This window comes from Pleurodeles waltl, chromosome 1_1 (assembly GCF_031143425.1).
Source record: "Pleurodeles waltl isolate 20211129_DDA chromosome 1_1, aPleWal1.hap1.20221129, whole genome shotgun sequence".
In the NCBI taxonomy this organism is placed as follows: Eukaryota; Metazoa; Chordata; class Amphibia; order Caudata; family Salamandridae; genus Pleurodeles; species Pleurodeles waltl.
This window is the reverse complement of record NC_090436.1, coordinates 194341591-194629948: the sequence shown is the minus strand read 5'-3', so window position 1 is coordinate 194629948 and position 288358 is coordinate 194341591. Positions and strand designations below refer to the sequence as shown.

Here is a 288358-nt window from a genome sequence, read left to right as displayed (position 1 = left end):
TGAGGACATTCTGGCAGGAAGAAGGACAGCTGTACTGCTAAAGGGACTGTCACTCTTCTGGACTTTGCTTGACTCCTGCTTTGCTGTGCCTAACACGCTGCTCTCCTTGCCTTAGAGTGAGGAGGACAGGACCTACATCTCTACATGCCCAGAACCAAAGCGTCACCAAGGGTTTGCTGGCATGCCTCCTGTTCTGAAGTCTCAGGGACATCAAAGACTTGAGTCTACTCTGCTACAGCTTCTCGACTCTGCCAACCATCAGTCATACCCTGCCAAGTGGTGCCAACCCAGCCATGGGTCCTTGGAAGAGGGTTCTGCAGCTGTGTTCTAAAGAAATCTACACTTTGCCTTCACTGCACCAATAGAACCCGCCACATCTCTCCTCAACACTGATTCATTGCCGCTGCTGCCGAGGACAAGGACTTCCCATCACGGAATGGGTGGCTCAGGATGGATGCATCGCCATCAGCCCAGGCATATCACCTTTGCATCGCCGGCTGTGCCGCTCAATGACAGCACTTCACCTTCATTGCAAAAGGTTCAATGCTCAACCACTGCTCGATGATTGATGACTGTGCGGCCTGGCGACGATGCATCCCTGACTGCACTGATCAGAACCAGCTCATCGCCTTTGCATCGTCTCCTATGCTCCTCACATCGGATCCATGCCATCAATGCAACCCACCATACAAGGTACTCTTTCAGCAGGGTAAGGTTGGTCCCTGCAGCTGGCCCGTGCTCCATCGCGGTCGGCCTGTACTTTGGATTTACCCCCGTCTAGCACAACCAGATAGCCCCGGTTGATGCTTTATGCTTCTAAGCACTACAGTTACATTTAAACTTTAACAATTCATCTCTTGACTTCTACTTATTGGATTTTTGCCATGTTGGTTTTGTTTTACTAATACAAAAATATTTTTATTTCCTAACTTGGTGTGGAGTCTTTTTGTGGTGTTTTCACTTTGTTACTATATTAAGTGTTGCACAAATACTTTACACATTGCCTTTTAAGTTAAGCCTGCCTGCAAGCTACCAGAGGGTGAGCACAAGTTAATTTACGGTATGTATCTTACTTACCCTGACTAGGCTTGTAGTCCCTACATGGACAGGGTGCATACCTCTGCTGATGAGGGGCACAATTTCTAACATAAATTGCACCCCACTGTCAGTCTGTAAAGAAGGGGAAAACTCTCTCTCTCAAACAGTTCCTCATGAAAGTTAATCTCCTCGCTGGTATCAATAGAGTTAACAATTTTCAGTTCTGGCCAACAAGAATATATGTCCATGCAAACAAGGACATACTTGTCCTGAGAAGTAATCCTAATGGGACACGGAATGTCCAGAGCAATATTCACCCAAGATCATGTGGCTGGTTCTCATACCACCATGGGCTGCACCAAGCTTTTCAACACTTTATCACTACTGGCACATTCCATGCAGCTTCCCACAAACGTTTCTACTAACAAGTCCATGCCTGGCCACCAGAACCCTTCTCGTACTCTTTCTGTGTTTTTTTTAATTCCCATGTGACTTTCAAGAGCATTATCTATCAACCTTTCTCTCTAGTTACTCAGCGGTACCATTCTGCTACCTTTCATGACTAATCCATCCTCCTTGACTTGCAAAAAGCTTTCAGATCCTCCTCGCAATCCTTTTTAGACCAACCCTCTGTAAAAGTGTGGTCTCCTCCCAACTCTCTCCTCCATTCTTCTTCTTGGACAATAGCTCCTGTGACAGAGTATACATTGATTTCCTCATCACAAACCTCACCTCTAAAAAATTCATCACACTTTCCTTCATTATGAGACTGGGTCTGGCTGAATCTAGAGAAAAATTCAGCCGCTGAATTGCTTATACCAGGAATGCATGACAGCACAATTCACAATTCAAACTCCCGGAGAGCTACAGCCCATTTGCAAACTTTGCCTGAAATAAAGTCAATGTCCTTTTTCATGAAGACATCTCTGAAGTGTTTGTGATCAGTTTTGATTTCAAATTTGTGACTGTATAAACATTTTCCAAGCTTCGTCACTGCCCAAAACACAGCTAGGGCCTTCTTTTCCATAACGGAATAATTAAGTTTCACGCCTCTTAATATCTGAGAGAAAAACAAAATAATTCTCATTTGCTCTCATATTTCTCCAAGCAAACGACACCCAATCTTTTCGATCACAGGGTTCAAAACTACTTAGGCAGGAGGCTTTGTCCAAACAGTGTTTATTATAAAGAAATTGTTTTTTGCACTCTTGACACCAAACAAACTGTTTTCCCTTCTTTAGCAAGCCTCTCATACAACTGTTTCTTTCAGCAAAGTCAGTCACAAACTTACTACAGAATTCAGTCATGCCTAGAAACTTCACCAAATTGTCCTTATCCTTAGGAAAAGGTAAACTCACAATCACACTTACTAGTTCCTCCTTAGAGCAAATTCTATTGCCTGTATCCAAATGTCCAAGGTACTCTATTTCCATCAAATTGATTTTGCACTTATTGGGATTCAACATTAAACAACAATCTCTGCAACACCTCATGAAACCTACTTCCATGATCATTTAAACTCCTTCCATAAACCAACACATCATCCTGATAGATCTTGATTCCTTCAATACCCATCATCACTTTTTACATAGTCCTTTGAAAGATTGAAGAAGTAGATATTAACCCAAAGGGCATTTGTACGTTCCAAATGGTGTCACAAATGCTACTAGCTCCTGAGAAAAGCGTTGTAACCTGACCTGATGATAGGTGGAAGTCAGAGTAGAAAACATTTTTGCTCCCTGCAGTGAACACATCATCTCTGTGATGTTAAGTAGGGTATAATCTACGACTACTGACTTGTTCGGGTCATGATCAATACACAACCATGACTCCCCATTGGCCTTCTCTGCCATAGCCACAGGAGCTAACCACTCTGTCACCTCCACCTCCTGAATGACCCCACCCTCAAACAATTTCTCTAACTCCTTCTTCATGCGATCTCTCACCCTCAAAGGAACATTGCGAACCTTCACAGCCTTAGGATGAGAATTAGGTTTGAGGTTAATCAAGTGGAGATATTTTTTCAAACATCCCACACCTTCTCTAAACACTTCCAGAAATTATTTTACAAAATCCTTAGATACCATGGAAATTTCACGAACATCAACAGGCTTCCTATCCGTAACTGAAGACATTTCATTGGGATCAAGATACACACGCAACTCCTTTTGATGAAACCAGAGTATTCAATCTATTATTGAAAGATAGATTTATCCTTGAATGATCCTTTCCTTGAATTCTATGGCCCCAAGAAATAACTCAATAACTCTATGGGTTCCCTCCATAGCCTTTCGGGCTTATATCTGGCTTGCATACTTTAATTTTCCCTTTCAGGTTTTCCTCATAAAAATCCTCAGGGATTAAAGTCACCTTCACACCTGAGTCAAATAGCATCCTGACTGACACACCATTCACATCCTCAACCTCAAATGGACTTTCTCTCCCCTTCTACTTCTGTAAAATGATTTCTTCACATTCCACCACTTCTAAATCACAATCAACTTCTCTCACTCTTAGATTCATGCTCTGCTATACAGCTTTTTGCGAAATGACCCTTGTTTCCGCAAGTTTTACAATATACTTTCTATCTGGGACAATCCTTAAAATTTGCAAGGTGACCTGTGTTCCCATACAATAAACATTTTCCTTCAACTCCCTTCACATTCTTGAAAGGTTGAGTACCTTTTTTTCCCACCATTCTAACAGAAGGACCATGCCCTCTGTCATGTTGTATGGTATCCTTACGAATGACATCAACACAAGCTTTGAAATGTTTTTATGTCTTAGTCATTGTGATAACCTCTTGTAAACATGGATTGTCTTTTTGCCATATACTTTCTTTGGCTTTTTCTAGTGCACACCCGATCATGAACTGGTCACACAATCGCCCTTCAATCGAGACCCCAAATTTGCATGTGGTAGCCAGTTTGGTCAATTCTGTAATGTATTGCCCCACAGATTCCCCAGAACGTTGCATTCTCTTTCCAAAGTGGTAACGTTGAGAATCATATTAACCTTGGTAAGATAATGCAAATCTAAATTTTTGAGACACATTTCATACTTATTTAAATTAGAAGTCTCATCTTCAGGGAGGTCTGGTGGATGATGGCAGACTTCCTGAGCTTCGCGACCTAAACAGTGCATTAACAATGACATTTTGCGATCAGCACTAACAGAAGTAACACATACCCTTACATAATGACTAAATACCTTCTTTCATTTCTTCCATTGAATGGGTGGATCTCCAGAAACAGAAAGGAAAAATGGAGGCCCTGTTACATTCTGCATATTAAGATATGTATGACCCAAGCCATGAGAAACTGAGAAGGAAAAGTCAGATAATTTAGTACATATGAATATGAATAAAAACCCCGGCATTCAATGTAAATACGGAGAATTCCTCAACAAAAAACCACCAGTAACAGCTGATATTCAAGAATCCTTACCACCTGAAAAGGAAATGCTACTGCAAACGCCAAAAAAATATGTAAATCTTTTTTGCTGCAACTGTTATTGTAGAGTGCCAAGTTTCCCCAAAGTAAAATGGCAGCCAAGCTCATTAAGGCAGGTTTCACGTGATACAAGGATATATATCAGAGAGCCAAACAGGTTTGCGTCATGTGATGAGAGAGGGGAAATATCAGAAAGGTTGTAGGAAGCGTTGTTGGCTGGACACAGATAGTGATCTTTCACACAATGAAATAGGGTGAAGAAATCAAAGGTGTGACTTTAAGAGCACATATTTCAGGGAAGATAAAGCTTGCACTGCACAATGGCAGCTATTCTTGCTTTGTAGGCTGGGGAGGCATGTGCCATCAGTGCTTGAGCGTGAAGCAATGCATTGGGGAAAAAGGGAGAGCAGACAAGACTGACACAGTGCTGTGTGAAAAAGGCCACTTTATTGAAGACAGGTGCACCTAACAATACAAATACCCTAGACCCTAGGCCTCTGCCTTCACAAAACTAATGAGCTCACAATACAATCATTTACCTCTACTGCTCTTCCCACCCCTACCGTCACCCCTGCTTCCTTTCTTGCAATCTTGAACTTCTTATTAACTGCGTATTGCTGCCTAACAACTCCTCTCACCTGGCAATAACTCTGTAACTGTAACTATCATAACTTCAAGCTGAACATTGAACAACCTGGCTCATCAAGGCGCAGGCCAGTCTACCCTTCTCCTTTTATCTGGGCTGCGGCTTTAAAGCCTAAAACTCTGCAAATAAAGTCAACTCGACCCTGTCTCTGCCACTGCACCTGCCTCCAAGCGACTCCAGACACCAAGAACTCCCAGTGCACCTGTTCCCACGAAACTCACCCTGCCAAATCACCAACAAACACTTACCCCAACTCCTTCTAACCATAAGGGTTAGAGGGAGGGAAGAAAACGTTTAAAGTGGCCACTACACCTACAGCCAGCTACCAGTTAACCCAATAAAATGGATGGTGACCTAACAAAATGTCAGGTTATATGCCTGTTTTTTCCGCCAGAGCCCACCTATAGCCCAAACAGCCTCTGGGCTGCTCCATTTTCCCAAAGACCCTGGGAGGGGATACCACCCAGGGTCAGCTCCTCTCCAAATCCCCATTGGGGAAAAAGGGGGAACAAACAAGACTGACACAGTGCTGTGTGAAAAAGGCTGCTTTATTGAAGACAAGTGCACCTAGCAATACAAATACCCTAGGCCTTTGCCTTCACAAAACTAATGACCTCACTATACAATCATATACCTCTACTGCTCTCTACACCCCTGCCCTACCCTCCTCACTCCCCCGCTTCCTTTCTTGCAATCCTGAACTTCTTAGTAACTGCGTGTTGCTACCTTACAACTCCTCTCACCTACCAATAACTCTGTAACTGTAACTATCATAACTTCAAGCAGAACATTGAACAACCTAACTCTTCCAGGTGTAGGCCAGTCTACCCTTCTCCTTTTATCTGGGCTGCAGCTTTAAAGCCTAAAACTCTGCAAATAAAGTTAACCGGAGCCTGTCTTCCACACCCAGAAAAAAAACCAAAGGTTTTTTCTGCCCCCCCCGGCCACTTACTCTAGTATGACACTCCAAGCAGGCTATGCAAGCAATCCTTAATATGCAAAAGGTATAGCTCCTTGCTCATAAAGGACAAATGGACGCCGTCTCCACTGAAAAAACACCTTATCCTGCACCTGAATTTCCGTGTGCTCCTAAACTGTGATCCCCTTACCCTCAGCAAAGCCTCTCATTGCTTTGTTAAGCTTTTTCCTCACCCTTTCAGTTGCCTCATGTCTCTGTGCCCTTCGCCACACCTAAAGCGTAACAAAGGCAGTCCACACCATGTGGCAACCTGACCTCAACTGCAGGATTTCCCGAAGGTCGCGTTTCATATCCTTCATTAACTGAGGGCCCTTTCTTGCCACCAGGCATCGCCTCTTTACCATCCAACCCTTCATCGCTGGCAACAATTCCGACCACTTCATGCCCCCTTTCCCATACCACTGCACACTAAATGTATCTGGATTGAGGGGGGTGTGGCCTGAGGCCGATGGAGCAGCACGCTTGAAGCAGAGCTTCCGGCGGCCATCGGAGGGCTTTGGATCTCCTGCATTGCCAGCCTGACCAAACGTGGGGGCACGGGGCACTGAATAGCATTGTGAGCCTGGGCCACTCCTGGGGTCTTGCGGCACCCCAAAACTCTGTACGAAGTAACTGGAAGACCGAAGCTCCGGGACAAAATGGCAGCTGTGAGACAGAGCAGAGCGTGGCCACAGTAGCAGCCCCATACACCGGCATACAGCCCTGCCCAAAATTACGAGGTGAGAGAGCTGTTGAGGGAGACCACCTCGACGCCTTACCGGGTGGAACAAAACTGCCCCCCCACTCGGTGGGAGACCACAGAAGAGTCGCACTAGCGGTAAGAGGGGGCCACGATCGTTAATAAGAAGACAGGGATGCGCAACCTGTTGCCGGCACGCCAGCCATCATGAGACAGTTGCTGGGGGCATCGCCCGTTCTCCCAAGAAATGCGTGAAGACCGGGGACGGGAAAAGATGAAGTTCCACCCCGTTGAGCTAAAACTTTCCGCAGCATTAAATCAGTGGTGCGAGGAGACTAAAAAGGCCACCGACAGTGAGGGTCTGCGAGGTTTGGCGAACGCCGTCATAGGAGTGAAGACTGAATGGGAGGAGCAGACTGGCGCGCCCCATCGCATTGATGTGGACCCTCAGGAACTCACTCACGCCCCTGCCTGAGACCCCGGGACTGTGCTGAAGGGGACCAAATCCATACTTGTGAACCATGAAGTTGCACACCTGAGCTGGGACTGGAGCTCGGGGGCTTTTCTCTCAGACAGTCTGAGACCTGTTCTCCTTCTGGGACCGAGTGGCAACCTATCCACGAGAAAGGAGTGAAGACAGCGACTGCCAAGATGGGCAAACCCAAAAAAAAGAGGGCCTAGACAGAGAAATGATGGGGGTGAATCTACCGGAGAGGCAAGGCACCGACACAGTGGCCGAAAACTGCAACCTATCCCCTGAGACCACCCTGGACACCATACTCCAGGCAATTCAGGCATCCCAAGAAGCCCTAGAACTAAAAATTTACACTTTAAGGGTAGATATGACCTTGCTCAGGGACGACCATCGTCGGCTAACAGATAGGGTGGTCTCTAACGAAAAAGCTTGGGTACAATTTGCCCCGAATTATCAAGTACTGTCAAAGAATCTATCTGACCTCACATCCCGCGTTAAGACACTAGAGGCACGAGCCGAAGATGCGGAAAATTGAGCTTGCAGAAGCAATATAGGGGGCAGCGAGTATGGAAGCCTTCCTGGAGCATTGGATACAGGAGGTGGTGGTCCCTGAGGAACTATCACCCTTTTTTTAAATTGAAAGGGCCCACAGAGTACCGGCAAGGCCCACCCCCGGAGCAAGACCCCATCCGATTGTTACTAAACTGCTCCACTTCAAGGATAGAGACTATGTTCTGACCCAGGCAAGATTGAAGGGGGAAATCAAGCTAGGGAACCAGCAGATAATGATCTTTTCAGACTTCACTAGAGAAAAGCAAAGGCAAAGAGCATCCTTTAACGAAGCTAAAAGAAGAGTCCGTGAGCGGGGAATCCAGTATGCCATGCTCTTCCCGGCTAAACTAAGGATTCCCTTTAACAATAAGGTCCATTTCTTCACTACGCTCCAAATGGTGTGGGACTGGTTGGAATCACATGACTCGAAAGCAGCGGGCCCACTGCCGAGGGTGACCCGAACAGGCAACGGGCGGCGTCATGGACCTGGCAGACGAAGAACGGCTGTGGCACCCCCACGTCACCAGGTGCTACAGGAAATGCAAGATGCGGTGGATGTGGCGGCGACTATGAGTGGGGGGAGCAATGAATCATCCCATCCCTCTGAGGCCTTATCTGACCATGATTCCAATTTCGGCAGCGCATCCTTTTCATCCCATGAAACTTCCGATATCATGCCAAGGATAACACCGGGAACGTCAGATGAAATAATATCAGCCCCGCGGACCTATAAGATGAAGGGCTTACAGATCACTCACACACTGGACAGAGAAGGATGAACTGGTAAACACTCAGCGGGACCCCGAGAAAGAAAACCAGCAGCAAATCAACAATGGCCTAGTGCTGTGCCCCGCGTTTGGCGGGGCCCCACCGGTCCCTATACAGTGACGCCCTGACCCATATGTTGGTTTGGCCGGACGATGAGACTTGATTCTGATCGAATGGGCTCCTGGTGGCCTGCCGGGGAAGTTGGCTCTTGGTCCCTTGCACCTCGCCCCTGAATACCTAATGTTAGTTAAACCATTTACAGTTTGGACGGATAGCTTTAGATGCCGGTCCTGGGGAGAGGGAGTTGCGGTACAGGGGGTTATGGTTACATGTTACAAAGTTTTGTTACTCCCAGCAATATTGACTCCAATACGTTAGACACTGTTGGGAACGCCTCCCTAGCAGCCCCAAACAAAAGTATATGGGTGGTTAGTAATCACCACACTTTCCACAACCACACACTATGGAACCCCCCATAACCTACATATTACTTACCTGGAATTTCAGAGGACTGAACAGCATGAGTAAAAGATATAAGGTCTACAGTCAACTTAAACGTAGAGGGGTCCACGTAGCCATTATCCAGGAGACACACCTGTTAGAGCAGGAAGTTAGAGCCCTCACTAAGAGATGGCGAGGCCAAATATATGCAACAACCTACTCAGCTTTCGCTAGAGGAGTACTAATATGGGTCCGACCTGGGGTACCATTTAAAAAAACACACAAAATTATACATAAAGAAGGACGCTATGTCCTGGTAACTGGGAGACTAGAGGGAAGAGATATAACGATTGGGGGAATCTATTCACCAAATCAGGAACAGGGCACCTTCCTCGCAGCGCTCTCTTGTAATTTGGGGCCCCACCTTACACAGACAGCTATTATAGGGGGGACTTTAATTGTATTGCTGATCCAGAGCTGGACATGTCGCATCCTCCCCTGGAGCGCCAAGACTGTCAAAGTGGCTCAATCACCAACTGCCAATGCCAATGGAGTTTTACTGATTGTTGGAGACACCTCCACCCCACAGAACAAGTTTATTCCTTTTATTCCTCTCTACATGACCTTCATGTCCGTCTGGACGCGGTTCTTGCGTCCCCAGTGTAGTGTAGTTGCGGCGGCGGAATATCTATGCCACACGGTCTCAGATCATAACCCCCTACTACTAATGCTGGCCTGGAAAAGAGAACGGCCGCAAATACCAAGTTGGCGTTTCAGAGCAGAGTCGCTCGAGGATGACGCTTTCAAGCACTCAATTGCGACTGCAATAGGCGACTTCCTTGATCATAACACGGGAACCGCATCATCCCAAGCACTTGAATGGGAGACTTTCAAGATAGTCATTAGGTGTACATGCATAGCAGAGGTGGTGGGGGTTAGAAAGACCCTAGAGCAAGACGTCCAGAATTATGAGAGAACCCTTAAGGATACTGAACGTCGTAGATTGAACGCTCCAGAATTGTACCCCCTTCTCACAGAAACCAGAGAAAGGGTTGCAACAGCAGCAGAAAAATTTAGATGCTTTGATTATAAACAGTACATAACCAGGAAACATGCGGAGGGGGATAAGGCAGGATCGCTGCTGGCCTGGCTAGCATCCCCGCCGCAACACCAGTCCTTGGGAATGGAGATTGAGTACTTCACGGGACAAAGACTTTATGGGCAGGAATACATTAATGACAGGTTCACTAGCTATTACTCTCTGTTGTATGCCCTGCCGACGGAGGCTTTAAGCCCAGCGCAATTAAGGGACTCAGATGACCTTCATCTCACCGAATAGGGGGAGGAGGACCGACAGACCCTGATGGAACCAGTGTCCCCTGCGGATATTAAAGGGCGATGAAAACAATGGCTAGGGGGAGAGTTCCAGGGGCGGATGGGCTCCCTGTGGAGTTTTACAACACATACATGGACCAATTGCCCCCACATCTCTGCGCACTCCGCTCAGAGGCGAGAGACAGGGGCTCACTGCCTCAGACCACGAACAAGGCCGTAGTAATACCACTCTTGAAGCCTGGCAGACCGGCGGTGGATGTTCGCTCTTACCGTCCTCAGTCCATGCTCAATATGGACTATAAAATACTTAGCTGGATACTGGCTGCCAGGCTTTTACTTCACCTGACAACACTAATTCACACAGACCAGTCTGGGTTTGTCCCCCAGCGTAGCACAGCCTTGAATATCAGACGACTGATCTCGATCCTACACTCTCACTCCCCAACCCTGCAGAACGCGCCAATTATTGCGTTGGATATTGAAAAAGCCTTTGATAGTCTCCAGTGGGACTTTTTGGAACAGGTAATGCTGCGCATGGGACTGGGACAAGACTTTATCTGGTGGACGAATCTGCTCTACACAAACCCTACGGCACAGGTGCGTACAGGTCAGACAGTTTCAGAGCCGTATCTGATTGGCAGGGGCACTAGACAGGGCTGTCCCCTGTCGCCTCTGCTGTTTGCGATCGCGATGGAGCCGCTTGTGCAGGCTGTGAGATCGGGCAACCACTTTACAGGGCTCAATGTTGAGGGAGAGCACCACCACATAGCGCTTTACGCGGATGATATGCTGCTTTTTCTGGGAGACATAGAAGCCGATCTGCCGGGAGTGAGGGCCCTGTTGGAAAGGTTCGGAGACTCATCAGGCCTATGCATTAATTGGTGGAAATCGCACATCTTCCCCTTAAGGGAAGGAGCTCTGAGGGTGGGAAACACACGGGGGCTTGAATGGACCCTCTCCACATTTCGCTACCTAGGGGTAAATATTTATCATTGACCCAAAGATCTACTGGAGGCCAATGTACCCCGGGCGATTAGGAAGCTGCGATCTGACATACTATTTTGGAAAACACTTCCACTGTCGATAACAGGGAGAGTGGCACTGATAAAAATTGTAGCATTACCCAGACTGATGTACTATTTTTCAAACCTTCCATTAGTTATTCGGCAGTCGTTATTCCGGGACATTAATACCACGATAACCAGTTTTATTTGGGGATCGGGCAGACATAGATTGGCAATAAGTACACTTCAAAAACCCACAACAGAGGGAGGACTGGCAGCACCAGATGTGGAGGTCTACTATCTGGTCTGTCAGCTGCAGTGGTTGGCGAGATCACTGCACACTGAGCGTGAAGAGCCGGTGGCACAGCAAGGCACAAGGCAGTCACTTCCTGCCCTCCTGGACATATTATTGAATCCCAGGGGACGACGTGCAAAACACCCACAGGCATTACATACCTTGCGCACATGCTGGAGGTGTGGTCTGCAGCGCACGCGCACGTGCACTGCGCTGCCATATACGCCGGAAATTCCGATAGGTGGTTTGACTCAGCTGCCTGGTGAGCCGGCCCTGACGGGTATCTCGAGATTGGTTACACATAATATTACAATATTGGGAGACCTGTTTAGTAACGGAGCGATGCTGACCTTTGCTGAATTGAGGGAGCGGTTTGATGTCCCACCGGGATTGTTCCTCTTATATAATTCAATCACAAGAGTTATACTTGAAATTCGGATCCCATGAACCACCTATACATGATGGATGCCGGGTCATCTGTACACAGGGAGGGGAGGGAAAGCTGGTATCCGCCCTCTATAAGGCATCACGTAAAGACACCATTCTTCCTCTTGATAAACTACGATTGGCGTGGCAGGCCGATTTGGGGACCCCTATAGACGAGCAGAGATGGGCAAGAATCACTGCACACATACCCACAGTATCTAGAAACGCTCGCTTCAAATGAATTAACCTTTACATCTATCAAGGGCATACCTTACCTCCTATAACGAAAATGTTTGCATCTGGGTGTGGATAGGTGTCCCCGTTGCTCCGAGCCGGAGGCAGGGCTATATCATATGCTGTGGAGCTGCTCCAAGATTGGGCCCTACTGGTAGGGAGTATTCCAGAATCTGACTGCAGTCACAGATAGAAGACTCTTGCTGTCTCCCCTGGTAGCATTACTGGGGGATTTTCCCCGACCAATTGCCAAAAAAAACACTAATAGATATATAGACAGCACTAATACTGGATAAAAAGAGAGATTACGAGACACTGGAAGGATCCTAGAGGCCCCCACTTACAAAGATAGCAGAATGGCTTAATAAAGTGGGCTGACACAGAGGGAAGAATATTAAACCGGGAGGCGGTGGGGGGTTGCATACCTAAGGACACGGCACAGCAGTGGGACTCTACTTGATTGCCTCAAAAATCTGAACGACACAATGTCGGATCAATCACACTCTGCCACTGGAACAGATGTTGATGAAGACCTTAATCCATAACTCTGCACAAAACCTAGACACAGTTCAGGTTTACTAATAGGATGGATTATGTAGGGCAAGGAACGCCTAATCGTTTGCTGGGAGCTGACATGGGGGAAGGGCACCGGGGAAAGGGTAGTTTAAACTTATTACTGAGTAAATATATATTTGTTACCTGCAAAACGAATAAAATATATTAAAAAAATAATAATAATTGTATCTGGATTAAGCCCAACATGGCCTCCGTGCTGTGCTTGTCTGCTTGCCCATTTGATGAAGGAGTCCCCCACCAACCAAACTGACAGCACCGGGGATTCCGGACCCACAACTGAACCTGTAAAGAACGAACACAAACAAAAATCACCACAACATAACTACACCTCATCTTCATCCTTGCACACATAGCGTTGCACACAATCTGAAACGCACCTCCCTGCCTTCATTATGCACTCCTGCACCGACCCCTGCACCCTGCTTCTGTGGCTAATCCAATGCGGAATGAATGTGTGCCAAAATCTGCAGGATCGAGGCACAACAATGCTACTCCCTGGCGAAGAATAAACGGCAATCGGAAGGCAGTGACCGGCTTCTGGCCCTTGTGCCTGAATACTATATCAGGTGGACATGCACCCCCCTTGCTGCTAGGCACCCACCCCATGCTGCTGGGCAAAGGGGCCTTATCAGATATGGTCGTAAAAGCACACTTATACCTCCACTACCCACCCTCCCCCCCCCCAGCCCAGTCTGGTCAGGCTTTGACTTACGCACCCAAAGCCATAGCTCCTTGTCCCTCAAGTGAATTAAAAGCTCCAAAAAACATCCACACCATCAAGGTGCTAAAAAGCAGGGCTTCGAAACATACTGACCCCAACTTCGGCAAAAGTTCAGCCATTATCTTTAACAATGTTGGTTTCCTCACCCTCCCTTTAGGGCCCATCTCCCTAGCCCACCCTTTCCAGCATCCTGGTGCCCAATTCACTGGCCAAAGGGGTAAAGCCTCAAAGAAGATTCCCCATAAATGCGATGCCCACCAGCTTCCCCGCTATTATCACCCTGGATTGGCCCTTCCCAATCAACATCAATATAAACTGTAATATGTCCTTTGCTCTCTCCCATTCCTGCCGACGCCTACAGGCCCAACTCTGTAAAAATTATTTTCATGCTTGCGAGTAAGCTCACTGCGTGGAGACTGTCAATGCATTTGTAACAAGCTGCAGCATCCTTTCTCTCCTATGGTGCACCAATTTGGAGGCATCAACACTTTCATCAGCACGACGTCTGTGGCAGCCCAGAGAAACGCTCCCACTGCGAACGAGACAAAGCGTCCGCAATGTCATTGTCCACACCAGGCACATGTCTCACCCTAAATGCAATGTCATGTCTGAGACACAGAAGAACAAATACCCTCAACAGCTTGGCCACCTGCCCATCTCTCGCTGACTGATGGTTAACCACATGCACCATGGTCATGTTGTCTATCCTGAATAGCACTATTTTATGGGCAAACTCCTGCCCCCAAAGCATTAGTTCACTACCAACTCAAAGAATTCAAGAAAGTCAATACTCCTCACTCCCCTTTTCCCGTTCTCTGGCCACACCTGGGTGCACCAACTGCCCTGCCAAAAGATACCAAAACCTACCCCCTCTGCTGTGTTGATCCTGCTTAACCTCTGCCATCTAACGCACCTGATGGTGTGGCAATCATCCCCCTATAAAAGACAGACGCATTTGCCTGCAGAAAGTCCTTCCCACCCGCACTACCCTGCATGCGAAATTCAAATGCCCAAGCAAGACCTGAATGTCCTGTACCGTAACCTTTTGCCTTCCCAACATGTTGCTCAGGAGCCTCACCATTGCCTTCATTTTGACCCGAGGCAGCCGGGCCTCCATCCTCAACAAGTCAATTTCAATCCCCAAAAAGGACAATCTCCCCCCATTGCACTTCGGGATCCACTGCCATACAGTCCCAAAACTCCTCATCATATTGTATCAAAGCGTAACCTCCTTAATTTAACTGTGCCTTCCTAATTAAGTCCATATATTTCAACAGCACTACTGACCTCTCTGGGTACTTTTCACATTAGACGCCAGCAAACATAAAAAGGCCACCGTCCATTTTTCTATTATAAGCGGCACCTTTGGATGCTTGAACAGATTCACCTCTTCCTCTTTGGAACCCTCTTTCACTCTAAGCTCCCTGTGGAGTAGCTTTAACATTTCCACATACTCCCTTTTCCACATCTTTTCTTTTGTCAATACAATCAAATGTGCCCCAAAAGGCTTTGAAGCTCCATGTATGGAAGCTTCCTCACCTTGACCTCCTTGCTAGCCGCTCCCTCTGCTTTGTCCTCCTTCCCATCCCCTTCCTTTGTCACCTGTTGTCCTGTTCCTGTTACCTCTCTCCCCCATCTTTTTCCACCCCGCCAAGCTTAGTACCAACTGTCTTTTGCCCATCCTGTCTCTTCTGTCCCCACTCCCATGTCTGTCAAATACCTGCCCTTCCAAAGGTGAGCTGTGCCATCACTACATTGCTTCATGGCCTCTGGCGCTTCTGAAATCATGGCTTTGTCGCTTCCTCAAGTACGTTTACCTGGCATCAAGGTTGGTGGCCTCTCTTGATTCCACCGCCTTGCCAGTGACTGCGCCTTGCGTACCCTTCCCCCGACCAACGTTCTTTCTAGGCCTGCTTTGTTCCTGCAATATATGATGAACAAAATCAGATGCCCCCCTCTGCTTACCCTCCCTGTAGAAAGTTGGCTCTGTATATACTATTTCAAAGTAAGAAATAGTGTGCACAGAGTCCAAGGGTTCCCCTTAGAGGTAAGATAGTGGCTAAATTAGAAAATTCTAATGCTCTATTTTGTGGTAGTGTGGTCGAGCAGTAGTCTTATCAGAGGGTAGTTTTAAGCATTTGTTGTACACACACACAGGCAATAAATGAGGAACACACACTCAAAGACTTACTCCAGGCCAATAGGTTTTTATATAGAAAAATATATTTTCTTATTTTATTTTAAGAACCACAAGTTCAAGATTTGAAGTAAATACATAAAATACAAGGTACTCCACACAGGTAAGTGAGGAACTTTCGATTAGTGCAATAACATATACAGTTTTTGTTAAAATGGCAATAAGCTATTTTTAAAGTGGACACAGTGCAAAAGTCAACAGTTCCTAGAAGAGGTAAGTAAAGGTTAGTTTATCAGGTAAGTAAAGCACTTACAAGTCTTAGTTCCTGGGCATAGGCAGCCCACTGTTGGGGGTTCAAGGCAACCCCAAGGTTACCACACCAGCAGCTCAGTGCCGGTCAGGTGCAGAGGTCAAAGAGGTGCCCAAAACACATAGGCGCCTATGGAGAACAGGGGTGCTCCGGTTCCAGTCTGCCTACATGTAAGTACTTGCGTCCTCGGGGCTTTTGTATAGCACTGGGGGGGGGGACACAAGTAGGAACACAAAACATACCCTCAGCGGCACAGGGGCGGTCGGGTGCAGTGTGCAAAGCAGGCATCGGGTTTTAGATAGGAAACAATGGAGGGACCCAGGGGTCATACTAGCGGTGCAGGCAGGCACAGTGGGGGGCTTCTCAGGACAGCCACCACCTGGGCTAGGCAGAGGGTCGCCCGGGGGTCACTCTTGCACTGAGGTTCGATTCCTTCAGGTCCTGGGGGCTGCGGGTGCAGTGCTTGGTCCTGGCGTCGGGTCCCTTGTTACAGGCAGTCTCGGTCAGGGGGAGCCTCTGGATTCTCTCTGCAGGAGTCGCTGTAGGGGTTTAGAGGGGTCTTCTCAGGCTACTCATGGGGTCACAGTCGCCGGGGAGTCCTCCCTGTGGTGTTGGTTCTCTGGATCTCAAGCCGGGGGCGTTGGGTGCAGAGTGTGAAGTCTCACGTTTCCGGTGGGAAGAGTGAAGTTCTTCAAAGTTGCAAAGTTGTTGTTGAAGTTGAGCAGAGCCGCTGCTCACTGGAGTTTCTTGGTCCTTTGGTCCAGGGCAGTCCTCTGAAGCTTCAAAGGTCGCTGGTCCCTGTCAGAAGCGTCGCTGGTTGCAGGTTTTTGAGTCAGGAGACAGGCCGGTAGGGCTGGGGCCAAAGCAGTTGTCGTCTTCCGTTGTCTCTGCAGGAATCTGATTTCCTGGGTTCTGACGGACCCCTAAATACTAGATTTAGGGGTGTGTTTAGGTCTGGGAGGGCAGTAGCCAATGGCTACTGTCCTGGAGGGTGGCTACACCCTCTTTGTGCCTCCTCCTTGAGGGGACGGGGGCACCTCCCTAATCCTATTGGGGGAATCCTCCAAAATTAAGATGGAGGATTTCTAAAGGCAGGGGTCACCTCAGCTCAGGGCATCTTAGGGGCTGTCCTGACTGGTGGGTGACTCCTCCTTGTTTTCCTAATTATCTCCTCCAGCCTTGCCGCCAAAAGTGGGGGCAGTGGCCAGAGGGGCGGGCATCTCCACTAGCTGGAATGCCCTGGGGCACTGTAACAAAGGGGGTGAGCCTTTGAGGCTCACCACCAGGTGTTACAGTTCCTGCAGGGAGAGGTGTGAAGCACCTCCACCCAGTGCAGGCTTTGTTCCTGGCCACAGAGTGACAAGGGCACTCTCCCCATGTGGCCAGCAACTTGTCTGGTTGTGGCAGGCTGGCAGAAACTGGTCAGCCCCACACTAGAAGTCAAATGGGTATTCAGGGGGCATCTCTAAGATGCCCTCTGGGTGCATGTTACAATAAATTGCACACTGACATCAGTGTGTATTTATTGTGCTGAGAAGTTTGATACCAAACTTCCCAGATTTCAGTGTAGCCATTATGGTGCTGTGGAGTTCATGTTTGACAAACTCCCAGACTATATACTCTTTTGGCTACCCTGCACTTACAATGTCGAAGGTTTTGCTTAGACACTGTAGGGGCATAGTGCTCATGCACATATGCCCTCACCTGGGCTATGGTGCACCCGGCCTTAGGGCTGTAAGGCTTGCTAGAGGGGTAACTTACCTATGGCACAGGCAGTGTGAGGTTGGCATGGCACTCTGAGGGGAGTGCCATGTCGACTCAGCCATTTTCTCCCCACCAGCACACACAAGCTGTGAGGCAGTGTGCATGTGCTGAGTGAGGGGTCCCCAGGGTGGCATAAGACATGCTGCAGCCCTTAGAGACCTTCCCTGGCATCAGGGCCCTTGGTACCAGGGGTACAAGTTACAAGGGACTTATCTGAGTGTCAGGTCTGTGCCAATTGTGGAAATAGAGGTACAGTTTAGGGAAAGAACACTGGTGCTGGGACCTGGTTAGCAGGATCCCAGCACACTTTCAATCAAAATGTTGCATCAGCAAAGGCAAAAGGTTAGGGGGTAACCATGCCAAGGAGGCATTTCCTTACACTCCCCATGCCACCTCCTCCAACGCTTGCGGTGCCTCTTCCTCATGCACCTCACCCTCTTCAAGACTGCCTTCCTCCATTGCATCGTAATCGAGCACCGTGTGCCCACTACACACACTACTCATAGCCCGAGAAGGGCCCGGCTGTTCATCATCCGCGCAGTATACCCCTGCCTGCAGTGGTCCAGCTGCCACCGGAGGGCTCTGGGGGGCCGCAACATACCCACTCTTCGTCCTTGCTGCCGAATGTATGTGCCGTGTCTGACCTGGGAAGTTGGAGGCCACCTTGAGCCTGCCTTCCCAAGCCACAACTGTGCTTGAGCTGCACCGCTGTGCAAATAACACTATTCATCCCTCGATGGTCCAGCCGGCTGCCCAGGGCCCCGCCTTCTCTTCTGACCAGGGATTGGAAACTGCTGTTCCTGCAAGACATGACATAGGTCCGGTATGCTAGCAAAATCATGACACTCATCCCCACTACCCCAGAACCCATGACTTTCCACAATTATCCCAACCTCACCTGCTGCCTGTATCTCCCTCACCTAACCCTGGGCTTCCTGCGCTGTTTTCATAGTAAGTGGTCCCCTCCCCAACCTACTATAAACTGTACCTGGCGGCTTGCACCTAAAAACCTCTCCCTCCTCTGATTCCCCCCCCCCCCCCCAAACCCCCGCTGCACTCTCTGACTCACCCTGATCTTCCTCTTTGTTCCACTGGAGTGTGGCTGCCACCCTTGCCGGAGCTGGACACCAAGCCTCACCCTCTACCTCTCCTTTCTTCCCCTGCACCCTCAAATCCAACACCTCTTGACCCATGTCCCACACCCCATGCAATACCTCTATTATAGTCTCCCCCACCCTCTCTCCCTTTCGACCCTGTAGGCCTGCCTGTGCTGTTGCTTCCCTCTGTGCCCAATGGAGCCACCCCCCATGAGTCTCTCCCCACCTTTCCCCCTCCCTGTCACCTGCCCTCCTGTGATGCGGCTCTTGGGTTATGCGAGGCCCTGCCCTCCTGTTTCCAGCTTCGGGTTGCACCTCCACCCAGTGTACCGCCCATTTCCCTCTTTTATCTTGTAAGTAGTGCTTTAAATGGGCCGGTACTCTCCGGTACTGAGTACCGGCACTTTTTTATTTTGAGAGGAAGAGTACCGGCATAGCTCAAGAAAAACGTAATACTTTTAATTGGCGAGTACCGGCACTTCTCAGAAACAAGCAGGTACTTTGGTACAGAGTACCTGCACTTCTATTTTACCTTTTAAAGCACTGCTTGTAAGGCCTCCTCGCACCCACAGATGCCTCAGTTTAGGACTATCCTGAGCGGGGGGCCGCGGACGCTTACTGCCTTTTGTTGACTCCCGGGCTCGACGGAAAGCAGGCGTACACCGCTGCCGTGATCCCAGCCGCTGCACGCCTCGATGGGCGCACCACCACACACACGCCCTCAGCCAGGAGGTCGAGCCTACCGGCCTCTTCAAGGAAGTGCATGGCCTGCGATATCTTCGTCTCTGCAGACATCAGCAAGCACGCTCCACTGTCACTACTCTGCACACTACCAAAGTCACTTCTACCGCCACAAAAAGGCTTAAGAATTTTTTTAAAGGGGCCACTACACCTACTGCCAGCTACCAGGTCACCCACTAAAATGGATGGTGACCTAACAAAATGTGGATTATATCCTGTTTTTCCAGCCATAACCCAAGATAGCCCAAACAGCCTCCGGACTGCTCCATTTCCCCAAAGGCCCGTGTGTGTGTGTGAGTTGGGGGGGCTACCTCCCAGGGTCGTCTACCCCTAAATCCCCAATCTCATGCAATAATGGCCGAAGTGCGGATTAACGAAACCATGATCACACTGGCAGCTATCTTTGCTTCAGGGGCTAGGGAGGCACGAGCAGGACGCTGTCAGGGCTCGAGAAAGAGGTGATGCACACTTGTGCAGTAAAGGACAAAGGGTCGATTAACAAAACCCAATGCCGGCAAACTGTGTTAAGAGCATAACTGCTGATCCACCTATGGTCAGAGTGTATATATAAGTCGATGTGATGAAATGCCAAAATGCAATGAAGACCACAGGGAATGAATAGCTAATGTACATGTTGGGGGTCCTTGACTGGTTCTATCCTATCCACGTTGCCATTGTTAAATCTAAACAAATCAGGCATCAGGAAAAGCATAACATTTTTATTTTGAAGTAGAGCTCAGTAACAAGGGCCCCATCCACCATCTATCAGCCAGGGCGCAGCCTCACTCCATTTCGCTCCCTCTCTTGCTGTGACCTCCCACCATTCGAAGCTCCAGCTGACTCCTCACATTCTAAAATACCACACATCTCCATCTCGCTTCCCCTTGCAAATAGCTGCCAGTTTTAGGCAAACTTCCCAGGTTGAGAGTAGTTCTCGGGAGTCGTAGACGGCATAGTATCACCCCAGTGGAAACTCCTGGAATTCACCTGAGTGACTCCACGATATGTCACAAAATGTAAACAAAAATATATAAAAATTAAAAAGAGCCTCTAGAGCAGTGCTTAACCCCTTAGCTGCTGGGCCTTTTCCCCCCCAGTGCTGAGCCCTTTTTTGGCTATTTGGGGTAGTTCGCGCTTAGGGCTTCATAACTTTTTGTCCACATAAGCTAACCACGCCAAATTTGCGTCCTTTTTTTCCAACATCCTAGGGATTCTAATGGTACCCAGAGTTGGTGGTTTCCCCTGGAGGAGACCAAGAAAATAGCCAAAATACAGTGAAAATTTTGTTTTTTCCAAAAAAATTGGAAAAAAGGGCTGCCGAAGAAGGCTTGTGGTTTTTCCCCTGAAAATGCCATCAACAAAGGGTTTCTGGTGCTGAAATCACTATCTTCCCACCTTTCAGGAACGGGCAGACTTGAATCAGAAAACCAAATTTTTCAACACAAATTTGGCATTTTACTGGGACATACCCCATTTCTACTATATTTGGTGCTTTCAGCCTCCTTCCAGTTAGTGACAGGAATGGGTGTGAAACCAATGCTGGATCCCGGAATGCTAAACATTTCTGAAAACTAGACAAAATTCTGAATTCAGCAAGGGGTCATTTGTGTAGATCCTACAAGGTTTTCCTACAGAAAATAACAGCTGAAATAAAAAAATATTGAAATTGAGCTGAAAACAACAGCCATTTTTCTTTATGTTTTACTCTGTAACTTTTTCCTGCGATGTCAGATTTCTGAAAGCAATATACCGTTTTGTCTGCTGGACTCTTCTGGTTGCGGGGATATAAAGGGCTTGTAGGTTCATCAAGAACGCTAGGTACCCAGAGCCAATAAATGAGCTGCACCCTGCAGTTGGTTTTCATTCTATACTGGGTATACAGCAATTCATTTCCTGAAAAATGAAGAGTGAAAAAGAGGTATCAAGAAAACCTTTGCATTTCCAAAATGGGATCAAGATAAGGTTTTGAGGAGCAGTGGTTATTTGCACATCGCTGAATTCCGAGGTGCCCATACTAGCATGTGAATTGCAGGGCATTTCTCAAATAGACGTCTTTTTTACACACTCTCTTATATTTGGAAGGAAAAAATGTAGAGAAAGATAAGGGGCAATAACACTTGTTTTGCTATTCTATGTTCCCCCAAGTCTCCCGATAAAAATGATACCTCACTTGTGTGGGTAGGCCTAGTGCCCGCGACAGGAAATGCCCCAAAACACAACATGGACACATCCTATTTTTTTTATAGAAAACACAGCTGTTTTTTCCGAAGTGCCTACCTGTAGGTTTTGGCCTCTAGCTCAGCCGGCACATAGGGAAACCTACCAAACCTGTGCATTTCTGAAAACTAGAGACCTAGGGGAATCCAAGGAGGGGTGACTTGCGGGGCTCGGACCAGGTTCTGTTACCCAGAATCCTTTGCAAACCTCAAAAAGTGGCTAAAAAAACAAGTTTTCCTAACATTTCGGTGACAGAAAGTTCTGGAATCTGAGAGGATCCTCAAATTTCCTTCCACCCAGCGTTCCCCCAAGTCTCCCGATAAAAATGATACCTCACTTGTGTGGGTAGGCCTAGCGCCCGCGACAGGAAACGCCCCAAAGCGCAACGTTGACACATCCAAATTTTTTGAAGAAAAAAACAGAGGTGTTTTTTGCGAAGTGCCTACCTGTAGATTTTGGCCTCTAGCTCAGCCGGCACCTAGGGAAACCTACCAAACCTGTGCATTTCTAAAAACTAGAGACCTAGGGGAATCCAAGGAGGGGTGACTTGCGGGGCTCGGACCTGGTTCTGTTACCCAGAATCCTTTGCAAACCTCAAAAAGTGGCTAAAAAAAAAAGTTTTCCTCACATTTCGGTGACAGAAAGTTCTGGAATCTGAGAGGAGCCACAAATTTCCTTCCACCCGGCGTTCCCCCAAGTCTCCCGATAAAAATGATACCTCACTTGTGTGGGTAGGCCTAGCGCCTGCGACAGGAAACGCCCCAAAGCGCAACGTGGACACATCCAAATTTTTGGAAGAAAACAGAGGTGTTTTTTGAGAAGTGCCTACCTGTAGATTTTGGCCTCTAGCTCAGCCGGCACCTAGGGAAACCTACCAAACCTGTGTATTTCTGAAAACTAGAGACCTAGGGGAATCCAAGGAGGGGTGACTTGCGGGGCTCGGACCAGGTTCTGTTACCCAGAATCCTTTGCAAACCTCAAAAAGTGGCTAAAAAAACAAGTTTTCCTCACATTTCGGTGACAGAAAGTTCTGGAATCTGAGAGGATCCTCAAATTTCCTTCCACCCAGCGTTCCCCCAAGTCTCCCGATAAAAATGATACCTCACTTGTGTGGGTAGGCCTAGCGCCCGCGACAGGAAACGCCCCAAAGCGCAACGTTGACACATCCAAATTTTTTGAAGAAAACAGAGGTGTTTTTTGCGAAGTGCCTACCTGTAGATTTTGGCCTCTAGCTCAGCCGGCACATAGGGAAACCTACCAAACCTGTGCATTTCTGAAAACTAGAGACCTAGGGGAATCCAAGGAGGGGTGACTTGCGGGGCTCGGACCAGGTTCTGTTACCCAGAATCCTTTGCAAACCTCAAAAAGTGGCTAAAAAAACAAGTTTTCCTCACATTTCGGTGACAGAAAGTTCTGGATTCTGAAAGGAGCCACAAATTTCCTTCCACCCGGCGTTCCCCCAAGTCTCCCGATAAAAATTGATACCTCACTTGTGTGGGTAGGCCTAGCGCCCGCGACAGGAAATGCCCCAAAACAGAACGTGGACACATCACATTTTTTCATAGAAAACAGTGCCTACCTGTGGATTTTGGCCTCTAGCTCAGCCGGCACCTGGGGAAACCTAGCAAACCAGCACATTTTTGAAAACTAGAAACCCAGGGGAATCCAAGATGAGGTGACTTGTGGGGCTCGGAACAGGTTCTGTTACCCAGAATCCTTTGCAAACCTCAAAATGTGGCTAAAATAACACGTTTTCCTCACATTTCGGTGACAGAAAGTTCTGGAATCTGAGAGGAGCCACAAATTTCCTTCCACCCAGCGTTCCCCCAAGTCTCCCGATAAATATGATACCTCACTTGTGTGGTTAGGCCTGGTGCCTGCGACAGGAATAGATCACACAACGGTCAATGTTGGTCCTTACGTGAGGCAGCTGTTGACCCTGGGGTGATCCATTCCTGACACAGGCACTAGATGTAGGCACTCAAATGGGGTAGTGTTTTTATCAGGACAGGTGAGGAGTCACTGGGTGGTAGGAATGTTGTGGATCCCAGCATATTCCTGTAGTTTGTGTGACAGAAATGTGAGAAAAATAGAGTTTTTTTTCAACATTTCAGCTTTGCAGGGTATTCTGGGTAAGAAAACTTTGGGGAATCCACACAAGTCACACCTCTGTGGACTCCCCCGAATGTCTAGTTTCCAGAAATGTTTGGGTTTAGTATGTTTCTCTATATGGCCGCCGAATCCAGGACCAAAAACACAGGTGCCTGCCTTACAAAACCAGTTTGTTTTTCCATAGACAATTTTGATGTCTCCACAATATGATTTGGGTGGTGGAATTTGGGGCTGAACTAAATTGGTGAGCTCCCAAGAGAGCACTCTCTCTCTGCTTGCCGCCGCATTCACCTGCTCTCTGGGTTGGCCTAACCCACTATTACCCAGTTGCACGAACAGCTTGCGAAGGGACAGCAGGACTGTCCTCATCACCTCCCTCATAATGTACTGGAAGAGGAGTTTTCAAATGGGACTCCTCTGACTGAAAAATCACTCCCAGAGTCTGCGCCATTATCCTATCCCTCAGATGCTGTCTCAGTATCTGATGTCTCAGTCTCTGATCCTATGTCAGAGCGGTCCTCTATAACCCGAGTGCAGGCAGCAGTCATCCATCAAGATGCCATCTCTGCTATTGGCTAAACTGTTGCTCTAAAACACTAGCCTACGTAGACAGTCACAAAATCGATGGTGTGTGTGAGATACGTGCAACAGTAGAGGCCTCCTTACCTGCGCTTCTTCCCTCAATCAGCACGTACTTTCAAGACACTCAAAAAACACCTTGTCACATACCATTCGTCACAGTCTTTAGCACCTCCTGCGCCCAGTCCAACAATCATTATTGGTGCTCCCACTCCCTCCTCCTCGGATTCCCTCATTACCACCCAGCAAAAGTGCCCTTCATCTCTCCATAGACTTTACTAATGTACTCAGCTATTTACATAAAATACAGATGTGCTCTTTGCAGTAGGCATATAAACCTTCTGCGCTTCTTTATGGCACTAAAACTGCCACTAGACAAGTCGGACCCTTTTCCCCCCAGGGAAACCACACACATATTGACAAAAGTGATATATATATGACAGCCAACCACCTGAAACTCAACTCAAGCAAAACTGAAATAATCCTCTTTGGCCCACACAAAAACACCTGGGACCCCCCATGGTGTCCCACCACGCTAGGCCCTGCACCCACCCCCGCCAACCACGCACGCAACCTCAGCATCATCCTAGACTCCTCCCTCTCGATGACCCAACAAATCAACGCTCTTACCTCCTCATGCTTCAACAAACTCCGTATACTGAAAAACATTCAAATGGATCCCCACAGAGACCAGAAAAACTGTCACTCACGCACTCATCAGCAGCAGGCTTGATTACGGAAACGTCCTCTACGCCGGCACCACTCTAAAACTCAAGCGCAAACTACACGCATCCAGAACTCAGCAGCACGACTCATCCTCGACCTCCGCCGACACGAACACATCTCTCCACACCTCAAATCCCTCCACTGGCTCCCCATTGACAAAAGGATCACCTTCAAGATCCTCATCCTCGCACACAAATCACTCCACAACACAGGCCCTGCCTACCTCAACGAGAGTCAACTTCCACACCCCCACACGAAACGTCCGCTCAGCTGACCTCTCTCTCGCCTCTGTCCCCCGCATCAAACACACCACCACCGGGGGCAGATCCTTCCCCTACCTTGCACCCAAAACCTGGAACGCACTCACAACCCACCTTCGCAAGACCCAAAACCTACTTCTTTTCAGGAAGGGCCTCAAAACCTGGCTTTTTGAACAGTGAACCTCCCAGCCCCTTTCCCTCCCCCCGCCCCCCACACCCCCCCAGCGCCTTGAGACCCTCACAGGTGAGTAGCGCGCTTTATAAATCTCTTTGATACAGATCTACCTCTATATATATATATATATATATATATATATATATATATATATATATATATATATATATATCTACATAGATATATCCATGTACCTAGATATATCTATCTACATAGATATATACATATATTTTTTTTTAGTTGTTGTATGGTTTCCTTGGGGGCCAAAATGGCCCACAGGGAAACCCTACAACATCTAAAAAAAAAATTGCCCCCACAGGGGGTCACCCTGCCCACGGGCGACCCCCTGTCATTTGCTTTTTTTTTTTTTATTATTATTTTTTTTTTTTAAAAAAATCCCCTGGGGGGGGGGGCGCGATCGCACCCCCCTCCCCCCCAGGGGGCCCCTACCTTTTTTTTCACAAAAAAATTATGCCGGGGGGGGGGGGGGCGGCCCGTTTTCCGGGGGGGCCGCCCCCCAAAAGTGAAATCCCTGGTGTCTAGTGGGGTTTCCTGGCCCCCGATCGCAGCTGTGCTGCGATCGGGGGCCAGGAAACCATTTCAGAAGGCCTCGTAAGAAAGGGGAGACTCTCCCCTTTCTTACGAGGCCTTTTCAAAGTGTTTCCTGGCCCAACCTGAAAGTGTTTCCTGGCCCCCGATCGCAGCACAGCTGCGACCGGGGGCCAGGAAACACTTTCAGGAAGGCCTCGTAAGAAAGGGGAGTGTCTCCCCTTTCTTACGAGGCCTTCCCGAACGTGTAAAAGGCCGTTTTCCCCCATCAAAGCAGGAAGCGGCCGCAAGGCTGCTTCCTGCTTTGATGGGGAAAACACCTTTGCAACGTCAGCGCGCCTCACGGTGCGCTGACGTCACAAAGGGGCGGGTGGGGGACGGGGGGAGACACGGTAGCTTCTGTGTCTCCCCAGGGAAGTAAAAAAATAAATAAAAAATCCTCGGGTGCAACGCACCCGAGGATTTATTAATGCCCTTCCTGGTGTCGGCCACTGGTCGTGACCCGCACCAAAGCGGTTAATTTGTAAATAAAAAGGTGCTTGTGCCCAAAGCCCTCCTCCTAAACTCGTGGCCGCTGCAATTAGATGTGTGAACACGGAATACTGAGGCAGCGTAATCCTGAAGCCATCTCGGGCCTCGTCAATCCATATAAAGCCACTCCCTGCCACTTCAGCTCACTCTTGCAGCTTTCTTTTTTCTCCCTTTGTGATGCTTTTTCGTTTTTCCCTTCCTCCGTCTTTCCCATATGTGTCTTTTGCTCGCAGCAAATGCTTGAGGCAGAAGAGCTAGCCCCGGCCCTCAAAAATAAGTGCCGGTGCTCAGCACCGGAAACCAGTACAAATTAAGCACTGCTCTAGAGCAGTGGTTCCCAACCTTTTGACTTCTGTGGACCCCCACTTTATCATTACTAGAGCCTGGGGACCCCCACTGAACCTTTATTGGAATCCAAGGACCTCCCCCATTGAGTCATTACTGAAACCTGGGGACCTAATCTATTAATATTTAATTTTCTAAGCAGTCGCGGACCCCCTGAGGAGGCTTCGCGGACCCCCAGGGGTCCCCGGACCACAGGTTGGGAACCACTACTCTAGAGGACACTGATGAAAGCCTCAGGTGTTTCTGATCCTGTATGCGAGAGACACTGAAAAAAAGGTATTGGCGTCACCAGTGCCATGTATACCGTGATCAACATCACTACTCATTTCTGAGCTCTACGGACTGTAGTGTTCATCATCAACTGTGGATAGTGAAGGGACATGCTGATCCAGACTGTCATCTGCAAAGAAGTTGAAAAAAAAAAAGGGCCATATTTACGGTCAAGTCACACTGTGCAGCCCAGCAAGTCACCTTATTGCATGCATTGCATTGTGTAACAAGGAAAGGGCAGGAATACACTGTGTTTAAAAGAATATGATGTATTCCAGCTTTTGTTCCTGTGCTGGCACCGTTTTGCCAGTCAAGCGCTAATGCAGGTGCAAGATGCCTCCATTGTAAGGAGGATTCTTTTCGTGCAGGAAAGAGCACTTTCCAGCACAAAAACGATCATAAGTCGTATTCCTCTTTCTATGTGTGCTGCAGATAGAAAGAGGAAGTAACAAGTAGAAATAAAGATATTTCTCTTTATTACGCCCACCCTGGGAAGATGTAAAATGTTGATGATACATTCCCAGGTTTACCAGTTCTGGTAAATCTGGGAATGCATCCAAATCCTTGGGAGTTGTGTTGCAACACCCAAGCAACGCCCCTGGAATGCCTGCCACTGGTAGAGTAACGCAAAGCAGCGATTTGAACTTTGTTGCAATACTCCAGCTTTATGAAGTTCATTGTGGCCTTGCGTGGCTTCATAAATCTGCTTTAAAAGTTCTGCAACGCATGCACCATGTTGCGTCCACATTGTGGTGCAAGCACCACTAACTAGGGCTATATATATGACCCCAAGAGTGGGAGCAAATATCCATTATTTGGCTATCACAACTGTTAAAGGCCATAAATGTAGCACTAATGATCTATTGCGACTTCTGCCAAAATTCACTTGTTTCGATACTGGTCAGTAAAACCACTACATTCCTTCCCCTGTTGCAGGGCAGAAGGACTGAAAGTCTGCCATGGTTGTGTGGCCTATGCTGGTAATTTATTAAGAAACATTTATGAGGCAACCATTAATGTATATGTCTGTATGGTAATGTGACTTGTCGACAAACAGTGTATACCAAATATTCATATAGTGTAAAATATCAACTGTCATGTCTACATACTGATTCTTGGGTACAGGGTGGGGTCTGCAAACGTCACATAGAGATTCTCTCACAGGTTTGTCTAACCCAGAAAGAGAGAGGGGTGTGAGACACCTGTCAGCTCCTTTCTCCAAAAAGGCCATCATTATCTTTTGGGGCCTAAGGGATATGGCGCGTGGCCCCCAGTAAAATGGGGGTAGGAGACCACTGCGCTCTTGTCGGACTGCCAGGAGCCATTCTTATACATGACAATGTAACTGCTATGAGACGCAGAAAGATGCTGCATTCAGTCTTGTGTTGGTAGCGTTAGATCAATTCCCTTTTACCACATGTGAGAGCTTGTATATAGTGGGGTCGTGAGAAACATCAAATTCATGATATTATGCTGAAGGGTAGCCATATCCCCAAAAAATGGTGGATGCTTATGTTTTCAGTGGATTGTAGAAGAATCACAAGTGCAGGGATTCTTGGATAACAATTTTTAGGAGACAAGCAAAACAATGCTCTCAAGAATGTTGTATTGTAATGGTATTTACAAAGCACTTACTGCACCCGATGAGCTTTATGGTGAGTAGCAGGCTACTCTGGAACTCAAGGTTAGTGGTTAATCCAGAGACTATTGGTTATTGTTGGTTACTGTGATTAGATTTGTGGTCACAAGGCCCCTTATTTCATTCATATACTCTAGTTATATTGTGGGAGAATAAACAGAAGTTAAGTGAAATTGTTAGTGATATAAACAGATTGCCTCCAGTATTGTTAGGTTGCAATTATGTGGTTTTAACAAAAGAGAGGTTGTGATCTGTGAAATGAGTTGATGACAATTTGCTGAAACACAATAAAGGAAATTAAAGAAGACAGACATACCACCATGGCAAGCTATACTCAAAGAGAGGAGGCATGCAGAGGATGAGGGGGACATATGGGGACAATAAGGGGAGAGTAGTTAATCGAAAGTGTTAAGTCAAGGTCAATTTTCAATGCAGCTTTTTAGGAATATAGAGGGAGGAGGCTTTTGGAGATAGCATGTAATCTGAGTAATATCAACAAGCAGATAACCATATGCACAGAAGTCCTAAACTAACTACTTAAATCGACCCCGATGGGGCAATCGTTCAGATCCAGAATGCAAGAGGACACCTGTGTAGACATTTGCTGACTGTTTTCTCCTCGGAATGGGGGCAATACAGATTTGCTGCCTGAGCTGTTGTCTGCGAGTGTCTGAAGATATTTTTGGGCTTTCAAATACCGCCGTCCCCTTTCTCTAAAACTGTATGCAATACAGCTGACCAGCCCAAGAAGAATTGAAGGCAGAAGTGTAAAGTGCATCATCCACTATTCGAAATAATCTAGTCCCAAGGCTGCATTGTGACCGGTAACCTTATTGAATTGTAGATACATGAGACCTCAGTTGACAAACAGTTTTGTAAAATTTTCACCAGACAAAAGTTATTCCTATCCGTTGTATGAGATTTTTTTTTAGCTTCAGTGTAATATTATATATAAAGAGACTCGCTCAAATCCTTGTGGCAGAAAAGTATTGATCAAGTTAGTCAAGCAAGGTGTCATAGAAAAAGATATCTCTGAGGAAAGGAGAGTTAATGAGTCACAAGAAGTGCGATGACATCTTAGAAATGACCTTCATCTGTCCCCCTGAAGTGACTTCTTAAAAAGATGTTTCTATGTTCCAAATGTTTTCTCGGCCATATTAATGCAAGTTTTATACTGCGGTGATTAATAGCTCTTTTGTTTCAACTTTTCTTCAAAGAAAGCGTAAGAATTCGCTTTTCCTGTGGCTTTTGATAACCCCCACTGTAGAGGGGGTTAGATACCGTCTCTCAAGCTCAGTTTCTGGGCTGTTTTTTTAGCTTGATTAATCAGCACTTTAATTATATTTTCCCTTTTATACTGTATATTTTTTAAGTTTTTCTGAGTTGGGATTGTGGTGCCTTACACACTGAAGCACCGAGGACTTCCTTTCCTCGTTCAGATCTTAAGTTCCACTGAGCCAACCTATTAGGTTTTAGTCATAGTTTTTGTGGTGTATGCAGTGCCTAATTTGTAAATAAAGAGGTGCCGGTGCTCAAAGCACTTCTCTTAAACACGAGGCTGCAGTAATTAAATCTGCCAGCACTGAATACTGAGGCAGCGTAATCCTGAAGCCATCTCGGGCCTCTTCAATCCATTTACGGCCGCCCCTACCCCTTCAGCTCATCCTGCAACTTTTTACTCTCTCCCTTTATGACACTTTTTCGTTTTTCCTTCTTCCGTTATTCCCATATGTGTCCTTTGCTCGCAGCAAATGCTTGAAGCATAAGAATAAGCCCCAGCCCTCACAAATAAGTGCCGGTGCTCAGCAACGGAAACAATAATCACAAATTAAGCACTGGGCGTATGGCAATCAGTGCCTGTCGTGGTCTCAGCCTACTGAGCTGTGAGCCTTCTGACCTCTTGATCTGAGGGAAAGATAGAAGGGAGGCTGAAACGAATAAGTTCTTTAACCTCAGTAACACTTTCTCTGGTAGGGACTCTAACCACAGATTCTTCACCTAGTGATTTTCGTCAGGTGGCAGACTCATTCCAGAAACTTCTGAAGCAATTCCCCTTTGCATCATTAGGTGGAGGTGTGCAGCTCTGCTTTGTATTTGTCCCAGTCTGGATGCAACATTGGGGTCCAATGTCTGCAACATCTTCACACACTGTCAGTTCCTTTCTTATCTCTGTCCATGCCGCTGACGCTGAGCCCACTGTCATCAGTGTATGTCAGTGTACAGATCTCTAGAGTGGGATGTTATCAATGGGCTGCATGAGTCCTTAGCACAGAATGGGGAGAAGGGAGGGTGAGTGAGGACCCTGCAGTTAGAGTCCCTACTAGAAAAGACATTTTGAAAGGTGACTTGTTCTTCTGATAGAGAAATTTTCTAATCGCACATTTCTCACCGTGTAAATAGATAGCAAAGCAGTACCTCCCCATCTGATGAGTCTGTGGAATGGCTGAGACCAGAAAATACTGCAGGATAAATCAAGTTAAGTGCCTGTCCCGCCGGACCTGGCTGTCCTTAAGTACTGTTTTGTGAATGTATGGAGGAACACCCATGTGGCAGCCTGCAGATGTCAAGTACCAGCACACCTCACACCAGTTCAATGGTGGTAGTTTTTGCTCAGGTGGAATGAGCACATAAACCTCCTGGGGGCTGCTTCTTGACCAGCCCATAGGTGATTTTAACGCATAATACAATTCATCAAGAGATATTTGCTCCAGAGAAAGCAAGAAATGCAAGTTTGTGATCAACATGTTTTCACCTACTCCTTTTGTGATACCACAGTGGAACCTTAACCCGGTTCTTATGATGGCCACTCCCATTGAACTGATGCACAGCTCTTTCATCTGTCTCTTCACCATCAAGACAACTTTCCTTATCACCATAACATCAGGCAGTCAACTGAGTAAGCTTCAAGCCTTACCTGTACAACAACCATGTCTTTTTCACCCACATAAACTGGTCCTCAGGATGAAAGTGGCATTTCTGCCAAAATGAGTCACTGCCTTTCACATAGAGCAATCTGGCATCTTGCTCTGCCCCATCCCTCCAAGGAAGAAAAACGACTCCACCTTCTGGACCCTAGGGGAGTTATGAGCTTCTATGTAGATCAAATCAGAGATTACTGGAGAGATGGCCAACTTTTTTGTCGGTTTCTCTGGAGCAAATATCTCTTGATGAATTGTATTATGCGTTAAAATCACCTATGGGCTGGTCAAGAAGCAGCCCCCAGGAGGTTTATGTGCTCATTCCACCTTAGTTTTTCTTCCTTGGAGGGATGGGGCAGAGCAGGATGCCAGATTGCTCTATGTGAAAGGCAGTGACTCATTTTGGCAGAAATGCCACTTTCATCCTGAGGACCAGTTTATGTGGGTGAAAAAGACATGGTTGTTGTACAGGTAAGGCTTGAAGCTTACTCAGTTGACTGCCTGATGTTATGGTGATAAGGAAAGTTGTCTTGATGGTGAAGAGACAGATGAAAGAGCTGTGCATCAGTTCAATGGGAGTGGCCATCATAAGAACCGGGTTAAGGTTCCACTGTGGTATCACAAAAGGAGTAGGTGAAAACATGTTGATCACAAACTTGCAACTTAAATAAAAATCTGACCGTGAGAGGAGGGGCGGGGCCTTGTGACCAGAAGTACCTAAGCAGCACTTTAGCCCCCCCCCCCCCATACCACCCTTCTAAAAAAAAAAAAAAAAAAAGCTTGCTGAGGCTACTGCTGATATCCTGGTGTTTTCACATCCATTAATGGACGTTAGCAGTCCAAAGCCTCCAAAAATGAGCTTAAAAGCACTTTTTACAGTGATTTTCATCTCATTTCCCATGCTACCACGTGATATCGGCACCTCGCCGGGTGACCACGTGAATGGAAGCCACTGTGTGAGTTGGCAGGTCTGTGATCAGTCCTTCAAGAATCTCATCACATGAGGTGATTTGAAAAGGGATGACTGATGTGGTAAAAGTAGGTAGTCTGAAAGGGGCAAAAGGTAAGCCTTAAGTTTTGCCAGATCAAGGCCTTGCTGGTCTAAACAGAGACAAAATAAGAAACCATCAGATAACTGTGTATTCAAGGATTGGAGTTCACATGAAAAGCACCAAGCAAAAAACCTTTTCCAGGGTCCTGCATAAATCGTTTCAATGGATGAGTGCCTGGCTGCTAAGATAATATTTACTTTTTGAGAGGGAGGTTGAAGGCCATCAACTGGCACTGCTCAGTAGCCATGTAAAGAGGTATAGGTTGTGCAGGATCTGGTATCAGACCCAGCCCCGCTGCTGTGGCAGGAGGTCCCCCTGAAGGGGCAGCTTGATCAGAGGACAAATGCTCATAGCCAGAAGTTACAGAAATCAAACACCCTTCATCCAGTCCGGGGTTACTAGGACGACTTAGGCTAGGTCTCTCTTGATGTTTTTCAGGACTCTGGGCATTCTTGATCTTTTTCAGCACTCTGGGCAGAACAGGAAGGAGCGGAAAGACATACAGGAGTTTGGAGCTCCAGTTGAGATGGAAAATGTCTCTAAGGGAGTACTGCCTTAGGAGCTCCAATGTGCAAAATTCCGGATACTGTGCATTCTCTGTGGTGGCAAATAGATCAAGACAGGGTTCTCCTCATTGCTGGAAGGTGCCCTGTGCCACCTCTGAGTGTAACCGCCATTCATGATCCTTAGTCACCAGCATCTGAGTTTGCCTACCCTAGTGTTTAAAGATCCTGCCAGGTGCTGTGCAATCAGAAAACTACCTTGAGCGGTCACCCACTTCCTGAGACCTAGAGCCTCCTGGCACAGGACTCACAATCCCACTGCATCCTGTTTGAAGGAATGTATTAATTGCCAAGCAAACTACTTGCAACTCCAGCAGGTTGATGTGCAGGCAAGTTTCCACCAGAGACCAGATTTCTCTGATTTCCACATCTCCCAGCTGGCCTCCCCAACCCAGCAACAATGCATCCATCAGTACAATCATTAACTTTGGGTAGAGTAGGGAGAGGGGACTGCCACTGGGCCAATTGTGGCCAAGCAACCACCACTGGAGTCCTTTTTCCATCTCCACCCAACACCTGGATGGACTCTGATAGGTCCCCTTGGTGCTAAGCCCACTGAGACTTCCGATACAACTGCAGAGCCTGATGGTGGTCCATGAGTAGGATGCAAGAGGCCCAGAAGCCTCAAAGTTGAACTCACAGAGGTTAAGAGAAGTCATTGTGAAAGAGTTAGGTGTGATTTTGGCACATTGATGGAAAAGCCCAACAATGTCAACTGATTGGCATTCATCTGGAGGCAATTTATGGCTGCTTGAGAGGAGTCCACCTTCAGAAGCCAATTCTCAAGGTATGGGAAGACTGGAAGTCCCAACCTCCGCAGATGTGCTGCGACAACCACCATCACTTTTGTTAACACTCAAGATGCACTGGTAGGGGCAGAAGGGAGCACTAAGAATTTAAAATGCTCCTAGCCTGCCCAAAACAGCAGATAACGCCTGTGGGATTGCAGAAAGGGAATGTGAAAATAGGTGTCCTGTAAATCCAACAACACCATCCAGTCTCCTGGGTCCAGGGCAGACAGAACGTGAGGTACAGTGATCATCTTGAACTTGTCCTCTGGAAGAAGGTCAGAGTGCAGATCTTGCATGGAATTAAGGTCCTGGTACTTTTTCAGCACCAGGACAAAACAGGAGTAACAGACACACCTATTTTCTGATGCCGGTATTCTCTATATTGCTTCCTCGGCCAATAGAGCCTGAACTTCGCTGCTGAGTATAGACAAGTGGCCCTTCAGGAGGTGTTGTGATGTGAGTGGCATTTCCAGGGAACATGACAGGCTGTAACCATGTTCTACAATCTGGAGCACCCATTGGTTGGATGTGATGTGTTCTCCCAATGGGCGATCATGATCTGGTGAGGGTAAATTAAAGTGAATTTGCAGCAGCAGTGCAGGGACTGAGCTTTGGGTATTTCGTTGCCTCTGGGGGCCTGGATGCTGTCAGCTGGATGCCTAACCTCTACCACAAAAGGACGGGGAGGCATTTTGCTCCTAATGCCTGTATTGGTATTTGGTATTCCCCTCAGAAGTGTTGAAAGGGGTGGAGTTGCTTCAGAGGTCTGCCAAACTGGTGGAGCTAGGCCTAGAGAGTGAGCAGTTGACTTGCCGTCTTTGAGCATTTCTAGGGCTGAATCTGCCTTCACGCTTAACAGTCTCAAGCCATCAAAGGGCATATCCATCAAGGATTGTTGGACATTCAAAAAGAAGCCCATGGATTGGATCAATGCATGGCACTAAAGTACGACCCTGGTCATGAGTGCCCTACCCAGACAGTTGAAGATGTTAAAGCCTGAGCGAATGGAATACTTTGCTGCATTCTGACCATCTCTAATAAGGCACAGTAGGGTTGATTGGATGCCCTCTGGGACAACTGACAAGATATCTTCCATCCTGTCTCACAACATGTGAGCACCTGCCCAGGAGGCCAGAAGTGTTAACAGATATAAGGCAAGGCTGGTGAAGAAAACACTTGATTTGCTAATGTGTCTATTCGTTTTGCCTGTCAAGAGGGGTCCTATGGAAAGGCATTAGTGTTGGGGTGGCTTGTGGAAAACTGTACCAAGATCTCCAGAGTAGGGTGCTGCACTAGAAAATCTGGATCCCAGACAGCAGGCCTATGCCACTTGCCTACTAACTGTGCAAGATCTCTGCTTTGCCAAGGTGCACACCAGTATATCGGGCACTGTCTAATTGAATGGAAGTAGAGTTTCTTGGATGGCTTGTTAAGGACCTCAGTGAGGACATTTGTTTTAACTTCTGCTGTGGTCAGAGTAAGCTCCAAAACCTCTGCAGATGAAGTAGGTGGATTAGTGTGTTACCATAGCCTGGTTTGGGAATGACAAGCCAATATCTGGAGAGGTGTCCAGGCCACTGGCTTCCTATATGTTGCCTTCATCATAAGGGGCTTTGTCATTTCCTCGGTCTTTGTGCTCATATGGAGCATATAGCTTAGGTTCTGAATAAGTGTAATGGTGTGGTACTTGGTACATTGGCATAGTATGTGTCGCAGAGACCGATAACAGTATCTGCTGCATTTTCGGCATCAGTGCTGTCATCGAGTCTCATTCTGGCTGGGTCAGTTGTGGCATCAGCATTGGGCGAGGCCTAATGTCGGCGAAGCTGAGCTTGACGATGTTCCTGGCTTCGGGTCGAGTGGCGAAGGTGTGGACAGATCCGCTGGCCTTAAACCCTGCTGTTTTATTAGGAAAAAGTCTGCACACAGATACATTTTGGTGGAAAAAATCTGTCAGATTGACAGAACTTGAAGAGCTCTGGATTCGCATCGGAAGGCACAGATAGAATGAAAGAAACTGATGTCAGCATGTAGAGGTGGCACAGATATAGGTGCCCTGTCACGTCTGGATAGGAGGGATTTGATGTTGAGCCGCACAATGTCACCTACGGAAAATCAGGGGAATGGCTTTGAAAGTTTCTGAATCCAGTATGGTGCCTGGGCAAATTCACAAGGTATGGAACATGTGCTTAGAAGTCTCCATCAGAATTTGCACGCTGAGGGGGTGGGTCTGATTCCATGGAGTTCTCTCACTTTTTTTTTATTTTTTTTAATATTACTCTTGAGGATGACTTCTGAAGGTAGAAGAGGGAAAGGATGTAGAAATGGTCAGACCAATCCACAGAGACTAGTCTCTGCCTTATGCACCATGTTCAACACCACAAGATCTAAAAGTGGGCTTAGTATGGTCATCAATGTGTAAAAAAGAAGACAATTGTGATATAGCACCTAAAACTATCAGGTCTCCCAAATACAAATTAAAGAGAGTGGAATATATTGATTTTTCAGTAAAGACATCAATGATTTATTCAATAAAGATGAATTGTTCCCAGGTGGGTGATAGATGAGGAGAAATGTAATGGTTTGATGTTCCACATTTTTTTATTTCTACAAAAAAACATTGAAAGGCGGGAATTCATTGTTTTTACACACTTTTACATTCTACGAAGTGTCTGTGGATAATGGCTAACCATCACCTGTTCTTCCTATCCACACAAGCAATATAATGGAGTATGGCGGGATGAGCAGTCCATCAATGTCTGAGAGGAAATGCTCAGCCACGTTTCACTCAACTGTACTATGCCAAGGCAGTTTGCCCTGAAATTTCAGCTGTTTTCCAAATTATCTACGGTTATGTAGTAAGCATTTTAGAGAGGACTGTGTAGTGTAGTTCATGGAGGATGGGATAGATTATTATACTGAGGGTGTCTGGCAGTGTTAACCAGTTTCACAACTTGACTTCAGTTCTCAAGGTATAAGAATCAATTGCAAACAGCTCACCTCAGATCCACTGTATTCTGAGGAATTTCGCGTAGTGTTAAATGATTTATTGCATCAAACACAACCAACATGTCCAGGTGAATGAGAAAGCGGGAGTAACTCTTATCTAGAATGCAGTGTGCATTGCAAACAACTTTCAGTGTTGCTCTTTCAATGAAGTATCCTGCTCCAAACCAACATTATAACATTTCTAGAAGGTAATTGACAGCCATGCAGTGTCTGTGTTTAGCTTCTATGCAGCATACCTGGAATTCTGCAAGGACAGGAAGGTTGGAAATAATACTGACATTGTTTAGACGGTCTAGAACCACTCCTAGTGTGAATACTTCACCAATCTTTAGCCAGTTGGAGAATGAGCTCTGTAGGCTCCTCCAAAAGAGGAGTTACTGTGGAACTTATTTGAGTAGCGTAGAGGGCATGGGTTCAAAGAAATCAGAGAATGGCTATATTTTCTTGCAAGTGAATTGAGCATTTCTACTTGGGTTGTGCCATAGCCTGAGGGAGAGAAATATGGGTACACTTTAAGTAAGCTCTGAGCCCGTCCAACACATTTTGACCAATATCCTGGTTAAATTGCTTTGGGATTGAAGCGAGGTCAGTCTAGCGCTTTTGGGCAAGGAATTATGTCAACACCACTACGAGTGGAACAAGTAGGCCACAGGTTTCTGGAGCTGGGGCGACCAACATCGCTCACCCCCCTTCCTATGGGAGGCAGAGCACTGTAAGTAGGACAGAACAGCAAAGGGACAGTCTGCAAGGCACTTGCACACCTTGGTATCAGAATGTGTGAGGCGCCTGGTGCCGCAGACTGGTGACACACAGACCTGTATGATAAATCTGTACCCTGAAGTACTAGACATTGTATTGTGACAATGCAAATCCAGAACAAGGTGGCTGGTGAACAAAGAGGAGCGGGAGAAGGAAAGGCCATGGAGAGAACGTCCCCACCTAGCACAAGACTGGCTGACACCACCCCCTTAGGATAAGGAGGCTTTAATGAAGCTGCACAGCTAAGTGCTGGACATCTAGCGATGGGTGGTTAATCAAGGGAGCTTCTAGCACTGCACTAAATAAGGAGATCCGGAACAGCTCAATGATGGTTGACTGAGCCCGGGAAAGTAACTGCTGTCAGACAGGGGAACCCAGATTGAAATTAACAATAGGTTGAAGATTGTTAAAATAATTAACCATAGCAAAGATAATCTCGAGGGCCAGACACACGGGGTGCCTGGAGAGTGCTGGAATGAGTGAACCTGAAGAGTGAGAAGCTAGATAGGACTTATTGGGATACTCCACCTACCACTGAGTAGTACTGAATAGACTGAGTAGGAAGAAGGCAAATGAAAGAGCATGTTAATACATGATCGAGTATCACATGAAGGACTGTGATTAAGAATCAGTATTTTGTACTGGACATCCCACAGTGACTTGTCACATCAATGGGAAACAGATCTTGTGTCTGGAGCTGGGAGGCAGTTGTTTTACCCTGTGGGGGCAGATACAACTAGGGCAGATTTACCATTCCCCACGTTGGAATTACTGGGGTTGGAGGCTTTGAAGTCTGAGGTGGGCCACCTGTGCATAGAATAGATTGAAAGCACTCTGATGATAAGATGGTTAAGATAGATTCTATGTCACTAGTCATTTACCTTGAACATGTATTGTGGATGTGAAAAAGTAACAAATTGAGTAAAAGGTAAAGAGATGGCAGTAACCAGAGGAACAAGAGCAGAGCAAAATAGTCACCACTTTACAGGGAAAGATACATTTTCATCTTCTTGCAAAGCGTGCTATGCTCAACAATTGGTTACACGTTAGGGATAGTTGGCTCCAGGCATACCCCACTTCAACTGAAAAAGATCTACTTCCACAGGGGACCTTTTTTTTTTTTTTTTACTCCTGACACCTGTACTAAGACTGTGGAAGAGAAGCGAAAAGTGTGACACATGGATCATATATTCTGATATGAATGCTGAGGGCAGGAGCCCCTGCACTGTAAGGTACTTTATGCATCACACAGAGCACCTGTTGATTGGGCCCTTTCCGCAGAGTCATCCCCAAACTTTTGCCTTCACTCTCCTGGTTTCTGAGCCTGTTTTTTTTTTAGCTTTGTAGGGCTCTGCACACTTTACCACTGCTAACCAGTGATAAAGTGCTTTTGCTGTCACCTTAAAACATGGTAGAATTGGCTTTACCCAACTGGCATTTTTAATTTACTTATAAGTCGCTAGTAAAATGGCACTACCCCCGGGCCTGTAAATTAAATGCTACTAGAGGGCCTGCAGCAGTGATTGTGCCACCCACTTAAGTAGCACTTTAAAAATGTTTCAGGCCTGCAATTGCAGCCAGTCTGTGTGAAGTTTTAAACTATTTCAACCTGACAAAATACCCATTTTGCCAGTTTCAAACCTTCCTTTTTAATACATATAAGTCACTGCAAGGGTACGTCCTGGACAGCCCCAGGCCAGGCTGCATTGTATTTAAAAAGTAGGAAATGTACTTTTAAGTTTTATACCTCCTGGTAGTAAATAACTCTTAAATTAGTTTTTTGACTACTGCAAGGCCTATGTCTCCCATATGATAATATTGGAGCTACTTTATTACATTTTATAAATGTAATTTCCAAATGGGAATAGGTAACCAGTTTATGTTTTGTGTTTCTGGAATTACAGTTTAAAATCCCAATTTTATGGTGAAGTTAGATTTTAAATTGCAGTTCTGAAAATGCCACTTTTAGAAACTTAGCTAAATAAACCAAGTGCCAGTACTGACTGTTCTTTTACATATTTTTTTTTTTACATCCGTGAATACATAAATGAATTAATGTGATCACCATTTATTTAAAACATACTTCTAACCGGAAAGCTAAAACTTTCAAGGTGCTTCTGCTCTGATCAGACGTTTGTCAGATTCGGAAAGTTCTTTCGCATCCTCCGTCTGAGTTCATTTGCTTTGTTATCTTGCAATAACACAAGCTGAAAGGTGTTGATTCTACCACCTACAATGTTTTTTTCACACGTTTTGCAGGGCTGGCTCACTTCTAATAAGCCAAAGTCACAGGAAATGCTATTCCAGTTTGAATAAGGCAGCCAGTGAAGTTTCCTCAAACCAAGTGAGTGTCTCATAACTTAGATAGTTCTATGACCTTGTGCTCTCCTCTGCATTCTTGACAAATTTCTCATTTGCCCTTGCACTTCTGTCTACTGTTTTTTTCAGCTTTCCACAGAGCTCTAACACAGACGTACAAAAGGAACATATTGTTTAATTGGGAATGATGTAATCGTAAGTCATACAGAATTTTCTTGTGCCCACTTTCAATTCTATTTTTATCATTGAACAGTTGTCTTTTCACTTCCCGTAGTGTCCAGCAGTTCTCAGTCCTGAGGAGAACCGTTAAATTCCTGTGGGGTTCGAAGCACGTCAAGTGTTGAGAACCAGGGAGTGCTGTGAAAAGACATTACTGGCATACAGAGTGAAGCATGACATAGGTTATATCCCTGTTTATTGCCCATTTGAACTCATATCGAGCTAGCACCCTCTGGTCACGGCCTATTAGGGGATTTCACTTAAATAGAGACATGCCCCCGATGGGCATTTGTTTTGTTTAGATATTGTGCAGTGGCCCAGCCTTGCTAACATTAAATGGGCCCAACTCCTCTTCCTTTGGTAACTTAGAAAGTTGGAATTTTCTTGCCTTATCCATTTGGTGCCTGCAGCATGTCTCTGGGTCACATAACTGGGTGTAGCTGATAGTTGGGCTGTGTGTATTCCTCTTAGACAGCCACACACAAGGGGGAGCTTAGGTGTGACTGGATGGGCCATCACTGGCAGGATAGGAGAGAGGAGCTGGGCTCAACCCGCTTATACTTGAACAGGTTGTGTCCTATCTCTGCACAAATGGCTGAAAACCTCCTGTAGTTGTCTGGAGCCAGGGCACGGGAGGCAAGTGTTGGACCTGGCCCTATCTACAAGGTCATTCCCCAAAGAGTTTGCCTTCTCTTCCTAATTTTACTGACCCTTTTTGGCTGACGTTAAGACTCTGGTCACTTTATCACTGCTAATCAGTGCTAAAATGCATGTGCTCTCCCCTGTAAACTTCGTATGACTGGCTTATACCTATGCCCAGGGCCTGTAAATTAAATGCTTCTAGTGGGCCTGCAGCACAGCTCACTCCACCTGCAGAAGTAGCCTGTCAAACCTGAGGCCTGCTAGCGCAGGACCTGTGGTCGCAGTTTACTACCAAAGGGACCAGGCATTTCAATGTACTTGCCATGTCCTGAACTCCTCTTTTACTACATGTATGTCACCCCTAAGGTAGGCCTTAGCTAGCCCTATGGGCAGGGTGGTATGTATGTAGAAGGCAGGACATGTGCCTGGTAGCGTGGCCTGTCCTGGTAGTGACAAACAGCTTATTTTGGTTTCTCACTGCTGTGAGTGCTGCTTTCACATAGGATTGCATTGGAAATGCCCTGCCTTATGTGTAGGGGTTATTGTCTGATTTATGAGGGGTAGCGTGGTTGTAATGGTAGTGAGAAATGCTGCTTACTGGTGTAGGTGGATTTTCTTTATACCATTATAGAAATGCCACTTCTAGAAAGTGAGCATTCCTCTGTGCTTACGACTGGTGTTTTGCAGCTGGACCCCAATCCACGTCTGGGCAGAGTGACAACTGAGCTTTTTGCATACTTTTCAGACAGCCTGTACACAGGGAGGGTGGAGGTATCACAGAGGTGAATGGTCTTCTTGGATTGAGAGAAAGGGAGGCGGGGCACACGTAGATCAGTAAAGCCTGTGCCCTGGCCTCACACAAAGGGCTTGTTTACCCCCACTGATGTCTGGAGTCTGTGCTGGAGGAGAGAGAGTACACTCCTAAAACCAGTTGTAACTGGTTGCAACCTCATCTCCCCTTCATTGAAAATGCTTTGCAAAACTGAGTATAAATACAGGGGATTTTCCCCATAAGGACTAACAAGAAACCTACCTGGAACTGGACACAGAATGCTGCTGGAGTGACTCACCAGGGACCGCCTTGGGCTGCTGCTGTGGTGACTTGTGACCTGCTGGATCACTAGGAGGAGCTGCCAATGACTGCATCCCCTTTGTACTGGCCTGCTGCTGGGCTCTGCCACCCTGCCCTGCATCTTTCTGTCCTCATGGGCTAGGTGCTGTAGCCCCTGACCCCCCTGACACCCCTGTGACTACCTGCCCAAAGAGCATGAAGAGCACTACATTTTGTATGACCTAGTGCCTGGAAAAGTGTTTTCCTTACCCTGGATGCAGTACCTTGACAGCGCCGGTTGTGCGTGCTTCAATAGCTTTGAACTAGCTTTCTTGTGGGAATGCAGAAATCACTGCCGTGACCCGGGCGTTTGTGCAGACGACGAGCACATCGAAAGCGTGCTGTCCAACGTGCACCAGGGCACGAGAAAGAGGAAGTCGGGGGCTGGAGCGCTCCTGGTGGTGACCCTGGGGTGTGGGAGGCTGTCAAGAGGCACCACTGGGGCACAAGCAGACATTCACCTCTGGTGCCTCTTGTTCACACGGCAGGGCTGTGCCGCCGAAGGGAAAAGAAAGCTGGCTCCCCTGCAGAGGGGCCAGCGAGCCGACTGTGCCGCACCATCTTAGTGTGGCGGTAGGAGGCCCAGGAAGGCTTCCACCGCATGACCCGGCAGAGGGCTCCAGGAGACCGTAATCATGCCACAAGGACGCGGGCTGCTGTTGGTTGGACTCCTGTCATGGGAAGAGACCCCAAATGGTCTCCCCTTGTGACAGGCAGGTGCGGGCTTGTTTGTGGCACTCCAAGGCTGATTTTTGGGGATCGGGGGACCTTGGTTGTCAGGGGCAGTGTAACGCAGGACGGGCGGAGGTCTCAACAGAGGCTCCATCCCACTGAGGGCACACCAGTGCCTGCAGTACGAAGAGCACAGGAGTTCCTGTGTCCCACACCTGAATCATGGCTTACTGGCCTGCATATGCCATAAGTGCGAGTACCTTTAGGATCATGCCTTCGCAATGTAGATAAAATGCTCATTATGACATACGTCTCAGGGTGGATGTTAGCCCCCCCTCGTTGCCCCATGTGCCTTCATGATGATATCTTGACCTTTTTAGCAATATTCTTATTATGACAAGTGCATTTCTTTAGTAATGTTTTCCTGAGTACTGCTTATGTTGCAGAATAATGAGTAACCTGTGTGTTATATGTGACTACTGATTTCTGCAGAGTAACAGTACTGTGTAACGTTCTGACAACTACTTGGGTAGCAGGGTATTACTGACATGTTGTGTTTGGTCTAATGATGTTGTGTACAATACAGTTTATTTTTATATAACTTGGTGTTGTGTTCCCTTTATGGAAACGATTTACACATTGCCTTCGAATAAGGCCTGACTGCTGATGCCAAGCTACCAAGGGGGTGAGCAGGGGTTATCTTGGACATGTAACTCCCTTACCCTGACTTGATTGTGTGGGTTCTGCATGGCTTAAGTGCATACCCTAGCCAACTACAAACCCAATTTCTAACAACAAGGAACCTGTGCACATCGAAGGCGTGCCTCTAGAAGCTTCTTTCCACTTCGGGGGCACAGCTGGGTACAAATACTGGACCTCAGACACAAACTCTTCAGTACACTTCTGGGCCTGTGGATACCCTGTCAAGAAGAAGTGCTGCTCAAAGGACTGCCACTCTGCTGGACACTGCCCTGCTGTGCTGACATGCTGCCTGCAGCCCTCTTGCCTGGAAAAAGAGAACTGGACCTACAACTTCATCTTGAACTCAGGACACCACAGTGACTCCACGGGCTAGTCTACTGACCTCCTGATCTGAGCCTGAGCCTTGAGAACATAAAAAGCTCCCCAACATCCTGTGCCAGCCCCTGGACCCAACTGCAGCGAGCTCCTGATCCCCGAGTGGTGCTCCAAAGGCCAACAGCCTCCCGCAATGCCTCCTTGCAACCTTCTCAAGCATGAATGGGACTCTTGGTGTTGTCTTGAGAAGGTAAAGCTTCAGCAGGACTAATTTGGGGACTGTAGTTAACCTGCAGTCGCCCTGAACTTTGACTCAGTCCAGTATGAACAGTCGTCTTGAGTTGGCACTTTGTGCTTTTTGCACTAACTTATTTAAAAAATCACATCTCCGGTTATACTGATTTTCATTAAATTCTTTAAAAATTCACATCTCAAGTTCTACTGATTGGATTTTTGTCATTATGGTCTTTTTAGTTATGAAATTGTGCTCTATCATTCTAACATAGTGTGAGATCCCTTTACGATAGTGTTTTCACGTGTTACTGTTTGAAGTGTTGCACAAATACTTTGCACATTGCCTCTAAGTTAAGCCTAACTGCTTTATGCCAAGCTACCAGGGGTTTTAGCATAGGTTAATTTGGGGTTTGCTTGCTCCTTAATCTGACAAGGATTGTGGTTACTGCTTGACCAGGGCTCATAACCCAGTCAACCAAGAACTCAATTTCTAACAGCATCTTAAACTGTATTCTCACTGATAACCAGTGTAGTTTGGGCTTGACATCCAAGAAGCACCTTTCCCCAATCCAGATCCCAGTCAGACAGTTGTGTTCTGAATCAGCTGCAAGACAGGAGTTTAGCGGCTAGGTCTGAGTACACACATTTGCATAATCACTTCTTCAGAGGATGGATACTGCCACCACAGAGGGCCGATGTTTTAGGATTATTCATAAGCACTTCTTAAAATATTTCAAATGATACGAACATGAAGACACAACAGCTTTAACCTAAGCTTCAAAAGTAAGACTCTTGTCCAGCTTAAACCCAAGATTCTTTACAACATTGACTGGCGACGGATAAGAGCCGAGGCTGCCTGGCCACAGCTCAGCACTCCCAGGGGTCCCGGAGCCATAGGTGAAAATGTCCGTCTTATCGGTTTCAAGTTTAAGCTTGCTCTTACTCATCTGTGATGGGCTGGCCAACTATCAAGGCTTGAGAAAATTAAGAAATGCATCATCTGCATGGGACACTCACTTTAGAGCAGACCAAAGGAACAAGTAATGTGAATCAGGGGCCGAACAAATATTAAAAGGAACCCGCATTTCACTTGCATACTTTTGGATTTAAAAGGGTTGATTGCAATAGCTTGGCTCTAGTACTCACAACAAGAGGAAAACCAGATAAGGGTATTTCCTCTCCAGCCAACATCAGACAGTCAGTCATACAGTGATTAATAACATTAGAAAACCAGAAAGGTCCAGCAGTAAAAGTCCTGTCAGGTGTCCATTGTCCAGGCTTAGGCTGAGATTGTTTAAGTTGGATACTAACATCAATTTTGGTAGGCCTTTCAGGGTCAATGGTAGTGGGCCGCTCAGACAAAATATGCATACATTATTTTGCAACTTTGCAGAGACTGAGCTTATGTCAGCAGAAGAAAGTCTCTAGTCAATAATATGAATCACCATGTGCAAGGACGATTAGCCATTAAAATGTCAAATTGCCCAAGAAAATTGTCAATCCAGCCAAAGGGCAGGAGGAAATGGAGATAAGATCAGAAGTGTGACCTGCCCTGGAAGGTCGCTTGACTGACAATTTGATTATCACCCAAGTTGCACAAGAGGCTTAAGAAAACTTGGGAGGAAACAGTTTGAGTGTCATATCACTGGTTGAAATCTTCCAGGACAATAACCTGTGAGTTATTGGTTAATAACAGACTTGCAATTTATGAAAGTTTGACCAGAAAAAGGGATGGTGAATCTGGAGGCAAGAAAATAAACTGAGCAAGAATATGATAAGGCTATCTTACATCCATTATCTGGATGGCCTTTAAATTATCTTTAAAAAATCACTGCCACTCCAGCTCCGACACAAACCTTTAAATCCCTGTTAAAATGACATTACCTGCAGGGATAGAGTTTACAACATCCGAGTCAGATGACTCCTTCATCCACATCTTGGTCACATGCATCAATATTGATATCCATAAGAAGACTGAATTATTCTTTGTGTTTAAAGAGAGACCTATCAATTAATAAGACACCTTTCAGAGCAGCCTTGGAAATGCTTGGTAAAGGCCAGAAGAACTTTAGTATTGATGTGTATTAGAGTAAGTTATCACCACTTATGCACATCATATTCCAGAACTGTACCTTTAGAGGCCAAGATCAATTGTTAAAAGTAATCAGTTCCTTAGCATTGCAGTTACTTGAGCAGCAACTGCCACCAGTCTGCCTGGATGGCCTATTCATTGAGGAAAAAGTCAAAACGATGCTGCAGTCCAAAGGACTGCAACAACAACAAAGAGAAGGATAGAATGCTTTGATTAATCTCAGCCACTGGCAAATCACTCAGGATGCATCCCTGTCCATCATTATATTTTGCCCACCATGCAACTTCAATTTGGGCCCAGACTCACCTGGCTGTTGAGCCCTAACTCGGGTGAAAGCGATCCTGTGTAGATTGTGTTCTGGTTCAGGGAGAACCTGGCCTGGCAGTTTAGGCTGGACTGTACCCATTGGAGCCGGGTCAAGACTGATTTGCATATGGCTGAGCCCAAACTGAGGTGGCATGGTGTGCAAAATAAAGACGGACTGGGCTCTGGCCCGAGTAATTACCAGTGGCTGAGATCAATTCAAGCATTACATCTATCAATTTTTGTATTATTTAGTGCAATCCAAAGGAATGTCATATTTCTGGAAAGGATACACAGGGCACTAATGCCTCCTCCCCAGGCAGGGTAATATACACAATAACAGGCAAAACTAGAAGAAACAGCTAAATACATTTTAAATGTGCACTGATTTTACATCAGGTAACTCCCTAATTTGACATAAAGTATGATGTGTAATTCATCTTGTGCGTAGAAGTTACTTATTTGTGGTAACAAACTTTCAGGTCGATACTCCATTTAACCATCAACTCCTAAACTTTATAGTAGTCTCCAGGCGTCAGACTGGCTCAGGAAACTTTTTATCAATGCTCCTCTTTCCTGCTAGCTGGCACCCATGGCATCACATTGGCCCCTTATCAACCAAGAAAGGATAGTGCAAAGTTGCACAAAAGCACCACCCTTGAGCGTGGATGTCAGTTTCTTGCTCGACTCTTTCCGCATCTTAGACACAGAATATGACACCATCATTGGTACTGGTGTGCAGATTCCTAACTTGGGACCCTTTTAAGTGTTAAAAAGAGGCCACTCCACAGAACTGGGGACTGTACAGGTGGTGAGGATTCTGCGGGTGGAAAAGAGTATCCAAAAAGAACAGATGTTGGACAAACTGCTGAATAATGTCAAACATTCACCCCTAGTCACAGATCTGGGTCTACATTTTTTGTTTTTTTTGCTTGCCATGCCATTCCAGTTTGGACCCAGCTACATACAAATTAGTCTTGACCCTTCTCCCCATGGGAACAGTCCAGCCCAAAGTGCCAGGCTAAGTCCTTCCTGGAACGGAAACAAGCATCCTGGGACCGGTTCGGGGTATTACCAGTCATCAACCAGTCTAGCTTGAATTTGGGGGCATAGCAAGCACGGGCCCCACGTCTGGGCATGCACTTCCCACTTAGGGTGGGAAATGCAAAAAGAACAGGGGATGGACAGAATGCTGAATAATATCAAACATTCACCTCAGTCACAGATCAGGGCCCAAACCCATATTTTTTTTTTTGCTCCCCCGCCATTACACTTTGGACACAGCCATATGCAAATCAGTCTTGATCCTGCTCCCCCATGGAAACAGTCCAGTGCGGACCGTTAGGTCAGGTCCTTCCTGGCCCCCAAAATAAGCAACCTGAAGAATGGCATAGCAAGCAACAAAATGAAGGATGTGGGCCCAGATCTGTGACTGGGGTTGGATGTTTGACATTGTTCAGCATTTCATCCATCATCTGTTCTTTTTTGCATTGGTAGATAGAATATCAACCAAAACAAAAAATAACTTTACCAAAGTATACTTCTAACTGCAGATCACTCAACTTCAGATTAGATACCAAAGCAGTACCTCCTTAAGGCACAAGGTCTATGGAGTGGACTCACATTTTGCAGGACCGGGTGAAATAGCAGATGTCCAGGACAGGCGCTCTGCCTACCAATGTAGTGGAGGCAGCCTTGTTCCTGGTGAAAGAGGCCCTCCCATTCCTTCCACAGGTGGCTCTTTGGCCAGAGTGTAGAAGATCTTAATGCACAGGACTATCCACTTTAACAGAGTCCTATTCTGTGTAGCTTTCTCTTTCTTTGCCCTGGGGAACCCCACAAAAAGCTGACTGTCCGCCCCACGGTCCTTGGTACAATCGATGCAAAAGCTTAAATCTCATTTAAGGTAAATTGATGGAGCATACCCTCATCTTTCAAGGAGTAAGGAAGGGCTGGAAATTCTGGCAGAGTGACCAAATGCCTAACTTGGAAGGGAATAACTTTAGGTAAGAAGGCTGTCAGAGTCATCAGCACAAGTTTGTCTGGAAAAAGGTGGTGCAGAGTGGATGCACTGATAGTGCTTGTAGTTCACACACACAATAAGCTAAAGTGACTGAAATGAGGAAGTCCGTCCTTACGGTCAGAAGACAGAACAAGCAGCTGTACACTGGCTATAAGGCCATACACATGACAAATGGCAATATCAAGTTAAGCTCCCACTATAGCATCGGAAACAGTTTCAGAGGAAACATTTATTTCAAACCTTTATTAAACCACATCACAGCAGGTGCTTTCAACAAGGATGGTTAGTCCGGTAAACATAAAAAGGCTGAAAGGGTAAAACAAATAACCTTTAATCATGCCTGAAACAAGGCTTTGCTGGGCCAAAGATAAAACAAACAAGACATCTGACAGTTTAGCTTGTGAGGGGTCTGTCTTTCAGATTCTGCCAGACCCCATATTTGTCCCAGCACCTGATGTAAATGGCAGCTGGGATGACATCCACCACTTTAGGTAACAGTTCAAATGCAGTTTACTTCCACGTTCCATCTCAACACATGGAGGTGTAGATTGTACAGGCTCGGGTGCAAGCCCTTCTGCTGATGCAGCAGGAGATCCTTGATTGGGATCCTAATTGGAAAGCAGATGTTCATGCACTTAAGTTCAGTGTACCACACTCTCTTGGCCCATTCCAGAGCCACTATGTTGACTTTGCCCTGGTAGTTCTTGATGTTTTTCAGAAATTTGGGTAAGATATGCAGGCGTGGAAAAGCATAAAGAAATCCAGTGTTCCATTCTAGCCAGAATGCGTCTCCTAGTGGAAAATCTAAAACACAATACCTTTGACATTGCGCTTTCTTGAAGGCAGGAAACTGATTTAGTCAGGGTTTTCCCCACTGCCGGAAGACACCCTGTGCTACTTCAATGTGAAGGTGCCATTTCTGATCTGCCAGATGCGGAGCCCGTCTACCCTGGCAATCAAGTATCTCACCAGGTGGTTCACTATCCGAGATGCCCTGATACTCCAGCCAACTCCTGAGGGGCAAAGCATTTCTGCATACAACCCCTGACTCCATTCCACCCTTCTTATTGCAGTACAGCATGACGGGGATATTTTCCTTGAGAACCTGCATACGACTTCCATTAATGGATGGCAGGCAGGCCTTCAACATCAGGTGAATGGCCTGCAATTCCAGCTGATCAACATGAAGCTGGTTAACTGCTGGTGCCCGGTGTCCTCTGACCTTCACATCTTTCAGGTGGCCTTCCCAACCCAGGAGTGACACATCTGTCACCATCATCAACTCTGGGTGGGGAAGGGAGAGGACCCTGCTGTTGGCTCAAAGCTGATCGAACAACCACAACTGCAGATCATGTGCAGTTTCCTCTGAAGTTTGAATGACATCAGACAGGTTTCCTTTCTGCTGGGCCCAGTGGAGTTTCACATTCCATTGCAGAGCCCCCGTATGCCATCTGGCGTGGTCACCAAGAAGGATGCAAGAGGCTAAAAAAAACAAAAAGCCTCAGAACTGATCTCACTGAGATCCAGGACAGTGACTGAAACTTTAAGATCATACCACAAATGTCCCAGGTTGCTGCAACAGAGGGAAAGCCCTGGACTGAACTGTATCTAAGACACCTCCGATGAAGGGGAGCCTGTGTGAAGGAGTCAGGTACAACTTCAGCACATTGTCTGTGAACTTTAGTGATGTCTGTCGCCTGGATATGGTCCAGTATGGAGTGCAACAATCCCACCATCAGCAGCCAGTCATCGAGGGAGGGGGAGACTGGTATCCATGACATCTGAAGATGAGTAGCAACCACTACCATCACATTTGTGAACATTCAAGATGGACTAGTATAGCTGAAAGGGTGCACAGAAAACTGAAAATGCTTCTGGCCTTGACTGAACTGCACGTAACGTCTGTAGGACAGTGGGACAGGAACATAAAAATATGCGTCCTGAAAATCAAGGACACCACCCAGTCACTTGGTCTAGCACAGACAGAATCTGGGCAGCATGAGTATATTAAATCTGCCCATCTGCAGGAAAGCGTTCAGAGGGAGAAGATTTAAGATGGGCCAAAGACTCCTTCAGAGACTAAAACCTTTACTTCTGGCCACAAAATAGACAGGGTCTCACTTGTGAGTTACTTTGATGTGGGGGGAGCAGAGAAGAAAGGAAAGGTCTATCCATGCTGAACAATTTGGAGGACCCATTTGTCAGATGTGCTGAATCCTCCCTCCAACAGAGTAGGTGTGCACCACTAATGGCAAGCTAAAGCAGGATTGGGAAGAATGGTGCCCTTTTTGGCCTGCATGTTGCCTGCCCAATCCACATTCTCTGTCTCAAAAGGACTGCGGTGATTGCAGCAAAGGCTGGGGAGACTACAGCTGCCTATATGCCAGCCCCCTAGAATAGTCTATGAATTTAAGAAACTGGTGAGGAAACTGGCAGGCAGGAGTAAAAAAACACAGAGGATGTGCAGTAGCACGGTTTTGTTAACGCAGATGTCTTAATTAGAAATTATTAATGAATGTTTATGTATTTTGCATAACGAATTTGGTAGAAAATAAAATTAAGTAGAAAAATAATGTGCACGTTTGAAATTGTGACCTCGGAGAATGCCCACTAGTATTCACGAAAATATACTAAATGAGTATTTAACTAATACTCTAGAATGTACTATGATGCAAGCTTTGATTAGATTATGTTTTTGGCGTCTTCTAACTAATTAATGCTGTTCTTACTTGAATTGAATTGCGCTTTGAATTGATCTCATGAGTTAGTATTGTAACAAAAGGGAAATAAATTTACTAAAACATATAGAGATGTGTGGTTATTCATGGATGAAAAGTTATGGTGTGATGTTATTGCTAATACTGATTAATTAATGTTTTATCTAATGGTTATTGAATTATGGTGCATTAATTACCAAGCACATTGGGCACATCATAGCTAGGATACCCAGTGAGACATGGCGAGAGAATAAAGGAGTACGCAATACAATTGCCTGAAGAGATTGCCGTGGTAAAATGCAGTGCACATCTAAAGTCACAGGACTATATGTCACTGGGGAATGGATATGCGGATCAAGTTGCAAGGTTTTGCGCATTGAACTGTATATTGTTCAAGGACAAGTGGGAATTGTTATCTGAAGAAGACACCACATGTACGAGTTTTGCATTAAGGTTGATCGACACATTAGAAGAATTGAAAACTTTGCAAAGTAATGTTGACAAAGAAGAGAAAAGTTCTTGGGGCAAAATGAAATGTGTTCAAAAGCAGGATGAGCTATGGATATCAGTAGAGGGTGAGACGGTTTTGCCAAATAGTCTGTTATCACAGATGGCAAGGTACCATAATGGTCAGGCACACATTGGGAGGGATGCCATGGTTCGTCTGTTCAAAATTGATTGGCTTAACCCCAAGTTTAGACAGGCAGCTGAAGCAGTATGCCATCGCTGTGTTATTTGTCAGCAATTAAATGCGGGGAAAGGGAGCGTGGTTAATCTGAGCCACATTGGAAGAGCATGAGGTCCATTCAGCAAATTGCAATTGGATTTCTTTGAGATGCCTGCATGTGAAGGTTTGAAATACGTGTTGGTGATTGTGTGCATTTTTAGTCACTGGATTGAAGCGTACCCCACAAGAAGGAATCATAGCCTCACAGTAGCAAAGCTGTTGCTTAGAGAATTGACACCACGTTTCGGATTTCCGATCTCTTTAGGACCAGATAGGGGAACGTACTTCAATAAACAAGATGATTAAACTTTTGTGTGCAGCACAGAACATTGAGCAAAAGTTGCGCTGTAGTTACCGCCCTGAAGCATCAGGACTATTGGAACAGATGAATGGTACCTTGAAATCAAGAATTGCCAAAATGTGTGCAGCTACGAATTTGAAATGGCCAAATGCATTGCCTTTTTGTGTTGATGTCAATGAGAAATATACACCTGACAGGATTGTCACCCCACGAGATCCTCATGGGCAGAGCAATGAGGTTGCCAGCAGTTCCAGCCATTGCACTTGTTAATATTACGGATGATATGGTGTTGGATTACTGCAAGGGTCTGGCTGATGTGGTTCGCTCTTTCTCTCAGCAGGTGGAGGCCACCACACTGCCACCAATACACGATCCAGGGCACAACCTGAGAGCCAGCGACTGGGTTGTTGTCCGAAAACATGTTTGCAAGACGTGTTTGGAGCCAGGTTGGAGAGGGCCGTACCAGGTGATCTTGACGACTATGACAGCTGTGAATTGTGCAGGGATTTGGAACTTGTGGAAGATGGTTCTATCACCCCTGTAAGAGACGAAAGTGAAGACATACAGGAGGGTGCCGGAGAACCTATGACAACTGACGCAGCTGGAGAGCCAAGCAAATCGGAGGCTCGCCCAGAAGTAGACGGTTCTGAGAAAGAAATAGCTCAAGAGATAGACCCTGAAGGGGAAGTCGTCGAGCTGGATCAAGGTCAAAGTGATCTGACTCCTCCTGAGATTGTTGCAGGTCCATCGAGAGAAAACACCACAGATAAAGAAAAGGAGACGAGTCCAATCCTGAAGAGAATATTGACAGAGAGTATAAGAAAAGGAGACAATTGGCCTGAATCGCAAGTAGAGAAAAAGAAGGAGGTGGTCATTGATCAAATAGAGGAAGAAGCAGATACCACGAGAAAAGAAGAATTGAGTGAAGGAGAGTTGTGTGGTGATCAAAAGTTAAAGAGAAAGAGAATAGCAAGTCGAGGATACGCAGGTCCTAAATGGGCATATGCAAATACAAATGAATGGCAACACAAGTTTATGTCTTTTTGTTTTGATAGGGAAGTTCCAAGTTAATATTTTGTGGTAACCTGAAGATGATCAAGGAGCTGAACTGTTGAAACAATTTGAGAAATATTCTTGAGAAAAGAGACTGTTGAAAATAAACCGGAAAAGAAATTGATAACCTGATTTGACGTTTGAAAACCGGATATGACAACCTGCTAATCGATTTCGACAGGGAAAAGGGATCCTGGAAGTGAAACTGAATTGCTGAAGAAGAATTGTCTATTTTTGTTTTTTTGCTGCAAGTTTTCCGTTAGTTACTTCTGCTTTCTGATTCTTTACAGATCATGGCTGAGTTTGATAAGCAGGTTAGAGATGCTAGGCGGTGTAAATATATGAGTATTGGTTTGCCAATTATGTGCGGAATTTTGTTTATAGTGTTGATTGTGGGTATGTCTGTTCTTGACGCGAAAGGAGCCAACCATACCTCTGCTTTTGAGACTACCACTCTAACGGCTTTGGAGAAGTTTAAGTTGGATGAGAAATATTTCCATGACTATACTAATGCTCAGGGAGAACTCTCTTCTAATGTTTTCTATTGCTTATTGAGTAAGTTGAGACGAGGGATGCAAGGGATTGTCTTGTATGTACGCAAATTACTTTATCAGTTGAGGAAGGAATTACTTACCATAGTCTTCCACTAACCTACGGGATAAGTTGTAGTTAGCTACTAACAAGGTTTTATGACCAGGAGTATATTCAATGTTTTTATTCCAATCACGACATAGTGTTTTCTTTTGTTCCTATTATTCGGTACCTGAGTAGAGTAGATAGGGATCATGACATAGCATTGGTTAGAGGATTCTTTGAACCTACACTAACGTTTGGAACAGCCTATGCGCACAATAACAACTCAACATGCTTGCTTACACCATTAGAGAAGAGCTTCTTCGGTCATACTGACGATAGGAGTAAAGCATTAAAAGAGAAATTAGAATAAGGCGTAGAGAAAAGGACTTACAAGAATGATTATGCTTACACTGCAATAAAGACGCAAGGGGAATTAGCTTTAGATGCATTTCATATAGGGAAGCTTTGTATATATAGGCCAATGTCGCACACTGACACTTTATTTGTGGGTATGAGTGAATGTAGGCATGTGTTTCTGTTTCAGAGTAAATGGACATTTATGTTGAATGGTCAGGACCCTGCGATTCCGGGGATTTATTATATTTGTGGACTTATCGCTTATTACCGTCTTCAAAGAGGATGTTATGGGACATGTTATTTGGGGATAGTATTCCCAAAGATTTATCAAATAGAGGATTTGAAAAAGTTCCAGACATTGACTGAATTACATCATAAAAGACAGAGGAGGGACTCCTTCTGCAGTAGTGGGAGATGTATTTGGTGTGGTGATTCCTTCACTGGGAGTCATCCTGAATTCGATCAAGATTCGAAAGTTGTGTACTATTGTGGATAAAATGCTGACAGATTTTACAGGGGCAATACTCCTGTTAGATACTGCGGATAGAGCTATGACTCTTCAAAATCATCTTGCTTTAGACATCCTTCTAGCAAAGGATGGTGGGGTCTGTCAAATGATTAACTCTAGGCATTGTTGTTCATATAGCCCTAACAATAGTACAGAGATGAGAGACTTACTAATCTGACTAACTCAAGTAGTGATTTGAAAGAACTAGGTGTTTGGGAAAAGGTTGGCAAAGGGTTTGGTTCTGTGGGAAATTGGCTTAGTAAAATTTGGAATAGGGTACTACTGAAAATTTTACAGGGAGTATTAATTGTAATAATTTGTCTATTAGGAATATGGGGAAATTGTGCCAAAAGATTAAATTCAAAAAAGGACTAAAAATAAATCAGAGGAGGGAAGAACAAAACAGGGAAAGACTCTTTAGGCAAAATTCAAGGAGAAGACAAAATGTTGAAGAAATCGAGTTATCAAATTATAGGTGGTAAAAGTGGTGTGATTACATATTTAGTCATCAGAGGAGGGATTGTTAACGCAGATGCCTTAATTACAAATTATTAATCAATGTTTATGTATTTTGCATTATGAATTTGGTAGAAAATAAAATAACGTAGTAAAATAATGTGCACGTTTGAAATTGTGACCTCGGAGAATAGCCACCAGTATTCACAAAAATATACTAAATGAATAATTAACATATACGAAATATTGAAAATTTATTAGATTAATGTAGTAATATAGCATATATTGAGGGTTATAACCTATGTTCTTTTATTATTAATTGTAGGCCTTAACTTAGCAAGTGTCTTGGCCTAGTTTTGCAAGGCCTCATGTAGAAGTTGTATTTAACGTTCAATGGAAAATGCTGACAAAATGAACTAACCGTGAACTGCTCATTGTTAAGTAAAATGCTTAGTCGAAGCTTTCTATGGGAACCAACGGACAGGAGATGAAGCTACTAGAATTGTATCATTTTTATGTATAAAATGCACAAGCTGTACTTTCCCAGACGCGAACAATAAAGACACTGACTGGAGAAGATGCAATATTTTTTATACCTCACGAGCCGGATGATGAGAAAATCATAAGGCGAACCAATCAACGACATGTGAACTGTGAAATATTGGAATTCATAGATTTGGTACATGGACATTATTGGATAGAGTCATAACGTATGATTAATTGACCAACTGGAAATTGGGGGATAGTCTGGGTGACTTTGATATAAAAACGTGACAGAGGGAAAAGACATCAGATGTTAGGGGAGAAAAATTGTGAGACTGCAGAAGCGACTCGGGATTCTGTCATTGGGCTCATACTCTGTGACGAGAGCCTGATGTGATGCTGATCGATGGATGACCTGAGGACGAAGACTGACTCTGTTGCGGACCCATACCATGGATAGGTAGATATAACAAAGCGCTGTCTTAATAGTATTCTTTAGCTAGATTTTCCATAATTCTTGTACTAAATTGTTTTGCATGAAGTCCCACATGCTGATGCTAATCTGGGTTAGATGAGGGTTCCTTACATGACGATTGACATATCACAGAGACAAATGATTGACTGACTGTCTTGCTGAACTTTATGGACATGATTGAAAATATTGAAGTTGATCCTCTTATTGACTTGTGCTAATGCTCTAGAACGTACCATGATGCAAGCTTTGATTAAATTATGTTTTTGGCATCTTCTAACTAACTAATGCTGTTATTATTTGAATTGAATTGAGTTTTGAATTGATCTCACGACTTAGTATTGTAACAAAAGGAAAATAAATGTACTAAAGCGTATACTGAAGTGTGGTTATTCATGGCTGAAAAGTTATGGTGTGATGTTATTGCTATTATTGATTAATTGATTCATGTTTTATCTAATGGTTATTGAATTATGGTGCATTAATTACCGAGCACATTGGTCACATCATAGCTAGAATACTCCATGCGAATCAAAAGGGTTCATCGATCTATACGCGTCACCTTGTAAGTTTACTTATTAAGGATCGACGCACTAACAGTTTCTTTGATGTGTCCTAAAGCAAAATTATCTTTTATATCAAAAAGGGATGAGTCATCAAAAGTCATATCCATGAGAGAGGCCTGTATGTCTATAGAAAATACTGTAAAGCGGATCCACACATATCAGAGGATCACCACACTAGTTCCAACTCCCTTTCCAAGAAAATCACTAGTATCCAGACACCATGAATCACACACACAGCTGCATCTCGACCATTGAATGGTTTGAGCTAGTGATACCCCAATGTCTCACGGGATTGCCAGCATGCTCTTGTTGGCCATGTCCCGGACAGCAAGCGTATATATGCCCGCCAACCAAACTGCATTGACTGACTTAAAGGCAAGACAAGCAAGTGAACATTAGTTTTCCGAATGCCTCAACACTCTTATATTCCATATCTGGGGCGACATGTAAAGAATGAGTGGGGTTCACCCTTTTGGATGAAGTCTGAACAGCCAGACTTTGAGGAGTAGGGTGTTTTCTGATATCAGGGTTGTCAGATGCCGATCTGTGACATCAGACACCTGCCTATTTACTGGTGGGAAAGAACAGGGCTTTGACTCAGTGCCCTTTAAGTGTCAATGAGGGCCTTACTGAATGGGAGCAGGGGCTCAGAGGTGGCTAGTCTAGGTTGCAAGATTTCCATAAGGACATTTTTCTTAAATTCAGTGGAGGGTAGTTATAGTCCAAGACCTCAGCTGCACGCAGATTATCACTGCATGCTGATTACCACTGCAAATAAGGCACTCCTCAACTGGTAGACCAAATGGCGAGTTCAACCCAGTATCAGGGGAATTATCAAGCACCCTAGCCTCTTTTAAGTCCATATACAAATAATCATTCTCATAATGGAGAGATAAATCATCCTCGTACACACTCCATCATATCTTAGTGGTGGAAAGCTTTGATCGGACCCAGAGGCAAAAAAAACATCTGAGGGCGCCGCATCTGTTGTAGTAGACAAATAGGACTGGAATCAGGTTCTATAGTGATGGGTTGCCCTTTAGTCATTTCATAACAAGACATTGGTAGGGATTGCGTTCAAGTCCGTTTGGGGTCAGACATCGAAACCAGAACTATATCCTCCACCAGCACTGATGAGGGAGCGACCAAAGCAGGCTGCGGTATGAGGGTATAAGTTCGCACCTGAGCTGGTATGGGACCTGTGAGCTCTGAACATGGATATGCGGGTGGTAACTCAACTGACTGCCCCTGTGGTTCCTTGCGAACCAAAGATAGGTTAGAGGAAGCCTGAAGAGTGCTAAATATCTACAAAATGGCCTCCTTAAAGGTTTCCACCTGTTGTGATGCTGCCGATTTTCCAAAGAAGTCGGGTCCGCACAAGGACTAATTACGGTATTGGCCCCACAACCAGAGAAAGAGAAGGAGAATTAATGACATTTTGATGCCTTTGCACCTCCTCTTTATATAGAGAGTGGCAGAATGGGGTTGAATCTGGCTTTGCGTTCTTGCACTTTTTGGGACTTTGACCTACTGGAGGATTTCAACACCGAAGTCGACCTTTTTTAGGAGCGGTCTCCTAGCGGGTCCGCATCCTTGACTTGGAGTGGGTGTGGGACTGCAATTTTTTGTTATGTTTGGCAACATACAACTTTGCTTGCCAGTCCCAGATCACATACAGGTGCATGAGGGCACACTTGTTCAACAACTTAGGGTCATGCCAAGTGCCTAAACACCACAGACACATTTCATTCAGGTCCGTGAAGATATCAATTTTGTCTTAGCATGATTTGAGACCTCCTGTGGCTTCAGGACGGGGATTGTTACCTAGCACACTGGATTTTCATTTTTTTCATCAGAAGACCCAAAAAATTGAGAGTGAAGCTTTGGATCCGCCAGCGTAGGTGCACAAAGAAACATACTGATGTCAGTACACAAAAGTGGTTGATATGTGCAACTCCACTCACTTTGTGATATGGAACGGTACAGAGCCCTAGAGGCATGTAGGAGCATTGTTCAAAAGTTTCCGGATTCAGTCTGATGCCTGAGGAATATTCTAAAAGGTAAGGAATCTGTGGTTAGGAGTAATCTATCCAACGGTTTTGAACCACATTGCATGGCCTAATTGATCCTACTTATGTATTCAGCTCTCCCCATACTAGCGTGCTTGCTGCATTCCTTAAAGATTGAGGCCACGTCACCTGTGTTTTTTTTTTTTAACCTTAGCATGTGCAGTTAACACGATTTACTATGACTCCATAAATCTCACAAACTAGTTTTTCATTACTTTCTGCTGTTATTCCATACAATAGTCTATCAACAATTTAAGGACCTGTTTAAAGTCATGGATCAATTCCAGACTGTAAAAAACGTAGTAAAACGAAACGTTATTTCAAATGTATTTATTTGACTCAAGTATGATTAAAGGTAATAATCACTGGCTACGTGGCTAAAAGGAAAAGGGTTTGAGAGCATTTCAAAAGTTTTTATATACATTCCAAAGTCTTTTACTTTCTTTATCCAATTAACAGCTTGATGTTATTTATAAACATTGCTATCAATTAATGCAGACAAATACACCATTCCATGACAGATCATTAAAAAACAGAACTGCTGAATTGTAACAAGAATATGTAGAAGAACTGGGGCTCTTATATTAGTGAGAAAAAGGAGATTTTAGCTGAAGAGAGGAGGGGAAGGGGGAACAGTGGGATCTTCTGAATTATTTTTATTTGCTCTAAATGTGTTGAAATAGATTGCAGTTTAGGTACTCACAAGGTCAGCATGCGCATATATGTAATACGTTCCCTCAAAGAGAGCACCAGCACAGTTGTAAAATAAAGAACTGGAATTTAACTTAAAAAATAAAAGTACTAGAACTTCGAAAATCATTTTAAACACAATTTATGAAAAGATGTACGAGTTTCTTTTCATGCAGTGAACGTCCTGATTTCAGTAAAATCAGATATCAGAAATCGGTAAAATTTCCCAGTTTTAGTTCATTACAAGATAATTTTGACTAATCAAAACAGCCAATAATATGAAAAATGTAAGCACAGTTTACCTGTCGAAGCGTTTTCAGTACCCCATGGTATATATATGAAGTATGCTCTGAAAGTTTATCTTTTGCTAGGAGTTGTAGCAATTTCCACAAAAAATGTGGACATTTCACAACTTCAAGGCGAATGTTAAACATTCCATAAAACTTCATAAATCGAGAAATACCACCTTCGAATACCTTTGTATTTAACAAGAAAAATTAATATAATAGAACCTAGTTCCCGTTAGCTCGCTCTCAGTTCGACTCGTATGAAGGAAGACAAGGAATATATAAAAGTTCTTCAATACACCACTTTTTAATTCAGTAATATGTGACAAATGTATTGGAGAATGGGCAATTTTCTCTCCTCTCGTAGAAATGCTCGTTTTTCAGGTAGATCAACCAGAAAGAGGGCATTATACGGGCTGAAGTTTACAATTTGATCGAGATAAAGGAAGCTCTGTTGTATTTTCATTTAAAATGTCTGGCTCGCAGAACCTGACAGTTTGCAATTTGAATCCTTACAAGTGCGAAATCACACCTACAAACTACAAGAGTTTGGATGCCATATACATATAAAATATCATCAAGGAGGGTTTAATTATACATTTCATTCACAAGTACTCACGGTGTCTGGTAACCACTGTAATGCTGGCTCAAAGACACACCTTATCACCCCTGAGAGAAACGTACATGTAATTAAGGTAGAACAAACACCATCTGGAGTCTGTGGCAAGAATGATATTCAATGCTTTGTCTCAGTTGGCTCATTCAGGAAAGCGATGCCTCATATCAGATGCACTGTGAACACACCTGCTTTGTATTGCATAATAAAACATTTGACTCCCGTTTCTTCCTAACTAAAGCTAACAATGCAGACGAACCGGCGTTAAAATTCCTCCTCGGCATGCTTTGAGCGAGCCTGTTTCAGCTGGAGTAATCTCTCTATGGTTTCAGAGACTGGCCGCTCGCCGTGGACCTTGTTATCTCTGGTACGTATATTCACTGTGTCACAGTTTTTCTCCTTTTCACCAACCACTAAAATACAAAGGAAAAGCGAACTGAGTAAATCAGGGATATGAAACTCAATATCAAGTTTTAAATAGAAGGTAGAAACAATTATGCTGGGCAGCAATACAAAAAAATATTGGATCATAGTAACAACAGCATTTATCATCTAGTGCTTCCTCAGCAAAATCGACCTAATGATAACGGGATTATAGGAGGAATCCCTGCCACATAAGCCTTTCCGGTGCTTCCCATAAGGCAGCAGGACTATGCGGCCATCCTCCAGTGAATGGAAATTACAATAAAAGGCCGATGAAACAGCTTTTTGTTAGTGGACGGTGCATCTCTCAAGAGACGTGGCGTGCCCAACATTGTTGCACTGTTCCTTTGTATACCTCCTAAAACCATAAGTCAACTGAGATGCTTTCTCTGAAGTAGCTTTTGAAAAACAATTAGTTTAGACGAAAGGCATCTCAAAGCTTTTCCAATGCTCATTATGATCACTGAAAATCATCCCGAGTTACTAACTATGATTATTTGGTGCTATAATAGTGGCTTAAGCAGATGCATTTACATCATGCAGGATTTCCATAAGTGGCCATTCCAACTTAACAGGCAGGGTACCAGCTGCTATGTAAATATTTATCAACATGATATGCTACTGCATACATAATTAAATGGTGGCCATAGCAACTATAAACATCGCCGGTAAGACTCGCGAAATCAGCACAAATTATCTTTCAGCTACTAGTTTTAAATATACCTTGGGACTGCTATCATCTTGACATCAAACATCAGCTTATTAGCTTCTGAACATAAACACATGCTATTATTAAAATGATAAACATACTTTGTTTCCACAGAGTAAAGCTTCTGTTTTCATGACAGAAAGGCTTACTCAAAATACTAGTATATATTTAGATTCTGCACAGCAGCTTGTCATTTTCATTAATTACCAGCATCTGTAACTGACACAGAGGACAGGTTCTGCTTCACATTTCTTTGTATTAGTATGGGATGCGAGGGAGGCCAACACAGTGCCAACAATTCTGAGAATAAGCCAAGGATGATCACTATTATGCCAAAATCACCTTTGTGCTCGGGCTGGACACCATAATGAAAAGAATGACCAAAATATTTCAAGAATGACCGGGGTGCCAGGTATAACCACTGTGTGACTATTATTCTAGAATTGGCCAGTTTCATGACAGGGTGCTATCACTGGGCCAGGATGCCCGCCACATGCCAAAAATAGACATATTTATGCCACAGATGCCTACAATGGAGGTTAAGGACATAATTATGCCAAGATCACAGTTAGACCACCGATGTTCAAACTATGAACAGATAAGATCACCATTATACCAGGACCACCATTATGCTAAGAATTACCTCAATAGTTGTGGGGTCGCCCACTGTTACTGGTGCTATCACATGCAACTGTTTGCTAAGAGGGAAGAATGCTGTCTGCCGCAGAGAGCCACTCAGGCACACTCACTAATGCACACACCTTTCACAACCATCATTCAAACTGCCACAAAGTCCGTTGCATGTCTGCTCACGCTTTATCCTGTATACTCTGAGGCAGATGGCCTATATTAATTATGTCCATCTTCCCCCAAGGGTGGCAGAAACCTCTAGACGCCAGGGATTGTTTACTTTTTTTTAACACTACAGGGAAGCGGCCCGTTGGGCAAGAGTCACTCACCTGGCTGCTAAATTTATTTTAGGCCATTTCTGCTCCCCTTGGGGGCAGATCGGCCTATTTTTATTAGGCCTATCTGACCCAAGGGGGCAGAAATCAGCAGACACCAGCAATTCTTTTCTACTATTTCATAAGAGGAGGGACCCCTTAGGTAAGGGTCGCTCCCCTGGCAGGCAAATTTATTTTAGGCCATTTCTGCCTCCCTTGGGGGCAGATCGGCCTACTCTTATTAGGTCAATCTGCCCACAAGGGAGGCAGAAACCACTAGACACCAGGGATGTTTTTATTTTTTCAGATGTGGAGCAAATTTATTTTAGGCCATTTCTGCCTCTTTGGGGGCAGATCGGCCTATTTTAATTAGGCCAATCTGCCCCCAAGGGGGGCAGAAAGCCCACTAGACACCAGGGAAGAATGTTTTTTTTATTTATTTTTTTAAAAGAGGGTGGGGTATGGCCATACCTCCATCCCAAATAAATGGGGACAAAGTTGTTCTGCCCACCGGTGCACAGATGGGGCAATTACCCCGATCCACTACCGGGGGAGGGGTTGTTGGGGGCAGAACGCCTACTAGATACCAGGGAATTGAAAAAAAAAAAAAAACAGGGTGGTGGTGGCTACCAACCAGTATGCGCATGGTTATGCCCCCATCCCAACTGAAGGCTGTAACAGTCTTTCAGCTCCCCCGCACACTAAAAGATCTTATCCCTACTGCAAGCAAGAGGACATTTGATTACTTTGGGTTTTGGTTTTACATTTGGTCCATGAGAGCTTGGCTAACTCTCAAAATCTTCCCACTTGGAATGGCGAGGACTGCACTTTTTGGACTTTGAGACACTGCCAAGTAGAAAAATCTACGAGACCTAAACACATCTGAAAACTAAACATCTGGGTGAGTCCAGGGTGGTGTGCTTAAAATGCACCTGCACCATTTTCTTACCCACAATGCCCTACAAATCTCTAACTTTGCTTGACATCACACAAAATGTCCCCACATTTTTGTGATGGAACCATCCGGACTCTGTAGGAAAATTCCTAGCACCCAGCATTGTTGTATCTATATTGATAAAAATTCTGCCCCACTGGTCAGCCTAAATACGTTTTTTTCCAAACTGCCCTTTTGGACCCGTTTTGGTTCCCCCTCAATTTCAACATGTTTTTGGCTCTTCCCATCACAGGCACCTGGCCCACCTACAAAAGTGAGGTATCATTTTTATCAGGAGACTGAGGGGAATGTTGGGTGGTAGGAAATTTGTGTCGGTGCAGTGATCCCACACACAAATGTGGGGAGAATGTGTCACACCTCCCTGGACTCCCTCGGGTGTCTAGTTTCCAGAAATGTCTGGGTTTGGTAGGTTTCCCTAGATGGCTACTGAGCCTAGGACCAAAAACACAGGTGACCCCCTTGCAAAAACAGGTAGGTTTGTAACTGGTAATTTTGATGTGTCCATGTAGTGTTTTGGGCCATTTCCTGTCACGGGAACTAGGTCTACCCACACACATGAGGTATCATTTTTATTGGGACATGTGGGGGAATGCTGGGTAGAAGGAAGTTTGTGGCTCCTCTCAGATTCCAGAACTTTGCAGCACCGAAATGTGAGTGGAAAGTGTTTTTTGCCAAATTTTGAGGTTTGCAAAGAATTCTGAGTAACAGAAACTGGTGAGAGCCCACAAGTCACCCCGTCCTGGATTGCCCTAGGTGTCTAGTTTTAAAAAATGCACAGGTTGGTAGGTTTCTCTAGGTGCCGGCTGAGCTTGAGGCCAAAATCCACAGCTAGGCATTTTCCAAAAAAACACGTAAAATTTTCAATGTAAAAATGTGATGCGTCCATGTTGCGTTTCCTGATGCCGGCACAAGGCCTACCCACACAAGTGAGGTACCATTTTTATCGGGAGACTTGGGGGAACACAGAGCAGAAGAACAAGTGTTACTGCCCCTTGTCTTTCTCTACAATTTTTCCTTCCAAATGTAAGACAGTGTGTAAAAAAGACGTCTATTTGAGAAATGCCCTATAATTCACCTGCTAGTATGGGGACCCTGGAATTCTGAGTTGTGCAAATAAAAACTGCTTCTCAACACCTTATCTTGTGCACATTTTGGAGATACAAAGGTTTCCTTGACACGTATTTTTCACTCTTTATAATTCACCAAATGAATTGCTGTATACCCGGTATACAATGAAAACCTATTGCAAGGTGCAGCTCATTTATTGGCTCCGGGTACCTGGGGTTCTTGATGAACCTACAAGCACTATATATCCCCGCAACCAGAAGAGTTCAGCAGATGTAACAGTATATTGCTTTAAAAAATCTGCCATCGAAGGAAAAAGTTATAGAAGAAAACGTGGACAGAAATGGCTCTTTTTTCACCTCAATTTCAATATTTTTAGGAAAACCTTGAAGGATCTCCACAAATGACCCCTTGCTGGAGTCAGAATTCTGTCTACTTTTCAGGAATGTTTAGCTGTCCGGGATCCAGCACTGGTTTCACACCCACTTCTGTCACTAACTGGAAGCACAACTGGAAGCACAAAAATTAGGAAAAAATTGGGTATGTCCGAGTAAAATGCCAAAACTGTGTTGAAAAATGTGTTTTTCTGATTCAAGTCTGCCTGTTGCTGAAAGGTGGGAAGATGGCGATTTTAGCACCGTAAACCCTTTGTTGATGCAGTTTTCAGGGAAAAAACCATGTGGTTTCTTCTGCAGCTCTTTTTTCCCCATTTTTCTTTTTTTTTTAACAAAATTGTAGCTGTATTTTGGCAAATTTCTTGGTCTCCTCCAGGGGAACCCACAAACTCTGGGTACCTCTAGAATCCCAAGGATGTTGGGGGGGGGGGGGGGGGGGGGGGGGGGAGGACACAAATTTGCGTGGGTAGCTTATGTGGACAAACAGTTACAAGGGCCTAAGCAGAACTACCCCAAATAGCCCAAAAAAAATTAAATGCTCGCCCCCTGAGGGGAAAAGGCCTGGCAGCCAGGGGGTTAACTCCATCTCTCCGTTTCCTTATTTACAGGACGTCTAAGGGAAATACTATAGCAGTAATTAGTTGCCGTCAGATCTGTAGCATCAACAGCAGCACTTATCTGATTTGATACAAGTTGTACTTCATTTAGAATTTCAATGAAGTCTTGTTTCTTTTCTTTCGGTAAGCAGTTTGCAACGATTTGCAAACAGCTGTGTCATACCTTCCTAAAAGTGCGGAATCACTAGCTGTTTTGAGAGCTGTAGCAGATGACCTGCAGATGTTCCTTCCTTTTTGGAGCGTCATTCTTCGTGCTTTCTCTCTATGGAGGAACTGACGTTTCTGGAGCTGAAGGACACTTCTTCCTGACTGCAGAAATAATTACAGAATCAGACTTTGGTCCTGTCTCAGCAAAACTGGATCCTGTTCGGTCACCCTATATTTCTTAAGAAGTCTTGGTGTTGCCTATTTAAAAATGGCTTGAGTCAGGAATTTCGCCTCTGCCAGCTCAATAAATCCTGATACCAGAGGGAGGATAGGTCTTGGGTCTCCATGATGATTGAGACTGCAGGACGTGGGTCTTCTATTTGTATGTTCAATTTAGGTGCTCCTCTGATAACATCTTGGAAGGTAAAGATGTCATCTACTGGAAAAGTTTGTGGAAAAGCTGGATAATACATCGGTATTTATGTTATGTATCCGTGCCATACAAATATGCATTTGGAGATGATGATGGGGTAGTTCTTCGTCCGCATCTGTCTGGAGTTCTTGAGGAGTTTGACAGTTCTGTTGGTCTCGGAACCAAAAGAAGAGAAGATTCTTGTGGCCTTATAGGCACAGATGATGTACAAGAAACTGTCGGTTTTTGAGAGTGGAGGCAGATTTAGAGGCTGGAGAGGGACCTGCAAAGGGTCGTCTGCAGGAATGATTAATGTTGATCTCTTAGGGATAACTACCTTCTCCACAGGAACCACTTCATTACCTGAAGACAAGGAGAATACAGATGAATGTCTCGATGTTAACTGTCTCGATGTGGACAGCGACAGAAACATTCTTGGAGCAGAGATATGGGTAGTTTTGGGTATCGCTGATGTCAAGTATGTAGACGTCTGCATGGTCGGTGCTGTAATCAAGGCTTGCTGGTTGTCATGTCGATGGTATATGCCTTGATGCCAGTGGAGTTGATGTCAGCAGCAAAGATACGGTACCTGAGGGACTGGAATCACAGTCAAGTCGTTTGGTGGATAGCATATCTGTGCTGATGGTTTTGATGGTGACCGATGCTCCTGTGAATTATAAAGACTGCTTAGAATGATGATGGTGCTGCCTTTTATCTTGTCCCTGGATCACCATGTGCGGGGGGTCTTTTTCATGGGAGGAAGCTAGTGCACCAGAAGGAGCATTTTCTTTTCTTCTCTTTTCTCCTCTGCACCTCTTATTTCCTCCAGCCTTCCTCTCAGGTTAATTCAGCTCCCTAAACCCTGCCACCCCTCCTCACTCCCTGGTTTTTGAGGACTCCTTTGCCATTCTCTGACAATAAGAAAATTGTTTGACAGAATGTGACTGCAGCCGACATAATTCAGATATGCCATGTGGGTCAGAAGCTGCCTTCTTACCACAGAAGGGACACTTCACTAAAAGCGAAGGAATATTTGAAAGAAAAATGTTTCTGATGATCTTTTAATTAAGGGAAGATGTCAGTGTTTTTCAGAGAAGATTAATGGAGGTTGACAAATATCTTTCTAAAGAAAAAAGCCTCAGAAAAAAACAGATAACGTTTATAACCCTGAAGTGCTTTGAGATTCAGTCAGCATGAGATAGAAAAAAATAACTGAGCCTGTGTGGTAAACTGCCACGGTGGTGCATGCTGGGTAGAAGCTGTTGGCCCTCTTAAAGTTACGGTGTATACGGAGCGCAATTAATACACTTTTCACCCATCAAGCTCCTTTCCCTTCATTTTTCTCTTCAGCTGCAGAATTTGGAAAAGGTTTTTGTTACACAGCACATTTCTACTCTGAATGGTGCAATGTGGTTTTAAGTTATAATTACTGTAGTTTTCTAAAACACAAACTGAAGCTAGCCTGTCTCTGACTTAAAGAGGTGTCACCAGACTGTTCAAAATTGAGGTGGCAGGAAATTACAAAAAGATGCCCCCTGAGCAAACTATATGTGGCAGCACTACCAGGGGGTAGGATACATACACAGAAACGGGCTACCCCGCTATTACACCTGTACCTTTACAAAATTCATAAATAATATACATAGAGCCCATAGATATACAAAATGGATAAGTTACTTACCTGTAAATCCTAGTTCTCTTCCAGGGGTATCCTCATCACAGTCATAAACATTGAATATTCCCGCCCTTGTGCGGGGACCCCGGAGCATATATAAAATACACACATATTATACATGTGTAAAACAGCAATGCAGGCTATAATGTTAAAACAGGCTAAAATGCTTTATTTCTATGATTTTTTTTTTTTTTTTTTTTATATTATAAAATTACAAGAGAGAATAAATATCTACCCAAGCCCCCAAAACTGGGCTTAGGGAAGTAAGCAGCAGTAAACTCTAGAGAAAAAGAGAAAAAACTGCATTGAAAAACAATGGAGCATTCTTAGCCAATAGGCTGCATGCAGGTTAACACAGGAGAACCATAAAAACTTTGGCACCGTGCCTTTAAGACCCTGAGCACCTCCAGTATCCCACCATGCCTCAGGGGTGAAGGAAAGGTGACAGTTGGTTCACAGTTAGGTCAGTTCTTTTTTACGGTGACAATCTGTGTAACTGATTCAAAATACAGTCTGTCCTGCACTTCTAGGAGACGTGCGTCCGGGGAGGAGGGTGGGTTGTTTATGACTTTGATGAGGATACCCCTGGAAGAGAACTAGGATTTACAGGTAAGTAACTTATCCTTCTCTTCCAGGGGATCCTCATCAATAGTCATAAACATTGAATAGATTAGCAAGCCCATCCCTAAACTCTGCGGACTGTCCGATAGAAGTGCAGGAATAGATACGTATTATGCAAATAAATTTCTCAGAGAGGCCTGCCCCACTTGGGCATCCGCTCTTGCATCTGAGTCTAAACAGTAATGTCTAGTAAACGTATGCACAGACTTCCATGTAGCAGCCTTAAAAATCTCAGATATTGGAACATTGTTAAGGAGGGCAGCAGTAGCCGCTTTTCCCCTTGTGGAATGCGCTTTAGGCCTCGCTAGTAATTGCTTATTAGCCAGCTGGTAAGTATTAACAATACAAGAAACTATCCATCTTGATATCGTTCGTTTAGATGCTGCCTCTCCTGTCCTCAAATGACCATAATTTACAAACAAGCGGTTAGAGTGTCTAATCGATTTTGTCTTATCCAGATAAAATTTCAGCACTCTTTTCAAGTCTAAGGAGTGCAATGCTTTCTCTGCCGGAGTCTCCGGATTGGGAAAGAAAGTCGGTAAAGATATAGTCTGATTGATATGGAATTCTGACACCACCTTCGGAAGGAAAGATGGGTGAGTTCGCAGAACCACTCTATTGTCATGAAGAACGAGTTACTTACCTTCGGTAACGACTTTTCTGGTGGATACATTAGCCACCTGTGGATTCCTCACCTGATGAATACTCCCATGGCGCCAGCATTTGACGGAAATCTTCTTACTAGTCTCTGCACGTCGACGAGGACGTCACTCTAGCCCACGCGACGCCGTCTGACGTCATACAGGCAATAAGAAGTCCTCGCCGACGTGCCGATGACAGTACCAACATTTTTTACGTGCATGAGAATAATAATAACCCAATGCAATGAAAGAGCAAAGCAACATCTCTTAATATTGTAAATCACACAACATTGCAATAAAATAGCTGTAGATTTAATATAACCTTTTTTTTTTTTTTTTTAAAACAAATAAATATATTTATACATACGAATCATGTATATACCCAATATATATATAGATTTATATATAAATATACACATATATACAAATATCATACATGCAAAATGTATTGCAACTTTGAAGACCAAAAGGAGCACACTCAAGGATTGCTTGGAGAGACCAAAAAGGCAACGGGGAGGCGGGTGGGACCGTGAGGAATCCACAGGTAGCTAATGTATCCACCAGAAAAGTCGTTACCGAAGGTAAGTAACTCGTTCTTCTGATGGATACAACTACCTGTGGATTCCTCACCTGATGAATAGAGTCCCAAAGCAGTACCACGCCCGGCGGTGGGTGCCTAAATGGTCAAACCAAGAAATCCTGCAGCACTGACCGTGCAAAATGACCGTCCCTTCTGACCTCAGAGTCCAAACAGTAATGTTTCACAAAAGTGTGAAGGGACGACCAAGTTGCGGCCTTGCAGATGTCGACCACAGGAACACCCCTGGCCAAGGCCGAAGAGGCCGACTTAGCTCTGGTGGAGTGAGCTCTAATGCCCTCAGGCGGATCCTTCTTTGCCAAAGAGTAACAGATTTTAATGCAAAGAACAACCCACCTGGAGAGTGTTCTCTTGTGGACTGCCTTTCCTCTCCTCTTGCCCACGTATCCGACAAACAGCTGATCCTCCAGCCTGATATCCTTCATTCTGTCGATATAGAAGCTCAACGCCCTTTTTGGGTCCAGGCGATGTAGTCTTTCTTCCTCCTTTGAAGGATGAGGCGGAGGATAAAACGTGGACAAAGTGATTGTCTGAGCCAAATGGAAGGGTGAAACAACCTTCGGAAGGAAAGCAGCCTTGGTCCTCAACACCACCTTATCCCCATAAAACGTTATATAAGGGGGTTTAACCGATAAGGCCTGCAACTCACTCACTCTCCTTGCAGATGTTATAGCTACCAGGAATACTGTTTTAATAACCAAATACCTTAAGGGGCAAGAATGCATAGGCTCAAAAGGGGACCCCATAAGGAAAGTCAGGACCAAGGACAAATCCCATTGAGGCATAACGAATGGTTTTGGAGGATATTGATTCAGAAGACCTTTCAAGAATCTGAGAACAATAGGGGATTTAAATAACGATGGTTGGTCTGGAAGACAAATGAAGGCTGACAAGGCCGACAAATAACCCTTAATGGTAGCTACTGCACAACCTTTCTGCGCTAGAGACAGTGCAAAAGACAAAACATGTGACAGATGAGCATGTAAGGGATCAATCTGTCTCTCTCCACACCACATAACAAATTTAGACCACCTATTAGCGTAGATAGATTTAGTGGAGTGTCGCCTGGCCGCTAAGATAACATCCACTACATCAGGCGGGAGAGAGAAGGAACTCAGGTTGCCCCGTTCAATCTCCAAGCATGTAGGTGCAGACTCTGGAGGTTGGGGTGTAAAACCTGCCCCTGCGACTGCGAGAGGAGGTCTGCCCTGAGAGGGAGACGGAGCGGAGGGCACAGTGAGAGTTGGAGAAGGTCGGAGTACCATACCCTCCTTGGCCAATCCGGAGCTATTAAGATGACTTGGGCCCGGTCTTGGCGAATTTTCCTCAACACTCGAGGAATCAAGGGTATGGGGGGAAACGCGTAAAGCAACTGGTCGCACCAGGTTATCTGAAACGCGTCCCCCAACGCTCCCTGCATCGGATACTGGAGGCTGCAGAATAACGGGCAATGCGCGTTCTCCCGAGTGGCAAACAGATCTATCCGAGGAAACCCCCACATCTGGAAGATTAAACAGACTTGATCTGGATGGAGACGCCACTCGTGGTCTGCCGAGAATTGGCGACTGAGACTGTCCGCACGTACATTCAAGACCCCGGCCAGATGATTTGCCACCAAGCAAATCTGATGGTCCTTTGCCCAGGACCATAGCCGAAGAGCTTCTCTGCAGAGAAGGTACGACCCTACTCCTCCCTGTTTGTTTATGTACCACATCGTGGTAGTATTGTCCGTCAGGACCTGTACCGACTGACCACGAAGGGATGGGAGGAAGGCCTTGAGAGCCAAACGTACAGCCCGTAACTCCAACAGATTGATATGAAACACCTGTTCCTCTGGAGACCAAAGCCCTTTGATCTCCAGATCCCCCAGATGAGCTCCCCATCCTAGGGTGGAGGCATCCGTTATTACCGTGGCCACTGGTGGCGACTGCGCGAACGGCTTCCCCTGTGAAAGATTGTTGCCCGCAATCCACCACTTCAATTCCACAGCAGCATCTCTGGAGATCTTGACAGTACCTTCTAAATCTCCCTTGTGTTGAGACCACTGCCTTCGGAGGCACCACTGAAGAGCCCTCATGTGCCAGCGAGCATGCGTGACCAACAGAATGCAGGAGGCGAACAGACCGAGCAGACGAAGGACCTTGAGGACTGGAACTACCGCTCCATTTCGAAACATTGGAACCAATTCCTGAATATCTTGAATCCGCTGAGGCGGAGGAAAGGCTCGACTCAATGTTGTATCCAGTACTGCCCCTATGAACAGGAGGCGCTGAGAGGGCTCCAGGTGAGATTTGGGCACGTTCACCGAAAAGCCCAGGTCGAACAACAACTGGGTTGTTGACTGCAGATGATGCGACACAAGCTCCGGGGACTTGGCTTTGATCAACCAGTCGTCCAAGTAAGGGAATACTGCTATCCCCTTCCTTCTGAGCTCCGCCGCAACCACTGACATCACCTTTGTGAAGACTCGAGGTGCTGAAGTAAGACCAAACGGGAGAACCGCAAACTGATAGTGCTGCGACCCTACCACAAACCGGAGATACTTCCTGTGCGACTTGAGTATCGGGATATGAAAGTAAGCATCCTGCAAGTCGACAGACACCATCCAATCTTCCTTGTTCAACACCAAAAGCACCTGTGCTAGGGTCAGCATCTTGAACTTTTCCTGTTTGAGGAACCAATTCAAGATCCTCAGATCCAGGATTGGTCTCAACTGACCATCCTTTTTGGGAATCAGGAAGTATCTTGAGTAACAACCTCGACCCTTTTCCTGCTCTGGGACCAACTCTACCGCGCCCTTTGAAAGGAGGACTTGAACCTCCTGTTCTAGCAACAGGAGGTGTTCTTCTGAACAATAAGATGGGCGGGGCGGGATGAGGGGCGGGAACTCCCGAAAGGGAAGGGCGTAGCCTTTTCCCACAATGCCGAGAACCCAAGTGTCCGTTGTGATAGACTTCCACTTGTGGAGAAAACGCTGTAATCTTCCCCCTACAGGAGAGGAGTGAGTGGGAAACGGTGGAAGCCTAAGGCTGCTTCCCCTGCTGCACCCCTCCAGAGGACGAGGAAGAGGCAGAGTGCTGTTGAGAGGCTCCTCTGGTACGGACCCCACCCCTCCCCCTCCCTCTAAATGACCTATAGGGGAGGGAAGAGGCGGGTTGCTGGAACCTCCCCCGAAAGGAAGAGGAATAAGAGCCACGCCCAAATCCCCGAAACCTCCTGAAAATTCTAGAAGAGGCAGAGGAAGAAGGAGCTTGCAGTCCTAACGATTTGGCTGTGGCTCTGCTCTCCTTAAATCGTTCCAAGGCTGAATCTGCCTTGGCTCCAAACAGTCTGTCCCCATCAAACGGGAGGTCCAGCAGGGTCGACTGCACATCCGCAGAGAACCCTGAGTTTCGGAGCCAGGCCTGTCTTCTTGCCACCACAGCCGTGCCCATCGCCCTGGCCACCGAGTCGGTCGTGTCCAGCCCAGACTGGATAATCTGGGTCGCGGCAGCCTGGGCGTCCGAGACCACATCCAAAAGACCCTGGGGAAGCTCCGTGAATGAAGACGAAATATCATCCATCAGCGCATGGATGTACCTCCCCAGAATGCACGTGGCGTTGGTGGCCTTCAACGCCAAACTGCATGACGAAAATATTTTCTTGGACTGCGCATCCAGCTTCTTGGAGTCTCTGTCTCCAGGCACCGTCGGGAAGGAACCAGGCGCTGACTTTGAGGAACAGGAGGCTTGCACCACCAAGCTCTCCGGCGTAGGGTGTCTAGAGAGAAAGCCAGGGTCAGATGGTGCAGCTCGATACCTCCTGGCCACAGCCCTATGAACGGCCGAGGAAGACACCGGCTTCTTCCACACCTCCAACACCGGATCCAGCAAAGCCTCATTAAATGGCAAGAGAGGCTCAGCTGCAGCAGAGGCCGGATGCAATACCTCTGTCAGCAAATTCTGCTTTGCCTCTGCCACCGGCAAAGGCAGGTCCAAAAAGCTCGCTGCCTTCCTCACCACAGCATGAAAGGAAGCAGCCTCCTCCGTATATTCCCCTGGAGATGAAAGGTCCCACTCAGGGGAAGTGTCCAGCCCACTGGCTGTATCCAGACCATGCAGTCCGTCTCCAGAGTCCTCAATCTCTCCCTCCTCTAGGACTCGCTGGTACTCTTGCTCTTCTAAAAGACGGAGAGCACGCCTCCTCGAATGAAGTCTCTCCTCGATACGCGGAGTCGACATGGCCTCCGCCGACGTCGAAGAACGGCGCCGATCTCCAGAAGCATCTGACGCCGCGTCCGGCGCCACAGGCAGCTTCGGCGCCGAGGCAGGAGCCGGAGGACGAGGTCTTGGAGCCGATGGACCAACCGGAGTCACAGGGCAAAATCCTGACTTCGACGGAGGGGCAACCTCCGGGGCCGAAACATCCGAAGCCACCGGAGCGGCCACCGACGCCGGCACCGGCGCCGAGCCCACATTCCCAAAAGGGAGAAAGGGCATAAAGGGGGCCGGCCGAAGAGGCGCAGGATCACCCAACGAAAAGGCCAAGGGCCCCGAAGGACCAGCCGGAGCAGCTCCTGGAGCCATCTGCTGAAAGATGGTATACATCGCATTAAGAAACGCGGTACTATCGGCTCCAGGAGTGGGAAAAGCCGGATACTGGGGTGCCTGGATCGAGGGCGACCCCGACGCCGGCCTCGACGTCTGCGACGCCGGAGAAAACACAAGAGGCTGCACCACCTCAATCACTGACGCCTGACCAGGTGAAGTCGGTGACGCCGGAGAGGGCAACGGCGTCGATGGATGCGGCGTGACCGTGGGGCTGACCTCCCAAGTCCTCCGACGCCGAGCCGAAGGTGACCTCGAACGAGACTCCTTGCTGGAGTGACGTCGTGAGTCTCTACGGCGCCGGGAGTCTCGATGACGCCGGTGAGACCTTGGCGAAGAAGACTTCTTATGATGTTTCTCCTTCTTCTTTGACTTTGCCATGAATAACTTGGCCTCGCGCTCTTTGAGGGCCTTCGGATTCATGTGTTGACATGAATCGCAAGTCGAGACGTCGTGGTCGGAGCTCAAACACCATAGACAGTCGGAGTGAGGATCTGTAACTGACATCTTGCCCCCACACTCTCGACAGGGCTTGAAACCCGACTTCCTCTGAGACATTGTTACCGCAGAGAAGACTACGCAGCAGACAATACACTGTAACCACGAAGGTAACAGTAACTCCCTCGAAGATAACCGTTTCGAATGCACGGAAAAAAGGGAACTGTCATCGGCACGTCGGCGAGGACTTCTTATTGCCTGTATGACGTCAGACGGCGTCGCGTGGGCTAGAGTGACGTCCTCGTCGACGTGCAGAGACTAGTAAGAAGATTTCCGTCAAATGCTGGCGCCATGGGAGTATTCATCAGGTGAGGAATCCACAGGTAGTTGTATCCATCAGAAAAACCGTGTACGGTTCTTTGGAAGACAAAGCCTGGATTTCGCTGACCCTCCTCGCTGAAGTAATGGCCACTAAAAAGGCCGTCTTCCACGTAAGGTGTTGTAAAGAGGCCTTATGTATAGGTTCAAAAGGAGGGCCCATAAGTTTTGCCAATACTATGTTCAGTTCCCATGGAGGAGAAGGTCTCCGAATGGGCGGAAAAACTTTTTCCAAACCTTCTAAGAAATCCTTGACTACAGGTTTCGTAAAGAAGGATTCCTGAGAAGGGGACTTGCGATAGGCTGTAATAGCAGACAAATGTACCTTAATAGATGATACCTGCAGACCGGACTTTGCCAGATGAAGCAAATAGGACAGTATGACATCCTCCTGAGCCCTTATGGGATTCTGACCTTGTTGACAGCACCATATGTAGAATCTCTTCCACTTAAAAGCGTAAGAACGCCGCGTGGAAGGTCGTTTGGACTCTTTCAAGATGTTCATGCACTCCTGTGAGAGCCCTAGGTGCCCATACTGCAGGAATTCAGGAGCCATGCTGTTAAGCTCAGAGAGGGTAGGTTGGGATGTAGAATCCTGCCCTCCATTCTGCTCAGAAGATCCGGTCTGCACGGCAGCCTCCTGTGAGGTTTTTCCAATAGGTTGAGGAGATCTGTGTACCAGAATTGACGGGGCCATTGTGGCGCTATGAGAATCATTCTGGTTCTGGATCTGTAAAGTTTGTTGATCACTGCCGGTATGAGGGGAATCGGCGGAAAGGCGTAGAGAAATATCCCTGACCAGTCGATCAACAGGGCATTCCCTCGAGATCCCGGACGGTAGAATCTGGATGCGAAGTCTGGGCATTTCTTGTTTACTTCGTCTGCGAAGAGATCCAGTTGAGGCCGACCCCATTGAGCGAAGATGTATTCTGCGACTTCGCCGTGTAGGACCCAATCGTGAGCGTCCTCTAGGTGTCTGCTCAGAAAATCTGCTTCCACGTTTTGTTGACCTGGCAGGTGAACCGCTGTAAGTGACATTCCTCTGGCCAGGAGCCAATGCCATATCGTTTGGGACTCTCGAGATAGGGGTAGGGATCTCGTTCCCCCCTGTTTGTTCAAATAATACATCGTGGTTGTATTGTCCGTTTGTATTAGGAGAGTTTTCCCCTGAATTAGTGGTATGAAAGACTTGAGAGCCAGATGGACCGCTCTGAGTTCTAGCAGATTGATGAGGTACTGCTTTTCCTTGTCTGACCACAGGCCCTGAGCTTGAAGGGGACCCAGATGAGCCCCCCATCACTGAAGAGACGCATCCGTTACCAGAGTGTCGGATGGAACTACCTGGTGAAACGGAGCACCTACTGACAGGTGAGGTGTGTGCATCCACCATCTCAATGACTGAAGTGCTACTGCCGGTAGTCGCACTCTGTCCTCCCAGCGACCTGTCCTTTGGCTCCAGTTGCTCTCCAATGCCTCTTGGAGGGGCCTCATGTGGAGTCTGGCATTTGGGACAATAAAAATGCATGATGCCATGGAGCCCAGCAGCGATGTCACCTGACGTGCCGTAGGTGCGTTGGCTCTCAACAGGTCCTGACACTTTCTGTCTATTGAGGATAGTCGTTCCTCCGAAGGATACACTCTTTGGAGTTCTGTGTTTATGATAGCTCCCAGGTAGTGAAGGTTCTGTGTTGGAATCAAGGTTGACTTTTGGTAATTGACCTGAAGACCTAGAGACTCGCAAACTCCGAGCACAATGTCCCGATGGCTTCTCGTCTGCTCCGGAGAAGAAGCCTTCAGTAACCAGTCGTCTAGGTATGGATATATGAATATCTTTTGTTTTCGAAGATGCGCCGCTACCACTGCCATACATTTCGAGAAGACGCGTGGGGCAGATTTCAGGCCAAATGGTAGAACTCTGAACTGATAATGCTGTAACGCTACTTGGAAGCGCAGGAATTTTCGATGTTTGGGAGCTATTGGGATGTGAAAATATGCATCCTGCAGGTCGATGGAGCACATCCAGTCTCCCTGATGTAGCTGAGGGAAAATCTGGTGAAGCGCTAGCATCCTGAACTTCTGTTTCCTTATGTATTTGTTCAGCAGCCGTAGGTCCAGAATTGGCCTGAAAACGCCCTCTCGACCCTTCTTCGCCACCAGAAAGTAACGGGAGTAAACCCCCTTTCCTCTGTACGCAGGTGGAACCTTTTCTATGGCATTCTTTTGTAGGAGGGCGAGAGCCTCTTTGCGCAGCAGGCTGAGGTGAGATGGATTGCATTTGGCTGGTGGCAAGTGTGGTGGAGGCTGTTTGAAAAGAAGAGAGTAGCCATGTTCGACAATATTGAGCACCCATTTGTCTCTTGTGATAGAGTGCCACTCGTGAAGATAAGCTGTAATACTTCCCCCCACCGGAGTGGTGTACAGTGTCGAGGGAAGCGAGATCTCATTGTTTGGCCGGCGCTTTCGGAGTGGACTGTTGAGGTCTACTTGACCCTCGCTCCCTTGTGTTCCTTCGCTGAAAAAGAGGGCGTCCCTGCCGTTGCGGTGACCTTTGGGACCAGTGAGGGGTTTGAACCCTCTGCTGGAAAGGGCGCCTGTCATAAGGCCTATACCTCCGCCTGAAATCTTTCTCTCTTTCCAGGCCCACTGCCCTCATGGTATCCACCTCGGTCTTCATGCGGGCCATTTCCTCGTCTGCATGGGCACCAAATAACGAGTTCCTGGCGAATGGGAGATTCAGGATGCGTTGTTGTGCTTCCTGCTTTAAACCAGTGAGCCTCAGCCAGGAAGACCTCCTTGCACAGATTCCCTGCGCGTACCCATGTGCAGCTAAATCCGCCCTATCTGCTGCCGCGCTGATAACCTGGTTGGATACCAGGCATCCTTCTTGCAGGATCTCTTGAAAATCTTGTCTGTCCTATCTGGGCAATTTCTCTGTGAATCTATTGAGAGAGTCCCACAGAGAACGATCATACCTGTCCAGGAGTGCAGAAGCACTGGAAACTTTCATTGCCGAAGCCGCCGTCCCGCATATCTTTCTCCCCAGAGAGTCTAGATGCCTGCTCTCTTTATCCGGGGGGACCGTGGATGATGATGCCACCGAGTGGGTCTTTTGGGCTGCGGCTAATATTACCGAGTCCGGTGGCGGATCCTTCCTGAGGAACAAAGGGTCCTGTTCGGGAGCCTTGTATTTTTTGAGAATTCTAGCCGGGGCAGATTTGAGCGAGGCTGGGGCCAGAAAAGTGTCCATGGTTGGCTGCAACAAACCAGGCACTAGAGGCAGCAGCTTTTTTGATGCTGATCTCTGTTGTAGAGTCTCAAAGATGACTGACGAGGAGGTAGATGGCTCTGGAACCTCTATGTTTAGTTTCTGCGCTCCTCTTAACAGCACCTCGTTAAACGTGGTAATGTCATCCACCGGTGAGACCCTAGCAGGTGGAGAATCTGTTAGGGTGGGGGAGTAACGCCCGATAGATGATCCTGACGACGACCAAGAGGGTGATCTTCTTCGTGAACGAGACCTGGATCGTCGTTGAGAACGAGACCTGCTGCGAGACGCTGTAGCAGAGCGCCCAGGCCTCACGGCCGGTTGACGAGGAGCAGAACAAGCCCGTCCTGCCCTTGCCGTCGGTGATGGCGTTCTTGGCAGGGAGGCAGTAGGCGAGTACCTTCGCGAATATTGCGAATCCGGGGAGGCCGCTGGTCTGTTAAGGCTCTTTAGCCATCTTGGAGATAGATTGATGGGCGAGACATGCCCAGATGATGCCGCTCTTGAATGAGATGAGTCGCTCGGTATGGAGACCACTGGAGATGGTGCGGCCTTGTCTGGCGTGGGGCGATGTTCTACTCTCTGCGGGACAGGTAAAACCTGTGTCGACGTCGACGGCTGTGTTGATGTCGAAGGGCGCCCCACCGGTTGCTCTTGTCTCGACGTTGAGTGTCTCGACGTCGAACGGCGATCTTTGGACCTCGTCCTGCTCGCCGTCGTGTGCCTCGACGTGGAGCGGCGGGAAGCCGACGGCGGATGCCTCTCATGCCGTCGTGGCGATTTGGGCGCCGTGTCTCTTGACGTCGGGGGGCGCACAGCCTTTGGTGGCGACCTGGCACGCCGGCGATGGCTCAACGTCGATCGGCGGGCTGCCGTCGACGGAGACCTGCCCCTGTGATGGTGTTCCCTCGACACCGTCTCCTTCGACGTCGGGTGTGTCGCCGTCGATCTATGCCGGTGAGACGGCGGTAGCGACAACGTCGACGGGGAACAAACAGGTACTTTCCTACCTACTGACGTCGACCTAGCCATTCTGTCCTGAGAATGGCCTGCTGGTTGTCTGGGAAGTGAAGAGGACGATGTTTTCTGCCTCTCCTGAAGCCCATGTAGCCTGATCTTTTCTCTGTCCTTCAGAGTCCTCTTTGACATATTCTTGCAGTGCTTACAAGTGTCAGGGCAGTGACTCTGAGGCAGGCACACTATACACAGAGAGTGTGGGTCTGACTGGGCCTTCTTCTTCCCACAAGCAGGGCATTTGACAAAAAGTGAAGGCATTTTTCTGTCAGGAAAAAACTGCCAAGCTCAGACAAAGATGTTATCTGTCGAATGAAAAAGGAAAAAACGCTTTTTTAAAGGATTTTTCTGAGAAAAAATCAGAAAAACTGAGAGCTCAATGCTCCAGGATCCTCTCAGAAGAAGCCGGAAAAAAGAACTAACCTAACTGTGAACCAACTGTCACCTTTCCTTCACCCCTGAGGCATGGTGGGATACTGGAGGTGCTCAGGGTCTTAAAGGCACGGTGCCAAAGTTTTTATGGTTCTCCTGTGTTAACCTGCATGCAGCCTATTGGCTAAGAATGCTCCATTGTTTTTCAATGCAGTTTTTTCTCTTTTTCTCTACAGTTTACTGCTGCTTACTTCCCTAAGCCCAGTTTTGGGGGCTTGGGTAGATATTTATTCTCTATTGTAATTTTATAATATATATATTTTTTTTTTTATAACTTCATAGAAATAAAGCATTTTAGCCTGTTTTAACATTATAGCCTGCATTGCTGTTTTACACATGTATAATATGTGTGTATTTTATATATGCTCCGGGGTCCCCGCACAAGGGCGGGAATATTCAATGTTTATGACTATTGATGAGGATCCCCTGGAAGAGAAGTATCTCTTTTACTACAAACAGATTTACATCTCATTCATTATATTCATAAGTATTACTGCCACCAACTCTACATTTACATACCAATCATGATATATATATATTCAACCAGAAAATGAAACAAAGAAATAAAGAACAATAATGAAAAACACAGTAAAAAGGAATTCAGGAGAGACAAGCACCCCCATGTTTCAATCAAACACACCTTACATTCATACTCCATAATCACACGCAACTAACACCCACCATTCAATCAATCTTACACTAAGATGCAAAATTGAGGTGGCTACTTCTACCTCCAACTTCAGAGGAATATATAAATAAAGAAGTATTCCCTGGACTATGCTACGTTTATGATTATCAGTAAGAATCCTACAATGCACAAATTATCTTTTTCCATATAAAGAATCGTCTGGGATTTATAAACTTTGCTTTTATCAGAGAAGTACTATCTTGCTCAAAAGAAAAACAGATTAAGAATGGGTTAATCTGAAAAAGAAGGCATGTGGGAAATTCGGGACCCCTTGTGAATCTGTCCCTGCATTAAAAATCCAAACAGGGTTTTTAAAATATATGGATATGTGACGTGCTGCCCTGTGACTTAATTATAATGTTTTGTAATTCTATCATTTATGCATTAATCTAAGCAATGGGACAACCACTCAAGAATTGTTAGCCATTTGATAATGGGACATCTATTCAAGTGACATTTCATTAGAAAATGACTTTCTTTGATACTGCATACCTGTAAATAAAAACCCGTTTGCACGATCAGCCTAATTTTTAACTGATGCTGCTGTTTTTTATTTGTAACTCTGTGCACTGGGATTCTGCTAACCAGGCTCTGGAGCATGTGGCCTGACCCCTGAAACTTAGAAAAACTAGCTATACTTCTAATTGTCACATTTAAACAGCTGTAAGTCCCTGTAGACTTGCTCCAAGAGTTGAGTCGGACACCTTGGGTGTGAGGAGGTGTCCTGTACCTCTGACAGGATGGCCGTCTGAGCAGTACCCAGGAACTTAGTTAACTTCAGAGGCCTAACCTGTCACAGAAAGATGTAGCTAACACCAGACCCTGTTGCATTCCTTTGTCCCCCCCTTGCCAGTCAGACACCAGGCCCAGTGGGAGAGGAGCTGCCCCCAAATAGGATTCTGAGTGACCACAGAGCAGGGGTTGCTAATTTGCCTGGTCACATGTCTATGGTGGGCACAGGGAAAGAAGGGTCCACCCTACACTTAGGTAGAGAGGGGCATTGTGGGACTGTTTGCAGTAGGGCATGCATGAACTGCTGCAAACATGGCTAGGGTATTACCTCTTGGAACTTTTTCCCTACTAGCAAGGGATGGGCCAGGACTCCCCCCACCCACAAGCTAGTGCCAGACATAAAAGTGGCACCCTTGGGCACCCTCTTCAGAAGACTACTGGACCCAAGAAGGATTGCACCTGCTTTTGAAACCTGTGAGGAGAACCCTAAGTGCTGGACCTTGTACTGGAAGAGCCCAGTGCCTAACAATCTCACATGGACCTACCCTGGACTATGCTGGCAGCTTCCGTAGAGTCGTGACACCCAAGTGCTGTTCCTGAGGTCCTGGAACCCTTGGTGTATGTCAGAGTGTAATCCTCTTGCCTAACCCTAAAACCTAGTCATAGCCTTGGTCCGCTGAGGAAATCAACTTCTAAAAAAAAAAAAAAAAAAGAGTCTAATTCCAAAGGTAGAAAGCTTCATTGAGTCCGATGCCAAGAAGCATCCAATCGATGCTGACGGATTCCTGGGAGTAAATTCTAGACTTTTCCTGCCTCAGTTGATCGCTTCACTGAGACCTTGTCTATCACCAATGTGCCTGTCTTCACACCCTGTGTGCAATGTTGCCCTGCTGTGGAGTCTACATTCTTGGACATATTTTAAGTGTGATGTGAAGGTAACTTTCGGGCAGGGACCCATCCGGCCTGTGTATCTGACCCCAGGATCCATCACCGTTCACCTTAAACCATACCCTTGATTTAGGTGTAGCACAACCAATTCTCTATGGCTGGCACTTTTTGGTGATATTTTTATTTAAAAGATATCTACTGTTCTTCTATTTGGATTTTTGTTGTTTTGGTACCATTTTGTGCATTAAAACATTCTCCTTTCTTATAAACCGATATGGGATTTTTATTCTGTTTTTTATTATTATTTTTTTAACATTTTAGTGTTGCTAAATGCTTTAAACAGTTTCTTAAGTTAAGCCTGTCTGCTCTGTGCCACTGCTAATAGCGGTTGAGTTGAGTGTTTAAATTACTTGAAACCTTTACTGGACCTAACAAGATTAGTGGTGTTATTAGTTGTGGTGGACAACACCCCAAATAACAGTCCACTTTCTCTCGCTACCACAAACAAATTAAGACAAATACCTATCTCCAATTCTTCAAATAGACTATATTGGCATCATGGCTAGCAGACTGAATGGCTCAGACAATATGAACATCTGACTATCTTATTGAAAAAAAAGGGAAAGGTTAGCATCACCATCCTATTAACTAGTCATTAAACTATCTTAGAAAACCTATACCATATGGCATCTGAAATACTAATCTACAAAGATTTAGGCACATATACAGTGCATTTCACACCTGGCACCTGTCCCCTGACTGACAACCCAAGATTCATTTTGGCTGTCCAGACCAACCTTGATATGTGTGAGATACGAAAATAAATAGTTTTCAAATTTGGCAAGTTTTATATTAGACATTTCTTTCCTGAACAATTAAGCTATCAAGTAGGCGATGTGGACATTTTAGATGAAGACTCCAAGAGTGACAAGGAGAAACGTACAAATGGGTATTGATATTTTTACAACACAAATGTAGCTGGTTAGCAACATAGTGGTGTGCGTCAGTTGAGGATTTATAAGCTTACCTTTCATAACAACATCTTTCACAAGTTTACACTGCATGAAATTCATTACAGATGTGCACTTTTAGGCAATATGCAATTACCAAATGCTGGAGTATTTAGGCTAAAATGTTGGCGTATTAGAGTAAGGGTCAAGTTGCACAAAAAAACAGTTATCTGATCAGAATATAGAACCAATACTACCATGTCTACATTAAATTACAATATATTTGAATACAAAAGTTGTACTTCTTGGTTTACCTAAAATGAAGTTATATTGTGCAAGCTGTGCGTTTCTGATCTTCTTATTCAGAGTGCAACCTGGGTCCAGATCCACATCAGCCATGAATCCTGCAGCATGGAACTGCTCTTTAACCTAGATTATAGTTAAATAATAACATTAGAAATTGTCAAGTCAACATATTTTCAAGAACCCAATCAGAGCCTCCACAGACTATCACAAATAAAGTAAATTTAACATACTCACTGCTGTGCTCAGTATTTTATATACCTGGGAGTCATTACCTCAGCAGAGATGGGAACAAAGAGCACTTGAGGCAGCAGTAAAAAACAAAAAAGCTCAAATACATACATGACCATGCCTACTGGAGACATCTCACAGAAAATAAAGTAAAAGTAAATTTATACAAGCTTAGCTGTCAACAGGGTATACATAATCTCAATCTGGCATCCCATGCATTTGCCTGAATATATTTATATTCACAATTTAAAAGTAATGTAGGACAGCAGAAAGACGGGTCCCACGTGGCTCAGCCAATGCATATTGTTCAGCACAGTTTGATCAGACTGGGAACCAGCTCTACAGCTCACCATCGAACACGTTTCTAGCCAAAAGCAAGTTCTGCTGTAATTTTATAGATCTTCGGAAAAACAGGTCTTGGAATGGTATGTGATGCAGCCTTGCATCAACAGCATTAGCATGCATATTTTCAACAGAAGGGAGCTTTTGAGAAGAGCAGCACACCAGTATATTTGATGCTGAATAATAAGCGATGTAGGTCTTAGAGCATTTCCTTTCCGGTCAAGGCTGCATAGGTAACAAAAGGTCTGCTGGAGTGGCATGATTACTTAGTATGCTAAGCCGGTGGTTCCCAACCTTTTGACTTCTGTGGACCCCCACTTATCAGCACTGGAACCCAGGGACCCCCAATGAATCATTATTTGAACAGGGGGAGCCCCTCCCCAATGAGTCATTACTGGAAGCCGGGGACCTATTGTGTTTGTATTATTAAAATTTCTAAGCAGTCACCGACCCCCTGAGGAGGCTTTGAGGACCCCCCCACGGGTGCCCGGACCACTGGTTAGGAACCACTGTTTTGAGCCATTCAAAACCCAAACTCCTTGCTCTGACAAGAAGACAGTCAAAGTGCTGCTCCCTCATTCCCAAGAAAAAAACAAAACAAACCTAAACAGAGAAGACACCAAACTAGAGAACTAGTGAAAAAACACAAAACACTGTCAAAAGAATAAATATAACAATTAAAACAGCCAAACCCCCACACCAATTGTCAAGCTGTTTTCTCCACAACGAAAGTAATTTCCATGTGACAAAAAATATTCCTGTACACCCACATAAAATATGGGGACGTTCTGTCAAATTTCCACCTGCAAGGGATATTATTTTGTCACAGTCAGATGCTACAAAGTTAGGATGACCAGATTTTCAGAACCAAAAATTGAGACAGGCATTCAAATAAGATTAAATGTTGGCATTGACCATGGTCACTTAACACTGAAGGACTGCACTGGAATCATTATTCAGTGCTATATATCTATAGCTGTTGGATCAAAGTTAAACATTCGCTCGCCTTGCTGCATCTCACTGAATCCTGCTGTGCTGCTTGAATGAGGTGAGGCTACACAGCAGGGTAGTCAAAAGAAAAGTTATGCTACGTTGCGTCCCTGGAGTAATGAGGTTATTGAAAGTGAGCCTGCGGCCTGTTCTGTGATTCGGTGCATGATCATCCAGCCCTCTCTAAAAAACCGGGACATGTATTTGTTTTTAACAGAAAGTGTTGGGACAGCCCTTGAAAACCAGGATTGTCCGGACAAAACCGGGACCAATGGCCACCCTGATCATAGTACATGGAAAAGCATTTCATACTTATAGCTTGCTCCTGGTACAGAGATGATTTTGTAAATCAGGACTGTAGATTACTTTTTATTTACACATACTGGACTTGGATGCCCAAAACACGTGGCAATTAGCTGCTCATATTTTAATGCTAAATATTGCATTTAAGACAATTAAAGGGCAAACCGTTTCGGTAATATGCATGGCTCCCGGTTTTATAGTATTTACATTTTTGACGATTCTGTCACTATCTATCCATAATTGTTTTGTGAAAAAATGAAGTTAAAACTGGCATAGTTTACTAATAAATGCACACTCATATTTCAGCACCTGACAGGTTTCATAGATACCATACCCATAAATGATAAATCAATACACTGGTATGAAAACCTGTACATTTTAGTAAAAACGCACACATCTACAGCAGTTTAAGAATTAAGAAATGTTCCCTCTTTTTTGACTCCTTTCCCCGTCAATCTGCATAGCTTTTGGAATGGTAGTCATGACTGACTGCATTTAGACTCACTCAAAAAATAACAGAATATCTGTTTTTAGCCATATTAAAAAATAAACATAGATATGAAAATGGATTATGTTACTTACCCTGTAAGCATCTATTTGTGGCATGTAGTGCTGTAGATTCACATGCTCTGCATACTTCTAACATCTAATGTTGGGTCTGGAGTGGTGCAAGTTGATTTTCTTTGAAGAAGTGTTTCGAGTCACTAGATTGAGTCCTGCTTCCTCTCGGTAATACTGCACATGGGCATCGACTCCTTTGTTAGTTGGTTTTCCCGCAGGCGGGAGTGAAAGGAAGGAAAGTGTAGGGAAAAAGATGTCCATGCAACGTATAAATACATATGTACAAATACATACATAGGTGAAAGGCCACAGGCATCTGGAGAGGAGGAAGGGTGCATGTGAATCTACAGCGCTACGTGCCACAAACAGATGCTTACAGGGTAAGTAACATAATCCGTTCGATGTAATGTGTGGCTATATGTACACATGCTCTGCATAGACTGTAAAGCAGTCCTCCATAAGGAGGTGGCTAGCCTGTACGAGTTGCAGTTGACTAGAAAAGTGTATGTAGCACTGCCCGACCTACGTTAGCTTGTTGGTGTGCTAGAACATCCATACAGTAGCGTTTTGTCAATGCGTGTGATTTAGACCAAATAGCTGCCTTGCAAATGTCAGCTATGGGAATGTTACCCACAAAATCCATAGTAGCACCCTTCTTTCTAGTAGAGTGAGTTGTGAGAGAAACAGGCAAAGGTTCCTTGGCCTTAGCATGGCAAGTATGTATGTATTTGACTATCCATCTGACTCTGCCTGATTTGAACATTGGGTTGCCTCTGTGAGGTGAAGAAAATGTTACAAAGAGTTGCTTGGTTTTCCTAAAGTCTCTAGTCAATGTAGAACATGAGTGAACTTTTAACATCTAGCGTGTGAAGGGCTCTTTCCACAACACAGCCAGGTTAAGGTGAAACTGAGAAACCACTTTGGGTAGAAATTTAGGGTTAGTGTAAAGGACTACTTTATCTGTGTGATTTTGGAAGAAAGGCTTCCAAGGTTAGTGCCGGGAGCTCGCTAACATGCCTGATGGCGACTAAGAAAGCCACTTTCCAGGGAGGAATTGAAGTGGACATGAATGGAGTGGTTCAAAAAGGGGTGAGCACAATATTAAGTTTCGGCAATGGTGCAGGGGGTAACTCTAGGTGGAATTACACGTTTAAGACCTCCCATGGAAGCCTTAATGAGAGGGATTCTGAACCAGGAAATTTGTTGCCTGTTCTGTGGACATGCAGCTATAGCTGCGAGATGTAGGCAAATGGAAGTGCAGGCTAAATTTGTTTTCTGTATGTGGTGCAAATAGACAATTTCTTGTACTGTAGCTCTCACAGGGTCAATGCGTTTGGGTTGGAAGTAGCAAACAAAAAGTTTCCATTTTGCAGAGTAACAGGCTCTAGTAATAGGTCTACGGGCTTCCTTGAGAATATCCATACCTCCTAGGTAGCCAAACTCTGTGACATCTGGAGCCATATCGCAAGATTGAGTGACGTGAGGTCTGGATGCCTGACTTGTCATTGATTTTGAGTGAGAAGGTCCAGTCTGTTTGGGAGCTTCTCATGTGGGACTACTGAGAGAGCCAAAAGTGAGGTGAACAAAGGTTGCTGTGCCCAAATGGGAGCCACAAGGATCATGGTGAGAGATGTTTGCCAGATCCTCTGAGCCAGAAAGGGAATGAGAGCGAGAGGTGGAAAAGAATAGGTAAATATCCCTGACCGACTCATCCATAAAAGCATTGCCCTGGAATATAGGGTATGGATACCTGGAGGCGAAGTTTGGGCATTTCGCGTTTTCTGGTGAGGTAAAAAAAATCTATGTGGGGAGTCCCCCAACTCTCGAAGTATGAGTGAAAGACTTGTGGGTCGAGTTCCCAATCATGGACTTGTTGCTGCATCCAGCTGAGTAGGTCTGCAAAGCTGTTGTCTGTACCAGGCAGATACTTCGCCAACAGGTGAACATGGTGGTGAAGGGTCCACTTACAAATGGTCTGAGAAAGTTGCGAGAGTTGAGAAGACTGTGACTCCCTCCTGCCCCCACCGTTTCTGCAAATAATACATGGCTGTCATGTTGTCCGTGCGGACTAAGACAACCTTGTGAGACAGATAAGGAAGGAAAGCTCAGTGCTAGGAATACTGCCGAAGCTCCAGGTAGTTACTGGTGATTGGCATACCAGTGGCCTGGCACTGTCAGGTTTTGAAGATGAGCACCCCAACCGGTCCATGATGTGTCTGTGGTCAGTGTGACTTGAGGCACAGGATTTAGAGGCCCCCCTTACACCACCGCAAAAAACTGTGAGTCTGATGGTCTAACCACACTATCTTCCATGTGACCTTGTGACTCAGACCATTAACGAGACAGACATTGCTGCAGGGGACGCATGTGAAGTCTGGCATGGGGAGGGGCACATGTAAACTATGGCATGGGGAACTATGGCGATGCAAGAAGCCATCAAGCCAGACAGACGCCTAATGGTCCTGACTGTATAAGAATGGTTTTCCTCAAACTGAGGGAGAGGGGTGTAGAAATTCCGGACGTGAGCTGGGTTGGCATATGCTAAACCTAACTCCACATTGAGAATGTCCTCTAAGTAATGTTGAGCCTGCAGGGGCTGGAAGTGAGATTTGGGAATGTTAAGAGTGAAGCCCAGACTGTGAAGAAGATCCACTGTCAACTGAGGGTGGTGTTGGCACTGTTGTAATGTGCCTGCTTTGATGAGCGAGTTGTCAAGGTAGGGAAAGACATGAACATTCTGTCTTCTAAGATGTGCTTTGAGTTCTGCCAAGCACTTTGTGAATACCCTGGGAGCATTAGTGACTCAGAAGGGAAGGACCTTCAATTGGTAATGTTTGCCTGCAATGACACTTCTAAATGCTTTGAAAGATCAGGGTGAACTGGTATGTGAAAACAGACGTCCTTTGAATCTAGAGCTGTAATAAAGTTGCCTTGCTGTAGAAGTGGGATGTCATCCTGAAGGGTGACCATGTGGAAGTGTTCTGAAAGGATGTATTTGTTTAGAGGCCTGAGGTCCAGTATGGGTCTAAGAGAGCTGTCTTTTTTGGGAATCAGGAAATAAACTGCCGAACCTTGATGTTGTGGAGGAACATGCTCTATGGCCCATTGAGAAGAAGGGCCTGGACTGCTCGCTTCAGAAATGTTCCTGAGATAGCCTGTGAGTGCGAGGTGGAATGCTGGGAGGAGTGGTGAGAGCTTCTGACAATAACCATGTTGGATAATGGCAATGACCCATTAGTTTGTGGTGATGGTGTCCCATGTAGAGTAGAATTGGTGAAGTCTTCCCGACAGGTGTTGGATGATCGGGGGAAGGTGGAGGTACTCACTAATTGGAAGAGGAAGAGGACCCACGTGTAAAAGTGGTTTTCCTTCTCCCTTTATTTGTAGACCCCCTGCAGGAGCCTCTGTAGAAGCCCCTGCTGTAGTTGGACTGACGCCGTCTAGGGTATGAGGTAGACGCGCCCGAGGTGGATGACATATGACCTCCTGAACCCATGACAGTGAAAGGAACCCCTTTGTGAAGTGGTCCAAAGGGCACCCATGGTCTTGGCAGTGTCTGTGTCCTTTTTAAGCTTCTCTAATGTGGGGTCTACCTGCAGCCCAAAGAGGTGCTCTTTGTCAAAGGGCATGCTGAAAACTGTCTGCTGGACCTCAGGTTTAAAACCTGGGCAACTTAACCAAGTATGCCATCTTAAAAGGATGCTAGTGTTTATGCCATGAGCCCATCAAGGGTGCACATGATGGAGTTGTTGTAGATGGTCTGACCCTCCAAGACAATCTGTTGGCCCCTTTTGCGATGCTCCTCCTGAAGGAACTTTGAGAGCTCCTCCATCTCATCCCAAGGGGCCCAGTCATACTAGGCCAAAAATGCTTTAGGGTTGGCTATTCGCCGATGGTTTACGGCCTGGGCCATTAGCCTCTTCCCGGCTGCACTGATTTGTTTAATCTCCTTCTCTGGGGGAGGAGAGTTCCCAGTGGCCGACTATTATCCCATTTATAAATCATTGCTGCCAAGATAGAATCAGGTGGTACCTGTGCCCTGATGTAAAGCGGGTCAGAGGGGGGCGCTTTGTACTTTTTGTCCACCCATGGCATGATTACCCAGGAGCGGATAGGAACTTTAAAGATATTTTCAGAATAGCGAAGCATGCCAGGGAACAAGGGGAGGTATTGTGTATCCCTGTGAGTGGTCGCTACTGTGTATCTACAGTTACACGTGATACGGTTACTTATTACTAAAGCGCCAAGTGTTCCATTTTTACAGACAGTACAGACAGAAAATTGTCTTTTCTATGGCACGTGTTACATATTCTCAAATTAGCTATTCCAAAGGCCCAGTCAGCGCTGGGCCTTGCCTGCTTAAACGTGGAGACGCGATGAGCTGCCGCAGACTAGAACTGGAGAAAAGGACCTTGAACTGTACAGAGTTCACCATTGAACACTGCTAGAAAAATCTGCAAACTCACCAGCGGACAGGAGACGATCAGAACAAATTGATACAATTATGTGTAGAGTAGGCTAAATGCACTTTCCCAGGACTTGAACAATGAAGCTACAGACAGAGCTGGGGGCAACAATGTTGTTACCTAAAGAGCCGGATGATGTCCTCATCGACTAAAGGACCAATCATGTTAATGGAACTTGATTCTCAAAATAACGTAGACAAGTGGTAAACAAAAATTATAGGTTAGAGTCATAACCCCTGATAAGGCTGACCAATGGGCAAATTGTGGGACGGACAGAGATCCTAATAAAAAGTGATGATATGAGAGGAAAAATCAGAACGGAGAGGCGAATGTTGATGACATCAGGAGACGCTGTCCGAAGTGCTGAAATTTGGGGTTGCGCCTTGTGAGCCTGAGCCTAACTGACGACTGATGACCTGGGGACGAAGACTGACTTGCTGCTGATCTATCTTGGATAGGTAGCTATAACATAACTGACTCACATGTGCTTTCCTTCTAGGTACCAACTGCGCTGTGTTAAAAATGTTTTTCTCTTTAGTTAGATTTTTCCAACTTATTGACTAAATTGTTTTCGCATGAGGACCCACATGACGATGCTAATTTGAGATAGGTCGGCTGACGAAGGTGACTAATGGTGACTTGGACTAAGACTGACTGATTCATATTGCTGAATTATTCAATGTTCATGAATCGCTATGCTTGATTAATGTTGGTTGAATATTAATAAAATGTCTGATAATTCATTACTTGTGTTGCTAACAAAGTTTGGTAATTATGGTTCTGCTGAATAAAGGTTTTGATTAGAATTGTAACCAACAGGGAATGAAACAAACTAACTTCTTATGAGTGGTGGTATTTTCTTTTAGATTAGTCTTCGGTATTATGTTGTTGATTTGTAAATTAATTAGTGTGAATGTTTTCTAACTCATAATACTTGACTAGGATACCCTATGCGATTCAAAAGATTCATCGACCTCTACGCGTCCCCTTGTAAGTTTACTTACTAAGGACAAGGCGCGCTAGCACTTCCATTCTTTATGAGCAACAGTGGTACACCATCTATCTCTATTTTTGTTTGGAAACACTCAAGAGTTGTGAGTACCAAAGTTGTCGAGATTAGTTAGGGTACGGGGTATGAGTATAAGCACTTGCTGATGAGTAGGTTTATCAGTTGTAAAGTTTTGGCAGTTTTCAATTGTCTTTATCGGCACACAGGTCCACTGTATGGTGAAAACGTCTCTCACCTTGTATAGTTTTCATTTGTGAGAAGTCTTGAGTGGTCCATTTCTTCACTTGTGGTGCATCACCAGCAAACTCAGTAGTTATATTGCACTGTGCCAGGTATCAAACTTTAAAATGAGTAGGTCTTTGTCTCTGCCCGTAGATATAAAACATTGCAGTGGTGCGATCCATCTGCTACTGCACTGCTTGTCTTTTGAATTCTCTCTCTATCTGTCATTACTGGTATGCGTTTGCCCATCATTAAGACATCCATTCACAGATAGACGTGTATGGCCCATTGACTTAAAAGCACAGACTGCCTTGCTAAGCAATACACAAACGCTTCTGGTGTTGACACCTCTGCATCCGCAAGACCTTTCGCCTATGGCCAACACCCAAAGCAAAACTTTGTTTATTTTGAAACCGTTTCTGGGCACAGCTATTTAATTGTGGAAAAATGTGCACCTACATCTAGAATAGATTCAGGCTACATAACTCATTTCTTTAAAGTCAATGAGCCAACTTTCAGCCAAGCAAATGAATACAGTAGGGTGATTAGCATTTTAAAGGGATTACCTTCTGAGCGTATTCATCACATGTTGGTCCAACTGGTACCACCATAACCTGCTGAGGAGACAGCCACAGTGGCCTTCAGCCATCAAATAAATAAATAAAACATATCAGTTAAATTTTGCATAAATTAAATCGGGCACAAACAACTAACTGTACAATAAATCCAGAGTGTGAACACATCAGAAACCAACAGTTATCCGAATTCCAGAAAAAATATTCAACATTTTTATTCTGAATGAAGCCAGGAAGTATCCTTCGATAAAAACACAATAGTAGAACTGCCTAAAGATGCACATGCTATTGTTTAGCAGAACCAACATAAATTAAAACTGTTCATTATACAAGCTAAACAAACCCACAAATGTAGTGAAAAACATTCTTTCTATTTAAATAGTATCATTTTATTGGGCAAATGCCTTTCTAACCGACTAGCCGCTCAAAAGAAAACACTTTTTGAAGACTGGATTCTCTGAAAATACTTTACTCTTACAATAAAATGGCAAATACTTAAGAATGATTTAGCCATGAAGAAACTAGGCACAGAAGGTATTATATGAAAGTGACAGCTGCATCTTTCATACAGTCCATTAGGCATAGAAAGTAATAATGGTGGATAGAAAAAGAAAAAGAATGAGAATTCCACACACAATCCTATAGTAGGCACCTTCCTGTGTGTGTGGGGGGGACGGGGCTTGTAAAATACCTACAGAAATTCTTAGGAAGGAAAAAACTTTGGATCTAGGGTTGGTATAGGTGGTTGTAACTGTACGGAACGTGTAAAATCAAAAACATGTCAAATCAAAAACATGCTGAGCAGTCGTGTTAGACTTCTCAAAGTCCTGTTGATGTTCCAGCCAGTGACAATAGCCAGAAAACAAAGCCATACACAGCAAGGATAGAACATGGGAGCCATATAGATAATGGTTAAGAGGAACTAAAGTTCTGAAACTTGTAGAGCTTAAAATCTGCGTAGGCTACCTTCAGAATACATTGATTCAAAAGCAACCTACCAAATGGAATCAGTAAACAAATGCGCCCGAAGGCTGGAGTGCTAGGACCAGCGAGGCTGTGCTTCAGCTAATGAGTAAGCAGAGATGTAGGAAGGAGGAGGTGACGCGTTCAGGCAGACAGGAAAAAGAGGTTTAGGAAGGCTAAGTTGTAGAAGGGAGGGAACATGACTATAGGAAGGCAGACTATAGGAGGATAAGTTGTAGGAAGGAGGGAACATGTCTATAGGAAGGCAGACTGTAGGAGGCTAAGTTGTAGGAAGGAGGGAACATGACTATAGGAAGGCAGACTATAGGAGGCTAAGCTGTACGAGGGAGGGAACATGACTATAGGGAGGCAGATGAGGATCCTGTAGGGAGGAAGAGGGAGGAGTGGTTAGAAAGGCTTAGGTAGGGGATATCATACAGAGTTATAAGTAGACTAAGCTGAAGCCTGTAGGGAGGTTGTAGAAGCATAGGTTTGGGAAGGCTTTTGTTTAGTGGGGTGATGGGGAGAGCCAGCAGCACTACAGAAAGGCAAATCCGTGAGGATAGAGATATACGAAGGCAACGTGAAGCCTGCAGAAGAAAAAGGGTGGAAACAGGGATTTACAACAGCAGAATTGCATGAAACAAGCAACAGGGTCTGGGAAGTCTGAGGTGAGAGTGTGCAGGTGTCATGAAATCCACTGTTTTGCCATGTCCAGCGGCTCAATGCCTACACAAGGTATGTCCTCTTCTATATTTAGTATCAAATGACTAAGCTCGGTTTTTTACTCTTAAGAAGGAAAAGCCTGTCAAATAGCACATGCATGTTGACAATGAAAGAAAGGCACGCGCTTACCATTTGCCTGCATAGTTTTCGGTCAGTATAGCCATCATTCGCTCCACAGATCCAAGAATGGCACGGTGAATAATAACAGGCCTTTTTTTGTCATCACTCTCTGGGCTGCAACAAACAGAAAAATGCTGAAATTTACTCGACAAACTACTTAATAACACAGCATCTAGGCTTGCATAGTGTGGATTTCAAAATAATAAGTTTCACTAAAAAGGTAGGACAGGACCCTTAACCTGCAAAGCTTCATGCAGACACAAGGGCATGGGGTCTACATTTACTGTATATGTATGTGTACTATCTTGCTTACCACCTCTCGTAACAGGGATACTTTATGTCTCCTGCTGTGGATTGGCCCTCTCAGGTCACTACAGAAAAATCTGTGGTGTACACAACACCAGGCTTGAGTATACTGTGCCCAGTCTTTCCCAAAATAATTAATAAACTTCCTCATGAAAACTGCTGGAGGTGCTGGGAACCTTGGTGCGACCTTCTCCAGATACTGCGGTCCATTAGGAAATAATCCCTCACCTGGACAGACATATGGAACAGATTGCAAAGTACCAACACCGTTCCCTTTTATTGTATCGGCCAAACTTGCAGTCTTACATGATGTTCCAGAGATAAATGACCGTACTATTCATTGGGAAAGATGGATTTCAATGGTCTTAATTATGGCAAAGGTCTGTATCGTCAGGCACTGGTGTCTGACACTACAACTTCCAACACAAACAAAGAATGGACAACCAAACTCTCATTTACCAACTTATAAGAGCTACTTATTCAGAACAAACTTAACCCAGTTCGAAGACATGTGGGGTCCTTTCAATAAGATTAAATGAACCCTAGCGCCTATCACTTAACGATAAACGTCTTGTGTGCTTACTCAATATAATTATGATAATGTGCCTTCATACCCCATCCGCTTGGCTGTGAATCAACGGGAGGGAGAGATTAAAAAATGACAAACTAATTCAGCAAAATATGGACTAGTGTATTGATGAACTGACTATGGAGGGAGTGGTGGACTTGGTTAGAAAGGTCTAGGAGAAGGAATGCTCTGTTCTTGATCTTCTGCTTTCTTTTTGCTTTTTACTATTTACTTGCTCTATACTCTGTTGATCACACTCTATTGACTGCATTAATATTGGCTTATATTCTTCAAACTATCCTTCATTTTGTGTTTTTCCAACCTCTTTTTGCTTTTATTTTTCTCCTGTTATCGGGCACTTAAGTATTCAGTTGTTGTGAAACATGCTATGTTTCTTATGTCTGTTGTGATTGTGTATCGTTATAGCCTTGTTTACTGCTTTGAATATTTTGCATTAGAAAGTAATAAAGAATGAATACACGAAAAAGTAGGACTCAACACCTACTAAATCCAAAACTGAAATCACAAATGAAAATCTTAGAGGAACTGGAATGCAAAAGGAGGCGGGGATAATCTTCACTAAAATTAAGGTACAGAATGATCCTGCGCAGAACACGTAAACTCATTTAATGTTTTAATATGAAGTTAAGATATTAAGTAACCAAAAAAAGTAATTTTATTCATATAGCTGACAATAAAAAGATGCAGCAGCTACATTTGTCCATGGTTATTTGGAAGACAGCAGTGGAGTAACCGGGATGGGAAGGAGCAGCCTGCCCTCAGAGATCCCCTCCGCTGAATTACTTAAGAGCAGAAAATGTTTTATCTGTTGTGAACCAAACATCTTAGGGTGTATAAGGGTCAGCTGAAAGGTGCCCCAAGGGCCAATCGATGCTACTTGAAGAGTGGATGCTGCTCCCCGAAAGCATGCTGGTTGTTCCTGATAGTGCACTGAGGACCTGGAGGGTTGAGGGAAAGATCTGGAATCTGACAAGAGATGCCTCTGAGGGCTGTTAAAGAGTGTTTAAGTAGATGAAGGTGGGGGGTGTTCACCCATGGATTTTAAGGGAATGACGGAGGTGTCCAGGGCTCAAGGACTAGCTGTGCCTAGGGGCCTAATGAAGGTTACTAAGAGGTAGGCTGAAGACCTGCTAGGGTCCTCTGGTGGCCTGGTCAAGAGTTTGATTGTGGGCAGTGGTGGCCTGAAAGGAGCCTCTGACTTTCTGCGGATCTCCAAGGGCTATCTAGAGGAAGTGTAAGGACTGGCTTAGGGGTACTGATCGAAGGCAGGGGATTTCTGAGGGTATGCAGGTGGTTTCTAGGGACACACCAAGGGTCTCTGAGGGCTGGCCGGGTTGTTAAATTTGTCAGGGGCTCTGTGCAAAATGAGGGCTTCAGATGACATGTTGAAGGTCTCTAATGGACTTATTAAAGGGATAACTTTTGGTAGCTACAAGCAGGTAAATGATATTTAGTGTGTACTACAAGGAACTTTAAAGAGTTTGCTGATGGGTCTGCAAAGGACTGGTATGTACTGCAGAATGGGGATGCTAAAACTGTCAGAGCCTGAGGGGTCATGAAATGTGGTAGGATAAACTGGAAGTATCTGATGAAAGGCTAAAGGCATATGAGGGTGAGATGCAAACTCTGAGGGCTATCTGGCAGTAACTGAGAGCAAGTGGGGTTGAGGGTATTAAAACTGTTTTCAAGTTAAGATGTGAGTGTTTAATGTTCTGCTAAGGGTGACTGAAGCAGGGCTATTTTTCCCCAGACCAAAACGTCTGACGGTGCCCAGGTCGATGATGTCCAAATGCAGAAAGGTAGCAGTAAGTTAAACATAAAATTTCATCCAGATCTGGGTCCGAGTTGACAAGGAATTTGCCTTAACAGAAAAAGTGGTGTTAAAATATATCTTTCAGGGTTGCTCTGTTGAAGCCAAGACTTCTTCACTTTCACTATCCACCAACAATGCCCCACAGAAGCCATACAGTCTTGGAAGTACCCAGGTTCTCCTCTAAGGTTTGTGATTTTTCTTCATCAAGTTGGTTTGTCGCATACTTTATGGCATTTTATTTTCTAGAAAAAATATTTTATCGATGTCACATGGAGTGCTTCTGTAAATCTGTTGCGTGTTTCAATGTGGCTTTTTTGTGCAATTTCTAAAGTCTCCAGAACATCCCTTTACTTTGATTTTCATAATTTGATACCATATTTTGCGTTTCATTGCATTTTATGGTACTCAGTTTGATTTGGCTCACTTAAAATTTAGGTGGGAAGCTGACAATATTTTAGGCTAAAAATACGTTATTTTACCTTTATTCAGAACTTTCCTCAGCTCCTTTGAGAGTTAAAGGAGAAATTACGTTCTCTCCATTTTAGTCTCTAAATCTCTGTTATTGGCGTTCCAAAATGATTGCATGATTGCGAACATATGACCCATTAAGATCTGAGTCTACCATCGGTGGTTCTATTTCAAGACATCACACATACAAAATAACAGCTTATTGATTAAAACCCTAGTTAAATAGCTACATAAGATGTGTGACATCATCAGCCAGTCTTAACTTCTATTTTTAAAGTTTCAGCCCTATGCACGCAAGCATTTTAGAGGTCGTAAGTGCCTGTAACCTTGCAGCTGTTTATAGTGCTGCAAAGAATGTGAGGGAGCATATAAATGTCAGTATTTTCACTCCTAATTTTGTTTAGCTTATTAACATTAATGAATAAGTAAAGGTGTATAGTAGAATATTTTCAGTTATTGTTGCTTGCCAATTTCTTTGCAGCAATTTAGTGTTTATGATAGTAATTTCTACATTTGTCGTTAGCTTGCACAATGGCTGCAATTGGAAAGAAGATGCTGCAATCAAAGGAAAAATCTATGCGCTTATTGTAAAGAACTGTGAGAAGAGACAGATTAGTGGCACACGTGCAAGAATGAAATTTAGAGACAGGAAGATATGCCATTTCAACACTGTTACAATTACCTTCTCTATCAGTTTATTTAAAGTATTTAATACGAAAGATTTTAGAAGGAACCATTAATTACAACACATTTGGAGACGTTATTTCCTTCAATAAAACCAGCACTTATGTAGTGTGCTGCCATCTGTGGAACATTCTCATAAAATGCTTTAGAAGCATTTGAGCCTCCACGTTGAGTGCCATTTTAATCCTATTATTCTATTATGGTTCAAAACACACAACCACCTAAAAATTAGCTATTTGGAATAATGTATAGCACTTACACGTATGCTGCTTGTCCGTGCATTTGACCAAACTCCTTCTGATCGCACCATGAAGGTGCTTGCATTATTCACATGCCCAATAGCCCCAGGACATCTAAAACAACTTGCCCACTGCCCCCCAAAGACCAGGACACTTTATATAACCCACACCCACTCAATGATGCAATGCCGGCTGCATGAGGGGAAGAGAGCTGGTAATGTGAAATTGACTGGATGCTACCTTATTTTAAGCAGATGTTTTGAGAAATAAAACATGTGAAAAAAACGTAATCACTCATTCACATTCAAACAGGATTTAGAAAGTGCGGCTAATCATCCACAAGGGTATCCGGCGCTGAGAACGTAGCTGCTAAGGGGTTCAGTTGAACAGCCAGGTCTCGAGTACATTCCTGAATTCGCGAAGAGAGGATGAGGTCCGCAGGTGAAGGGGGAGGTCATACATGGATTACGCCTCAAGGTAGGAGGAGTGTCATCCCACTGTTGCTTTGGCGAATGCAAGGGGTGTGTACAAGGGAGAGGTAAGTGGAGCATAGGTGTCTGAAGTGTTGGTGGTAGTTTAGGTAATGGTTGATGTATACTGGTCAGTGATCGTGATAGGCCTTGTAGTTAAGGATCAGCATTTTAAACTGGCATCTCTTCTGAATGGGGAGCCACTGGAGCTTCTGGAGGTTGGAGGTGGTGTGCGTTCGTTTGGGAAGGTCGAGGATGAGTCTGGTCGCTGAATTCTGTATGGTCTGTACTCTTTTCAGTAGGTGGATGGTGAGCCCTACGACGAGTGCTGTGTTGTAGTCCAGCCGGCTTGTGACTAGGGCTTGAGTGACTGTTCGTCTGGTGTTGACGGGGAGCCATTTGAGAATCTTACAGAGCATTCAAAGTGTGTGTAGGCAAGCGGAGGAGATTGCATTGATCTGGTTTTCAAAGTGAGTTTGCTGTCCAGGATGATGCCAAGGTTGCAAGCGTGGTCTGTCGAAGTAGGTGCTGGTCCTAGTTCCGCATGCCACCAGGAATCGTTCCAAGGTAGAGGCGCTGTTCCCAAAGATCAGCACTTCCGTTTTGTCTGTGCTGAGTTTTAAGCAGCTGTTATTCATCCAGTCGTCAACGTCTGTCATGCACCAGTAGAAGTTGGCCTTCATGGTCGAGGGGTTTTCTGACAGTGTGAGGATGAGCTGGGTCAAGGGGGTCATGCAGATGTTGAACAGTGTAGGGATGAGCCTTGAGGGATGAGGCAGGTGATGTTCTTGGGTTCTGAGGTGAAAGGTGCTAGGTAGACTCTCTGGGTTCTTCAAGTGAGGAAGGATGCGATCCATTTGAGGGCATCTCCTTGGATTCCGATGTGATGAAGCCTCTCGAAAAGCGTGTGGTGGCATACAGTGTTGAATGCTGCAGAGAGGTTGAGGAGGATCAGGGCTGCCATTTCTCTCTGATCAAGGAGGGTTTTGATGTCGTCAGTGGCAGCAATCAGTGCAGTTTCCGTGCTGTGGTTGTTGCTAGAATCCGGATTGGGAGGGGTCCAGAAGATTGGTAATCTCCAGGTGTTTTGAGAGTTGGTGGTTGATGGCCTTTTCGGGGACTTTGGCAGGAAAGGGGAGCAGAGAGATGGGACGGTAGTTCTTGAGTTTGCTAGGGTCTTCGGAAGGTTACTCCGACTATCTAGCGATTAGTGAGCTCACCTATACACTACACAAAAATAATCTTTCCAAAATGACAACATGAAAAGCTATCAAGAGAAACTTGTATCATTATCTCCTGTACGGAAAAGCTGCGGGCATGCATTACATAAAACTGGCAATAGCTTGATAGATATATTGATTGCTGTAGTTAATTTATCTCTGGCAGCAAATAAAGTACCTCACTGTTCTTCTTTCCCTCTCTTAAAGGCTAAACTGCTATAATCGGGTTAGACAGACAAGATTCACAATTTGGAAAACATGAATGAATACAAGGAAAAAAGGAAAGGAAGCACAACAGGCAGCATCACTTAAAGCAGGGCTATTTACCACTCGTTTACTCTGGCACTTAAATATGCAAAAGAATACGAATAGACCATCACATTTGAGATCACATTTTTAATTTAATGTAGGTGGGAACTGGAATAAAGAAGTTCAGGAAATTCACATCAAGGCTGGCAGAGACCATGCTTACTGCACGTAAGGGAGTTAAATTGGGAGGAGGTTCATGGACAACCCTCTCCATTATTCTTTCACATTTACATTACTCCCCTGGCCTACTTCGTTAAATGCTTTGGTTTGACTTGAATTGTAGCTGCTAGAGACCTTTTGAACCTAGGTTGCTATATTCACATTAGAACAGAGATGGCTTCCATTGATGGAACAGAACGTATCAGGCCTTTAGTTTACTTTATTCTGGCCTCTTGACTGTAATTTCTATCCCTCCTGCACTCTCCTCTTTTGATTCATGGAGATATTGCTCATTCTGGTTTCAGATCTAGCCTACGTGGAAGGTATTTTCTGTGGAGGGTTTATTACCTATTATCATTCTTTCTCCCTCAGTTCACCTAATTTCTGCTCTAATAAAACTTGGCAAAACCTATCAAAACTTGTCTCTTAATGCAGTAATCCGCATTACAAGCATTCATCGATTGTTCTATAGCGATAAAAAGTAGGGATGAGTGGGATGTTTTGTTTCACCCATGCAACTGGCAGACGTTTGGTGACTTCACATTACACTTTAAAGTGAAGTTTTGGCCAAAGTCTGCCTATCGCCACGTAGCAGAAATTCTGTCTGGCAACACTCCAGAAAATGTGAGCTGGTGAGCGTGATTTGGCATCCCCAGTGTGATTTTTCAACATGGGAAGTTACAGACAGAGGGCTGTTTATTGAGTAGATTTGCTGCCGCTCTAGTAGATTTTATACCCTAGCAGCAGCTAACTTAGCTTGAACGGCCACGCACTCTTGTGCAACACATGGTGTCATTTGTGCTGATTGTTCAGTGCTGCTCACACTACTGGTGCTAAATTGCAGCACGAGCTGCAAAATTTCCACCTGTTGTCGGAAAGTCACGGAATACCACAGTACTCCATGGAATTTCACAGAGTGAAGCTCCACAAGTTTTGCCCACCTCTATTTAAAAGTCAAGTAGCACTTAAAAGAACCCAGATATCCACAATTTAGTCTACATTAACAATACGTTGATGCTCTTGTAATATTAGCAGGGTTATATCATAGCACCATAGCAATTTAACATGTCATACCATACTTCACTTGATGGACAACATTCAAGGAAGCATACTTCTAGAATACTACAACCAAACTAAGGGGCATATTTATACTCCGTTTGCACCGAATTTGCGTCGTTTTTTTCGACGCAAATTCGACGCAAAACTAACTCCATATTTATACTTTGGCGTTAGACGCGTCTAGCGCCAAAGTTCATGGAGTTAGCGTCATTTTTTTGCGTGAACACCTTCCTTGCGTTAATGATATGCAAGGTAGGCGTTCCCGTCTTAAAAAATGACTCCCAGGCATGTGCGTGGTATTTATACTCCCGGGCAAAAATCACGCCCGGGAGTGGGCGGGGCAAAAAAACCCGCATTTGCGCCTCTTTTTAACGCCTGGGTCAGGGCAGGCGTTAAGGGACCTGTGGGCTCAGAATGAGCCCAGAGGTGCCCTCCCCTGCCCCCAGGGACACCCCCTGCCACTCTTGCCCACCCCAGGAGGACACCCAAGGATGGAGGGCCCCATCCCAGGGAAGAAAAGGTAAGTTGTGGTAAGTATTTTTTTATTTATTTTTTGTGGCATAGGGGGGCCTGATTTGTGCCCCCCTACATGCCACTATGCCCAATGACCATGCCCAGGGGACACAAGTCACCTGGGCATGGCCATTGGGCAAGGGGGCATGACTCCTGTCTTTGCTAAGACAGGAGTCATGTTAATGGCGTCTGGGCGCCCAAAAAAAATGGCGCAAATCGGGTTAAGACGATTTTTTTGCCTCAGCCTGACTTGCCCCATTTTGGGACGCCCAAACGCCATTTTTCCCTACGCCGGCGCTGCCTGGTGTACGTCGTTTTTTTTCACGCACACCTGGCAGCGCCGGTCGGCTAACGCCATTCAATAAATACGGCGCCCGCATGGCGCTTCAGAATGGCGTTAGCCGGCGCTAATTTTTTTGGCGCAAAACTGCGTTAGCGCAGTTTTGCGTCAAAAAGTATAAATATGGCCCTAAGTATCTATAACTTGGTGTTTAATCTAACAGCATGGACTTCCAAAAGAACCAAGGTTGTCATTTTTATATTGGCGGACAGGCCACTGTTCTGCTATGTGGATGGAGCAAATTACTCTGGCACCATATTTTATAAATTTTTGCCAAGCAGGCAGTCCACTATAAAGCAGTGGCAGAAAACGCTGTCAGGGCGGTTCCTGTTAATGCATCTTGCTGTTTGGCGCACAGCTGCATCAGCATTACACTATCCTACACCACACAGTATTCTTTCTTATTTATAAAAAGATAATCCCAAAACGGGATTTTCCTTTTGAAAATGAAAAATATAATGCTCTCCTTGCTATGGGAGTCATCTCCCATGGGGAAGGATGCATTATATGGTTTTTACTCTCCTCCACCACCAAGGCGGATATGTAACCATTTCTCCCATGGTCTTATTCTGTCGGGTCGCAGAGAGAGTAGCCACTGCAGTAGCCACACCTAAGCCATGTCTCCATTTAAATAGGGTGGGTAGACCTTCATGTTGGCGGTATGTATACTCCATTGTGACGAAGTATACCTACAGCCAACATATAAATTGGGCTCCAACCAAGCCTTCTATGGCTTTCTTACTGCAGCAAATGTTCAGCTATCCACAATGGTGTATGTCGGGGTCTGTGTTTTAGAAAAACAAATGTAGTAAATATAAACAAATACCTACACAAGCTGCACACAAAGTTTAGGCATTACTGTATGTTTTTTTTTTAACTGAATCTTTTCTAAACAGCAGAATCTTCAATACCTGACATAGGTAAGATTGAACCGAATTGGAAGCTGAAAATCTAGTTGAATGGTGGCACACTGGTGGTACCGGCCAATTGCATCCTTAATCTGAATGTCAATCTGAAAAGTAGAGAAGGAGAAATAGAATCATCAAAGGCAACTGAACACAAAGAAACCATGAAACGGTGCACAATAAATTTCCCTTACTACTCTGCAGTCAGGAAAAGATTAAACAATGGGAGGACAAGTAAAATGAACAATAGTTGGGGGGGTGAGGATAAGACAAGTGAAGGCTAATCCTTCGGAGGAAACAGCTGTAGGTTTAACATCTTACTCAACAATAGGAGGAAATGCTCACATTTATGTGTGGGATTCTTGTAAAGGCTTAATTACAAGACCTACATGAGGTTGGCATACACAGAAGGAGTCCACTATTCAGAGTGACTTTTCTCTGAAATGCAAGCAAACCCATTTCAAACTCTTGCAGAGGAGGGTGGGTTCTTTAAATGCCTAAAATGAAGAAATCACAGGTGGCTAAATTGGAAATATCTACATGGAGGGTGACGGTTGAGAGCTGCTGGCAAGTTGATGCACAGCCAAAATCAAAGTCATCTATAATGTTTTCACACTGGCTTTACAGATAATGGTCGTCTGTCATAGTAACTGTGTACACCAAATCTGTCCTTAATCACAGTTTCAGCTGCTAAATAGGCATTTGAAAGAACCCTTAATGAAAAGGAAAACTGAACATAAAAGAAAAAAAAAGCAATTGTGCAGTTTCAGTAACAAAAATAAAATGCTACGGGTCAAGATGAATGATTTTCTCAGCGACTTGAAAAAAGCTGAAACTAAGTTAAAGCTGTACAAAATAAGAATCAAGATGGTGACTGTGGTTTTTATATTTTAATAGTATTTTTCGGACATTAAAAAAAAACACTTTACTTCGGTCAAAGACCTTAAAAGCCACATAAATAAATTACAATGTTCCATTTGTCATATAAAACAACAGAGTCAATGGATAAGATTCAAATCCAATGACATCAAGAATATACTTATAAAAAGACGTGCATCCAGCGTTAATGTGTTAAAGTGCTTTGACAAGTGCATTTGTGCAAATACATTTCCAAAGTACCATTAAGAATTACCTTATCATTCAAGAACAATAAAATAATTTGATCCTAACAATTTCAACTATCACAGCAGTAGTTTGAGGCTTATGATACAAACTGCTTTAGCGAAGGGTAATTCATTTTCCTCTGATCCAGAACAGAAAGGTAAAACAACATGTATGCAAGGACATGTAAAGCAAGGCATGTTTCGAATCTGTAATACTTATTCTAGTCAAAATATGCGGCAATGGATTCAAATATTGCCTAGCCAACCAAGGTCAAAAGTCACAAATATTTTGCGTCAAGGTTACTAAATAAGGGCCGAATCCATTCAAAGTACTTTGCGACTGAGAACACAATGTACGGTTGTAAGGAAATGCCTCCTCGGCATGGTTACACCCTGACTTTTTGCCTTTTGCTGATGCCAAGTTATGATTGAAAGTGTGCTGGGACCCTGCTAACCAGGCTCCAACACCAGTGTTCTTTCACTAAAACTGTACCTTTGCTTCCACAATTGGCACAGCCCTGGCACTCAGATAAGTCCCTTGTAAATAGTACCCCTGGTACCAAGGGCCCTGATGCCAGGGAAGGTCTCTAAGGGCTGCAGCATGTCTTATGCCACCCTGGGGACCCCTCACTCAGCACATGCACACTGCCTCACAGCTTGTATGTGCTGGTGGGGAGAAAATGACTAAGTCAACATGGCATTCCCCTCAGAGTGCCATGCCAACATCCCACTGCATGTGGCATAGGTAAGTCACCCCTCTAGCAGGCCTTACAGCCCTAAGGCAGGGTGCACTATAGCACAGGTGAGGGGATATGTACATGAGCACTATGCCCCTACAGTGTCGAAGCAAAACCTTAGACATTGTAAGTGTAGGGTAGCCATAAGAGTATATGGTCTGGGAGTTTGTCAAACACAAACTCCACAGTTCCATAATGGCTACACTGAAATCTGGGAAGTTTGGAATCAAACTTCTTAGCACAATAAATGCACACTGATGCCAGTGTGGAATTTATTGTAAAATGCACCCAGAGGGCATCTTAGAGATGCTCCCTGAATACCAATCCGACTTCTAGTGTTAGGCTGACCAGTTTCTGCCAGCCTGCCACAACCAGACGAGTTGCTGGCCACATGGGGAGAGTGCCTTTGTCACTCTGTGGCCAGGAACAAAGCCTGTACTGGGTGGAGGTGCTTCTCACCTCTCCCTGCAGGAACTGTAACACCTGGCGGTGAGCCTCAACGGCTCACCCCTTTTTTACCCACAGGGCATCCCAGCTAGTGGAGATGCCCGCCCCTCTGGCCACTGCCCTCACTTTTGGCGGCAAGGCTGGGGGAGATAATGGAGGATTCACTCACCAGTCAGGACAGCCCCTAAGGAGTCCTGAGCTGAGGTGACCCCTGCCTTTAGAAATCCTCCATCCTAAATTCGGAGGATTCCCCCAACAGGATTAGGGATGTGCCCCGTCCCCTCAGGGACAGTAGCCATTGGCTACTACCCCCCAAACCTAAACACACCCTTAAATTTAGTATTCAAGAACCCAGGAAATCAGATTTCTGCAACCTGAAACAAGAAGGACTGCTGACCTGAAAGCCCTGCAGAGACGACGGAAGAAGACTACTGCTTTGGCCCCAGCCCTACCGGCCTGACTTGAAAAACTGCAACTACGACGCATCCAACAGGGACCAGTGACCTATGAAGCCTCAGAGGACTGCCCTAAACCAAAGGACCAATAAACTCCCGTGAGCAGCGGCTCTGCTCAACAAACAGCCACAATATTGCAACTTTTCTGCAACTTTCAAAAGACTTCACTCTCCCTGCCGGAAGTGTGAGACTTCACCCTCTGCACCCGACGCCCCCGGCTCGAGCGCCAGAGAAACAACACCACAGGGAGGACTCCCAGGCGACTGCGACATCATGAGTAGCCCGAGACGACCCCCCTGGACCCGCACAGCTATGCATGCAGAGAGAATCCAGGGGCTCCCCCTGACCGCAACTGCCTGTACCAAGGAACCCGACGCATGGACCAAGCACTGCACCCGCAGCCCCCAGGATCAGATGGAACTGAACCTCAGTGCAAGATTGGCCCCCAGGTGATCCTCTGCCTAGCCCAGTTGGTGGCTCGCCCGAGAAGCCCCCCTGTGCCCTGCCTGCACCACTAGAGTGACCCCCAGGTCCCTCCATTGAATCCAATACAAAACCTGATGCCTGCTTTGCACACTGCACCCGGCCGATGTGCCAATGAGGGTGTGTTTTGTGTGCCTACTTCTGTCCCCCCCCCCAGTGCTCTACAAAAACCCCCTGGTCTGCCCTCCGAAGACACAGGTACTTACCTGTAGGCAGACTGTAACCGGAGCACCCCTGTTCTTCATAGGCGCCTAAGTGTTTTGGGCACCACTTTGACCTCTGCACCTGACCGGCCCTGAGCTGCTGGTGTGGTAACTCTGCGGTTGCCTTGAACCCCCAACAGTGGGCTGCCTATGCCCAGGAACTGAGACTTTTAAGTGTTTTACTTCCCTGACAAACTAACCATTACGTACCTCCCCCAGGAACTGTTGATTTTTGCACAAGGTGTCCACTTTTAAAATAGCTAATAGCTTATTGCCATTTTAACAAACAACTGTATATGTTATTGCTCTAATTCAAAGTTCCGAACTTTCCTGTGTGGAGTACCTTGCATTTTATGTATCTACTTCAAATCTTGAACTGGTGGTAAATTAAGAAAATATATTTTTCTATATAAAAACTATTGGCCTGGAGTTAAGTCTTTGAGTGTGTGTTCCTCATTTATTGCCTGTGTGTGTACAACAAATGCTTAACACTACCCTCTGATAAGCCTACTGCTCGACCACACTACCCCAAAATAGAGCATCAGAATTATCTAATTGTGCCACTATCTTACCTCTAAGGGGAACCCCTGGACTCTGTGCACACTATCTCTTACTTTGAGATAGCATATACAGAGTCAACTTCCTACAACGGTTTAGTGTCCGACCAGCATAATCTCAATGCAACCCTGTATTGACAGGTTCCCAAGGTGGGGGCAAAAGGGAACAATCCAGCAGTCACGCAGCCTAGAATACATAGGCAAAAAACAACAAGTGTTCATCAGTTTCTTCCATTTCACTACACACTGGCCAGAGTTTAATACCTTCGGATTGGGCACTTCCACTTATATGTGACAGGTGCAAGTGGTAGGATTCCCAACCTAAATCTTATGTGAAGGGATTTCATAGATGGGGGGGGTCTGTCTTATCAAGAAAAGACTCAAACCTGGAAGTTGATTTTTATCTCCAGAAGCCTATTGGTCAATTAAAAGGAAAATGTTACTTACCCAGAAAGCATCTGTTTATGGCATGCATTGTAGTAGATTCACATGCTCTGCATACTTCCACCATCTAGTGTTGGGTCCGGAAGGTTGCAAGTTGTTTTTGTAAGAAAAGTCTTTCGAGTCATGAGGTAGAGTGACTCCTCCGCTTGCTGGTAAGCGTATGGTCCTCAACTCCATCTTCAGATTGTTTTCCCGCAGGCCGTGATGTATAGAGTGTTCTGTAAAGATAAGCAAGTGAAATAACCATGCATGAGAATGTATATCGAAAGACTGTTATGGCCACAGGCATCCGGGGATGTGGGTGGGCGCATGTGAATCTGCAGCACTACATGCCACAAACAGGTGCTTACTCGGTAAGTAACATTTTCCATTTGATGGCATGTGTGGCTGTAGGTACACATTCTCAGCCGACTGTAAAGCAGTGCTCCCAAGACGCGGTGGCTAACCTGTGGGTGTTACAGAGCTTTGAATAAGAGTACACAGCACTGCCTGACCTACGTTGGCTTCTTGGCGTGATAAAACATCCACACAATAGTGTTTAGTGAAAGTGTGTGGTGCTGACCATGTAGCGGTCTTACAAATGTCTTACAAATATAGAGAGGTTCCCTAGAAATGCCATAGATGTGTCTTTCTTATGTGTTGAATGTGGTCTAGGGGAATTTAGTAGTAGAGTTACATTTATGTGGTTGAGTTGTTTTGTCTTTCTGAATATTTTAGTTCTATCAATATAGAACATGAGCACGTCTAACATGTGTAGGGCTCTTTCAGCTGCTGAATCAGGTTGTGAGAAAAAAACGGCAACTTAAAAGTTTGATTGAGATGGAATGGTAATCCTAACTTTGGTAGAGATTTCGGGTTGGTGCGAAGAACCATTTTATTTTATGCATCTGGAAAAATGGTTCTTGTAATGTTAAGGCCTGGGGCTCACTTACAAGTCTCAGGTAAGTGATTTCAACTAAGAAGGCTACTTTCCACGAAAGAAACTGCAGAAGGAATGAATGCAGAGGTTCAAAATGTGGTCCCATAGGTCTAGTGAGTACTATATTAAGATTCCAAGAAGGTACTGGAGGTAATCTTGGTGGTATCACTCTTTTTAGTTCTTTCATAAAAGCCTTTATGACAGGGATTGTAAAAAGAGAAGAATGTTGTCTGTTTTGAAGATAACCAGCTATGGTTGCTAAATGTAATATTATAGAGGTATATGCCAGGTTTGCTTTTTGCAAATAGGGAAGATACAAAAAGATATTTTGTACCGACTCTTGCACAGCATGCCAGTTTTTAGAAATGCAGTAGTGAACAACGCGTTTCAACTTTGCTGCATAACATGCTCTAGTGGTTGATCTGCATGCTTCTTTAAGAATGTCCATACATTCTTGAGGTAGATTTAAATATCTAAATTCTAGGACTTCAGGAGCCAAATTGCAAGATTCAACTCCTTGGGATTCGAGTGCCTGGTCTGACCTTTGTTTTAAGGGGAGGCTTCTTGTGAGGCACTACTGATAGATCCAGTAGAATGGTGAGCCATGGTTGTTTTGCCCATATGGGTGCCACTAGGATTAGTGTGAGAGCAGTTTGCCTGAGCTTCCGAACCACATACGGAAAGAGAGGGAGAGGTGAAAAAGCATAGGCAAATATCCCTGACCAGTTATAGAGCACTGCCCTTAGGATTGAGGGTGTGGGAACCTGGATGCAAAGTTTAGGCATGTTGCATTTTCCTTTGTTGCAAATAGATCTATGTCTGAAAATCCCCACTTTTGGAAGTAGGGTTGGAAGACTCGGGGTGGAGTTCCCACTCGCATCCTGCTAAGGAGTTCTGCAAAATTGTTGTGTGACCCTGGGAGGTGTTCCTCTAACGTGTAATTGTTGTGGCGAATAGCCTAGTGCCAAATTGTCTGTGCAAGGCGAGACAACTGCAGTGAGTGTATACCCCCCTGTTTCTGCAGATAAAACATGGTTGTCATGTTGTCTGTGCGGATGAGGACTACTCTGTTGATGAGATGCATCACACTGGCCTTGAGTGCTAGATAAACAGCTAGCAACTCTAGAAAGTTGATGTGCAAGACACTGAGTATGATCACAAAAACCGCTACCGTGAGGTCTTGGAGGTGAGGCCCCCATCCGGTCTGGAAAGCGTCCGTTCTCAGAATGACCAGTGGAACAGTGTCCAGAAATGGCCGCCTTTTCAAGACACAATTTGCAGAGAGCGAATTTCCTCAACATTCCTCTGCATTTCTCAGCAACTGACTCTTCGGTTTCTCAGAGTCTTTTTCAACCGGAACGACTGGCAGGCTTCACTGTCTTCTTCCCTGTGTTCTGGCGACAAACAGAGGTTACAGACCTGATGTAGATCGCTTAGAGGGAATTAGGAGTGACACTTCGGACAGAAACGGAAAGGCGTCTGTTCCATCAGGCTTTCATTATCCAAGGTGTGGGATGGAGAAAATGGCCACCTTAAGGGCACAGCCCTGCGGTCCTTGAACAGAAGAGTTATATACAACAAAGATTTCTTCAATCTCGAAATGCAAAGTGATAAAGAGAAACGTGATCGATAACAATACCGAAGAGGTTGGAGAGGTTTTTCAGAATGGAATAGATGTAATACGGTCTCGAACCGGTGCTCCAAAAGAACAAGACATGACCCGAAACCATAAGAAGATGGAGTTGAGAACCATGTAGATTGCCAGCAAGAGGAGGAGTCACTCTACCTTGTGAATCGAAAGACTTTGCGAACAAAAACAACTTGCAACCTTCTTGACCTAACACTAGATGGCAGAAGTAAGCAGAGCATGTAAATCTACAGCCACACATGCCATCAAACATTCTTTTCTTAGTAAAGCTTCTTCTAGGCAGAGCACTTCCTTGCCCATCAGCCCCAAATGGCACAATAACACCTGTAGGACAGTGGTGTCCCATTAAAAGCCATTACAAATGGCTCCACATCTGGAAGTCAAGCGCCTAGGGCCAAGTATAAAGATGCCTAAAAACTGGCCAAAGTAATTTGGGACACAACTGTGTGGGGCAACATCTTGGATGCTGCCCAATCAGGGAACTAAGCGGCCTTCTGGCATATGATTAGCCATAGAGCTAAAACTAACACAATGAGGCATTAGTCGTCTCATGCTGGATACTTTAGCTTCAGTTCTAGCTGATAAATGGAGGCCACAAATTGGAAATGGTCTGCGATAGTCACCTTTACCGAACCCAGCATTTGGATTGGAGAAAGATCCAGTGCTAGAGGAGTACTGCGCCCCTCTGATAATAATGGCTACTATATGCTATGACAGCGATGGGCTGACTGGGAACACTGGCATGGGGACTGTAAACCATTGAGATCACAGGTCCTTAAACTGCCCTTAACTCCTGACTGGAGTTAACTGTATGAAAATAAAATAAATATGGGTATCACAGAAACACTAAATATTGAAAAACACAGAAAAAAACGACACCAATTAAATAATGTTGCTCCATAAGAAACTGAATTATGCAAAATAGTGACCACTATAACTCTGTGGCATGGCAAAGCAGAAGACAAGTTAATCCACTGACCCCCTAATCAAACATGCCAAAAGAGACAATTCTGCCACAGTGGAGGGACAGGTGTTAAATCGGCGAAGCACATTGTTTCTCTATCCTGTCGATCTTCTTTGGGCAGGCGTACTATAAGCTTTTGCCCAAGTCGTCATACTCTGAGACATTACTGATCAGGCCCGGACCATGTGTACATCGTCACACTATCAAATCTTATGCAAGCGTCCGAATGATTTTTAAGTAGAATTAACATTTCAACTTCAAATTGCAATCATGAGTACTTAATGGTTGGGTTCAGATCGTCAAAATGCCTAACCAGTAAAGTAAGCATTGACCAAGACAAACAGTATGTTTTTTATGTGGTGCCTGCATCCAGAGGTATGAACATACAGGAACGCATGCATGCACAAATGTCCACAGAAGCCCACATGCATTAACCTCTGCTGATAAATTATATTAGGCAGGGCACTTGCTTCTTCACGTTCTCCCATGTTTTTCCAACACCAGGCGCAAGCTTTAGATTTCACTGAATTGTTTCTGGTTTTAAAATCAGGTCAATAAAAAACGTCTGGCCTCGCCACAGATGATACTCCTGTAAAGGAGCAAAGGTCCTACTCTGGAGCCTGCACAACCTGCGAACAAAAGAAAATCTTCGGCGAGTGTGCCTTTACCCCAAACTACAAGGCAGCAAAATGTGACATTGCCAATTCCTGTCACAAATTTGAGAAAGACAGGCGACTGGCCCTGTACCAACAGCAGTGCAAGAAAGATGTTCCCACTGCGGGGAATGAGTAATGAGGTGCAGCTCCAGCGACTTCCACAGAGAAGAGGCAAAAACTGAAGCACCGGCATATTCATTAACTGGATTTCGAAAGAGAAAAAGTCAATCTCCTCAAACATCTGTCACAAAATTGACAAACACTGCTTAAAACCAGAAAAAATACAAATTATGCAGAAATCTAGATTCTGTAAGGTCTGTCACGATTTCCGCCTAAGCTCGAGCTCAGTGCTCGATTTGAGCTGGTGGTTTCCAGTCCCCGAACTGGCACTTAATTGTAAACACAGGCACTTATGACAGGCTGCCACACGGTGGCACTGCCAGTCTAATTTAGAGATGAGCACAACAGTTGTTTATGAATTCAGTATACATTCAAATGTAAGATCTGCCGTGTCCAAGCCATTCTTCTAGCTTTGAAGGCTTGAACAAGTTGGAATTGTCACACCTGCAGGAGTGTGACGGTCAGTTGTTGTGTCGGCACTGTCATTAGCAGCGCCGGAAAGGGGCATGGGTGGTGCACGGTGCAGTGGCCTCCTGAAGCACTGTGGAAGGAAGATCTCCCTCAGTTGTCTGGAGACAGACAACGTGTCAGAGAGTAAAAGATGTCTCATCCGCACTTCACCATTCAGTGGTGATACTGTCGTGACTTCATCATCATGAGGTGCCCAGCAACTGAGGACTCCAACTCCCCACACCGGTCAGCAGGATGGAAGGCCCAATGCTGAAGAAACGGTCTCAACTTTGAAATACACGTATAACATCCATCACAAAATGAATTACTGTATTGTGCTATATAACAGGGCTGTGGTGAGTTTTTTTTTTTATCTGTGTGCAGCGAAAAAACACCAATTATTTGACTCAGTCGGTCTGCAACAGAAAGCATTCTACAGCCGCACTGGCCAAGTACATGGTCACGGGGGAACGAGCCTCTAACTTGCAGCATCAAGGCACATGTATTATCTTCAAAAGGTCTGGAGTAACGAAACGCCAAAAACTCCATTCATGAAGCCAAAACTAGACGTCTAAAATAACTGTATTTAGTAGTTCAAACAGATAACAGCGCCCTCTCTAGCAAAGGACATATCATGCCACCTAATGCCGGATTTAGGAGTAATAGGAATCCTGAAGGTCATGCTACAAACTGCTTAAAACAGCAGCGGATCCTATTTCGGGATGGAGTGCGCAGGGAAAGGAAAGTTAGCAAATCATGAACTCCGTAAACAAGTGGGGAATTACTTATATCTGAAACACATGGTCCAAAGACATGATTTCGGAACATTGGAATGTGTGCGCACTATTGCACCCTTGGAAAGTCCTGCGCTCGGAGAAAGGCACCGCCCAGAGCCCAAACCGCCTATAAATCCTGCCACCAATTAAAATCAAATTACTTTACATAAAATAATATGGATTTCCGTGTTTTTACAATTAACTGAACAGTTCAAAGCACTACCGAAAGAATCTTTAAAATATGATGACAGCTCATAGATATGATTTAGGGTGCACATCTAGTTATGTTACTATGGGACAGTTCAGTGATTTTTTTCATATAAGATTGCTTATGACAGTTTTACGATTACTGGTTTATGCTACAATGCAATTATAATTCAGGAATGTTTTGTTAAATTATTTAACTGATAAAATAGGCCGGGAGTACAGGCATTCAAGCAAAATTTGAAATAAATGGCAACACGCAAAAATAGACTGTGACAATATTAGTGAAGTTATAGTAGCGTGAGCTGTGAACTAGCAGGTGAGTGGGTTTGATACACTTCAGTGACACACGCCTTGTACCCAAGAGTCATCGGCAAACTGCATCAAGACGTTCTGTGGTTACACTGCTGAGATAGTTAGGATGCTAGAAATAGAAAACAAAAAGGCTTATTCTGGCTGTCGAGCTCCTTCTTGTGGGCTCACTAGAGGGATACTATCTCACATATAAAGAAACATGCAGACAGAGCGTGCATTTATCCTCGTCTCTGCCTCAGAATCAAGTTCTCCCTGTGTGGGAACACCTCCCTCCTACAGTCTGGGCCCTTCCACCATCTCGCGTCGCCGGCGGAGATACACCTCCACCTGGACTCCCTTTTAAAGTAGAGCTGCATGCAGCAGACAGACAGACCTCGAATTAAGGGGGGTTTGGACATCTACAGTGGCACTAGCTCCCTCTCGGTGCCCAGGTCCTATTCAAGACCCGCTATCGCATATAAAAGGCCTTCTCAAAAGCAAGGCTGAATGTGTGCTAACAAATCAATGACACACAAAACTTCTGCGCACAATGGTTGGTAGTGTAGAATGACCCCAGGCAGTGCAGACTCTCACCCACTCTTTAAGAAAAGGCCTTGATACTTTTTTCCCCGCATCCTACTTCACCCCCGGGCTTGACATCAGTCAGCGTCCACTGTGGCCTGACGGTCTTTCAGTCTCCTATCTATCCTCAGACTGTTACTTTTGGTATCCATCTCCTTATCTGTGTTTCGGTATTACCTCTCCCTCTTCCTCTCAGGCTCTTTTCTGTACTTTATTTTGGTGCTTAAGTAAAAGGTATATACACGTAAGTGATATTTGATAACATAACAATTTAATGGCTCAGTTACTTGCTATGAAATGCTCTCACATCTGTAACCTGCAGCGTGACCTGCTACTTTGGATAGCACTCGTCCGTCCTGTAGGACTAGGTGTGTGCCATGTGGATATCCCTGCCCCTAAAAAAAGAAATTATATAGAAATCACATGAATGCTAAATTGACAAAAAAAGGCTATGTAGTCTCTTGCATGATTTAGAACGGTTTAGAATGTGGCCTTCTATTTCAGCAGGTACCAGGCTTGGAAAGATGCTACAACTGGCAATGAAATAGGGGACAAGTAACCCGAAAAAGAGAGTGCTCTCCTGGAGAGTTTTCTGGGGTCCAAGCTAACTGCTCGTGCGTGCCATGTGTGCCTTTGTCGAAGTGCAGAGTCGATGGCTGGCGTATGTGGAGTCAAAGCGCAACTCAAGCTGGTGTGAATAAAGAGAGCTTCAAGGAAAAGTCTATGCATTGTTGGTCAAGAAACTATGACCAAGATCATACAAAAAGCAACTACGCAGCCACGCAACATAAAGCTGTACAGTATACAGAGCGTTAACGCTTGTTAGAAATGGGGTCTTTGGTTGACAGTCAGGTTACCGCCTGTTCAAACAAGGACGCTCACTCTAGTCAGGGTAAAAGAGAATCACCCTCAGCTAATCCTTGCTTACCCCCTTGGTAGCTTGGCAGAGCAGTAGGCTTAACTTCAGAGTGCTAGGTGTAAAGTATTTGTACCAACACACACAGTAACTTAATGAAAACACTACAAAATGACACAACACCAGTTTAGAAAAATAGGAAATATTTATCTAAACAAAACAAGACCAAAACGACAAAAATCCACAGTACACAAGTCATCAATTAAAAATCAAAAGGAGTCTTTAAGTAGTTTTAAACACACACTAACACTGTCAGCGTGAAAAAGTACCTTGGGTGCGTCAAAAATAACCCCGCACGAGCGCGTGCACATCAAAAAGGGATTGCGATGCATTGATTCCACTCAATAGCGGGACCTTGCGTAGTTTCTCCTTTTGCTGGGTCCTGTCGCGTCATTTCTTCTCTCCGCAGGAGAGCGATGTGTCGATCCGGTCAGCACTCTCGGGTCCGGGCAGGCCTTGCGTTGTTTTTCCATGCCCAGAAGTACTTGAGTCGGAAATCCAGCCGCACGATGATCCGAAAACCCCGCAGCGCGGGTTGTGGCCTCCCAGCGTCTGTCAGCGATGCTGTGCATCGCTTCTCCTGCTCCATGCGTCGATTCTTTGGTTGAGTTTCCTGTGAGCGTCGATTCTCAGCTGCGGAGCGGGCGGCACATCGTTTCTTCAGCTGCAGATCGGAGTTGGGTCGATCTTTTCCCCACAAGGCGCTCTGTGCGTGATTTCCTTGTCTTTAGGCTGCCAGCTTCTTCTTTCAGGGTCCCAGGAACTGGATAGGCACCACAGGTCAGAATAGGAGTCTCTCCAGAGACTCCAGGTGCTGGCAGAGTAAAGTCTTTGCTGTCCCTGAGACTTCAAACAACAGGAGGCAAGCTCTAAACCAAGCCCTTGGACATTTCTTCTCAAGATGGAAGGCACACAAAGTCCAGTCTTTGCCTCTTACTCTGGCAGAAGCAGCAACTGCAGGATAGCTCCACAAAGCACAGTCACAGGCAGGGCAGCTCTTCTTCCTCCGCTCTTCAGCTCTTCTACAGGCAGAGGTCCCTCTTGTTTCCAGAAGTGTTTCTAAAGTCTGTGGTTTTGGGTGCCCTTCTTATACCCAATTTCTCCTTTGAAGTGGGCCTACTTCAAAGTAAAGTCTATTTTGACTGTGAAATCCTGCCTTTCTCTGGCCAGGCCCCAGGCACTCACCAGGGGGTTGGAGACTGCATTGTGTGAGGGCAGGCACAGGCCTTTCAGGTGTGAGTGCCCACTCCTCCTTTCCCTCCTAGCACAGATGGCTCATCAGGATATGCAGGCTACACCCGAGCTCCCTTTGTGTTACTGTTTAGACAGAGGTGCAACCAGCCCAACTGTCAAACTGACCCAGACAGGAATCCACAAACAGGCAGAGTCCCAGAAATGGAATAAGAAAGAAAATGCTCACTTTCTAAAAGTGGCATTTTCAAACACAGAATCTTAAAAGCAAATTTACTACAAGATGTATTTTTAAACTGTGAGTTCAGAGACCCCAAACTCCATATGTCCATCCACTCCCAAAGGGAATCTACAATTTAATCAGATTTAAAGGTAGCCCCAATGTTAACCTACGAGAGGGACAGGCCTTGCAACAGTGAAAAACGAATTTAGCAATATTTCACTGTCAGGACATTTAAAACACATTACTATATGTCTTACCCTAACCATACACTGCACTCTGCCTTTGGGGCTACCTAGGGCCTACCTTAGGGGTGTCTGGCATGTACAAAAAGGGAAGGTTTAGGCCTGGCAAGTGGGTACACTTGCCAAGTCGAATTTACAGTTAAAACTGCACGCACAGACACTGCAATGGCAGGTCTGAGACATGATTACAGAGCTAATTAGGTGGGTGGCACAACCATTGATGCAGGCCCACTAGTAGCATTTGATTTACAGGCCCTGGGCACCTCTAGTGCACTGTACTAGGGACTTACTAATACATCAAATCTGCCAATCATGGATAAGCCAATTACATTCACTTGCACTTTAGCACTGGTTAGCAGTGGTAAAGTGCCCAGAGTAATAAAAACAGTATAATCAGAGTCCAGCACCCACCAACAACCTGGGGAACAGAGGCAAAAAGTTAAGGGAGACCACGCCAAGGATGAAAAGGTCTAACAGCGCTGAAGGCGGATTCAACCAAGTTTACAAAGTGCAGTTGAAGACAATTATCAGATACCAAATAACTCCGTGAACAGAAGCGCTGCAGTGCTGAAATCAACCAGGTATAAGAAAATACAAACTGAAGTATAAAAAGAATAAAATAGGGGAACTTACTGAGCCAGACAAATGAAGTCATCATACCCCAGTTGACAGTGACCACAAGAGATGTGTCTGGTGCTCTGCTAAAGGAGCAGTCCATATTTATAGCGGCCAGAAACTTGGCAGGAGGCCATTCTGTCAATGGAGCCCATCAATGACAATCGAGATCAGCCAATCGCAGAGCCGGGGCATGAAAGGAACTGATCCTGATTTCCAGTCAAGGGGGCCAGCAAGAGCTCCAATCCCTACATCAGTAAGTTCCAAACTGGTCTATAATGCTGCCGCCTTCCTAAAACCTCCACCACCATTCGACCGCCAAAAAACAAAATATTGGCAATAGATGGAATGCCTGAATAGAGACATCTGAAGATTTCACTGACGCACTTGGAGACTGATAACATATCTAAAAAATCTTGCTGGTGATTGTGTGAAAGAAGTCATTAAGAAAATGCCTAGAACTGACGAAGATGTCACATACCATCAGATTAAAAATGTGTTGAATCTCAAGTTTACCCCAGAACCAAATGATTATGATCAATATGTTTTCAGTCAAAAACATCAGAATTGGCGAATCAATTGATGACTTTGTGGAAAGGCCGACACACTCAAACACTACAAGTTAAATTACTTTAATGATGAAGAAATCCTGTGGCTTTGGTGATCAATGGATGCTTGTCCGATTCATTCAGCCGACTAATTGCCGAGAGAAACTCATAGTCTGGAGCGAGTGTGGATGGCTGCCAGAGCTAAGGAATGTGCTGAGCGACAAGCTGCCAACATGGAGGCTGGAAGTGCCCCGAGTGAGTCAGGTATGAGTGTGAAAAGTAATTAGAAACAAAAGACTGAAGGACATAAAGTGATGGGTATACACAAAAATAAGTTGTGTTTAAAATGTGGTTTTGCATTTCTAAACGAAGTAAAGTGTCCTGCCATTGGTCAGACATGCAAAGGATGTGGTAAAGAGAACTATTTTGTGATGAAGTGCAGAACGAAGGAAAAAGTAAATGCATCACAGCGCAAAGACAAAATGGCTGCCAGAATGTTCCAGAATCAAGTTCGACGTGTGCCCTCAAGGCTGAGCGGACACATCAGCTGAGGCAAATGGAAACTAAAGTTGATCGTCATCTAAATTATCATCAAACCGTTCTTCTATCACAGCAATAAGTGAAAGTGAAGAAAGTGCTTGTGCCATGTCCATGCTTACCTCAGAAAAATGCGCACATGCCAGACTGGTTGGCTGTGAGTAAAAAAGTCAAAGAGAAGTCGACGAGTCAAAACATCAATCATACTTACACTGTCCATAGATTACATTGAAAATATATGAATGTTCAATACCTTTCATTATCGATAGTGGTGCATTGATAAATATAATGGGTGAAGAAAAGTACATAAAACGGTCTCAGTTACCGCGATTTATGCCAACAAAGGTCAAAGTACACACTTTGGCTGAATCGACGCCCATAAAGAGTCAAGGTTCGTTTACAGTAACAGTGAAACATAAGAAAACAAAAGTACAAGCACAGATCCACGTGCTTCAAGGTGCAGCGGCAACTGCCTGTTTGCAGTTTCAACATGGCTGCTGACATGGGACTGATTTTAGTGAATTACAACATGAATGCTCATCACAAAATAGTAAGTCAATTCCCTTTATTGTTTTATGGTTTAGGAAAGTTAAAGACTATGAAAGTAAAGTTGCATTTAATGAGAATGTCTGTCCTGTTGTTCAGAAACACAGACAAGTTGTTTTTAATTTACAAGAAGCTGCTGAAAAACAACTTGAATCATTACTTAAGCACATTATTGAACGGCCCACTGGTCCAATGCCATGGGGTTTTCCCATAGGAGTAGGGCCCAAAATGGACCATGAAGGAGCTGTGCACATATGCATTGATATGCACCAGACGGACAAAGCAACTGAACGAGAGCAACATCCAGAGCCGCACACTGCTGACATGACAATACAACTGAATGGTGCCAAAGTGTTTTCTCAACTTAATTTGAATAAAGGTTGTCAACAGTTATAACTTGAACAAAAGCTGCAGATACATTACAACCTTTTCAACACATGTTGGTTTGTTTATATATGAGAGACTTAATTGTGGTGCGTCATTGGCTGCACAACTTTTCTAAGACACCATACGACATATCATACAACCTATTGTTGATGCATTCAGTTATAGTGTTGACATATTCGTTTTTTGAGCCACACAGAAGAAGTATGAAAAAGCTCTCACACGAGCATGTCAATTACTCAATGATGCAGGTTTAATCTTAAATGCAGACAAGTGTGAGTTCAATAAGACAAAACAAAATATTTGTCCATATCTTTTCTGATGTCTGTATGATGCCTAATTCTGCAAAACTACCAGCTCTGAAAAATGAGGAACCCCCTCAAGATGTTTCAATGATAAAAAAATTTCTTGGAATGCTAAGTCACTGTTCAAGAGACATAAGGAACATTGCCATTGTTAGTGCTCCATTACGAGTTAACAAAGAAAGTATTTCATTTACATAGTCACAAGAATGTGAAAAAAGTTGCAACAGAATCAGACGTGCCAGCGAAAATGCTATGGAAATCCAAAGCTTTATACTGTGATTGTGGTTGACGCTAGCCCTAATTGGGTTAGGTGCCTTTCTTGCACAGCATAGTGGACACCTAAATGCAAGATGACAAATTGTGGTCTATGTTAGTAGAAGTGTGTCTCAAATAGAACATTTTTACTCACCACCTGAGGAGGAAAGTTTGGCTGTAGTATGGGCTTGTGAACATTTTCATGTATTCCTGTGCTGGTGACTGATCATCAAACTAACCATTTTCGGCAACCCAAAAGCCAGGATGACTCCTCAGACTGAACGATGGGGACTACGATTGCAAGAGTACGATTATACAATTGTTCATGGAGAAGGAAAGGATCAAAATCCTGCTGACTACTTTTCGAGAGTGCCTATTCAAGGTCATGGTACTCCAGCCAAATAGCTGAGGCCTACATCAGTTTCACTGTCAAGTCAAGTACACAGGCAGCTGTATTGTTAGCCCAGATTGTCTCTGCCACGAGTCACAATAGTGACTTGTTGAAAATTAAAAGGCATGGCTAAACATCAGTCGTGAAATAAACACATTCAACCCCCTCTGTAACGATGGTGAATATCAAAAGGACAAGAATATTAAAGAGGAACTGTCCATGAGTTAGGAAGAATTTATACAGCGAGGATCGAGGATATTGACTCCGGAGAGTTTACGACAAAAGGTGATGAAACTGGCCCACAAAGCCCTCGTAGTATTGCTCCTACAAAAAAAGCTCTGAGACCTAGTTTGGTTTCCATACTTAGATGAAAGAGTTGAAAAGGAACTCAAGGCCTGTCACGTATGCAATTGCATGCTTATCAAAGTTACTCAACATACTCTGAACATGTCAGAACACCCTACACATGCCTGGGAAAGAACACCATTGATTTATTTGGTCTATTTGAAAACGATCATCTTTTAATGGTGATAATAGATGAATATTCACTTTTTCCTTTGATCGAAGATCTTTCATCCACGACACGAGCGAGCGAGTAATCGAAAAACTTGAGGGCATCTTTGCAACATGAACCATACCAACCATTGTAAAGCTTGAAAACGGTCCACCCTTCCCCAGAAAATAACTTAAAGAATTTCTGGAGCATTTGAACATAAAGCATCAAAAGATCACACCCTTTGGGCCACAGACCAATGGACTTGTCGAATGTTTTATGAATACACTAAAGAAAACAGTACTGTGTGCAACTCTTGAAAAGTTCAGTTTGAAAACAGTATTAAATTGTACTTTACCAGGTTATAATTTGACAACCCACCCAACCACAGGGGAAAGACCTGTGACTGATGTTCTGGAGAGCAAGGGCAACCAAGTTACCATCATGGACCACAGAAAGAGATAAAAGTGAAAACATGATTCATACAAGGGACTTGGTTCCCAAATAGAAAATTTATGTTTATGCAGATAAGAGGTGACACGCAAAAGACTTCAGAAAGGAAGATTTAGTAATCGCTCAACTGTTCACCTTATGATGCAGAACCTTTTCAAGTAGTATCTATCAAAGGACCCACTCTGACTGCCCCGCACCCTGGGAAGTTTATTACTAGAGACTCTTCTCACTTCAAGCCTGTTTTCATCAGTCTTCAACTCAAGATGGTGACAGAAAGACTGATTATGAAAACTCAGTGACTGTTGCTGATTCCTTACTAGCTTTATCAGTTTGCGACAGTGAAGATGACAGCTTCCAGTATCCAGATCGGGATGACTGATCAAAGTTCTGAGAATATTAATTGAAGAGATATTGTTGTATAATGCTTCTATATATATATATATATATATATATATATATATATATCTTTATATATCTATATATATATATATATGGAAAATGTCACTTACCCAGTGTACATCTGTTCGTGGCATTAGTCGCTGCAGATTCACATGCTGTGCATAGTCCGCCGTCTGGTGTTGGGTCGGAGTGTTACAAGTTGTTTTTCTTCGAAGAAGTCTTTTCGAGTCACGAGACCGAGGGACTCCTCCCAGTTAGGTTCCATTGCGCATGGGCGTCGACTCCATCTTAGATTGTTTTCCCCGCAGAGGGTGAGGTAGGAGTTGTGTATGCTAATAATAGTGCCCATGCAATGGAATAAATACGTATGTACAAATGAAGGTTTAATGTAATATATTTACAAATGTACAAATGTCCAAGATTTACTTCTAAACGGCTACAGGCTGCCGGGGAGGAGGGTGGGCGCATGTGAATCTGCAGCGACTAATGCCACAAACAGATGTACACTGGGTAAGTGACATTTTCCGTTCGGTGGCATGTGTAGCTACAGATACACATGCTGTGCATAGACTAGTAAGCAGTTATCTCCCCAAAAGCGGTGGTTCAGCCTGTAGGAGTTTAAGTAGTTTGAAATAAAGTTCTTAATACGGCTTGACCTACTGTGGCTTGTTGTGCAGATAACACATCTACACAATAGTGTTTAGTAAATGTATGAGGCGTAGACCATGTTGTTGCCTTACATATGTCGGCCATTGGAATATTTCCTAGAAAGGCCATAGTAGCACCTTTCTTTCTGGTTGAGTGTGCCTTTGGTGTAATAGGCAGTTCCCTCTTTGCTTTAAGATAGCAGGTTTGGATTCACTTTACTATCCATCTGGTGATACCTTGTTTGGAAATTGGATTTCCTGTATGAGGTTTTTGGAAGGCAATAAATAGTTGTTTTGTCTTCCTAATTTCTTTTGTCCTGTCAATGTAGTACATTAGTGCTCTCTTAATGTCTAATGTATGTAGTGCTCTCTCAGCTATTGAATCTGGCTGTGGGAAGAACACTGGTAATTCCACTGTTTGGTTTAAGTGGAACGGTGAGATAACTTTTGGTAAGAATTTTGGATTTGTTCTTAGAACGACCTTATTTTTGTGTATTTGAATAAATGGTTCTTGTATGGTAAACGCCTGTATTTCACTTACTCTTCTTAAAGATGTGATGGCAATGAGAAATGCAACTTTCCACGTTAAGTATTGCATTTCACAAGAGTGCATGGGTTCGAAAGGTGGACCCATGAGTCTTGTCAAGACAATGTTGAGGTTCCATGAAGGAGCAGGTGGTGTCCTTGGTGGTATAATTCTCTTTAGGCCCTCCATAAACGCTTTAATGACAGGTGTTCTAAATAGGGAAGTTGAATGAGTAATCTGCAGGTAAGCAGATATTGCTGCTAGATGTATTTTTATGGAAGAGAAAGCTAGATTTGATTTATGTAAATGTAGTAAATATCCTACTACATCTTTTGGAGATGCATGCAATGGTTGCACTTGATTATTATGGCAGTGACAAACAAATCTTTTCCATTTACTCGCATAGCAGTGTCTAGTGGATGGTCTTCTAGCTTATTTGATGACCTCCATACACTCTTGTGTGAGGTTTAAGTGTCCAAATTCTAGGATTTCAGGAGCCAAATTGCTAGATTCAGTGATGATGGGTTTGGATGCCTGATCTGTTGTTTGTGTTGTGTTAACAGATCTGGCCTGTTGGGTAGTTTGACATGAGGTACTACTGACAGGTCTAGTAGTGTGGTATACCAAGGTTGTCTTGCCCATGTTGGTGCTATTAATATGAGTTTGAGTTTGTTTTGACTCAATCTGTTTACTAGATATGGAAGGAGAGGGGGAAAAGCGTACGCAAATATCCCTGACCAATTCATCCATAGAGCATTGCCTTGAGATTGCCGGTGTGGGTACCTGGATGCGAAGTTTTGGCATTTTGCGTTTTCTTTTGTTGCGAACAGATCTATTTGAGGTGTTCCCCAAATTTGGAAGTAAGTGTTCAGGATTTGTGGGTGAATTTCCCATTCGTGGACTTGTTGGTGATCCCGAGAGAGATTGTCTGCTAGCTGGTTCTGGATCCCTGGAATAAACTGTGCTATTAGGCGAATGTGGTTGTGAATTGCCCAATGCCATATTTTTTGTGTTAGGAGACACAACTGTGTCGAGTGTGTGCCCCCCTGTTTGTTTAAATAATACATTGTCGTCATGTTGTCTGTTTTGACAAGAATGTATTTGTGGGTTACTATTGGTTGGAATGCTTTCAACGCTAGAAATACTGCTAACAGTTCTAGGTGATTTATATGAAACTTTCTTTGATTTACGTCCCATTGTCCCTGGATGCTGTGTTGATTGAGGTGTGCTCCCCACCCTGTCATGGAAGCATCTGTTGTTATCACGTATTGTGGCACTGGGTCTTGGAAAGGCCGCCCTTTGTTTAAATTTGTATTGTTCCACCATAGAAGCGAGAGGTATGTTTGGCGGTCTATCAACACCAGATCTAGAAGTTGACCCTGTGCATGTGACCATTGTGATGCTAGGCACTGTTGTAAGGGCCGCATGTGCAATCTTGCGTTTGGGACAATGGCTATGTATGAGGACATCATGCCTAGGAGTTTTAATACCATCTTTGCGTGTATCTTTTGTGTTGGCTACATAGCTTGTATTACTTTGTGAAAATTTTGAACCCTTTGTGGACTTGGAGTGGCTATCGCTTTTGTTGTGTTGATTGTCGCTCCAAAGTATTGCTGTGTTTGACGCGGCAAAAGGTGTGATTTTGCATAGTTGATGGAGAAACCTAGTTTGTATAGGGTTTGTATAAGATAATCTGTGTGGTGTGAACACTTTGTTAGCGAGTTGGTTTTGATTAACCAATTGTCTAGGTACGGAAACACGTGTATTTGCTGCCTCCTGATATGTGCAGCTACTACTGCTAGGCATTTTGTAAAGACTCTTGGTGCTGTTGTTATTCCGAATGGCAACACCTTGAATTGGTAATGTATTCCTTTGAATACGAACCTTAGGTATTTCCTGTGCGAGGGATGTATCGGTATATGGAAATACGCGTCTTTTAGATCTAACGTTGTCATGTAGTCTTGCTGTTTCAGTTGTGGTATTACGTCTTGTAACGTGACCATGTGAAAGTGGTCTGATTTGATGTAGGTGTTTAGTGTTCTGAGATCTAATATTGGTCTCAGAGTTATGTCCTTTTTTGGTATTAGAAAGTACAGTGAGTAAACTCCTGTGTTCTTTTGTGTTTTTGGTACTAATTCTATTGCTTCTTTTTGCAGTAATGCTTGCACTTCTAGTCCTAGAAGGTCTATATGCTGTTTTGACATATTGTGTGTTTTCGGTGGGACATTTGGAGAGAGTTGGAGAAATTCTATGCAATAACCATGTTGGATAATTGCTAAGACCCAAGTGTCTGTTGTTATTTCTTCCCATGATCTGTGGAACTGGCTTAGTCTTCCCCCCACTGGTGTTGTGTGAAGGGGTTGTGTGACCTGTGAGTCACTGTTTAGTTTGAGGGGTTTTGGGACCCTGAAACTTTCCCCGGTTTCTTGGGAATTGGCCCCCTCTGTATTGGCCTCGAAAGCCACCCCTTTGATATTGTCCCTGGTAGGTAGGTGGTCTGGTTTGTGAGGTGCTGGCTTCTGTGGTTTGACCTCGAAACCCTCCTCTGTAAGTTGTTTTGCGAAATGTGCCAAATGTGCCTCTGCCCTGCGGGGAATAGAGTGCGCCCATGGCTTTGGCTGTGTCAGTGTCCTTTTTTAATTTTTCAATTGCAGTGTCCACTTCTGGGCCAAACAATTGCTGTTCATTGAACGGCATATTGAGCACTGCCTGTTGTATCTCAGGTTTGAAGCCAGATGTGCGCAGCCATGCGTGCCTCCTTATTGTCACGGCAGTATTTATTGTTCTTGCAGCTGTATCTGCTGCATCCATATATCAAATCATTAACATTTATAAAGCGCGCTACTCACCCGTGCGGGTCTCAAGGCGCTAGGGGGGAAAGGGGGGGTTATCGCTGCTCGAACAGCCAAGTCTTTAGGAGTCTCCGGAAAGCGGAGTGGTCCTGGGTGGTCCTGAGGCTGGTGGGGAGGGAGTTCCAGGTCTTGGCCGCCAGGAAGGAGAAAGATCTCCCACCCGCCGTGGAGCGGCGGGTGCGAGGGACGGCAGCAAGTGCGAGGCCAGCGGAGCGGAGGGGGCGGGTGGGGACGTAGAAGCTGAGGCGTCTGTTGAGGTATTCCGGTCCCTTGTTGTGGAGGGCTTTGTGTGCGTGGGTGAGAAGACGGAAGGTGATCCTTTTGCTGACTGGGAGCCAATGCAGGTGTCTCAGGTGTGCGGAGATGTGGCTGTTGCGGGGTACGTCGAGGATGAGGCGGGCCGAGGCGTTTTGGATGCGTTGCAGGCGGTTTTGGAGTTTGGCGGTGGTCCCGGCGTAGAGGGTGTTGCCGTAGTCCAGGCGACTCGTGACAAGGGCGTGGGTCACGGTTTTTCTGGTGTCGGCGGGGATCCAGCGGAAGATCTTGCGGAGCATGCGGAGAGTGAGGAAGCAGGCGGAGGACACGGCGTTGACTTGCTTGGTCATGGTGAGAAGAGGGTCCAAGATGAAGCCGAGGTTGCGGGCGTGGTCTGCGGGGGTCGGTGCGGTGCCGAGGGCCGTGGGCCACCAGGAGTCGTCCCAGGCGGACGGGGTGTTGCCGAGGATGAGGACTTCCGTTTTTTCAGAGTTCAGCTTTAGGCGGCTGAGCCTCATCCAATCTGCGACGTCCTTCATACCCTCTTGTAGGTTGGTCTTGGCGCTGGCGGGGTCCTTGGTGAGGGAGAGTATAAGTTGGGTGTCGTCGGCGTAGGAGGTGATGATGATGTCGTGCTTGCGTACGATGTTGGCGAGGGGGCTCATGTAGACATTGAAGAGTGTCGGGCTGAGCGATGAGCCTTGAGGTACGCCGCAGATGATCTTGGTGGGTTCTGAGCGAAACGGAGGGAGGTAAACTCTTTGGGAGCGGTTAGCGAGGAAGGAGGCGATCCAGTCCAGGGCCTGGCCTTGGATCCCGGTGGAGCGTAGGCGGGTGATTAGGGTGCGGTGACAGACGGTGTCAAAGGCAGCCGAGAGGTCGAGGAGAATGAGGGCGACTGTTTCACCGTTGTCCATCAGGGTTCTGATGTCGTCTGTGACTGAGATGAGGGCGGTTTCCGTGCTGTGGTTGGTTCGGAATCCGGTTTGTGAAGGGTCGAGCAGGTTGTTGTCTTCCAGGAAGGTGGTCAGCTGTTTGTTGACGGTCTTTTCTATTACCTTGGCTGGGAAAGGTAGAAGAGAGATGGGGCGGAAGTTTTTCAGGTCGCTTGGGTCAGCCGTAGGTTTCTTTAGTAGGGCGTTGACTTCAGCGTGCTTCCAGCATTCGGGGAAGGTAGCAGAAGAAAAAGAAGAGTTGATGACGGTCTGGAGGTGCGGGGCGATGATGTCGTCGGCTTTGTTAAAGATGAAGTGCGGGCAGGGGTCCGAAGGGGCGCCGGAGTGGATAGAGTTCATGATGGATTTGGTTTCTTCCGTGTTGATGTGGGTCCAGTTGTTGAGGGTGATGTCCGGGGAAGCGGGTTCAGTGGTGTATGGTTGGGTCTGGTGTCCGAAGCTGTCGTGGAGGTCGCTGATCTTGCGATGGAAGAAAGTGGCGAGGGATTCGCACAAATCCTGTGAGGGCGTGACGGCGTTGGCGCTGGCGCTGGGGTTGGAGAACTCTTTGACGATGCTGAAGAGTTCTCTGCTGTTGTGGCTGTTTTTGTCTAGTCTGTCGGTGAAAAAGTTCCTTTTGGCAGTGCGGATCAGGTGGTGGTGTTCGCGTGTAGCGTTCTTGAGGGCGGTCATGTTGTCAGCGGTGTGGTCCTTGCGCCAGGCCTTCTCAAGGGCACGACAAGTTTTCTTTGATTCTTTGAGGGTGTCAGAGAACCAGAGAGGTTTTTTGGTGTTGGTCTGTCGATGCGTGCGTTTGAGGGGAGCAAGGTTGTCAGCGCAGTTGGAGATCCAGTTTGTGAGGTTGAGAGCTGCGTCGTTGGGGTCGGTGGTGAGGGTGGGTTGGTTGGCGGCGAGAGCGGAGAAGAGTTGCTCTTCAGGGATCTTGTTCCACTGTCGACGAGGGATGGGTTGAGTGCGGAGGTGGGAGGTCTCGCGTCGGAATGTGAAGTGGACGCAGCTGTGGTCGGTCCAGTGTAGGGCAGAGGTGTGGCTGAAGAAGACGTGTTTGCTGGCGGAGAAGATAGGGTCGAGCGTGTGTCCGGCGATGTGGGTGGCGGTGTTCACCAGTTGTTTGAGGCCGAGGTTGGCGAGGTTGTCGAGCAGGGTGGTGGTGTTGGGGTCGTTGTTTTGTTCCAGATGGAAGTTGAGGTCGCCTAGGAGGATGTAGTCCGGTGAGGCGAGGGCGTGCGGGGAGATGAAGTCGGCGATGGCGTCGCTGAAAGAGGCGCGAGGTCCGGGAGGACGGTAGACGAGGGATCCTCTGAGGGTGGTCCTTGGGTCGGTGCGAATCTGAAAATGCAGGTGTTCAGCGGCGAGGGGGGGGTCTTCGGTGGAGGTGGTGACGCTGATGGAGTCTTTGAAGATGATGGCAACACCTCCTCCTACTTGGTTGGTGCGGTCTTTTCTGGAGATCTTGTAGCCTTCGGGGATGGCGGTAGCGATGTCTGGAGCAGAGGAGGCGTTCATCCATGTCTCCGTGATGAAGGCGACGTCCGGGGCTGTGGAGTCCAGGAGGTCCCAAAGTTCAACGGCGTGCTTGTGGACGGAAGAGCGTATTTGGTTGTTGGAGATGTTTTGTCCCTCTTCAACCACTTGTTTTGCTCGTTTCTGGAATTCTTTGGGGAGGTGCTCGATGAGATGCTGCATCTCGTCCCAATGGGCCCTGTCGTATCGCGCTAGGAGTGCTTGCGAATTGGCGATGCGCCACTGATTTGCAGCTTGTGCTGCCACCCTTTTCCCAGCTGCATCAAACTTGCGGCTCTCCTTGTCCGGAGGTGGTGCGTCGCCTGATGTCTGCGAGTTGGCTCTTTTACGAGCTGCTCCCACGACTACCGAATCTGGTGTCAATTGCGATGTAATAAAAGCAGGGTCTGTGGGCGGTGCCTTGTATTTTTTCTCCACCCTTGGAGTTATTGCTCTGCTTTTAACAGGCTCCTTGAAAATTTGTTAAGCGTGCCTTAGCATTCCCTGGAGCATGGGAAGGCTTTGATAATGGCTGTGGGTGGAGGACAGGGTGTTAAAGAGGAAGTCATCCTCAATAGGCTCCGAATGTAGAGATACATTATGAAATTCGGCTGCCCTAGCGACCACCTGTGCATATGCTGTGCTGTCCTCAGGTGGTGAGGGTCTAGTTGGGTACGAATCTGGACTATTGTCCGATACTGGTGCATCATAGATGTCCCATGCTGCCTGATCATCTTGGCTCATGGTGGTATGAGCGGTGATTGTGGTGGAGTCTGTGCCGGTGACACATGAGTTGACTGTGGTGGAGAGGGTGGTGGAGTTACCCTTTTTACCACCTTTGCTTGTGGTGGCTTGTCTTGTTGAAAGTCAAGTTTCCTTTTCCTTCTGATTGGGTGAAGAGTGCTGATTTTCCCTGTACCCCTTTGGATAAAGATCCGCTTTTGAGTGTGATCTACGTCTGTAGTTTGTAATTCCTCCTCAAACCTGTGTCTTTTCAGTTGGGAGGACATTGATTGTTCCTCTGAGTAGGAACTGGCTTTCGGTTCGGTTGCTGGGCGTTTTGGCACCGAAACCGTGTCTTTTGTTGTTTTCGGCTCCGAAGAGATTTTCCTCTTTTTCGGTGTCGAACCGTCTTGGCGTCGACCATCGTCGGTGCCGCTATCTCTGTGCCCAGCAGCTTCGGTGCCGCTGTCTCGGTGTCGACCCTTGTCTGCGGCACTTTCTCGGTCCCGAGAGTGCTGCGTGCCCGTGTCTCGACCTGAGTCGGACAATCTCGGCACCAGTTCGCCCTTTTTCGGTGCCGATGGACGGTCACCTACTTTATGGGTTGAGCCATGGCCTGTCGGCAGTGGCGTCCCCTGGTCTTTGTCTGTTTTCTTGTGTGATGCTTGTTTCGACGTCTTACTCACGGTTTCTTCGACGTCGGACTCTTCTGAATCCGATTCGTGGATGGAGAATGTTTCTTCTTCTTCTCCCTCTTCCTCGAACCGTTGTTGTCCTGTCGGCGTGGCCGCCATCTGCAACCGTCTGGCTCTTCGGTCTCGGAGCGTTTTTCTCGACCGAAACGCTCGGCAGGCCTCACACGTCTCTTCTTTGTGCTCGGGTGACAGGCACAAGTTACAGACCAAATGTTGGTCTGTATAGGGATATTTACAGTGGCATTTAGGACAGAATCGGAACGGGGTCCGTTCCATCAGTCTCGATGTTGCACGCGGTCGGGCCGACCAGGCCCCGACGGGGGATCGAAATTACCCCGAAGGGCTACCGGAGCTCTTCAAGATTCGGTGTCGATTCTAATCTAACCCGATACCGAACGAAACAATACCGACGAATTTTCCGTTGATTCCGACTAGCTTTCCGACCCGAAACACGGAGCTAACAGGAACACGCCCGAACCCGATGGCGGAAAAAAAACAATCTAAGATGGAGTCGACGCCCATGCGCAATGGAATCTAACTGGGAGGAGTCCCTCGGTCTTGTGACTCGAAAAGACTTCTTCGAAGAAAAACAACTTGTAACACTCCGACCCAACACCAGATGGCGGACTATGCACAGCATGTGTATCTGCAGCTACACATGCCACCGAACATATATATATATTTGTGTACATCCAATTATTTAAAAAAAAAAATAATAATTTAACAGAGGGGTAGATTTAGTGTCTTGCATGATTTAGGACAGAACCTTTCTGTAGGAAAATGGCTCCCTGTTGCAGTTACCCCCCCCCCCCCCCCACTTTTTGCCTGATATTGATGCTGACTTGACTGAAGTGTGCTGGGACCCTGCTAACCAGGCCCTAGCACCAGTGTTCTTTCACTAAAAATGTACCATTGTTTCCACAACTGGCACACCCCTGGCACACAGATAAGTCCCTTGTAAACGGTACCAGTGGTATCAAGGGCCCTGTACCAGGGAAAGCCCCTAAGGGCTGCAGCATGTGTTGTGCCACCCCAACGGACCCCTCACCCAACACAGGCACACTGCCATTGCAGATTGTGTGTGTGGGTGGGTGGGGAGAAAAAGGCAAAGTCGACATGGCATCCCCCTCAGGATGCCGTGCACACAAAATACTGCCAGTGGCACAGGTAAGTCACCCATCTAGCAGGCCTTACAACCCTAAGGCAGGGTGCACTATACCACAGGTGAGGGCATAGCTGCATGATCAGTGTCTAAGTCCATTCTTAGACATTGTACAGTATGGCCATATTCAGTATATGGTCTGAGAGTTTGTCAAAAACGAACTTCACAGCTCCATAATGGCTACACTGAATACTGTGATGTTTGGTATCGAACTTCTCAGAATAATAAACCCACACTGATGCCAGTGTTGGATTTATTACAAAATGCACACAGAGGGCATCCTAGAAGATGCCCCCTGTATTTTACCCAATCCTTCAGTGCAGGACTGACTGGTCTGTGCCAGCCTGCCAATGAGACGAGTTTCTGCCCCCCTGGGGTGAGAGCCTTTTTTCTCTCGGAGGACAGAAACAAAGCCTGCACTGGGTGGAGGTGCTTCTCACCTCCACCTGCAGGAACTGTAACACCTGGCGGTGAGCCTCAAAGGCTCATGCCTTTTGTTACAGCACCCCAGGGCATCCCAGCTACTGGAGATGCCCACCCCTCTGGCCACTGCCCCCCCCTTTTGGCGGCAAGACTGGGGGAGATAATTAGAAAAACAAGGAGGAGTCACCCACCAGTCAGGACTGCCCCTAAGGTGCCCTGAGCCGAGGTGGCCCCTGCATTTAGAAATCCTCCATCTTGGTTTTGGAGGATTCCCCCAATAGGATTAGGCATGTGCCCCCCTCCGCTCAGGGAGGAGGCACAAAAAGGGTGTAGCCAACCTTCAGGACAGTAGCAATTGGCTTCTGCCCCCAGACCTAAACACACCCCTAAATTTAGTATTTAGGGGCACCCCAGAACCCAGGAAATCAGATTCCTGCAACCTGAAACAAGAAGGACTGCTGACCTGAAGGCCCTGTAGAGATGACGGAAGACGACAACTGTTTTGGCCCCAACCCTACCGGCCTGTCTCCTGACTCAAAAAACTGCAACAGCGACGCATCCAACAGGGACGAGCGACCTCTGAAGGCCCAGAGGACTGCCCTGAACCTAAGGACCAAGAAACTCCTGTGAGCAACAGCTCTGTTCAACAACAAGCAACAACTTTGCAACTTTCTTGCAACTTCTAAAGACTTCATTCTTCCCCGCCGGAAGCCTGAGACTTCACCCTGTGCACCCGACGCCCTCGGCTCGAACTCCAGAGATCCAACACCACAGGGAGGACTCCCAGGCGACTGCGACCTCATGAGTAGCCAGAGACGACCCCCCTGGACCCCTAAAGCGACGCATGCAGAGAGAATCCAGAGGCTCCCCCTGACCGCAACTGCCTGTACCAAGGAACCCGACGCATGGACCAAGCACTGCACCCGCAGCCCCCAGGATCAGATGGAACTGAACCTCAGTGCAAGAGTGGCCCCCAGGTGATCCTCTGCCTAGCCCAGTTGGTGGCTCGCCCGAGAAGCCCCCCTGTGCCCTGCCTGCACTGCTAGAGTGACCCCCGGGTCCCTCCATTGAATCCAATACAAAACCAGACTCTTGCTTTGCACACTGCACTCGGCCGCCCCTGTGCCAATGAGGGTGTGTTTTGTGTGCCTACTTGTGTCCCCGCCAGTGCTCTACAAACCCCCCCCCCCCCCGGTCTGTCCTACGAAGACGCAGGTACTTACCTGTAGGCAGACTGGAACCGGAGCACCCCTGTTCTTCATAGGCGCCTGTGTGTTTTGGGCACCTCTTTGACCTCTGCACCTGACCGGCCCTGAGCTGCTGGTGTGTTAACTTTGGGGTTGCCTTGACCCCCAACGGTGGGCTGCCTATGCCCAGAAACTTAGACTTGTAAGTGTCTTACTTACCAGACAAACTAACCATTACTTACCTCCCCCAGGAACTGTTGATTTTTGCACTGTGTCCACTTTTAATTTAGCTTATTGCCATTTAAACTGTATATGTTATTGCTCTAATTCAAAGTTCCTACCTGTGTGGAGTACCTTGCATTTTATGTATTTACTTTAAATCTTGAACTTGTGGTCCCAATAATAAATTAAGAAAATATATTTTTCTATATAAAAACTATTGGCCTGGAGTTAAGTCTTTGAGTGTGTGTTCCTCATTTATTGCCTGTGTGTGTACGACAAATGCTTAACACTACCCTCTGATAAGCCTATTGCTCGACCACACTACCACAAAATAGAGCATTAGAATTATTTAATTTTGCCACTATCTTACCTCTAAAGGGAACCCTTGGATTCTGTGCACACTATCTCTTACTTTGAGATAGTATATACACAGATCCAACTTCCTACACTTTCTGGCTCCCGAAGATTCCGTATCAGTGTGATGTAATCACTAGATTAGAACACGATGAAGGCCTGGTTCAGAATGTTGAAGTTACAGGAGACAAATGACAATCTCAGGCCAGATGATTATTTTTTTTTACAAAACATGTCATCTGGACAGTACAAATGGGCAAATCCTCACGTTTTGCTCCCAAGAGTATTTTAAAATGAGGCTTAGTGATATAGGTGTGGTGAAAGGGGCATGAAGGCTGAAGATAATCAGAGACTTAAAAGGCCAATCCAAATATTTATTTTGAGTGGTCTCAATGCCTGTGCAGAACACAGTTCAAAGGTACTGCCTTTAAAGTGTGTAAGTAAAGAGAAGTCAAAGAGTGGCTTAATTATCATTATTTGAGGATAAAATCTGGTGTAATCACTCATGAGATGAATTGTGCTGGGTTCAGAAAGAAGTCCAGGCAAGTACATCTTGCATTACATGTAGACTTTTATGATGCATGTTACATCATAAGAACTTGTGCTTGGAATTTAAAATTAACTTATTGCGTACACCAACAAGGATCCAAGGGGTGCACAAAAATGCACTGGACAGAATACACCCCCTTTGGGAAAAGCTCTGCAAAGTTATGCAATTGTATGCATGTTTGCTGTACTTTCTATCTGATTTATTTTGAATGTGTGCACATAAAGTCCTCATGTTGCTAAAGCCCAGGACAAATGCATAAGATACAAGAGAGAAATAATTGACAGAATCTTGTTTACTAACCTTAGGTCCATAAAAAGCGCCATCACCAGGATTTAACTCCCACTTCTCACCAAATTCATTCAGGCTGTTTTCAAGTTGCTAAAAAATAAGATAGTTAAAGTCATACAAGGCTTCTGTCAGCATAGAGTCAGGAGTATTCATTCAACGACCTTTAGCACCCTGGATGGAATGTTGAGATTGGCTGAGCCAATCAGAATGATTAGAATGCTGGCGCCAACAACAACTTTCTGTCTACTGTCTGTGTTAACTGTGTGTGTGATCCAGGGGAAGAGATGGCATTAATCAAAGAAGAGGCCCACCAACCTTTCAACTATGTACACACTCTAGTTTCTTAACAAACCTTAAAATAAGAAGTGATAAAAAAAAACAATAGAAAATCATGAGCCTTTTTTTCCAATGTTGGGTGACAAGGTGATACTAATGTCCCCACCAATGTGGCCAGCAAGGCTAGAAGTCTTACTGCTCACATGAAGTCATAGTAACAGCCGCTAATTGCCTTCCCCCTCATAATGTGTCCTCTCCTCTGAGTAGGACATATATGTAATAAGGGGCTAGTAGCAGAAGTTAACTCCCTGTATAAAAGTCGTTAACAGCAATTGTATAAACAAGTATTGGCAAACCCAATAGGTCTTTCCCAAGCAAGAGCTATTAGCTTTGCCAATGTGTTTTAGCTATGTTGAACACCAACGTAGCTGCTAACCAGTATAACTGAAAGTTAGTGGTGTGGAGGGGCGTGTCATGGAGCAGAATGGCGAAGAGTGGAGTAGAGTGTTATAGAGTGGAGTGGTACAGTGTTGTGTATTGAAGTGGCATAGTGTGGAGTAGCATAGAGTGGCATACACTAGAGTGGCAAAGAGTAGAGTGGACTGTTGTAGAGTGCATTGGGATGGAACATTGCAGAGAATAGTGGCACACAGTGCATTGGGACTGAGTGCTGTGGCATTGAATTCAGCGGAGTACAATGCAGAATTGTAGAATGTAGTGTCATAGATTAGAGTGGTACACAGTAGAGTTGAGTGGTGCGGAGCAGAGTGGAGTGGCGTAGAGTTGAGTGATGCAGATGGCAGTGTTGTTGAGTAAAGTTGAGTGGCATAGAGGTCAGTCGCATAGAGTGGCGCAGAGTATAGTGGCATAGAGTGCAGTGGCGTGGAGTTGTACAGAGTGGAGTAATGTAGAGTTGAGAGGGAGAAAATGCAGTGTTGCAGAGTACAGTGTCAGAGTGCAGTGGGGTAGAGTGGTGTATAGTGCAGTGAGAGTGCGGCTGTGTACAGTGCATTGGCATAAATTGCAGTGTTTAAGTATAGAATGGTGTAAAGTGCAGTGGTACAGAGTGGAGTGACGCAGAGCAGAGTGACAGTGCAGTGACAGTAGATTAGAGTGGCATACAGTGGATTGGCCTAGAGTGCAAGGGCATGGAGTTCAGTGTTACAGAGTAAAGTGAATTGGCACAGAGTGTATTGGTAGAGTGCAGTGGCATAGAGTGCAGTGTTGCACAGTGGCGTAGAGTACAGTGCTGCAGAGTGTAGTTGTACAGAGTAGATCAATGTTGCATATACTGGAGTGGTGTAGAGTGCAATGGCGAAGAGTGCAATGGTGTAGAGTGGGGAAGAGTGCACTGGCGTAAAGTACTGTTGCAGGATAGAGTAGAGAGGCATAGCCAGAACTGGCCTAGAGTCCAGAGTGCAGTGTTTTCTTTATTAGTCAATTAAAAACATATACATTATTAAAATATGCAGTTAAAAACACAATAGGTAGACAGTAATTAAAAACAAAATAATCAATAAATCAGTATACGCGAGTACCGGTTTATCCAATTCTGGTCATACCAACTAGCGCAAAGCCTGTACTATGTGCAAAATTACACAGAAGTGCAAATGTGCTCGTATTTATTATATGGGGCTGATAGGCTTATACTGTATACAAAGATGCGTATACACAGTTGGCCTAAGTCTGTGCAATGTACAAAATTATGCAGCAGCAGTGCAAATCTGTTACTTTTGAATATGTAGGGTTAATAAAGGCTTATGCTGTGTGCAGAAATGTGCAAAACATACAACAAATACAGCTGCTTCCATGTGTGAGTGGTTAAGGACGGGTGGCCAAGGACAGGTGGCCTAATGTCAACTATGGTGGGCTAAGGAGACAGAAAAATTGTGGTTTCCCTCGCAGCTTGCTATAGTCTAGATAGTTTGAGCTTCTATCTGAGACCTTCTTCGCCATCCATCCTAGCCACCTCCTGATCTAAGGGCTTTAAAAAAATCTAGAAACTGAACAAATCGAATATTAAGCATTATGTTCCTTGGATACAATGCTTCGATTATAGCTGATCTGCAAGATCTAATCCCTAATGCCTTAAATTCTCTTTTCAGCATACTTCTTCACAGCTGAACAAGAGCAGGGCAAATGCAGATAACACGCTGCAATGTTTCATCTGCCTGATGACAAACAGCACTTCTGCTCCCCCCCTTGGACCAACCTCCCTCAACTTTGATAAAGTCTAAGGTTGGGATGTCACCAAATCTCAGTGTCGGTAGTTTCTGTTTAATCCTCAAGGGATAATTGGCTTCCAATAGGAGGGAGTCTCTTTGGGCATCATAGGATTTCACAACCAACCGCGAAGCCACTCTGCATTTTGTCCTCAAGCAAGCTGTGCAATTTAATAGATTTGTTTACTGCTCTTTGGAAGGGTTGCCCATATATGTTAGGGTTCCATAAATCCCCCAGTTCAAGCTTTTCAATGTTTTTTTTCTAGATGCTTTTTGTTTTCGCCATTCCCCCTTTGGAGAGTAATTTCAGACCAAACTAGATTTGCAAGTGTACCCCATCAGCTGACTGCAGTTTGTAATGGCATTTAAGAAACGCTGCAGGTCTGGCAAATGTCTGCTTTATCAATGAAAACTCTAGCCTTACTTGAGCAGGTGATGCAGATTTTGGTAGCCAAAAGATTTTTTATACGCTTTTATCATAATTTTGTCAAGGAGGCTGGCCTCTGAAGCTATCATTATTTCTGTTCCATATTTAAGTGCAGAAGTATCTTTGCCTTCATCATTGCGACCAGTGGCTGGAGGTTGTGCTCCGGAATACATTTTGATAACATTAAGAAGACGTGGATAAGCGCCTGAGCTTTTCCCTTGAATGCTTCTCTTTGCAGTGCAACGTCAGCTCTTGCATCTACCTTAATGAACAAGTTACCTACCTTTGGTAACGCATTATCTGGTAGAGACTATCTAGCTGCAGATTCTTTACATTTGAATTCCCTGGCGTCAGCTTCGAATCCGGAATCTTTTTGCTGAGTAATACACTGCACGTGCCGTCGGGTGGCGTTGTTCGGATCCGCCTGCGTCATCTGGCTCCGTGTGGCTTCATCAGCGTCGATGGAGCAGTCTGATGTCACGGTCACCTATAAAGGGACCACCCCGGTGCACATACGTCAGTTCTTTTATCCACAAAACATCCACACCAGAAGCACAGCCATGGACAGAACCAACATTTTGTCTGTGCAAAACTAGGGCCCTGAAAGGGATAAACCCTAACCCTACTAGAGCTATCAGCAGAGCGAGGAGGCATGGGTGGGTGTAAGGCATCTGCAGAGATAGAGTCTCTACAGGTCCCACTGCAAAGCCCACATATGCCACATGGAATGTTTGACTAATAGGATGCATTAAGCCATGAGTCCCCAACAGCCTCAGAGTCTGTCTTACTGAAATCCAGGATAGAGGCCGAAACATCAGTATCAGGACCCCAGGGAATGCAGGAGGTCCGCCGTAGTTTGGAGGTGGGAGACAAGAACCTGGAGCATAGGAGCCTTCAACAGCCATTCGTCGAGGAAGTGGAAGACTGAAATCCCTAACCTGCACAGATGAGCTACTACCATTGCCGAAAGGGAGCACGGTAAACTGAAAGTGCTCGTGGCCTACCTTGAACCGCAAGCAACACCTGTGGGCGGGCAGGATGTGGATGTGAAAATACGCATCCTGCATGTCCAATGCTACCTTCCAGTCTCCTTAGTCTAGGGCAGAAAAGATCTGAGCCAGAGTGAGTATCTTGAATTTCTCCTTTTTGAGGAAGAGATTGACATCCCTTAAATCCAAGATAGGGCGAAAACCCTTGTTCTTTTTTGGAATCCGAAAGTACCGGGAATAACAACCACTGCCTACTTCTGACATCGGGACTCTTTCTATGGCTCCCTTAGCCAAGAGGGCCTAACTTCCTCACGGAGCAAGATTAAATGATCCTTCAGCAGCTGTTCTTTCAAAGGAGGGATAGAGGAAGGGAAAGACTGGAAGGGGAGGGAAGGAAAATGTCACTTACCCAGTGTACATCTGTTCGTGGCATTAGTCGCTGCAGATTCACATGCTGTGCATAGTCCGCCGTCTGGTGTTGGGTCGGAGTGTTACAAGTTGTTTTTCTTCGAAGAAGTCTTTTCGAGTCTCGAGACCGAGGGACTCCTCCCACTTTGGTTCCATTGCGCATGGGCGTCGACTCCATCTTAGATTGTTTTCCCCGCAGAGGGTGAGGTAGGAGTTGTGTATGCTAATACTAGTGCCCATGCAATGGAATAAATACGTATGTACAAAATGAAGTTTTAATGTAATATATTTACAAATGTACAAATGTTCAAGATCTACTTCTAAACGGCTACAAGCTCCCGGGGAGGAGGGTGGGCGCATGTGAATCTGCAGCGACTAATGCCACAAACAGATGTACACTGGGTAAGTGACATTTTCCGTTCGGTGGCATGTGTAGCTGCAGATACACATGCTGTGCATAGACTAGTAAGCAGTTATCTCCCCAAAAGCGGTGGTTCAGCCTGTAGGAGTGGAAGTAGTTTGAAATAAAGTTCTTAGTACGGCTTGACCTACTGTGGCCTGTTGTGCAGATAACACATCTACACAGTAGTGTTTAGTAAATGTATGAGGCGTAGACCATGTTGCTGCCTTACATATTTCGGTCATTGGAATATTTCCGAGAAAGGCCATAGTAGCACCTTTCTTTCTGGTTGAGTGTGCCTTTGGTGTAATAGGCAGTTCTCTTTTTGCTTTAAGATAGCAGGTTTGGATGCACTTTACTATCCATCTGGTGATACCTTGTTTGGAAATTGGATTTCCTGTATGAGGTTTTTGGAAGGCAATAAATAGTTGTTTTGTCTTCCTAATTTCTTTTGTCCTGTCAATGTAGTACATTAGCGCTCTTTTGATGTCTAATGTATGTAGTGCTCTTTCAGCTATTGAATCTGGCTGAGGGAAGAACACTGGTAATTCCACTGTTTGGTTTAAGTGGAACGGTGAGATAACCTTTGGTAAGAATTTTGGATTTGTTCTTAGAACAACCTTATTTTTGTGTATTTGAATAAATGGTTCTTGTATGGTAAACGCCTGTATTTCACTTACTCTTCTTAGAGATGTGATGGCAATGAGAAATGCAACTTTCCACGTTAAGTATTGCATTTCACAAGAATGCATGGGTTCGAAAGGTGGACCCATGAGCCTTGTCAAGACAATGTTGAGGTTCCATGAAGGAACAGGTGGTGTCCTTGGTGGTATAATTCTCTTTAGGCCCTCCATGAACGCTTTAATGACAGGTATTCTAAATAGGAAAGTTGAATGAGTAATCTGCAGGCAAGCAGATATTGCTGCGAGATGTATTTTTATGGAAGAGAAAGCTAGATTTGTTTTTCGTAAATGTAGTAAATATCCTACTACATCTTTTGGAGATGCATGCAATGGTTGGACTTGATTATTATGGCAGTAACAAACAAATCTTTTCCATTTACTTGCATAGCAGTGTCTAGTGGATGGTCTTCTAGCTTGTTTTATGACCTCCATACACTCTTGTGTGAGGTTTAAGTGTCCAAATTCTAGGATTTCAGGAGCCAGATTGCTAGATTCAGCGATGCTGGGTTTGGATGCCTGATCTGTTGTTTGTGTTGTGTTAACAGATCTGGCCTGTTGGGTAGTTTGACATGAGGTACTACTGACAGGTCAAGTAGTCTGGTATACCAAGGTTGTCTTGCCCATGTTGGTGCTATTAGTATGAGTTTGAGTTTGTTTTGACTCAATCTGTTTACTAGATATGGAAGGAGAGGGAGAGGGGGGAAAAGCGTACGCAAATATCCCTGACCAATTCATCCATAGAGCATTGCCTTGAGATTCGCGGTGTGGGTACCTGGATGCGAAGTTTTGGCATTTTGCGTTTTCTTTTGTTGCAAATAGATCTATTTGAGGTGTTCCCCAAATTTGGAAGTAAGTGTTCAGGATTTGGGGGTGAATTTCCCATTCGTGGACCTGTTGGTGATCCCGAGAGAGATTGTCTGCTAGCTGGTTCTGGATCCCAGGAATAAACTGTGCTATTAGGCGAATGTGGTTGTGAATTGCCCAAAGCCATATTTTTTGTGTTAGGAGACACAACTGTGTCGAGTGTGTTCCCCCCGTTTGTTTAAATAATACATTGTCGTCATGTTGTCTGTTTTGACAAGAATGTATTTGTGGGTTATCATTGGTTGGAATGCTTTCAACGCTAGAAATACTGCTAACAGTTCTAGGTGATTTATATGAAACTTTCTTTGATGTACGTCCCATTGTCCTTGGATGCTGTGTTGATTGAGGTGTGCTCCCCACCCTGTCATGGAAGCATCTGTTGTTATCACGTATTGTGGCACTGGGTCTTGGAAAGGCCGCCCTTTGTTTAAATTTGTACTGTTCCACCATAGAAGCGAGATGTATGTTTGGCGGTCTATCAACACCAGATCTAGAAGTTGACCCTGTGCATGTGACCATTGTGATGCTAGGCACTGTTGTAAGGGCCGCATGTGCAATCTTGCGTTTGGGACAATGGCTATGCATGAGGACATCATGCCTAGGAGTTTTAATACCATCTTTGCGTGTATCTTTTGTGTTGGATACATAGCTTGTATCACTTTGTGAAAATTTTGAACCCTTTGTGGACTTGGAGTGGCTATCCCTTTTGTTGTGTTGATTGTCGCTCCTAAGTATTGCTGTGTTTGACGCGGCAAAAGGTGTGACTTTGCATAGTTGATGGAGAAACCTAGTTTGTATAGGGTTTGTATAACATAATCTGTGTGGTGTGAACACTTTATTAGCGAGTTGGTTTTGATTAACCAATCGTCTAGGTACGGAAACACGTGTATTTGCTCCCTCCTGATATGTGCAGCTACTACTGCTAGACATTTTGTAAAGACTCTTGGTGCTGTTGTTATTCCGAATGGCAACACCTTGAATTGGTAATGTATTCCTTTGAATACGAACCTTAGGTATTTCCTGTGCGAGGGATGTATCGGTATATGGAAATACGCGTCTTTTAAATCTAACGTTGTCATGTAGTCTTGCTGTTTTAGTAGTGGTATTACGTCTTGTAACGTGACCATGTGAAAGTGGTCTGATTTGATGTAGGTGTTTAGTGTTTAGTGTTCTGAGATCTAATATTGGTCTCAGAGTTTTGTCCTTTTTTGGTATTAGAAAGTACAGTGAGTAAACTCCTGTGTTCTTTTGTGTTTTTGGTACTAATTCTATTGCGTCTTTTTGCAGTAATGCTTGAACTTCTAGTCCTAGAAGGTCTATATGCTGTTTTGACATATTGTGTGTTTTCGGTGGAACATTTGGAGGGAGTTGGAGAAATTCTATGCAATAACCATGTTGGATAATTGCTAAGACCCAAGTGTCTGTTGTTATTTCTTCCCATGATTTGTGGAACTGGCTTAGTCTTCCCCCCACTGGTGTTGTGTGAAGGGGTTGTGTGACCTGTGAGTCACTGTTTAGTTTGAGGGGTTTTGGGACCCTGAAACTTTCCCCGGTTTCTTGGGAATTGGCCCCCTCTGTATTGGCCTCGAAAGCCACCCCTTTGATATTGTCCCTGGTAGGTAGGTGGTCTGGTTTGTGAGGTGCTGGCTTCTGTGGCTTGACCTCGAAACCCTCCTCTGTAAGTTGTTTTGCGAAATGTGCCAAATGTGCCTCTGCCCTGCGGGGAATAGAGTGCGCCCATGGCTTTGGCTGTGTCAGTGTCCTTTTTTAATTTTTCAATTGCAGTGTCCACTTCTGGGCCAAACAATTGCTGTTCATTGAACGCCATATTGAGCACTGCCTGTTGTATCTCAGGTTTGAAGCCAGATGTGCGCAGCCATGCGTGCCTCCTTATTGTCACGGCAGTATTTATTGTTCTTGCAGCTGTATCTGCTGCATCCATAGAAGAGCGTATTTGGTTGTTGGAGATATTTTGCCCCTCTTCAACCACTTGTTTTGCTTGTTTCTGGAATTCTTTGGGGAGGTGCTCGATGAGATGCTGCATCTCGTCCCAATGGGCCCTGTCGTATCGTGCTAGGAGTGCTTGCGAGTTGGCGATGCGCCACTGATTTGCAGCTTGTGCTGCAACCCTTTTCCCAGCTGCATCAAACTTGCGGCTCTCCTTGTCCGGAGGTGGTGCGTCGCCTGATGTCTGCGAGTTGGCTCTTTTACGAGCTGCTCCTACGACTACTGAATCTGGTGTCAGTTGTGATGTAATAAAAGCAGGGTCTGTGGTCAGTGCCTTGTATTTTTTCTCCACCCTTGGAGTTATTGCTCTGCTTTTAACAGGCTCCTTGAAAATTTGTTTAGCGTGCCTTAGCATTCCCTGGAGCATGGGAAGGCTTTGATAATGGCTGTGAGTGGAGGACAGGGTGTTAAAGAGGAAGTCATCCTCAATAGGCTCCGAATGTAGAGATACATTATGAAATTCGGCTGCCCTAGCTACCACCTGTGCATATGCTGTACTGTCCTCAGGTGGTGAGGGTCTAGTTGGGTACGAATCTGGACTATTGTCCGATACTGGTGCATCATAGAGGTCCCATGCTGCCTGATCATCCTGGCTCATGGTGGTATGAGCTGGTGATTGTGGTGGAGTCTGTGCCGGTGACACATGAGTTGACTGTGGTGGAGAGGGTGGTGGAGTTACCCTCTTTACCACCTTTGCTTGTGGTGGCTTGTCTTGTTGTTGGAAGTCAAGTTTCCTTTTCCTTCTGATTGGGGGAAGAGTGCTGATTTTCCCTGTACCCCTTTGGATAAAGATCCGCTTTTGAGTGTGATCTACGTCTGTAGTTTGTAATTCCTCCTCAAACCTGTGTCTTTTTAGTTGGGAGGACATTGATTGTTCCTCTGAGTAGGAACTGGTTTTTGGTTCGGTTGCCGGGTGTTTTAGCACCAAAACCGTGTCTTTAGTTGTTTTCGGCTCCGACGAGATCTTTTTCTGTTTCGATGTCTTGGCCTCTCGGTGCCGACCATCTTCGGTGCCGCTATCTCTGTGCCGAGCAGCTTCGGTGCCGCTGTCTCGGTGTCGAGCCTTTTCTGCACCGCTCTCTCGGTCCCGAGAGTGTTGCGTGCCTGTGTCTCGACCTGAGTCGGACGACTTCGGCACCAGCTCGCCCTTTTTCGGTGCCGATGGACGGTCACCTACTTTATGGGTTATGCCATGGCCTGTTGGCAGTGGCGTCCCCTGGGCTTTGTCTGTTTTTTCGTGTGTTCTTTCTTTCGACGTCTTACTCGCGGTTGGTTGCTCATCGACGTCGAATTCTTCGGAATCCGAATCATGGATGGAGAAAGTTTCTTCTTCTCCCTCCTCCTCCTCGAACCCTTGTTGTCCTGTCGGCGTGGAAGCCATCTGTGACCTCCAGGCTCTTCGGTCCCTGAGCGTTTTTCTCGACCGAAACGCGCGACAGGCCTCACACGACTCTTCCTTGTGCTCGGGGGACAGGCACAAGTTACAGACCAAATGCTGGTCTGTATAAGGATATTTACTGTGGCATTTAGGACAGAATCGGAACGGGGTCCGTTCCATCAGTCTGGATGTTGCACGCGGTCGGGCCGACCAGGCCCCGACGGGGGATCGAAAATACCCCAAAGGGTTACCGGAGCTCTTTAAGGATCGGTGTCGATTTGCCCTAACTATCCCGATACCGAACGAAACAATACCGACTAATTTTCCGTTGATTCTGACTAACTTTCCGACCCGAAACACGGAGCGAAAAGGAACACGTCCGAACCCGATGGCGGAAAAAAAACAATCTAAGATGGAGTCGACGCCCATGCGCAATGGAACCAAAGTGGGAGGAGTCCCTCGGTCTCGAGACTCGAAAAGACTTCTTTGAAGAAAAACAACTTGTAACACTCCGACCCAACACCAGACGGCAGACTATGCACAGCATGTGTATCTGCAGCTACACATGCCACCGAACTAGCCCTTCTGTATGATCTGGAAGACCCATTTGTCCGATGTTATGGACCGCCAGTGAGGGAGATTAAATCGAATCCTCCCTCCAACTGGACGAACATGCTCTTGAAGAACCATACTAGGAGGGCTTGGGCGTTACAGAAAAGCGGGGCTGGGTGGTGGCCGACCTCTGGATAGACCCTCTGGGTCTGAAGGTACCACAACCTCGTCTTCGCACTGGATGCTGTGAAGCTGGAGGACAGAGGATGACCTGTGGTTGGCGTGGTACCCTGCCCCTCCTGAAGCCTCGAAAGGGGCGGCAGGCAGACTGCTGGCGAGCTGGCATCAAGAGGCCCAAGGATCTAGCCGTGGCTCGAGAGTCCTTGAACTGCTCAAACGCTGAGTCTGCCTTCTCTCCAAAAAGGCGTGAGCCATTGAAGGGCATGTCCATCAGATTTGCCTGGACATCCTCTGAAAAGCCAGTGATACGCAGCTAGGTGTGGCAAAGAAGGACCACCGTCGAGGAAATTGTCCTGCCCAGTGAGTCGGTCGTGTCCAAACCACACCGAATGGTAAACTAAGCCTTAGGCACTGATCTGGGTTGAGTCGGCGCCAAAGTAAGAATCGGTGTCGTGCGACGTCGTTCCGGCTCCAGATCATTAGGAATGAGGGTGGGGCTCCCACCACCAGTGGGCGTCGTTGGGAGCATCGACGTCAGCCCGGTGCCGGAGGAGGCTGACTGTGTGGACAGGCACTGGTCTGGATCCAATATCAGATCTTTGGGTCCCCTACGGAGCAGAGGCTGAAGCCGCCGGCATCGAACCCGATAGGGCCCCTGCTATCCCTGCGGGGTCCAAGGAACTACCCGCAGGGGCAGCATGCTTCATAGAAGTCTTTAATTTGAGCGGGGTCGCACCGGCTCCCGGATAAGGGAGGAGACGCAAAGTTGCCTTGAAGCCTCGTCGGTCGACAGGCGCTATGAAGTCAAAGTCCGCTTGGACTTCCTCTTCTTGGGAGTCTTCTCCTGGAGTGGTACCGCGACCTCCTTCTTGAGTGGGACTGTGACCTCCAAGGAGTTGTGCTGACCGAAGTCGACTGCCGGGCTGCCATGAGCTTTAGAGACTGGTCTCTCAAAGCATTTGGGCCATGGCCCGGCAGTCGGAGCACGACTGAGTCGTAGTCCCTGTCGAGGCACTAGAGACATACCTAGTGGGGGCCCGTCACCGACATGGTGCAATGACAGGCGTCACACGGCTTGAACCCTGTCTTCCGGGATGATGTCCTCACACAGGTGAAAAAATTCTTCAACAAAAGGGTCGAAAAAAGGCTTGCCATAAAAGACAAATTGTAACTCGATCCCAGATCTGTGCTTAACCGGCGCAGAAGGAAAAGAACTGACATATGCGCGCTGGGGTGGTGTCTTTACAGGTGACCGTGACGTCACAGACGGCTCCAATGACGCTGATGAAGCCACGTGGAGCTAGATGACGCAAGTGGATCCGTACAACACCACCCAATGGCGCACGCAGGGTATTGCTCAGCAAAAAGATTCTGGATTCGAAGCGGACGCCAGGGAATTCAAAGGTAAGGAATCTGCAGCTAGATATCTCTATCAGATTCCTAAATACAAATACACAGAGATTTCATCAATTGTGTCTCTATTATTATACAATTTATGTTTGTTTTAAAATGCGGCGATTGAATGAAATTATTTTTGTCTTTTCACGATTTATTTTGAGCCCATTATCCTCTGTGTATGATCAAAGGCAGTTTAATAATCTCTGCATGCCTGTTCTGGTATTGCTTAGCAGTAGCAAATCATCTGCATAATGGATATTTGACAATGACTTGCCATCGAGATTCAGGGTATGAGAAACCTGCCCATCTAATTCCAGGGAAAGATCGGCAATGCATACATTAAAATGAAGGGGTGCTAAAACACAGCCTTGTTTTAAACCACTTAATGTTTTCACTTGCCTTGAGATGTGGGTTCTAGCCCCCATCTTGTTCTTAACCCACATGTCCGAATATAATAACCTGATGACACTAAGGAAGATGGGCAAGATTCCCTACTGCTGGAGTTTTGCCCATAACATGCCCCGCAGAACACAGTCCAATGATGCTTTAAAGTCTTGTTAGTGTACCATGGTTCTTTGTAAATCCAGTTTGGTTAAAACGGAAGCCTGCTTGTATCTGATGCCCATACTTCCAGGTCCTTGAGTATTAGTGTGTAAAGATTTCCATGTTCCGGAGATGGCTCCTTTTGCAGTATCTGCATTAAACATCGCAGCAAGGAAGATAGCCCATCTTGACACTGGATGTTTAAAAAGCACTAGTGTTATCCCATTAGGGTATAAATCCTCTCACTTTGAAGTCAGAGAAAGAACAGTAAACATGCGTCTTCTGAAGGCAGAGCTTGACAGTTGATCTCAGCCTCTGAGTGCACGGCAAATGTGATAAGATAAGAACAAGATTTACAGGCCTGTTTACAAAAAGGGAACACTCAGAAGGATACTGTAAATACGGTTTGGGCAGGGGATGGTACAAACAAGCTGCACAGCCTAAAACAAATGAAGCGAGCAAATGGAAAGCAAGAAAATGTCAGTTACAAACCACAGAGCTAATGGCAATCAATGGGCGGAATGTATTCCTAGGTCTGCGTTCTGAATGTCCCCAAGGTGTCTTTAGCAAAACAGACAACAGGGCTGTCTGGTATGTTGCGACCTAATTAAAAGCAGGCCTATAACTTTATTCTTAATATCTGGATTTTTGGCAGAGACTGATGCTATAGCTGAGTATTCCAAAGCAATAAAGGACCATTATTCACAATGGAATATTGTATATACAATTTAAATGATGACAAGGAACTGGCACACTGCATGGTTACACAGCCTTGGCACCCGAAGGAAGGCAAAGTGAGATTTTTCACAAGTGAAATACCATTTCCACAGCTGAAGATATGTACCTAACACTTGGTACACATAGAAACATACACTAGACCAAATGGGGACACAAAAAAGGTGCACCAATTCTGTTGTATGCTAAAGGGATGTGGATTTTGTTTAGCACTAAATGACTTCAGTTACCTTCTCTGCTCGATTCCACACATCAATGTCTCCTAAGAACTTTTCTGGACGAGTCGAGAGGTTCAACTTGAATGAAAATCCAAATACATCATAAACAGCACGTAGAAACTGTAAACAGCTCATGATCTCCACTTCAATCTGTAAGCAAATTAACTAAGATGTTATAATTGTAAATTTTCTTTGAAAAAATCTCGGAGGACGATTAATAGAAAACTGACCCGCAAGATTCACCTAAGAAGGCACACAAATTCCCTCCAAACCATGTCATGTTTTGGAGTTTTGTCCCACATTTGCTATATATTCTGCATGTTTATAACATAATGCATACATCAAACAGAATGGTTCTTCTTCTTGGTACTTAATTATTCTTAATAAAAAACGCACAGTGGCATAAATAAATATACAACAGAATGTACATTTCGAGTGGTGAGAACATTGCGCTATCACGCGTCTCTTTACTGTGTGATTGTGCCCTTCATTATTATTCTTTTTTTCAGTATTCGTGATTTAAGGTATGTGAGGTGTATTTGGACCCTTGTCTTCCACTCGAAGGCCACTGAGCCATTGATTCATTTGCTTTTGTGAAGTTTGTTCGAACTGAATGAAGGTGTGTATTTGAAGTTTTAACACCAATAAGTCATCTCCCACCCTGATTGTTCAAGTAACAGGGGAGGCTGTATATAGTACAGAGTACAATCTCATTACCACTTTGGGATATATACTTGGTGAATTTCAGTTCAAAGGTGTCCGCTCACTAATTACTTTATCCTGATGAGACCCCATATTACCTGGAGGGTCGAAACGTAATTGACTGAGTGATAATGAACTCTAATTGCCCTATGTTTTAAGGCTGAAATGGACATTGCTTATTGTTTTTTGTAGAGTTGTTTATGGCCGTTTGTTTGAAACTTGTTTAGTTTTGTGTTATATGTTGGTTTATGGATGTCACTATATGTCACGGGTTCAAGTTAGTGGGACCCCTTTCTATTAGACACAGAATTGGCTATGGATATGTATCGGATTAAATTATTTTGTGCAACTCAATGAGAGAAGCCCCTCTGTACATTCTGTTGTATATTTATTTATGCCATTGTGCATTGTTTATTAAGAATAATTAAGTACCAAGCAGAAGAACCGTTGTGTTTGATGTAGTCAATAGCCCAAGTTCTTTGTTGACTGGGATGACTTTGTGGTAACTTTTTACTCTATAACATAATGCAGCCATCAAGTGTCTTGTCCCAATATATTGCTAAGATAGTTAGGGTTTCGGTTAGAGCAGCATAACACATTATGAAGATATTCTAAAATGGAAAGGGGGGACATGTTTTTATCAAGTTTAAATATTCCTTCATTTTGTAATGGCAAACACCATTACCGCATTGTGAACTGTTGAAGGTCTGTCAGTTACAGCAAGACTTGGGAAAAACTTTGCTACAGTTTTAACAAAACTCTCATATAATCACCTAACATATCATTTTCTAATGTTGCAGGAAGACTAAATCACCTTTGAAAATTGACCAAAGTATTCTTGTAGCAAAGCAACTGAAATGTTGTTAAACTGAGGGAAGCTATCATGACACTACATAGCCCCATTCCTAGTCGGAGGGCAATTTCCAATAATGCAACAAATTACCAACGATATGATTCAGACAAAGGGTTACACTTATAAAAGGATTACTACCTTCCTAACATATCAAAATATGTCAAACAGGATCTGTGTTGCTCAGCTGACTGAAATAACCTTTTGCTCACAAGAGGTACACTTTGGGAAAAAAAGCTAATACATCCCTAATCAAAGAACCAATAAAACGCTACAAAAGAAAGGTGCGAGACAAGCACCAAAATGGTGAAAGGATTCATAGGCTCTGATAGCAAAACCAAAGACGACTGCACATAACGAAGAGCCAAGAAGACACTTGTCAAGATGTTCGAAGCAGGTATTTGGGAAGCAAACACAAGCAAGCTGTGAACAGTGTGATGTGCGAGTCCTCTGACTTGAACTTCCTAAAACATTCTACAATAATTTCTAGTAAATTCTTCTAGCTCAAATATCTTCCATAAATATGCAATGCTTTCTACTGAATGATAAAAGATATGTGCATGCACGTAAAACATATAATACCCACAAAAGGGTAAGTAAAATTGCTTTAGGCTTAGAGGAAAAACATAATCAAGTCACTGACTTATGCATGTTTGTACACAAGAGAGGATTGTGTTACAGATACGCATGGAGTATGATGCTGTATGCATTTGCTTCCAAAATCATACCTGTTCCATAGTGCAGAATATGTGAGCATCATCCTGCTGGAAGCGTCGTACTCTGGTAAGTCCTGTGAGTGCTCCTGATAACTCATTGCGGTGAAGTACTCCAAAATCTGCTAACCGCAAAGGCAGCTCCCGCCATGATCTTGGTCGATGGTCAAACATAAGACTAAACAAAAGAAGAAGCAACAAGAAGGTCAAAACACAGCTGTGATATTGCACTTTTAGTACATGAAACAAAATGCCCTTTAATATCTGTTAACATTCATATTTTAGTACTTTGATCCAAGAGCAGGAATAAAAAAAATTAAAAGCACTTAGAACTTATCAACATCTATCATTCGTAATTTGGTTGAGACACTACAATTCCACATTGGAAACTTTCAACGCTGCTCTTGATGTTTAGCAATAAAAGCAGGTTTTTGCAGCCTGCAACAGAAAAATTGACTTTTTAAGCTTCATACGTACTTAGGCACAAATAAGAAAATATTACCTTAAGTCTGTACCCAAAATTAACCTTAATGCAGCAGCACAAAAATTGAGAACATTTATAATTTGCTCACTAAAGCATCAATTATGACACGTTTTCAGCAAAGTTGTTTTTTTCAATGAAACCCACAGGTACCTCAAGACTAAGCAACAACAACGCACAACAACAGTGCCCCCGGCTCGATTACAAGCCTGCATTAATGTTGTGGTCAGTTTTCCGCTGGGCCAGCGGGCGGAAACGCGGTTTTCACCTGCTGGTCCAGCAGAAAACTCCTAAAAGGGCGGGAAAAAGACCTGCATTACTGGCGGTCTTTTGCCTGCAGCGGCTTCGGCGGTCCTATGAAAGGACTGCCAAAGTCGTAATGAGGCCCTGAATCTGTAAACATTTCTACAGCAATGCTCTTGCATACTGCAAGTCCTCTCCATAAAAGCCCTGGAAGTGAAGCCTACAACTCTGCTCCATAGTGCCCTGGAAGTGACGGAGCAAAGCTGCATATAAGTGCCATCCCTGCATGCTGACATGAGTTTGTCCTTTCCCCTCCTGTGCTCTCAGGCACCGAGCATAAACAACTGTTGGTACCACTGTGCTAATTCCTAACTTGGACTGTTTTTAGATGTTAAAAAAGAGGCCACTCCAGGGAATGGGGAAATGGGAGGACAGTGACGAGTCTGCAGTTAGATTGAGACTCCACCCTAAAAATGATTCCCAAAGGTAAGTAACTTATTCTTCTGATGGATGATTCTAACCAAAGATTCATTGTAGGAGGCTGGCCTGGCTTGTAGTGGGTACCAAGGGGTACTTACACCTTGCACCAGGTCCAGGTATCCCATATTAGTGTAGAGGGGTGTCTAGCAGCTTAGGCTGATAGAAAAGGTAGCTTAGCAGAGCAGCTTAGGCTGAACTAGGAGACGAGTGAAGCTCCTACAGTACCACTAGTGTCATATGCACAATATCATAAGAAAACACAATACACATATATACTAAAAATAAAGGTACTTTATTTTTATGACAATATGCCAAAGTATCTCAGTGAGTACCCTCAGTATGAGGATAGCAAATATACACAAGATATATGTACACAATACCAAAATATGCAGTAACAGCAATAGAAAACAGTGCAAACAATGTATAGTCACAATAGAATGCAATGGGGGCACATAGGGATAGGGGCAACACAAACCATATACTCTAGAAGTGGAATGCGAACCACAAATGGACCCCAAACCTATGTGACCTTGTAGAGGGTCGCTGGGACTGTAAGAAAACAGTGAGGGTTAGAAAAATAGCCCACCCCAAGACCCTGAAAAGTGGGTGCAAAGTGCACCTAAGTTCCCCAAAGAGCACAGAAGTCGTGATAGGGGATTTCTGCAAGGAAGACCAACACCAGCAATGCAACAACAATGGATTTCCTGACGAGAGTACCTGTGGAACAAGGGGACCAAGTCCAAGAGTCACGATCAAGTCGGGAGTGGGCAGATGCCCAGGAAATGCCAGCTGTGGGTGCAAAGAAGCTGCCACTGGATGGTAGAAGAAGTGGATTCTGCAAGAACGACAAGCGCTAGAAACTTCCCCTTTGAAGGATGGATGTCCCACGTCGTGAAGAGTCGTGCAGAGGTGTTTCCGTGCAGAAAGACCGCAAACAAGCCTTGCTAGCTGCAAGGGTCGCGGTTAGGGTTTTTGGATGCTGCTGTGGCCCAGGATGTCGCCAATTGCGTGAGGGGACAGAGGGGGCGCCTAGCAAGACAAGGAGCCCTCTCAGAAGCAAGCAGCACCCGCAGAAGTGCCGGAACAGGCACTACGAAGTGGAGTGAACCGGAGCTCACCAGAAGTCACAAAAGAGGGTCCCACGACGCCGGAGGACAACTCAGGAGGTCGTGCACGGCAGGTTAGAGTGACGGGGACCCAGGCTTGGCTGTGCACAAAGGAAATCCTGGAAGGGTGCACAGGAGCCGGAGTAGCTGCAAAACACGCAGTTCCCAGCAATGCAGTCTAGCGGGGGGAGGCAAGGACTTATCGCCACCAAACTTGGACTGAAGTGTCACTGGACTGTGGGAGTCACTTGGACAGAGTTGCTGAGTTCAAGGGACCTCGCTCGTCGTGCTGAGAGGAGACCCAGAGGACCGGTGATGCAGTTCTTTGGTGCCTGCGGTTGCAGGGGGAAGATTCCGTCGACCCACGGGAGATTTCTTCAGAGCTTCTAGTGCAGAGAGGAGGCAGACTACCCCCACAGCATGCACCACCAGGAAAAAAGTTGAGAAGGCGGCAGGATCAGCGTTACAAGGTCGCAGTAGTCGTCTTTGCTACTTGGTTGCAGTTTTGCAGGCTTCCAGCGCGGTCAGCAGTCGATTCCTTGGCAGAAGGTGAAGAGAGAGATGCAGAGGAACTCTGATGAGCTCTTGCATTCGTTATCTAAAGAATTCCCCAAAGCAGAGACCCTAAATAGCCAGAAAAGGAGGTTTGTCTACTTAGGAGAGAGGATAGGCTAGTAACACCTGAAGGAGCCTATCAGAAGGAGTCTCTGACGTCACCTGCTGGCACTGGCCACTCAAAGCAGTCCAGTGTGCCAGCAGCACCTCTGTTTCCAAGATGGCAGAGGTCTGGAGCACACTAGAGGAGCTCTGGGCACCTCCCAGGGGAGGTGCAGGTCAGGGGAGTGGTCACTCCCCTTTCCTTTGTCCAGTTTCGCGCCAGAGCAGGGCTGGGGGATCCCTGAACCGGTGTAGACTGGCTTATGCAGAGATGGGCACCATCTGTGCCCATCAAAGCATTTCCAGAGGCTGGGGGAGGCTACTCCTCCCCAGCCCTGACACCTTTTTCCAAAGGGAGAAGGTGTAACACCCTCTCTCTGAAGAAGTCCTTTGTTCTGCCTTCCTGGGCCAAACCTGGCTGGACCCCAGGAGGGCAGAAACCTGTCTGAGGGGTTGGCAGCGGCAGCAGCTGCAGTGAAACCCCGGGAAAGGTAGTTTGGCAGTACCCGGGTCTGAGCTAGAGACTCGGGGGATCATGGAATTGTCTCCCCAATGCCAGAATGGCATTGGGGTGACAATTCCATGATCCTAGACATGTTACATGGCCATGTTCGGAGTTACCATTGTGACGCTATACATATGTCGTGACATATTTATAGTGCACGCGTGTAATGGTGTCCCCGCACTCACAAAGTCCGGTGGAATTTGCCCTGAACAATGTGGGAGCACCTCAGCTAGTGCCAGGGTGCCCACACACTAAGTAACTTAGCACCCAACCTTTACCAGGTAAAGGTTAGACATATAGGTGACTTATAAGTTACTTAAGTGCAGTGGTAAATGGCTGTGAAATAACATGGACGTTATTTCCCTCAGGCTGCAAGTGCAGGCCTGAGTAAGAATTGTCAGATCTCCCTATGGGTGGCACAAGAAATGCTGCAGCCCATAGGGATCTCCTGGAACCCCAATACCCTGGGAACCTCTGTACCATATACTAGGGAATTATAAGGGTGTTCAAGTATGCCAATGTAAATTGGTGAAATTGGTCACTAGACTGTTAGTGACAATTTGGGAAGAAATGAGAGAGCATAACCACTGAGGTTCTGGATAGCAGAGCCTCAGTGAGACAGTTAGTCATAACACAGGTAACACATACAGGGCACACTTATGAGCACTGGGGCCCTGGCTGGCAGGGTCCCAGTGACACATACACTAAAACAACATATATACAGTGAAATATGGGGGTAACATGCCAGGCAAGATGGCACTTTCCTACATTCATCACCTTAGAATGGATACCAAACAGGTGGAGGGTATCTGGTTTGGGCTTAGACCAAAACGTCTTGGAGAACCAAATAGGCAAAAAGCCCTTCCCGCCAGAACTGTCCATGAAGTCAATTGTGCTTTTTTAACATGTGCACTGACGCTCACACTGCAGTCAAGCAAATGTCAAGGACAGGAACTCTGAGTGTCAATGTAGTGTAGCAGCCTAAGCTCGGTGGAATGGGCTTGCAGACCTTCCGGAGTCTGCTTCTTGGCTAATATTGTTGCAGTTCTTGGAAACTCCAGTTCATAGAACTCTTGACATTATGCCTTCTCAGCAGTGGCGAAGAGATCTAACCAAGGTCCTTCCTGTGGCGAAAGAGACCTTGCACCCCCTCTGGGTGGAGATGCCATTTGTGATTCGCAAGGCATCAACAGCTGAGTTTGTCCACTCTGGTGTTCAGAGATCCTGTCATATGCTGCACCACCACAGAACTGCTCTGATGTTCTAGCCATGTCCAGAGGCGGTGGTGTTGTCCATGAACACCTGCACCATCCTTCCCTTGATCGAAGGAAGGAAGGCTTTTAAGGCCAAGCGAATCTCCCAAAGCGCCAACAGGCTTATGTGAAGCTGGGATTCTGCCCGAGACCAGAGCCTCTGATCTCCACCTCTCCCAGATGGCCAGCCCAGCCCAGGAGTGATGCATTCATCACCACCATTAGATTTGATTGGGGAAGGGAGAGGGGACTACCAGTGACCCAATCACAGTTTGTTAGCCACCACTGCCGGTCTTTTGCAGTTCCCTCCAAGATCTGGACCATGTTGGAGAGATTGCCCTGATGCTGCGCCCACTAGGCCTTCAGGTCCCACTGCAGAGTCTGCATTTGTGAGTGGGCATGAATCACTAGAAGGCTGCAGGAGGCCATGAGGCCCGACAGCCTCTGTGTCAGTCTTGCCAAAACCCATGATAGAGGCTGAAACATTGGTATCATAGCCTGAATATCCTTGACTCGCTGCTCAGGAGGATAGGCTCAAAACTGCATCACGTCCGGAATAGCTCTGATGAAAGGGAGCGGCTGGGAGAGAGTCAGCATGTGAATAGTGAAAATGCAAGATATTCGCCGTATTCTGAAGGTGGGTGGTAACTGCCTTCAACAACCAGTTGTCAAGGTATGGAAAGACTGAAATATCCAACCTCCACAGATGAACTGCGACCACCACCATAATCTCGGTAAACACCCGAGTGGCTCTAGTAAGGCCAAAAGGTAGCACAGGTAACTGAAGGTGCTCAAGGCCCACCTCGAACCACAGTTAGTGCCTGTAGGCCGGCAAGACGGGGATGTGGAAATAGGAGTCCTCTAAGTCCAACATTACCATCCAGTCTCCCGGGTCTAGAGCAGACAAAACTTGAGCAGGCATGAGCATTTTCAACTTCTCCTTCTTTTAGATTGAGAAGGTGCAGATCCAGGTTAGGGCAAAGACCTATGTCCTTCTTTGGCACCAGAAGGTAGTGGGAAAAACAACCACAACCTACTTCTGATGCAGGCACCCTCTCTATTGCTCCCTCGGCCAAGAGAGCCTGCACTTTTTGAAGGAGCAAGAACAGATGGTCCTCCGTCAGTTGATCGCAAATGGGTGGCGCAGGTGGTGGTGGGGGGGGGGTCATAAAGGGGAAGGTGTACCCCCCTTTGAATTATCGGAGTACCAAACGATCTGAAGTTACTATCCGCTTGTGGGTGAAGTGATGGTGTTTCCTGCCTCCCACAGGGTGCCCATGATGGCCTGAGTGCGGATTAAAGAGGCCTGGAGGTAGCAGCTGCCGGGAGGTGTGTGAAGGACTGACCTGACCCCGGGTTGCCTGTCCCACTATAGGACAATAGGACTTAAGCCCTTCGCCACGAAAAGGCTGGGAAGCCTGCTGGCCATGCTGGCTGGGAAGTAATGGGTGTGGCTGGAAACCCCTTCCGTGGCCACAAAAGTGGCGGAAGGTGGATTGGGGTTGACAAGGGCCCAAGGGCCTGGCGTAGCCCTGCTAACCTTGAAGTGCTCCAGCGCTGAAGCTGCCTTGTCTCCCAACAGGCAAAAGCCATCAAAGGGCATGTCCATGAGGGAAGCCTGATCATCCCCAGAAGAACTAGATGTTCTCAGCAGGTGTGGCACTGCAAAGCGACGGACATTGAAACTGCTCTCCTCAGCAAGTGTAAGGTTCACATCTGGAGAACTTACCTGCATCCCTCTCATCAGCAACAGCCTGGGAGAGTGTGACTCGGGCCTCCTTTGGGGCCATAGACGGCACTTGTGCAATCCTATAGTGTATGGGGATAATGGTCTAATTAGCAGACACTTCTCACCAACTGCAGTTCCAGTCTGGTGTAAGAGAACATTCCCTTACCAAAGGTCTCCAGCCTCTTGGATTCCATTTGGTGGGGAACGTGACAGGGGGGATGCGGGATCAGGAGGCTTGGGCCAACAAGCTCTCTAGGGTGGGAGTGCTGGGCAAGAAAACTGGGAAGCCCAGGAGGAGGGTGATGGCAGTGGGTACTCGTTCTACTCATAGAAGCACCTGTGCATGGCTTGGACCAAGCCCCAAGAAGGACATATTTAAGGGCCTCACTGAATGGGAGAAATGGTTCTGAGGCACCTCGGTCAAGACATGAGCCTTGAATGCCACTGAGGGCAAGTTAAAGTTCAGGACCACAGTTACTCTGTTCACCACCATTGAAAAAGAGGCTACCTCCTCTGTATCCACACGAGGAGGGGAAACCAGGCAAATTTCAGGTGAGGTGTCCAATCTACTGGCCTAACCCAGCTCCTCATACCAGTTGTCCTCAACTGGGTCTTCTCCATAAGAGTTAAAAGACCCCTCCCGAACATCTCCCTCATCAGGCCTATCTATCAAGTAAGGCACTGGCTCTGCTCCAGGAAGGATGGCCTCTGTCGCCCCCAGATGCGGAATCTGACGATGCCCATCCAGCTCTGTTTTGGATTCGGGATGGATGATGGAGATGGTGCTGCCTAGGAGAGTCAATGGCACCAGTGTGGCCACTGAAGAAGGTCTTGGTCTTGCCACTCTGGATCCAGTGAGGGATCCTTGGGACCCAAATGGTGTTGAGGGTGAATTCGCCAGTGTGGTACCAGTAGGGTCCCCCACCCCACGCCCATATGGCCCAAAGGTGCTCCAAAGGTGCCCGGGCTGCCAAATGATGAGGTAGATGGCCTCATAAAATTCCTTCAGCTGGGCAAGGATTTCTCTGGCTCCATGAAATGTGGAGCACACCCAGTGCCAGCGTTGCCTCTTCTTGTTGAATGACTTTAACAGACGCAGGGAAGCTGAAGAGTGTTTGGACTTCTTCGACTTCTGGTGTTTGTGGGACTTACAGACTTCCCAGATGACTTTGATTGTGACGAAGAATGTCGAGAAGGGCTCCGCCATTGGTCCCAGACACCCTCACCCCCACGAACGGGACCTTGAGCGCTGTGGAGTTGATGCACTTTCGTGTGCATGACGCAGCAGCCCTCCCATGCCTTGGAGTCCTGTCCTGCTCCAGGCACCACAATCACACCAAATTGGGATCTGGACCGATATTTGCCTAAGGCAGGTCCCACACAGTGTGAAATCAGACCGTTCCTTGGGTGACATACAGACACCAGGAGATGAAATCTCAAAAAAAGTCAACAAAACGTTGAAAAAGACCAATCAAAAAGTTACTGAGGGGTAGATCAATCTGGATTATCGCTACCTGGAGCGGAAGGGAAAGAACCGACATCAGTGGGCTGAGGTGGCACCTATATAAGTACTGTGCATGTCACTTCTGGCATAGGCGCCACTGTCACAGAGCTGAATGATGTCACCTACCGGCTTGCAGGTGTAATGACTGAAAATCTTTCAGATCCAGTTTGACGCCTGGTGATATTCAAAGGTAAGGAATCTGCAGCTAGAAGTCTCTATCAGGTAGCAGGATGGGAGCCCATGCAGACGACTTAGAGCAGAAGCAAGATTTATGTGAAGATAGTGACTTATGTTATGTAACATAAATCTTCTTGGTCCCATGGGTGCATGACAGCGCATTTATCACACAACTTAGCCACGGCCTGGGCCCGGCAAAGACCTCCTGGGGATCCATGACCAAAATGTTTTATACAATCACAGCATAGTTTCCTACTATCATTTTAGGAGCAACAAATGTTCCCTGGCACAATATTTTCAGTTCAGAAGTCCTCAGAATGTTTGACAAACATGGAAGCATAGCTCCAAATTTGCTGAATGAGGCAAAGGGGGAGAGGAAGGTGGAGGATGAGGACGTGCACAAGGCAGGCTACTGCCCCTGTCCTGGTGATTTTTGACCTTGGATGGAGGTGAAGGCTACAGGGCAAATTCCTCCCCACATTTGAGTATCCTTTTGTGAGGAAAAGGGTCCTGGACATTTGGAGGAGGTTTCACAATCCCGCCAGTCTGTGGGTGAATGAAGATCTGCTTCTGCTGTGAGTCAAGCTCCTGCTGGACACATTGCAGGACAGGCTGCTCTGTCAGATCCAGTGCAAGATGGGGCTTTGGGCAGTGGGCGCCTTCCGCTCCAGCAGCTCAAAAGAATCCTTTGGCGCCCGGCACTGAAGTTTGTGGAGTTGAAGGAGGCTTAAAGGGCACTTTCAGTGCCAGAGTCTAATGTGCTCTTGGCGCCGAAGGCCGGGTCTTGTGCAACAATTTCTGGGCTGGTGGCTGGCTCAGAGTCAGATCAGAGGACATATTTCAGCACCAACTATGGTCTTCAGGCAGCGGCGGACCGGAAGCCAGATGCTGGGCTTTGACCATCGATGCTTGACTCCCTTAGGGTTGGTGCTTCGCCTGTGTAGGGTGCTGGGGACGTGGTGAAGGGATAATGTCGTACTCACGGTTGACGTCTTGCTGCGTGGTTGTGGCTCGGACTCTGAGTGAGAGCTCAGCTTGGGGCCAAACTGGAGAGCCTGCACACCCAAGAGCTTCCTCCTAGATATCACGATCCCCAAAGAGACCGGGATTTAATCTTCCAGCCACTGATCCATGGTACATCGTCTGAGGCGCTGATCGTGTCAGGACCTTTTTTTGGAGTGGGAGGTGAGGCAGATGGAGCAGGAGGCCTTGTCGTGCTCAGGTGACAGACAAATTGCAGACTTGATGGAGGCCTGTCCAGGGGTACTTCTCACAACAATGTGGACAGTACTGGAAAGGAGTTCTTTCCATTACTCCTCATTCCCAAAGAGGAAGACGGTGTTGAAAGCCCCGGGAAGGGCGTGGAAGAGAACCCTGTTGCCAAGCCCAACGAAGGTTGTGACGTCAAAGAAAGAAATCAAAATCTAGGATTGTTTTCACCAAAGGAGGTGGAAGAACCAAACAGAACATCAGATGATGAACACCACAACACGCTGACACGGAACTTAGTGGTTACAGGTCAGAACCCGACGGCAGAACAAAACAATCTATAAATGGGACGGCAGAACAAAACAATCTATCAATGGAGCCAAGACGCATTACCACTCAGGAGGAGTCACTGTGACTCAAGGGACTTCGAAGAAAAACAAGTTGCATGTGGCGAAGCCCAACACTAGATGCCAGGAATATGCAGAGCTTTGTCTATCTACAGCTACACATGCCATGAACCAGATATTTATTGTTACTCAACTCAATGGTGCTATTTGTATCCATGAAAGAATTATGAAAGAATGAATGGACACACTGGGATGAACTACTGACCAAAAGGTCAAACCCTCGAGTGAATGCATTACCCCACTACGCCTCAATACCTCATTGATCCTGTTAAATTCTACCACTCCATTTGGTTTGTGCTAAATGTTAGGACTATATCGGTAGATAAATCCTGCACCAGAAAAGAATAGAATGAAGGCCTCTTAGGGTCACACAGGCACTGCTCATTGTCTCGTAGAAGTTGCAGAGCAATTGTGTCATACATGTTCTGGATTGGTGGTTTAAAAAAGATGAGCACACTCCTCAACCTTGGAGCATAAACACTCTACTGAATGAGGACAAATTTGTTCTTGGTGGTCAAGTAATAAAAATAATAAATAGGGATCTCTGTGATCAAAGCATTTTTACTCAAGTCCTAAGAAGTAGGTTGCCCTAGGCCAAAGCTTTTTTTTTTTTTAAACTGTTTAAATAATAAGACCCAAATATCTTTAAGAAGTCAATAGTTTCACCAAGAGGTCTTAAATTTACATGGACGGAGAATCAAACCTTTCAGACAGGCACCTGGCATTGGCCTCAACGATGACCAAACTAAGCACAGTGTTCCAAAATCCCTAAGGAAATCCAGAGTATATCAGGGTCTGCGGAGTATATCTTAGACCCATTTGCTGTTTATGCAACTCGGCCTCAGATCATGAACTCTGTGAAACACTTAGGAGCACAGCAAAGAATAAACACAAGTTCCCTGCACCTTCCTCCAGCTACCAAAAAGGTAATATTAAAATAACCTGTCTAACTCACCAGCTTGCCACAGTAGGAACCACTTTTAAAAATTCCCTTGAAGGCTGAACAAACAGGATAAGAAAGAAACCCATGGAAAACAAAAAACAATTTAACAAACACTACTGGCCTAAAAATACCTTTGATATAAAGACAGAGACAGAATAGATCAAATCAAAGACAACATTTTTGTAGGATAAGAGATTAGTTAGTCATAGGTTAAGTGTCTGAAATATTCACTATGCAGAGCATAAAAATGAACAGAGGTGGACCATCACTGTTCAGTAGTCTGTGATAATGGAGCAGCTTACTGCCCTGAACAGCCAATGTCCAATTGCTAGTTAGGTTGGCTCCTGTCTGTCTAGACACATTTCTAGCACTTTGGTATACAGATGAAGAATTGCAAAATTGTATTTGATTCAATGTTCCTTTTAATTATATTTCAATAAAAATGCATCAAATGTTAAAATAGCTCAATATGGATTTTTAGCCAATAGGCCTCTTTGTGAAAAAGAGTATCAGGTATTTTGTATATGGATGGAGATATTCACTGTTTATTAGCATCACCAAAGATTATATGATGGAGAGGGCTAAACCCATCTACCAGACTCCCCTTCAATGGACCACAAACATCCTTGCTTTCAGCCAACAGCGAGTGCTGCAGTGAGGAGATTGTGATATTGTTTGCTTGAAATTAGCCAGTGTAGAAAGTGTGACCAGGACTCCAGAAGACTGCAATTTTGAGTGTTATTTGGTGAGAGCCAATGCAAGCAACATTTGTATTTTGAATCAGATACTTAAAGAGACCCAGTGGCAATTTGCCTGTGGTAATATTTTGACAATAACTCCTACATAAGAGTGGTGAATCATCAGGAGCAAGTGTGTGGGCAATGTTGATTATCAGTTAAATTATATCAAATATTGCTAAGCAGTTTTTCAGATCCATTACATACTCTTGAAACATACACGATATTAAATAAAGCACATTTTTCTAAGAACAGGCAATAAAGTAAACTTTATGTCAACTTCGTGGCAGCATATTAAGGTGTGAACTGTTACTAGAAAGGGACATACTTCAGAATACTTACCAATGTCCTGGGCAGTTCATTGGTTTCAAAGCAAATATCTCCTTCTCCACCTCGAAAGAGAACATGTTTTCACTATAATGCTGCCAATGACCAGAGGTCTGCCAGAGTTTGCTGTTGTAGATGTTTGGTGTGACAACCTCTTGGAAACCCCGCTTCCTGTACTCATTCTGAAACAGACATTACCATTTTGATAACAATGCAGTAAAATAAGACTCCCCACCTTACATTTGGCCACACCCACACAAATACTATATATAGCTCTTGAGATAAAAGTTTATAATATGCTGAGCAGTGGGCATTTGTGCTGAATGAGAAGAAGCTGATGGGGTACGGTATTGAAGACACCAAAGTGACAGTAAAAACATGCCTACAATAACAGATATATATTTGAAGATTAGGTAGGGGCTGGAAAACACACATGAAATGTATCATTAAAATCATCATTTATATGTGATGTCTACATGCTACTCATATGAATACAAAATACAGAAAAGTCATTACATACCCGAATAAATTCAATAAGCTGGTTATATATGTATGAACCTTTTGGCAAGAAGAAACAACTTCCAGGGCTAAGTTCATGAAAAAAGAAGAGTTCCTGGTCCTGAAATACATAAATCATACTTTACTGTAGCTGTCTGCTACAAACAAATTGAAGTATTATTAAAAAGAGATCATATGTAAAACCTGAAGAATAATTCTATAAATGAATGGTACAGTTTGGAGCCACTTAGGTCAAGATAGAGTTAGAGACTAAAAGTTTTTTCAAAAAGCCACTAGGATACAGCCATAGGATTTCGATTTCTCAAGCGGAGGACACTAGAGAAATCTAAAACCTTCACTGGTAACATTATTTACTTATTTTAGAAAAGAGTCCATAATATTAAAAAGTGAAGTCACACAAGGACTAAGTGAAAAATTAGTCCCATGCAAAACGTGCGCTGGGAAAGGGGCAACCTTATCCGTGAAGGAAGAACAATATAAAAAAAAGTCACTTTTCAGTCTCACTGAAATGGTCTGGCTTAGTAGGGAAATGGAACTAGGGGGAGGGAGAGGAATATAATGGCCAATGGAGTGATGCAGAATGCACATTCTTTTATATAGTTTATAGTAGTTTTCTATGGCAATCGAAAAGACTCCATGGAAGTGTACAGTTATTCAATCAAAAAGGTTATTTTTCACTTACTCTTCCAATCTTTCTGTGATCTCTATTTTTTGCTTCTTCCTGAAATTTTTCCCATTCTTTCAGCATTTTCGAGTCAGGAAATGAGATTCCATAAATTCTCTGAAGGGTTTCCATATCAGATTTGCCTTCCCAGTAAGTGGAAGAATTCTAAAAAGCCAAAAACAAAATGACCATTAAATGGCATACATGGATCAGGATGGGTAAGTAAAATACATTTTAAATAAAGTATTGGAATAAGAGCAATACTTCACTTTTAGCACTGCGTTTTAAAAGACAGGAGGGAATGTGCAGGAATTCTAAATTGGTTGCTTAGATGACACACAAATTACTGTTGAATTTCGCAGTGTGTTGATTGGAAAAGAGGAACACAGAAAGCTGACTGCCATACGCTACACAAATTCTGATCTGCCTACTAAAAGGCAAGTGGAATGCTCTAGAACTGGAAATACAGCCCTCATGACAAACAAAAAGAGCTTTCTGCAGGCCCCACAAGGACAAAAGAGGTTCAAGTCTGTCTACAACAAGTCTGCCTCACGTGAAAAATCTTTCCTGAGCAAGTTTGAAAGATCCAGGAGACAGAAGGGCTTCATCTGCCTGGAAAAATAAGCAAAATCAATGTTACGTGGCCGTATGGCTGTGAACCTTTTTGAAAGCAGAGAAAAGTATTTGTTTTCCACAACAGCTTATGGTTCAGTGTCCAAGGAGCAGTCCTTAGAATTCTGCTGGCTTTGAAACACCAGAGAAGCTCCAGTCAGGTCAATACGGCACTTACTCATACAATAGTTTTAAAACCAGAACATTTGCTTGCTTTGCAAGTAAGTGAAGCTAAGTTTTTAAACATATTCCTAAAAACTGTTCTATCTGAAAACCATTTCCAACCAAAACAAAAGTAGTCAAGTCAAACTGGGGAAGTTTTTTGAGAATCACAATGGGTAAATTCTTACTTCCAGATACTGAATGTAATACAATAAGCATCTTTAATCCTTTTTTCTATTTTTTTTTAAAGGATGTCATGACTAACTTTACTACTGTGTGATTTTAGCCATTAAATATTATTTAACTAAAGTTGGTATAGAATGTTGTCTTGTTTATTTCATAACTCTAATGTTGGTTTTGTTGCTGTTCATATATCTGATGCACTTTTCTCTGAGGAAGGCCTTGCTGCTACAGAAACTCTTAATTCTCTGAGCCAGATTGACTGTTAGTTCAGCCACTGCTCACATTTACACTCAGGTTTAATATGATAGGTCTCTACTCTGGAAAAAAAAGAGATCTACTGTTGCTTCCAGTAATAACAAAGAAAGGGAAGGTTAGACCACGCTTTCAGGAGCACAAGTAGTTTTTGCTTTCCACCCTTTCTCATTTTTTGCTTCCTGCTGACAGCATACTTCCTTCAATCAATGTATTTTCATTAGTTTCACATGAACATTACAGATGTAACTACAACAGACTAAAAAGTTATCATTTTTGTAATACCAGACTAATGAATTTGCTTGTTTATCTACAACTTCCTAACCAATTGCTGTAGTGCTACAATTGTATACAGTGACCAATTCTGTAAATATTTCAATTCATTGTGGACATCCTTATGGGAACTGTGCGCGAACAGTATCTTCTTAGTGTGCTGCATATATCTCATCCAAGAGAGAGTATAATTATTCACCAATGTATTATCCTTGATTCTTGGATATCACAAATGACTCCAAGTGATAAAATCAATGTTTTATAGAGTAAGATTATATAAATAACTATGCAGTTACATAATCAATTGTTGGGCCTGGATAACTATAGGTAACTTTAGGGAAACAATGGTTTTCAAAACTAATTTGGTGATACAATACCTTATGAATTTTAAATGCCTTTATCTTGCCAGTATGTCGTACATGCGGGCCTCTACACAGATCAATCAGAGGTCCACATCTAAAACAGAAACTCAGATTAACATTATTCATTGTTATCAACGTTACTTAGTGACATTATTTGAACAGACATGGTTTACTTTACCTGTACACTGTGGTAGTTGGAGTATCCACCTTTTCATTTAGAATTCTGCACTTGAATTTGTTGTACTGAAATGATAAAAGAAAAAGGAGCATGTGTAGGTGTTTCACTTGAAGACAATACTATAACAATGGTATCATTGTAGGAAAGGTAGGTTTCCCAGTGGAAAAAAAAAAAAAATCAACAGAAAATTACATTCAGAACAGGTAGTTTAAACCTATACTAAATAATACTGGAACACACAGTGAGGAAAGATGCTAGGGTGAGGATTGGAAAAGAACAAAATGAAAGGTCTGGGCTGACATGAGTCAAACTCTGCCAGAGTACCACGGTGCCGTCAAAATGGAAAAACCCCAGTCAAGCATAGCATGCATCTGCTAAGAATGGAGTAAAACTTTGAAGTTCTTGAGACTATCTCCTTTAATGCAGCAATTTCCTTTGGGTACTTTCTGTTCTGTAATGGTATCAAAGAAAGGTACAGAACATTTGTAGTCTAGTAGCATAGAAGATAATGCAAATATCTGCTGGCTACTACTCAGACCCTTTAGGCTACTAACTTACATTACTAACCAACTTCTACTAAATAAAAAGTATTTTCTCTTTTCTTACAATGATAGAACTGCTGACATTGAGCATGATACATGTTGTTTGAAGATACAGTACAACCTCACAACTTCAAGAGTAAGCCATGGCTGTTTTATCTTGCTGCCATCCCCCAAGGACTAAGGGTCTAAACAGGAGATAGGTGGCAATCCACTGAGCTTGAAGTAGTATGTGGCATTGTGGTGGTAAGGGCAACAATACTTCTCATAAAGATCACCCACCTTTCTAGAGAACGGACCCGATAGTTGACCACCGGGTGAACCTTTCTGGCTGGGTGAGAAAATATGCTCAAAAGGAACCTCATACAAAAAGGGAGGGGAAACTTATGAGAGGACAGGGTGTGGACAATGAGGGGACCGGAAAGGGTTTAATATTTGACATGAGTGTTCTACTTAATTACAGCAGCACTGGGCAGCTGGAGCTCTGACCGCAAGTATCAGTTGTGCAGTACACTGTACTGATAAACGTGTTAAATGATCTCTGAAAATAAAACTGCAACTTGGAAAGGCAGATGGTGGAAGGTGCATTTTAGTACATGGAAATTGGAGTAGTTTTAATTCAACACTGCATCAGAATATGATATGTAACAAGCTAAGTGTCAGACTTAGAGTTTGGCAAATAGGATACACTGTCACAAATGTGACGGAAATCTTGTGGTCTGTATTATAAAGTCATTATACCCCACAGCACTTCTAATACAATGGACTGGATATCCTTCACGCTTGTGACAGTGTATCCAATCCACAAAATTGTAAGTAACGTCCTTAGACTATACTTCGAGGTCGTGTGCTATACACCGAAACAGCTCTCAAAATCAACCTGCGCACAGACGTATTACAAAGCACTCAGCTGCCATTAATAGGAAATTAAAACATGCTATTTTTAACGTGCTGTTGAAGGAGAAAACAATATCAAGAAATCAGTTTGATTTGTTTTCACAATGACAAAATGTTTACAACTCACGTATTACTGTACATGCTTTCACAATTACAACCCCCAAACCAGACAAAGCACCAATGTATAAACAATTTTATTTAAACATTACTGTAACACACCAAGACCTAAAAGGCCTTAGGGCGCTTTACACATCGCTATATGCACAATGGGTTATCTCAAGAAAGAAAAGGGAATTAGAATGACAGAAAAAAACAGAAGGATTGAGAAACAGAAAAGTCTTTCAAATACCTAGAGAGAACCAGGAACAGTACAGGTTTTCATTGGCTTTGCAAGTGTCTGAACAGATGTGTCTTAAGTTGTTTCCTGAATTACCTTAAACATCTCTAGTAAAGTTTCTTTTCTCACTTCCAGTCTTTCAAATTGCTGTTTGTCTTTCATTATTTTCTTACATAAGTTCTCCAAAGAAGCAAAGTCATTACTGGACACTCCCCTGTGAAAACATAACTAATAAATTAATACACAGCACCTACTGTCTTGTTTGAAATTACTAGTATAAAGCTAACATGCTACACTTTGTGTCACACACAAATGTAATCTAATATGCATTTTATCATGAAACTGCATCCACTCAATGTGGTAGTAAAGTACGCCACACAAGCGAAAATGTTTGGAAAGGCCACTGCTACAAAGACAAGGAAAATATTTCCCACCCATGCTCATCCAAGCTACTGTAAACACCACCTTATACCAGATTTAATAGGGTCCTGTTCTGAGAATAGAGGAATAATAGGTTGCCAATTCAGTGGTCAGCCAGGTACACAAACACAGGCTCTTCAGGTCATGCTCACAATAAACCTTCATAACTGCTTGAAGGAAGAGGTTATGAGAGCTCACTGGAACCCACTGTAGATAAGATTAACCAACATGCATTCGCCCACATATCTGGGATGCTTTACACAAACCCATTTTATGTACCAAACACACAAGATGACTAAAGCTATCCCTACTTAGTAAACATCCTTGATGATAACCCAAGGGCAAATAATAAGCAAGAGTAAAAGCAATTCTACCAACCTGCCAGAGCGGCATAGATATTTTTCATCCTCTGTACTTCGGGAAACACAGGCAGGTGAAACCTGAGCTCTGAAGGCCAAACAATAACCTTACTAAAAAGGAGAGGGAGGGAGGCCTTGAATGGTTGGCGAAGTAAGATGGGGTTTACCCTAGTCAGGTGTATGGGATGAGGGGAGCTCAAGACAACCAAGTGATGGACCAAGTGAAGGACAAAAACATAGCTTAATTTCGAATGGCGATCACTCAAGAAAGAAAGAGCACGAAAGCAGAAGGCTGAAAGGAAGTCAATAGAAACGAGGAAGACACTGCCCAGCCACAGAGTAGAAGAGTTACTGAAACTTGACACAAGGTAAATCAAATGCACAGAACCCACATTCAAGAAACGCCAGATTGTGCTGTGGGTTTGCCACCTGTCATTGGTAAGAGTGGTATGTGCAATAGACATGTTATTAGCATCACTAAGCTTAAGATCGAGAGTCTGTAGGGTTGAGACAACACTATTGGTCATACACATCCAGCATCCTTGTAACTATAATCCACCCACTCACTGGAATTCTGAGAGCAAATCAGCGTTATCTAGAAGCCTAGAGAGGCCCTCTCTACATGGGAGAATACTGCAGCATATTTTACTACTTCTCTCTTCTCCAAATGTCAAAGACTGTAGCTGTATTTTAGTTTCCTACACAGCAATACAAACAGCTTTAAAACCACAATTCTGTTTTAATTCTCTATTGGTTTTTCAGCACTGTATTTCAAACCTCATCTACTCTTATTAGAAAACCACCCAAGGAACGGAAGTTAGAAGTGTGCTTCCTGTAAATGGGTGCTACTGCTGGGCTTGGCAAAGATATGAATGTATGAGATTAGAGTGTGGGAAAACAGACTTAAAATAGTGCACTTCCATTATGAACAGGACAGAACAGCTAGGTTTCCAAAGGACAATGAAGCGAAAATATGACATCTGAAGGAAGTGCAGGGGCCTTCGAGGCTGGAGGGACTACTGTGTCTTGGAAACCCAGAGCATGTGACCTTTTAAAAAAAAAAAAATGTTAAGATGTGCATAAATACATCAGAATCCATATTCTCTTATTTTCACCTCTTTAGCCTTTACTAGAATCAAACAATAGTCCTTCCTAGTGTTAGGAATGGGGGCGGTGAAGAGCTGCAATTGCCATGCTCCAATTGTTTTCTCCCCTTTTTTTATGTCATTTACATTCATGTTTGTTACAAGAATTTCACAGAAAAGCAATCTGTAGACTTCAGTCTGCAGACTGCCTCTGAGTAGTGACAGGCAGTGTTCAGTAAAGCAACTTAAAATGGGAACATTCACAAAGTGTTGTCTTTATCAACCAGAGAGTAGCACCAGCTAATATCCTTATCCAAGGGAACGGTGAGAGCAACTGCTTTCAAACAGTGCACAAGCAGACCGAGGATGCCCCTGGTGAAAAAGGAGGGGAAATCAGCACTGTGCAAGGGCTTACCTACCACACTTGAAATGAAATGCAAGGGGGCCGACGGGAGTGCTTATTTTAAAGAGCATTAACAACTCCTCCATTCATGTGGCCTTCTATTACCGAAAAACAGCAGAAGAATAAGCAGGTAACCTTAAAAATTCTACAAAGACGCAATCATCATTTCCAAGAAATACAAAAGTGGTGATTGGATGACAGCTGGTATGTTCAGAAGAACAGAAGAGCTTTTAAAATCCCTCCAAGCTACGACTCGCGAACAGGTTACATTTATTAACGTTATCTTGTTTCAGATGAAAATTCAACGTTAGGAAACACGATTTAAAGGCATGATTAAATGGTTTCTACTGTATTCTGGCAGTGATAAAAAAAACCAGGATTGGTTCAAATATTCAAATGAATTTACATAAATAGGTAGGCCAAGTTTATATCTGCAGTACTAGCTGGCAGAGCACCTGTCGCTCTACTGATCAGATAAAAACATTATCATTACCTCAGCAAGGCTACCGTTGCTGGCAGTACAACAAATTGGGTTCTTGACAACGGTCTCCATCACATTTGCATACAGTCTGTGTAAGGAAATGCCTCCTTGGCATGGTTACCCCCTGACTTTTTGCCTTTGCTGATGCTATGTTTTGATTTGAAAGTGTGCCGAGGCCTGCTAACCAGGCCCCAGCACCAGTGTTCTTTCCCTAACTTGTACTTTTGTTTTCACAATTGGCACACCCTGGCATCCAGGTAAGTCCCTTGTAACTGGTACCCCTGGTACCAAGGGCCCTGATGCCAGGGAAGGTCTCTAAGGGCTGCAGCATAGCTTGTGCCACCCTGGGGACCCCTCACTCAGCACAGATACACTGCTTGCCAGCTTGTGTGTGCTGGTGAGAACAAAACGAGTAAGTCGACATGGCACTCCCCTCAGGGTGCCATGCCAACCTCACACTGCCTATGCAGTATAGATAAGTCACCCCTCTAGCAGGCCTTACAGCCCTAAGGCAGGGTGCACTATACCATAGGTGAGGGCATCAGTGCATGAGCACTGTGCCCCTACAGTGTCTAAGCAAAACCTTCGACATTGTAAGTGCAGGGTAGCCATAAGAGTATATGGTCTGGGAGTCTGTCAAACAGGAACTCCACAGCACCATAATGGCTACACTGAAAACTGGGAAGTTTGGTATCAAACTTCTCAGCACAATAAATGCACACTGATGCCAGTGTACATTTTATTGTAAAATACACCCCAGAGGGCACCTTAGAGGTGCCCCCTGAAACTTAAACCAACTACCCGTGTATGCTGACTGGTTCTAGCAGCCTGCCACACTCGAGACATGTTGCTGGCCACATGGGGAGAGTGCCTTTGTCACTCTGTGGCCTGTAACAAAGCCTGTACTGGGTGGAGATGCTATCACCTCCCCCAGGCAGGAGCTGTAACACCTGGCGGTGAGCCTCAAAGGCTTACCCCCTTTGTTCCAGCACCGCAGGGCACTCCAGCTAGTGGAGTTGCCCGCCCCCTCCGGCCACGGGCCCACTTTTGGCGGCAAGGCCGGAGGAAATAATGAGAATAACAAGGAGGAGTCACTGACCAGTCAGGACAGCCCCTAAGGTGTCCTGAGCTGAAGTAACTCTAACTTTTAGAAATCCGATTCCCCCAATAGGGATAGGATTGTGACCCCCTCCCCTTGGGAGGAGGCACAAAGAGGGTGTACCCACCCTCAGGGCTAGTAGCCATTGGCTACTAACCCCCCAGACCTAAACACGCCCTTAAATATAGTATTTAAGGGCTCCCCTAAATCTAAGAATTTAGATTCCTGCAACTACAAGAAGAGGAGGACTGCTGAGCTGAAAGACCCCTGCAGAAGAAGAAAAGAAGACACCAACTGCTTTGGCCCCAGTCCTACCGGCCTGTCTCCTGCCTTCTAAAGAACCCTGCTCCAGCAACGCTTTCCCAAGGTCCAGCGACCTCTGAATCCTCAGAGGACTGCCCTGCTTCAAGAGAAACAAGAAACTCCCGAGGACAGCGGCCCTGTTCCAAAAAGACTGCAACTTTCTTTCAGAGGAGCAGATTTAAAGACCCCTGCAATCCCCGCAAGAAGCATGAGACTTGCAACACTGCACCCGGCGACCCCGTGTCGACTGGTGGAGAACCAACACCTCCGGGAGGACCCTCCGGCGACTCCGAGACTGTGAGTAACCAAAGTTGTCCCACCAGAGCCCCCACAGCGACGCCTGCAGAGGGAATCCCCAGGCTCCCCCTGACCGCGACTGCCTGACTCTAAAATCCCGACGGCTGGAAAAGACCCTGCACCCGCAGCCCCCAGCACCTGAAGGATCGGAACTCCATTGCAGGAGTGACCCCCAGGAGGCCCTCTCCCTTGCCCAGGTGGTGGCTACCCCGAGGAGCCCCCCCCTCGCCTGCCTGCACCGCTGAAGAGACCCCTTGGTCTCCCATTGACTCCCATTGGAAACCCGACGCTTGTTTGCACACTGCACCCGGCCGCCCCCGCGCTGCTGAGGGTGTACTTTTTGTGTGGACTTGTGTCCCCCCCCGGTGCCCTACAAAACCCCCCTGGTCTGCCCTCCGAAGACGCAGGTACTTACCTGCTGGCAGACTGGAACCGGGGCACCCCCTTCTCTCCATTGAAGCCTATGCGTTTTGGGCACCACTTTGAACTCTGCACCTGACCGGCCCTGAGCTGCTGGTGTGGTGACTTTGGGGTTGCTCTGAACCCCCAACGGTGGGCTACCTTGGACCCCAATCTTAACCCCGTAGGTGGTTTACTTACCTGCAAAACCTAACAATACTTTACCTCCCCCAGGAACTGTGAAAATTGCACTGTGTCCACTTTTAAAACAGCTAAATGTGTTTTATGTAAAAAGTATATATGCTACTGTAATTATTCAAAGTTCCTAAAGTACTTACATGCAATACCTTTCAAATGAGATATTACATGTAGAATTTGAACCTGTGGTTCTTAAAATAAACTAAGAAAAGATATTTTTCTATAACAAAAACCTATTGGCCTGGAATTGTCTCTGAGTGTGTGTCCCTCATTTATTGCCTGTGTGTATGTACAACAAATGCTTAACACTACTCCTTTGATAAGCCTACTGCTCGACCACACTACCACAAAATAGAGCATTAGTATTATCTCTTTTTGCCACTATCTTACCTCTAAGGGGAACCCTTGGACTCTGTGCATACTATTCCTTACTTTGAAATAGGGCATACAGAGCCAACTTCCTACATTGGTGGATCAGCGGTGGGGTACAAGACTTTGCATTTGCTGGACTACTCAGCCAATACCTGATAACACGACAAATTCCAAAAATTGTCATTAGAAATTGATTTTTGCAATTTGAGCTATTTTTCTAAATTCTTAAAAGTCCTGCTAGGGCCTTGTGTTAGTCCCTGTTTAGCATTTCTTTTAGAGTTTAAAAGTTTTGTGAAAGTTTGAATTAGAACCTAGAACTAGCTTTAGATTCTTAAAAAGTATTCCAACTTTTAGAAGCATAATGTCTAGTACAGAGATGAAAGTGGTGGAACTCGACACCACCCCTTACCTCCATCTTAAGATGAGGGAGCTAAGGTCACTCTGTAAAATAAAGAAAATAACAATGGGCCCCAGACCTTCCAAACTACAGCTCCAGGAGCTTTTGGCAGAGTTTGAAAAGGCCAACCCCTCTGAGGATGGCAACACAGAGGATGAAGATAGTGACTTGGAGGAAAATTCCCCCCTACCAGTCCTAACTAGGGAGAACAGGGCCTCTCAAGCCCTGTCTCCAAACATAATAGTCAGAGATGCTGGTTCCCTCACAGGAGGGACCAACATCTCTGAAATCACTGAGGATAACTCCAGTGAAGAGGACATCCAGCTAGCCAGGATGGCCAAAAGATTGGCTTTGGAAAGACAGATCCTAGCCATAGAAAGACAAGAGATGAGCCTAGGACCCATCAATGGTGGCAAGCAACATAACTAGGGTCAGAGATTCTCCTGACATGTTGAAAATCCCTAAAGGGATTGTAACTAAATATGAAGATGGTGATGACATCACCAAATGGTTCATAGCTTTTGAGAGGGCTTGTGTAACCAGAAAAGTGAACAAATCTCACTGGGGTGCTCTCCTTTGGGAAATGTTCACTGGAAAGTGTAGGGATAGACTCCTCACACTCTCTGGAAAAGATGCAGAATCTTATGACCTAATGAAGGGAACCCTGATTGAGGTCTTTGGATTCTCCACTGAGGAGTATAGGATTAGATTCAGGGGGGCTCAAAAATCCTCGAGCCAGACCTGGGTTGATTTTGTAGACTACTCAGTGAAAACACTGGATGGTTGGATTCAAGGCAGTGGTGTAAATAATTATGATGGGCTGTACAATTTATTTGTGAAAGAACATCTGTTAAGTAATTGTTTCAATGATAAACTGCATCAGCATCTGGTAGACCTAGGACCAATTTCTCCCCAAGAATTGGGAAAGAAGGCGGACCATTGGGTCAAGACTAGGGTGACCAAGACTTCCACAGGGGGTGACCAAAAGAAAGGGGTCACAAAGCCTCCCCAGGGGAAGAGTGTTGAGACATCCAAAAACAAAAATAGTAGAGAGTCTTCTACAGGCCCCCAAAAACCTGTACAGGAGGGTGGGCCCAGAGCCTCTTCACAACCAATTTTGGGTACAAGGGTAAAAACTTTGATCCCAAAAAGGCCTGGTGTCGTAGCTGTAATCAGCCTGGACACCAAACTGGAGACAAGGCCTGTCCCAAGAACAGTACCACTTCTATCTCCACTCCAGCTAAAACTGGAATGGGCAGTCTCCAAGTGGGATCAACAGTGTGCCCAGAGCAAATCAGGTGTCACACTGAAGCTACATTAGTCTCTGAGGGTGGGGTGGATTTAGCCACACTGGCTGCCTGGCCTCCTAACATGCAAAAATACAGGCAGCAGCTCTTAATTAATGGGACAAGTGTAGAAGGCCTGAGGGATACAGGTGCCAGTGTCACCATGGTGACAGAGAAACTGGTTTCCCCTGGTCAATACCTGGCTGGACAAACATATCCAGTCACCAACGCTGACAATCAGACTAAAGTACATCCCATGGCTATGGTGACTTTAGAGTGGGGAGGGGTCAATGGCCTGAAACAGGTAGTGGTCTCCTCAAATATCCCAGTAGACTGTTTGCTTGGAAATGAACTGGAGTCCTCAGCATGGGCTGAGGTAGAACTGAAAACCCATGCAGCCATGCTGGGTATCCCTGAACTGGTGTGTGTCAAGACAAGGGCACAGTGCAAGGCACAGGGTGAAAAAGTAGAGCTGGAGTTTGGAAAAAGGGCCCAGCCTACCAAGAGAAAAGGAAAGTCAGCTGGGAAACCAGCTGCAACACAACAACAAAAAGAGAACCTCTCTTCTCAGGAAGAAGTTCTGCCCTCTGAGGGAACTGAGCCTATGGAGTTAGAACCTTATCAGGTTGAGCTCTTAGGCCCAGGGGGACCCTCAAGGGAGCAGTTGTGTAAGGGGCAAGAAACCTGTCCTTCTCTTGAAGGCCTTAGGCAGCAAGCTGCTGAAGAGTCCAATAGCAAGAAAACTGGAACACATAGGGTCTATTGGGAAGATGGGCTCCTGTACACTGAGGCAAGAGATCCCAAACCTGGTGCCACTAGGAGAGTGGTAGTGCCTCAGGAGTTCAGAGAGTTCATACTGACCTTAGCCCATGATATTCCCCTTGCTGGGCATTTGGGACAAACCAAGACGGGGGAGAGACTAGTCAACCACTTCTACTGGCCCAATATGTCCCAGAAAGTTAAGGAGTTTTGTGTCTCCTGTACCACCTGTCAAGCCAGTGGTAAGACAGGTGGACATCCAAAGGCCCCCCTCATTCCACTTCCAGTGGTGGGGGTCCCCTTTGAAAGAGTGGGTGTGGACATAGTGGGTCCACTTGAACCTCCCACAGCCTCAGGAAATATGTACATCCTAGTAGTAGTGGATCATGCTACTAGGTATCCTGAAGCTATTCCCCTTAGGTCGACTACTGCCCCTGCAGTAGCCAAGGCCCTCATTGGTATCTTTACCAGAGTGGGCTTCCCTAAGGAGGTGGTGTCTGACAGAGGTACCAACTTCATGTCAGCATACCTGAAACACATGTGGAATGAGTGTGGAGTGACTTATCAATTCACTACACCCTATCATCCACAAACTAATGGCCTTGTTGAGAGATTGGCCTTGTTGAGAGATTCAACAAGACATTAAAGGGCATGATCATGGGGCTCCCAGAAAAACTCAAAAGGAGATGGGATGTCCTCCTGCCATGTCTGCTCTTCGCTTACAGAGAGGTGCCTCAGAAGGGAGTAGGATTCTCACCCTTTGAACTTCTGTTTGGCCACCCTGTAAGGGGACCACTAGCTCTTGTGAAAGAAGGCTGGGAGAGACCTCTTCATGAGCCTAAACAAGACATAGTGGACTATGTACTTGACCTTCGCTCAAGGATGGCAGAGTACATGGAAAAGGCAAGTAAAAACCTTGAGGCCAGCCAACAGCTCCAGACGTTTTGGTATGACCAAAAGGCTGCACTGGTTGAATTTCAACCAGGGCAGAAAGTCTGGGTTCTGGAGCCTGTGGCTCCCAGGGCACTTCAGGACAAATGGAGTGGCCCTTACCCAGTGCTAGAGAGGAAGAGTCAGGTCACCAACCTGGTGGACCTGGGCACAAGCAGGAGCCCCAAGAGGGTGATCCATGTGAACCGCCTTAAGCTCTTCCATGACAGGGCTGATGTGAATCTGTTGATGGTAACCGATGAGGATCAGGAAGCTGAGAGTGAGCCTCTCCCTGATCTTCTGTCATCAGACCCTAATGATGGCTCAGTAGATGGATTGATCTATTCAGACACCCTCTCTGGCCAACAGCAATTTGACTGTAGGAAGGTCCTGCAACAGTTTGCTGAGCTCTTTTCCCTAACCCCTGGTCAGACACACCTATGTACCCATGATGTGGACACCGGAGACAGCATGCCTGTCAAAAACTAAATATTCAGACAGTCTGATCAAGTTAAGGAAAGCATCAAGGTGGAAGTCCACAAGATGCTGGAATTGGGAGTAACTGAGCACTCTGACAGCCCCTGGGCTAGCCCTGTGGTCTTAGTCCCCAAACCTCACACCAAAGATGGAAAGAGAGAGATGAGGTTTTGTGTGGACTACAGAGGACTTAATTCTGTCACCAAGACAGATGCCCATCCCATTCCTAGAGCTGATGAACTGATAGACAAATTAGGTGCTGCCAAATTCTTAAGTACCTTTGACTTAACAGCAGGGTACTGGCAAATCAAAATGGCACCTGGAGCAAAAGAAAAGACAGCATTCTCCACACCTTATGGGCATTATCAGTTCACTGTTATGCCCTTTGGTTTAAAGAATGCCCCTGCCACCTTCCAAAGGTTGGTGAATCAAGTCCTTGCTGGCTTGGAGTCCTTTATTGCAGCTTATCTTGACGATATTGCTGTCTTTAGCTCCAACTGGCAGGATCACCTGGTCCACCTGAAGAAGGTTTTGAAGGCTCTGCAATCTGCAGGCCTCCCTATCAAGGCATCCAAATGCCAGATAGGGCAGGGAACTGTGGTTTACTTGGGACACCTTGTAGGTGGAGGCCAAGTTCAGCCACTCCAGCCTAAGATCCAGACTATTCTGGACTGGGCAGCTCCAAAAACCCAGACTCAAGTCAGGGCATTCCTTGGCTTGACTGGGTACTATAGGAGGTTTGTGAAGGGATATGGATCCATTGTGACAGCCCTCACAGAACTCACCTCCAAGAAAATGCCCAAGAAGGTAAACTGGACTGTAGAATGCCAACAGGCCTTTGACACCCTGAAACAAGCAATGTGCACAGCACCAGTTCTGAAATCTCCAGATTACTCCAAGCAGTTCATTGTGCAGACAGATGCCTCTGAACATGGGATAGGGGCAGTTTTGTCCCAAACAAATGATGATGGCCTTGACCAGCCTGTTGCTTTCATTAGCAGGAGGTTACTCCCCAGGGAGCAGCGTGCCATTGAGAGGGAGGCCTTTGGTGTGGTTTGGTCCCTGAAGAAGCTGAGACCATACCTCTTTGGTACTCACTTCCTAGTTCAAACTGACCACAGACCTCTCAGATGGCTGATGCAAATCAAAGGTGAAAATCCAAAACTGTTGAGGTGGTCCATCTCCCTACAGGGAATGGACTTTATAGTGGAACACAGACCTGGGACTGCCCATGGGAATGCAGATGGCCTATCCAGGTTCTTCCACTTAGAAAATGAAGACTCTCTTGGGAAAGGTTAGTCTCATCCTCTTTCGTTTGGGGGGGGGGGGGGGGGGGGGGGTTGTGTAAGGAAATGCCTCCTTGGCATGGTTACCCCCTGACTTTTTGCCTTTGCTGATGCTATGTTTTGATTTGAAAGTGTGCTGAGGCCTGCTAAACAGGCCCCAGCACCAGTGTTCTTTCCCTAACTTGTACTTTTGTTTTACACAATTGGCACACCCTGGCATCCAGGTAAGTCCCTTGTAACTGGTACCCCTGGTACCAAGGGCCCTGATGCCAGGGAAGGTCTCTAAGGGCTACAGCATAGCTTATGCCACCCTGGGGGCCCTCACTCAGCACAGACACACTGCTTGCCAGCTTGTGTGTGCTGGTGAGAACAAAACTAGTAAGTCGACATGGCACTCCCCTCAGGGTGCCATGCCAACCTCACACTGCCTATGCAGTATAGATAAGTCACCCCTCTAGCAGGCCTTACAGCCCTAAGGCAGGGTGCACTATACCATAGGTGAGGGCACCAGTGCATGAGCACTGTGCCCCTACAGTGTCTAAGCAAAACCTTAGACATTGTAAGTGCAGGGTAGCCATAAGAGTATATGGTCTGGGAGTCTGTCAAACACGAACTCCACAGCACTATAATGGCTACACTGAAAACTGGGAAGTTTGGTATCAAACTTCTCAGCACAATAAATGCACACTGATGCCAGTGTACATTTTATTGTAAAATACACCCCAGAGGGCACCTTAGAGGTGCCCCCTGAAACTTAAACCAACTACCCGTGTAGGCTGACTGGTTCTAGCAGCCTGCCACACTTGAGACATGTTGCTGGCCACATGGGGAGAGTGCCTTTGTCACTCTGTGGCCTGTAACAAAGCCTGCACTGGGTGGAGATGCTATCACCTCCCCCAGGCAGGAGCTGTAACACCTGGCGGTGAGCCTCAAAGGCTTACCCCCTTTGTTCCAGCACCGCAGGGCACTCCAGCTAGTGGAGTTGCCCGCCCCATCCGGCCACGGCCCCACTTTTGGCAGCAAGGCCGGAGGAAATAATGAGAATAACAAGGAGGAGTCACTGACCAGTCAGGACAGCCCCTAAGGTGTCCTGAGCTGAGGTGACTCTAACTTTTAGAAATCCTCCGTCTTGCAGATGGAGGATTCCCCCAATAGGGATAGGATTGTGACCCCCTCCCCTTGGGAGGAGGCACAAAGAGGGTGTACCCACCCTCAGGGCTAGTAGCCATTGACTACTAACCCTCCAGACCTAAACACGCCCTTAAATTTAGTATTTAAGGGCTCCCCTGAACCTAAGAATTTAGATTCCTGCAACTACAAGAAGAAGAGGACTGCTGAGCTGAAAGACCCCTGCAGAAGAAGAAAAGACACCACCAACTGCTTTGGCCCTAGTCCTACCGGCCTGTCTCCTGCCTTCTAAAGAACCCTGCTCCAGCGACGCTTTCCCAAGGTCCAGCGACCTCTGAATCCTCAGAGGGCTGCCCTGCTTCAAGAGAAACAAGAAACTCCTGAGGACAGCGGCCCTGTTCCAAAAAGACTGCAACTTTATTTCAGAGGAGCAGATTTAAAGACCCCTGCAATCCCCGCAAGAAGCGTGAGACTTGCAACACTGCACCTGGCGACCCCGACTCGACTGGTGGAGAACCAACACCTCAGGGAGGACCCTCCGGCGACTCCGAGACTGTGAGTAACCAAAGTTGTCCCCCCTGAGCACCCACAGCGACGCCTGCAGAGGGAATCCCCAGGCTCCCAGACTCTAAAATCCCGACGGCTGGAAAAGACCCTGCACCCGCAGCCCCTAGCACGTGAAGGATCGGAACTCCAGTGCAGGAGTGACCCCCAGGAGGCCCTCTCCCTTGCCCAGGTGGTGGCTACCCCGAGGAGCCCCCCCCTTGCCTGCCTGCACCGCTGAAGAGACCCCTTGGTCTCCCATTGACTCCCATTGGAAACCCAACGCTTGTTTGCACACTGCACCCGGCCGCCCCCGCGCTGCTGAGGGTGTACTTTTTGTGTGGACTTGTCCCCCCGGTGCCCTACAAAACCCCCCTGGTCTGCCCTCCGAAGACGCGGGTACTTACCTGCTGGCAGACTGGAACCGGGGCACCCCCTTCTCTCCATTGAAGCCTATGCGTTTTGGGCACCACTTTGAACTCTGCACCTGACCGGCCCTGAGCTGCTGGTGTGGTGACTTTGGGGTTGCTCTGAACCCCCAACGGTGGGCTACCTTGGACCCCAACCCCGTAGGTGGTTTACTTACCTGCAAAACCTAACAATACTTTACCTCCCCCAGGAACTGTGAAAATTGCACTGTGTCCACTTTTAAAACAGCTAAATGTGTTTTATGTAAAAAGTATATATGCTACTGTAATTATTCAAAGTTCCTAAAGTACTTACCTGCAATACCTTTCAAATGAGATATTACATGTAGAATTTGAACCTGTGGTTCTTAAAATAAACTAAGAAAATATATTTTTCTATAACAAAAATCTATTGGCCTGGAATGGTCTCTGAGTGTGTGTTCCTCATTTATTGCCTGTGTGTATGTACAACAAATGCTTAACACTACTCCTTTGATAAGCCTACTGCTCGACCACACTACCACAAAATAGAGCATTAGTATTATCTCTTTTTGCCACTATCTTACCTCTAAGGGGAACCCTTGGACTCTGTGCATACTATTCCTTACTTTGAAATAGTGCATACAGAGCCAACTTCCTACAGTCTGTTTTAGAATTTCCACTTTGTGGGTTCAGACAGCACTGAAATACCAGGGAACCCATAGTAGATTGAGAAGAAAGCAAGTAGAGAGCTGTTTATCGACCGAGCAGAGTATATAGAATGACAATTCCAACTCCTTTAAGCTAAGGAAGGAAAATAAATATGAAGCTATGTAGGTAGCCATTTTGGTGGGTTATCCATAAAGAAACTCTCCAGGTGTTGCATGGAAATCAGATAACCTTTAGCAACGGAAAGCTGACTTAATATTGCTTTTGTGCTGAACTATGACTTGCCTAAGACACGCAGAAAGGCCCGTGTAAAAAGGTCGAAAGGTTTGAATTTTAAAAAAAAGTTTGCAGATTTGAAAGCATGCACAAATAAGCTTCAGAAATGACAAATGTAAGCATATTTGTCTAATAATATACCAATGTACTTATTTTGCAAGGAATATTTAAGAACGTACCCATCATCGAGGAACATGTCATAATAGAATCCGTTTTCTATTGGTGGCCCATAACACAAACAACCACCGTAGATGCGTTCCATTGCTTCGCCCATTATGTGTGCACTGGAGTGCCAGTACACCTAAAAAAAAAACACAGATGAAAGACTATGGGGCAAACTTGAAAACTGTTTTACAATAAACATTATGTTAAAAAATGTAAATACTTTTATTAGCTTCTCACCCTGTGATGACATCACAAGTACTAATATCAGCATGTTGATTATTTTTAGAATAGCAAGTTATAGAAAACAAATACGAAAAGAAAAGAAAACACAAAAACATAGCAAATGAAACCAAAGAAAGTGTCACACTAGTACAATGAACTCATCTATGAGCAAAAACCTATCTTTGGAACGAGGTACTTTTTCTGAAATGAGAATAATTCTCTGGCAGTTGGGCAATTTTCCTCTTTGCATTCTGCACAGTAATGTATCCTTGGTATGCAATCTGAAAGTTCTTTTATCTCATTATCTTGATCTCTTACCATTAGTCACACTTTTCGCCATGCAGGTCACAAATGTTCCAGAGGTATAGTTAAGTTGTTACTTTGTGTCCTGATGTCCTAAGTACTGCTGATTTGATTTTTTTTGTACAATCTTCTGCCAACGTATCTAGGACTCCTACATTTGGTGATCGCCCATCAGTGTCAACAGAACAAACGTGCATTATGTGCTGAAGCATGACCACCAAGACTCAATGGACATTTTCCTACTTAGACAGCCACACTCTGATAATGTACTTCACATACTGATCAAATCAGAGGCAAAATGGAAGAGACCATCTCATGTGTAGTACAGAAATAATACAGGTTCCCAAGTTCAGAACTGCCTATGGAACTTGCACCTTCAGTCATGGACCTCCTATTAATGTAGTAACTAGCTGGTCAGAGCAAAGATCACAACAGGACCTAAGTAACTAGTTGAATGGAAGTTAAAAATCAAGCAAAAGGTGGTTTGACTCTTTCAGCATAGTCCAACTGGCACTAAGAATGTGTCTGTGGTAGAATGGCTATATCTCTCACTTAGTCAGATAGTTCAGCTTTTGCACTCCTGCCAAAATAAACATTAATACTCCCAAATCACTGGGCTAAAGATTCATGAGATGTAAATGCCCCTAGGGAGTGTTTGTACCTGCCAGGATGGCAGACATGCCACACAACATAATATACTGTCTGTTTCCTAGCATATGTCCACATGGATGACACATTAGTCATGAAACCACCCACATGAGGGGCCATTTGTAAAGAAACTACAAGAAAGGGAACATAGATAACACGTTGCTGGCAAGATTCAGTGGGTGAAGGATATTGTGTTAATTTAAGACAAGTATAGTTAAATACCATGGGAAAGAACATTATAAGCAGGGCCTCTGGAATTATGCGGCAGATGAGCGCCAAATTATGCAACAGGGGTGAGTAAATTATGAGGCAAGAAAAGGCCAACATGCTGCATATTGTGGCACATTTTATAATAGTATTACTTCATTATTTCATAATTTTTAAACTTGGTAACACTCTCTTGGCATTGGTTGTACCTCATTAATACCAGCTTAACACTGAAATATAGCTCTAAACAACAGAAAGGTGACCAGTCCAGCTTTGCAACGGTCCTGCCACCCCGTAGCAACATGCCTTGTCGCATTTTTTTAAATTTTTGAATCGTTTGATCCAGAAACATATTTTTGTCAAAATCTGCAGATTATGGATTGTGTGGCAAATGTGGCACATCTATAATTAGGAGAAAATTGCTGCAGCAGTATAATCGCATCATTCCAGTAGCCCTGATTATAAGCCTTTTGTCACTGTGCATTAAAAGTGGAGACCATAGTAAGTGGAAAAGTGGAACACCATGTGACCTCCATGAGCCAGATATGAGCTTTGGGCTGTACTTGTGGAAACAGAAAGGTCTCAACAAAAGTGATGGGATGATGAAAAGAAAATCCAAATTACAAATGATCTCTACATCTTCTGTAATACAGAATCAAATCTACACACAGGTAAAAATTACTAAAAGCTAGGTGCTGGAAAGAATACATTTAGGCAGAATCATGAGTGTTAAGGAAAACATAGCAATCATACTTTATATGTTGGCAAATACTAAGTCTATGTGTAAGTTATACATGTCTGCAAATTCACATACATTCCACTACGGCTATTAAACTTGGTGCAGATTTCAAATATCAAAACTTTATTGCAGTCAGCAATAAAACCATTATGCATAACCTTTCCAATGCCATCATTATAATATGTAGGAATAAAATACAGAAGCCAAAATTAAGTTAATTATCATACTAGCCATTGAAATGGATTAATATAAATAGATAATTCAGAAAATACTTCAATTAAAAACAATGACTTGCATTTAAAGTGTTAGACATTAATGGCAGACATAACAAATGAAATGTAATTTACAGTTATGTAATCAGACTGAGATAAAAAAAAAAAATGTAAGGTGTAACCAACATTTTCACTACTGATGTATTTATTTCATATGTGGCATCTTCCAAACACGACTGAATTGCTTCTCTTACACTCCTCTCTATATCTGTAGCTTCACACTAACTCCCCATTATTGCAAGGAGGTTGGTGCACTATCCTTCAAATTGTAAAACTTTCAGTTGAATGGAACGTCTCCTAAACCATGCCAAATAGGTTTGAGTTATTGGATTAGCATAACTAAATAGCAGAGATAAGGAAAACGTTGCTTACCCAGTAGACATCTGTTTGTGACATGTAGTGCTGTAGATTCACATGCTTGTCATAAGTCTGCAATCTAGTGTTGGGTCCGGAGTGTTACAAGTTGTTTTTGTTCAAAGAATCTTTTCGAGTTACGGGATCGAGTGACTCCTCCTCTCGGTGATACTGCACATGGGCATCGAGTCCTTTGTTACATTGTTTACAGAGAGTAATGAAAAAGAGATGACCATGCAATGTATTTACATTTGTACAATATTTATATGTTAAAGTAACTGCAACGGCTACAGACGTCAGGGAAGAAGAGAGGGCGCATGTGAATCTACAGCACTACATGCCACAAACAGATGTCTACTTGGTAAGTAACATTTTCCTTTCAATGGCACGTGTGGCTGTAGATACACATGTTTTGCATAGACTGGAACGTGGTTCCTCCATATAATCGGTGGCTAGCTTGTAGGAGTTGGAGTTGACTGAAAAACTGTTCTAAGCACTGCCTGGCCAACATTAGCTTATTGCTGTGCTTATATATATACACAGTAGGGTTTAGTAAATGTATGTGGTGTAGACCAATTATCAGCTTTACATATATTGCTATGGGGATGTTACCTAGAAAAGCCATAGAGGTACCCTTTTTTCTAGTGGAGTGTGCTCTGGGGGTAACAGGTAACTGCCGTTTGGCTTTAGCATAGCATGTTTGAATACATTTGATTATCCATCTAGCTATACCATTTTTTGATATTGGATTGCCTTTATGAGGTACTGAAAAAGCAACAAAAAGGTGTTAAGATTTCCTAAACTCTTTGGTTCTACAACAGAATACATGAGTCCTTTTAACATCTTGTGCTCTTTCTGCAACTGAGTCTGGTTGTGGGAACAAAAACCTGGCAATTCAATTGATTGGTTGATATGGAATTGTGAAACTACTTTTGGAAGGAATTTAGGGTTTGTTGGTTAGAGCTTTAGGGAAGTGACAGCTACCAAGAAAGCCAATTTCCACGAAAGGAACTGTAAAGGGCATGCATGCATTGACTCAAAAGGTGGACCCATGAGCCTAGTAAGAACAACATTATAAGGTTCCAGAACAGTGCTGGAGGTACCCTGACTGGAATGACTCTTGAGACAGACCTTCCATGAAAGTCTTAATAATTGGAATTTTGAATAAAGAGATGGGTTTTCTGTTTTGGAGATAAGCAGCTATAGCTGCTAAATGAAGACGAATAGACAAATATGCTAAGCTTGCTTTCTACAAATGTAGCAAATAAACAATGTCTTGAACCAAAGCTTTGAGTGGGTCAATGTTTTTAGGTTGACAGTAGCTTACAAAACGCTTCCATTTGCAACATAACACTGTCTGCGTGTAGGTTCACGTGCTACTCTTAGAACGTCCATACACTCTAGTGGTAGTTTTAAGTAACTAAACTGTACGATTTCAGGAGCCATATTTCAAGGTTGAGTGACTTGGGGTCTGGATGCCTTATTTGTCCCTGATTCGGAGTGAGAAGGTCTGGCCTGTTGTGGAGCTTCTCGTGTGGAACTAGTGATGGATCCAGAAGTGTTGTGAACCAAGCTTGACATGCCCATGTGGGAGCTACAAGGATCATGGTGAGAGAGGTTTGCCTCAATTTGCGAACTAGAGATGGAATAAGTGGGAGAGGCGGAAAAGCGTATGCAAATATTCCTGAAAAAATGATCCACAGAGCATTGCCCTTAGACTGAGGATGTCAGTATCTGAACGCAAAGTTTTGACATTTTGTATTTTCTGCAATGGCTAAAAGGTCTATTTGAGGTGTTCCCCACTTTAGGGAGAACTGTTGAAGGGCTGTGGATGGGGTTCCTATTCGTGGTCTTGTTGCTGCATCCTGCTGAGTAGGTCTGCAAACTGGTTGATACTCTGCCACTAAGTGAATGTGGTGGTGAATTTACCATTTCCAAATTGTTTGAGCAAGATGTGACAACTGAGGCGAACGTGTCCTCCCGTGTTTTTGCAGATAATACATGGCTGTCATGTTGTCTGTATGCACTTGAACCAATTTGTGAGAGAGCTGTGGAAAAAAGGCTTTCAGTGCTAGGAACACTGCTCAAATTTCCAGGTAATTAATATGTGAAGTTCCCTGAATGGGATCCAATAGCCCCTGTATTGTGAGGTTGTTGAGGTGAGATGTCTGTGATGCATCTGAAGTCAGAGTGATTTGAGGCACGAGTCCACAAAGGGCTGCCCTTTGGAAAGGTTGGCAGAATTCCACCATTGCAGAGAGTGGCAAGTCTGGCGGTATTATCAACACTAGATCTTCGATCTGACACTGTGACTGAGACCACAGATGAGACAGAAGCTGTTGTAGGGGACACCTGTGCACTCTGGCATCGGGTATGATAGCAATGCAAGACGCCATAATTCCCAATAGTTGCATGACTGTCTTTACTTTGTAAGTGTGGTCTTCCAGTTACCAGGAAATAAAAAATTGAAAAAGCCTGAATCGAAGCTGGACCTGGATATGCTAACCCTATGTGCGCACTGAGCACTGCTCCTAGGCAAGGCTGTATTTCCAAATTGAGAAAGTTGATACCCAGAGCGTGAAGGAGATCCACTGTCAACTTAGTGTTGTAAGAGCTGGCTTTGATGAGCCAATCGTCCAAGTAACGAAAGACGTGAATGTGTTGACATCTGAGTTATGCAGCAACTACTGCTAGATACTTTGTGATATCCCTCGCAGCAATTGTGACCCAAAAAGGCAACATCTTGAACTGATAATGTTTTCCCGCAATTAAGAATCTGAGATATTTGCGATGTGCTGGAAGAATGGGAATATAAAAGTAACCGTCCTTTAGCTCCAACAGTGTTATAAAGTTGCCTTGATATAACAGTTGAATAACATCTTGAAGAGTGACCATATGAAAATGCTCTGAGAGAATGTAGAGATTTAGTGATCTGAGATCTAGAAATGGCCTGAGTGACCAGACATTCTTTGGATAAGGAAGTATAGGGAGTATACTCCTAACCTTTGCTGTGAGGAGGGGACTGGTTCTATAGCCCCTTTGAGAAGAAGGGATAGTTCCTCTCCTTTGAGATGAGTGAGGTATTCTTGTGAGAATGAGTGTGATGGAGAATGTTTGGTGGCACGGAAGTGAGCACCAGATAATAACCATGTTGAATAATTGAAATAACCCATTGGTCTATTGTGATCTCTGACCACTGTGGATAGACGTTTTTCAGTCTTCCCCCTACTGGTGAGGTGTGAGGTAGTGGAAGGTGTAGATAGTCACTGGCATGCAGTGAAGGTAGATCCTCTGGAAGTGGATGCCTTACCTGTGCCTTTGTTATTTGAGCCTCTGTATGATCCCCTAAGGAAACCTCTGTTGTAAAAGTGAGAGGCTTGTCAGTTTTGAGAGGTGGCAGGCTCTGCAGACGATGGTTTGAAGCCTCCCCTAAATTGTAGTTGTGTGGTGGTTGGTACGGACTGTTAGAAATGGGGTCTTTGGTTGGCGGTCAGGTTAACCGCACCCCCCCCGTCCAAGTACTCACTCTAGTCAGGGTAAGATCCTGTGCCCACCCTCTGGTAGCTTGGCACTGAGCAGTCAGTCTTAACTTAGAAGGCAATGTGTAAAGTATTTGTGCAATAAATCATACAATAACACCATATAGCACCACAAAAATAAACCACACAGTGTTTAGAAAAATATATAATATTTATCTGGATAAATGAAGGACAAAACGATTATAGATGCAATAAGTAAATGCTGAGATATCACTTAAAAGAGAATTAAAGTGTCTTAAGTCTTTTAAAAGCAAACAAAGTCTTTCAAGCACAAAGTACCTGGTTCGCGTGAAAAATCTCCGCAAAGAACAGCAGAGGAGGCGATGCATGGAAACAAAGGGGTGTGTGTTGATTTCTCGGGCCGCACACGGCGAGGAGTCATTTTGTTTTCACGCAGGGACGGCTGTGCATCGATTTCCGGCGCTCAGTCATGGATTCTCTTCAGGTTGCAGGGTTTTCAGACGCCCTGGGAATGATGCATGGATTTCCTGTGCTGGCAGGACAAAGTCACAGGAGCTGCGTCAATCCAGTGGGCGTTGAGTCGAATTTTCTACCACACGGCAAGCGCTGCGTTGATTCCTCTCTGGAAGTCAGGCTGCTTCGTTCCGGCTCGGCTGCGCGTCGATCCAGTGGGCCGTGTGCTGAATTTCTGGTCGCTATGCTGGCGCTGCGTCTATCTTCTTGTTGCGAATTGGTCTGTGTCGTTCTGGTTCGGTGTGCGGTGAAATTTTCACAGCGGTGCAGGCTGTGCGTCGTTTCTGGCAGGCTGTGCATCGCATTTAGTCGCACAAGGACTCCTTCTTGTAGAGATTAAGTCTGTTTGGTCCCGAGACTTCAGGGCACAGGAGGGAAGCTCTATCCAAGCCCTTGGAGAGCACTTCTTCACCTCAAACAGAGAGCAGCAAGGCAGCCGTCTTTCACAGAAAGAAGTCAGGTGAGTCCTCTGGGCAGTGAGGCAGTTCTTCTTGGCAAGATTCAGGTTCTGGTTCCAGTTTCATCTCCAGGAAGTGTCTTAGTTGGCAGGGGCAGAAGTGGGGGAGACTTCAAAGAGTGGCTTAGAAATACACCAGGTCCCCTTTCAGTTCAATCCTGTCTGCCAGGGTCCCAGTAGGGGGTGTGACATTCCTTTGTGTGAGGGCAAGCCCTCCACCCTCCCAGCCCAGGAAGACCCAATCAAAATGCAGATGTATGCAAGTGAGGCTGAGTACCCTGTGTTTGGGGTGTGTCTGAGTGAATGCACAAGGAGTCGTCAACTAAACCCAGCCACACATGTATTTTAAGGCACAGAAAGATTTAAGTGCAGAGAAATGCTCACTTTCAAAAAGTGGCATTTCTAAAATACTAATATTAAATCCAACTTCACCAGTCAGCAGGATTGTATATCACCATTCTGGCCATACTAAATATGACCTTCATACTCCTTTCAGATCAGCAGCTACCACTCAAACAATGTATGAGGGCAGCCCCAATGTTAGCCTATGAAGGGGGCAGGCCTCACAACAGTGTAAAAACAAATTTAGGAGTTTTACACTACCAGGACATGTAAACTAGACAGGTACATGTCCTGCCTTTTGCCTACACACCACCCTGCCCTATGGGTTACCTAGGACATACCTTAGGGGTGTCTTATATGTAGACAAAAGGGAGTTTTAGGCTTGGCAAGTACTTTTAAATGCCAAGTCGAATTGGCAGTGAAACTTCACACACAGGTCTTGGAATGGCAGGCCTGAGACACGTTTAAGGGGCTACTTAAGTGGGTGGCACAATCCGTGCTGCAGGCCCACTAGTAGCATTTAATCTACAGGCCCTGGCCACATATAGTGCACTCTACTAGGGGCTTATAGGTAAATTATATAGTCCAAGAGGGGTACGATCCAATGTTATGTTTAAAGGGAGAGAGCATTTGCACTTTAGCACTCGTTAGCAGTGGTAAAGTGTGCACCAAAACCAGTATATAAAAAGTGGAGGAGGCAGGCAAAATGTTAGGGGTGACCACCCTAAGGCTGTCAGGTCTAACACTGACCCCATTGCTTTTGCTGTTTATTAATCGTTTTTATGTTTGTCTATTGTGGTATCCACTTGGTGGCTCAATAAGTGTTCCCTATCAAATGGCATGATGAGTACTGCCTGCTGTAATTTTCGCTTGAAGCCTGAACACCTAAGCTAAGACCGCCTGTATATAATGAACCAAAATGGAGTACGTTCCATTAGCCCTGCATAGTCCAATGCCACATGGAGGAGTAGGCCCAAGACAGGCGAGAACACCCCGAAGGGCAGAGAGCCAGCTTCCGGAGCAGAAATTCAGACTGACCCAGTATCACCGAGAGGAGGAGTTACTTGATCCTCTGACTCGAACAAAAACAGCTTGTAACGTTCTGGACCAAATACTAGAAGGCAGACTTATGCAAAACGTGTATACACAGCCACACATGCCAGTGAACATTTACTTCCAATTTATTATTCAAGGACACACTCAGCAGCAAAATTTTCTAACAATTTTCTCATGAAAACAGGTTTTAAATAAGGATTTCTCCTTATGTTAATTTGGTTAGATGTCGACAAAATGTTAACTCTGCAATACGGATGACAAATAGTTTGCACATTCCCTTTTCTTTTAACTATTTAGCTCAGCCTTTATGATTGATTTGATAAGACACCTTGTTGGCATACTACATCCTTACAAGCTCTTACCGCCTGAGCTTCTTCATCATCAAACTTAAGAAGTTCTAAAGTGCAGTCTGCCTCTAGAGGACGATCCAGATCCCACACCACTTTGTTCACTCTAGAAATCACTGTGTTATCCGCCAAACCTTGGCTGAAAGAAAGAAAAAAAAAAAAAAATAGGACTTTTACAGAAGGCAGATTAGGAAGGTCCAAAACAGTTTTAAAGAATGTATAAATCGTATTTGTTGATTAAAACTCTATGGTAATGTTTAAAACAACAACTGAATACAAAACCACTAGTTAAATTACATGTATAGGTATTTTTAGAAAGAAGGCTCCAAATCATTTTGAAACAATTTCTCTTGATTCATATCATAGGAGAGAAATAGAACTGCAGCATAATTTTATAACAGTTTCATGCGTCTATTAGTAAAATAAAGGAAAATATGTACATTCCTAATGCGCTGGTTTCTGCCACGAACATATTTTAATTAAATTAATGTATTTAGACAAAAAGGCCAAAAAATCTTTGTCATCAATAAAGCAAATCAATAAAGCAAACAAAGCATCCAGAAACAGGATGGGTATATTACTTGTGCTAGCATAGTGCTTTACAAACAATGTTTTCTTATTTCTCTACATTACATTGGTTCTCTGTCTTTTGCATTCCAGTTACTATCAGAGGCTTGAGATATAGCTTTATAATTTAAACTGGGAAAATGTTTCCCCCTCTTTTATTTTGCTCACCTGTAATCCAGTAACCCAGCATGAGATTATTATTCTCTTAGTGAGATTTTTAGATTCAACATCCGAAGACCACCTAGGCCGTGGTAGCGGTCTCACTGCCTACGGGCCGGCGGTAAAGGGCGCAACATTTTGAGTGTGGCGGTTTGGCTTCTGCCAAACCACCACATCCCCGCTGGTATCGCCGGGCGGTTGAACAGCGGGGCCGGAGATCAGCAACTCGGACCCTGCGGTCCACTGAAGACCTTCGGGGGAATCATGAGTCTCCTTTCCTCCATGGTTTCCGTGGCGGTAGCACAGTGTTTTGCTTTTCACTAATGACCGAGCTGAAATACTCCTGCACTGACAAAAAATCTCTTGAATGCACTTCTTAGTCCAGAGAAGGCGTTTATTATTTCACTATGCAAGGTTCCTAAAAGGAGATTAGCATGTTGAAAGCATGTTTAAAAATAGTCACAACAATTAAATGAAAACATACACGACTGATTCTCCACTGCAATATACTCAGCAAATGTATGTATCTATATTACATTGCAAAGCAAATAATAAATTAAACATGCTTCACCGTAGGGCCTGTCAGGTGCTTCATCTTTCTCCTGCCAGCAAGCCGATGACCCCGTTCGACTGCGAGAAAGAGAGATCTCTACCCTTAGGGGAAATCTATATCAGGCATCTGATGTCTGAATCCTGATTGAGGTCTCTGAATCTCCTACTGTCGATCTGGGTCTCTTTTATTTCTTAAAAAAACCAAAAAAGGAGCTTTATGGAAAAATCCCTTCTGCTGGCGCAAAACGTATTCAAACATGCTGGCTAGTTTAGGTATGCTTTGAAAATAACACATTGAGATTTGGCCACAATCCCAAGATGTCAAGGCAAAGCAAGGCTGTTCCCTGCCGTCTGAGTACATTCTTATCAACTAAAGCCCTTGGTGGGAAGAGGTACAAAAACAAGACAGAATGAAAACAAGACAGACAACGTGGAAAATCACTGGCAGCCTTTAACACGGCAGTGTCTAATGTTAGGATAAAGTAACTAGGCAGAATGAAGCTAAGGCTAAACTGAATACAAAATGGAGTCTGTAACTGGTAATCACTAGTGTGACGTTGGACAGCCAAGCGCAAAGTGGTGCAACACAAAGTCAGTGGTCAAAACACACATTTCACTACATTCTGCCCTTTGACCAATGACTCATGTAAACTACAGATTGAAAATCACCTTCTCTCTCTTTTAAAAAAAAAACCATTACAAATAAATCAGGTATAAAGCAATGGAAGTGGGATTAACGTATTGATCTTATAAACAGTTAAACCAGACAAACCTACAATAAAAAGACTCAAGCTTGTATATTCTGATTGAGATAATAATTGATTGAATAGTGTCTCAAGGATAGCAACTTGGTATAGACTTTGATGGAACCATCAGGAGTCCTAAACATGTAAAGGTACACTGTCAACCTGTAATGTTTGCTGGAATGCAAGTAAAAGTGAGGTTCCCATACAAGAATAGTCAGCCAACTGGCAACTTAAACATGCTTAATGAGACTGGCAGCAGTCAAGAGGTGATAACAAGCCATGTATTAGTTCCAGAAGAAATGCTATCAAACAGGTTGATAGAACATCCATGGTACTTTGCATTGTTCCCATGCAGAACTTTATCTGTGAAGCACAATTAGCGCTAAATGAATCCATAGGTTTTGCACTGTAAAGGCAGCAGGGTGTTGCGCAATGTGGTTGATCAATCAGGTTGGGGGTGCTGTCCCTCCCCTGACTCCACACACAAACCCCCGAAGGGAGACCACACAGCACACTCATGGTCAGTGGCAAGTGGTAGTATGATCTGCAAAAGAAACAAGTATGATTTTTCTTACAAATAACATTTGATTTCTCAAATGTGCTCCCATTTTTCCTTTACTTGTTTTATAATCAGCAGGGCATTATTGGGGCCCTTGGCTATAATTTCTGCATGTTCCGGAGGGCCATTTGGGGATTCCATCCACACCTTAGCATCAGGGTTTTTGTCAGTTGAACCAAAACCTCCCTTTCCTTGCACTGTCAGAAGGGCTGTGGCAGTCCCCTTCCCTACCAATCCTCCATACACTGAACTTATGACAAGTTGGCCAATTCGGTCTCCAATCTGTATGAATAAATCAACTTCTCTACTATTTAACAGAATAGCTTTGATTTCTCTCTGTCCTGGTAATTTTTCTCTCCCCAATTGACCTTTGACTCTTTGTGGGACGATCTCTGTTGTGTGTGCTGACAAATAGGACATTGCAAAATCAGTTTTTATCAAATCTAGGGGAATGTGCATCCCTCTAATCTCTGCCCACCTGTAAGTGGCTTTTTTCCCCAGGTTTCCACATTTCCGGTATTCCCATTTAGCCATCCCCATCAAGTCGAAATTCTGGGTTACCACTTCTGCCTCTGAAATTTTGGCCTTGTCGTCTGCAAGGGAATCGAACCACCGTTCTAGTGAGTCAATGGGACAATGAGCATCTATATAGTACACTATGACTTTACTCTTTCATAACATTTCCCAAATTTCCTACCACAACTTTTTGCCCCACACCTCCTTTGTGTGAATGAACCAGCTATGTGAATGCCATGTGGGAAACCAAGTGGATAACCCATTGGCAGTGGACCAAGAATCACTGTAAATATGACCAGTGTTCTAGTGAGTCAACCGGACAATGAGCATGTATATGGTAAACTATGACTTTACTCTTTCATAACATTTCCCAAATTTCCTGCCACAACTTTTTGCCCCACACCTCCTTTGTGTGAATGAACCAGCTATGTGAATGCCATGTGGGAAACCAAGTGGATAACCCATTGGCAGTGGACCAAGAATCACTGTAAATATGACAAGTCCCAAGCAGCTGTTGCTTTAGAGCCTGATACACAACATACAACTCTGCATATTGGCTACTTTTTCCTTCTTCTGTGGCGGTCAACAGCTTTTTAGTAACTGGATTGTATGACACTGCTTTCCAATGTCTTTTGGTACCCACGTATTTGAATGAGCTATCAGTGAACCAAACATGCTTCCTATCCTCAGGGGACAAGAATTCAAATGGTGCACCCCATCTCACTGGTGACTCCTTTACCTGTGGTACCTCCTGCACCCTCTCCTCACCCTGTACAAGGGCCTGGGACACCTGTTCATGTAGAGCTGAAGTACCTGCCGGTCCTACTCGAGCCCTGTCTTGTATGTACCATTTCCAGCGTATGATACTAGCCTCTTGTGCATGTCCTATAAGGTGAGATTTAGGTGAACTGATCACCCACTGCATGATTGGTATTTCAGGTCTCAGAATTACATTATGAACTAGTGTTATTTGCTCAGTATCCACTAGGGCCCAATAACAGGCCAAAAGCTGTTTTTTTTAAAAGGAGTATAGCGCTCCACAGAGTCAGGTAGTTTTCTAGTCCAAAATCCCAGGGGCACCATCGTCCTCCATTGTTTTTGCCACATACTCCAGTTTGCATATTGTCCCTGAACAGTTACACGTAACTCAATGTCTCCCTCCTGCACTAACCACAAGTCTAAAGTCTGTTGAATTATTTCATTTGCCAAATCAAAAGCACACTGCTGCTCTTCACCCCATTCCAATTCATGTTTTTTGTCATCTTCTACCAAAGGGTTAAGATTTTACTCAAATGAGGGTCATGCGGTTTCCAAAAATCAAACAATCCCATGAAATGCTGTGTCTCTTGCTTAGTGCGAGGAGTATGAAACTCCAAAATCTTTTGTTTTACCTCTAACATCTCTCTATGTTCTGGACTCCACTGAATTCCTAGAAACTGCACATTTTGCGATAGTCCCTGTGTTTTGTCTGAATTAATTGTACACATCGTACTCTGCAAAAGCTCAGTGAATATATTGTTAACATCCTTAACTTCTTGCTGGGGATAATCTTTAAAGAATGCATTTCAACTCCTGCCAAAAACTGAGATAATCTGTATTTTTCGTCCAAATATAGGCTGCGAGCGAACTAAGTTCTGCTCATGCAGCTCACACTGGCCTCCATCTTTTTTAATGCCCTCATTATTGGAATGTGAAAAGTTAGATTTCCCTGTGACAGCTTGGTAGATTTCAGCTTTATCTTGTAATAACTTATTCTGGTTAAGTTGTTCTCTCAATTCCTGATTTGCATATTCTTACTGTTTACATCTCTCATGCATTTTTCTGTAAGCAGACAAAAGTATCCAAACCCTCCTGTCAAGAACAAAAGGGATATAATTCCATTCAAAAAGCACCTTTTATAAACATGTAAAAACATTCAATAATTTTGTTTTATCCAAGCACCCATCTTAAAATTTAGAAAGTCCTGATAAACAAGAAAACAAATTTGCCAAGACATCATAGGGCGTTTTAATTTCACATTCATTTTCAAACATGGTTTGCGGTGCTTCTTTTAACTCTCTTAACAAAAACATATTTACACTTTTAAATCGTACACTTTCAACTTCCAACCTCTCTTTTAGACTGTCCGATCTACGCCAAAATGTTTTGTTTTTCAGTAATGACTGAGCTGAAATACTCATGCACTGACAAAAAATCTCTGGAATGCACTTCTTAGTCCAAAGAAGACATTTATTATTTCACTACACAAGGTTCCTAAAAGGAGATTAGCCTGTTGAAAGCACATGTTTAAAAACAGTCACAACAATGAAATGAAAACATATACAACTGATTCTCCACTGCAATAAACACAGCAAATGTATGTATCTATATTATAATGCAAAGCAAATAATGAACTAAAAATGGATCACCGTAGGGCCCGTCAGGTGCTTCAACTTTCTCCTGCCAGCAAGCCGATGACCCCGTTCGACTGCGAGAAAGAGATCTCTACCCTCACTGGAAATCTATTTCAGGCATCCGACGTCTGAATCCTGATTGAGGTCTCTGAATCTCCTCTGTCCATCTGGGTCTCTTTTATATCTTAAAAAACCGAAGATGAGGTTTATGGAAAAACCCCTCCTGCTGGCGCAAAAGGTATTCAAACTTGCTGTCTAGTTTAAGTATGAAAATAACACGTTGGGATTTGGCCACAATCCCAAGATGTCAAGTCAAAGCAAGGCCGTTCGCTGACGTCTGAGTACATTCTTATCAACCAAAAGCCCTTGGTGGGAAGAGGTACGAAAACAAGACAGAACAAAAACAAGACAGACAATGTGGAAAATCACTGGCAGCCTTTAACATGGCAGTGTCTAATATTACGATAAAGTCAATAGGCAGAATGAAGCTAATGCTAAACTGAATACAAAGTGGAGTATATAACTGATGATCACTAGTGTGACCGTGGACAGCCAAGCCAAGTGCAAAGTGGTGCAACACAAAGTCAGTGGTCAAAACACACATTTCACCACACACCGCCAAACACTGCGGAAAGGCTACTGGTGACAGGAAATGTATTTCCTGTCGCCGGCAGACGACTCCCCCTGCAATTTCAATTCTCCCCCACACCTCCTTCCATAACATCACTTCCCTCCCCACACCACCCTTCCCGCATTCACACACACACCCAGCATAGACTCATTCACCTAAACTTACATACACGCATTCACTCACATGCATACATACACACATCCAACACGCACTCACTTCAACAATCATACATGCATTCAAACACCTATACATGCACATACACACTTACATTCACACATGCAGACAACATCCACTCACACAAAACACCCCCACCCTCCCACCCACCTCCCCTGTCGGACCATCGACTTACCTTGTCTGGCGAGGAGGTCGTACACCAGGGAACGGGAACAAGCGCTTCTACCGCTGGCAGCACCCCGCCATAGGACACTGCCAGGTCGTAATACAGCTATCTGAATCCTTTTGGTGGGGCATGTGGTGGAACCGCCTCTGTGCCTCCGACCTCTAGCACTAGTACTGGAGGATTTCTGCCCAAATTGTGGCAGAAATTCTTCAGTACTCCTAATATGGTGGTCAAAAGGCGGTCTTCTGGCGCCTGTGGCGTCGGCGGTCTTAGGAAAAGACCACTGAAGTCATAATAAGGGCCTGTGTCTTGATACGGTTTATCATGGTTTAGAACAGCATTTGCCTGATCACATATGCACAGCTGCCTAAAAAGGATAGCGCTTATGTCCTATGGCTGGTGGGCCAATATTTATTGTCGTGAATCTTTTACTCTTTTCTATTGTTTCCCTCATGTCTTCAGGTTATGGTTATTCCTCACTAGTATATTGTCTTCGCACTAATAAGAATCATACTTTCCTCTAAATACGATTTCTATACCTGTTCTACATACATATCCCTGCCAACAAGCACACATACAGCTCTATATAATTTATAAGCAATGGGTAGTTTGTTTATAAATTTCTAAAAAATTGTACTACAAGCATTGTGCTATCAGGTTGAGGCGGTGGCATGTTTTCTTTCTTTCTTTTTGTGGCATTTGTATGCAATAAAGATACAAACAAATCTGAACTATCACACAAGCTTACCAAGGTCATGTTTAATAGCTTTGTTAATGCTCGTTTTGTATTAACATTGATTTGAACAGGTCCTCAAGTTTCTACAAGGTGCTTATCCTAGTTTGCAATTGGCTAGTGAACACAATTTTTTATAATCCAGGTACATTAGGCTTCTTTTGTCTACTTTACTATTTCAGTGCCTTCTTATATTTTGCAGATTTCCTAGTCTATAAATCAAGTTCTCCATGCTTCATTTGCTTTGGAATATGCTAGTTGTTTCTAGCACCCAACTCTTGAAGGTTTATGGCTGATAGGCTACCACAAACCAGGGATTAGTCCATTACTTCCTATTTCACCTCTTTCTGTAAGGGAGATCCTTACTACCGATTTGGGAAAATCTAGGCAACAGCTCCTACATATCTTGAAATATGGGCAAGAGACACAAGACGTAATTTCCAAAGCACAACCAATGAAGAGGCAAGGAAATGAGAAAACGTGTGGCATTCTACTTCTACTGGAGATCCATACAAAGGAGCAATGTTGTTGTGAACACTGAAGCATGAGTCCAAATATAATCCTATACTGCTAGCATGTGTTGTGATCTGTCGTGCCAAAGCCAGTCTGAATCCAACAAAACAAGCAGGGCTGAAGTATGTTCTTCTCGAGTCTGCAAGCACTACTCTAAGACACCGACTACAAAAGGGAGTATCTATGCATAGGTGAAAAAGCAAACTATTTCTCTCCGACCAAATGATTGTCAATCTATGAAGAGTGCATCTGGTTTCCCAGAGTCTTTGCCTGAAATCAGATGTGGAAAAAAAGCACTAACAAAGCTAATAGGGTTTCACTTATGAGATATCTACTTGGCTTTTCCGATTTTATTTTACATGTTGCACAGCATCCTGAGCTGTACTAGGTCCATCACCCATGGCAGGGACCCACAGCAGAAGCACCTAGAGGAAGCTGGAGGCGCTGATCCATCAGATGTAATGAAGCAAGTATGAAGTGGAAGATAAACAATGGTAAGTAATGGGTGGGTTGTAATTCCCCTTTTAAGCTTTTTTTTGTGAACAATAGCATGCACGCTGTTCAGGGGAAACCTAGAAACAATCTAGACCAGATTTCTCAAGAATGGAAAAGAAAGCAATGTTTTACATAAATGGCCGGCTTCGCTTTCCCACAGATAATGGTTATTAATTTTTCACGATCAACAAATCATTCTAGTAGGAGGAAAAAAGAGTACCCGAGCAAAGGTTTTGCTTAACTAAAGAAGTAATGTTTGTGAAACAGGCAATAATGTAAACATTACCAACTACAAAATGTGAACTGATCGATTGCAGTAATTTTATTTTCACAAAATACTTCGACTTTGTCAAGAATGTTACCCGCATCGTCAGTCTAACATTAAGAGTTTAAAAATCATTTGTCTGTTTTGAAAGTCTCCCTTCAAATCCTGTTCAAGCTTAACACTCTAATAACAACGTAGAACTGGCCAGCCCTTTACAAATCTGTACCATTATAGAGAAAGGTCGTGCTGTATTTAAGTTTTCTCCCATGTCATTTCTACAGTTAGTTTAGGCACTGAAGAGAGGTGGGTTGTGAAAGCAAATATGTATTTTTGTCAAACATGATAAGGGATTAAAGGGCAAACGCAGGCCAGCAACCACTCTTCTGGCTGCCACGACACACGGAACTGTGCTGACAAGCAGGCAAACCACAGCAGCATTTTGCAATGTTTGCGTTCAGAGAAACTGCGACATCTAAAAAGTATACCGACACAATCAATGTTCCCATTTAGATTTTTCTTTTTCAAAGTAGTGACGCATTTTTACGAAAGTGCATGTCAGATCCATCCCTCTGCCTCTTACACAATGCTCCCAAACTGGATTATGGAAATTAATGCGAATGAGCTTTCCACAGAACCAGTTTAATATTAGCAACAATGAGAAACGAAAATTCGGATTAGTTTCGAGAACATGCGTTAGAGATGGAGGAGCCAGGCACCGCTTCAAATTCAGAGCACCACACAGTGAAATCACTGAGACAGCTCTGGAACTAACAATGCCTCAAAGAAGATGAACCACAGGTCAGCACCCTCAACGCCCCCTAGTTTCTTGATTTGTATACAGGGACCCATCACCAACATCAAGTGCTGGAAATGGAAAACTATTCCTCTGGGATCCCATAAATTGTGAGGTGGTTGCGCAAAAAATAGGGTGGTTTCATGAGAGGCGTCATAGAAAGCGTAATCTAACAGTCAACTTACACATTTTGTTTAACTGCCACCAAGAAATCGACAACAAGCATAAAAGTGACAGTAAATCTGTTCTGGCATACTCAACTGGTCACAAACAGGCTGTGTTTCAATATATCTTACAGGGTTAAGACAGTGGCGCAACAAAGGCTCCCTCAGCCCCTGCGGTACGGGAGGCCTGAGCTCCAAGGGCCCCCTCAGCGCAGTACTCTGGCCTGAGTGCTCGTGAGCGAGGAGGGGGGAGCTCCATGTACTGTGCAGGGGGCCCCCCTCATATTTCGTTAAAATTTGGGTTAAGATACCTGCTGCAGAGATCAATGTGTGCCCAGCAATTTTCCTGGGTTACTAATAAAGTTAAAATAATTGGCGATTGATTTTTGGAGAGGTCCGTGCTTTGCCTAGTCACATGACTCGCCATAAAGCAGCATATATGGTAAAGATTTCCATTTTACGTAGATAGCTCAGTGGATTACTGCTTTAGTCACAGATCCTTTTGTTACTTGCAGTTCATAAATTACAATCCTTCTATTATAGCATAGTGAGCTATGCAACACCATCAATGAGCTGCAAGCAAACTTCAATGCATAGGTTTAGAATATTATTGTTTTTCCCCACAATCTTGCATTAATGTACGGTTGCTAAACAGGGTTCCTTTAGGTAGTATTTAACGGGCTCATTACTGGGCTGGTGGACAGACGCACTCCAGGCGTCCGACTGTCAAATTACAACCTTGGTGGGTTGATCCGCCTAAAGACCGCCGTCCTCACCAGGAACATCGTTCCCGACGTGGTGACGGTGGTCGGGGTTCTACTCAGCCAGGGCATCGCTGAACTCAGCATCACCCTGATTACAACTCTACTTTCCGCCAGCCATGGAAAGGCTAGTAGAAAGCCAGGCCCACAGGGGGCCCTGCACTGCCCATGGCATGGGGGGGTCACCCAAACACATAATGAGGCCCTAAGACTTTTTATTACAGACAACCACAACCACAGCATTATGTTTTAAATCCAGACTATGTTGTTTCAGACCAAGCATTCTTCATATGTAATTTCTACAGAGAAGGGTATGCAACTTCCACTCTTTGTAACTCTCGTTTTCTTATGTTTTTTATATTGATTTATACACTTGAATGACTGATTTCTCTGTAAAATAAGTGCTCCAACACCCTCCACTGGGATGAGAAGCCATTTAAAATAAATGAATTAGTATGTTTTAGTAAGTGTTATTAGTGTATTTACTCATACAGGCAGATACATCTATTATTATTACAGTGCATGCATATCTCTTACCTACAGGGTGTGAACTTAGTTCGAAAACTGCCTCCAAATCAGTTTCTTTCAAGCACTAGTGAAGTGATAAGTAGCTGAGTGACTATTTTTCCCAATTGTATTGGCTTCTAGGTGTTTGGCACCAGGTAGCTTCTAGCAGGACGAGATCCCAACAAAAGGAGGGCTGATGGCCCTTTGAGTCAGGCCCAGCTGGAAGTGAAAATAAGAAATTCTCCTAACTCCTGCAGGAAATGTGTTCTGGTGTCAGAAAATTGCAATAGGAAAAATTCAGTACATTTCACTAGGCCCCGCACTGGATGCCGGATCAGGAATTTGGCTCTTCCCCTCTCATTCCCTGCACTGCCAACTCCTTCTTTTCCCTTTAAAGCGTGATTGAGCTCCGAACCTTGGGAGGTTGCTGGGCAGGAAACAAGCAAGAGCACTGGAGCAGGAAACAAGCAAGATGCAATGATGGCCTGATGACAGGAAACAAATGGAGGTGGAAAAGCAGACAAGCAAACGAGATGGGGTTGAGTGGGACAGCCAATGAGGTAACAGGGCACGGCTGCAATTGACAATGGGCGAAGGAGGGTTAATACGAATAATGATGGACAACTCCTCAAGCCAAAGACTAAAGCCAGGTGAGCCACAGTAGCCAATGGCAGAAAGAGATTGTCCAAAAGCCCCTTTCTGAATGTACAAGTATGAGTATTTTGTGTGTTGTCAGACCCCGTTCAGGGCATTGTGGTTAAAGCTGTTTGCCGCTGGAGTCTGAGGGCCTGTCGTTCCAAGGCTTGGCAAACCGGGACAAGTACAACCCTTTCTGCATTTGACTCTCAGGGAGGCAATGTGAAGCACTCACTGAGTTTTTTAGGTGGAAGTGTATGGAGAGGGTGGGGGGGAGGGCTGGGGGAGAGACCCCTGAAATTAACAGCGAACCAACAAACACAATAATGTAATTTGCAGGCCAGTGCTTTTAATATGAAAAAATTGAATTATTTAATCGCTCCCTAGAACTAAATACTGCACTTCTAATGGAAGAAGGGTACACCTGTTTAAAACTACCTTGTGATCAACAGACACTTCCTATTTCCCGGTATCCTCCCTTCTCCCCCTATGGTTGAGACCTCTTATTAATGGCCTCCAACGCACTAAGGCTTTTAGGTAAAGAGTGAGTACAGGTGCAGCTAGCTGAATTCCTCTCACATTTCAATTGTGCAACATCAGTGTCTCTTTACCCCTTCTCAGCAAAAGGGCTTAGTGACTGCAGCAGAACAGCCTGCACAATTTCAGTCTTTACTACCATGTTTTTTTTTTTTTTTTTTAGCGATCAGCTTCCTTGGCAGTTAAGGAACTGCGATGAGAGCGGAGCACCTCCACCTAGTTGTAGGCTGTGCTGACAGCCTTATTCAGAACAATGGTTTCTGAGATGATAGGTGGGGAAGGCCAGCCTGCAGAGCCAAGTTCAGTCTCAACAGAGACGGCGGTCTTCTTGACTGGGTATGGTGAAATTCAGTTGAGGTAAATGCAGGCTTCCCTACACAGGCCACTCCTGGCTTTGTGCTCTGGGGCATGTTAGCTTTCTCTTGCTGAGCCTCGAAGCAGGGAACATAATGGCCTTCTCCTCCTGGTCAGAGTCCTACTACAATGCACATGCCACACATGCACTTCACACCTACACGCCTTCAACATGCATACGGAATGTCAGCACCAAGTTAGGTTTTCACATCATAAAGGAACTTTACACAAGTTGGGTCAGTACATGGCACAGTGACAAAAGAAAAAGGTCTGGTCACACAACAAGGTTCAAAAACAGGGTACGCCGTTACTACTGTTTAAGGTGATAAATGCAGGACAGGGACAATTGTCCAGTGTCTACAATGAGGGCAGGAGTGGTGCACCAATCTATGTTACAGGACAGGTCCTGGACCTAGCATTACGAGGGACAAGCCTAGAAGCCTTTGCACACGCTAGGTGAGTTTGGTCCATATTTCACATGAAGTAGAACACTCAGGGCAGGGAACCATGGCCTTTTACAAGCAAAGGCCTTTCACATTCAAACTTGTGTGATATGTGGTGTGTAACAACACAAGTTCTCTTCTGACAACTGAAGCTGTCCATAGACACAAAATACTTACGTTTGCAAAGCTCTTGCCTCTTTGTTTTGCTTCCTAAAGAGATGATGTTGAATTGCCTGCTCCATTAAAACAAGATTTCTGTGAGCAGGCTGGATGATAAAGGAGGTCAATTCATGTGCTGCAGACACATACATACAATATGCAATACTTGGGTTTCATAGCTTCAGAAGTTGTCGCATCCTCTTCCTTTTAAAGGTGATTAAGTTGGGTAAATTAATCCCCGTTATATGCAGTCATTATAGTAATACCTTAACAATGGCAACTGATTTCAAGCAACCTCTTTATTAATGATTGTAGGAAGTTGGCTCTGTATGTGCTATTTCAAAGTAAGGAATAGCATGCACAGAGTCCAAGGGTTCCCCTTAGAGGTAAAATAGTGGTAAAAAGAGATAATACTAATGCTCTATTTTGTGGTAGTGTGGTCGAGCAGTAGGCTTATCCAAGGAGTAGTGTTAAGCATTTGTTGTACATACACATAGACAATAAATGAGGTACACACACTCAGAGACAAATCCAGCCAATAGGTTTGGTTATAGAAAAATATATTTTCTTAGTTTATTTTAAGAACCACAGGTTCAAATTTAACATGTAATATCTTGTTTGAAAGGTATTGCAGGTAAGTACATTAGGAACTTTGAATCATTTCAATTGCATGTATACTTTTCAAGTTATTCACAAATAGCTATTTCAAAAGTGGACACTTAGTGCAATTTTCACAGTTCCTGGGGGAGGTAAGTTTTTGTTAGTTTTACCAGGTAAGTAAGACACTTACAGGGTTCAGTTCTTGGTCCAAGGTAGCCCACCGTTGGGGGTTCAGAGCCACCCCAAAGTTACCACACCAGCAGCTCCGGGCCGGTCAGGTGCAGAGTTCAAAGTGGTGCCCAAAACGCATAGGCTATAATGGAGAGAAGGGGGTGCCCCGGTTCCGGTCTGCTTGCAGGTAAGTACCCGCGTCTTCGGAGGGCAGACCAGGGGGGTTTTGTAGGGCACCGGGGGGGACACAAGCCCACACAGAAATTTCACCCTCAGCGGCGCGGGGGCGGCCGGGTGCAGTGTTAGAACAAGCGTCGGGTTCGCAATGTAAGTCAATGAGAGATCAAGGGATCTCTTCAGCGCTGCAGGCAGGCAAGCGGGGGCTTCCTCGGGGAAACCTCCACTTGGGCAAGGGAGAGGGACTCCTGGGGGTCACTTCTGCAGTGAAAGTCCGGTCCTTCAGGTCCTGGGGGCTGCGGGTGCAGGGTCTTTTCCAGGCGTCGGGACTTAGGTTTCAGAGAGTCGCGGTCAGGGGAAGCCTCGGGATTCCCTCTGCAGGCGGCGCTGTGGGGGCTCAGGGGGGACAGGTTTTGGTACTCACAGTCGTAGAGTAGTCCGGGGGTCCTCCCTGAGGTGTTGGTTCTCCACCAGCCGAGTCGGGGTCGCCGGGTGCAGTGTTGCAAGTCTCACGCTTCTTGCGGGGAGTTGCAGGGTTCTTTAAAGCTGCTTCTTGAAACAAAGTTGCAGTCTTTTTGGAGCAGGTCCGCTGTCCTCGGGAGTTTCTTGTCGTCGTCGAAGCAGGGCAGTCCTCAGAGGATGTAGAGGTCGCTGGTCCCTCTGGAAAGCGTCGCTGGAGCAGAGTTCTTTGGAAGGCAGGAGACAGGCCGGTGAGTTTCTGGAGCCAAGGCAGTTGTTGTCTTCTGGTCTTCCTCTGCAGGGGTTTTCAGCTGGGCAGTCCTTCTTCTTGTTGTTGCAGGAATCTAAATCTTTAGGTTCAGGGAAGCCCTTAAATACTAAATTTAAGGGCGTGTTTAGGTCTGGGGGGTTAGTAGCCAATGGCTACTAGCCCTGAGGGTGGGTACACCCTCTTTGTGCCTCCTCCCAAGGGGAGGGGGTCACAGTCCTAACCCTATTGGGGGAATCCTCCATCTGCAAGATGGAGGATTTTTAAAAGTTAGAGTCACCTCAGCTCAGGACACCTTAGGGGCTGTCCTGACTGGCCAGTGACTCCTCCTTGTTGCTTTCTTTGTTCCCTCCAGCCTTGCCGCCAAAAGTGGGGGCCGTGGCCGGAGGGGGCGGGCAACTCCACTAAGCTGGAGTGCCCTGCTGGGCTGTGACAAAGGGGTGAGCCTTTGAGGCTCACCGCCAGGTGTCACAGCTCCTGCCTGGGGGAGGTGTTAGCATCTCCACCCAGTGCAGGCTTTGTTACTGGCCTCAGAGTGACAAAGGCACTCTCCCCATGGGGCCAGCAACATGTCTCTAGTGTGGCAGGCTGCTGGAACTAGTCAGCCTACACAGACAGTCGGTTAAGTTTCAGGGGGCACCTCTAAGGTGCCCTCTGGGGTGTATATTGCAATAAAATGTACACTGGCATCAGTGTGCATTTATTGTGCTGAGAAGTTTGATACCAAACTTCCCAGTTTTCAGTGTAGCCATTATGGTGCTGTGGAGTTCGTGTTTGACAAACTCCCAGACCATATACTCTTATGGCTACCCTGCACTTACAATGTCTAAGGTTTTGTTTAGACATTGTAGGGGTACCATGCTCATGCACTGGTACCCTCACCTATGGTATAGTGCACCCTGCCTTAGGGCTGTAAGGCCTGCTAGAGGGGTGACTGACCTATACTTGCAAAGGCAGTGAGAGGCTGGCATGGCACCCTGAGGGGAGTGCCATGTCGACTTACTCGTTTTGTTCTCACTAGCACACACAAGCTGGCAAGCAGTGTGTCTGTGCTGAGTGAGAGGTCTCCAGGGTGGCATAAGACATGCTGCAGCCCTTAGAGACCTTCCTTGGCATCAGGGCCCTTGGTACTAGAAGTACCAGTTACAAGGGACTTATCTGGATGCCAGGGTCTGCCAATTGTGGATACAAAAGTACAGGTTAGGGAAAGAACACTGGTGCTGGGGCCTGGTTAGCAGGCCTCAGCACACTTTCAATTGTAAACATAGCATCAGCAAAGGCAAAAAGTCAGGGGGCAACCATGCCAAGGAGGCATTTCCTTACACAACCCCCCCCCCCCAAAACAAAAGACGATGAGACTAACCTTTCCCAAGAGAGTCTTCATTTTCTAAGTGGAAGAACCTGGAAAGGCCATCTGCATTGGCATGGGCAGTCCCAGGTCTGTGTTCCACTATAAAGTCCATTCCCTGTAGGGAGATGGACCACCTCAACAGTTTAGGATTTTCACCTTTCATTTGCATCAGCCATTTGAGAGGTCTGTGGTCAGTTTGAACTAGGAAGTGAGTCCCAAAGAGGTATGGTCTCAGCTTCTTCAGGGACCAAACCACAGCAAAGGCCTCCCTCTCAATGGCACTCCAACGCTGCTCCCTGGGGAGTAACCTCCTGCTAATGAAAGCAACAGGCTGGTCAAGGCCATCATCATTTGTTTGGGACAAAACTGCCCCTATCCCATGTTCAGAGGCATCTGTCTGCACAATGAACTGCTTAGAATAATCTGGAGCTTTTAAAACTGGTGCTGAGCACATTGCTTGTTTCAGGGTGTCAAAGGCCTGTTGGCATTCCACAGTCCAGTTCACTTTCTTGGGCATTTTCTTGGAGGTGAGTTCAGTGAGGGCTGTCACAATGGATCCATATCCCTTCACAAACCTCCTGTAATACCCAGTCAAGCCAAGGAATGCCCTGACTTGAGTCTGGGTTTTTGGAGCTACCCAGTCCAGAATAGTCTGGATCTTGGGTTGGAGTGGCTGAACTTGGCCTCCACCTACAAGGTGGCCCAAGTAAACCACAGTTCCCTGCCCTATCTGGCATTTGGATGCCTTGATAGAGAGGCCTGCAGATTGCAGAGCCTTCAAAACCTTCTTCAGGTGGACCAGGTGATCCTGCCAGGTGGAGCTAAAGACAGCAATATCATCAAGATAAGCTGTGCTAAAGGACTCCAAACCAGCAAGGACTTGATTCACCAACCTTTGGAAGGTGGCAGGGGCATTCTTTAAACCAAAGGGCATAACAGTAAACTGATAATGCCCATCAGGTGTGGAGAATGCTGTTTTCTCTTTTGCTCCAGGTGCCATTTTTATTTGCCAGTACCCTGCTGTCAAGTCAAAGGTACTTAAGAATTTGGCAGCACCTAATTTGTCTATGAGCTCATCAGCTCTAGGAATTGGATGAGCATCTGTCTTGGTGACAGAGTTGAGCCCTCTGTAGTCCACACAAAACCTCATCTCTTTCTTTCCATCTTTGGTGTGAGGTTTGGGGACTAAGACCACTGGGCTAGCCCAGGGGCTGTCAGAGCGCTCAATTACTCCCAATTCCAGCATCTTGTGGACTTCCACCTTGATGCTTTCCTTAACATGGTCAGACTGTCTAAAAATGTTGTTTTTGACAGGCATGCTGTCTCCTGTGTCCACATCATGGGTACACAGGTGTGTCTGACCAGGGGTTAGGGAGAAGAGTTCAGGAAACTGTTGTAGGACTCTCCTACAATCAGCTTGCTGTTGGCCAGAGAGGGTGTCTGAGTAGATTACTCCATCTACTGAGCCATCTTTTGGGTCTGATGACAGAAGATCAGGGAGAGGTTCACTCTCTGCCTCCTGATCCTCATCTGTTACCATCAACAGATTTACATCAGCCCTGTCATGGAAGAGCTTAAGGCGGTTCACATGGATCACCCTCTTGGGGCTCCTGCTTGTGCCCAGGTCCACCAGGTAGGTGACCTGACTCTTCCTTTCTAGTACTGGGTAAGGGCCACTCCATTTGTCCTGAAGTGCCCTGGGAGCCACAGGCTCCAGAACCCAGACTTTCTGCCCTGGTTGGAACTCAACCATTGCAGCCTTTTGGTCATACCAAAACTTCTGGAGCTGTTGGCTGGCATCAAGGTTTTTGGTTGCCTTTTCCATGTACTCTGCCATTCTAGAGCGAAGGCCAAGTACATAGTCCACTATGTCTTGTTTAGGCTCATGAAGAGGTCTCTCCCAGCCTTCTTTAACAAGAGCAAGTGGTCCCCTTACAGGGTGACCAAACAGAAGTTCAAAGGGTGAGAATCCTACTCCCTTCTGTGGCACCTCTCTGTAAGCAAAAAGCAGACATGGCAAGAGGACATCCCATCTCCTTTTGAGTTTTTCTGGGAGCCCCATGATCATGCCTTTTAATGTCTTGTTGAATCTCTCAACTAAGCCATTAGTTTGTGGATGGTATGGTGTAGTGAATTTGTAAGTCACTCCACACTCATTCCACATGTGTTTTAGGTATGCTGACATGAAGTTGGTACCTCTGTCAGACACCACCTCCTTAGGGAAACCCACTCTGGTAAAGATACCAATGAGGGCCTTGGCTACTGCAGGGGCAGTAGTCGACCTAAGGGGAATAGCTTCAGGATACCTAGTAGCATGATCCACTACTACTAGGATGTACATATTTCCTGAGGCTGTGGGAGGTTCCAGTGGACCAACTATGTCCACACCCACTCTTTCAAAGGGGACCCCCACCACTGGAAGTGGAATGAGGGGGGCCTTTGGGTGCCCACCTGTCTTACCACTGGATTGACAGGTGGGGCAGGAGAGGCAAAACTCCTTAACCTTCTGGGACATATTGGGCCAGTAGAAGTGGTTGACTAACCTCTCCCACGTCTTGGTTTGCCCCAAATGCCCAGCAAGGGGAATATCATGGGCTAAGGTCAGAATAAACTCTCTGAACGACTGAGGCACTACCACTCTCCTAGTGGCACCAGGTTTGGGGTCTCTGGCCTCAGTGTACAGGAGTCCATCTTCCCAATAGACCCTATGTGTTCCATTTTTCTTGCCCTTGGACTCTTCAGCAGCTTGCTGCCTAAGGCCTTCAAGAGAGGGACAGGTTTCTTGTCCCTTACACAGCTCCTCCCTTGAGGGTCCCCCTGGGCCTAAGAGCTCAACCTGATAAGGTTCAAGCTCCAAAGGCTCAGTTCCCTCAGAGGGCAGAACTTCTTCCTGAGAAGAGAGGTTCTCTTTTTCTGACTGTGTTGCAGTTGGTTTCCCAACTGACTTTCCTTTTCTCTTGGTAGGCTGGGCCTTTCTTCCAGACTCCAGCTCTACTTTTTCACCCTGTGCCTTGCATTGTGCTCTTGTTTTTACACACACCAGTTCAGGGATACCCAGCATGGCTGCATGGGTTTTTAGTTCTACCTCAGCCCATGCTGAGGACTCCAGGTCATTTCCAAGCAGACAGTCTACTGCGATGTTTGAGGAGACCACCACCTGTTTCAGGCCATTGACCCCTCCCCATTCTAAAGTTACCATTGCCATGGGATGGCCTTTAGTCTGATTGTCAGCGTTGGTGACTGTATAGGTTTTTCCAGTCAGGTATTGGCCAGGGGAAACCAGTTTCTCTGTCACCATGGTGACACTGGCACCTGTATCCCTCAGGCCCTCTACACTTGTCCCATTAATAAAGAGCTGCTGCCTGTATTTTTGCATGTTAGGCGGCCAGGCAGCTAGTGTGGCTAAATCCACCCCACCCTCAGAGACTAGAGTAGCTTTAGTGTGGACCCTGATTTGCTCTGGGCACACTGTTGATCCCACTTGGAGACTAGCCATTCCAGTGTTACCTGGATTGGAGTTTGGAGTGGAACCTTTCTTGGGACAGGCCTTGTCTCCAGTTTGGTGTCCAGGCTGATTACAGCTACGACACCAGGCCTTTTTGGGATCAAAGTTTTTACCCTTGTACCCAGGATTGGTTTGTGAAGAGGCTCTGGGCCCACCCTCCTGTGCAGGTTTTTGGGGGCCTGTAGAAGACTCTTTACTATTTTTATTTTTGGCTGTCTCACCACCTTTCCCCTGGGGAGATTTTGTGACCCCTTTCTTTTGGTCACCCCCTGTGGAAGTTTTGGACACCCTAGTCTTGACCCAATGGTCCGCCTTCTTTCCCAATTCTTGGGGAGAAATTGGTCCTAGGTCTACCAGATGCTGATGCAGTTTATCATTGAAACAATTACTTAACAGGTGTTCTTTCACAAATAAATTGTACAGCCCATCATAATTACTTACACCACTGCCTTGAATCCAACCATCTAGTGTTTTTACTGAGTAGTCTACAAAGTCAACCCAGGTCTGGCTCGAGGATTTTTGAGCCCCCCTGAATCTAATCCTATACTCCTCAGTGGAGAATCCAAAGCCCTCAATCAGGGTACCCTTCATGAGGTCATAAGATTCTGCATCTTTTCCAGAGAGTGTGAGGAGTCTATCCCTACACTTTCCTGTGAACATTTCCCAAAGGAGAGCACCCCAGTGAGATCTGTTCACTTTTCTGGTTACACAAGCCCTCTCAAAAGCTGTGAACCATTTGGTGATGTCATCACCATCTTCATATTTAGTTACAAACCCTTTAGGGATTTTCAACATGTCAGGAGAATCTCTGACCCTATTTATGTTGCTGCCACCATTGATGGGTCCTAGGCCCATCTCTTGTCTTTCCCTCTCTATGGCTAGGATCTGTCTTTCCAAAGCCAATCTTTTGGCCATCCTGGCTAACTGGATGTCCTCTTCACGGGAGTTATCCTCAGTGATTTCAGAGTTGTTGGTCCCTCCTGTGAGGGAACCAGCATCTCTGACTATTATTTGTGGAGTCAGGGCTTGAGAAGCCCTGCTCTCCCTAAGTAGGACTGGAGGGGGGGAATTTCCCTCCAAGTCACTATCTTCATCCTCTGAGTTGCCATCCTCAGAGGGGTTGGCTTTTTCAAACTCTGCCAAAAGCTCCTGGAGCTGTACTTTGGTAGGTTTGGGGCCCATTGCTATTTTCTTTAGTTTACAGAGTGACCTTAGCTCTCTCATCTGTAGATGGAGGTAAGGTGTGGTGTCGAGTTCCACCGCAGTCACATCTGTGCTAGACATTTTGCTTCTAAAAGTTGGAATACTTTTTAAGAATCTAAAACTGGTTCTAGAATCTAATTCAAACTTTTACAAACTTTTAAACTCTAAAAGAAATGCTAAACAGGATCTAACACAAGGCCCTAGCAGGTCTTTTAAGAATTTAGAAAACTTTTCAAATTGCAAAAATCAATTTCTAATGACAATTTTGGAATTTGTCGTGTGATCAGGTATTGGCTGAGTAGTCCAGCAAATGCAAAGTCTTGTACCCCACCGCTGATCCACCAATGTAGGAAGTTGGCTCTGTATGTGCTATTTCAAAGTAAGGAATAGCATGCACAGAGTCCAAGGGTTCCCCTTAGAGGTAAAATAGTGGTAAAAAGAGATAATACTAATGCTCTATTTTGTGGTAGTGTGGTCGAGCAGTAGGCTTATCCAAGGAGTAGTGTTAAGCATTTGTTGTACATACACATAGACAATAAATGAGGTACACACACTCAGAGACAAATCCAGCCAATAGGTTTTGTTATAGAAAAATATCTTTTCTTAGTTTATTTTAAGAACCACAGGTTCAAATTTAACATGTAATATCTTGTTTGAAAGGTATTGCAGGTAAGTACATTAGGAACTTTGAATCATTTCAATTGCATGTATACTTTTCAAGTTATTCACAAATAGCTATTTCAAAAGTGGACACAGTGCAATTTTCACAGTTCCTGGGGGAGGTAAGTTTTTGTTAGTTTTACCAGGTAAGTAAGACACTTACAGGGTTCAGTTCTTGGTCCAAGGTAGCCCACCGTTGGGGGTTCAGAGCCACCCCAAAGTTACCACACCAGCAGCTCCGGGCCGGTCAGGTGCAGAGTTCAAAGTGGTGCCCAAAACGCATAGGCTATAATGGAGAGAAGGGGGTGCCCCGGTTCCGGTCTGCTTGCAGGTAAGTACCCGCGTCTTCGGAGGGCAGACCAGGGGGGTTTTGTAGGGCACCGGGGGGGACACAAGCCCACACAGAAATTTCACCCTCAGCGGCGCGGGGGCGGCCGGGTGCAGTGTTAGAACAAGCGTCGGGTTCGCAATGTAAGTCAATGAGAGATCAAGGGATCTCTTCAGCGCTGCAGGCAGGCAAGGGGGGGCTTCCTCGGGGAAACCTCCACTTGGGCAAGGGAGAGGGACTCCTGGGGGTCACTTCTGCAGTGAAAGTCCGGTCCTTCAGGTCCTGGGGGCTGCGGGTGCAGGGTCTTTTCCAGGCGTCGGGACTTAGGTTTCAGAGAGTCGCGGTCAGGGGAAGCCTCGGGATTCCCTCTGCAGGCGGCGCTGTGGGGGCTCAGGGGGGACAGGTTTTGGTACTCACAGTCGTAGAGTAGTCCGGGGGTCCTCCCTGAGGTGTTGGTTCTCCACCAGCCGAGTCGGGGTCGCCGGGTGCAGTGTTGCAAGTCTCACGCTTCTTGCGGGGAGTTGCAGGGTTCTTTAAAGCTGCTTCTCGAAACAAAGTTGCAGTCTTTTTGGAGCAGGTCCGCTGTCCTCGGGAGTTTCTTGTCGTCGTCGAAGCAGGGCAGTCCTCAGAGGATGTAGAGGTCGCTGGTCCCTTTGGAAAGCGTCGCTGGAGCAGAGTTCTTTGGAAGGCAGGAGACAGGCCGGTGAGTTTCTGGAGCCAAGGCAGTTGTTGTCTTCTGGTCTTCCTCTGCAGGGGTTTTCAGCTGGGCAGTCCTTCTTCTTGTTGTTGCAGGAATCTAAATCTTTAGGTTCAGGGAAGCCCTTAAATACTAAATTTAAGGGCGTGTTTAGGTCTGGGGGGTTAGTAGCCAATGGCTACTAGCCCTGAGGGTGGGTACACCCTCTTTGTGCCTCCTCCCAAGGGGAGGGGGTCACAATCCTAACCCTATTGGGGGAATCCTCCATCTGCAAGATGGAGGATTTCTAAAAGTTAGAGTCACCTCAGCTCAGGACACCTTAGGGGCTGTCCTGACTGGCCAGTGACTCCTCCTTGTTGCTTTCTTTGTTCCCTCCAGCCTTGCCGCCAAAAGTGGGGGCCGTGGCCGGAGGGGGCGGGCAACTCCACTAAGCTGGAGTGCCCTGCTGGGCTGTGACAAAGGGGTGAGCCTTTGAGGCTCACCGCCAGGTGTCACAGCTCCTGCCTGGGGGAGGTGTTAGCATCTCCACCCAGTGCAGGCTTTGTTACTGGCCTCAGAGTGACAAAGGCACTCTCCCCATGGGGCCAGCAACATGTCTCTAGTGTGGCAGGCTGCTGGAACTAGTCAGCCTACACAGACAGTCGGTTAAGTTTCAGGGGGCACCTCTAAGGTGCCCTCTGGGGTGTATATTGCAATAAAAATGTACACTGGCATCAGTGTGCATTTATTGTGCTGAGAAGTTTGATACCAAACTTCCCAGTTCTCAGTGTAGCCATTATGGTGCTGTGGAGTTCGTGTTTGACAAACTCCCAGACCATATACTCTTATGGCTACCCTGCACTTACAATGTCTAAGGTTTTGTTTAGACATTGTAGGGGTACCATGCTCATGCACTGGTACCCTCACCTATGGTATAGTGCACCCTGCCTTAGGGCTGTAAGGCCTGCTAGAGGGGTGACTGACCTATACTTGCATAGGCAGTGAGAGGCTGGCATGGCACCCTGAGGGGAGTGCCATGTCGACTTACTCGTTTTGTTCTCACTAGCACACACAAGCTGGCAAGCAGTGTGTCTGTGCTGAGTGAGAGGTCTCCAGGGTGGCATAAGACATGCTGCAGCCCTTAGAGACCTTCCTTGGCATCAGGGCCCTTGGTACTAGAAGTACCAGTTACAAGGGACTTATCTGGATGCCAGGGTCTGCCAATTGTGGATACAAAAGTACAGGTTAGGGAAAGAACACTGGTGCTGGGGCCTGGTTAGCAGGCCTCAGCACACTTTCAATTGTAAACATAGCATCAGCAAAGGCAAAAAGTCAGGGGGCAACCATGCCAAGGAGGCATTTCCTTACAATGATACATTAGCAAAGTGAGACTAGTGTTGTACACGCAGTGCACTCTTAGCATGAAAAGCGATAAGGGTCAAAGAAGGACAAGGTATGCTAATCCCCAGAATAGAAGCCATATAGTAATTACTGAAATGATGATATTAATTAGTGTTATAACACAGCAAACGCCATTTCAGCCTACCAATTTGTGATCTTATAGCTTTTCCAGGCACATCTCAACTGAACACATGGAAATTTTACAACGACTTCAAAGTCCTCCTTGTCTATCAGTAGAAGATAAATTGTCTTCATGAGGAAGTGGATTATTAGCTGGGGTGGTTGTGAGATCTCACCAACAAGTAATGTCACTATTCCGTGTTAGGTTCAGTTAGATTACTTTAATTTCAAAGTTAGCTCAGTCCTGGGTAGCGGTGGTGCACAGCAGTCAGGCGTAACTCAAAGCAACAGGTGTAAAGCATTTATTAGTACCAAAACGTTATTTAGGGCCTCATCATGAGTTTGGCAGTCTTAAGCCAAACTTGCGGTCAGACTGCTGTACTCCTGGTGGTCCCGACTGCTAGATTACAACCCTGGCAGTCGGAGCACCGCCACCATCACGGATTCTGACTGGTGGTCGGAGCGTGGTAAACCACAGCAGTGCCCATGGTAGCGCCGCCATGCTGATCACAAGTCCACTTACCGCCAAGGAAAGGCTGGCGGAAAGCCAGTCATGGCATGGGCAGCGCAGGCTACGCCCTGCCAGCACCCTCAAAATACACAGTCTGCTCTGCAGACAGTGCGCATTCTGAGGATGCTGCTGTGTGACTGCATTGGCCTCTGCTCCCTTGAGGGAGCTGAGGCCAGTGCAGAGGCACTATTTCTGCCACGCTGACCTGTAGAAACGTTGGAATACACGTGTTTCAGGTATGACGGCAGCCTCACCCCCGTGGGTTTGGCAGTCCAATGGTCGGACTGCCAAACTCCTAATGAGCCCCTTAGTCACAAACACTATAAAATACAAATCCCACACAAATTTCTAAAATTAGTATACACTTTACTGAGCAAATAGACTCCAAAACGACAAAATTCCGATCAGGGGTATCAGAGGTAGGATTTTTAGGAGTTTTAGGGTTTTCTAGTATACTCACACGAGTAACTTTTGGGCACACTTGGTGAGTTAGTACTCAGTCTCCCAGGAGCCACCAGCACGGTCTTGGGCATATTCAGATTGAAAGATCAGCTGGGCTCTTCTTTGTTGCAGGCTTCTTGCAGCTTTTGTGTTCCTGGGGCCTAACGGGTCTAGCCAACTTGCTCTTGGATTCCACTCTTGGAGACCAGGGTTCAAGTGGGACCAGGTCAAGCACCTGGAGTTTCTCTCCACTGGTAAAATAGCAGCCTCAGTCCATCCAGTAAGCATGTCCAGCACTGTTCTGAAGAAGGTAGTCAGGGGTGCCACTTTTATACCTACCAATAGCTTGTAGGTGAGGAGACTCCCTGATCAACAGGAATAAAATTCCCATGTGAAACCCTGCCCACTCTTACATTACCTCCTGGCGGTTTGGCACTAACAAATTCCACAGTGCCTCTTCTCTGCCCAAATCCAAAATTTTAGAACCTTCCTTCCCTGTGTCAGAGCTATAGGCACACCCCGAGGTCTGTCTAGTAAAATAAGCAACTTCCTCTACAAAACTAGTCCAGGAACAGGTTCCCCTACCCTCGGGCTTGGTGCTAATCTGGCTACCTAGACAATGGCAGGGGCAGGCCTAGGTGTGGTTTACATTGGCCTGTAACTGGGGCTGCCCTTTTGAAGCTTGTACCATTTGGTGTCCACCTCCCCCAGGCCATCTCTCCAGAAGGAAGTCACACCTCCTCCCAGCCAAGGCCCCTTTGTTACCTTTCCTGGGAACAATTAAGGGAGATAATAGAGCATGGAAGTTAGAGGCCCAGTAGATTTGCTGCTCTTGCATATGGACATTGCTGGAGGTTTTCTGTCATTTTTAAAAGCAGTCTGCCTATGCAGATTGCATTTAAATGGAAATTGAGTCCCAGTTCAACTTTGGGGCTATGGGCACTTTAAAAGGGATAATCTGTGTTATTTTTACATACTAGGTACCCAGAGGGTCTCCTCTAGGTGTCCCAGGGGTGGGCGGGGTTGGGGGGGGGGGGGTCATGTAACTATAAGCATAGTCCTTATAAAAGATGTTTTATAAGCAATGGGGAGGGAAAACTGCTCATTTCATTTCCCCCCACTGTAGATATTGGGCTCCATAGGCTAACATTGCAATATTGTGCGTGTTTGTAAATATTGTTAGGAAAGGCATAGAAATATAATTCCAGGACTTCAAAGATTGGTTTTGATAAATTCGCTATTAGTAAATTTAGCATAACTTGTACAGAAAATAAGTTGTGTGTCTTTTCCTTTTGTAAGCCAAATCCAGGATTCTGGAGGTCCCCCCCAGATTGGTCAGTGCTAACAGGATTTGCAAGGCTGCTTTGAACAGGTGATAAGTGGCTGTCCAGGGAAGAGACTATCTGCTGAAGGGAGTATTGAGGCTGCACAGGAATGCCAGAGCAGGGGGAGGGGTAATAAACCATCCAGCCTCAAAGGATACCAGGACAGGTACGATATGCCAGGCCATCTACCCCCACATTCTGTGACCCTCAGCCAGATACCAGGCTTAAGGAAGGAATTTGCAGATGTCAGGAGGAGGTGAGCTCTGGAAATGAACCACATTGGAGGTTGGTTTAGTTAGCTCTTACTGCTCTGCTGCAATTTCAGCCATCGTGGATTTTGGAAGAATAGTGCTTTCTGTGTCTGGAATATGCCACACTTTGGAGGAAGTGGTTGTGAACCTGGGTGGCACCCTGCATTCTATTGGTCAGGGGTGCCCCCTTTCCTGATGCAGGGGCTGTGAATAAATATGTGGGAGGTACATTGCCTCTCAGTTCTGCTGTCTGAAACTACAAGAGAAAGAAGGACTGCCCTGATGATATCTGGATGTGCACCTTTGGCCTGCACTTCTGAGTGAACTGCGCCTGCTGCACAATCTGGTACTACAGCCCTCAGAACTGTGCCTTGCTTCAAGAAGGACTAAGGAGTGGACTCCCTGCAGCTACAGGTTAATAGAGCTTCACCTGCATCATGTCCAACAAGTGTCCCCATTCTGGAGTGCATTCAGTGGACTTTTAAGGATTTGGCCAGGTGCAGTGTGAGAAATGTGGTCCCAACCTTCGAAGGACCATCCAGGAGATTCTAGACCCTGGGATTTGTGTTTTGGATCATTTGAATCTGCAAAGAGGACTTCAGAAACATCCCCTGAAGTTTGGACAACTTTTGTGAAAAACCTCCAGGAGGTGACAGACTCGACCCGGGAAGTCAAGCCAACAAACCCTCACTGCGGTGCGGCCCGGCCTGGATTTCAAGTTAGTCAAGCTGAAAAGCTAAGAAGGTCAGATTACCAGGATCTGACCAGGAGCTCCATGAAAGTCACGTCGGCGAACCCTCGCCGAATTAGGCCTGATGAAGAACCACAAGAGCCCTCGGAAGAAAAAGCTCCATAAAAGTTTGAAAGTGTGAAGGTAAAATTTTGACCAATGAATGCCACTTAGTGTATCCGACCAGGGCTCCATCGCATTCGGTCTCAAACTTTGACTTTGTCCCAGTCTACAGTGGCCAGATGTCCCAATTTGGCGCATTGTGTTTTTAACCATAAGAAAGTATTTATTCTTTAAAAATTCAAATATCCGGTTCCCTACATTGACTTTTTGTGGTTTTGATGTATCTATACTCATATATAAATGCTTTACACTCTCATCTCCTACGTTGGGCCTGCCTACTCGGTTACAGCTACCAAGGATTGGACAAGGGGCTACTTTATTGAGACATTTACTGACCCTATATTGTGGCAGTGGCTTTATTGCCAGTGGTAACCCAATAACCCACTTTCCAGCACTAACTCATCCCTAAAGGAGAACTAACTGAGATAAGTCATACCTACATCCAGCATCAACAAGCACCTTCCACAAACTGGAGCATTCTCATCTTTGCTTTTCAACCATTGTGACCAAACGAGCATTTGCGGCTACCTGGACCCAAACACTGCTGAAGTCTTTGGGCACTTTTCACTGCTTACATTTGAGCTTCATAAAAAAAGATTATGTCTAGAAGTAGCAGTCTTGATGGTGGTGACCCTCTAAGCCATACCAAAATGTATGCAATGGTGCATTGGATCCCTCAAGATAAGCCCTGCGGAAAAGGCCTACAGGGACACTTTCACTTTTTCTGACTTCTTTAAAATTCCACATAGCAGATCATTGGTTCCCATAAAATACAATGTAAGCGATCTCTCCCTGTAATTTAACACCGAAATGGCTAAACTCTTTCTTCTGTTTCCTTGTATCATATTTATGTACTTTGAAGGCATTAGCCAATACATTTTTCATTTTGAAAACAAGGTGTGGACCATACTTTCTGTGTTTTATACCCTATTGCTTACTGAAGTTGATGTTCCTTTCGCCACTTAACACCTAACTGAAAATAAGTCTGGATTTCAGCACATGCAAGAGTGAAACTAGGATACCTTAAAGCAATGTTTGGGCTGCCTTTGCAATGTGAGAACAAATACACATGTGTTACGGAGCTTTGTCTCAGCATGTAGAAAGGTCTGCGCTGACAGGCCACTACTCTACCCACGAAGGAGCAAGTCCCCCATCATTGGCCTTCCAGGTTAATTTTAGGTCATGAATATTGTTACATAAGGTTCATACTGTCCACTGCCTGCAAACACATTCCAAGAGGTGTTTACCCTTTGGGAAACTGAAGGCAAAGACACAAATATTGATTTTACAGAGCAACAAGAAAGTTAAAATGCAAAAGATAACTCAAGCAATCTACCTTTAATCCAAATCGACAATTGTGACACAGGCCACCCACCCAAAAGCTTACACAAAATGTCAGTTTTGTACTTCAGTTGAATTATGTACTTTTAAACATTCAACTGTGTCAAATACCCTGAATGCCATACCTGCCAGTACAGATTCCAGGCTGTCCATTGTCAGGTGTGCATAGCTCACTTAGTCACGTCCACTTTCTTTACATTCTGCAACTCGTTATGTTACCGTTCCTTGATTAAATGAGGAGGTGCAAGAGCCGGAATGCAAAAAAAAAAAAAAAAGTCCTACTCATATTTGATTTGGGACATCCTCTGAACACATGGTTTATCATATTCAGCAGCATTATTCCAATGACAACAGCCACTATATGCCAAATGGTTCACAAACTTGATGTAAACGACCTGGAAATCTTGCCAAGGAATAAAGGGGGGACCGAAAATCACGTTCATATTTACTTTGGCAGGAAGGCTGAAATAACATAGCATATGCTGCACTGGAAACATGGATAAAGATCAATGGTGTTGCGCAACAGTAAAGTGTTATGTTTCGCTTTCTACTGCATTGGTGTGTAAATACTACCACCTCAGGAGATTTGAACAGTACCTAATTCCACAGGCAATCTGATAGGGTGTGCTTTTCCAGGATTCGGCATCAACCTGTTTGCCGTCAGGCAGTGTGACTTTGATAGGTTTGCTCTCTTTCGCTGCTCGTTCCGCGAGAATTGCATCATGTTCTGCTTTCAGCTTATTGTAAATATCAAGACGTTCATTGATGTAGGCAGGCCATGGATTCAGCTTTAAAGAGCAGAAATGAACTTGCATTAATGCGACTCCATTTAGGTATCAAAACACAACATCTAACACAAATAATAAAACATATATTTTGAGCGACCGCACAGGCAAATGTTCAATTAATTACCAATCACAGCTATTTTATTTTAGAGGACGGGTCATTTTAAAGTACACGGATGCTTGAAACAGACATTATACAAAATGTGTGAATTATTGTTACAATAATGAGTTATGAGTAGGTAAACTAAAAAAAACTATTCGAATGTGTATTGTAGAACAAGTAATAATGCATATTTAGCCTCTAATCTCTCAAATCTGTTCTGAGCAGCGATTGCTACGAGGGTTTACTATGGAAAACAATCGCATTCTAATTGCACGCGCGTGATGATCATTGCCAAGCAACAAGTAGATGTTTGTTCAATAGTGTCTGCTGTGCAAACAGGTCAACCACATTCAATGCCAATTACCTTGGCGGGAAGAAAGGGGCGGCTCGGCGCAAAAGGCAGCACAAAAATACCCTGCTCTACAAACGATCTTTAGAATGTTTATACTTTACAGCCTTACTTTTTTGGAGCCATTGCTGAAGTGTAGATGTTAGGAAAGATGGCTGTAAATTTTAAGAGAGTTCCCGAATAGAACGCTGACCTGGTTAAAATACAGGGAAGTTACTGCTGTTTGCAGGCTGATAAACCATCCAGAGGTACCGAGACATAGATACCCTAGGGATGTTCGCTGACACCACGGATGCCCCTTACACCTCTGTCTAATACACTTTCAACGAGGCAGAAAAATTATCAGAATGTAGAAATTTGGACTTCAGAAATAAATGATGAATTTTTCTAATGTGAAAAGATCATCCAAATCTAAAGTGTTCCCATACTTTTTTTTTTATGGAAGGCAATCAGCACCCAATCACAAACACAACAGTGCATAGACATTCTAAAAATATAAGGCAGTTAAGATCAATTAGTTTACTAAAAGGAAATAATTTTAAGGGACAATGCTGTCTTTTTCCCCTAATGAGCAACACAATGTGGCACTCAACCCACACGACAATAGTACAATCAAACAGAATTCAATCATTTAATTTGTATGGTTGTTTTCTTATTGTAAGTAAACGTGCAATAACTGATAGACTGCAGTAAAACGTAGGGCACATACCTCAGTGCGGCCTGCTCCATCCCCAGATCCCTCTTTAGCTTTCTTCTTTCCTCCATCCTTTCGCTTTTCATCCCCAACAATAGCCTTAAAACAAATAGGTAAATACACGATGAAATGTCTTTAACAAGGTAACTATTAGTAATGTAAATTATCTTGACTTACTAACTCATTCATGCATCAGCGCGCCATTGCATCTTTAAGACTTGATAGTTTTAATAATTTTATTTCAAGACACTGTTATTGTTATTTATATCCATTACCATTCCTTCTCTGTGCTAAATACTTAAGTATATTTCAACAAAATCACTGTTCCTAACCATTTGCTACTCAGCACAGGAGAAGGCTGGAGAAGCCAAGCAGTTGTCTAAGAACCAGAAGGACGACTTCAGCAACCGGAAGTACAGTATTTACATTTAAAGATAAGCACACACAAACAACGTGAATCCATTAATCTCTGTCCTAAAAAATAAAAATAAACACTCCAGGAGTTCAGGTACCATGAGAGTAACCTTCATAGGGTGAGGGAGGTCAACAGGCTTGTACTAGCCAACACTAGCATTATTGTCCCAAAACGCATCTCATGAGCTATTAGTTTTTATATTATTATATTTAAAAAGAATTCTAGACATTTAACTGGCTTCAATACTGCTGCACAGAAGTGTGATATTGAAGATGACCGCTGCACCGAATGCTGAACATAGTTTATGCTGCATGGCCTAATTAAACAAAAGAGATTGATTGTGTTCTCATTCAAGGAGCCCAACATAACTATGAAGGCACCCACAAAAGGAACTTCAGACAAAGAAAGAAGATTTTCGGTGTTTTTCTCTGCCAGAAGTCTGTATATGTTTATTTAACCACTGTGTTGTCTAAAGAATTGCATTCTGAGAGTTAGCGAGAAAACCTACGGCATTTTGGGAGCCTGGTACTGTAGGATAAGTAATGAACCAGAGAACGGGAAAGAAGCAAATAAATATATTATTAGGGTTGAATAATAAGTAGGACGCCCCCAACATTCAATTTTTGATGCTGTTCAGGCAGGCACATAAAATGGAGGTGTGCTCAACAAGTGATGTTTTATGATAAATCCGCATGTCATTGACATATTGCGGTAATTACATACCTGCAGTCCCTACAATGAAACTCAGAGTGTTCCAAGTGCAAGCTGAATAATATAAGGGGCAAGGTTCCAACTCTGAGGTACAGCAGAAGGCTTTTTGAGACCATCCCAAATGTAATCCCCAAAGTTTAAGCAACTTATGTCGGTTGGTGAGAAAAAAAGCATCTCTGAACTTGCCCGTTAAAGTACCATGTGATGCTTCAGTGCTCTAATTAACATGCGGTCACCAATTACACTGAACACTGCTATGAAGACTTTAGGAATGGGAAGGCACAATTGTATTTTAGACAGGAAGTAATTCATGTCATCCGCGGTCTTCAACGTTGCTGTTATAATACTAAAAGCTGGCTAGCAGACTGCCAACAAATGTTCCTTTGTGATTACATAATTTAGTTGTTTAGTAACAGTCTTTACAACGTTGGCAGATAAAAAAAAAAACAGTGAAAGATGTATTCATCTATCTAATTGAACACAATGAGGACTGAGACAAAAACGTGAAAAATAATTGGGGAAATGCTAAAACAAATCAACAGGATAAAGATTTGAAGGAATGGGAAAAAAAGCAATCTTACATTTAGCCTTTTATGAACATGGGCTGTGAAGAGTGATGGATTTCTTTCTAATGTAATGGCGATTTTACTGCATTCAAACGTGGTACAGCCTGTGAAAGGTAGAAGTTTACAGTTGAGTATTTTTGTGTAGAATTTTCAAACTCCCTCCTTGCTTAGCTGCTTGTGGGCACAAATAATACTCTGTCTATGAGGGAAAAATGGATCAAGGATGAATTTTGAGTTGTCATATAGTCAGGGGTTGGTGATACACGGATGTGAAGGCTGTGACTGGATTTGAAAGATCAGCAATCAGAATAGTATGAATGTGTAGATCTGGCGATCATGCAATTTAAATGGCAATAGGAGGTAGTGTTTGTAGAGACAACGTGAGAAGGCATTTGATTCTTGAGAGGCGAATTATGGGCATGTGCTTGTGGTAGGAGGACAATGAAGGTAGATGAGTGTCTGGTAACAGGAATAGAGAAGTGGGTAATATAAATATGCATTTTGTGATTGAGGTGCTTAATATATTAGAATGGAGGGCTGTGCAAGAGTGTTTGAAGAAACAAGAAGAAAGAACTTGATCAGTACTACTATCTATACTCGAGAAGAGGATTAGGAATTTGATCTATGAGCTTGTTGTCAATGTGTATGGGTAAACGTGTGTCTTGTATGTGATAGAGCTTGTTCTGCTTGTACATAGACTACGAAGTGGACCATTGTATCGGGGTTCTGAAATTGTAATATCCGAGAGTGATCTAGTTTATGTGCTGGAAGAAGACTGACCGTTGTGCATTAGTGATGATTTGCAAACAGATGACTTGTGTTTCATTACTGAATGATGGGCTTTCTGAGGTCCTCATACACAAATGTAAAGGCCATTGGAATCCTGATTTAAAGTAGGTCTCAGGAGTACAATCAATACTGAAAATACAAATCAACAGCTAAGACAAGTACAGGGCTAGCTGCAACTCTGGCCTTAAATGGATCTTCCTTGGTCGAACACCGACCAACGCTTCCTTCACAGACATAGCGTCACAGGAAACTAAAGTTCTGAAATGAAGTAGACCAAACACTGGGGTATCATGTCAGTTTGATGACGTAGAGAACTTAGGACTGGCCAGTGGTATGCAGTATCACCTACTTGGCACCTATAAAATCCAGAATTGCACAAGGATGCTAGTGGCACTAGGCTAGCTCTCGGCTGCAGTGCAGCACCCAGCTCAATGTGGATAACAACACTAAACAGGACTTTGCAGGAAAAACAAAAAACAAAAAAACACATTTATGGCATTGCTTAGGTCCATAGGGTCCAGAAGTATTTAGAACCCTTTCTGGCAGAACGTTCCTTTGCTGAGGAGGGTAAATGGAATGGCGTTGATGAGAACATTGCTAGACTGAAGAGATATTTTAAACCATGCACGATTTTTATCTCACAAAGATACAAATGTTACTCTTCCACTAACAAATATAATGAATATTTTGATGAAGTCTTAACAGCTTTAAGAGGTCATTACACTATATGCATGTTGGTTCTACAATTGGTAACATGTTCATATAAACATTTGTGGTGCATACTAATAGTCAGAAAAGTTAAGAATGTCTATGGCTGACCCTACCTTACTCAAAGTAATTACAACTGGCAAAGCAATGGAGCAGTCTATTTCTTGGGTAAAGGAGGCGAATGTAGGTAAACAAGAAAGGAACACCTGTCAAGTAAACTCTGAAACACGAGCCAAGTAAAAAGAAAAAACAGAAATGATCCACGTTTCTTTGTCCGCACTTGAAATGCATGTCATACTGCATCATTAAAAGGCTGTTCCGGTTTAGGCATAGAATACAAGTTACAAAGCAAAAAGAGTCATTTTTACAAAGTTATAAAGAACGTATAAAGGTTTAAGATCAAGGCACCTCATGTGAGTTAAAGTTCCAACACTTTTCCAGATGGCAACTACATTATGAGCAATAACTTGATTTTGATGGCAAGAAGTGAATGCAACTTTAAGGCGATGGAAGACAAAGGTCCATGTGCCCCAAGGCCATGGCAGACTCTAGGACTCCTTTTATTATTGCCGGTAAATGCCTTCCAACGAAGTGTTGAGGAATATTGCCAAAGAACTTTAGAAACACGGAATGACAGTGTTATCCTTCGAAGGGAGTATGTGCACTATTTCAGTAGATTACTTTAGACACTCCATTTAAAAAAAAGAGCATTGCTCCTCAAGAATCCATAATTGATGCTATTAAGAACCCACATGCACCAGACCCAAACAGTAATTACTGCCCTTTGCAGGCAAAACGTTGCTGATGCCATGGAAACCTTTTAAAGTAATTTCTATATAAAATAGTCAATCATTTTTTTTTCAGATACCAAAATGCTTTTAGAACGAGTAAAAACGGGAAAAACAGTTGATGTTTATGTTACTCATAGACCAAGTCATATATTATATTTGAGGAAACAAATTGGGGTCAAGAACTGAAAACAAACGCCTGTTTTGCATTTTATCTCAAGTGTGGGTACTTTTATCTGCAGCACTCATTGCTCGCTTGGGATCGAAACTGCAGGAGTACTGATATCAAATAATGTTTTTAGCTGGCAAAAACAACCTTACAGCCTATTGTCTTTAACTCTGCCCTTCTCCCCAGCTGCTGCACCAGAATAATAACAAAGGGGAGGTGCATAAAATGGTTAATCAGTCTTTTAGGGGTGTTGTTGGACTTTTTTTGCTTATGCAGGATCATCCCTGATTCTTTTGCCTCCTGCCTCCTATTTCTTCTGACCTGTTGCTGTTGGCTTTTGAACTCTGAGCACTTTACAACTGCTAACCAGTGCTAAAGTGCATATGTTCTTGTGTAAACTGTATTATTGATTGGTTTATCTATGATTGGCATATTTTATTTACTAGTAAGTCCCCAGTAAAGTGCACCAGAGGTGCACAGGGCCTGTAAACCAAATGCTACTAGTGGGCCTGCAGCACTGGTTGTGCCACCCACATGAGTAGCCCTGTAATCATGTCTCAGACCTGCCACTGCAGTGTCTGTGTGTGCAGTTTTTAACTGTAAATTCAACTTGGCAAGTGGGTACACTTGCTAGGCCTAAACAGTCTCTTTTTTACATGTAAGGCACCCCTAAGGTAGGCCCTAGGCAGCCCCAAGGACAGGGTGCAGTGTATGGTTAAGGTAGGACATATAATGTGTTTTATATGTCCTGACAGTGAAATATTGCCAAATTCATTTTTCACTGTTGCAAGGCCTGTCCCTCCCATAGGTTAATATGGGGGCTACCTTTAAATCTGATTAAAGTGTAGATTCCCTTTGGGAGCTGTAGGAAGTTGGCTCTGTATGTGCTATTTCAAAGTAAGGAATAGCATGCACAGAGTCCAAGGGTTCCCCTTAGAGGTAAGATAGTGGCAAAAAGAGATAATACTAATGCTCTATTTTGTGGTAGTGTGGTCGAGCAGTAGGCTTATCCAAGGAGTAGTGTTAAGCATTTGTTGTACATACACATAGACAATAAATGAGGTACACACACTCAGAGACAAATCCAGCCAATAGGTTTTTATATAGAAAAATATCTTTTCTTAGTTTATTTTATGAACCACAGGTTCAAATTCTACATGTAATATCTCATTCGAAAGGTATTGCAGGTAAGTACTTTAGGAACTTCAAATCATTTCAATTGCATGTATACTTTTCAAGTTATTCACAAATAGCTATTTCAAAAGTGGACACTTAGTGCAATTTTCACAGTTCCTGGGGGAGGTAAGTTTTTGTTAGTTTTACCAGGTAAGTAAGACACTTACAGGGTTCAGTTCTTGGTCCAAGGTAGCCCACCGTTGGGGGTTCAGAGCAACCCCAAAGTCACCACACCAGCAGCTCAGGGCCGGTCAGGTGCAGAGTTCAAAGTGGTGCCCAAAACACATAGGCTAGAATGGAGAGAAGGGGGTGCCCCGGTTCCGGTCTGCTTGCAGGTAAGTACCTGCGTCTTCGGAGGGCAGACCAGGGGGGTTTTGTAGGGCACCGGGGGGGACACAAGTCCACACAGAAATTTCACCCTCAGCAGCGCGGGGGCGGCCGGGTGCAGTGTAGAAACAAGCGTCGGGTTCGCAATGTTAGTCTATGAGAGATCTCGGGATCTCTTCAGCGCTGCAGGCAGGCAAGGGGGGGGGTTCCTCGGGGAAACCTCCACTTGATCAAGGGAGAGGGACTCCTGGGGGTCACTCCTCCAGTGAAAGTCCGGTCCTTCAGGTCCTGGGGGCTGCGGGTGCAGGGTCTCTCCCAGGTGTCGGGACTTAGGTTCAAAGAGTCGCGGTCAGGGGAAGCCTCGGGATTCCCTCTGTAGGCGGCGCTGTGGGGGCTCAGGGGGGACAGGTTTTGGTACTCACAGTATCAGAGTAGTCCTGGGGTCCCTCCTGAGGTGTCGGATCTCCACCAGCCGAGTCGGGGTCGCCGGGTGCAGTGTTGCAAGTCTCACGCTTCTTGCGGGGAGCTTGCAGGGTTCTTTCAAAGCTGCTGGAAACAAAGTTGCAGCCTTTCTTGGAGCAGGTCCGCTGTCCTCGGGAGTTTCTTGTCTTTTCGAAGAAGGGGCAGTCCTCAGAGGATGTCGAGGTCGCTGGTCCCTTTGGAAGGCGTCGCTGGAGCAGGATCTTTGGAAGGCAGGAGACAGGCCGGTGAGTTTCTGGAGCCAAGGCAGTTGTCGTCTTCTGGTCTTCCGCTGCAGGGGTTTTCAGCTAGGCAGTCCTTCTTCTTGTAGTTGCAGGAATCTAATTTTCTAGGGTTCAGGGTAGCCCTTAAATACTAAATTTAAGGGCGTGTTTAGGTCTGGGGGGTTAGTAGCCAATGGCTACTAGCCCTGAGGGTGGGTACACCCTCTTTGTGCCTCCTCCCAAGGGGAGGGGGTCACAATCCTAACCCTATTGGGGGAATCCTCCATCTGCAAGATGGAGGATTTCTAAAAGTTAGAGTCACCTCAGCTCAGGACACCTTAGGGGCTGTCCTGACTGGCCAGTGACTCCTCCTTGTTTTTCTCATTATTTTCTCCGGCCTTGCCGCCAAAAGTGGGGCCTGGCCGGAGGGGGCGGGCAACTCCACTAGCTGGAGTGTCCTGCTGGGTTGGCACAAAGGAGGTGAGCCTTTGAGGCTCACCGCCAGGTGTGACAATTCCTGCCTGGGGGAGGTGTTAGCATCTCCACCCAGCGCAGGCTTTGTTACTGGCCTCAGAGTGACAAAGGCACTCTCCCCATGGGGCCAGCAACATGTCTCGGTTTGTGGCAGGCTGCTAAAACTAGTCAGCCTACACAGATAGTCGGTTAAGTTTCAGGGGGCACCTCTAAGGTGCCCTCTGGGGTGTATTTTACAATAAAATGTACACTGGCATCAGTGTGCATTTATTGGGCTGAGAAGTTTGATACCAAACTTCCCAGCTTTCAGTGTAGCCATTATGGTGCTGTGGAGTTCGTGTTTGACAAACTCCCAGACCATATACTCTTATGGCTACCCTGCACTTACAATGTCTAAGGTTTTGTTTAGACACTGTAGGGGTACCATGCTCATGCACTGGTACCCTCACCTATGGTATAGTGCACCCTGCCTTAGGGCTGTAAGGCCTGCTAGAGGGGTGTCTTACCTATACTGCATAGGCAGTGAGAGGCTGGCATGGCACCCTGAGGGGAGTGCCATGTCGACTTACTCATTTTGTTCTCACTAGCACACACAGGCTTGTAAGCAGTGTGTCTGTGCTGAGTGAGGGGTCTCTAGGGTGGCATAAGACATGCTGCAGCCCTTAGAGACCTTCCTTGGCATCAGGGCCCTTGGTACTAGCAGTACCAGTTACAAGGGACTTATCTGAATGCCAGGGTGTGCCAATTGTGGATACAATGGTACATTTTAGGTGAAGGAACACTGGTGCTGGGGCCTGGTTAGCAGGGTCCCAGCACTCTTCTCAGTCAAGTCAGCATCAGTATCAGGCAAAAAGTGGGGGGTAACTGCAACAGGGAGCCATTTCTTTACAGGAGCGGATAGAGATATGGAGTTTGGGGTCTCTGAGCTTACAATTTAAAAATGCATCTTTTAGTAAAGTTGATTTTGAGATTGTGTGTTTGAAAATGCCCCTTTTAGAAAGTGAGCATTTTCTTGCTTAAAACATTTCTGTGACTCTGTCTGTTTATCGATTCCCTGTCTGGGTCAGTTTGACAGTTGGGCTGGTTGCACCTCTCACTAGACAGTGACACAAAGGGAGCTGGGGTGTAGCCTGAATATCCCGATGAGCCATCTGTGCTAGAAGGGAGGGAAGGAGTGGTCACTCAGACCTGAAAGGGCTGTGCCTACCCTCACACAATGCAGTCTCCAACCCCTGATGTATGTCTGGGGCCTGGCCTGGGCAAGGCAGGATTTCACAAACAAGAGAGACTTTGCTTTGAAGTAGGCTTCAAAGGGCAAAATGGGTATAAGAAGGGCACCCAATACCACAGACTTTAGAACACTTGTGGAAACCAAGAGGAACCTCTGCCTGGAGAAGATCTGAGGAAGAAGAGCTGCCCTGCCTATGACTGTGCTTTATGTTGCCTTTCTTCTTGAGAAGATCTCCAAGGGCTTGATTTAGAGTTTGCCTCCTGTTGTTTGAAGTCTCAGGGACAACAAAGACTTCTCTTTGCCAGCACATGGAGCCTATGGAGAGACTCCTACTCTGGGGTGCCCATCCAGTTCCTGGGACCCTGAGGAGTGAAGCTGGCATCCCAAGAGTGAGAAATCCACGCACAGACCGTCGTGCGGGGAAAAGATAAACGCTACTCCGATCTGCAACTGAGAAATTGACACACCACTGGCTTCGCGGCTGAAAATTGATGCTCGACTGCAACGCAACCGGAAGATCGACGCTCGCGGCTGTAGAAATGAAGCCCAGCATCGCTGACGGAGGTTGGTGAGATCGCAACCGGTGCTGCGTGGTTTTCGGACCATCGTGCAGCTGAATTTCTGACGCAAAAACCACTGACCATATAAAAACCACACAAGGCCTGCCCTGACCCAAGAGTGCTGACCGGATCGACGCATTGCTCTCCTGCGGAGAGAAGACACGACACACGCTGACCTGACTAAAGGAGAAACCACGTAAGGTCTCACTTGTAAGTGAAATCGACTGATCGCAAGCCCTTTTTGATGCACACTCGCCCGTGCAGGGTTATTTTTGATGCACCCAAGGTACATTTTCATGCTAACAGTGTTAGCGTTGAGTTTAAAATTGAAAGGAAGGCTCCTTTTGTTTTTAATTGATAACTTGGCTGGTGTATTGTGGATTTTTGTCATTTTGGTCTTGTTTCGTTTAGATAAATATTTTCTATTTTTCTAAACGTGTGTTGTGTCATTTTGTAGTGTTTTCATTAAGTTACTCTGTGTGTTGGTACAAATACTTTACACCTAGCACTCTGAGGTTAAGCCTGTTGCTCGTGCCAAGCTACCAAGGGGATGAGCGGGGGTTGGCTGAGGGTGATTCTCTTTTACCCTGACTAGAGTGAGGGTCCTTGCTTTGTCAGGAGGTAATCTGACTGCCAACCAAAGACACCATTTCTAACAGGCATTCAGTAGAAGAATTGTGGAATGTTGATAAGATATATCAGGAAAACTGGTAAAAACATTTTTATATGGATAGAACCTTGTAAAACATTTCAGAATCTCTTTCCATGTATGTAGCTGAGTGTAATGGGGAATTTGCTCAATAGGACCTTCCATCTTCAGCAGAGTTCACTTAGCTCGTATGGGAATGTCTATTTTTTATGAAGTTATTAAGAACATGGTTTTGTTGGCCAGGCTTTGAAAAGGAAGTGTATAAATAAGTCAAGATCTGCGTATATCAATTGACAACGTCTCTAGAAAAAAATATAAATGTCAATAGGTTCCAGTTGAATAGCTGCAGCACACACAGTAAAAGCTTGCCTTTGACATTGTGGGTCCTTTTAATATTTTACCTACACACGTGTTACACTCAGCTCCTCATAGATGGGAAATGTTATCTTTGGCCAGAGAGAATTCTTAGTGAGACATCAAGGAGGTGATAAGACATAAAAGAGCATAATAAACATAGCGCATTAGCCCTGCCCCTATACAATGCTTCAGATGAGTGGAGAGCTTCAACTGCTCTCTTACGGATTGTACAACTGGTTTGCCAATGCAAATCCTGATCGTCTACCACTCAGAACTAAAGATTATGGTACTAAGGTATGACTCCCCACTCAGTAAGTGGGGTGCACCAATTCTACATTACGTGGGCATATCACACACAGAAGTCTCAACTGGTGTCAAAGAATGGGATCAAAAATAGTGATGTAAAAGAAGTTGATTTAATGACAATATAAATCCATGGTTCTCATCACAAAGGCAAATTCAAGTTCACAAGTCCATCGAGTGTCTGTAAACAAGTAAAGTGTAGTGAGCTAAGATGGAAACCTTTGATTCATATGAGTAGCTAAATATGACAGTTAAAGGGCAGGACTCATCAAGATTCACAGGGAGGTCCCCTTGCCAGCACCTAGGCACATTTTACTTAAAACCAACAGGGGTCTTCATCAAACTTCAAGAAATTTGCTTTGAAATAGTTTCATGGTATAACATGTTCATACATTTATTCAACTGAGTTTCAAATATTGTGCTTCATGTACACGAGTAAAATTCTCCCGAATCATTAATTTTCAAATTTAAATAATCCAAAGGCATAAGAATCCACATCTGCAGTTGTCACTCCCTTGCGCCATTCCCAATGCATTTCGGGTGATATGACCCATCATATGGAATCTGTGGATAAAAACGTGATTTACCAATGAAAAACGAATTCCCTTAACAGAACACTAACAGTTCATCCTGGACGTGGAATTATGCTGATAATAGAGAACCTCCACCTTGAATAATGCATTTGCGCTGGTTACACTCTGTGCTACGTGCCAAACATGCTGATTCTCTACGATTAAACGCGTGATGCATGCAATTGTCAAAACGAGACAGAGACAGGATATACAGGCTGAACTGATAAACTTACGTGCCGAAAAAATGACTTCATTGCTAAAACGTGAAACGAGCGCTCTTCGAAGAGGGAGGATAATCAAGCAAAATCGAATTAATAAACGAACCAATAGTGTAATGCAAAACTGCCAGTACTAAGGCCCATATTTAGGAAAAGTTAGAGCTGCATGTAAGGAAATGGCTCCCTGTTGCAATTACCCCCCACTTTTTGCCTGATACTGATGCTGACTTGACTGAGAAGTGTGCTGGGACCCTGCTAACCAGGCCCCAGCACCAGTGTTCCTTCACCTAAAATGTACCATTGTCTCCACAATTGGCACAACCCTGGCACCCAGGTAAGTCCCTTGTAACTGGTACCCCTGGTACCAAGGGCCCTGATGCCAGGGAAGGTCTCTAAGGGCTGCAGCATGTCTTATGCCACCCTAGGGACCCCTCACTCAGCACAGACACACTGCTTGCCAGCTCTTGTGTGCTGGTGGGGAGAATATGACTAAGTCGACATTGCACTCCCCTCAGGGTGCCATGGCAACCTCACACTGCCTGTGGCATAGGTAAGTCACCCCTCTAGCAGGCCTTACAGCCCTAAGGCAGGGTGCACTATACCATAGGTGAGGGCATAGGTGCATGAGCACTATGCCCCTACAGTGTCTAAGCAAAACCTTAGACATTGTAAGTGCAGGGTAGCCATAAGAGTATATGGTCTGGGAGTCTGTCAAACACGAACTCCACAGCAACATAATGGCTACACTGAAAACTGGGAAGTTTGGTATCAAACTTCTCAGCACAATAAATGCACACTGAGGCCAGTGTACATTTTATTGTAACATACACCCCAGAGGGCACCTTAGAGGTGCCCCCTGAAACCTTAACCAACTACCCGTGTAGGCTGACTGGTTTTAGCAGCCTGCCACACTCGAGACATGTTGCTGGCCACATGGGGAGAGTGCCTTTGTCACTCTGTGGCTAAGTAACAAAGCCTGCACTGGGTGGAGATGCTTATCACCTCCCCCTTGCAGGAGCTCTAACACCTGGCGGTGAGCCTCAAAGGCTCACCCCCTTTGTTACAGCACCACAGGGCATTCCAGCTAGTGGAGTTGCCCGCCCCCTCTGGCCACGGCCCCACTTTTGGCGGCAAGGCCAGAGGAGATAATGAGAAAAACAAGGGGGAGTCACTGACCAGTCAGGACAGCCCCTAAGGCAACCTGAGCTGAAGTGACTTTGTCTTTTAGGAATCCTCCACCTTGCAGATGGAGGATCCCCCCAATAGGGATAGGAATGTGACCCCCTCCCCTTGGGAGGAGGCACAAAGAGGGTGTAGCCACCCTCAGGGCTAGTAGCCATTGGCTACTGCCCTCCCTGACCTAAACACACCCCTAAATTCTGTATTTAGGGGCTCCCCTGAACCTAGGAACTCAGATTCCTGCAACCTAAGAAGAAGAGGACTGCTGAGCTGAAAAACCCTGCAGAGAAGACGGAGACACCAACTGCTTTGGCCCCAGCTCTACCGGCCTGTCTCCCCCCTTCTGAAGAAACTGCTCCAGCGACGCTTTCCCCAGGACCAGCGACCTCTGAATCCTCAGAGGACTGCCCTGCTCTAGAAGGACCAAGAAACTCCTGAGAAGAGCGGCCCTGTTCACCAAAGACTGCAACTTTGTTTCCAAAGAAGCAACTTCAAGACAATTGCGTTTCCCGCCAGAAGCGTGAGACTTGCAACTCTGCACCCGACGCCCCCGGCTCGACTTGTGGAGAAACAACACTTCAGGGAGGACTCCCCGGCGACTACGAGACTGTGAGTAGCCAGAGTTGCCCCCCATGAGCCCCCACAGCGACGCCTGCATAGGGAATCCCGAGGCTCCCCCTGACCGCGACTGCCTGACTCCCAGATCCCGACGCCTGGAAAAGACTCTGCACCCGCAGCCCCTAGGACGTGAAGGATCGGAACTCCAGTGCAGGAGTGACCCCCAGGAGGCCCTCTCCCTTGCCCAGGTGGTGGCTACCCCGAGGAGCCCCCCCTTTGCCTGCATCGCTGAAGAGACCCCTTGGTCTCCCATTGATTCCAATTAAAAACCCGACATGTGTTTGCACACTGCACCCGGCCGCCCCCGTGCTGCTGAGGGTGTACTTTCTGTGCTAACTTGTGTCCCCCCCAGTGCCCTACAAAACCCCCCTGGTCTGCCCTCCGAAGACGCGGGTACTTACCTGCTAGTAGACTGGAACCGGGTCACCCCCTTCTCCATTGAAGCCTATGCGTTTTGGGCACCACTTTGAACTCTGCACCTGACCGGCCCTGAGCTGCTGGTGTGGTAACTTTGGGGTTGCCCTGAACCCCCAACGGTGGGCTACCTTGGACCAAAACTTGAACCCCGTAGGTGGTTTACTTACCTGAAAGAACTAACAAACTCTTACTCCCCCTAGGAACTGTGAAAATTGCACTAAGTGCCTAGTTTTAAAATAGCTATAGGTGTTTTATTTGAAAGGTATATATGCTATTGTGATTATTCAAAGTTCATAAAGTACCTAACTGCAATACCTTTCATTTAAAGTACTACATGTAAAATTTGAACCTGTGGTTCTTAAAATAAACTAAGAAAATATATTTTTCTATACAAAAACCTATTGGCCTGAAATTGTCTCTGAGTGTGTGTTCCTCATTGTAGGAAGTTGGCTCTGTATGTGCTATTTCAAAGTAAGGAATAGCATGCACAGAGTCCAAGGGTTCCCCTTAGAGGTAAAATAGTGGTAAAAAGAGATAATACTAATGCTCTATTTTGTGGTAGTGTGGTCGAGCAGTAGGCTTATCCAAGGAGTAGTGTTAAGCATTTGTTGTACATACACATAGACAATAAATGAGGTACACACACTCAGAGACAAATCCAGCCAATAGGTTTTGTTATAGAAAAATATCTTTTCTTAGTTTATTTTAAGAACCACAGGTTCAAATTTAACATGTAATATCTTGTTTGAAAGGTATTGCAGGTAAGTACATTAGGAACTTTGAATCATTTCAATTGCATGTATACTTTTCAAGTTATTCACAAATAGCTATTTTAAAAGTGGACACTTAGTGCAATTTTCACAGTTCCTGGGGGAGGTAAGTTTTTTTGTTAGTTTTACCAGGTAAGTAAGACACTTACAGGGTTCAGTTCTTGGTCCAAGGTAGCCCACCGTTGGGGGTTCAGAGCAACCCCAAAGTCACAACACCAGCAGCTCAGGGCCGGTCAGGTGCAGAGTCCAAAGTGGTGCCCAAAACGCATAGGCTAGAATGGAGAGAAGGGGGTGCCCCGGTTCCGGTCTGCTTGCAGGTAAGTACCCGCGTCTTCGGAGGGCAGACCAGGGGGGTTTTGTAGGGCACCGGGGGGGGGACACAAGCCCACACAGAAATTTCACCCTCAGCGGCGCGGGGGCGGCCGGGTGCAGTGTTAGAACAAGCGTCAGGTTCGCAATGTTAGTCAATGAGAGATCAAGGGATCTCTTCAGCGCTGCAGGCAGGCAAGGGGGGGCTTCCTCGGGGAAACCTCCACTTGGGCAAGGGAGAGGGACTCCTGGGGGTCACTTCTGCAGTGAAAGTCCGGTCCTTCAGGTCCTGGGGGCTGCGGGTGCAGGGTCTTTTCCAGGCGTCGGGACTTAGGTTTCAGAGAGTCGCGGTCAGGGGAAGCCTCGGGATTCCCTCTGCAGGCGGCGCTGTGGGGGCTCAGGGGGGACAGGTTTTGGTACTCACCGTCGTAGAGTAGTCCGGGGGTCCTCCCTGAGGTGTTGGTTCTCCACCAGCCGAGTCGGGGTCGCCGGGTGCAGTGTTGCAAGTCTCACGCTTCTTGCGGGGGGTTGCAGGGTTCTTTAAAGCTGCTTCTTGAAACAAAGTTGCAGTCTTTTTGGAGCAGGTCCGCTGTCCTCGGGAGTTTCTTGTCGTCGTCGAAGCAGGGCAGTCCTCAGAGGATTCAGAGGTCGCTGGTCCCTTTGGAAGGCGTCGCTGGAGCAGAGTTCTTTGGAAGGCAGGAGACAGGCCGGTGAGTTTCTGGAGCCAAGGCAGTTGTTGTCTTCTGGTCTTCCTCTGCAGGGGTTTTCAGCTGGGCAGTCCTTCTTCTTGTTGTTGCAGGAATCTAATTTTCTAGGGTTCAGGGTAGCCCTTAAATACTAAATTTAAGGGCGTGTTTAGGTCTGGGGGGTTAGTAGCCAATGGCTACTAGCCCTGAGGGTGGGTACACCCTCTTTGTGCCTCCTCCCAAGGGGAGGGGGTCACAATCCTAACCCTATTGGGGGAATCCTCCATCTGCAAGATGGAGGATTTCTAAAAGTTAGAGTCACCTCAGCTCAGGACACCTTAGGGGCTGTCCTGACTGGCCAGTGACTCCTCCTTGTTGCTTTCTTTGTTCCCTCCAGCCTTGCCGCCAAAAGTGGGGGCCGTGGCCGGAGGGGGCGGGCAACTCCACTAAGCTGGAGTGCCCTGCTGGGCTGTGACAAAGGGGTGAGCCTTTGAGGCTCACCGCCAGGTGTTACAGCTCCTGCCTGGGGGAGGTGTTAGCATCTCCACCCAGTGCAGGCTTTGTTACTGGCCTCAGAGTGACAAAGGCACTCTCCCCATGGGGCCAGCAACATGTCTCTAGTGTGGCAGGCTGCTGGAACTAGTCAGCCTACACAGACAGTCGGTTAAGTTTCAGGGGGCACCTATAAGGTGCCCTCTGGGGTGTATTTTGCAATAAAATGTACACTGGCATCAGTGTGCATTTATTGTGCTGAGAAGTTTGATACCAAACTTCCCAGTTTTCAGTGTAGCCATTATGGTGCTGTGGAGTTCGTGCAAAACAGACTCCCAGACCATATACTCTTATGGCTACCCTGCACTTACAATGTCTAAGGTTTTGCTTAGACACTGTAGGGGTACAGTGCTCATGCACTGGTACCCTCACCTATGGTATAGTGCACCCTGCCTTAGGGCTGTAAGGCCTGCTAGAGGGGTGTCTTACCTATACTGCATAGGCAGTGAGAGGCTGGCATGGCACCCTGAGGGGAGTGCCATGTCGACTTACTCATTTTGTTCTCACTAGCACACACAGGCTTGTAAGCAGTGTGTCTGTGCTGAGTGAGGGGTCTCTAGGGTGGCATAATACATGCTGCAGCCCTTAGAGACCTTCCCTGGCATCAGGGCCCTTGGTACCAGAGGTACCAGTTACAAGGGACTTATCTGGATGCCAGGGTGTGCCAATTGTGGAATCAATGGTACATTTTAGGTGAAAGAACACTGGTGCTGGGGCCTGGTTAGCAGGGTCCCAGCACACTTCTCAGTCAAGTCAGCATCAGTATCAGGCAAAAAGTGGGGGGTAACTGCAACAGGGAGCCATTTCTTTACACAAGCCCCCCCCAGCCCACAGGCCAGGAGACTCAGCCAAAGCTGGGAGAGTCTTCCTAGTCTGTCAGGCGAGGAAGAGTAGAGGAAATAGGCTGGTTTGTTGCAGGGCCTACTCTGCCTTACATCCTCCTGTTCAGGTCATTCCCTCTGGGGAACTGACCCACTTCCACAGTGATAGGACCTAGTCTGAACTGCCTCTTGTCTGTGCTTTTTATGTCTTCACCCATTCTCTCTATTTTGGGTTTAGAGGTATCCACCTCTGCTAATCTTATCTTAGCCAGGGTCACCCCTAGCTTACCCAAAGAGGTTACCCAGAGCTGGAGTAACCCCACCATGACCAACAGGGTCAGGGGGCCTAACTTGTTATTTGGCATGGGGTCAGACCACCATGCCAAGGATAGTGCAGCCATAAAGGCTAACACCCAGCAGAGGCCACTGACAGCTGTCAGTGCCCAGAACCACACCTTTAGCTCTTCACCTACAAGGGAAGGGGCTAAGTTACAGGCTTCTTTGGGTTCAGGGTGCCTGTCTGCTGTATTAGAGTGGGGGGTTACCACATCTTGTAGTAAACACCCTTCTTCCACTCTTTCTTCTGTTAGCTGAGGAGCCACCCACTCAGGCTTAACAGTTGCCTGACTAGCCAGGACTTCTTGTGGGTCAGGTTGGACTTTATCAGAGCCACTTTTGGAGTTCTCCTCTACTGGAGCATTATCTCCTTGGCTTGCTGGAACCTTGGCTAAAGGTTGTCCACCTTTCCTACTCTGTTTCCTTTTCTTTTTCTTCTGGGGCCTACTTGCATTTACTGCAGAGGCAGGCACTCCAGAATCCTTGGGAGAGGACTGGCCCTGGACCAGTTCTTCTCTTAGGCTCTGACTAACCTCTGGGTAGTCATTTCCAAGGAGACAATCAAGGGGGAGGTCTGTACTGACTACCACCCTTCTCCAGCTAAAAGTTCCACCCACTTCTATGGGCACAAAAGCCACAGGCCTATTAGTGACCCTGTCTGGGCTAACTCTTACTCTGGCCATCTCACCTGGGATGTACTGGTTTGAGAACACCAGCCTGTCATGCACAATAGTGTGACTGGCACAAGTGTCTCTCAGGGCAGTGGCTGGGATTCCATTCACCTGTAGGTGGTGGAAGTGTCTACTTCCCTCTGGAATCTCCAACTCACCTGTTGGGCCCTTTTTCCAGTTGAAGGCTATGAAGACCTCCTCATCTGAGGAGTCATCCCCAATGGCTACACTGGTCACCCCTGGGATTTTGCTAGGGGGTTTGTTTTTGGGACAAGAAGTGTCCTTGGTGTGGTGCCCTGTCTGTTTACAGTTATGGCACCATGCCTTAGTGGCATCCCAGCTCTTACCCTGGTACCCACCTTTGTTTTGGGTTGTGTCTCTGGGCCCACCCACCTGGTCTGGTTTTTGGGGGCCTACAGGGGACTCTTTTTCTTTGTTTCTAGTGTCACCCACTTTCTCCTGGGGAGGCTTTGTAACCCCTTTCTTTTGGTCACCCCCAGTGGAAGTTTTGGTTACCCTAGTCTTGACCCAGTGGTCTGCCTTCTTTCCCAATTCTTGGGGAGAAATTGGACCTAGGTCTACCAGATACTGATGCAACTTTTCATTGAAGCAGTTACTTAAAATGTGTTCTTTCATAAACAAATTATAAAGCCCAACATAGTCATACACTTCATTTCCAGTTACCCAACCATCCAGTGTTTTCACTGAGTAGTCTACAAAGTCAACCCAGGTCTGGCTCGAGGATTTTTGAGCCCCCCTGAATCTAATCCTATACTCCTCAGTGGAGAATCCAAAGCCCTCAATCAGGGTACCCTTCATGAGGTCATAAGATTCTGCATCTTTTCCAGAGAGTGTGAGGAGTCTATCCCTACACTTTCCTGTGAACATTTCCCAAAGGAGAGCACACCAGTGAGATCTGTTCACTTTTCTGGTTACACAAGCCCTCTCAAAAGCTGTGAACCATTTGGTGATGTCATCACCATCTTCATATTTAGTTACAATCCCTTTAGGGATTTTCAACATGTCAGGAGAATCTCTGACCCTATTTATGTTGCTGCCACCATTGATGGGTCCTAGGCCCATCTCTTGTCTTTCCCTTTCTATGGCTAGGATCTGTTTTTCCAAAGCCAATCTTTTGGCCATCCTGGCTAACTGGATGTCCTCTTCACTGGAGTTACCTTCAGTGATTTCAGAGAGGCTGGACCCTCCTGTGAGGGAGCCAGCATTTCTGACTACTATTTTTGGAGTCAGGGTTTGAGAGACCCTGTTCTCCCTAAATAGGACTGGTAGGGGGGAATTTTCCTCCAAGTCACTATCTTCATCCTCTGTGTTGCCATCCTCAGAGGGGTTGGCTTTTTCAAACTCTGCCAAAAGCTCCTGGAGCTGTACTTTGGTAGGTTTGGAGCCCATTGCTATTTTCTTTAGTTTACAGAGTGACCTTAGCTCTCTCATCTGTAGATGGAGGTAAGGTGTGGTGTCGAGTTCCACCACATTCACATCTGTGCTAGACATTTTGCTTCTAAAAGTTGGAATACTTTTTAAGAATCTAAAACTGGTTCTAGAATCTAATTCAAACTTTTAACAAACTTTTAAACTCTAAAAGAAATGCTAACAGGGACTAACACAAGGCCCTAGCAGGACTTTAAAGAATTTAGAAAACTTTTCAAATTGCAAAAATCAATTTCTAATGACAATTTTGGAATTTGTCGTGTGATCAGGTATTGGCTGAGTAGTCCAGCAAATGCAAAGTCTTGTACCCCACCGCTGATCCACCAATGTAGGAAGTTGGCTCTGTATGTGCTATTTCAAAGTAAGGAATAGCATGCACAGAGTCCAAGGGTTCCCCTTAGAGGTAAAATAGTGGTAAAAAGAGATAATACTAATGCTCTATTTTGTGGTAGTGTGGTCGAGCAGTAGGCTTATCCAAGGAGTAGTGTTAAGCATTTGTTGTACATACACATAGACAATAAATGAGGTACACACACTCAGAGACAAATCCAGCCAATAGGTTTTGTTATAGAAAAATATCTTTTCTTAGTTTATTTTAAGAACCACAGGTTCAAATTTAACATGTAATATCTTGTTTGAAAGGTATTGCAGGTAAGTACATTAGGAACTTTGAATCATTTCAATTGCATGTATACTTTTCAAGTTATTCACAAATAGCTATTTTAAAAGTGGACACTTAGTGCAATTTTCACAGTTCCTGGGGGAGGTAAGTTTTTTTGTTAGTTTTACCAGGTAAGTAAGACACTTACAGGGTTCAGTTCTTGGTCCAAGGTAGCCCACCGTTGGGGGTTCAGAGCAACCCCAAAGTCACCACACCAGCAGCTCAGGGCCGGTCAAGTGCAGAGTCCAAAGTGGTGCCCAAAACGCATAGGCTAGAATGTAGAGAAGGGGGTGCCCCGGTTCCGGTCTGCTTGCAGGTAAGTACCCGCGTCTTCGGAGGGCAGACCAGGGGGGTTTTGTAGGGCACCGGGGGGGACACAAGCCCACACAGAAATTTCACCCTCAGCGGCGCGGGGGCGGCCGGGTGCAGTGTTAGAACAAGCGTCGGGTTCGCAATGTTAGTCAATGAGAGATCAAGGGATCTCTTCAGCGCTGCAGGCAGGCAAGGGGGGGCTTCCTCGGGGAAACCTCCACTTGGGCAAGGGAGAGGGACTCCTGGGGGTCACTTCTGCAGTGAAAGTCCGGTCCTTCAGGTCCTGGGGGCTGCGGGTGCAGGGTCTTTTCCAGGCGTCGGGACTTAGGTTTCAGAGAGTCGCGGTCAGGGGAAGCCTCGGGATTCCCTCTGCAGGCGGCACTGTGGGGGCTCAGGGGGGACAGGTTTTGGTACTCACAGTCGTAGAGTAGTCCGGGCGTCCTCCCTGAGGTGTTGGTTCTCCACCAGCCGAGTCGGGGTCGCCGGGTGCAGTGTTGCAAGTCTCACGCTTCTTGCGGGGGGTTGCAGGGTTCTTTAAAGCTGCTTCTTGAAACAAAGTTGCAGTCTTTTTGGAGCAGGACCTCTGTCCTCGGGAGTTTCTTGTCGTCGTCGAAGCAGGGCAGTCCTCAGAGGATTCCGAGGTCGCTGGTCCCTTTGGAAGGCGTCGCTGGAGCAGAGTTCTTTGGAAGGCAGGAGACAGGCCGGTGAGTTTCTGGAGCCAAGGCAGTTGTTGTCTTCTGGTCTTCCTCTGCAGGGGTTTTCAGCTGGGCAGTCCTTCTTCTTGTTGTTGCAGGAATCTAATTTTCTAGGGTTCAGGGTAGCCCTTAAATACTAAATTTAAGGGCGTGTTTAGGTCTGGGGGGTTAGTAGCCAATGGCTACTAGCCCTGAGGGTGGGTACACCCTCTTTGTGCCTCCTCCCAAGGGGAGGGGGTCACAATCCTAACCCTATTGGGGGAATCCTCCATCTGCAAGATGGAGGATTTCTAAAAGTTAGAGTCACCTCAGCTCAGGACACCTTAGGGGCTGTCCTGACTGGCCAGTGACTCCTCCTTGTTGCTTTCTTTGTTCCCTCCAGCCTTGCCGCCAAAAGTGGGGGCCGTGGCCGGAGGGGGCGGGCAACTCCACTAAGCTGGAGTGCCCTGCTGGGCTGTGACAAAGGGGTGAGCCTTTGAGGCTCACCGCCAGGTGTTACAGCTCCTGCCTGGGGGAGGTGTTAGCATCTCCACCCAGTGCAGGCTTTGTTACTGGCCTCAGAGTGACAAAGGCACTCTCCCCATGGGGCCAGCAACATGTCTCTAGTGTGGCAGGCTGCTGGAACTAGTCAGCCTACACAGACAGTCGGTTAAGTTTCAGGGGGCACCTCTAAGGTGCCCTCTGGGGTGTATTTTGCAATAAAATGTACACTGGCATCAGTGTGCATTTATTGTGCTGAGAAGTTTGATACCAAACTTCCCAGTTTTCAGTGTAGCCATTATGGTGCTGTGGAGTTCGTGCAAAACAGACTCCCAGACCATATACTCTTATGGCTACCCTGCACTTACAATGTCTAAGGTTTTGCTTAGACACTGTAGGGGTACAGTGCTCATGCACTGGTACCCTCACCTATGGTATAGTGCACCCTGCCTTAGGGCTGTAAGGCCTGCTAGAGGGGTGTCTTACCTATACTGCATAGGCAGTGAGAGGCTGGCATGGCACCCTGAGGGGAGTGCCATGTCTACTTACTCATTTTGTTCTCACTAGCACACACAGGCTTGTAAGCAGTGTGTCTGTGCTGAGTGAGGGGTCTCTAGGGTGGCATAATACATGCTGCAGCCCTTAGAGACCTTCCCTGGCATCAGGGCCCTTGGTACCAGAGGTACCAGTTACAAGGGACTTATCTGGATGCCAGGGTGTGCCAATTGTGGAATCAATGGTACATTTTAGGTGAAAGAACACTGGTGCTGGGGCCTGGTTAGCAGGGTCCCAGCACACTTCTCAGTCAAGTCAGCATCAGCATCAGGCAAAAAGTGGGGGGTAACTGCAACAGGGAGCCATTTCTTTACACTCATTTATTGCCTGTGTGTGTACAACAAATGCTTAACACTATTCCTTTGATAAGCCTACTGCTCGACCACACTACCACAAAATAGAGCATTAGTATTATCTCTTTTTGCCACTATCTTACCTCTAAGGGGAACCCTTGGACTCTGTGCATACTATTCCTTACTTTGAAATAGTGCATACAGAGCCAACTTCCTACAGTACATAAATGCACTTTTTGCTGACAGAGTTGTAAACTCCTAACCCTACTTTTCACCTATCAGCTCTAACATGAGGAAACGCGAGACCCGTTGCATTGCAAATGCTTGTTTTTAAGTTGTTTTTTTTTTGTGATATGTGAAAGCAAAGACTCATAAATCTTGCTTTCAAATTCCTGCACATATTTGCATCTCATCAGAGAGCATTCTGGGAGCATTATATGTTGCCTCATAGTGGTAAACTTTACAAATGTGTGTACACATTCTTATGCTGGAACCACTGTCAGTAGTGCAGTACGAGCATACATTTCCTTAGTGTGCTCATCCTAATAATAAAGGCTTTGCCTTAATGAACCATAAATACAAGTTTGAATAGCATTAACACATAAACACAAATATTAAACTGCAGACAATGCCCTTCCCTCATCCATAAGACAAAGGGTTTGAGCTGCAGGGGGTTGGACCTATTTTTCCCAAGGACAAAATAAACATGAAAACTTGTTGACCTTGACCCCAAACAATACGCCCAGGCTACAGGAATTCCACACCACTGTTACTGTTTTTCAAAAACAGAAAATACAACTTTAGAGGTTCCTGGATCTGTTATTCGCCACTCTTGTGCATATTTAACTCTAAGTAAGCAATTAACCCTCTTTGTGCATTTGACCCTATTAGGGCAGCAAACATGATTAGTCAAGGCTATTCCAGCTAATGGTAGAGGAACAACAACTCACACACAGTAATCACACTAGATAACCAGAATGCCAAAATTAAAGTTTTAAAGAGATAGGGACCAAATTTAGATGAGGGCACTGTTAGAAATGGGGTCTTTAGTTGGCAGTCAGGTTACCCACTGTCCAAGTAAGGACCCTCACTCTAGTCAGGATAAGTCACTCACAATCCAAATTATCCTGTGCCCACCCTCTGGTAGCTTGGCACTGAGCAGTCAGGCTTAACTCTGAAGGCAATGTGCAAAGGATTTTTTGCAATAAATCATGCAATAACACAGTAGCGCACCACAAAAATACACCACAGAGTGTTTGAAAAAAATATAATATTTATCTGATAAGATTCAGGTCAAAACGATTAAAATGCAATAAGTATATGTTGAGATATCACTGTAAAATTGATATAAAGTGATTTCCGGCACTGACAGGACGAAGTCGCAGGGGCTGCGTTGATCCGGTGGGCATTGCGTGGAAATTTCTACTGCACGGCAGGCGCTGCATCGATTCCTCTCTGGAAGTTGGGCTACGTCGGTCCGGCTCAGCTGTGCGTCGACCCAGTGGGCCGTGCGTCAAATTTCTGGTCGCTACACTGGCACTGCATAGATCTTCTCGTGAAGTCAGGCTGTGTTGTTCTGGTTTGGCGTGAGGTGAATTTTTCACCGCAGTGCAGGCTGTGCATCGTTTCTGGCAGGCTGTGCGTCGATTTTCGCCGCACAAGGTGTCCTTGTAGAGATGAAGTCTTTTGGGGCCTGAGACTTCAGGGAACAGGAGGCAAGCTCTATCCAAGCCCTTGGAGAGCACTTCTCAACAAAGCCAGAGAGCAGCAAGGCAGCAGGGCAACAGCAAGGCAGCAGTCCTTTGCAGAAAGCAGACAGGTGAGTCCTTTGGGCAGCCAGGCAGTTCTTCTTTATCAGGATGCAAGTTTTGGTTCAGGTTCTCTTCTCCAGGAAGTGTCTGAGTTGGTAGGGGCAGAAGCCCTGTTTAAATATCCAAATGTGCCTTTGAAGTGGGGGAGACTTCAAAGAATGGCTTAGAAGCGCACCAGGTCCCCTTTCAGTTCAATCCTGTCTGCTAGGGTCCCAGTAGGGGGTGTGGCAGTCCTTTGTTTGAGGCCAGGCCACAGTCCTTTGACATGCAAGTGCCAGGCCCGCCACCCTCTCAGCCCAGGAAGACCCATTCAAAATGCAGATGTATGCAAGTGAGGCTGAGTATCCTGTGTTTGACGTGTGTCTGACTGAAGGCACAAGGGAGCGGTCAACTAAACCCAGCCAGACGTGGATTGTAAGGCATAGAAGGATTTAATTGCAGAGAAATGCTCACTTTCTAAAAGTGGCATTTCAAAAATAGTAATATTAAATCCAACTTCATCAGTCAGCAGGATTTTGTATCACCATTCAGGCCATAGTAAATATGACCTTCCTACTCCTTTCAGATCAGCAGCTACCACTCAAACAATGTATGCGGGCGGCCCCAATGTTAGCCTACGAAGGGAGCAGGCCTCACAGCAGTGTAAATACAAATTTAGGAGTTTTACAGTTTGAATATTTGCAACTACCACCAAGATCTCTATCGTTTTTACCTCAATTTAACGAGATAAATATGATATATTTTTCTAAACACCATGTGGTGTATTTTTGTGGTGTTATACTGTGTTATTGCACACATGCTTTACACATTGCCTTCTTAGTTAAGCCTGACTGCTCAGTGGCAAGCTACCAGAGGGTTTGCACAGGATAATTTGGATTGTGTGCAACTTACCCTGACTAGAGTGATGGTCCTTGCTTGGACAGGGGTAACCTGACTGCAAACCAAAGACCCTATTTCTAACACTCGCCATTAGCAATTATCCCTTTCTCATTAGCTGTAGTCTTGTTCTTTCTGCTCACCACCAAATCTTGCTTCTCCATTTGGGGCTCAAGTACTGACTCTTCACACCAACTCCTGGAGCTCTTTTCATACATCCACTGTCCCTTTGAGCACTTTAGACACTTGCAGTGGTTCAGAAAATTGACTTTCACCCTTTCTGAATCTCCATGTTTTTTTAACCTTTACCCACATCCCCTAACAAGCCTCTAAATTTACTCAGAACCTTTATTTTTGTCAAAAGCTTCCTTGTACCTTCAATGTTTCTCACTGATTCTTTTCCTCACCTCTTCAAAATGCCCAATCACATCAGATGTGTGCAGAAATCATTCAGGATTGCACTTAGTTATCATCCCTCTTCCTTTCATTACTTCAAAAGGAGACACATCCAAAGATTCATGAACAGTGGTTCTATATGTCCATACTTTTCTATGTACTTGAATTTCCCAATCCTCATCTTTCTTCACATCCATCTGTAAAGCATTTTTTAAAACTCTGTTGAACCTCTCGATCATACCATTCACACTAGGATTATACAAGGATGTGGTTCTATGCTTCACTCCTAGTTTTCCAAAATAACTCTTTGCTAAATTAGATCCAAACTGTACACCATCACTGATGATTTGGGTTGGTAATCCTTCATCCATAAAAACTTTGTCAATTAATTTTAACACTTCCATGGTTATAGTATTTTCTACCACCTTAACTACTGGCCATCTTGAGAACACTTCTATCATAGATATTATTTATTTGGATGGAGCACTTAATGGACCACGATGTCGATAGCTACAGTGTGCAATGGTCTCCTAGGTATGATTGGCTCACATGTGCTAGGCCTCAAGGCCCTTAATGATTTGTCAGAGTTAGCACACCATACACAATTTCTTATTAGTCTTTCTGCACTCGTATCCATTCCAGGCTACGTGTACCATTTTTTTTAACTCTTTGTTTCACCTTGACTATGCCACAGTGACCATCATGTCATAACTTTATTATATTTACCCTCATCGTGGATGATGGGATGGCTCTGTCACCTCTGAGTAAATACCCAAGCACCACACACAATTCACTTCAGATTACCCAGAAATGCCTTCGTTCTTTTGGAACATGTTTTCTTTGGCCACCCTTGTCCCATGAAATTAATAAATTACTGTAACACAACATCTTTAGTGTATTTTTTTTCCCATTCTTCTTGTTTCACTCTAGGGACACCTTGATGATGAATTTATGCAATTTAGACATCATCCCACTCATTTCTATATATCAGTTGGCATTCGTGATGAATAAAATCAGTTAGAATATTTCTCTTTCCTGGTACATACTCCACTTTACATATGAAGTCTTGTAATTTCATTGACATCCTTGCTAAAGCTTTGAGTAACCCCTCAATCGTTAACAGTTTCACTAAGGATTTATAGTCGATCCGTACTCTACATTGCTTGCCCCACACAAATGATAGAAAACGTTCTAGGGCCCATATGCAGGCAAGGGTTTCTTTCTCTATAATAGAGAATTTTTCTTCAGTTGGAGCTGGAGCACGAGAAGCATTTGCAATTATAACTTCCTTACACTTCCTAACCCTTTGTTACTGGCGTCCACAGTGATCACATTCTTTAACTCAGGATCAAATCCCTTCAGGATAAGAGCTTCAATTACAGCTTTTTTTATATCCACAAATTCCATTTTGCATACATCAGACCACTCACACTTCACTTTGTTTTTCAACAATTACCTAATATTGTATACTCTTCTGGAAAATCTGTTCATTAATTTGGCATAAAATTCAACAAGGGCTAAGAAAGACCTGACCTCATCCTCATTAGATGGGCGAAGGGGATTCTGTATAATTCCACTAACTTAGCTTTGGTTGAGACTACTTCACCACACAGAACATGCCCCAAATAAATTACAGATTCTACTGAAAACTTACGTTTAGAGTATTGTAGGGTTATCCATCTTCTTCGAGTGTTCTCAACACCTCCCACAAAATGTTGTCATGCTCAGGTCTTAATTTACCAAAGATTAAAATGTAATCTTGAAAACTTTAACTTTTGTGTGCTTTCCAAATAACTGATACATTAATCTTTGGAAAATGGCTGCCGCTGAAGCTTGCCCAAAAGGTAATCATTTGTATTGAAAACATCGTGTAGGTGTAATGAAAGCTGTGTAATGTTTGCTCTCCTCTTGTAATCTAATTTGGCTATATGCTGCTGATAAATCTATGGTGTAAAACAACATATTTTACCAATGATAACATTTCAGAAATCTTGGGAAGTCGAACTTTGTCCACGAAAATGTTATTTAAGTGATGCAGGTCAATGCATAGCCTTAATTTACAGTTACATCATTTTGTTACGACCACCGGAGAAATCCACTCAGGGGACTCAATAGGTTCAATAATCTCTGCATTAACCAATTTCTTATCAACTTCCTGTCTGAGAAAAATTGGTATATTCCTTACTTTATATATTTTAGGGCAAGCATCAGACTTCAACACAATAGGTTCTTCAAAATCCTTCTACATACCAATTTTTCCATAACAACTTTGGGGAATTCTTTAACATTTCAGTCCCTATAGTTTCACCCTTATCCACAATCATAACAGGTTCAGGACTGCTGGGATACAAGATAATGTGCAAATCACCTTGGTCCCTCCATCCCAACAGGACCTCTCCTAGCAACATACAATTTACCAACAAATTCTCTATTTTAGAACCTGAACACTAATGATCTGTAACCAACTATGTCAATTTTTCCACAGAAAATCCCTCTGGTCAAATGTCAGGTTCTAGCAATTTGTTTCCTAATTTCTTCACAAACTTAGTGTTTCACACTTCCTCATTTACGATGGTGTAAGGGGAACCAGAGTCTGCATAGATTTGTAAAAACCACTCAACAAATCGTCATAAGGTACAACAGTTTCTTTTTGTCTCCTACTTGTTTCTCATTAACATTCAAAATAAATGACTCCCTATTGAAATCATGATGAGTATCTTCATCTACATCATAGTGCATAATATTGTTAAACTTTGCTCCCATCCTCGTTGGAACTTCCCTCTTCCACACATTTCACTTTGAACCCTTTTTCACAACTGTAACATTGAAGGTTTTCTTTCTTAGTAGAGTCATGCAGTTTAGCATTTTCTTTCTTGGATTTGTTAACACTTTTGCTCCTAACTTTACTTATTACTTCTCCAATTGACTCTTAACTCATTTTTAGTGCTTTGGTACAACGAATTGATAATTCAGCTTTCCTTACTATAGCTAAAATATCTTTTAATCTGCATTCCTACTGATTCACAATCTTTGTTAAATTCCTGGATCAGGAATATGCATGACCACTTGATCACAAATAAGTTGTTCCTGTAAAAGGTCACATTTAAACTCACCTGCTAATTTCTTCAGAGAAGCTACATACTCAATTGTTTCGCCCAATTTTTGTTTCCTTTGAAAAAACTTAAATCTAATAATCCCAATACACACTTTTAGGGCAAAATGGTTATCAAAATCTCTTAACACATCCTCAAACACATTGAAATCACCCCCCCCCCCCCCCCAAGTAGTTTTTCCTTCCTATCAGAGTGTAAAAATATCTTCTTTTTCCTTTCAGGTTTCATTTTCCCCCACCTCGTCAATAGTTTCTACAAAAACAAAAAAAACAAGATTTCTACGCGACCCATTTTTACATATATGTGCTGTTCTTGCTTTCTCTAACCTGTTTGCCCGTTTGCCCTTGTTTTTGTCATATTTGTACCTTCTGTCACCTTTTTTTGTGCTCTTTGGCCCTTTCACGTCTACCACTCTTTTCCTCTTTTATCCCCCTCCTCTTGATTGTGTGCAACCTTCTCTAATATATATCTTACTCCGTTATGCCCTTTCCACTTTTTACCCTCAACACTCACCTGTCCACCGTCCCCTAGGTCTCTCCCCCATCCAGACCCACTTAATGGCAGCCGCAAAGCCAACCAGCCTTTAGGAGGAGCTGCATGGCCCTTCTTGCCTTGCATGTGCCCAGTCCTGCAACAAAGCCTAAATACTTTCAGACTTGCTCCATTGCGACACTGCACTGAGGCTCACAGTCTAAAACACTTGCCTTTGTTCACTACTTGTTGCTTCTCTTTCTGCTCTCAGGATAATACATACAATCTCCTCGGCAGCACCTTCAGATACCTGTCCTCACTTCATCTTCACCAAAGGACTCAGCTTGATTTCCACCACATTCACCTCGATACTCAATGAATCCCTCACCACACCCACTTTCCCAAATGCTCGGAAACACACCACCATACAACTCCTTATGAAAAAACCCTCACAAGACCTAAAGATGCTGGCAAACAACAGACTGATCTAACTAATCCCCTGCCCATCCAAACTACTGGAAAAACGTTTAAACAAATGGCTGGCCAACCACCTCAACGACAACAATTCTTGAACTCCTCCTAATCTAGTTTCAGGGTCAAACATAGCACAGAGACTGCCATTATTGTCGCCACCAACATCTGACTGATTATGGACCGAGGAAATACAACAACACTCATCATATATCAACCTATCAGCCACATCTACATTATCTATCACCTCATCCTCGTCTAAAGTCTCCACGAAACTGGCATATGAGGACCCACCCGCTGATGGCTCAGCTTCTTCCTCACAAGGTGCACTCAGTCCATCAGCCTTCTGCCATAGACCTCTGCTTGCACCATATTGATCTATGTAATACCTTAAAGGATCCTCGCTCAGCCCCACGCCGATCATCGTTTACATATACTGTATGGCATTGTCTGCGCACATAGAAACACCGTCATCTCATACGACATCCAGCTCATCCTCTCCCTCTCAAATGAAAACACTTGGATACAGTTCAATGTAAGCATGTCTGAAGTCACTCAAAGTCCCACCTCGCACTCACGTCTCCACTCACCTAAGAGACTGGCTACCTATTCACAAACGCACACTTTTCAAGCTCCTCACACACATACACAAAGCCCTACACAACCTAGGCCTCACTTACCTGATGAGCTACATCAAATCTGTAACTCCCACCAGAAACTTCTGCTCACCCATCATCCTACTCGCCTACATCCTCTATGTCTGAATAATCAGAGACGTGGGGTGCGCTTTATTGTGCCTGGCTCCCAAAGTCTGGAACACCCCCCTCACCTCACACAACAGAGAAACTAGCTCAGTCCTCATATTCTGTAAGAAAATAAAACCTAGATATTGCAATACGGTCTACCCAGGGCCACACCATCCTTCTTATGACACCAAGATGCCCTCCCAGGAGAGATGTGCGGCCTACAAATACATATAATATTGCATGAAGTTTCGTTCACCAAGCATGCCTTGGCGTTATAGAAGATCAACGTGTTGCTTCTTGAATAAGGGTGATCCCATTAAAGAGACTTAGTCCAAAGGACATTACAAAGGGTGATGAAAGTCTGCAATTAGGGTGACATTTTGAAAGTCTATGAGGTATGTCATTTTTTAGGATTAGGCCGAGTGAAGCACAAGCTTAAAGACAGATGATATGCATTTATATGTCGGCCCACCCTGTTGTATCTAAACACACAACTGTGGAGCACACTTTCTGTGCCGATAGTATAAAAGCAAAAAAATGTATCTAGGTACCTCGTCGTTCATGCTCATTTTGTTTAGCTTCTGAGTTGCGCTGTCAGCCATGGAGATGATCTAAGGTAACGGGGAGAAGAACTGTGGACCACCGTGATCCTGGAGCCGATAGTTCCTGCTTCCGCCAGCACGCGTGCGGAACCGGCGTCCTGCTCCCTCCTCGCCTGCCAGCTGATGCAACCGGCTGCAAACCAACCCCGTCCAAGAGCGAAAGGAACGTCAGACAGCGGCGCGAGCCAATGGTAGGAGAGACGTGGCCAAGTCATCGTGCGCTGTCGGGGGCTGACTGCACCGCGCAGCCTCGGCCTCTTCTCTTCACCATGGCGACTAAAATCCTACATTGCGTTTTACACAAACAAGCGCGTGTTACGACAGAAATGTTCGAAGCTGCTATTAATACGAATTTATAGCTAATGCTTCAATTAGTGTATTTGTTTAAATCACTTGTATTTATTGACTCTGGCATTTTTTTTGTTTTGTTTGTTTAATAACGGTGTTCCGGCGCTGTTTATGTGGCACAGCGGCTTGTTCTCTCCAGTGTATTCTTTGGACTGTGAAAAAACAGTTTACGGTTACCTGTAGTTCATGCCATTTACCAGCAGTTTATCAGGGGGCGTACAAATACCGTCAGCGTTAGTCTCAGATTGTATTGGCTCCTCGGCAGGAGGTGGGATAAACTGTAGCCAATGCGGGAGGTGGGAGTTTGTTTCTATCAGTGGGTATGCGAGTCCTCTTCGTAGTGAAATAACCACATGAATTCAGTGAAGCACGGAGATTTATTTAAGTAGGGTAACTCGGAGGTCGGTAGTCACACTCGTACTCACATCTTCAAGCAGGGCCGGCTCTAGGGCGGGGCATCCGGTTCAGCCGACCCGGCGCTTGCTTTGGTGCGGGGCGGTATGTTTAAAAATAACTTTTGTTTTAAAAGCACACGAACTTCCTTGTGGGCCACGCAGTTTTCATGCAACAATAAAAATGTGAAAATGACTGATGATTAATGTTCCTACTGGCGAGAGATTAGAATTTTGTCTAGTGGCATTTTTTGGCTTATCATTAAGTAGCGTGCCTCGTGCATACAAAGTGTACCACGCAGATCACAGAAGTGAGTAGCACTATAAAAATGTAATGTTTGTCAGAGAGAGGCTATAGTATAGAGAGATGAGGTGCACTGTTGGACAGTGGTAGAGAGGAAATTCATGGAGAAGGAGTGTGGGGGGACACACACCAAAAAATACTGGTCCTCTGGGCTCCACCTGCACTAAAGCCGTCCCTGCTCTCAACATATACCGTTGTTTAACCAAACAGGATTCGATACAGAACATGGGCAAAGTGACAAGGAAATACATGGAAAAGGAGAGCAGGCAAAATGTAAGTTTCGTCAATTTAATGGCTGCAAACTAAACTAAACCTGTATTGATTTTTAATATGAATAGGACACATTCAGGGCACAAGTCGGGGGTATACACGGGTACACGGCATCCGCCCACTATTTTCACATGGCGGACGCTGTCCACCCTGCCAAGTAGTAGTGCCCCACTCTGATATGCTGAACTAGTCCTGGTAAAATGTTTTAACACCGTAACGCATTCAGCAGCACCTGCACATTGTCTGCTTTCCTTCTGAGCAGCAACTTGCAGTCAGCAGTGAGGGGGCTTTTTATTTTAATTTCGAGCTGGTTTCACAACAAAGGCCGAAGTTAAGAGGCCCTCTGACCTGTTTTTGTTCTTGCTTTCGCTATCTGTATCCTCATACATTCCTGCAAATGCAAGGGGTGCAATAAAGGCCTATAGCTTGTTGTCATTTCACATGAGCCTAAGAGAGGCATGATGTTGACTTTGGATTTAAGAGATACATGCACTGTTATGTCAGATATGCTGATCTGTTCCTGTATTTACACAAATAGCAATTTAAATATCACTATTATGTCTTATTTCTATTGTAGTGCTGCTTATCCCAAAGCAGGATGTCAGAGCGCTTTACGTTACATGTACACATTATACATTGACAAGAAATCATATACTTGTAACTATGTACAGGATGTGTTACATAGGATAGTGAGGGTTACACAGTGTAGGAGTCGCGTCCTCCATAGCTCACTGTGCTATATTAGAAAGATTACAATTTATGAACTGCAAGTAACAAAAGGATCTCTGTGTTAAAAGCCATAGCCCGCTTACCTATCTACATAAAATAAAAATCTTTCATGATGCGCTTTGCAGCAGACACGTTAACTCTCTATGGTACTTTGATTCAAAACTGGGACTAGACACGACACACATCTCTCCATCAAATGTGTTAACCACCAGAGTTATTTTACCATTAATATTATTCCCTGAGATTTATGGGGCATACAGAGCTTTCTGCAGCAGGTGCCCTAACCCCAGAAGTTTTTTTTTAATGCAGTCTTTGCAATCAGTTAAGCAGAACAGATTTATTGCCAAGTTTCTCCTTGTTTCAATTTTTTTGTGGCAGAGATTTAAAAAAATAAATGTCTGAAATTGTGCTCAGATTTTACATCGGGGTTATGTCAATTTTTTGGCACAACCCAACACAATTTTTTTTAAATCTGGTAATTCACTCAAATATACTCCTTATAGACCTGCTAAACATACGTGTGAGGTTTTAAGATTAAGGGGGTCATTACGACCCTGGCGGTCTCCGACCGCCAAGGCTAAAGTGGCTAAAGTGCTAAAGTGGCGTCCGTACTGCCAACAGGCTGGCGGTACGGAGACCCATATTATGACCGTGGCGGTAGCGCTGCGGTCGCACCGCCGGGGCCGGCGGTTTCCCACCGTTTTAGCCCCGGTGGTGATAATTCACCAGCGCTGGGGATTATGCCCTGGGGATTATGACTCCCCTACCGCCAGCCTGTTTCTGGCGGTTTGCACCGCCAGGAAGAGGCTGGCGGTAAGGGGAGCCCTGGGGGCCCCTGCACTGCCCATGCCACTGGCATGGGCAGTGCAGGGGCCCCCTAACAGGGCCCGTGCAGCTTTTCACTGTCTGCATAGCAGACAGTGAAAAGCGCGACGGGTGCTACTGCACCCGTCGCACGGCCGCAACACCGACGGCTCCATTAGGAGCCGGCTCCTATGTTGCGGCCGCATCCCCGCTGGGCCGGTGGGCGTAAACTAGGTTTGCGCCCAGCGGGAATGTTGTAATGGGGACCGCGGGAGTGCGGCCGCATTGGCGGCCGCACCGCCGCCTGCCAATGTTGTAATGACCCCCTAAATGTCACTTCTTGTGATGTCACTTCCTTTGAGGTTATGGGTTGTAATGCCACTTTCCGTGAAGTCACTTTTGACGTCATGCGCCATGATGTCATATGCTGTGATATCACGCGGATGATGTCAGTTGTATACAGTCTAACTTGGTTAGTCCACCCACTTCTTTTTTAGAACATGTGCCCTGGACACAGCCCTTTTTGTAACAAGAAGATTAGTCATTTTTTTACAAGTCTCCATGAAGCAAGTCTCACACGAGGAGAACATTTCTGAAGCGCAGCTACAGAATTGGGTACTGTGTTAAATATGTACTGAGTTTTGATATGAATAGGGCACATCCCTCTTTGTAACAAGAAGATTTGTAATTTTGTACAAGTCTCCAGGAAGCAAGTCTCACACGAGTAGAATATTTCACAAGGTCAGCTACACAATTGGGTTCTCTTTGAACTGTTCCCCTTTCAGGTGAGTCAGACCATCCTACTGTCCGCGCAAACATGTCTTTTTAGTCTTACCAAAGGCGCATCAACAACTCAGAGCGGGAGCGGCATAGTCCCTATACAGACTTTGGTGCTCCCAGATGGGACCCGTCTCTGTTGCATACAGGCTTTAATCATGAATCAGAAGTGTAAAATCCTCAGTAAGAAGGACAAATATGGGTCAATGTTGAAAGGTTTACATAATTAGTTTGTAAGGGAAAATACATGAAATATGCCAACTGTAAAGTCACCAGTAAAGCATACAGACCATAGGTATTAAGAACTCCGTGAAGTTCTATGCAAAATCCAGCATAGATTTGCTTCATAAAAATGGGAAATTGGGTTCCATTAAACTAGTGGTGGCTGGTGAGGTCTGTGAGTGATGGGGCTGGGGCTGGGGCCGGGGGGGGGGGGGAGGGGGCTGCACTTTAGGCAGTGGACAGGACTATATTAAAAAACACATGCATTTGAAAAACAAACAAATCCATGAATTATCGTTCACCTATGAATGATGAAGCACAAGTTAACAAATGTAGACGATATTTTAAGAATATTTACGCTCTTATTCTGGGTTCATGACAGTAATACGTTAAAAATGTGATTTGTGAGCATGCTATTTTTTGTTATCAGTGCTCTGAATGAGCCTCCTGACTGCTTTACCTCTATCCGAAGACAACAAATACAATAAAATAATCACACATAAAAATGCAAAAAGACTTCTAGATGTTATTTTCACTTTTTTAAATCCCTCAGTCTTTGAGCTGGAGACGACACTTCCTGGCCTCATAATGCTGTTGGCTGAGGTCTACTCCAATGCAGTAGATGCGGCAATGACAGCTTTCAGGAATGTGATCCATCACCATTGTGAAAAGCGCAAGTATTACTATTACCACAAGCCATGCTGCATTGCCATGGCACAGAAAACATAACACAGGGCCACAGCTGTATATTAGCAGCAGCTGCATATGACGAGAAACAGCAACACACCACCCAAGAAAAGACAAGCACCCTCCCAGCAAGAAATGGATAAGGTCTCTTAATCCACAAGATCAAGAGCACATGCACCAGAAACACTGTACTGGATCTTAATCATGTTGTCTCTCCATGCAATAGCAACACGTTTTCAGTATTTTGAAATGTTATTTAATTCTAGGTGATTACAAAGTACAGATTCAGCTGAGAGTGAGCAGAACCTTCTCCTCTGCTTGTAGCAGATTGACAAGTTCCTCTCGAGAATCGCTTGGGAAACTATGGGAACACGTGGATGCTTTATATCAACAGGTGACACATAAGCAGGGCACAAGGATGCAACAAAAACAATGCATAAGACGTGCTCACCGTACTGCTAAACAAAAATAACGGAAGGGTGAAAAACTGCCAAGCTTATCAGAGCCACTAGTTGCACAAAGTTCACAATGTCCAAATATTACACATGAGACTCTAGGTGCAAACAAAAGGAGGGGAATAAAAAGGGGGACTTAAATTAGCACCATCATTGTTCCCTGCCCTTTCAGCACTGGGCCCTCCAGAGAACACAGCCGTCGGGATTCCTTGCCCTTGAATAGGGAGCACATTGGCTCCCAGCCTCTTTTTCAAACATGAGAGGAGCACCAATCCCCTCCATGGAGCGAGGGATGATTAATATTTTATTTGGTCCTATGGAAGAAAGAGTCAGGCAGCAGCATAAGAACTCCGGCACAGCTGGAGAAGCACTGTGCATGCCTGCTGCTATCTGTGTATTTGAGGACAGTGCACTGTGCACTTCTACAGATTGGCCAGAGTGCACTGTTCAGGCTTGTATGTGTGTCCCTGTGCACTCCAATGCATCCACATCAGATGCCATTCAGATGTTCCAGCTGGGTTACGTACAGTGATTGCCAGGGCATGAGAAGGCCGCCACCTGGACGGTTTGTACTTCTCACGGCCAGGACGAAAAACAATAGCTATCACAAGGATGCATTACAGTATATACCAGAACAGGAGCCTGAAATCGCTGTCTATGTAGATTTTGCAAGCACGGCCGGCATCTCTTTGAGGTCTGCAGTGCAGATACGGGCATGCTGCTGACAGGATAACTTATATGTGCCTTTCTACCTGAGACTGACTGAAGCTAAAATGGTGAGCTGATGGCCTCACAGGCCTCAGGGCTGTGAGATTGTCAGCCCGTGAAATACTCTAGCCCAGGGGAGCAAGTAGGTAAAACACTGGCCAGTGATGCAATATCAAGCACAATATCTCATGTAGTGACTGTGATGCGTGGGTTATTTCTTGTCATCTGCTTCTGAGACCAGAGATTGTGTTCTCCCTTTTAAAAGCTACAAGTATGTAATATGGCCTCACAGCCTACCCATGTCTCCCCCATGTATGTTAGTAGTATGCAACGTCTTCCCACCCTTTTCCCAGCATGATGGACAGCTTACTAAGAGGCCCCCATGCGCTTTTCCATCTGTTTTTGGGGACACGTTCTTGGTGCAGAGGAATATGATCACATCTGCACCAAACAAAGAAACACTTACTTCTGCAAAGTACAAATCATCCAAGTGTGTTTCTCTGCAGTTCCACCTTGAAACATTATATGATAAAGACGCTCAAGAGGAACAATCACATTGCCAAAGTTACAGACACGCAAGGCCACTGGAAACATTACTTCGGCTACCCTTACGTCAGTGCAGGTAGTCCATTAAACAACCATCATTTAACACAGTCCACTGTAGTTGTTTACTCTAGAACAATTGATGGACTTTGCCATCATACGTCAATCAGGAATCTTGATATTAATATATTATATTGTATTATATTTTATTAAATTATATTATATTAATATCAGAAGTCCTTATTAACTACAGATTGATGTATGATGGCAAATTCCATCAATTGTTCTATAGTGTAAACAATCACCTGCACTGATGGCCCTGGATTTTGTGAGACAAATATGGATAGCGGCCGTCAAGCAACTAAGACATAAGAATTATGTATAGAATGTACCTTGCTTTTAGAGACTATAGGCGGTGTTAAGTGAATTGTTCATAAGATAAATTCAGAGTGGCGACCGGTGAATGCCACATAGAGTGGGATATTGAAAAAAAATAATAGAAATGATAATACTAGGACGAAAATCATTGATGTTTTATTGATCGAAAAGATGTGTGTTTCTTGATCCCTAGAGAGTCAATATAGGTTTTTTGAGTTGCTGGACCCACAAAATGCACCCAGTGTGCAATTTTGTGGACCGCGGGTGGAGACTCAATGCTGCCCCGGTCCCATTGCTCCCACTTGCAGGGAGCAATAAGAAATTCTGTTCCCTGCGCACAGGAATAGTTGTTTCATCACTTTTCCTGCCAGCTTGACAGGGGCCAGTAAAACAGACAAAAAGTCTGTTCCCAGCAAGAGGGAGCAGTTTTCCTACTCCTGCCCACTGGGAGCAGACTTACTGCTTGCTCTTTCTTGGTGGGAGCCAGCCCTGGGGGCTGGCGGTCCCCAGGGCCATTAATGGCTAAAGGAGGGGAGCTGTGCGGCCTCCTTTCTTTGTTTATTTAGGGCCAACCCCCAGGTAGGTGGTGGTCCCTGGGCCGAAAACGGCCTCGGAGGGGGCCTGCGTGCCGCTCTCCATCTACTTAATTTTTCTGTGGCCCCGGGGAGATGGCGATTCCCGGGGCATAAATTATGCCAATCAGTGGGGTGCACAGGGCCCCCCTCTTCATTTAAAGGCCCAGCCTGGGGAGGTGGCGATCCTCGGGCTATAAATAGCCTTTGAAGGAGGACAATGCAGCCCTCATCCACCACATGTTTGCCCTGCCTCAGAAAGGTGATGGTCCCCGGGGTCAAGGTTGGCTACACCAACTTACTAATTAAAAATTGCACCTGGAACTTGGCTCACCCGGGGGTCCAAGTTTATGTATGTAAGTGGGGGAGACTGTGCTTCCATTTAAAAAAAATCACTGAAATTTGCAGATCTTCTGCAATTTTTGCTGCAATTTTTTTTAAAAAAATGCCTTTTTGCCCCGATAGGGTCCCTGAGGACCCCACCAGCAGTCCTAGGATGTCAGGGTATTACTACTTTGCTCCCTTCCCTTTTTTTAACTTTTGTTTTGGAACTCGCCTGATTCTGAGTCTCAAAATGGCTGCTAACTCTTTCTGGTTGAAGTGTTGGCGGCCAATCAGGTCTCATCATGAGATCTGTCAGATCCACAGAGGATCTCCGTCTATAAATATCTACATATTTTTCTTTAACTATCTCAAAAACTATTGAACTGATTTGCACCAAGTAACAAAAAGAGATATTTCTGGCTTAAGATCTACCATTCTGCCATATTTGGGGTCATTTCGTTCACTGGTTCAGGCTGTGGTTGTGTTCAAATTCCTTATGGGAAATTACATGGGGAAAACACATTTTGGGACCTGCCCTTTTTCTCGGTCCCCGCTTGATGGATCACCACAAAAATTCAAGGCAGCAGCTGATCGAATTAGCATACAAAATTAGCATATACAATTTTGTGAAGATTCAGTAAACTGGGTCAAAGTTATTGGAAAAACAAATTTGCTTTGTCTATGGGAATTAGGTCCTAGCTATAACTATCTACTGGAAGCAACCAGTAGATATCTATCTATCTATCTATCTATCTATCTATCTATCTATCTATCTATCTATCTATCTATCTAATCTATCTAATCTATCTATCTATCTATACAGAGCCCAGACAGTGGGCTAAAGTGACAGCGGGCAAAGAGCTGGGCGTAGGGTGGAGTTTGAAGGAAGGGGACTGAAAACATAGGAAATAGAATGGAGCTGTTAGACTTGACGGCCTTAGGGTGGTCTTCCCCAAACATTTTTCCTGCCTTTCTCCATATTTCTGATCTCTTATATGCTGGTTTTAGGACTCTGCAGACTTTACCACTGCTCTCCAGTGCTAAAGTGCTTGTGCTCTCGCCCGTAAACAGGCTAACATTGGCTGCTACTCGATTGGCATAATTAATTTACCTATAAGTCCCTAGTAAAGTGCTCTGTATGTGTCCAGGGCCTGTAAGTTAAATGCTACTAGTGGGTCTGCAGCCCTGGTTGTGCCACCCACCTAAGTAGCCCCTTAACTATGTCTTAGGCCTGCCATTGCAAGGCCTGTGTGTGCAGGCTCAGTGCCACTTGACATCTAAAACTACTTGCCAAGCCTTAAACTTTGGGCTGTGTAGGGCCTACCTTAGGGGTGACTTAGGCCCTCATCATGAACGTGGTGGTGTGCGCCGCCATCCGGCATGGCCGTCCACACACCCCACATAATGAGGAGATGGAGGACCGCCAGGCTGCCTCCGACAGGCAGCCTGGCGGTGGACAGCACCATTATCTGACAGGGCAGCGCTGCTGCCCCTCGGATAATGATCCCAATTCCCCCAGCCTTTCCCTGGTGGGTTTCCAGACGACAAAGTCCAGTCTTTGTCCCCTTTCACAGGCAGGAGCAGCAACTTAAGGATAGCCCAACAAAGCACAGTCACAGGCAGGGGCAACACTTCTCCTCAGCTCTTCAGTTCTCCTTGGCAGAGGTTCTTTTTGAATCCAGAAGTGATCTAATTTTCAGGGGTTTGGGGTCCAATACTTATACCCCTTTCTGCCTTTGAAGTAGGCATACTTCAAAGGAAATCTCTGTTGTTCATAAGATCCTGCCTTGCCCAGGCCACATCCCAGACACACACAGGAGGTTGGAGACTGCATTGTGGGAGGGCAGGCACAGCCCATTCAGGTGTAAGTGACCATTCCTCCCTCCACTCCAGCACAGATGGCTCATAGGATATGCAGATTACACTGTTATACAGAAAGGTACACTGTTCCAAAGAAACAATTAATAGATGAAGGGACGGAGAGTGTCAGGGATATCTATGATATCAGGAGAGCCCTCAAGCACCCAGAGGGTGACAAGTATCATCACTGGGCTATCTCCTCGTCAGACCGGTGCTGCAATGTCTGGCGGACCACCCCAGCAATGGGGATAGTGCTGAACCGGAGGCAATTTGCCAGGAAGAGGTCTGAAACGAATACTGACTCAGAGGATAGAAAAGGTGTAAGTTTGTAGGAGAGAGTGAAAGTGTTAAAATTAGCTATGTTCCTCAAACATCAGTTTAATGAATCAGGGAAAAGGCGCAGGCCAATATTAAAAATAGTCCAGAGTGTTGGTGGGAATAATGTCCCACTGAACTCTATGAGGAAGAAAAGGTAGTGTGCCTAATCCTGCTAATTTGTGGTCAACATGTTTCGCGTCTTTTATGGGTCAATAAGTGATCCCGTGACGCTTCGTCAGGACCCGGGAAACTACTTCTCCTATTCTCCTACTTATCCTAATCAGAAAATACTACTAGAATGTCACTTACAAACTGCAGACAAGTTGTCAATGTCAGTTGGTCAATTAGTCGCCCTGCATACAAGGGAGAGACAAATAAATATTAGTGCAAAGGTGTAAATAAGCTCAAAATACAGTGTAATCACAGCAACAACTGCAAGAAACAGCAACCCCAAAAGTGCCACACATTAAAATGATAAAGTGGCTTACCATCCCACATTCAAGATTGAGCTTCCTAGGACCGCGCTAGCCACAATCAAGGAGGCATTACTAGGTATAGAAATAACATGGTAACAAACACATGAACACAATAGTAGGTCACAAAGGAAGTGTCACAGCCATCGCTCAAAAATGGTCAAGTCACACATGTAATAATAGTTTACAATGTCGAAATGTCAAACATCAATTAGAGGGAACTAAACCCTTACTGCAAGGTCTAGTAACTGTATGAATACAAAACCAAAAGTGAATAAAAAGGTCAAAGGCCCCAAGTGTCAACTGAAGGTCCTATGTGTATCTGAGGGTATACTCCTAAAAAGTGCAGGTAGCAATTAAAAACTCAGGAACAGAGTGTTTAAAAAAATCTGGGAATATCAGGTTACAAGTGAGGCATGTAAAAACATCCGTGCGAGTGCCTGTACACACCGATGTCTAATCACTTAATACCAATTATTAGAGGTAACTGGCAGCCTCACACACCCTGTGTCAAAAGATGCACTTACTTGTTTAACCTGTTTATGCAGATTACACCCCAGCTCCCTTTGTCTCACCGTCTAGTAGGGATTCACAAACCATTAAAACTGTAAAACTGACACAGGCAATTCACAAACAGGCAGTCACAGAATGACTTAAGCAAGAAAATGCCTACTTTCTAAAAGTTGTATTTTCAAACTAACAGTATAAAAACCAACTTCACTAAAATATGTATTTTTAAATTGTGAGTTCAGAGACCCCAAACTCCATATTTCTGTATGCCCTCAAAGGGAATCTGCACTTTAATAATATTTAAAGGCAGCCCCCATGTTAACCTATGAGAGAGATAGGTCTTGCAACAGTGAAAACTGAATTTAGCAGCATTTCACTGTTAGGAAATGTAAAACACATCAGTACATGTCCCACCTTTACCATACACTGCACCCTGCCCATGGGGTTACCTAGGGCCTACCTTAGGGGTGCCTTACAAATATAAAAAGGAAAGGTTTAGGCCTGGCAAATGGGTACAATTGCCAAGCCGAATTGGCAGTTTAAAACTGCACACACAGGGCTACTCATGTGGGTGGCACAACCAGTGCTGCAGGCCCATTAGTGGCATTTGATTTACAGGCCCTGGGCACTTTTAGTGCACTTTACTAGGGACTTAGGGCCAGATGTAGCAAAGGGTTTTTCCCATTCTGTGTCAATGGGAAAATGTGTTCGTACATATGGCCCTTACTGTTATATTCTTGTTAAACCTGTCAAACTTTGTAATGTATTTTCCTTGGAATCATGCCGTCTCCTGACAACTGGACTACTGTTTCTAGAATCGAAGGATTTGAGGTAGCAGAGTCTGATGAGAGAGGATGGCTGAACCAGGGGTCGTTGCTTGTGACTAATAAACCAAACTTCAAGAATCACGCCTCATGTCCTAAAAGTGGCGACGAGCAGGAAAAAAAGAGGAATGTGCAAGAAAACGAAGGAGTCACAGAGCATGGCAAACAAGAAAAACACTAAGGCCCTCATTACAACCCTGGCGGTCGGTCATATAGTGGCAGTAATACTGCCAACAAGCCAGCGGTAACAACTATGAAATTCTGACCATGTCAGAAACCGCTCAGACAGACAGCCATTTTAACACACTGACCGCCAGGGTGAAATCAACAGGCACCAGGGCGGTAACGGCCTACAGCCAGGCGGAAGACAATGTTCTGCCCACTCTACATGTCACAGTCTGCACAATGCTTCTCACCTTTGACTGCAGGATTTGAAAGGATACCCGGTCTTCTACTGGTTCTGGATAGACCAAGATAGGGGCAACCCTTTCTAGTAGCCACAATGCTGTATGACAGGAAAACGCCTAAGCAGACCGTACACTCCAGAAGGAGTCTCAGAGGGAAAAAAAAAACGAAATGTGGGAAAAAACTCATAAACAGGAACTCCTGAAATAGAGGAAAAAACAGGAATGAAAAAAGTAACAAAAGGAAAAATCTCAACCAGCAACATGAAAAAGGAAAAATCTCAATCAGCAACAGGAACAGGAAAAACACGACAAACAGGAGCAAAGATCACCACCAAGAGGAAGTGTTTGCAACGCAAGGCAGTTCAGAACTGAGTGACTTATATACTGGAAGGCAGGAAGTGACAACACAGGAAAGAGAAGGCAACACCATTTTGAATTGGGAAAGACCAGTAGAACAGAATGGGAAAAAAGCAGAAGTATAAAAATAAAGCAACGCTGGGAAAAAGGAACAGAAAGAAGACAATATGGAAACCAGCAAGAAGACAGCATGGAACGCAGGAGAAAGAAGAGAAATCCACCACTGATAAGCAAGAAGAATGTTAAGGAAATAGGTAAGAACGACGTAACCGGGAGCACGAAATGTGCATCCTGAAACACGTTGTTAAATGTGTGAAAAAACGATGGTGCTCCGCTAATCAGAGTCGCGATCCGACCACGGTTGAAAAAAGAGACACTGCGGTTAAGCGCGGTGTCACAGTATAATGACACACCAATTCGCCACCTTTTCTGGGGTGGTACCAACGACATCAAAAGCCTGGCAGAAACACTGCACAGAAGGGAAACGACTCACCTCTGAAGACTCAAGGAAGAACCATGCCTTCATGGAGCCCAAGTTGCATGTGTTCCCTATGCTCTTCTACGTTCTGCTCCACTACGAACACCAACGCCGGCGAAGAAGACCACAGTGAGTACTGCCACCTAGCACACAGGGGAGGGATGGAGGAAAAAAAGAGTGACACACACCCCCAACACCCCCACCCTCAACACCATACACACAAGCAGATGCAGTAACATTACATATTCACCCCGTACCCCTCAGGAATAATGCAAGGACAACTACAATAGAGTAAAAAGAGTGTAATAAGATAAATATAGTATATACATATTTACAAATCAAGGGACACTGCCCAGTCCTCAATGTTCGTGGGCCACAGGGCCACAATACAAAGTCCAAGGCCCAACCTCACTCCTGCAACAACATGGTAAGAACACTGCAGGGGCATCAGGTCGAAAATAGCCAGGCACCTCAAGGGGACAGGGAATGGGGGGGCACCTCAGCCGGAAGATGGTACAACGCCACTGGTCCTGGAGGGGGCAACATACCCATCACTCTGCCCTGGGGAGTGCAAGGCCACAGTCTTTCAAGTGGGTGACTTGCCCTCATGCTCTGGAGGGGGCAACATGCCCTGTGCTTGATCCTGGTGAGTACAAGGGTCACAGCCTCTCAAGTGGGTGACTTGCCCACTGGCTCTGGAGAGGGCAACAAGCCCTGTGCTTGATCCTGGGGAGTGCAAGGCCACAGTCTCTCAAGTGGGTGACTTGCCCACTGACTCTGGAGGGGGCAACATGTCCTGTGAGCTTCATCCTGGGGAGGATGGGGTGAGTGGATGGCTTCTCCACTGGTTCTGGAGGGGGCATCGTGCCCTGTGATGCAAATCTTGGGGAGTGCAAGGTCACAGTCTCTCACCTCAGGATTTGCAGGGCCCAGGCCGCGCAACAGCCCATGGACGCAGGTCTACACACTGTCTGCCGGCGGTGACGGCTTTTCAGTGGTGGCAGTGGTGGTGCTGCTGGTTGAGCTGGCAGTGGTGCGGGAGGCTCCAGCCCATCACCTGCAGCCTCGGAAGGCTGCCCACTGGTGCTGCTGCTGCTGGTGGCAGTGCTAGTTGCGGTGTTGGCAGTGGTGGGGGGAGGCTCCAGCCCATCCCCTGCAGCCTCAGATGGCTGCTCACTGGGGCTGCTGGTGGCGGTGCTGGCAGTGGTGGGGAGAGGCTCCAGCCCATCTTCTGCAGCCTCGGACAACTACCCACTGTGGCTGATGCTGCAGGTGGCAGTGCTAGTGGCGGTGCTGGCAGTGGTGGGGGGAGGCTCCAGCCCATCCCCTGCAGCCTCAGACGGCTGCACCATCATGGTTGGTGGTGGGGACTCCAACTGAGTCCCAGCACCAGGCCCCTTGTCTCTACTGAGCAAAAACAACAAGTGATGGGCGGAATGCTGAATATTGTCAAACATTCACCCCCAGAAGAGTGATCTGGGCCTAAATCCATCGTTTTTTTGCTGCCCATGCCATTCCAGTTTGGACCCAGCCATATGCAAATCAGTCTTGACCCTGTTCCCCATGGGAACAGTCCAGCCCGAACTGCTAAGCCAGGTCTTCCCTGGACTGGAAACAAGCATCCTGGGACCGGTTTCAGGGTTTCACCCCTCATCAGCCAGGCTAGTTTGAATCCAGTGGCATGGGAAGCACCGGACCCACGTCTGGGCATTTCTTTTGCCACCCATAGGGAGCTCTGACAATTCTTACACAGGCCTGCCACTGCAGCCTGAGTGAAATAACGTCCACGTTATTTCACAGCCATTTACCACTGCACTTAAGTAACTTATAAGTCACCTATATGTCTAACCTTTACCTGGTAAAGGTTGGGTGCTAAGTTACTTAGTGTGTGGGCACCCTGTCACTAGCCAAGGTGCCCCCACATTGTTCAGGGCAAATTCCCCGGACTTTGTGAGTGCGGGGACACCATTACACGCGTGCACTATACATATGTCACGACATATGTATAGCGTCACAATGGTAACTCCGAACATGGCCATGTAACATGTCCAAGATCATGGAATTGTCACCCCAATGCCATTCTGGCATTGGGGAGACAATTCCATAATCCCCCGAGTCTCTAGCACAGACCCGGGTACTGCCAAACTACCTTTCCCGGGGTTTCACTGCAGCTGCTGCTGCTGCTGCCAACCCATCAGACAGGTTCCTGCCCTCCTGGGGTCCAGCCAGGCTTGGTCCAGGAAGGCAGAACAAAGGACTTCCTCAGGAAAAAGGTGTCAGGGCTGGGGAGGAGTAGCCTCCCCCAGCCTCTGGAAATGCTTTCATGGGCACAGATGGTGCCCATTTCGCCATAAGCCAGTCTACACCGGTTCAGGGATCCCCCAGCCCTGCTCTGGCACGAAACTGGACAAAGGAAAGGGGAGTGACCACTCCCCTGACCTGCACCTCCCCTGGGAGGTGCCCAGAGCTCCTCCAGTGTGCTCCAGACCTCTGCCATCTTGGAAACAGAGGTGCTGCTGGCACACTGGACTGCTCTGAGTGGCCAGTGCCAGCAGGTGACGTCAGAGACTCCTTCTGATAGGCTCCTCTAGGTGTTGGTAGCCTATCCTCTCTCCTAGGTAGCCAAACCTCCTTTTCTGGCTATTTAGGGTCTCTGCTTTGGGGAATTCTTTAGATAACGAATGCAAGAGCTCATCAGAGTTCCTCTGCATCTCTCTCTTCACCTTCTGCCAAGGAATCGACCGCTGACTGCTCTGGAAGCCTGCAAAACTGCAACAAAGTAGCAAAGACGACCTTGTAACGCTGATCCGGCCGCCTTCTCAACTGTTTTTCCTGGTGGTGCATGCTGTGGGGGTAGTCTGCCTCCTCTCTGCACTAGAAGCTCCGAAGAAATCTCCCGTGGGTTGACAGAATCTTCCCCCTGCAACCGCAGGCACCAAAAGACTGCATCACCGGTCCTCTGGGTCTCCTCTCAGCACGACGAGTGAGGTCCCTTGAACTCAGCAACTCTGTCCAAGTGACTCCCACAGTCCAGTGACTCTTCAGTCCAAGTTTGGTGGAGGTAAGTCCTTGCCTCCCCACGCTAGACTGCATTGTTGGGTACCGTGTGATTTGCAGCTGCTCCGGCTCCTGTGCAGTCTTCCAGGATTTCCTTTGTGCACAGCCAAGCCTGGGTCCCCGACACTCTAACCTGCAGTGCACGACCACCTGAGTTGTCCTCCAGCGTCGTGGGACCTTCCTTTGTGACTTTGGGTGAGCTCCGGTTCACTCCACTTCGTAGTGCCTGTTCCGACACTTCTGCGGGTGCTGCTTGCTTCTGAGTGGGCTCTTTGTCTTGCTGGACGCCCCCTCTGTCTCCTCACGCAATTGGCGACATCCTGGTCCCTCCTGGCCCACAGCAGCATCCAAAAACCCTAACCGCGACCCTTGCAGCTAGTAAGGCTTGTTTGCGGTCTCTCTGCACGGAAACACCTCTGCAAGCTTCTTCACGACGTTGGACATCCATCCTCCAAAGGGGAAGTTCCTAGTCCTCTTCGTTCTTGCAGAATCCACAGCTTCTACCATCCGGTGGCAGCTTCCTTGCACCCACAGCTGGCATTTCCTGGGCATCTGCCCACTCCCGACTTGATCGAGACTTTTGGACTTGGTCCCCTTGTTCCACAGGTACTCTCGTCCGGAAATCCATCTTTGTTGCATTGCTGGTGTTGGTCTTCCTTGCAGAATTCCCCTATCACGACTTCTGTGCTCTCTGGGGAACTTAGGTGCACTTTGCACCCACTTTTCAGGGTCTTGGGGTGGGCTATTTTTCTAACCCTCACTGTTTTCTTACAGTCCCAGCGACCCTCTACAAGGTCATATAGGTTTGGGGTCCAGTCGTGGTTCGCATTCCACCTCTAGAGTATATGGTTTGTGTTGCCCCTGTACCTATGTGCTCTCATTGCAATCTCTTGTGACTATAAATTGCTTGCACTGTTTTCTATTGCTATTACTGCATATTTTGGTATTGTGTACATATATCTTGTGTATATTTGCTAACCTCATACTGAGGGTACTCACTGAGATACTTTTGGCATATTGTCATAAAAATAAAGTACCTTTATTTTTAGTATATCTGTGTATTGTGTTTTCTTATGATATTGTGCATATGACACCAGTGGTATAGCAGGAGCTTCACACGTCTCCTAGTTCAGCCTAAGCTGCTCTGCTAAGCTACCTTTTCTATCAGCCTAAGCTGCTAGACACCTCTCTGCACTAATAAGGGATACCTGGACCTGGTGCAAGGTGTAAGTACCCCTTGGTACCCACTACAAGCCAGGCCAGCCTCCTACATTGGTTGTGCAGCGGTGGGATAAGTACTTGCAACTACTTACCACTTTGTCATTTTGTACTTTTCATAAGAGAAAAATATACAAAACAAGTTCAGTGTATGTACACCTAACCAAAAAGTTTTGCTTTTCTTCTCTTACTCTTTTGCTAAGTGCTCAAAAGTACCTCTAAAACTTTCAAAAAGTTCTTAAAAAGTTTTTAAAGTATTTTTTTCTGTTGTTTAAAAAGTTCTGAAACTTTTTCTTTCTTTTTCTGTCCCTTAAACCTTTTCTATCATGTCTGGTACAGATCAAACTCTGGATCTGTCCAGAATTGCTTATGACCACCTTAGCTGGAAAGGAGCAAGGAGTCTCTGCATTGAAAGAGGTTTAGGGGTAGGGAAGAATCCCTCAAGAGAATTGTTAGTTAATATGCTCATTGAACGGGATAAGACCTTAGTTGGCACCTCTGGTGAGAGATTGGCTGATGGTTCACACTCTGATTCTGGGGCACCCCCAGTAAAAGGGTTAGAAGGGAACCTTCCCAACCTGCCCCTTAGCAGGCCACCTAGCAGGGTTGGTACTGATGTGAGTTCTCATCATAGTATAGAGGTTACTCCTTTAGGCCAGGTTGTTAGAGTGCCATCTGTTAGGGACAGGTCTCCCTCTGTTCATTCACACCATTCTTCTGTGTCAAAGCATGCCCAACCCACCCTCCCTGAAGACAGAGTGTTAGAAAGGGAACTCAATAGATTGAGAGTGGAAGAATCCAGACTGAAGCTCAAGAAGCAACATCTGGATCTAGACAGACAAGCATTTGACTTAGAAAAAGAAAGACAGAGGTTGGGGTTTGGACCCCATGGTGGCAGCAGCAGTATTACAGATAGTAATCCTGTAAAAGAGCATGATTCTAGGAATCTGCACAAGATAGTTCCCCCTTACAAGGAGGGGGATGACATTAACAAGTGGTTTGCTGCACTTGAGAGGGCCTGTGTTGTACAGGGGGTCCCTCAAAGGCAGTGGGCTGCTATCCTATGGCTATCTTTCAGTGGAGAGGGTAGGGATAGGCTCCTTACTGTAAAGGGAAGTGAAGCCAATGATTTTACAGTTCTTAAGAATGCCCTCCTAGATGGTTATGGCTTAACCACTGAGCAGTACAGGATCAAGTTCAGAGAAACCAAAAAGGAGTCTTCACAAGACTGGGTAGACTTTGTTGACCATTCAGTGAAGGCCCTGGAGGGGTGGTTACATGGCAGTAAAGTTTCTGACTATGAAAGCCTGTATAACTTAATCCTGAGAGAGCATATTCTTAATAATTGTGTGTCTGATTTGTTGCACCAGTACCTAGTGGACTCAGATCTGACCTCTCCCCAAGAATTGGGAAAGAAGGCAGACAAATGGGTCAGAACGAGGGTGAACAGAAAAGTTCATACAGGTGGTGACAAGGATGGCAAGAAGAAAGATGGTGAGAAATCTCAGGATAAGCATGGGGATAAGGGTAAAACCAGAGATCGTTCTTCAAATCCTAAACACTCTTCAGGGGGTGGGGATAAAACAAATTCTTCCTCTTCTTCTCAACCCACACACATTAAAAAGCCTTGGTGCTTTGTGTGTAAAAACAGAGGCCATAGGCCAGGGGATAAGTCCTGTCCAGGTAAACCCCCTGAGCCTACCACCACTAATACATCAAGCTCTAGTGCCCCTAGCAGTAGTGGTACTAGTGGTGGGACTGCTGGCAACAGTCAAGTTAAGGGTGAAGTTGGGTTCACTTATGGGTCCATCATAGAAACTGGGGTAGTCAGTCCCAAGACAGTTTCTGTCACACCTAGTGGCATTGGCCTTGCCACACTGGCTGCTTGTCCCCTTACAATGGATTAGTACAGGCAGACAGTTTCAATGAATGGTGTTGAGGCCCAAGCCTACAGGGACACAGGTGCCAGTATCACTTTGGTGACTGAAAACCTTGTGGCTCCTGAACAACACATCATTGGACAATAGTATAAGATTATTGATGTCCATAACTCCACCAAATGTCTTCCCCTAGCTATAGTTCAGCTTAGTTGGGGTGGAGTTACTGGCCCTAAGCAGGTGGTAGTATCACCTAGCTTACCTGTAGATTGTCTCTTAGGTAATGACCTAGAGGCCTCAGGTTGGGCTGATGTAGAGTTTTATACCCATGCAGCCATGCTGGGTATCCCTGAGGAATTGTTCCCTCTCATTTCTACTGAAATGAAAAAGCAAAGGAGAGAAGGCCTAAAAATTCAGGATCCCTCTCCAACAATAGGGAAAAAGGGTATCACAGTATCCCCTACCCACCCTACCATTCAGGATACCATTCCTGTGGTGGGAGAAACCTCTCCTGGGGTGGCACCTGTTCCAAGGGAATCATCAGCTGGCATAGCTGTACTCCCTGAGGTGGAAGTACCTCTCTGTGGGATAACTAACATTGGTGAGAAAAAGAGCACCATTTTAGTTAACATGGAGCATCCCTCCAACCCTCCCAGAGAAACTTTAGTGCAGAAACCCTGCACTGCCTCACAACACTTAGGACAGCATCCCTGCCCTAATGTGGAGCTCATAGGACAGCATCCCTGCCCTGCTCCAACTCAAGAGAAACAGCATCCCTGTTCTCTCTTCCAGCCATATGGACAAAGTTTTTGCCCAGCTATGGCTTTACTGAGACAGCATCCCTGTCTGGCATTTTCATCACTACAAATAGGTTCAGTGGACAATTCCCACTGCTCTAAACTAAAACTTACTGATAGAAACTCTGAAAATATATCTTCACATTGTTGCTTAGCTAAAAAACTTCAAACAGGGTGGTTTACATCCCCACAGGGAAGTAACCATATAGTGGATGATAAAGGGACTAACCAGTCTATTGCAGAGCTACTCTCTACTTATCACCACTTAGACAATAAAGTCTCAACTGGCCAAGGTTAGCCTTATTGTCCTTAGTTTGTGGAGGGGTTGTGTGAGAAAGTAGCCTCTTTCTAGCCTTGTTACCCCCACTTTTGGCCTGTTTGTGAGTGTATGTCAGGGTGTTTTCACTGTCTCACTGGGATCCTGCCAGCCAGGGCCAAGTGCTCATAGTGAAAACCCTATGTTTTCAGTATGTTTGTTATGTGTCACTGGGACCCCTGCTAGTCAGGACCCCAGTACCCATAAGTTTGTGGCCTATATGTATGTGTTCCCTGTGTGATGCCTAACTGTCTCACTGAGGCTCTGCTAACCAGAACCTCAGTGGTTATGCTCTCTCTTTACAAATTGTCACTAACAGGCTAGTGACCAATTTCACCAATTTGCATTGGCATACTGGAACACCCTTATAATTCCCTAGTATATGGTACTGAAGTACCCAGGGTATTGGGGTTCCAGGAGATCCCTAAGGGCTGCAGCATTTCTTTTGCCACCCATAGGGAGCTCTGACAATTCTTACACAGGCCTGCCACTGCAGCCTGAGTGAAATAATGTCCACGTTATTTCACAGCCATTTACCACTGCACTTAAGTAACTTATAAGTCACCTATATGTCTAACCTTTACCTGGTAAAGGTTGGGTGCTAAGTTACTTAGTGTGTGGGCACCCTGGCACTAGCCAAGGTGCCCCCACATTGTTCAGGGCAAATTCCCCGGACTTTGTGAGTGCGGGGACACCATTACACGTGTGCACTATACTGTACATATGTCACGACATATGTATAGCGTCACAATGGTAACTCCGAACATGGCCATGTAACATGTCTAAGATCATGGAATTGATACCCCAATGCCAGACAATTCCATGATCCCCCGAGTCTCTAGCACAGACCCGGGTACTGCCAAACTACCTTTCCCGGGGTTTCACTGCAGCTGCTGCTGCTGACAACCCATCAGACAGGTTTCTGCCCTCCTGGGGTCCAGCCAGACTTGGCCCAGGAAGGCAGAACAAAGGACTTCCTCAGAGAGAGGGTGTTACATCCTCTCCCTTTGGAAAAAGGTGTCAGGGCTGGGGAGGAGTAGCCTCCCCCAGCCTCTGGAAATGCTTTCATGGGCACAGATGGTGCCCATTTCTGCATAAGCCAGTCTACACCGGTTCAGGGATCCCCCAGCCCTGCTCTGGCGCGAAACTGGACAAAGGAAAGGGGAGTGACCACTCCCCTGACCTGCACCTTCCGTGGGAGGTGCCCAGAGCTCCTCCAGTGTGCTCCAGACCTCTGCCATCTTGGAAACAGAGGTGCTGCTGGCACACTGGACTGCTCTGAGTGGCCAGTGCCAGCAGGTGACATCAGAGACTCCTTCTGATAGGCTCCTCTAGGTGTTGGTAGCCTATCTTCTCTCCTAGGTAGCCAAACCTCCTTTTCTGGCTATTTAGGGTCTCTGCTTTGGGGAATTCTTTAGATAACGAATGCAAGAGCTCATCAGAGTTCCTCTGCATCTCTCTCTTCACCTTCTGCCAAGGAATCGACCGCTGACTGCTCTGGAAGCCTGCAAAACTGCAACAAAGTAGCAAAGACGACTACTGCGACCTTGTAACGCTGATCCGGCCGCCTTCTCAACTGTTTTCCTGGTGGTGCATGCTGTGGGGGTAGTCTGCCTCCTGTCTGCACTAGAAGCTCTGAAGAAATCTCCCGTGGGTCGACGGAATCTTCCCCCTGCAACCGCAGGCACCAAAAGACTGCATCACCGGTCCTCTGGGTCTCCTCTCAGCACGACGAGCGAGGTCCCTTGAACTCAGCAACTCTGTCCAAGTGACTCCCACAGTCCAGTGACTCTTCAGTCCAAGTTTGGTGGAGGTAAGTCCTTGCCTCCCCACGCTAGACTGCATTGTTGGGTACCGCGTGATTTGCAGCTGCTCCGGCTCCTGTGCACTCTTCCAGGATTTCCTTTGTGCACAGCCAAGCCTGGGTCCCGACACTCTAACCTGCAGTGCACGACCACCTGAGTTGTCCTCCGGCGTCGTGGGACCTTCCTTTGTGACTTCGGGTGAGCTCCGGTTCACTCCACTTCATAGTGCCTGTTCCGGCACTTCTGCGGGCGATGCTTGCTTCTGAGTGGGCTCTTTGTTTTGCTGGACGCCCCCTCTGTCTCCTCACGCAATTGGCGACATCCTGGTCCCTCCTGGGCCACAGCAGCATCCAAAAACCCTAACCGCGACCCTTGCAGCTAGCAAGGCTTGTTTGTGGTCTTTCTGCACGGAAACACATCTGCAAGCTTCTTCACGATGTCGGACATCCATCCTCCAAAGGGGAAGTTCCTAGTCCTCTTCGTTCTTGCAGAATCCACAGCTTCTACCATCCGGTGGCAGCTTCTTTGCACCCACAGCTGGCATTTCCTGGGCATCTGCCCACTCCCGACTTGATCGTGACTTTTGGACTTGGTCCCCTGGTTCCACAGGTACTCTCGTCCAGAAATCCATTGTTGTTGCATTGCTGGTGTTGGTCTTCCTTGCAGAATTCCCCTATCACGACTTCTGTACTCTCTGGGGAACTTAGGTGCACTTTGCACCCACTTTTCAGGGTCTTGGGGTGGGCTATTTTTCTAACCCTCACTGTTTTCTTACAGTCCCAGCGACCCTCTACAAGGTCACATAGGTTTGGGGTCCAGTCGTGGTTCGCATTCCACCTCTAGAGTATATGGTTTGTGTTGCCCCTGTACCTATGTGCTCTCATTGCAATCTATTGTGACTATAAATTGCTTGCACTGTTTTCTATTGCTATTACTGCATATTTTGGTATTGTGTACATATATCTTGTGTATCTTTGCTATCCTCATACTGAGCGTACTCACTGAGATACTTTTGGCATATTGTCATAAAAATAAGGTACCTTTATTTTTAGTATATCTGTGTATTGTGTTTTCTTATGATATTGTGCATATGACACCAGTGGTATAGTAGGAGCTTCACACGTCTCCTAGTTCAGCCTAAGCTGCTCTGCTAAGCTACCTTTTCTATCAGCCTAAGCTGCTAGACACCCCTCTGCACTAATAAGGGATACCTGGACCTGGTGCAAGGTGTAAGTACCCCTTGGTACCCACTACAAGCCAGGTCAGCCTCCTACATTGGTTGTGCAGCGGTGGGATAAGTACTTGCAACTACTTACCACTTTGTCATTTTGTACTTTTCATAAGAGAAAAATATACAAAACAAGTTCAGTGTATGTACACCTAACCAAAAAGTTTTGCTTTTCTTCTCTTACTCTTTTGCTAAGTGCTGAAAAGTACCTCTAAAACTTTCAAAACGTTCTTAAAAAGTTTAAAAAGTATTTTTTCTGTTCTTTAAAAAGTTCTGAAACTTTTTCTTTCTTTTTCTGTCCCTTAAACCTTTTCTATCATGTCTGGTACAGATCAAACTCTGGATCTGTCCAGAATTGCTTATGACCACCTTAGCTGGAAAGGAGCAAGGAGTCTCTGCATTGAAAGAGGTTTAGGGGTAGGGAAGAATCCCTCAAGAGAATTGTTAGTTAATATGCTCATTGAACAGGATAAGACCTTAGTTGGCACCTCTGGTGAGAGATTGGCTGATGGTTCACACTCTGATTCTGGGGCACCCCCAGTAAAAGGGTTAGACCACCACTACCACCACTAATACATCAAGCTCTAGTGCCCCTAGCAGTAGTGGTACTAGTGGTGGGACTGCTGGCAACAGTCAAGATAAGGGTGTAGTTGGGTTCACTTATGGGTCCATCATAAAAACTGGGGTAGTCAGTCCCAAGACAGTTTCTGTCACACCTAGTGGCATTGGCCTTGCCACACTGGCTGCTTGTCCCCTTACAATGGATTAGTACAGGCAGACAGTTTCAATAAATGGTGTTGAGGCCCAAGCCTACAGGGACACAGGTGCCAGTATCACTTTGGTGACTGAAAACCTTGTGGCTCCTGAACAACACATCATTGGACAATAGTATAAGATTATTGATGCCCATAACTCCACTAAGTTTCTTCCCTTAGCTATAGTTCAGCTTAGTTGGGGTGGAGTTACTGGCCCTAAGCAGGTGGTAGTATCACCTAGCTTACCTGTAGATTGTCTCTTAGGTAATGACCTAGAGGCCTCAGGTTGGGCTGATGTAGAGTTTTATACCCATGCAGCCATGCTGGGTATCCCTGAGGAATTGTTCCCTCTCATTTCTACTGAAATGAAAAAGCAAAGGAGAGAAGGCCTGAAAATTCAGGATCCCTCTCCAACAACAGGTAAAAAGGGTATCACAGTATCCCCTACCCACCCTACCATTCAGGATACCATTCCTGTGGTGGGAGAAACCTCTCCTGGGGTGGCACCTGTTCCAAGGGAATCATCAGCTGGCATAGCTGTACTCCCTGAGGTGGAAGTACCTCTCTGTGGGATAACTAACATTGGTGAGAAAAAGAGCACCATTTTAGTTAACATGGAGCATCCCTCCAACCCTCCCAGAGAAACTTTAGTGCAGAAACCCTGCACTGCCTCACAACACTTAGGACAGCATCCCTGCCCTAATGTGGAGCTCATAGGACAGCATCCCTGCCCTGCTCCAACTCAAGAGAAACAGCATCCCTGTTCTCTCTTCCAGCCATATGGACAAAGTTTTTGCCCAGCTATGGCTTTACTGAGACAGCATCCCTGTCTGGCATTTTCATCACTACAAATAGGTTCAGTGAACAATTCCCACTGCTCTAAACTAAAACTTACTGATAGAAACTCTGAAAATATATCTTCACATTGTTGCTTAGCTAAAAAACTTCAAACAGGGTGGTTTACATCCCCACAGGGAAGTAACCATATAGTGGATGATAAAGGGAGTAACCAGTCTATTGCAGAGCTACTCTCTACTTATCACCACTTAGACAATAAAGTCTCAACTGCCCAAGGTTAGCCTTATTGTCCTTAGTTTGTGGAGGGGTTGTGTGAGAAAGTAGCCTCTTTGTAGCCTTGTTACCCCCACTTTTGGCCTGTTTGTGAGTGTATGTCAGGGTGTTTTCACTGTCTCACTGGGATCCTGCCAGCCAGGGCCCAGTGCTCATAGTGAAAACCCTATGTTTTCAGTATGTTTGTTATGTGTCACTGGGACCCTGCTAGTCAGGACCCCAGTGCTCATAAGTTTGTGGCCTATATGTATGTGTTCCCTGTGTGATGCCTAACTGTCTCACTGAGGCTCTGCTAACCAGAACCTCAGTGGTTATGCTCTCTCTTTACAAATTGTCACTAACAGGCTAGTGACCAATTTCACCAATTTGCATAGGCATACTGGAACACCCTTATAATTCCCTAGTATATGGTACTGAAGTACCCAGGGTATTGGGGTTCCAGGAGATCCCTAAGGGCTGCAGCATTTCTTTTGCCACCCATAGGGAGCTCTGACAATTCTTACACAGGCCTGCCACTGCAGCCTGAGTGAAATAACGTCCACGTTATTTCACAGCCATTTACCACTGCACTTAGGTAACTTATAAGTCACCTATATGTCTAACCTTTACCTGGTAAAGGTTGGGTGCTAAGTTACTTAGTGTGTGGGCACCCTGGCACTAGCCAAGGTGCCCCCACATTGTTCAGGGCAAATTCCCCGGACTTTGTGAGTGCGCGGACACCATTACAAGCGTGCACTATACATATGTCACGACATATGTATAGCGTCACAATGGTAACTCCGAACATGGCCATGTAACATGTCTAAGATCATGGAATTGTCACCCCAATGCCATTCTGGCATTGGGGAGACAAGTCCATGATCCCCCGAGTCTCTAGCACAGACCCGGGTACTGCCAAACTACCTTTCCCGGGGTCTCACTGCTGCTGCTGCTGCTGAAAACCCCTCAGACAGGTTTCTGCCCTCCTGGGGTCCAGCCAGGCTTGGCACAAGAAGGCAGAACAAAGGACTTCCTCAGAGAGAGGGAATTACACCCTCTCCCTTTGTAAAAAGGTGTCAGGGCTGGGGAGGAGTAGCCTCCCCCAGCCTCTGGAAATGCTTTCATGGGCACAGATGGTGCCCATTTCTGCATAAGCCAGTCTACACCGGTTCAGGGATCCCCCAGCCCTGCTCTGGCACGAAACTGGACAAAGGAAAGGGGAGTGACCACTCCCCTGACCTGCACCTTCCCTGGGAGGTGCCCAGAGCTCCTCCAGTGTGCTCCAGACGTCTGCCATCTTGGAAACAGAGGTGCTGCTGGCACACTGGACTGCTCTGAGTGGCCAGTGCCAGCAGGTGACGTCAGAGACTCCTTCTGATAGGCTCCTCTAGGTGTTGGTAGCCTATCCTCTCTCCTAGGTAGCCAAACCTCCTTTTCTGGCTATTTAGGGTCTCTGCTTTGGGGAATTCTTTAGATAACGAATGCAAGAGCTCATCAGAGTTCCTCTGCATCTCTCTCTTCACCTTCTGCCAAGGAATCGACCGCTGACTGCTCTGGAAGCCTGAAAAACTGCAACAAAGTAGCAAAGACGACTACTGCGACCTTGTAACGCTGATCCGGCCGCCTTCTCAACTGTTTTCCTGGTGGTGCATGCTGTGGGGGTAGTCTGCCTCCTCTCTGCACTAGAAGCTCCGAAGAAATCTCCCGTGGGTCGACAGAATCTTCCCCCTGCAACCGCAGGCACCAAAAGACTGCATCACCGGTCCTCTGGGTCTCCTCTCAGCACGACGAGCGAGGTCCCTTGAACTCAGCAACTCTGTCCAAGTGACTCCCACAGTCCAGTGACTCTTCAGTCCAAGTTTGGTGGAGGTAAGTCCTTGCCTCCCCACGCTAGACTGCATTGTTGGGTACTGCGTGATTTGCAGCTGCTCCGGCTCCTGTGCACTCTTCCAGGATTTCCTTTGTGCACAGCCAAGCCTGGGTCCCCGACACTCTAACCTGCAGTGCACGACCTCCTGAGTTGTCCTCCGGCGTCGTGGGACCTTCCTTTGTGACTTCGGGTGAGCTCCGGTTCACTCCACTTCGTAGTGCCTGTTCCAGCACTTCTGCGGGTGCTGCTTGCTTCTGAGTGGGCTCTTTGTCTTGCTGGACGCCCCCTCTGTCTCCTCACGCAATTGGCGACATCCTGGTCCCTCCTGGGCCACAGCAGCATCCAAAAACCCTAACCGCGACCCTTGAAGCTAGCAAGGCTTGTTTGCGGTCTTTCTGCACGGAAACACCTCTGCAAGCTTCTTCGCGACGTGGGACATCCATCCTCCAAAGGGGAAGTTCCTAGTCCTCTTCGTTCTTGCAGAATCCACAGCTTCTACCATCCGGTGGCAGCTTCTTTGCACCCACAGCTGGCATTTCCTGGGCATCTGCCCACTCCCGACTTGATCGTGAATTTTGGACTTGGTCCCTTTGTTCCACAGGTACTCTCGTCCGGAAATCCATCGTTGTTGCATTGCTGGTGTTGGTCTTCCTTGCAGAATTCCCCTATCACGACTTCTGTGCTCTCTGGGGAACTTAGGTGCACTTTGCACCCACTTTTCAGGGTCTTGGGGTGGACTATTTTTCTAACCCTCACTGTTTTCTTACAGTCCCAGCGACCCTCTACAAGGTCACATAGGTTTGGGGTCCAGTCGTGGTTCGCATTCCACTTCTAGAGTATATGGTTTGTGTTGCCCCTGTACCTATGTGCTCTCATTGCAATCTATTGTGACTATACATTGCTTGCACTGTTTTCTATTGCTATTACTGCATATTTTGGTATTGTGTACATATATCTTGTGTATATTTGCTATCCTCATACTGAGGGTACTCACTGAGATACTTTTGGCATATTGTCATAAAAATAAAGTACCTTTATTTTTAGTATATCTGTGTATTGTGTTTTCTTATGATATTTTGCATATGACACCAGTGGTATAGTAGGAGCTTCACACGTCTCCTAGTTCAGCCTAAGCTGCTCTGCTAAGCTACCTTTTCTATTAGCCTAAGCTGCTAGACACCCCTCTACACTAATAAGGGATACCTGGACCTGTGCAAGGTGTAAGTACCCCTTGGTACCAACTACAAGCCAGGCCAGCCTCCTACAGCCACAGTGAAGTTGGCAGGGTTACCTGTGGGGATGTAAATGCAGTGTTATTGTTTCTGTGTGTGACATATTGTGCATGGGAGTGTTTCCCTCTATGGTTGTCATTGCCCTGGCAGCTTTGCCTTGTGTGAGTTGTTATTTGGTGGGCTAGGTGATTCACTCTAGTGTGCATGCTGTGGTGATAGGTGTTCATGCAGGTCTGTGAGGGGTGTCCATGTATTGGTGTTGCATGCAGGGCTTGGCACTGGGATGAGTGGCGTGTGGGGTGTGTGGGAGGTAGTGGAGTGATGGGAGTGAGGGTGAGGGTGGGGGTATGTGATGGCATGCAGGTAGGGAGCTGATAGTAATAGAGAGTTGACTTACCAGAGTCCAGTCCTCCTCCTTGTCCAGCCAGGCCCTCAGGATGCATGATTGCTAAGACTTGCTCCTCCCATGTTGTTAGTTGTGGGGGAGGAGGTGAGGGTCCACCGCCAGTCCTCTGTACTGTGAGCTGGTGTCTTGCTGCAAAGGAACGCACCTCCCCCTGTAGGTCGTTCCACCTCTTCCTGATGTCATCCCTTGTTCTGGGGTGCTCTCCCACGACGTTGACCCTGTCCACAATTGTCCACCATAGCTCCATCTTCCTAGCAATGGATATCTGCTGCACTTGTGATCCAAATAACTGTGGCTTTAAATGGGTGATTTCCTTCACCATGACCCTGAGCTGCTCCTCAGAGAACCTGGGGTGTCGCTGTGGTGCCATGAGTGTGGTGTGAGTGGTGTGGATGAGGGTGTGTAGGGTGATGTGTTGGGATGTGTGCTGGGAGGTGCGTGGGTGGTGTATAGGTGATGGTGGTATGTGGCTCTGGTTGTGTGTCTCTCTCTGTTGGCAATGGTTTGTAGTCTTAAAGGGTTGTGGGTAATGTTGGTGTGTGTTTTATAGTGGTGTGGGTATGGTGTATGTATAGGTATCAGGTGTGTGTTATTTAAATTGTCCAGTGTGGTGTTGTTTTGTATGTGTGTGTGTATTTTGAGCGTGGTGGTATGTACCGCCAATGGTTTACCGCCATTCAATATCCGCTGCCGTGATTCGTGGGTCATAATGTTGTGGGCATTATTCTGTTGGCGTAACGGTGTGGGTTTGGATACCGCCAGTTTATCACTGACCTGTGAGCTGGCGGACTTGTATGTGTGGCTGTATAGTGACGGATTGGTAGCTGTGTGTCATAATATGGTTGGCGGATATGTGCTGCTGCGGCGTTATGTTGGCGGCAGTCAGCATGGCGGTAAGTGGAATTTACAACCAATGTCATAATGAGGGCCAAATTGTGTGTATATATATATATATATATATATATATATACATATATATATAGGGAGAGAGAGAGAGAGAGAAAAAAAGGTGGAAAATGGCTTCACAAATGATACCACCTACTCCACTTTTCTTACTAGATCCCGGAGAGCTATGTATGGTATGGGAAGATTGGAAGTAGGCTTTTGAAACCTATTTGGATGCCACAGGAGGGGAAACATATATAGAAAAAAGGAAATTATCTATCCTCAAACATTGCCTTGGTGTGGAAGGGAAAAAAGGTTTAAAAACTCTGCCAACACATAATATAAGGGAAGGGGGTGGAGATTCTGATCAAGAAGAAGAGGAAGTATATGAATGTGCTATAAAAGCACTAGAGGAGCACTATGGAAAAAAATCAACATTGTAGTGGAGAGACATACATTTTTTTCATGTACTCAGAACAAAGGGGAGACAATAAGCCAATATATTACAGTGTTAAGACAATTGGCTATAACATGCAATTTTAAAGATCTAAATGACAAGATTATTAGAGATCAATTTATAAGCAAAGTTAGAGATAGTAGCCATACACATGGAGAATACATCTCAGTATGTCAAAGAATTGAATAGCATTGAGTCTGGAAGTAAGGAGCGTGAGGTAGTAAATGATGTGAAATTTAGCAGAAGTGCAAATAAATTTGGGGAAGAAAATAGAGGAAAAGCAGGGTTGGGAGAAGAATTTGGGAAAAGGAAGGAAATCTTCAGATGTGGTAGTAATAAACATTTAGTTGAAGCAAGGAATTGCCCAGCATTTAATAGCAAATGTTTTAAATGTGGGAAAGTAGGACATTTTGCAAGGGTATGTAGGATGTCAAATGGAAACAGATTCAGGAAGTCAGTGAATATAGTGGAAGATTGTGATACAAAATGTGAAACAAGTGACTTAGGTACAAGTGAGGAAGATGAACTGGAAATTTAGTGATCAAAGGAGAAAATACACTGGTGTGTACCCAACGTGATGTGGAAGGTGATGAGTACAACCCACCGAAATGTGTTATTGAAATGAATGGGAAACAAGTACAAATGTGGGCAGACTCATGTTCACCTTTTACTTTGATAGACAAGGAAGTGTGGGAAAATGTAAAGAACAATACACCTATTCAAACAGATGTTGAACCAGAAGGATATTGTGGAGGAAAACTTCCATTATTAGGATATTTCCAAGTGGACATTGAATGTAAAATAGAAAAGCTTGTGGGAAAATATATGTGGTACAACAAGGGAGGTCATTACTTGGTTGGAAAGAATAGCGTGGGTTGGGGATTGTGTTAAACCCTGATCATATCAAACACGTATTATTGATGGAGTTGAACAGTGAAAATGAGTGGGTCACCCAATTTCCTCATGTACTCAGTGGGAAGTTAGGTTGTCTCAAATGTTTTGAACACTGTATTATTTTAAGAGAAAATGTTACATCTAAGGTACACAAAGCACGTAATGTAACGTTGGCTCTAAAGGACACATTAAAGGAAGAACTACAGAGGTTATGCAGAGAAGGGGTTAGTGAACCTATAGAGGCATCTGATTGGTCCAATAGTAATAGCGAAGAAACCTGATGGAAAGATCCGGATGTGTATAGATTTAAGAGATCTGAATGGAAGCATAATAGTTGACCGGCACCTTTTACTGAGGATACATGAAATGCTTGCTAGCGTTAGAAGGGGAACATATTTCACCACGTTAGATTTATCTAATGCTTATCATCAGATACGTTTATCGAAAGACTCCCGACATTTAACATCTTTCATTACAACTGAAGGAGCATTCTAGTTTGTAAGAATGCCTTTCGGACTGGCTTCAACAATTGCAGTATTTCAAAGGATAATGCAAAACGTTTTGAGCGATGTGACTAATACATTACTGTTTCAGGACTTACCATCAGTAAAAACAAATGTAACTTTTGTGTAAAGGAAGTAGAGTATTTAGGGCATACGTTGAACCAAGAAGGAATAAAACCGAAGTTAAAACTAATGGATGCAATAGAAAAGGCTCCCTCTCCACAAAATTAGGAACAATTAAGTTTGTTTCTTTGTTTAGCGAAGTATTACACTAAATTTGTAGATCATTTTGCAGACAAAGTACATATCCTATGAGAGTTAATGAAAAAAAGATAGCAAATTTGAGTGGTCTGAGTTGTCAAAAGGCATTTGAATCAGTTAAACTAACTATATAAAGGCAATAACACTGACACCTTATGATTCAGTGGACAAAACCATAATAGTGGCAGATGCGAGTAATTATGGTTTGGGAGCAGCATTATTGCAGCAGCATGAAGGCAAAGAAAGAATGGTGGCTTTTGCATCACGGACGTTAAAGAGAGCTGAAAAAACATATTTCACGATTGAAAAGGAGGCATTGGCATGATGGTGGGGGTGCAACATTTTTGCATATTTGTTTGGGGTATCGAATTTGAACCCCATACGGATACAAACCATTGATAGATGTATTCACTGCCAATGGGGCTAGCAAGGCTACACCCCAAATTGCCAAATGGTTATTTAAGTTTCAGGAATACACCTTTAAAATGAAATATGTCCCAGGGATAAAAATATAAATGCGGATTGTATGTCAAGATTACTATTAGATTATGGGGAGATGTTTGATGAGGATGAATGGATGATAGCAGAGATATCTGATATGTGTGGAGCCATAGATAAGGATGATTGTGAAGCTGCAGTACAATTGGATCCGGTGTTGGGAAAGTTAATAAAGGTGTTAGCAGAAGTAACAAAATGGAATTTAGATGTAGAATTAGAATTTTTCAAAAATGTATGGGTAGAATTATCAGTTGAGGGTGGAGTTGTGAGAAGGGGTGAAAAACTGGTCGTACAGATGAGTTTGAGAGAAAGATTATTAAATCTACTACATGAAGGTCATGGTGGCATGTCTGCCATGAGAAGGAAGACATGTGAGAATTTTTGGTGGCCAGGAATGGATAGACATATAGAAAGGTTTGTAAGGGAATGTGTTACATGCACGTGTATTGATAAATCACATGTACTGCTAGAATCATCCATTAAACCATTGGCATTTCCAAGGAAAGCATGGGAGAGAGTAGCTATTTATATATGTGGCCCATTCGTATGTTTGGGTTGGTCGGACTATTTGTCGTTGTCATGATGGATTATTACTCAAAATGGCCAGAAATAGTATGTGTGAGGGAAGTGAAAACGAGTAATGTGATAACATTCTGTGAAGATATTTTTAGAAGGGAAGGTTGTCCTGAGGAGGTTTTGATTGACAATGGCCCACAGTTCACGTCTGTTGAATTTTGAAAGTTCCTCAAGAAGTGGGGAATAAAACATTGTAAGACACCTGTGTGTCATTCAAGGGGTAATGGAATGATTGAATGCTTTAAAGTGTGCTAGGGGAAAGCATTCAGTTAGCTATGTTAAATAATTCCTCTTGGAGGAATCAGGTCGGGGACATAGAACAACTCCGTATAGTGTGACTGGATAAACACCATTCTTGCTATTGAGAGGGAGGGTACCATGTACTGCAGCTGTGCCAGGGTGGATGTCTAGAGTGGGGGATCATAACATAAGTTACAAAAATGTGAGTGAAGGAGTGATAAAGTATCAAAACGGTGTGAAGCTAGGCACAATAGCAAAATCAATAGAAAACATGAGGTATGAAGAAGGCATTTGGGTGAGAGTAAGACCGGGAAATAGTGTTAGAAAAGGAGAGTCTAAGCTGTCAGAACCAAGAAGAGTAATAGCTGCGCGTGGTAATAATTCAAAGTTATCGGATGGCAACTGGTGGGTGGAGTTCAGGTTGTTGTGGGTAGAATAAAAGATAAGCAGACAGATAATAAGTTTGAAAAAAGGGGACCTAGTATGCGAGTAAAAGAACAAACAAGGTCATTAACTGACTATGGCCCTCATTATGATTCTGGCAGTCTGAAGTTCTCACCAGCAGACGGGCCGGCGATGAAGACTGCTACATTATGAGTTGTGAAGTTTCGCAAAAGCCAAACCACCATAACGCCGCCTGGTCGGCCGGATTACAAGGCTGCAGACTGCCAGGCATTCCATGGCAGTCACCCTCCCACGAAAACCCTGGCGGTAATGCACCCGGCGACAGAAATCCCCAGCACCCACACCCCTACACGTCCGCACACATGCAGACACCCCTGCAGCCTGAGGGACCACCACCTCCCCGGGCATTCAGGAAATTGTGTGTGAGGGGCCGTGCAGACCCCCACACTCGAGGGACCACCACCTCCCTGGAGCATTTGTCTAATTGTGTGCGGAGGGGGTGCACGACCCCCATGCAGTCCCGGGGACCACCACCTTCCCAGGGCATTCTGGAAATTGTGTGCAGGGGCCAAACACCCCCGCAGCCCTGGGGACCACCACCTCCGTGGGACCAACAGTAAAAAATAGGGGGGCTGTTTTAGACCCCCCAACTCCAGGGACCACCACCTCCCCGGGACTCTTTTCGTGGAAGGGGGGTCACACAGCCCTCCTCAAGTAACCCCTGATGTCCCTGGGGACCACCACCCCCCCAGGGCCAGCTCCTGCTACGTTCCAGGGTACCCACCCCCAGGACATAGCTGTTTGCTGTGTGTTGGTGGCACACTCCAACTCCAGTGAACTGAGAGCTGTCAAACAGCTCTCACTTCTTACAAGCAGAGGCTTCCTCTATTTCCCTGCCCACAGAGATGCAGGCAGGGAAACAGAGGACACATTGCTCTCTGCTCACTGCTCCCTCCCTGTGACAGCAGTGCTGGCTCCCATAGGAGGTGGGGGGGCCGGCTGGGACCACGGGGTCCTTAAGATTCCCTCTGTGGTTCCTTACATTATGACTGGGTGCCTTGGGGGGCACCCAGGTCGCATGGCCGGGCCACAGAGGATGGGGGCCCCTCCCCAAAAGAAAATGATATCTTTAATCTGGGCCCGAGGGATGGGGTCCCTAGGGCTCAGATCAGACTGGGGATGAGGGGGCCATGCAGCATTTGGTTGGTCCAGGATTTGGCCGCACACACCTGCAGTGCATGGCTGAATGCAAAGTACAGCGTTCGGTTTTGTGACTAACCGCTGCTGCACATTGCTGCAGTGGTTCGATTAACATATAGGCAGTCATTACAACATTGGCGGTAAAAGCTGCTTACCGCCGTGCAGAAGACTGCCAACACACCGCCGCAGCTGCGGAATTCCGCCACAGCCATTATGGCCCACATCTCGGAACCCGCCAAAATTCAGACACCCACACAAGTCCGCCACACCAAAGGTCAGTGATAAACTGGCGTAAACAAAACCTCCACCGTCACGCCAACAGAAATACGCCCACACTATCACGAAACACGAATCCACGCGGCGGTCTTTCAACCGCGGTATTCCATTGGTGGTACACACCGCCGCGCTCAAAATACACACACATTTACAAAACATCCCCACATTGGACAATTCGAAATACGCATACCTGATACACATACACACACCACTCCCACACAGCCAATACAATATAAAACACACACCCACATCACCCACAAACCCCTACGTCCACAATTGAGAAAGAAGCACAGAGAGAGACACCACCAGCAAGTACAACAGCATCCACAGGCACATAACACCATCACCCACACAACTTCCACGCACCTCACACAACACACCACTACATATCACCACACTAATCACCACACACTCCACCCCACACATCACCTACACCACCCCATGGCACGGCAAAGACACCCCAGGTTCTCGGAGGAGGAGCTCAGGGTCATGGTGGAGGAAATCGTCTGGGTAGAGCCACAGCTATTCGGATCACAGGCGAGGCACACCTCAATAGCAAGGAAGATGGAGCTATGGCGAAGAATAGTGGACAGGGTCAACGCAGTGGGACAGCACGCAAGAAATCGGGAGGACATCAGGAAGAGGTGGAACGACCTACGGGGGAAGGTGCGTTCCGTGGTCTCAAGACACCACCTGGCGGTTCAGCGGACTGGCGGCGGACCCCCACTTCCTCACCCACAACTAACAACATGGGAGGAGCAGGTCTTGGCGATTCTGCATCCTGAGGGCCTCGCAGGAGTAGGTGGAGGAATGGACACTGGTAAGTCAAATCTTAACTATTACATCCCCCACCCTACCTGCATGCTATCACATACCCCCACCCTCGCCCTCACCCCTATTACACCAACCCCTCACAAATGTACCAATATCACAAACCACCCATCCCAACACCAAGCCCTGCATGCAACAACAAAGCATGTACACCCATCACCAAAGCATGCCCACTGCACATACCCATACACCCCCCTAAACCATCATCACACAAGGTCCCACACAGGAATGCCAGCACTGGGGTACACGGTCACCCACCCATTGCTCACCATGCCACACACAGATGCAATAGTCATGCCTTTCCACCCCTGCAGGACCCCTGCCCAACGTCACCAGACAGCAGGGTCCAGACATGTTCACTCCACCCACAGAAGAGGCCCACAGCAGTGATGACAGCAGCTCTATCCAACTGGATCTAGATGACCAACCCGGACCATCGGGGACCTCTGGACATTCGGTTCCCCTCACACAGGCACAGGGCACCGCAGACCTTCCCCCCTCTGGAAACACCAGCACAGCACCCACCCAGCGGGCCCATACCTCCGTCCCCAGGACGCATCAATCAGCTGTGTGTCCACCACTACAGAGAACCCAGGATAACCCACCACCCCAACAACAACAGGGACCTGGGGGCAGTGGTAGTGGGCACACAGTCCAGGGGACTGAGGCACAGGAACACAGGGGAACTGGGAGGGCTGCCGTGCGACAGGGGGTGGACAGGCCAAGGGAACCCACTCTCCACGAGGCCCTCTCCTCCATCATGGAAGTATACCACCACTCCCAGGAGACGATGGCAACGGTACTGGCCAAGTTTCAGGAGACCCAGCGCATGCAGGAGGAACAGTATATGGGCTTCAGGGAGGAACTGAGAACCATCAGCTCCACCCTGGGCACCATCGTAGGGGTGCTGAAGGAAGTACTCAACACCAGGAGGGACACTGTGGCACTCCAAGGGGCCCCTGACACTAGCATGGATGACGAACTGCCCACCACCTCCACCGGCGCTAGTGGACAGAACGCCCCGCCACAGGACCACCACACCAGCACCCCACCCCCTGCAGAGGGAGAACCACCCCGCAAATGGTCCCTGAGATCCAGCAGCAAGACAGACCCCCGCCAAGAAATGAGACCACCTTGATTGGCATCCCACTGTCCCACTTTGTCACCCTGTCCATAATTAAAGTGCCCCAGCTCCACTTCCTATGCCAATATGGGCAATGCACCTGTGAGACTAATAGACTGGACTCTGCCATGGACACTCCTCCGCCATCACCCCTCACCATTTAACTACCCCCTCAAATATTTTGCATTTAAATAAACACACCTAAAGCACAAAATGATCTTGAGTCTGTCTGTGATTTCGAAATAGTGTATTTGCAATTACAGTGACAAAATGTTCTTGAAATAGTAATGTCAACATACCTATGTCACACAGCTCTAGTCCATGAGGAATTTAAGCAGATGACACACAGTGGGACCCACATTTGTGAAACCGTAAGGGAAAGTGACAACTCAGTGACCATACACTGGGTGAAAACGACAGACAGGATAGAGGTAGTAGTGTAAAAGTACATGTAGTAGGCAGGAATGTATTCTCACCTGTGTTTCAATGGAAATATTGCTGGATCACTGAGTCCCTGTTCTGAATGTCTTCTTCCTCTGCTCCCTCCTCATCACTGTCCGCAGGCTCCACAGCTGCCACAACACCGCCATCTGGACCATCCTCCTGCAGAAAAGGCACCTGTCGTTGCAAAGCCAAGTTGTGAAGCATACAGCAGGCCACGATGATCTGGCACACCTTTTTTGGTGAGTAGAATAGGGATCCACCTGTCATATGGAGGCACCTGAACCTGGCCTTCAGGAGGCCGAAGGTCCGCTCATCACCCTCCTAGTTCCCCCATGGGCCTCATTGTAGCGTTCCTCTGCCCTGGTCCTGGGATTCCTCACTGGGGTCAGTAGCCATGACAGGTTGGGGTACCCAGAGTCACCTGCAAATGGCGAGGGACAACTGTTAGACACACACTAACCTGTAGGGATAACCCCAGACAACCATTCCCACTGTCTTGCTTCCAGGTGCTCACCTAATAGCCACACACAGTGCCTCTGGAGATGACCCATCACATAAGGGATGCTGCTATTCCGCACGATGTAGGCGTCATGCACTGAGCCAGGGAACATGGCATTCACATGGGAGATGTACTGGTCAGCCAAACATACCATCTGTACATTCATCGAATGATAACTCTTCCGGTTTCTGTACACCTGTTCACTCCTGTGGGGGGGACCAAAGCCACATGGGTCCCATCAATGGCACTTATGATGTTGGGGATATGTCCCAAGGCATAGAAATCACCTTTCACTGTAGGCAAATCCTCCACCTGAGGGAAAACTATGTAGCTCCGCATGTGTTTCAGAAGGGCAGACAACACTCTGGACAATACGTTGGAAAACATAGGCTGGGACATCCACTGTTGTTTGAAAAGACCCACTTGTAAGGAAATGGAGCACTGACAGCACCTGCACTTGAGGGGGGATTCCTGTGGGATGGTGGATTGCTGACATCAGGTCTGGCTCCAACTGGGTACACAATTCCTGGATGGTGGCACGGTCAAACCTGTAGGTGATGATCAAATGTTGCTCCTCCATTGTCGACAGGTCCACCAACGGTCGGTACACCGGAGGATGCCGCCATCTCCTCACATGTCCCAGCGGACGGTGCCTATGAAGGACAACAACGAGCACAGAGTCAAACAACTCAGAGGTACGTACCCACAGTTTACACAGATCACCAATCATACACCAAAGGTGGCCTGTATGTGTGTTGAGACTAGGCCTAGGTATGTGTGACACAGTTTAAAATGAGGCCATGTGGGCCCCTGAAATGCCGGCTGCCTGACCTCTAAAGTGGGACAATGGGATGTGAGGTAACTGCGCTGGCCTTGTACACCGTTGCCGTAGGCGGTCGGAGACCGCGGCGCAGTGCTGCATTGGTTAACATTGGACCCTATGGGTCCCAGGAGCCAATGACGATGTACGCCTGTGGTGATGGTACGCACCGCCGTGGACGTGACCGCCATTTTCTATCTGTTCAATCACTCCATACCTGATTTTCGACAGGAGAGGACCTACACTGCAAGTGCTGCTGTGACCTCAGTCTGGAAGAGACAATGGCTCGTGCGTCTGGGGAAAGGGCCCCTGCCTTCACATTGGAGGAGTTGGATAGCTCATTGATGGGGTCCTCCCCCAGTCCACGCTACTCTACGGTCCTCCAGACAAACAGGTAAGTACACAGGGAGCATGTTGTATGGGCTATGCCTGAGTGGAGAGGGCTGGATGTAAGAAGGAAGGGGGCAGAGTGCTGCATGCATGAAAGACGGTGGGTGCATGTGCCACATGGCTAGGGTAGGGATGGGGGCCACTCACTTTGACGGTGCAGTTGGTAATGACTTCTCTTCTTCCCCTGTACATTTCATGTAGGTCAACGCCCACCAGAAGAAAGATATTTGGCGTGCCATCGCCAAGGACGTCCGGACCCTGGGGGTCTACCACAGACGGAGCACCCACTGCCGGAAAAGATGGGAGGACATTCTCCGCTGGAGCAAGAAGATGGCGGAGGCTCATCTGG

At 45.5% G+C, this 288358-nt stretch overlaps 1 protein-coding gene across 1 annotated transcript; it reads right to left on the bottom strand.

The window, feature by feature from the left end:
* Positions 1-59397: 59397 nt before the first annotated feature.
* Positions 59398-249589, bottom strand: TARS1 (threonyl-tRNA synthetase 1). The gene is made up of 19 exons (XM_069220522.1): positions 249306-249589; positions 219386-219469; positions 218037-218227; positions 188991-189114; positions 180030-180151; positions 166394-166511; positions 164525-164589; positions 164362-164440; positions 162521-162667; positions 161840-161938; positions 161335-161501; positions 149577-149739; positions 147309-147446; positions 134029-134106; positions 103140-103240; positions 94069-94173; positions 92242-92314; positions 83563-83677; positions 59398-61088 (listed from the first exon to the last, which is right to left on the bottom strand). The coding sequence occupies exons 1-19, from the start codon at positions 249354-249356 to the stop codon at positions 60940-60942; spliced, it is 2169 nt and encodes a 722-aa protein (XP_069076623.1). The 5' UTR covers positions 249357-249589; the 3' UTR covers positions 59398-60939.
* Between the last annotated feature and the right edge of the window lie 38769 nt (positions 249590-288358).

Bases quoted from the DNA above. Each gene is read 5' to 3' on its own strand.
- TARS1 (XM_069220522.1), bottom strand. From the start codon at position 249,356: ATGGCTGACAGCGCAACTCAGAAGCTAAACAAAATGAGCATGAACGAC. The intron at 180,152-188,990 runs GTAAGAGCTTGT...TTTTTTTTTTAG, and splicing joins ATGATGAAGAAGCTCAGGCG to GTGTACTGGCACTCCAGTGC. The intron at 161,502-161,839 runs GTATGTAATGAC...TGTCTGTTTCAG, and splicing joins AGCTTATTGAATTTATTCGG to AATGAGTACAGGAAGCGGGG.